At 42.5% G+C, this 288,358-nt stretch overlaps 1 protein-coding gene across 1 annotated transcript; it reads right to left on the bottom strand.

The window, feature by feature from the left end:
• Positions 1-94,014: 94,014 nt before the first annotated feature.
• KCNH5 (potassium voltage-gated channel subfamily H member 5) lies at positions 94,015-259,646 on the bottom strand. The gene is made up of 11 exons (XM_063333555.1): positions 259,529-259,646; positions 245,976-246,099; positions 238,898-239,004; positions 234,263-234,391; positions 218,055-218,170; positions 213,770-214,162; positions 198,225-198,654; positions 150,307-150,506; positions 138,446-138,698; positions 125,634-125,830; positions 94,015-97,310 (listed from the first exon to the last, which is right to left on the bottom strand). The coding sequence occupies exons 1-11, from the start codon at positions 259,599-259,601 to the stop codon at positions 96,363-96,365; spliced, it is 2,970 nt and encodes a 989-aa protein (XP_063189625.1). The 5' UTR covers positions 259,602-259,646; the 3' UTR covers positions 94,015-96,362.
• Positions 259,647-288,358: the final 28,712 nt, after the last annotated feature.

Here is a 288,358-nt window from a genome sequence, read left to right as displayed (position 1 = left end):
CTTGGCTACCTGAAATATTTGTTGGGTATGGATTTTTTTCTGTGCTTGTGCTTCTGCTAAGTGTCTTTTGATCTTTCAGGATAGGAAGCCTTACTCTGTAATAAGTCGAGGTTTGTTTAGTGTGCTGAGGAGACATTAAAGAATGGAAAGACCTCTTGGGTTGAAGAAGAAAGGACTAGGCATGACCCTAACCTAGTACGTATGCAATGGCAGATCAGTTTGTGTGTAAGGGATCAGCATGGACTCACTGGACTTACACAGAGAAGTGAGCAAAAGCAGGGCAGAATTACTGAAGGCAGCAAAACCCAAGTTTATTAATTCAAGGGGGAGCTGCAGCTAGAAACTCAACCTGTTTTTTTCAGTTCATCTTTACATGCAGATTGCTGCACTTTAATGTCTTCTTCCAACCTGCAATACTTAAAAAAAATACTTTAGATTTCTTGTAAATCAGCACTAATAACAGCCATTGAAGTACTCTTTGCCAGCGTCCTTGCGCGGTACTGAAAGTAATCAACTCTGTGTAAAAGTAATATGCGTGGAATGCAACGTTCCCTTGGGGAATAATACATCTTCCCATATTGCCTTGCCCATACCCTTCAGGTATACTATCCTTAGCTGTGACTGCTTTGCAAATAAGGATATTGGCTTTCACATTGCTGCTGAAATGCTGCTGTGTAGTATGTGCCTGGGGTGTTGGTTCTTTCAGCTTTTGGTCTGAAAGACTGTTACGGCACTGAAGCAAGCTACTGGAATAAGTCCTTCTGGCCTTTATCTGCACTGGCAAATGTGTAAAAAGGTTAGAGAATATGAACTGTTTGCACAGGATGCTCTTTTACCTTGTACATGAGATATGCAGAGATGTCTGTTTTAGTTTAGAAATGACTTTGCACTTGGGCAGAGCTATTTGCACCCAGACTTGCTCTGGTGTGCCTCTAGGAGGTATCCTTGTCCTGGTTTGAGGTAAAACAGAACCAACTGTTCAGTAATTTTATTTCTTAGCTAGGCCACTTCTAACTCTCTGAAATTAACAGCATGTTGTATCTAAAATGGTTTGTTCAGAGTGATAAGACAGTCTTCATTATTTTCCTTTTTATTTTATTATTAATGTTTCATTAAAGTAGTTTAGTTTCTTCTAAGCTTGTAAATCTCTTTATCCCTCCTCCTCCTTTCCGTGTACGAGAGGCTGGGGGGGAACATCTGTCACCAGCCACTGGCCAATTTGGCCAAAACCACGATAATCCTTGAGAGTCATATACTTTCCATAAATATGTAGACACCTTTCCAGACACAAGAACGGGCAGAATCAACAGAGGTGAACTGCACTGAGTGTGCTCATAAATGCTTTTGCTTGCTGTGTAAGGTGTTACAAGGTCCATCTGCCTAGAGGCTTCTGTGGTCCTCATTTGCCTGGCAGCATCTTGTAGCTTTCACTGGACTTCAGATTTGCTAAGTTCCACAAGGAAGAAACATGGAGTGATTACATCCATTTACAGCTGGGGGAGCTGAGATCCCTGACAGATCCAGGTAATTTGTGTGAGGTTGTGCAGCCCACACAGAGCCAACCTGTGATTTGAACCAAAGTCTCCAGCAGTGTCTGGCTTCTCTTGACACAAATGAAGGTCTTTCACAGTTCTTGTCAGGAGTCTTTGAGTACAGAGCTACCATGCTGAAGAGTCTTCTCCTGGACTACTCGGGCTGACTGTTGGCAATTAATTATGTCCTGGAGTCTTGCTGTCCATCTTGTGTTTACCAGAACTTCTTACAATTATTGCTCACCTACCTTTTACACTGTTGTGAAACGTATGCTTAGTGCTCTGAAAGTATTAAGTGCTACATTGAATAAATTCAGAGGAGATTGGCTCAGATTTCAAGGTAGGAATATAGGTTCTGCTCTTTAGAATAAGCCCCAAGGGATCTGAAAAACTTCCCTCCGTTTAAAGGACTTTATCATTCTAGTTCATCAGTATCCTTCCTGTACATATGATATTCAGATCTCCCTGTAAGGATGTGCAACTCCACTCGCGTATTTGGGCATTCCCTTTTTCTGGCAAGTTCTACTTTGCACGAACAAATTAAATGCACCCAGAAATGTAAAATGTGAGCTGTGGAAACGGGCAAAGGGAGCCAGTAACAGCTCATCTGGAAAATGCACACTCTTCCAAAAGCCTTTTAAATGATGCTTATCAGATGCTGGAAATGCTAACCGTGCTAACTTAGCCGGGATGGGATAGCTGTCACCCAAATGCTAAATCAAAGGGCTTTATAAACTGGAAATAATGGGCTCCTAATATACACAACCTTCTAGGACTTCTACTGCTTTGAACGTGGTTATAGGTTTTCAGTGAAGTGTCTTCATTTCTGCACAATAGGGGAGAATCCACTTAGGATTTTACGTAGTGCATGGGAGTGTACCAAAGCAGCGTTGCATATAGACACCAAGGAGTCGGGGCCGCAGGGGCAGGGGTTTCAGCATAAAAACTTAGGGTCTTCGTCACCTGAATAGCAAAAGCCCTCCACTAAACCAAAATATCTTAGCAAGCAACTGTTATAATTTCCAGACACAAACTCATTAAACCAATGCATAGATGTTCTGGCCTGTGTGTACACACTATGTGTTTTTTGTGTATTGCCTGAATTATATTAAAGATTGATTGAGCTCCACTAGCCTCTATTGGAAATCATCTGACTCAGTGCACTCTAAAACCAATATAAGTCAGTAAACCTATTTAACCTTACCATTTGGGAATGCATTTCGTTGAATATAGCAGCTTGATATTCATTAAAATTAAAGATAGAAAATAATGTTAGGTAATGCAGTGTTTTTTCTTTGGCAGGGTAGGACTGGCACCTCCTTGATGTTCCACTTTGACCTTCTGTGTTGTTTTGAGAAGATGTAATTCACTTTCACACGTTATTGGGATATTTTCTCTGGTTCTCCGATTGCTCCCCGTACTTGTATGTCCTCATCACCCAGTCTGTCTTTCCCCATTCAGATACCTTTGGGAGAGTGGAATACCTACATAGAAGAGTTGTATACCTATTGGTCTTCCATCTAGCATATAACTATGCCCCATCCCTGTAAGTTTTCAAAAGCAGTCTGGATGGGACTTTGAGCAACCTGGTCTAGTGGGAGATGTCCCTGCCCATGGCAGGGGGTTTGGAACTAGATCATCTTTACGGTCCCTTCCAACCCAAACAATTCTATGACAATAGTCAGTTTAGGACATTGGACTTACTCTAAGTCAAAATAAGGAGATGTAGCTGTCAAGATACAAATAAATGTTTCTTTCATGGTGGGCATCACTATGGCTGTTTAAGTGCAAAATAACAGTAATACTAATTTTGTAGATACTATATATTGATTACAGCTACAGAAGTCTGTTGCCAGTGTTGCACATATTGACTTTTCGGATCAGTAACTACAGGGTTTTTTTCAACCCAGCACAAGTCTGACCTACCTCAAGTTCTGGAATTGGGCTGATTTCTCTTGAAAAGGAAAAACTGGAAATGAGTTTTAAAAATGTTGAATGTGGAAGATAGTGTTTATAAAGCTGTAGCCCCAGAACTAGAACAGTTACAGATCCAGAAAGGCAATATTTAAATATTAACATATATAGACTTTTTACAGAACATCAGGATTAACATAATGGACCAAATGCATCCTGGGTGTCAAGCTGTCTGAGGTCACTGTTGTACCAGATATGCTGCTAATGTACGACATAAAAGAAAGAGTGCTCTGGTTTTTTTCTTTGTGGAGACTTGTTGCTAAGCAATTGGGAAAACAGTAAGGCAAGAGATATGAAAGCATAATTCACTTTGTAAACAATAAAAATCTTTACAATTTTGGAAGAAGCTGCAGCAATAATACATAACATCAGAAAGGAGAAGCTCTACAGAACATCAATAGAACATTATTCAGGCTTTTTTTAAGAGTGCCAGAAGATTGATGACTCTATGCTGATGTAGAATTGAGTTACCATCGCTGATATCAGTCATTTCCCCACCATGGTACGCAGTACCTAAAACCACAATAAAGTTAGAGAGGCCCGCACACGCACATGTTCGCACTGCAGATTTATTTCACCAATGTATCTTTATCACATCAAAACTGGTGATAAAGGTTTACAATTTGCAGGTGGGGAATTTTTCTTCACGTTAATACAACTTTGTACAGTTAGCTCTTCATAGATAGTTTTGTGTTGTGGCTTTTGTTTTTCATTTCTTCTTCCCCCCCCCCCCCCCCCCCCAAGAGGGCCAATATAGATCTATGTTGCAGTGGCTTTTGCCTATGAATTAGTACAGGAAGCACTGATTTCTCAAAGACAGCAGAAAATTGGCTACTGCTTGTCCCTACAGATGATCAGGTTTGTGAGAAGTAAGCAGCCTCACCTATTCTTTCCCAATCATAGCAATAGCAATTTCTTGTTTATCACTTTTCCGAACGGTGTTGACTCCCTGTTTGGGCAATTCCAACTAAGCATCTACCCGGGGGTCCTGCGGCATTACTCATAGATTATAGAATGATTCCCTGTACCAATCCTTGCCTGATTAAATTGATGTTGGTCTTTTGAAATCAATGGAATGAAGGCATTTTACACTGATTAAGGAACTGTCCTAATGTAGAAATACTTCCTTTTCTATTGCCTCTACTAGTTTCAGTGGTGTTTTCATGTAGCTTGGAGGTGGGTTTGAAGACTGTAGTATACTTTTATCTTTTAAATCGGCTACCAGTACATTAAGAAAAGTGCCACAATCTGTTCTCCTGTTATCTTTATAAAAAGGATCCAATCTTTTCTTTGAAACTCCCAGATTTGCAAGTCTACACGTGCTTGGTGCTCCTGGGTACTTTCTGAGAGGTTGCTTGAGCAAGATTGTTCGTGTGTTTTACACATGGAGATGTGGGAAGAACACACCTGGATGTGTGAAACTGAGTGCACAGAAACTTTTTTCTGCTTGTGTTAGAGTTTATCTGTGTTTCACCATGAACTATTCTTCAACAAATTTAGGGGAGAAAACCATAACGTTCCTCTTTGACTGCGGCATCCAGAAGGAGTTGCTTTGTTTTAAATCAAAACACTTATCTTGTTTATTTTTTCACAGCTAAGTCCTTTGGCTGGTTTAGAAAAAACCTTTTCAGGAAACTGTATTAATCCTTTCTAGCAGCCAAGGAAATGAAAAGTTTTTGAGTTAACATTTTATCCCTTTTGCCAGCCTCTCTCATTTGCACTTAGCTGAGGAAGAATAAAGCCTTCATCCCAAAGCCGCTCTCTAATCCTGCTGCTACCCCTCTAGATTGCTGCCAGCTGATACTGGCAAGTGCAGTGTGCCGCAGCTTATCAGATCAGCTGTCCCTATTACCAAAGCAAAGTCAGCCTCAGCAAGCACTCCGACTGCATGCACTGCCTCGCCTCACCAAACCCACATTGCTGCTACCTTTTCTTTTGCTCCGTTCCTCCTTTGGTTTGCTCCAGCCATCCGATGTGTCTCAGTGGGATGGGATGCTGGACTTTGCCGAGCTGTTTGCGTGCGCTCTCCTGGCGTTATCAGGAGAGCTTTTGCCTTGGCTGCAGCGGAAAGGAGAACAGCAAACGAGATTGTAAATCCCGTTGTCCCGCAGCAATGGGACCTCTGGTACTAAGCCTTTAATTAAAGGTCTGAAATTAAATTCTAACAAGTTGCTATGAAGCCTTATGGTCCTTTGAAATCAATCACCCAAATCCTGTTGATTGCAGTGGATCTGGGCTTTGTCCTAAGGTGTTTCTGCTTTATTCACATCCCCAGAAACACTAAGGATGCTGCAGTGTCTGTTCATTTGATGAAAAGCCCTTCAAGTTCACAGAGACAGGCCCAAAATACAGTGAGTTTTGGCCTTCTATATACAACATGGATGCGGTTGTTGTTGTTTTTTTTAAACTTCCCCTTTGGCTTTTATATTTTCATTAAACGGCAGGAATTCAGATTTTATTTTCTGTGCAAGTCTGGTAATGTAAAGAGTTTGTTTTGTACATAGGTGAACTCGTCCATGACGAATTACATGGAAACTATGGAAACACTTTGCTTAATGGAGTACAAGGTCAGGCTGTCTCATGCTAAAAAATTAATCATTCCTCTGCTTTTTTGCACAGGGTTTCTTTGGAGGTGGGGAAAAGAGGTTCAGATTAGTAGCACACGGGAAGACTAAATAATGGAATTGTTTAGAGTTGAATTAATCATTGAGAAAAAATTAGCTGACAAATTTCATCTTTTCCTTTTTAATTGGTTCCCTTTATGCAAGAGGAAGTGTTCATTTCTGCAAGTGTTGATCAAATGAATTACCTGAATGCGTCTCCATTTCTGGAGCACTAGCATCACCCACAGATGTGCTCTTGCATCCCCTGGGACTCATGTGGGAGCCTTCTGTATTGAACAATTTACAGACCAGGGAATATGGTGGCCTCCTGGGCGAACAGGAGCCCCAGGCAGGGCTGAGATCCTCAGGGATCTCTTGCCCTTCAGTGGCTTTGCTGGCACTTAAATATTTTCAGGACTTTGGACATGGATACTGTTACTTTCCACTCAGCCTGACTGCAGGAAGGTTGGTTGTCTACTGCGTACTTTGATTTATCCCCATAATGAAATCATAGAATCATAGAATTGTTGAGGTTGGAAGGGACCTTTAAGATCATCGAGTCCAACCTTTAGCCTACCCTGACAAGAGCCACTTCTAAACCATGTCCCTCAGTGCCCCATCTACCCTTTTTTTAAACACCTCCAGAGATGGTGAATCCACCACCTCCCTGGGCAGCCTATTCCAATGTTTAATAACCCTTTCAGTGTAAAAATGTCTCCTAATATCTAATCTAAACCTCCCCTGACGTAACTTGAACCCGTTTCCCCTCGTCCTATCACTTGTCACCAGGGAGAAGAGGTCAGCCCCCATTGTTGTATTTGCCTTCATGACAGCAATTAGCTTCTCTTTTCCGCATAGACCTCCCATCCAACGTGGGTTTATCCAGCAGGTGTCCTGGAATCATTGTGAGTGATCAGCAGACCAGAGATAATTTTTCATGGATTTTATTTTAGATTATTTGGGTTTTGGGGAATTTAATAAGATTTCCAGTTATTTACCGCTTACAGTATTTTCAGATTCTGATAAAAGTAGAACCAGGTTCATTCTTCTAATACTGAGATAACACAAATGTTTGTTATTCAATTTAGTGTATATGAAAATAAAACCATACATTTGAACGCATATCATATGAAAATTAGCTACTATGAAGAAGAAGAGATGTCGCATATCTGCCACCTGTATCATACTTGCTTGGCCTTTCTCTTGAGCCGGAAGTGATACAGTCAGATCTGTTTAAAAGAATAAATACTGAATTTCAAATGGGGAGGAGTTTTATGGAGGAGTTTTCAGAAATAGGAGAAATAAGTTGCCACACGTGCAAACTTGTCACCCTTAGTCTAACTTTATTTAATGCAAATACATAAGATACTTAATGTGACAGAGTAGGCTGCACCGAGTAGTTTGACCTGAATAGGATTTCAGTATGTACTTGAACGTTGTGCTGAATTCAAGTTCATAAATATAGTTAATTTTGAACATTTTTGTGAAACAATGCATTCACAACTACAGTTTACCATAGAGGTGAGTTGTTGACGATAAAGATATTTTCTTTAGAGAGGCAGAAAGGGGAAGAGGGACTGAGACTCCATTACCAGTAGTTTGGACTCTGGCTGTGCTTGGAGACCACTGTGCAGGTCTGTACCCTGCCTGTCTGATGTGTGCTGAGGAGCTTGGCTGTGAACCAGACAGACTCAGAGTGTTGAACCTCAACCTTTCCCATCCTTCCCATCCATTTATGCTGAGGAGGATGAATAAGCAAATCTGTATTTCTGTGGCTACATTTCCATTCAGAAAATTACCCCAAAGACCTATCTTTATCAGTGTTCTTTATCCCTCACAGAATCACAGAATGATAGGGGTTGGAAGGGACCTCTGGAGATCATCTAGTCCAACCCCCCTGCTAAAGCAGGTTCACCTAGAGCAGGTTGCACAGGAACACATCCAGGCAGATTTTGAATATCTCCAGAGAAGGAGACTCCACAACCTCTCTGGTCAGCCTGTTCCAGCTCTCTGTTACCCTCAAAGTAAGGAAGCTTTTCCTCATGTTCAGATGGAACTGTGTTCTCATTTGTGCCCGTTGCGCCTTGTCCTGTTGCTGGGCTGCACTGAAAAGAGTCTGGCACCATCCTCTTGACACCTGCCCTTCAGATATTCATAAACATTGATGAGGTCCCCTCTAAGTCTTCTCTTTTTCAGGCTAAACAGAACCAAGTCTCTCAGCCTTTTCCCTTGAGTGAGATGTTCTAGTCCCCTGATCATCTTTGTAGCCCTCCACTGGACTTTCTCCGGTAGCTCCTTGTCTTTCTTGAACTGGGGAGCCCAGAATTGGACACAGTACTCCAGATGTGGCCTCACAAGGGCAGAGTAGAGGGGGAAAATGACCTCCCTCGACCTGCTGGCCACACTCTTTTTAAAGCACCCCAAGATACCGTTGGCCTTCTTGGCCATGAGGGCACATTGCTGGCTCATGGTCAACTTGTTGTCCACCAGGAGTCCCAGGGCCTTCTCTGCAGAGCTGCCTTCCAGCAGGTCAACCCCTAACCTGTACCAGTGCATGGGGTTATTCCTCCCTAGGTGCAGGACCCTACACTTGCCTTTGTTGAACTTCGTTAGGTTACTCTCTGCCCAACACTCTAGCTCATCCAGGTCTTCCTGTATGGTGGCACAACCTTCTGGTTTACCAACCACCCCCTCCAGCATTGTGTCATCAGCAAACTTGTTGAGGGTACACTCTGTCCCTTCATCCAGGTCATTGATGAATACGTTGAACGGGACTGGACCCAGTACTGACCTCTGGGGAACACAGCTAGTTACAGGCCTCCAACTAGACTCTGTGCCGCTGATCACAACCCTCTGAGCTCTGCCATTCAGCCAGTTCCCAATCCACCTCACTGTCGACTCATCTAACCCATACTTCCTCAGCTTACCTATGAGGATGTTACGGGATACAGTGTCAAAAGCCTTGCTAAAGTCAAGGTAGACAATGTCCACTGCTCTCCCCTTATCTATGCAGCCAGTCATGCCATCACAGGAAGTTATCAGATTGGTCAAACATGATTTCACCCTGCTGAATCCATGTTGACTACTCCTGATAACCTACTTTTCCTCACCATGCTTAGAGATGACAACCAGAATGAGGTGTTCCATCACCTTTCCAGGGATGGAGGTGAGGCTGACTGGCCTGTAGTTTCCTGGGTCCTACTCCTTGCCCTTTTTGAAGGCTGGAGTGGCATTGGTTTTCCTCGGTCCTTGGGCACCTCTCCTGTTCTCCATGACTTTTCAAAGATGATGGAAAGTGTCTTTTCAATAACATCTGCCAGCTCCATCAGCACTCGTGGGTGCATCCCATTGGAGCCCATGGATTTGTGGGTGTTGAGTTTGCCTAAATGATCTCTAACTTGATCTTCCTCAACCAAGGGAAATTCTTCCTTTCTGCAGACTTTTTTCCTCACCTCCTGGGTCAGGGATTCCTGAGGGTTGGCCTTAGCAGTAAAGACTGAAGCAAAGAAGGCATTCAGTAACTCTGCCTTCTCTGCAGCCTCCCTCACTGGAGCACCCATCTCATTCAGCAGTGGGCCCACATTTTCCCTAGTCTTCTTTTTGCTACTGATGCAGTTGAAGAAGCCCTTCTTGCTGTCCTTGCCATACCTGGCCAGATTTAGTTCCAAGTGGGCCTTAGCATTCCTTGTTGCATCTCTGCATGTCCCTTTTTCCACATTCTTTGAACTTCCTCCTTCAGTTGAGTTTTTCCAGAAGCTCCTTGCTCATCCATGCAGGTCTCCTGCCTTCTTTACTTGATTTCTTACTCATAGGGATGCACAGAGCTTGGAGGAAGTGGTGCTTGAATATTAACCAGCTCTCTTGGACCCTCCTAAATTCTAGAGCCCTAACCCATGGGATTCCTCCAAGTAGGTCTTTGAAGAGGCCAAAGTTAGCTCTCCTGAAGTCCAGGGTTGCAATCTTACTTCTTGCCCAACTTCTTCCACTCAGAATCCTGAACTCCACCATCTCATGGTCACTGCAGTCAAGGCTGCCCCCAGCCTTCACATCCCCAACAAGTCCTTCTTTGTTTGTTAGTACAACATCCACAAGCACACCTTTCCTCGTTGGTTCCTCCACCACCTGCGTCAAAAAGTTATCATCCATGAAGATGAGTGACACAACTGAAACAAACAGGTCCAGTCTTAGAGGTTTTGTGAAGTGCCTGGGCAGTAGATGTGTCCATAAGTATTTCATAGCTCATGAACACATATTTCTGTCTGGAGGTTTGTTATGGAAAGGAGACCAAAAATTGCTAATTTACAAGCAGCTGTATTCCCAGGCATGCAAGGGGCAGTGTCTGATGAGTCTGGGTTTGGTGTGTATGTTATGTCCCTTTGAATCATTTTGTTGAGTGGCACATCTGGAGGGATGGAAATTGCTTCACACCTGGGGGACAGTGGAGTCTAGTCAAGGAGGGACATTTCCAGGGTGCAGGTGATAAGAGGAGTAAGATAGCATGAGCATTACAGCAAAGAGTCTGAGAAGACTGCAGGCACATGATGGACCTCACAGAGGATGGAGATAAAAAGTTTCCTTGAAATTATGGGGCATTCACAGACTCTTTGTGATCGAGAAAGTCCTTGAGCTGGCCAAAGGAAATCCTGAAGGCTGGAACCAGCTCTGCCAAGATGCAGGGGGAAGGTAGCTGACAAGTCTTTTTTTATTTGTCTTCAACTTTCTAGCTTTTCTGGTGACTTTCAATTATTCTTTCTGTAAAAAGTGAAGTATTCTGTTTCAAGTTCTTATGAAACTTGATATTTTTGAGTTTTTCCTATTTTTTTCACCAGGTAGGAAAGGCTCTCACAAACCCACCTGAGAGCTCTGGTTCACCTGGGCTCGTCTCACACCACTACTGAACACAGAACACAACAGCTCCCGAACAAGGGTTTTCTTATTGTTTTGCCTAACACTAATTTCTCAGTTTCATATTAGAACACTAGTACTCAGTTGAATATTTTGAACAGTCATAGAAAATGCCACTTTCCTTACCAATTATTTCTGTGAATTTGATTTCCTCTTCACCCTGCTCTTTTTCCCGCATGGTCTGTAGCTCTGCCTTCCTCAAGCTTGTGTTATAGCCAATATTCTCTGAGCGGTGCCTGGCCGGAGGTCCTTGATTAGTATTTACCTAGGCTGGTATGAACTAGGAATGTACAACTTTTTTTCATTAGCATACCCATTACTCTGTAAGGCCAGAAAACTTGCAAAGATCTGTTTTCTATTAGACTTCCAATTTAGGGTTATAGGCACAGATGCACCTGATGCTTTTCTCTCTGAAGCTGCTTACACTGGGATGAACAATGCATGCATGGAAAGGATAACTTAAACCTGGGAAGGGATTTTTTTTGTTGCCATTCAGATTCCTACGATTAGGCCCTCTGGCACATATACCTAGAAGGAGCATGAGTCATCTACTTTACTTTAAGCTTTTTTGTAGCTGAAATTCAGTTCCTCGCAGGTTGATTCAATATTGCCATACCCTTATGAGGCAAGGCAAATGTTAGCTTCCTGAGTGTGAGTTCACCCACCTTTTGTTCAATGAAAATAAGCTCACATTAAGTATCATTAATAACCTCCCTGTGTGTGGGTTACAAATGGGTCCACATTTACCCTACTCTCAAACTTAAACCAAAAGTATTTCTGAAATGCAGTACAAACTTGTTCTCCTTCTGCCACCCCCTTTACCTCCACCTCATCAACCTCCTTCTCCAGGCAGATGGTTCCCACCCCCTCTCAGTTCCCCTTGACACCCTGCCAACACCATGCCCAACCACCCTTGTCATCTGTCTCTTGTCTCTAACCCAGTTCCCTCAGATATGACAGACTACAGTCTCCTCTCTTTCCCTAAAAAGAAACACTGCACCAGCATGCCAGTACCCAGAAAACCTGGTCAAACAAACGTAGTCAGAGATCAGAGAGGGGGTGGAAGGCTTCCCTGTAGAAGATTTTTGACTTTTCAGCCAAAAAAACTAGAAACTGTCAATTTTTAGGCTATTTATTTCTTCCTGTCCAAAAAAAGCAAACACACCCTCACTTCCTCCTCCTGGTCTGGTTAGAAATGCTGCTGAAGCACAACGTGGGAGCTCTAGTTCAACACCTTGTGCATCCATTCTCTCCCAAGACTTCCTTACCCCCTCTCCTGCCGCAGCACTCCGCTGAGCCTCCTGAATCCTGTCTCTGCGCTTCTCATAGGAAACCCAGCCCAGAAAGGTAGAGAGAACATGTGGCATTTCAACATCATGCTAGTCACATGCCATTTTTTTGGCTGAAATCTGAGAGCTTTTCAGAATCCAAGTGCTTTTGTTTTCCATTTTCTCTAGCAAGCTGAAATTTTTCAAGAAAAGCAGAATCTCTCTTTTCTTATGGGAAAAAAAAAAAATCCACCCCAAAAAAACCAAACGCAACGCATCAAGAAATCCTCATTCCCTCCATTTATTTTGAAAATATTTTCATCAACTTCAGTAACAAGCTGTCTGCTGCAGTGTGTAAGGTGGCCACAAAATGTGACTTTTCTTGAGACATGTCTCCACGATTTGCTGTCTCCAAGCTCAATAGTATTTTTGTCTTTGGTACTACTGAGGTAATCTAATCATAGTGCTCTGGTCAGGTTTTCTTTGCATATTAAAGAATGTTGTGTTCTCATCTCCCAGCATTAGGCTTGCACATAAACCTTTGTAAATTGGCCCCAGAAGAGCCTGGGGATTTTATAATAAGAATCATAAAATATCTTCAATAAACTATCTTCAAGTAAGATTTCACATTTGAAGTTAGAAGCAAACCTGTCTAGTTCAGGGAACAAAATGGGACGACCTTCGCTGTTAAACTCGCATTCATAACTATACTTAACCCAGCGCCTGCCACTGGCGTATTGGGCTTTCAGTGATCTGCTAGGCAACACCTTGTCCTTTCTCTCCATTGATCCCTTCTTTGTTTAATATATTTTGCCTTTCTCAGTGCTACAGTGACATGGTTTCTTGGTTGTGTTTGGCTTGGTGATACTGGAGAAGGCATGTTTAAGAAACACTTCTGATTTTCCTTACCTTTTAAATATCTTGATATGGAAGTTCTGTCAATAGGATAGTGCTGGTACTGCACAGGGTTGCTAAAAAAGTACTTTTAGAAACTCTTTGAGGTTTCTCTGTGCTTTGTGTTGTATACGTAAGAAGATGCAACCCCAGGTAAGGGAACATAAGAAATCAAGGAAAAGGCTGCTACAGTTTGTCACCATGTGATGTATGTGTATGTTATCACGTGAATAGATATTTATCTGTACCTTGAAAGCATGCCAATGAATGTCGAGAGGTGCATTCATGCTGCATTCCCCAGTTTCACGGTGTCTGTGGGGATAGCCATTCTTTGAGTTTTAATTTTGCCTTGCTTTTATCTCATACATATAGCGTTATCAATGAGAAATGTGAGCTTAACTTTTGGTGGTGAATCTGTGTTAACATTTGAAAACCTCACTAATTCCATTTATTAGCCTAACAGAGGCCTTAGAAGTGGTCACTGGCAAACGGAGCAAACTGCTTTCTTCTGAGACGTTGAGCTGTTATCAAAGACTCTATAGGAATGAAAATCTCATCATAAAAAACCATAGACGTGCACTGTATGACTTTGAAAAGCAGCTTGGTGTCTTGGGTGACAGTTGATACAATGAAAATTAGTGAGACTTTTGCTCTTAAGCAATTTAGGTAAAAAAAATCCCCTTCTGTATTTCGTTTGATGCTAAACCTGAGACAGGCAAAATCATGAAAGTGAGAGGTGAGTCAGGGAGACAGTACTGTTGTTTCTACAAAGGTGAAACAATGATCGACCAGGCTGGGTTCCCACTTCCTCTGGAATTACTGAAACTCTCGAGGAGAGAGTTGCATGAAAGGTCTTGATATTCTTGCATTTATCTAATTCACCCAGGAAGACTTTTTAACACGTTACTGACTTCCAATCATTTTTTACTACTAATTCTGCTTTTGCATTAATTTCAGCCTGGACAAGGGAAATTTCATCAACTTATTTCTAGCCACAAATATTTTTTTGTTATCACGCAGCAGTCTAGCAATAGCAGTGGGAATTGAGAAGAAGTTTTACTTTACAGGACTTGATAAACCTTACCAAACACAACTGCTTGTGTTTTGTATTTAAATTGCCAGAAGGGGCAACTGCCTAAATTGCCTAAGGGTAATTAGCTTTAGGTTTGACACAAAAAAATGTCACCTTCTTAATGTATATGTAAAATGCAGAAGAAAATGAAGAATAATAAATTGGGACCTGTGATCTGGGTCTTTATCTTTCCTAAAACTCTTTTCTGAAGAGTTATGTGTGTAATGCTATTAAAAAGAAGGTGAATAAGTAAACAGTGTCTTTCAGCAGCAGCTTCTTCTGGGATGCAATCTAACCAGCTTTGTTTAGAAAGCTTCAGGCTCCGTGATGTAATTTTAATGACATTTAAATTTAGCATTCATACTGCGGAACAGAGAGAGAGTTGCCCCCATGCAGCAAGGCTTCCCTGTTTCCATGCGGGGGGGAATGCAATAAGGATTCTCCTCATGGCACCACAGATAGTGTACAGAGAGACAGTCATGACTCCAAGTGAAAACAGCTCCCTACGTGCCCCCTTATTGTTAAATAAATATTTGGTGAATTAGTAAGTGCTCATTATTTTAAGTGGTTAGGTTAGTGTAAAAAGGGACAAAAAAAATAATCATTTTGTGCTGACTGGGGCGGCAACCCTGCTGACTGCCTGAGTGTGATGAACAGCAAGGATGGAAGAAGGAGCAGATATTCACACTCATCCTCAGAGAGTGCAAGTATCGCTGAACAGGTGCAGACAAAATATTCTTTATTTTACCATTGAGGAATAGTCTGGGAATCAAGATTTAGATAGTCCATGTAGTCCATGCTTCCTTTCAGCCCCATCCAAAGACCCACTCAACAGCTCTCCAGGAAACTGGTCCATACCAATGTTACCCATCCTAGGTCACTGGGGGCCTTATTTCAAGTGGAAGCTCCATCTGCTCTGCTCACCAGCTAGCACATTCCCATTGCCTGAATACTGTCCTCCTCACCAGATTTAAGTGGTGGCCTGCGTAGAACTGAGTACCTATTGGTGCATGGGTTCTGCCTCTGTTCAGAGAAGAGACGCAGGTTTGTGGTGAAGCACTGAAATGCTCTGAAAACATGATTTTGTAAGCTGATTGAAGTCTACATTGCTGCCAAAAACTGGGCTCTTACCTTCCATGGTCTTTACCCTGTCTCATTGGTTTCTCATCCCGGTTCACCGTGTGCCTGCCCAGAGGGTCTGGGTAGCCACCTTGGGGAGGTAGAAGGGGGACAGGGTGGCCTTAGGGCAGGAACAGGCAGCTGGGTGTGTGGGGACAGGTACTCCAGCAAGGTGGCTGTGGAGACACAGGAGAAGCCTGAGGGCAGGTCTGACACTTGGGTATCACAGACCAGGTGCTGTTGGCTAGGAGGTGAGGAGAGGTGGCATTAGCGACATCATCACCGGAATAACATGTTCAGTTCTGGTGACCATCCTGCAAACTGAGATTGGAAAACTTGGAAAAGAACTACAGAAATAGCTCCAGACCTGGGATTGTCACTGGAGACACTGAGTGTGAAGGTGACTTTAGTTTACCAGCTCTGTAGGCGGGTGGCCTCTGAGACTGGGGGAACGGTCTTCAAATTAGCAAAGGCAAAATGTGACCAAAGAAGTGGAACAGGAAATTCAGACAAAGATGTTCTGGAAATAGAGAGTGTGATTTTTTGACAATAAGGATAATTGCCTACTGAAACTACTTATGGGGAAATATATCGGATCATCACTGCCCTAGACTTGAATGAAGAGTGTTCTAAAACATGGGCAAGAGTTTCAAAGAAACCGTGCGTTTGGTGCTGGTTTTGGGGAGGGAGATCTTTGATTCACAAGCCGTAAGATGGTACAAGGCTCTAAACAATTCTGTTTACTTCTTTAGAGGGAAGACTTTGTTGGCTACAATATTTTTTCTTTGCATACTTGGGGTATTTCTCTGTGTCTTGGATGAATAAAATGCTAATCTTAATGTTACGTTCTTTTTCATTTAAAATTGCAACAATTTGAGAGGGATTTTTTTCCCCTTAGAAACTTATTCCCTTTCTCTGTTTTTATAGCCCAGAGGTTTTCTCTCTCTTCTTTATTTATCATCTCATATTGCTATGGTTTGAAGATATACAGCGATGACGCAGGCTGCTGTTGAGCTTTGGTTCTTTGACTGGTTTCTATTTTTAGAGTGTTCTTAGTGGCACTGAAAACAAGCAGCAGCAACTGTATTGGCACCAGTATACAGCACAGTTTTTGTCACAAGATACAATGTGAATAACGTAGTTTTCCCTATATTTAATATAATAATGATTAATAGCACAGCTATGCCCTATGGACTATGCAGAACACGATCCTTTTAAGGACCATACTCTACCTGTGTGAGTAATAGGCCTTGCTTAATAGGTGGCTGCCTGGATAGCCCTGGACAAATGAAACCAGAATTAGTAACCTTGGCCCAGCATCCTCACTGAGACAGAACACTGCGGCCAGCTGCATTAGTTCACCCTACAGAAAGTGGTGAACTATAGCTCTTCTGCTGCCTAACTGGCCATGAAATACTTAGCAGGTACTAGAGTGCTGCTTTGCAGACGGATGCCCTAACCAGCCCAGAGGACCAGCCTGCCTGTCTCTTCTGCCCAAAGTTTGACTAAAAAGTAGAACGTCTCCTCCAAGAGGCAAAGAGTCTGGCACTTTGATCCTCAAAACAATTAGAGAAGACAGAAGAGCCAGGATTAACTCTTCACTCTGAGCTGGCAGAGCGGTGCCTGTCCCTCAGCTTGCCAGAGTCCAGCTGAGCATCCTTCATGCAATTAATCACAGTCCCTTTTCTTTGCCAAAGCACAGTACCTCGAGCCCTAATTATCCTCTAAGGTGCGATGTGAATACTTGGGAGTTCCCAAAATTTCCACGGGTCAGAATAAGTAAAATTTTAAAAATCCCCACTCAGTACCTGGTATAGTTTTTTATTAGTGTTTGTACTTTAGAGGAATCAGGAATTCCCAGTTCTACCCTTTCATGCAGTCACCTTCTGTCTTGCTCAAGCTCCCCATAGGAGAAACCTCTACTTGGGATAAATAAAATGAAGTAATTTTGCCGCAGAAGAAGCTTTGCCTGTGAAAGAATTCTTGAAATTGATTTTCCTGTTATGTGATTTCCTTTTTTTAACTTGAGTTTCCTTGGAGGTTTTGTCTCTATATTTTTGCCTGGATTACCTGAAGTAAGAACGTTTTAGCTGAGCTGCTTTTGAAGAAGGAACACCAGTATTAAGAAAGAAAGATTCTGTTTGAGATTGCCATTGCTATGATTTAAAAATTTTCCTAAAGTTTGGATCAAAAAAAAAAAGGGGGGGGCTAACAATGGTGAACAGGACTAAGTGAATGGAAATGCAGACTGAATTGAGGTGTGCTTTTTAAATAGATTTTGAAAAGATGCCTTTCTCAGCCAGTGTGAAAACATTGTCTATGTCAGGCATTTAATGCTAAGGCACAGCTCTGTTAGCTGCATAAAACTGCCCTGAGTGGGGGAATACTTCCTGTACCGGTGCTATATTACTTCTCACACTTTCGTTTCACTCCTCTGCCCAGTCATATTCCCAGGTCTTGCCCTGTTCCTGGGGGTGTTTTAAGCAGCGTATGTCACTGAGCAGATTGTGTCCATGTTGCAAAGTGCAGGTCCAGGCCCTTTCCTGGGGTCAAGCTGGTGGCCCAGGACCCCCTTGTAGGCATCATACGGGCATCGTGAGATTTATCTGAGGGAAAAACCTCGGCGTACACTCAGACTCCTTCATACCACATGGAGAGATCGGACACAGTCCAGGCAGAGAACTCAAGTATCTGACAGCTCTGTCCCCAGCAGGTATCTTCATAAATGCCTGGTTTAAGTCAAACACACCTAAATCTGTTAAGAGACAACTATGTGTTCAGCATCTGCGTGGAGTGTGGCTCCTGATACGTTTTTATTTCACTTGATGTCCTGGTTTTATCACCCTTTCTCCATCACAGACCAAGCCCATGGGCTGAGAAGTGTAAGAGAGCGCCTCACTGTCTTATTTTCCATCTTGAATCAGATCTCACAGACATTTGCTCTGTGACTATTCTTAAGTAATTCTGTCTAGCATCTTATTTTTAAATATCTTAGACGAAGTCAAGCTTCATGGAATATCATCTGTTTAAGGCAACACCTAAACTAAACTGCAACTGTACACTCAGTGCCCCTGCTTGTTTCTGAGGAGGAGTGAGTTTGATCCAGGAATGGAAGGATTCGTGCAGCTTCTGTATCCACTGCTCTAAACTTCTAGCTTAGGATGTTTTCTGGAATTTCAAAAGGCATAAGACCTCTTTACTTCATCTGTTTGTGGTTGCCCTTATTAATTGCTCCTTTCGCTTGCCCATCTTGAAATCAGAATGTCACATGGCAGTATATTTTGCCCTAAATAAGAGCACATTAGAAAGTGCTTGAAAATAGTTTGGTTGTGATTTTGCAGCCCATATTAATTGGAATTTCATTAAAGTACCTTGCCCTAGATCATCCTTATGTCAGAGGCCCTTACAACTTTTTCCTGTATCCAGTATTTTCCTTCCTCGCATCAGTCAGTGTTAGCTTTAATTGCTCTTTCCTGCCCTGTCATTATTTCATGTGCATCGCTAATGGCTGAGCGTGATCCTAATGTCACTTCAAGGGCATGTCCTGCCTGGTACCCCCTTCCTCAATGAAATACGCTGTGCAGCTCCAGGGAAGACAACTGTTACCTCTGTGTGATGAGACGGGCAATACATGGGGCTAGGTGTAGTAGTACCTTGGTAATCATTGAATAATTTGGGGGACTAATGGAAGGGGAATAATTGGGGGAATAATTGAAGGGGCTTCTGGAGGTTCTTCTAGTCCCAAACAGGCACAGCACTCCAGACGCAGTCTCACAGGTGCTGTACTGAGGGGAAGGATGATGTCCCTTGTTGACTATACCAGGTCTTTTTTGCTGCAAGAGCACACTGCTGATAAACCATAGCCAAATGTGATAAGGGGTTTACAAAATGGCCGAAGAGGGTGAGGCACACTGATGCAAGTGGTAATGAACTGAGAAGTAAGTGTGTGCATTGCTCATGCCCCCAGTGCCCCTGTTGATATGGACCTCTGTGCATCCTGTGGTCTCCAGAGAGACAGCTGCATCCTCTTAGGCAGAACCTGTGCCATTTACCACGAGGTTGTAGACAAGCTCCAAAGCAGATGTTAGAGGCATAGATGAGAGTGGGGAGCATTGCTGAGATCCAGCCTGCCCCAAAGCTTGAACTTGTGTACTGATGATGTACCAAACTGTAAACCAGGGTGCAGCACAGGTGTTCTTCCCAGGGAAGGCAAGAGGTGCCTTCTTAGCTTGTCCTAATATCAAACGTGCCTCCCTTCTCCCTTTTCTTGGTGTGTGATGCAAGTCTCCCTTTTTTCTCTCCAAAGTACCTTTTTGGTTTCATCTTGTGCTATGCTGTAGCTGCAGTTCACCATCTCATGCAGCCCAGAGTCTGCCGGTATCACCTCTTACTTTGTCTTAGACCTGGAGTCCAGCACCCACCCTCTGTGTGTGTCGGGTTGGCTTCTGAGACGTTAAGGTTTGAAGCAGATGCCCTCGAGGGAGGTTTCAATGGAAAGAAACACCAACATTTCTTCCTCATCCAGGGCTTTTGCTATTGCACAGAGACAGAAGTGGGAGAGAGAGCCAGGATAGGGTGTGAAAGCATTACTGTTGAGGAAGTTTATTTAATGCTTCTCTGCCTGTGGGCTGGAGCTGTGGATCCAGCAGAACACCAGAGAGCAGGGTAAAGGGTCAAATCCTGTGTGTCCTCCTCAGAGGCTGCATCCCTTGAGAGTCTTCACTCAGGGAGATGAGGTTTGTACTTCCCTGCACCAGAAAGCCGCGGACCAGAAAGCCATAATTTAAACCCGAAGAAGCTGTTTATAATACTCCATTCTCAGCTCCTGCCTAACATGGGCCAGACAATTCCTCCCAGTAATTCCTGCCTTGCGCATTGCATCCCAGCCTCCGTTTGAGCAAGAACAGAACTCTCAGAAATAGGGATTTAATCATGTTTTAACAACAGTATGAGGTGCAGAATTTGCTGCTTCCCTTGGTAATCTTTTTAATCTAACCAAGCCCCTGAGTGGGAGAATAGGCCTCAGACTACTCCTGAATAAACTGGGACTTTAAACTCTTTTATGAAATATTTTTTTGAAGTACACTTGCTAACTATTAGGAGCTTAATCTTACAATTCTCCATCTGGAAAATAGTGACTTGACGTCAGAAGTAGACCTGGCAGGCACCGTAAGTCCATTTCATTTCACCTTTTCCTCTGGATGGCTAAGAAATGCTGTAACTTACTGTTCCACTATCTAAAGGTTATTCTTATAGCCATTAGCTTTTCCAGTAATGCAAATATGTGACTGGTGTTGATGCTGTTAATTAATCATATTTATTATTTTAATGTCCTTTGGTAACATGAAGTCCAGCTGCTTATGCAGATGCCAGTCAGGCAATAAAACCCCCCAGCCCCAAAAGACAAAATCATGATGGATGACTCTGTCTTGGAGCACTCATTGCCTATGCATTTCTTGATAAATCCAATGCTTTTTCTGCATCATTGACCAGCATCATGTGACGCCTGTTCTTTTTTTGCCGGTAACTTATAAAATGCCATTTTGACATTCCTTTCTTCCTAAATGCAGCCAGAGATCTGGGTTAGGCTTTGCTGTGCAGGCAAAAGAGCAGATTGCCCTGAAATCTGTGGATAGTTAACAGAAGTGAGTTTAAGTGCTAATGTTGTCTTCCCACGACTGTCTGCCCAGCCATGGAGTATCCTTCAGGACCATGCCAGGTATGAACGTGCTCAACCTGGGCAATGCCAACCAGCTCCCATTTCAAATCCAAGAATCTCACTTTCTTGGCTTCCCTGACAGCAAGGTTGGGACGGCTTTTGGGATCTCCAAATGAGTAACTGTGGTTAGCAGGTGGCCTTGGTTATCAAGGTAACCTTGGTAAACTCTGAAGCTTGGGGATAATGCGCTGAAATTCCCCCTGCCTTCAAGGGCAGCTGTGTGGGTTTGAGAAGGCACTAATTCTTTGGTGTCCCAAGAAGCAGTAAGAAAAACCAGCTGGATGAAGGAGTTCCCTGAGAAGCTGTTGAGCTGAGGGGGGCTGTTAGAAAGATTTTCTGTGCCCTGTGCAGATCAGAGATCCTTTAACATCCCAGGCATACTCACATCATGAATGTGATGATACTGTATTGTGTGTGCAGTTAAGCCATGTAGTGCATGAGGGCTGGACTTGTGGGACCCCTGAGATTTATCCATGCATCCACAGCAGCCATTTGGAGGCCAGGTGTCCAGCAAGCAGTGGTTGCGCCAAGGATATGGGAAAAGCTATTCCTTAGATACTTTTGTCAAAATTCACTGTATTGGTATACATAATAGTATTCCTCAGGGTATCCAGTAATCAAGTCAGTCTCTAATCTCTTCCTATCTGAGGGCTGAAGGTCTGAGCTTCATGGGATTGTGGCGCAAAGCAGGTGCAAATACTCAGTAGCGCTTCAACTATGTAAGCAAACAGAAGACAAGGGGTAGAAGGAAATTTCCGCACAAATGTGTCACTCGGGGCCAGAGAAACAAGTGTGATTGTTCTTTTGGAGAAATTATTAAGTTCTCTCTAGTGGAGACCTTGCTGTATTTCATTCCCATGGCTGGAGCTTTATCTTAAACTCTGCTGTGCAGTGATTCAAAGCTGTTTGCTGTGAATGAAGGCAGAGCTGCATGTCCCTGGCAGCAGAGGACCAGCTGCAGCAGAGGCAGGATTGCACGAGGGAATATGATGTTGGTACCTGCAAGTATCTTTCCACTCAAATTACCTTTCTTGTTATAAACTTCTGACCTCCCGTCTGGGAACGGCTCATGCCAAATTAAGATGTGCCCTGCAAGATTGCTAATGTAATCAGAGATGAAAAGCTTCTCCGGATAAAACTGGGATCTGAGATTATCCCAGAAACCCTGCAGTATCTATTTGCTAGGTTTAACTGTGATGGTGATTGCACCCCATGTCCCATTATTTTTTGTCTATTTTTTTAGAAAGTGAAATATTTAGCCACTTTTTTCGCACAGCCAGGCATCATATCTGGTTACAGAGTACAGCCCTAACAAACTCTGGGTGGAAACCCATTTCTTCTGTCAGTCCTGATGAGAGCACACACTCCATTTCACAGTTAAGAGTCTCTAGTGACAGGGACAGCAGAGCAAAATGTTTTTTATTATGATAATCCAGAACTGGATTATAGTACCCGAAGTATTTACAAGCCGTGGCACAAGAGTTTCCCAGATTCTCTGTCTTTTCAGGTTTCTTACAGCATAATAACCCTCCCCCAAAATACTTCTTAAAAACACATTGAAATTAGTTTAGGGGGAAGCAGGTTGACCAAATTAAGTGCCACTTGAAACTTCCCCTTCGCAGTGCCCACTGAGCCGGGATGACACATACGCTGCACATCTGCTTAGTGAGAGAGAAGAGGTACTGCTCCAGCTGAGAAACCACTTTTGCTGGATTTCTAAGCTGTTTTGCAGTAGTGACATGCTATACAAGTCTTAGAGCAACCTCGGAACTTTGTAGTGAGTCTGGTTCAAAGCAAACTTTCAAAACCTTTTATGCCCACTGATTTGTCAACCCAGAAGCAATATTCCACTCACAGTATCAAATTCACTCGCTTCTTCACACAGATGAAAGGCTTATCCTCTCCACTATGCAAAAATGGTCCAGCAAAGGGGTGTAACTATCAGGAGGCATCATACGTATCCTGACAACGTACATACCCTGCTATCACTTTTCATTGAGTTTCAACCATTGTAATCGCTTGGTTTGGACTGCTGCACAGAGAAGCTTATTTTTCTTGAAGGCAAATACTTTGTCATTTAAATAGAGTATACATTTTATTAAAGCATCTGATCTTCACTTACAAAGGTCAGGTACTGTATTAAACCCCGCTTCGCATTATGCTTAGTGATTTTCACCATTCAAAATGTATTATTCTGTATTTAGACTTATGCCTCCAAGGACCGTAAATTATTACATTTGCTGGTTTAAAGTGTTTTTTGCATGGGGTCTGTTTCCACTGTCCCTGTCTCTTGCCTTCATTTAAACCACATCTTAAGTTTCTCTCTGATAAAGAAAATGGCATAAATGGAAATCATAAGTTCTGTTCCGCAAAAGATAATGTACCGTGTTGTGTTAGAGCACATCTTCAGTTAAACTGTATTGCAAAATGCAGGTGAACTGTTGGAGCAGCATCAAACTGGAAGGGTTGGTATCACTCAAATACTTCAGTACGTGTGTTTTTGAGAGAAATTTCATTTAATGACACAATTTTGTGTTGAAAACTTTTCTTACAAAGAAATGTTTTGGATGTGAGATCATGCTGTTGGGAAATTACCGGTTAGCCTGAGCTCCTTCTCTTTTCTTTCAAGATACGTCTTTAAGATAATCACAGAATCACACACAGAATCACAGAATAGTTCAGGTTGGAAGGGACCTTAAAGACCACCTAGTTCCAACCCCCTGCCCTGGGCAGGGACACCTCCCACTAGACCAGGCTGCTCAAAGCCTCATCCAGCCTGGCCTCGAACACCTCCAGGGATGGGGCATTGACAACTACCTTTTAGAAGTGTGGATGTTCCCTTGGTGAGTTTATTATTCCATATGCAGAGGAGACATAAACAGGGTATGTTTATAAACACCCCTTTATAAATATATCCAAGGACCTTTTAGGAGTTCTTGTCTTTACATTTTGTTCCTCTTACTTAATTTTCTTGCACCGGCTTCCTTTTAAAGTATTCCATGTTTTCTTGCTCAAATGCACAAACAAGTTGCTAAGAAATACCTTTGCTGTCTACTCCTGTCAATCTTGTGCATAGATAGACTTGATTAGCCCTGCCATGCTGCCTTGCTTTGACTCCTTCTGCCACTTATTCTGCTAAATGTGATGTTAATCTATTTTTAATAAATGCAGTTTAGTAGTTTTATTGTTGGCTATATTATTAACCAATATACCACCTCACAACTACTTATTGACTTCAGCTTCATAACATGATCCACTTGGGAACCAAATTACTACTTCATAAACAATTCTCATTTCTTTTACAAATTGTAGACATCTGTGTTTTCTTTATCTTTGCATATTTTCACAAGTGCTTATCACCCTTACTGTTTGGTATGCAGCTGATTGTCGGCGCCAGTATAAATCCACAGAGGTCAGTCTCTTCACTCACCATGGAGCTGCTGAGAACTTGGTCACAGATAATTTCTCCTCCAAATTTTGTACACTTTCTTTTCTATTAGTCTGGCTTTAATGATGACTCCCTTCTAAAAATGTTCAGGAATGCATTTTTTTATTGCTAACTCACTGGTAAGCCTCCCCTGTGGACAGAAACCCGTGAAAAGAGCCTGGCAGGAATTGTCTGCCTTACCCTTTAAATGAGGGAAGATGGAGACTGTGCATAGCAGGGAGTATTGAAATGTTCTTCACCCGCCAGTCATATGTCTAGACTTTGGGCAGCTGAGACACTTGCCCCATTGCCGTGATCTCCTGGTCAAGTGTCCCTCTGCTCTTGTGCTGGTTCTGCTGCCATGCAAGGCGCCACAGCCGCATTTTCCCTATACGCAAGTGTTACTGTAGCATCTTTGGTGGGAAAACTTTAAAATTTCTTTTGATTGTCATGTTTTCTTTTATTATTGTATTTATGACTCAGGACCAGGGCCTAAGGGCTAGGACTATGCTGCCCTGCTGGGGCTGCGATCTTTCTTCCCTGCTGTTTTGCATCCCAGATAGTACTGATGTGTACCTCGTGGGAAAACTCCGTTCTTTAGGAGATCAGAACCTTTTGATCTGCAATTGCAGATGGTAACTGTGAACTGTCCAATCAAAGGAGAAAGGACTCAGGACACTCAAGATAGAGTGGTGTCCATGAGATGAGATCCAGCCCGAGTGTGTTTCCAGCTTCAGAATGTTTTTCTCTCTCTAGTTTTATTCCTCAGATGAATTATCCAGTTTCTAAGTGACAAATGGTTACTTCTGCATGACTGTTGGTTTCTTCTACATGTCTGCTGTTTTGCAGACATATAAACTTGACATGCAAACTCTTCCCTATTCTTGGGAAGCGAGTGTCCTAAATCTGAGTCTGCAGAATTGCTGCTTTCCCCTACTTCTTATTTATAATACAAAAGGTAACAGCTCCAACAGTAGGAATGCAGAACAGACACAGACTGTCACAATTAGCCTAATGCTTGGTTGTAAGGACATTTGCCTAGATTACAGGAGATTTGGGTTCACAGTCTTTACTGATACCTTATAAACCTGTAAATGGCATACTCACATAAAGGAAGAATAATCTTGTGTTGTGGTTTAACCCCATCCAGCAGCTAGGACCACACAGCTGCTCTCTTAATTCTCGCCTCCCCTCCAAGGGTAGGGAGAAGAGGGAGAAAAGGAGGCAAAAAGGAAAAAAAACAACTCATGGGTTGAGATAAAAGACAGTTTCATAGGACAATAATGGAAAAGGAAAATAACAGTAATAATAATGTAAAAGAATATACAAGATGCAGTAATACAACACAAGTCATTCTCACCACCTGATGGATTACTTGCCCAACGCATCCCGAGCAGTGATGGTGGATTCCTGCCCCCTGGCCAACGCCCATTTATATACTCAGCATGAATATTCCTTTGGCCAGCTTGTCATAGAATCATAGAATGGTTAGAGTTGGAAAGCACGTCCTCTAGTTCCAACCCGCCTGCCATGGGCAGGGACACTACCCACTAGAGCAGGTTGCTCAAAGCCTCATTCAGCCTGGCCTCAAACACTTCCAGGGATGGGGCATCCACAGCTTCTCTGGGCAGCCTGTTCCACTGTCTCACCACCCTCACAGTAAAGAATTTCTTCCTAATATCTAATCTAAGCCTACCCTCTTCCAGTTTAAAACTGTTACCCTTCATCCTATTGCTACGCTCTCTGATAAGAAGTCCCTCCCCATCTTTCCTGTAGGCCCCCCTTAAGTGCTGGAAGGCCACTACAAGGTCTCCCTGAAGCCTTCTCTTCCCTGGGCTGAACGGCCCCAACTCTCGCAGCCTGTCTTCACAGAAGAGGTGCTCCAGCCCTCTGATCATCTTCGTAGCCCTCCTCTGGACTTGCTCCAACATGGGAGGTCCCTCCTATGTTGGTGACCCTAGAGCTGGATGCAGGACTCCCAGTGGAGTGGAGTAGAGAGGCAGAATCACCTCTCTCAACCTGCTGGCCATGCTCCTTTTGTCCTGTCTATGCTCCCTCTCTCTATGGGAAGCTGAAAAAATTCTTGAATAATATAAACATTTCCTGGCAACATTAAAACAATATGCATTATTGACATTCCTTTCATACCAAATCTGAAACACAGCAGCCACTAGAAAGAAAATTAACTCCAGGTGAAGCCAGGACATCTTGTTAACAGCCCCTATTCTATTCAGGTTGGGTGAAACTTTGCATCCCATTTGAATCATTAATTCTGCACTGATGCTCGAAAACCTTGCCTGACCAAGGTTATCATCAAAATCAATAAATTTCCCTGAAAGGGTTTGCTTTCAGTCAGTCAGCTGTTTTTGATGAACAGTAAAAGTTATTATTCCCCTCCCCAAAAACATTCCAGACAGGTCTCCTAATTACATGTCCGCTAAAAGGTCACAAATCTAATTAAATACTCAGTGGTAGCAGGTGAGGTCCGAATCTTCGAAAGATCCTCTTCATCCAAGTATCAGGATATGTAGCCCAGGATATTGTATAAGTATGTAGGCTATTGATGGCAAAGAGAGCACAGGATTGTGCTTAAAATAGACAGGAAAATGCAGAAAATGATATGTCAGCAAAACTATCTCCAAGCATGTTTCAGAATTTTCTATGAGGCATCAGGGATCTTTGACCTAAGCTCAAAAAAAATTATTCTGCCTTTCGTTATGCATCTTAGTCACAGAGTGACACTTTAGGTTCATTTCAGCAGAGTCTGTGCCATCAGAATCCAGCATGAGTTCTGTGACAGCATTAGATCAATCATGTTTTAAAGAACGCAAGTAATTGCATCTACTCCATCTTCTGAGATACTCCAAAACTGACACTTTGGGTTCACTCCAACCTGAGTTGCTAACACAGGTTGGAAGGTGAGAGAAAAGTATCACAAAGCTATATTTTCTATATCCTTATCTAAAGCAGGTTGGTTTCAAATTAAAAAAAAAAAAAAAAAGAATATGAACAAAATGCCTAGAATTAGTTTTTGAAAAATGCAATAAAACTCAGGGACTTCATTGAAATCAAAGCACTGTTAGCTCTTATTGAACATACACTGAGGTTATATTTTTAATGGATAGGTCAGGGTATTTGAAGTCCCGACGTCTGCAGTAACCTCTCTGAACCAGGTCTTTAAAGGGAATCTTTACGACAGTTGACAGACCCAAATAGAGAGTAGAAAATGCCATCTGGGTGTAACTTCTTGGTGAATTCATTATGAAGGGCTAGTACTTGTTGTCTTTGAGAATAATGGGTTACAAGCCCAGTGAACGAGCTTTTCCTCATGCTGCAGCTGGTCATAAAGGCCATCGTGATATGTGCATCTTTGTTAAATTTGCACTTCCTTTTCATAGTCTTGTATATAGGCACTGCAAATTCAAGCCAAGCCCCAACCAGACTAGAAACAGACTCTGTTTTTCATGGTGATGGCAAGTAATCACTGGAGCGAATGCAAAGCATTCTTGTCAGCTGTCTGTTGCTGCCATATCTTAAAATGAGATTAGATATTTTTCAAAACTGAACTGCACTTGAAACAGGAAGAAATCACAGGAAGTTCTCGGTTCTGCATTACACAGAAAGTCAGGCTAGATAATAGCAGTATTTCCTCCTCACCTTGTAGTCTGAAGGTAGAGTACATACCACATGGTATGGCTGTACCACCAGAGAGGAAAGCCTCTGGGGCAGTGGGAACTAAGACATCTTTGCTGCTATGAATTTGCATTCAGAGAGCATTCCCTCTAGCTTTACTGCTGCTATACTGCTAACAGAAATGCCCTACGCATTTCTTTCCATGTCCCTCGGGGGACCTTGCTGAGTGAGGAGGTCCTCTAAGGGCATCCTGCGTCTGCACCTCCTGCAGGTTTATCTGAGTACTCTTGTAGGTGAAGAAGGATGAGAGGCACTAGACCAGCTTTTTCCTTCCCCTCCCTTGTCTCATATCCAGATGAAACTTATCCCTGGCATTTTGTTCAGGTGGCAGGAGGGTCAGCATTGGAAGTAGTAAGTATTCTCGAAAGCAGTTATATATTTCCAGTTCTTTGGGGTTTCTAGCGGGTAGCAAGTCAAGATGGACCAACACGAGTTCTACTAGATAGCAATGGAGAAACAAAGGCCAAGGGAACAGGACAGGCACTAAACTTTGTCCTTCCCACTTCAAAATTTTCTTATGAGTCCTTCCCAGGCTCCATCCATAGGTAAAGATGGGTATTTGGTAGTCATTGGTTGTGACTAGGCCATGAAGGTAAGATCTGTGATGAGGTTAGAGGCAATGAGGACATACCAGGATAGTTTTGTCTCTTCTCTGTGCCTTAAACCCTTCAGTTTTCTAAAAAGAAATGAGAAACAAAAGGTTATATTGATAAACTTAATCATCTGAATCTGTTTTTCATGTGCCCTTGATACTGCAAAATCAAAGCACCCCTGCCAGGCATTAAAATGCCAGATTTGAGGGTCATTAAAAGCAGCAGTGTGCTTAATCAGGAGCCCTTGCAGAGCAGCACAAAGCGGCTCCTCCCTTTCTCTACATGATTTATTTTTTAATAAGTGCGACCAAGATGGCAGCCTGTGCAATGCACTGTGCTGTGTGAGCTGCTCTGCAGCGGGGCGTGATGATTTGCCAACTCTCTCTGCAGTGTTAATGTCTGTGTGAAAAACTTGGAGGAAACGGTGCCTTCTTATTGCTTTCCATGCTTTCCCCAGTCTTATGGGCCTGTCTCATTCTGCGTAAAGAAAGCAGTGGCAGGACCCACTATGCAGATATGAATTTTTAAATGGTGTATCTTTATTATCTTCTGGTTTCCCACACAGACTCCAATATCGGGTAACCCAAGGCACAGAAGCTCACTCCCTCGGTCTTTTGTGAGCTATCTAGCCTTCATCAGAAGATGCTAGCTGGCTGTTATGGTAGGCCTGGATTCTTAGCTTCATCCTTAAATAGCAAGGAGGATGGACATAGGACTAGATGAACCTTTGTCTGAGTTTTTATGAGTGTGAAATGCAATAGAGGCAGCTGAAAGCTAAGCCATTGTCTCAGTTTATTGTAGCTCCAGGAATACCCTTGGGTGGGATTCATCACTCAAGCATAGGGTCTCCTTGACAGGTGGCATGGACCTCACAGTGTCATCATCTTCAGAGAGGTTTGGAAGCCAGTTGGCCTGTACCAGCTATCCACGCATTTTATATAGGCAGAATATGGCTTCATGTGTTCCCACTCTGAAATTAAGAAGCAACCAACCTACCCGGCATGGTTTGGTACTGTCCCATCATCCTTTCACATGAGATGCACTGCCCCATCTTCATCACCACAGCCACAGTTGCTTGGGGGCTGGGTGATTCTTGCTGCCTTCTATATCCAGCTCTGCCAGCTCCATCTGAAGCTCAAGGCACCAAACCCGGCAGCAGCTTTTGGCTTGGGCTGCAGCCAGCAGAACCTCAATGGCGAGGAACCAGGGGTTTGCTGCACACAGCCCTGATACAGTTGTGCACCCAACTTGACTGTTTCTCCAGTAGCAGAAGTGTTGTAATTACACCAAACACCTCAGGGCACGGACCTGTCACGGGTCAGGCTGGGCTATAGCTAGCATGTACCAGAGGACTGCACCTCCTCTGTCTTCCCACCTCTTCCCTTTGGGATACATGGCTATTATGCTAATCTTGATAGAAAGGTAAGGTTTTAAAGTGGGAGAGGGCAGCCGTAGGGAAGGCAGGCAACAATGTGTGAACAATACACGAGTGAGACAGGCATCTGCTGTCCTAAGGCATTTTCAAATGTTAAAAAAAATAAAATTGGGGGCATAAGTTGAAAGAGCGCACAGGCGGCACTCTCCAGAGGAAGTGGAGGGCTGGTGCTTACAGGAAGGATTGCCCTTTTGTGTCTCTCTTCTTGGTAGCCTCCAGGGGCAGTCATATTCAAATGGCTGAAGGATTAAGAAAAGAAGTTCCATGTGGTGGACAAAATAAGGATCACATTTGCCCTTTCCTTTCAAGTCTTTCTTTTTCATTCTGAGTCTTTGCTAAATAAACGAATCCTCACGCTGCAAGCTACCATTTCTTTGTCCGCATTTCAGACATAAACCTAACTCTTTCGTGCCCAGTTTTGTGAGCCAGGGAGACCATTCTGAAACCCTGGGGAAATGCAATTGTGCATCTAATTTCCTAGTGGTGAAGGCAAAGGTTTTCAAACAGATCTGATGACTGTGGGCAACCACTTTGTGAGAAATATAAAGGGAACCTGCAACTCAGAGAATACTGAGCCTTTTGAAAGCTGTCTGCTTGACAGAATTTGATGGAGAAAAAAGTTTGCTTGCTTTTTCCTCTTTTAAGCTTGCAGATGGAGCCCAGCTTTTATGAGAGCAAGGGATGAGTAGCATGGATATGAGCCAGACATAGGACTGGTAGGCTGTGTTGCGACTGCCCCAGATAGATGTGTTGATCCCTTGGCGTGAAGCATCCTCTGCTGTTCCCATCCCAAACAGCTCCTGATCACAGACTAACGGCTGAGCTGTGGTGTTGATTATCATAACACTCAGGGAAGGTTATAAAGGAGCCTGCTTTTTATCAGGGACTGAACTGGGAGAGTTCATTTCCCTCTAGTTGAGCCGAAGTTTTCAGACCAGTTGGGTATGTTTTACTGATCGTGTTGCACAAACTCATCCCACTTGTGTGGCCCTGAGACTGAAATATTTGAAGTTTACCCTGTATTTGCTAAGTGTGCACGAGCTGGTTCAAAGAGCAATGAAGACAGAAGCCTCAGATTCCTCTGCCTTTTGTGATGAAGGATCCAGAGGCATCTCCCAAGTATATAAATACCCTACACCACTGAAGTGCCGCCATTTTTGGGATACTACATGCATGTCCTGAAGAATGGAAAAAGCCAGGAGTGATACATACTGTGTAGCTGTGGATACAAGGATAAGTAGCCAAAGGATGTGTGAAATCATATCCTGAGGACTAGAAGTTCATGAACTCCTTAATGACCCTGCAGCACAATCAGAATTTAGCTTTCATCTGAAGGACCAAGGCTGGTTAAACACTTGGTATTCTTCTTCTCTATCTGGGGATACTGAAGCACTGAACAGAGTGTGCCAGGGTTTGAACTTCTGCCTAAAAGTCATTGATAAACTTCAAAGACGAAGTGTTATATAATGATACTAGGTGTTTTGCTGTATGTATCCTGATGTAAGTAGAAGACAGATTTCATGTTTCTACCACCATGGTAGTTCTTTACCTGCCTCCGGCTTTTTTTAAAAATAAAAACTATCCTGACCCCAAATCAACCCCAGGTCTCCAACAGGCAGCACTGTGAAAAGCTTCCAAGGGAAACATTTTGAAAATGTTGCAATTTGTTATTGAAAAAATGATATATACTGTACTTCTGCCAAGAGAGTTTGGCTTGGCTTGGCTGTACTCCTCCTTTGCATGCTGGTCCATGGCCTGAAAAAGAAATCGGGACCAACCAACCCAAGTTAGCACTTCCCTGTGCTCCCAGTCAGCCCCTGCCTCACTGCAGGGACAATGTGGGGACACTGGCTCAGGGAGGCCGATGGCAGCACAGGCTTGGAGCGTCACAGCTGGGTGTCCTTCTCCAGTCCCATCACCAGCTTACCACATTACCTCTGAACTCAGAACATTTCATTATGATGGTGGTTATTTTCTCCTGTAGCAGGGGTGAAGCTCAAGGTTGCAGTGAGATGACAAAGGGTGGTGTCGCAGATACAGGCTATGTCTGGCTCTGGCAGCCTCTCCTTAAAGAAGGTGTGAAGAGGGCAGCCACGTTCATTTGTCAAGAGAAAGTGGTTTTGGAAGGGCTGAAGATGCTTTCTCCTCTCCCTCTTAGAAGCCATTAATTTTTCCAATTTTCTTTTATAGATTTTTATTGTCCGGCATTGTTAATATTCACAATGTGTGGATTTTTTCTTGTAAAGCATGAGATAAAAGGACAGACTGGTAACATCGGATAAAATAATTCCAATCATTTCAAAAGGATTTTTGTCTGTGGCTCAGGTGGAAAATCTAAATTTTCTTTGGGATGATGTTTTCTTTTTGTGAACTGGACCCCTCCTTAGAACAGGAATGGATGCAAAACCCAGCAGAGCTGTGATGTGACCACAGAAGAGATTTCCTTTTAATCAGCACTGTTCCATGGCCTGAAACAGCACTAGTTTTGTGTGTGCTTGTATGCTTAAGACATGAAGCATCAGTGAGGAATACAAACAGACCAGAGTTTGATCTAATGGACATGGAAGATACATTTATTCCGTGGAAGAAAATCTCCCAGCAGGATCTAGATGTCTATAACATGTTCTGGCCTTTCAGGCAGCTTTTCATTTCTCCCAGATACTTCGTCCCCCTAAAAACAGTGCTGCTTTTTAAAAAGCCTTCTGTCATGCTTCTGAGACCCTCCAAAACAGGACCAAGTTAGCACTAGCTAGCCCACTTAATGAATATTCATAATTAATGAATATGCCATAATTTGTATTCAGTCAGTTAACCCCTCCTTCCCCCCACCCCCACCCCGTAGGGCGGCATCAAAGTAGATACAGGGGTTTTAAATGTGAAGGGCTGATTAAGCGGAGAGGGGAAGGCAAATTTCACACTTCAGTTAGTGCTTTTGAGTCACTCCCTCTGGTTGCAGATTGCTTAACGCAATCGGCTGCTCCCCACAGCTGCTGCTGAACATGAGAAGCAATCCAACTTGCCCTGAAGTCTCTGGTTAACAGCAAAGGTCGTGGGAAAGCAATATTGCGGTATTCGACAAGTTAACGCTGCAATTAAAGAGAGGCTAGGAAATAAAATCCTGCTGATGGTTGGCTTGTCAACATCACCTCTCTGCATTCTGGCTGATACTCAGGACAGATGCCTATGAAAAGCAAATGAAATCCATCCCTATTGCACAGCCTGCAGAAGGAGTATGTCTTTCACACCAGGCAAGGCACAGACAGGACTCAGATCCATGCCCCGGCCACATCCTGGCAATATGCCTCTCCGCTGAAAGCAGCGTTCAGCGCAGTGCAGCCGTCTCTGCAGTCTCTCCACAGAGGCGTTTGGCCATTTGATCTTTTCTGCCATCCCCAGGTTCACGCTTGTGGCCTCTTTCTTTCAAGACCCTTTCCTTTTACACCCCGCCCCCACCCCATTACGGACCCATTTTAACTCAGCTGTAACTCAGTCGGGAGACAGAAAGCACAGGAAACTTGTGATGCCTTAGGCAAACCTGTACATTTTTCTCCCGGTGCAAGAGTCTCCGGAGGGGGCGGCTGACAGACCTTGCTCCTTGCTGCACAGAAGGAGTGGTTTGACACAGAGGCAGGATGGGGACAGAAGGACGTCATGTGTCACATTAGCAATCTCTTGGCTGCTAACAACCTCTCTGGTCCCCCTAAAAGGTACCATTTTAACTTCATGGCACGCAGCCCACTTGAGGGGCCAGGCAGCATGTTGGGGTCTCTCTGGAGGTGGCAGAAGTTATGAAACAGCACTTTTTGGTTTTTATACCATGGGGTAGCAGAGGAAGTGGAGGAGAAGCCTAGACCTCCCTGTCGTATTATCTGTTCCTGCACAGCGCTGTGTGTGGCACTGAGAGGACCCATTTGGGTCCCAGCCCATTTGAATCCAAGCTGGTTTTCTCGTGATGCCCAGTGGCTGGAGTGGAACAGCATGCCTTGGTGCTACCCCGGTGCAGAGATGTGCATCACAGCCTCTGCATGTTCACGTCGCCTTCTCCCCTTTCTCTTGGGCGAATTTGCTCAAAATTTTTGCGGTGTGTGATGCTCATTTCTGGAACCTTCCATGTTATCCCTCAGCTGAGAAAGCACTATTTAGAGATTTGAAATTTATCAGTAACAGAAAAATAAAGAACATTTAAATGCCTTCAGAACTGTGCAAGCCCTTGAGCATGTTGGAAGGGAAGCAATTCCTCAAATAAACCTCTCTGAGTGAATCCCCAAGAGTGCTTCGTCTCCATGCTTCCACTGCCCAGGTGGGGGTGCTGAGCTTGTGCGGGCCAGAAAGGACCACAGAAATACCTGTCTGGTCTTTCCTCTGCAGAAAAAATCCTTTCCAAAGTGCCTTCCCATAAGGTACGCACCCTCCCAGAAAGGCAGGGTCTGCTTGGGAAGGAAATGCACACCACGTACGTGGGTAAAAGGGGATGCCTCTGCACACAAACTAAAGTTTCTAGAAGTGTCTGCCTCCCCTCTTTCTCAGATACAAATAACTTTAAAAAAAATAGTGGGAAGGAAGAGAATAAGTTAAGTTATCAAACACAGGGACAAAACATTTGTGACCCACTCTGTCTCTGCAAATTTTGTGCGAGACCCACTGAAGCCTGCAATGGGTAAATGGATTCCCTTAACGCCATTTCCTTTCCTTGTCTTCCTTTCTAGTTCTCTCTGAAATAGGTTTCCTTTTCTTTGGTTTATTAGATTTGCCTGTACATTTTTTGTAACATTTCAAAGTGACCAAGACCTCTCCTGACTGTTATGGCAGGCTGATGTGATGCGTGCGGCTCAGTGCTGTTGCCCAAGAAATATTCCTTGGTGCTTGCCCTGTGAGAAGGAGGAGTTTCTGGCAAGACAATAGGCCAAGAGAGAACTGGAGCAGTGCCCCATAGGAGTGTGTGACGATAGGTCCGTTGCATTCCTCTGAATTACATTAGAAATGCTGTTATTTAATGTGGCTGGTCAGAAAATGGAATTTTTGTTCTGCAGGAAACTTACAATTTTATTTTCAAAAAAACGCTAGAAGTCAAAATTAAATATCCGCTGAAGTTTGTGAAAATTTTGTTCCTGAAACACTGAAATGACTTTCTTGAAATGCTTCATGATGGTAATTTAGAACATTTTGCTCTTATTTCTGCTTGTCATAACAGTAGCTAAAATTATTCTATTGAAACAAAATTATTTGAATGTATCATAGTGAAATGTAATTTCACGGTGAAAGCACTGATGGAATTTGATACCTTCCTGCAAAATTTCCCGATTTTGTCAAAAAAGTACTTATTGTTGTAAAACTTGAACAAGCAGCCTTTTTGGACTTGTTTTTATCCCATTGTCATTTGTGATTTTTGTGTAGAAACAGCAAAAAAACCCAAAGCCAACGAACAGAAAGGCAGATTTGGATGTCTTACATTTCGATAACCAATGCAGAGAAAGGAATCATAGGGATTTTGGTCTCTGTTGCATTTGATTTTCTGTTCAGTTGACCTAATAATTTAGTTTCAATGAGTTACTTTCTTCCCTTCATGGTATCAGTCTCACCGTGGAGATGTAAGTCTAGCACATGGTGACAAGAAAATCCATTAAAGATTTGTGATGACTGTCTTCCTTCTCTTCTTCCTTCTAACTTGGAAGATGCTGAGTTTCTGCAGCACGAGGCTGTGGTACCAGACCTGAGAAGATATTCTCTCTCCATTGTGACTGGACTGGTAGCCGTATGTCTGCTGAACTCAACATTTTTGGCATTGCCTTAGAATCTGCCTCTGCACAGGAAGCCTTCGGTCTCGCTCTGCAATGTGCTTAGTCTCTGCTCGGCTTTCTTTGATAGAGGCTGTGACTTTATTTCTTTTAGAACTGAGCGCAAAGGGCTGTAACAGCTAGATAGGGTCGTGTGTAGGGGTGGAGGAGATGATAGCTATTAGACACTGTTTCACAAACTGCTTCTCTTTCTGGATAAACTCCTTCCCATCTGTGTTCTTTGAAGACCAGTCATCCTTTGAACCACTTTAGAACTATAAATGATAATCCTTTGCATCATGTAGGCAGAGGGCACCGTTAATGCTCACAAGGGCTCTTGGATGGGAAGATGCTACCCACACGGAGGGACTCACCCGCCTTTTCAAGCATGGCAGCTTTATGTAACATTAATACCCCTATTACTTCTAACATACCAGCTTTTCTAGGCAGGGGCATAAAGCCCACATTATTAGCATCCAAGATACATTTCTATTAATAGTTGTTCACAAGTTCTTAATTAGATTAGCATATATTGAAGATATGTAGCTGAACTAAACTAGACTGAATGAAAAGCTACTATCCGAATTTCAGATTTTTTAACTGGATTTTCCATTGCCGTCTTGTCTTTATAACGACAATGAAATTTTCCTTAGGTTGCTGCCTTGACAAAATACAGGCCGCCTATAGAGAGATAATAAATAACCTGGCATACATTCCCCCCCCACCCCTTCTGCATGATTGAATTTTTCAGCACCTAATAACAGCTCTTGCCAGCACAGCAATATCATTTCTAAATCTCAACACACACAAAAAAAGTAAGTTTAGACAATATTGAAGTGAAGCAACTAAAAGTTGGAATTGAAGTCTTGGCACTGAGTACGAAGTCTGCCATTTATTCAACTTCTAAAACATCTCAGGCTCCATTTCGGAACAGTCTATTGTGGATATTTTAATTCAATGTCTGAGGACTTTGAGACTTCATTCGGGGCTTTTAAAAAGTCTATTAAATGTTCCAATTGCTTTTTCAGGATTCATAATTATCCTTTGTTACTGACTGTTTTTTCGTTATCAGGTGGGTTTTTTTTACCTCCAGCCTCAATAATTCAGACCTGTTAAATGCTGACTGATTTTTTCAATGTCTTGAAGAGCACTAAAATTTCAGCCAGGTTCTGTAGCTAACTCTTTCACGCTATGAAAATTCATAGGATTTCCAAAAGACCTGGCTTGTTCCCACTCATGATGCGACTGTGCCAACTGATTCTAACACTTTTGACAGACATACAGTGATTGGAGAAGGCAGGCGAGGGAGAATAATATATCACCAGAGTATAGGATCAGTCAGCTACAGAAACAACAACGAAAACCAGCAAAGCTGTCCTCAAACTGAAATAGAAAGTAACGTTTTCAAAAGTAGACACTTGCTCCTCCAGTGACAGTCACTTGCTCAGCATGCCATGCACCCACAATTTCATGCACCCTATAGGGATAATGTAACATAAGCTCCATAGCCAACAAGAATTTGTGCTTTTATAGTACTTAATGTTATGCAAACTATCTGCCGGACAATGCCTCAGAAATGCCTGCATGGCCTCTAACTCAGTGTGTGTCATGGGATTTTATTTGCTTTCATTACACAAACCAGTATTTGAATTCACCTAAATGTGCCACATCAGAAATGCTGGAAGGCGATTTCTGCAGTAACTTCTCATCTCTTTGAGAGGTGCCACACAAGTTGGGTAAGGGGGTTAGCAAGGAGGTTTGATGCGTCATCTACATTAATGTGAAAGGAAGTGAATAATGAAATGACTCAATGCCTTTATTCATGGAATTAAACACTGTGACCAGAAACGGAAAGTGCTGGAAGTGAAAAGACAGTTCAGGAAATGGGCAAATATATGAGAAGAAAACTTGTCATTTGTTTGTATGTCTGAAATTCGGAAGAGGCTGGCTAGGTGGAAGCGTGGTAATGATAGATCATTAGACACCTCTGGAGAAGCTGTTAGTCTTGCACCCAGTCTTTTCAGTCAAGTCTTCGGTTAATTGTGTTGCCGTTCTTGTTGTATATCCCTAATAATAGAGGTATGTGGGTTTCAGAGTGCAAAACAGAGGAGGGTTGGCTGTCCTTGTGCAGCAGCAAAATGTACGAGAGACATGACTTGTGTTATTCAGCAAGTCAGCCACAGACTGGAAACTAGAGAGCAGATCTTCTGTTTGTGTCTCTAACCACCAGGAACTGATGCTTTCTTTTACTACTTGGATCTTGGGAGATTACAAATGAAAACACTGAGAAATAATACCACAATAATTTTAAATGTTACCTTATTGTATGAAATTCCACAATGAGTATTTTAAGACAACAAAGCTGATCATAATTAAATCAGTATTACAAAGACACTCCATGGCTCTTGGGTTCTCGATTGTTTTAATGTCAATCTGGGTGAATCGGCCGTATAGGAGAATTTTCCTGAAATTTATACTGTTGTAATCAAGATTGAGACCTATCCAGTAACGCTGCATTCTTGCCTGAGTCTGAGTTGTTCTCTGAAATGGACAGCTTCAAGCTACTGTTGGTGCAGATTTAGCAATGTAACAAAACCTGGCATATTTCTAATTGATATGTGTTGTCTTTTGAACCAGAAGATATAAAACTAGGAGCTTTGGTCATGAATGCCGGTTGTTAGCCATGCATTGGTTCATATCCTGATGGAAAGAAAATAGCTGGGCTTCACTGCCCACTCAGACTATCTCTGTGGACAGCTAACAAATGCTGTTCTCCTTCAGCATCTGTTCAAAATCATGGGCGTGTGCAACGATGGAAGAGAGCTTTTGTTGGAAAAGAGCATCTACGCGTCTAATGTAAGACAGTCCCAATTTCTTTTCTTCAGACACTGCATGACCCAGTAGAACATTCTTATCTAATGGGACCCTTTCTGCTTGGCAGAATTTTGGTGTCCACTCAGAAGAATCTGAATCTGAATCTGAATCATACACATATCCTTGGTTTGCTTGGACCTAGACCACTTGATGTGAAAGGATATTTATATTGAGGTAGCCTTCATATCCAGCAATGTACAAAACAATGATGTGGGTGTGGTGGGTGTTTAGACTACTGACTTTGCAACCCAAATAAATATATGTCTATTTAAAGTGGGCTCAGTTCAAGAAAGCTTTAGTATTGTCTGTATGGGGGCTTACATGTCTGAATGTATAGCATGATGTCTTAGCCACTCAGCATTAAGAACTTTAGATCTTCAGAATTCCTAGTTTAGCACTGGGTTATACGGAGGAAAACTACATATTTACTAGAGTAAACCACACAGTGGTGAGGCTATTGCTGATTTTCTGCTTGTGGCAAAGTGAAAAGCTCTGCAGATGGTACTTTGCTGGAGTGAGCAACAAGCTCACCCCAACAAGCAGCCTGTTCAGAGGGTAGAAGGCTGCTGGTGAGGATTGCTGAAGTTTCTTAATTTCTTTTCTCCTGGCCTTTGATTAACAGACTGTCAAGGCTGCAATTCACTTACAGCATTGCAGCACTGGCAGGTATAAGCAAGACAAATGTTGCTTTGAATGAACTTGACTGGGACGGTGCAGTCAATGGTGACCCCGAGAACTGAATGGATGTGTCATTGTCAATGTGTTTGCTCAGAGCATGAGCGCTTCAATCCATCAAGGTGGTAGCCCATATCTAATGGAAGCAGAAAGCCAAGTGGTGCCTTGCTACAGGATATTTTCAAAGACTGGAGCTCAAATATTTGTATTTCTTGCTCACTCTGGCTTTGTGACTAGTAATCCTTGAAAACATGTGTGAAACATGTCACCTAGTATGAGGAAAACAAGCTCCTTTCCGACCACAGGGCCAGCTGGTTGCAATGATTTCTGGAGCGCTTTGCAGCTCTCCAACTAGGATTGAGTCAAAATCTTGAGTCATTTTTTCAAGGAATAATTAGTGGACTCTGGTCAAACTGGACTGTGTGCTCGCAGGGCAGCCGTGGCACAGCCAGCAGTCTGCAAAGGATGAGCAATAGCACCCACCGTTGCGACTATTTTCAGTTGCATTATTTGGTTTATCCTTTCCATAGAGCTCAGTAATGTAGGTCAGAAAGACAGAGGCTGAGGAAAGCAAAGGCAGGGAGAGCCCAGCTAGACACAGCTGCTGGCGAGAACCACCCAAACATAACATTTTCAGTGTTTTTACAGTGAGCTTGTCCTCTCAACTCCATCGAGCAGGAGAAAGGTGTGAACAGGACCCACCTTGGTACCCAACATGCAAAGGAGATGTGGTCAAGGGTATTTCCCAGCCACAACCTCACGCTCCCACTCTCAGGAAGGTTTCCTAGAAAGAAGGAACCTACAAGTTTATAAGTTCCCTTCCAGTCTCCTCCCTGTGGTCATTGCCTTAGCCTTGGGCTTACTCAAACCTTAGTGTGGGCCACAGAGTTTCAGTTTCAAGTCTCAACCTTGCCTGCTGAAAAAGCATTGAAAATGTTTGGTATGATCCGTGTTACTTGTAAGGAGCCGTAAGTGCTTGTCCACCAGCTTCCAGTGAGGTCTGAATGCTCAGATTCCTAATGCAGTCTCCTTGTATTCCTTTCCCTTGACCTGCCTCTGTTATGAATTAAATAGTTTCAATTGGAAAACTGAAAAAAATATACACCTGATTGAATATCTGTATTTTGTGTCTGAAGGATGTCCATTTAAGTAGCATGCCTTATTTTTAATGGAGAACACCAGTATCCTGCCATTAATATTCAATACTGTGAAAACCAAGTATTTTGTATTGATACCTGTATTTCCAGAGCATCAATATTTTCTTTGCTACAGAGTATGGACATTGGAAAGATTCACATACTTTCTGGACTGTGTGTTATTCAGCACCCAAGAACTATTCCCAATGCTTGTTAACAAATGAATCCACATTGTGTACTAAGGCAAACCTAATGTTGCTAGCATACCCTGAAGCAACCAATATCTGTACATTTTTAGCAAAAGTTTGGTCCTCCACCTCCTTTTTCAAACCCGTGAGAATTGGGTTCATGGCACTGTCAGAATAGAGTGATTGAAGGAAAGGCATAGATATTACGGAGCATTTTTGTAATGCCTAGAATCCAGTTTTTAAGTAGGTTTGCTTGATATGCTAGAATTGACAGGTTCATGTATAGCTGCAGTATAATCTCAGCAGCTTCACAGTGTTTTGTCTCGTTTTTGTGAATTGTCGGGGGTTTTGCATTTAATGAGGAGTAAACGGAATATAAAAACATTGGCTTGGAAGAGGGCACCCGGGACATTGAATGCAGTCCTTTGTAAGAGCAGGATACCAAGCAGTAGTCGAAAAAAGTCCACAGACTGTTCCTCACACCAGCAAGCACCATAAAACATGCCCGTTTGTGACCAATCTAAAACCGGTAGTAAATGAATACATGCCATAAGCGTATGACAAAAAGAGGACAGAAGAGTTCAGGGAATCACCAGTGTCACCCCTGTGATACTAGAGCACTTGATAAACAAATTTCCCTTAAGGTTATGGAAGAGAGATAAGGCACATGATAGAAGTAGGCCAGAAAAGCCTCAAACTTTCCTGCCAATCTTACCTGGAGGGAAATTCCCCTCTGAGTTCCAAGCCCAGTAGTTGAGTGCAAGCACTGCACACTTCAGAGAGCAGAATGTCATTAGGAGTCCCAGAAAAGCAGCCTCCCTCTCGTACTCAAATTTGGCTGCTCGTCAGTATCCAGAGAAAACAGGAAAAAGCAACCAGACAGAAATTAAATTCTGCAGCAAGCTAAGAAAGAAATGTGAAACTCTTACTGCCCGTTGCACGCAAGCAGTAGCAGCCCTGAAGTCTGAGACTTGTATCTTGTGGCCACAGATCTAAAAAAGAAGTCACCAGTCACCTTCCCTCCTTACAACCCTGCTTGGCTATAGTAACAAATCAGTCAAAGCGCTTTATTCTCAGGGACAATCCAGCGTGATGAAAACAGAGTATGAGGTGGTGTCTTTGGGTGGTGTAAGGCAGAGACATTCTGGTTAGTATTTCAACAATGCCTCTGCAAAACATTGCTGGTTTTGCTTTCTGTTAAGATAATCAGCTAATTGTCTTAATTGCCTTTAATTTTGCCAAGACTATAACTCCCTCAGTGCATCTCTAATTATGTAGTTGTTCCGCTGATGGACCAGGATGGTCTGTCCTTTTTAGGCTGTTTTGTGCTTTCTTCCTTTAACAGGAATTGGTATGGACTAGGCCTTTTTCTACAAATCCAGGCAATTTGTCTGCTGGACCTACTCTTTCTAAAAATAATTAGTAAAATATTGGTGGTGGACAGTCAGAACTTCTGCAAAAAATTCCCTAAGATGGAGTGGGAGCCTTCAGGTATCTGCTTAGAATTTATTTTAATCCCAGCGTAGGATTTTGAACCAGCACCAACAGCCTCGGCCACCAAACACTGCAAAAGCCTAGTCAGACAGGCTCCCCGGAGAGCAGGTCTCCCTTTAGCTGCACTGCGAGAACAACTTCTTATCCACCCCTTATTAAAAGAAGGGTGAGGTTAAATGTGAGAAACAGCATTGCAGTAGATGTCCCCCGGATATACAATTTTCCCTTCACAGTTGAGTAATAAAACTGCAACAGGACTTCTTTCCAAGGCATGTTCTCCCGCTCCACCAGCAACTACCCCACAGAGAATGGCTTCGTTTTGTCACAGCTGTCATCTTTTAACCTCTTTGGTAATAAGGTCTGCACAAAGCACCTGCTCCTTTAGCAGCTTCTGTCAGTAGGCTTCAGGCAAAGCCGGGGGCTGTGTCTACCTGGCTTCCAAATTTGCAGATAGATTGGCATCTACTGTATCAGCTGTCCTTGGATTTTTGGATAGATACCAATAATCCTCACTTTCTTCTAATCTTCCTATCTGTAACAAACCTGCTTGAAGCTGCTTTTGACGGACAGCTGTGGCTAAATGGTTTGTTTTGGGGATCTGAGATCACTGATGTTTCCATCAAATAAGGCCTGTTTTGGGGGGTATGAGCCAAGAGGTGGCTGCAGGTCTTCAGCTCTTTCTGTGATCTCTATTGGACAACTTAAGCCTCTCAGCAGCCCCATAGGTGATTTCTGAGTGGAGCTTCCTCAACACCCAGCTCCTTGTTTCCCTGCAGTAGCCCTTGCTGCTGAGAACTGTGAAGGATGGCATTACTTCTGCCAGATCTGCTTGTAAGAAAGGAGGTAAAATGGGGAGAGATCATCCCTTTGGGGTGACTAGAGAAGTGGTGTGTTCTTTGCTCTTCTCATGTCAGAGACTGCAGATGGCAAACTGAGGACCACTCTTGCCAGAGCAGCTATTGAACTCATGAGGCTTCAAACAGAAGTCAAGGATGTTCAGGACCCTCTTTCCTGCCACCTCCCCATTGGGTGAGTTGTGCAATTATTTACTTTACCTAGCAAGGTAAAGCAGCTCCCTGCTAAATAGGCTTGTCCTCAGATCTTCAGCCCAAGAAAACCTGTGTTGGACTCTGGAGGAGTCTTCAGTTCAGAAGAGAGCCCATGTATACCCTGGCTTTTGGGGCATGCGTTTGATAGCCCTAAGGGGTAAGACTTTGGTGTGTCTTACTTTTAGCCACAGCACTAGACTACGGCTATGACAAAGGGAGTGAGCAATGCTTGAGGTGACTGAGTGGCTGAAGCAGTAGCGATGCAGTGGATGATGACCTTTACACACCTTGATTTAAAAAGCTGAAAAATTTAATATCTAAAACTTAGTCTTAGTATTTTTTTCCTTCCAGTCCAGGATTAATGCCTGTTAAAATAGCCTTCTTGTTTTAAAACGAGAAATACACCTGCTGGTGTCACCTTATAAAAATTGCTTTGGAAAAAGCATGAATTCAATTTAGAGGCCTCTGGCTGAATTCATCAGTATCCAGCCTGACTTTGTGCCCAACACAGGCAGGCAGCCAAAGCAATATACAACTCCTGTCCTCCTCATTTGTGCAGGAGGGCTTAAAAGGGACATGCAAGGAGGTACTGCACCAGGGACCCTCAAACCACTTTCATCTGAGGAGATGTGGCCTTTTGGTGGTGCTCCTACCTCCTGCTCCACTTCCTTTCCTTCTTTCTCTCCTGTCTGCCTATACCTTGCTGTGAAATGTCACCTCCTCCCACTGTCTCACTGGTGTCATAACGTACAGTCGGGATTAGGTTGAGTATCCAAATGTGGCTGCAAGGCAGCAGGGTGGTTGCTAGATCACACATTTGCTTGCAAAGTGGATCCCTAGAAGGGAAGACAGCAACTGAGTGGTGCAGCAATTGGCCCCATCTCCCTCTCAGAGAGGCAGATTTTCCTTAATGAAAATCCAAGTCCTTTGTGCTAAGAATTTTATACGTCTTTTCCATTTTACATAAGCAATGGGCTAAATCTTACAAGTTAATGATTTTGCTGGAGGGGAGAAAAAGAATCAGCAGCTACAGTTTGGAAATCTCACTGTTATTATGAAACTGCTTGGTTACTGGGAGAGGGATGGCTGGTGAGTGGTTAGAAGAAAAATGAAGGATCAGGACTTGAAAGTTCAATACCCAGCTCTGACTCAGCTGGTAATGCATGAAAAGTTTCTTAACCTCTTTATGCCTTAGGTTACCATAGTGGTACACAGTAGTACTTAGTTATCTCCTGGGCATTTGGAAGATTTATGAATATGAGGCTTGAAAAGTACATTGCCATCAGAGAATGAGGGATATTACTATCTACAGATGCCAAGAAGCATTTGTAGCCTCAGCACTCCTGGTGAAGGCTGAACACAGAAAATGTTGAGAAATAATAATAATATTTAAAAAAGGAACCTGCAAAAAGATATGGTGCAGTTGGTTTTGGAGACTTGGGACAAAGTTTAGAACAGTTTAACCATTGTTAACCTAAAACCTCTCATCCTTGTAGAATATTTTTTTCTACTGCTGGAGAAAAACAACCATATACTATTCATTACTTATTATATGCCATTTACACTGGAGTCACTGTACACAGAAAGGCGGCACAAGGTGAGGTGCCATGTAAATCCAACTGTAGCCCCCAGAACAAGAGATGGCAGAGCAGCACGACTTTCTTCATAAGGCGAGACTGATTCTCAGCAAATAGAGCTAAAGAATTTTCTGTTAAAGTCTAAAAATCTTCAAGTGGAAAATCATCCATTTAAAGCCTAGAATTTTAGGCTCTAATTTTAGGAATTTTAGATTTAACTGACTGACTGTAGTCAGTACAATACTCCATTTTTAGGTACTGCAGGTATTGTAAGTTCGATCCTCTTTTAATACTCTTTTGCTAGGAAAGGCTGCGTTTGATTTCTTTTCAGGCAGTTCAGATAGCAGTGAACAAAGTCAAGCAGGAACCAAACGCTTACAAAGCAGAACTTATCTGAGAAACATTTCCCGAGTTGAACTTGTGCTCTCTGTCCTTTTTTGACTCACAGGAGTGGAGAATAAGCCTAGCTGGGGCTGTGATGGGGGAGTGAAGTAGCAAAGAATAATGTGTGGCTTTCATTACCTCTAGCCGAGTGCTACGGATGTTCAGGTTTGCCTATCAGTATAGCGGCAGGCTGACGACTGCAATATGAACAGTTTCTCTGCCAAAGCGGGCAGTAGGATTTACTCGCAGGCTTGCAGGCGGGTAGGGGTGTAAGAAATTCACTGCCGTAATGGCCCTGCATCTGTGGAGATGGGAAGTTTGGGAAGACAGGACTGAATGTCCTGTTGGCATCAATGACCTAAGGTTTGTGGCGATGGACAAATGCTATGGCGCAGTCTGTATGTCTACACATTCTTCCTGATTATTCTTCATTCCTGGAAGACTGTCAGAGTTAATGCTTCCCTTAGTTTATCTTGAGTGCCCACGGAAAATTTGATGCACGCACCAGTGGTCTTTCAGAAATACCATAAACCGTGAGGGAAAAGACATATAGGAGACGTGAGACCTCGTAGTCCATCCTCAGGAAGACCTGAAGCAGCCAGGCTTTTATTTTCAGACAGCCTCCCATAGCTGAGACTGAACCCTCTCATGCTGACCAAGACCTTCCCAGTTCCTGTGAGGAAGGCTTTTCTGTTGAGGTTCAGGCAGGCAGCTCCAGCAGCCAGGCAGGCAGGATCAGTGCTGCATGTGAGCTAAGTAAGCCTGGTGGAGCTTCTGCTGACATTAATAATTTAATTCACATTTGAAATTCAGAGTTAAGGGAAACTTTTGACATACGCCTCCTTGTAGGTAGACACCAGAGACATGGAAATAAAAACACACATGGAAAAGTCAGAAATTGCTTGTTGCTTTAGGCTTATTATAATTTGTTGCTCAGTAGGGAATGTATCAGCCATTCATTTTGCTGGTGTAACTAAAATTATTAGTTCTTCAACTTTGTTTTTTTTGTGGTGGCTCTGGGGCTAAGAAACTAAAAATAATGAATGTTCCATCTGCCAGCAAGTTTAGCTACCGTTACTTGGTTTATAACCAGGAATGTATGTGACAAAAGGAACCAGACTTCCTAAAAAGGAAGGGATGAGAAGTTGAGTAGTTTAACAAAAGGAAATAGGACACAGAAGTTGAGAATCCTCTAAGCAAGGAGAGATGGTGGAGGTCTTAAACAAACGTAAGTGTTTGCTTTCTTCATTTACCATGGTGTAAGAAGTTTGTCCCCATTAGGCAACTTGTGAAGGGATCCCATCACACAAACTAAAGTGGAGTCCATGTCTCCATCATGTAACAGATTGCTCATGATGTCACAGAAGACACTCTTCCTATTTCCCTCCACTGGTACAAGTCAGCTGGTGCCCAGGAATCGGCTGAGAAAATGAGTAGTACGAGAGGTGTTATCTTTATTTCCAAATCCAAGGACAGAAATCACATTGGGGATGAATGTCTGTCCTGTCCCCAAATCCCTACATGTGCTACTCATTGAATCTCAGTTTTGCCACCCATTTCAACCTGCCAGCTCCAGTATTTCTAGAGGCAGCCTGTCACCGTGCGGCATTAAGCAATGGTCAAGCAGTCATCAAGCAGCTCTGGCTTTTGGTCCTCTGGAAATGCTAGACAAATGGCCATGGTGTGCACACACCACAGAAACTCTACATGCAAGGGAAGGTTGGTGTTTCAGACTCTTCTTGTGACCCAGAGCCAAGCCACGTAGAGTGGCAGGGGAGGCTGGACTGGCTAGCAGAGGTACCAGCAAACTTGGCGTTCCTCATGGCCACGCGTGACACTCCTGTGTTGGTGAGTGTATGCAGCCCCTTATATGGTGTAGCTCAATCAACATCCTCCGGTGCTTCTCTTTCCAGTTTGTATGGTGGAAATCACAGTCTACATTTCTTCTTTGTGTCATTGGAGCAGGAATTGCTTTGTGTGTTATAATTGCAGAGCACCTCTGGCTAAGTTGCAGAATATTGAGGGTGAATTGCTACACAGCTGGGGCAGTCAGTTCAGGCTTTGCGCCAAACTGTGTGGTTATTTAGACTAGCAAGCCAAAGGTTGCTTAGTTGTCATGCAACCCATTTCCCTTCCTTGTGCCCAGTCAAGTTCAGGACAACTAAGACACAGTGGCACTAATGGAATGGCCTGGCCTTCCAGTATCCAAAGGGGGCCTACACTCTTTATCAGGAAGTGTTATGACAGGTCACGGTGTAACGGCTTCAAACTGAAAGAGGGTAGATTTAGATTGGGTATCAGGAAGAAATTCTTTACGGTAAGGGTGGTGAAGCACTGGCATGTGTTGCTCAGGGAAGCCGTCAATGCCCCAACCCTGGAAGTGTTCAAGGCCAGGCTGGATGGGGCTTTGAGCAGCCTGGTCTAGTGGGAGACGTCCCTGCCCATGGCAGGGGGGTTGGAACTAGATGATCTTGAAGGTCCCTTCCAACCCAAACCATTCTGTGATTCTGTGTGTGACCTTAGCATGTTGTTAGTGCTCAGGATTATTCAGGAAGAAAACTTTTGGTGTGAAGCAGGGGAAGCAGGGATTTGATGAGCTGGTTGATAGTTTGGGACCACCTGCCTGTTGTTTTTTTCAGCAGTCACATCAAAGTGTCTGAACCCTCAAAACATCTTTGCAATGAGAAAAGGAGATTTGACTTTGATGCAATTCCATTTCATTGATGATGTTTCACCTTCTGTAATCCTGGAGAAAGAAACTTCTTTTCTGGCTGCTGTGCCCTGCTCTTAAATGTCTCCCTGAGAAGCCTCATTCCTAAGAACCGGGAATGTGAGTCTGGAATCAGAAACAAAACAAACCCCTGGGCTAGTTAGGGCCTCCGGCTCATTGGAAACCAGGCCCAGGCTTGTCATCTCTGCTGCATATCTTCTTGATTTGTAGAAGGAAACATCAGGGAAGTCTTAGGTGTGCACTTACTTGCCTGTTTATTCCTTGACAAAGCCTTTCTCAAGTGTCCATACATTTCTTACTTGATGTGTTTGTGCATTTCCAGCACACTCACCCTGGCCTCTCTTGTCTGGAACTAGCTTTTCAAATTCCTTTACTGCTGCAATGATCTTTTAGAGTAAACATGGTTTTTATGTTAATTTAGTGAACTAGGCAGATAGTGCAGAATGTATATGCATCCTTCCTGCCTCCAGTAGTGGATGTTCTCTCCATGTATATTATCTTAATGTGCTCACTTTCCATGCTGCAGGGGGGTTGCAAGCACCCAAACTGCTTCCCTAAAAGTTAGTACAGCTGGAAATGGTTTAGTCACATCAGGATGATCCTTCATAGACCAGGACTCATTGGCTGGGGATGCCATGCCAATGCAGTTCCAAGCTAGCTTCTTTGCACGGTGCAGCCCTTTACCTGATGACTGGCTCTTTTCCAGAGGGGTCTGACCCTTGACAGGGAACCCTAGCGCTCCTGATTCTCCCCAGGCCTGGTTGAGGAGCTCCCTTTCAGAGCCACTTTGGCTTTGGACTGTGTCTACCATCAACAGCTTTACTCAAGCCTCTGGGCTGAGTGTTCTCGCTCTATCCATCCCTGCACGCTGAGAACTCTCACAAATCCCCTTCCCTCCCCATCCTATCATGCCTCTCAGAACATTCCCAGTCCTGCGCAGATCATGGAGCACATTAGGAATACTTGAGCTGTAAAAACCCTCAACAGGATTTAAAAAGAGCATAAATTAATTATCTTCACATTTGTATCTGGATTTTGATTTATGCTGTCACTTCAGCACACAGACTTTTGGGGTTTTTTTTTTCGCTCTACTGATTCACTGATTTTAGTAGTGCTGGGAATCCATAAAAGAAAATTAATTCAGTTTAATATATTTGATGTGTTTGTTAGAAAACCCTTCACTGAATTTGAATAATTAGAAATAGTTCATTTTATCACCACTGTCAGGTTCTTACTCTATCAATGTGAATCGGTTATAGAGATCTAAAGGTAAAGTTGAAGCCAGTAGCTTATTGGACTGTGTTCTTGTTGGAGCCAAAGTGCAGTGATAAATTGGTCATAAACCGCACCACAGAAGACTGCTTATTATGTCTTTGAGTTACATCACTGTCTCCCTAATTGGCTTTGATATTGCTGTTCTTATTTTAGGACACTTCTGATGAGTGAAGAATTTTCTTTGTTCTACTTTGAAATAAATGTACTATCTGTAGATCCTTTTGCACTCTGTTCAAATTTTATTCCAGTGCTGTGGAGGACATTAAACCAATTTCATTGCATTAATTTCTCCCTGTCTGATTGCTGCCCCATTTCTGTGGGCATGAACCAAACCATTAGTCGGAACTAAACTGAAGAAATTTAACATACATATTAAAATATTTTCCAAAAAGTAAATGTGAGGTTCATACAGCTAGTTTGCCCACAGCTGGTTCAATGGTCTCAGTTCTCCTGAAGAGTGGTGAAGTTTGGCCTTGCACTGCAGATGCAGTTCAGCTGTCAGCATCTCACATGAGACCCTCCTGGAGGGGGTTAAATGCAGCCAGGAGAAGATACAACTTGATCGGCTCCAGACCACACACAGGCGTCCGAGTGTCCAACCAGGGAGTTACAGTTGCTTTCTCTCTAAGGTGCTCTGTAATTCCTGTGCTCCTGGCTACTCAATGACCCAAGGAAAGGCAGCGAGTGTCCCCTCACCCACCCAACAACCCCATCCCATAGTAGCCAGGTGTCTCTAGTACTCTCACGCAGGCAGCTGAGAGGGACTGAAACTCCATGCAACTGCAAAGACCTGCAGTTGAGGTTATTTCAGGCCAAGTCAGACTGTTTGCTGTTACAAGGAAGGCAGAAACTGCCCTACTGAGAGTGTCTTTCACTGAGCATAAAAGTCTGAGGCTTTGGAGGCCCAAACAGGATAGTTTAGCCAAGAAAGCTTTGCCTTTTCTTGTGGGCGCCCAAGGAACCTTCTGTCCACCTCAGAGGACATTCTAGAGATTCAAGGATTAAGAAGTGCTGAAGAGCAGGAAGGCTGCACCAGTGCCGGGACTTGAGCAGGATTTAAGCTTCCTGCATGTCACCTGCAGGATCTGATCGAGGAGACAAAAGAAGTATTCTCCCGATCCATCTCCATCTCTTTCAGGAGCAAGTGCCCTCTATTGGGTCATGGAAAGAGATCGTCTAGAAGTCTCACTCTATTTCTGGGTATTTGGGGATGAACATACCATGTGGCAAATGGATAAAATATTCAGAAATTAATGTACCAAGTCCTAAGTAACACAACATAATACCGAAACTACCACAGCCAAAGGACAGCTGCAGCAAACAACTCCTTAGGAAGTCATGATAAAGTAAGAAAATCCCTTTTGTGTATGGCTGAAAATGGGGGTACTGTGGACACAGCCCAGCCTGCTGAGCAGGACCGCAGGAAACCTGTGACCTCCTTAGTTTATTAAGCCTCTCTTCTATCCCATTTCTTTCATCCCCATTTTTCCTGACTGCTGAATGCCATGATGCCTAAATTTTTAGTTTGTAGTGCCCACTGCCCTCACTCTTCCCTCTTCTGATTTACTGCAGGGTTTTACATTTGCTTTATGTCTTTTAAGGCTACTTGAATTCCTAAATAGGGGGAGTGTGGCGGTGTGCTCTCCCCTTTTCCCTTTTTCCCCCCGCTGAAGGGGGCAGCCATATTCTCCTGAGCATGAGACTTACTTGTCTCAGACATTTTGTGAAAGGGTAGGAACAGGCTTTTTCACTGTTTCTCACTACCTTTACTGTCCTTGCACTGCAGATGTTGCAGCCCATGAAAGGGCTGAAGAGACGCTAAGTCAAATGGTTTGAAGGGGCAAATATGTAGTTCACTTCTAGCACTAAGCAAGGTCAATGAAACCTAAGCAGTATTTGGAGTCCAGGAAGAGGATCACTGGGAAAGGTGAGGGGCGAGGCAGATGCAAAGAGGGGTGTCCAGAGAGAACAGGAAGAATATGGTCCTTCTTAAAGAGTAACAGGTCTGTTACGTTCATAGTGCTTTGCTTTAGAGTGGTATCCTGGCTTCCAAACACCCTTTGTAAATTGAATCTCTGCTGATGTGTGCCCTAGGAAAGCTCTCAGGAAAATAAATAGGTGGTTTTCAGTGCTTTCTGCCCTGTAAATACAGTCATCCTGCATTTTCCTTCTGAAAATGATACAGAGTTCAATAGTTCAAAGGAATCACAGTGACACTCTCAAATTATTTCTTTCAGCAATGTAAGATGAGCTTGACACAAGATACTAATTACTGAGATCTATCTTTGTGTCAAACACATAATCAACAAAGAAATATGATTCTGACAAGTGAAAAGGGAAACCACCATTTCCGAACTGCTCCCTCTGAAAGCCACGTCCTTTCAGGGACAGGTTCTGAGTGGCATTTCCACTCTGTATTTCTCACAGAGTGCAGAGATTTCTGGACCAAAATTCTCGACTGTATGGAGAGTTTAGTAAGGGAGTACCCCAGCCCACCACCCTTTGGGGGAAGCAGTGTCTCAGTGAGGATGGAATGACACTTGGGGCACATTGAAGCATGGTGAAAGCCATGGGCCATTTCAGCGAGGGTCGAGGATCGCAGCCACCACACTGCAATTTAAGATGTACAGAACATCACAGCAGTGTCTGTGTCATCCCTTCTTTCACAAATCTAATATATGACTTCTTCACATGCTGATTGCACGTCTACAATGTGCAATATGATGAATATTGTACAGGTCACCACTTGAGCTACAGAGAGGAGAGGCAGAAAGAAGGAAGCTGGTTTCATTACACTCAGGCTCCTAACTCTGATGGAGCATTTCAGTTAGCTATTTATTTTAGTTTTTCTTTTTGCACTCCCATGTCACTGGAGAGACAGCTAAGAGATCCTGAGATTAGCTCCTGGTGAAGTTCAGTCTGCAGCTGTGAGCCATTAGCTTGCGGCAGGCTGGAGGTCTGTGCTGTGCCATCGCAAAGTGATTAATGTGGCTCTTGGGCACATCCAGTTCTGAAATTCTAATGGAGTTTTTCTTGGAGAGGGGGAATCGTGCAGAGCGACACTAGGTTGTGTTTAATCAACGCCAGGGAGAACTCTGGATGGCGTTTCCTGCACTCTGTCTCCACTAATTGACTATACGTCTTGATATGAAGTTTTGGCAAGAATTTCATATGAGGAGTTATAAGGTAAATGTTTGCAACAGAGTTGCCATATATCCTGAACCCTAATGAACTACCCGCGTGCCTTCCTGATGCCGCTGGGTGGAAAGCCAGAGCACAACTAGTAGCTAAATTGCTTTCCACATCCACCTTCAAGTCTGCTTCCTTTAAATGAGCAGGGACATGAAACACAGCTGTGAACCTATGCCACAATTTTTCATTTTAATTTGTGATTTTATCCAAAGCAATGGTCGTCTTGAAGCTGGCTTCATCACAGTTCAAAGGCATTCAACAGAACATTAACTGTTGTTAGTGCGACTCGTCAAGTTTTCAGCTTGCTGGGGGAACTGCTTGTTGCTGGTTTGCATTCAGGGCTGGCCACGAGCTGCTCGGACTCATTCCGCTTCCTCCCGCGTTCATATTTAAGTGGGGTCATCTCTCAGGAGGAAGGATAAGTTCACTTGCTGAAAAAGCAAAGAGTTTTCCTTTCATAGAATGAAATTCCAAGTCTCTTTAAATCTCATTTACGTGGCTGTTACACTGGTGTGGAGACCTGATTTACGGTGCTGCCTGATTTATAGCTCTTTCAGATCCAGCCCTAAGAGTTTCTTGAGTTAATGCAGGTGGAAATGTAACTGAAGAAAAGACAATGGAAAGGAAACGGAAGGGAAAGGAAAATGCAGTGTAATGGTTGCTAACAAGAGGAGTAATCATGGGTAACCAGTGATTTGATATGCAACATGACTGAGCTAAAACGGTGACACTGGGATTAGTGTCCAGGTGCAGCAAAGGTTGGAGGGACGTACCCATCTCCAGATGGAAATGTACCACGTGCTACACCTAAAGCTAAGCTTGTGCAGAATCACTTTGACTCTGGTGAGGCTGTGGTCTAGGCAGCCGGTTTCTCCTTCTGTGCAGTCATATTCATGTAGGGTCATGAAAAACTTGGCAGGCAACTGCAAACCCACTTCCTTTCAGGTTGCTAACCTGATGGGAGAAAAGAAAACACTGGCATGCTCTGATTCTGAAGTTGTTGGCTCCAGAGATTCACTGCCTGGGTGATTTTTGCTTTTCATTGTTTATTAAGATTACAGGGAGTTGGCACCAAAACCATGAGGGCAGGAGTCCCAAATTAAGCAAATAAATACACTTCACTTCTACTTTAAAAAAAAATAAATCTGCAAATATGCTTTTCTATGAGAACAGATGGTTCCCTCATTTCTGTTTCTGCAGAATGTTTTGTTTTGGTAGGATACAGACCTGATCTCAGTCTCTGTTGTTTTTCTTCAGCTTTTGTTTTATGTCAGTTTTCACCATTATCACATCTCTGGATGCCTCGAAACCAACACAGTGACTGCAACAAAGAGAAATTGGCTTTACCAATTATTTTCATAATTTCTTAAAATACGTATGGTTTTCATTCCAATTTGCAATGAAATGGCAAAATTTCCTATGCCTAGAAATTCTTGTCAGCTCTCATTTTAAAGCAATGGGCAAAGGGACACAATTTAAAGAGCTAGATAAATAACTTGCATGCACTGCCTACACCGAAAGAAGATGGATTACATGTGCTTCCTTCTCTTATCTTTGTCTTGTAGAGCATCTTGTTTGATGGACAGCCAAGCAAGGGCAGAAATGTGCTTTAGATAGACTTTAATAGTTGGGTTTTTTCCTCCTTCCTGACCAGTGGGATTTAAATTGCAATATTTAGCACAGAACTGTACACTCCATTTGGTACAACTTCAAGAGCACAATAATTACAGGAATAAATCACCAATATCTGCTCAGTGTTTGTGGAAATGAAGATTATAAAGCACTATAGAGCTGCAAGCAATAGCAGCTCAGGAAGATGGTGCTGGAAAGTAGTTTGTCTCTGAAGTTACCTCCCTAAGGAAGAGAGTTAATTATGATAATAATATTCTTATTCTTTTGTTTCTTTGAGGACCAGAACTTTGGGAAAGGGTCTGAGCAGTGGTATAGGCAGACAAATCCAGAAATGTCCCCAAATATAAAACCTGCAGTATTCAAGGTATCACCTCCCAGAGAGAAGAGCATGGAGGATACTTTTCCTACCTATCTCAGGCACCTCTGGAACTTGATCTTTAAAAATATTCCAGCCTTTGGTTCCTACGGAAAGTAAGGGAGGTTAAAATGTATAGCAGATGTTTACATCTGCTATGTAAAGTCATTTTTTTGCTCTCTGTCCTCTTGAAGCTAGCCCAAATTTAGGGCCAGCTACACTATACAACAAATTTAGTTTGGATTGCTTAATATGGGATGTAGAAACCTGCAGGCTTGACCCTCTTTCTGCCCCTCTTCCCCTTGTCCCAGATATAAGCATGACGATCCTCAGTATTCCAATACTTGCATATTTATGGATGCCACCTCCCAGTTGTGTCCATACAGTGCATTATCAAAGAGCTCTGCAGAAAACTTTGTGGCATGTGTACAGACATTCAGCCTTTGGGGTTTTTTTTGGCTTGACATACACTAAAGCAAGCAGGAGCTCAGCTACTGAGGAATGGTAAATTTATTACAGATAGTTGTCGAGATTAAATGCATCAGTTCATCATCTTTGAAGGTTTTTGGAAAGGTTCCACATTTCTTGGGGGAGTCCTCACAGAAGGATCCACCACAGCTCCTTCCAGCACTAACCAAGAACTGAGGGGCAGGGCAGGAAGAGCCGTAGCTGATAAGGCACAAAAAATCATAAATGAGATACCTGGAGGGGTTTTAGACAGTCCTTGAGCATAAGGATTGAGTTTCTGCAGTCTTCAGTTGACTTACACGGAATGAGGAGTGCAACTGGCCTATTGGTATTGATTTAGACCACCTTGCCAAGGAAAAGCTTGTTATCTGGGTGAGACTGTATAGTCTCCAAGTAAAACATTTCATAAATGAGAGCAAGTGCCTAACATTTATATCACCAGGCTGGCTATTTTCTTTCTGTGATAAATGCCAATGCTGAAAGGCAAGCAAGAAACAGAATCTATTCTATTCTTCAAAATTTTGGATAATAGAGGTGCCAAACTGTTTAAATTTGGAACCACTCAAATGCTAAAAAGACATCAAAACCAATATAAAATATTTTATAAATATACTTCAATACGACTCATTCATTTTGCTTTGATTAAAGTAAGAACAAATCTCTTGTGACATTTTCAGAACAAAATGGGACAACCTCAATAAGTCATTTACTTTTTTCTATCTAATAATAGTTTGAAAACAGTATCCTGAGAAGCATTTCACTTTCAATGAAGCTGCAAGGAAAATCTCTTCTGTCTAAAATATTTCAGCCGGTTCTGGGATTGAAAACGTCCTGGGTTAACATTTATTTTACAGACAGTCAGATCTATTTCCTGGCAAGACCACCTGGCTGGTGAATACCAGGGGATAAAACCAACATATACAAGTCTCAAGATAAAGGTTTCTGTCACAAATAAATCAATGTCCAACAGCAGTACATAAATGGAAAGTGGGAGAGGAGAGACTGTAAGGCTGTGATCATGTGAATTTATTAGAATTCAGGTCATGCTGATGTACGAAAAATGTTCTCGGGGAACAATAATTCACTTTACTTTGGACTGGATAGACTAGGAAATATGGCATCTTGCCTTAGTTTTCAGAGCTGGTATTTCATATGCATGGGAAATGTGAAATTCACTACACCGGTAAGGAATGAAGCTGTAGGGGAGAGAAAATCTGAGGCTTAACCAAAACTTCCAAAGTGACTAGTGACACTGGATTGCTAAAGGAATCTTATTTTTGGAAGGATAATCTAGAAACATCTGTGTCTCTTTGATCTCTCTTCAAAACTGGGCCTCAAAAAAGGGAGAAACACATCGTAACTTAGTAAGTCTTGTCTTATTGATTACTTCTAGACCCTCTCTGGAAGAAAAAGCATACAATACCAATACTTCTCTGGGCAAGAAGAGGTTGTGTATTTGTAAGTAATTTAGCAGTTGTCAACACTGGTTTACAAGAACAGTAGACAAGCCCATAAAAAATAGATATAATCTCTTCATAGAACTTCTTGGCATCTTGGTTTCCTATTTTCAGACATCTTATTCTAAGAACCTTTGTTTATTGCCCAGAAGTGGCCTTCATCAACTGTATTAGCATGGTGTCAAGTGACATCAAGTGGTCATTTGAAGAAATCATTTGTGTCTTTCCTTCAGAGCAGTGGCCTTAGACTACTCTGCAGACCCCCTAAGGCTGAGGTTCACAGAACCACAGTAAGAGCTCAGTACCGATCCATTCTACTGTGTTAAAAACAAGCATTCATAAATGTGTCCACTCTTTGTACAGTCCACGAAAGACTACAGTCTTCCCATGATTCCACTGAGACAAATATTTGGGAATCAAATTCTTGAAGTTACACAGAATTTCTCTGTTCCCTCAATCACCTGTATCTATTGGTATCAGCCAATACATTCCTAAATATATTGAAGCAGAGCTTGTTTCAATAAACTTCATAATTCTAACCTTAACAAATCCAGCTGACCATCAATGTTCATTTCACAAGCATATGAAAACCTTTGTAAAATGCAGATGGGCCATATTCTAGGAGCATGGGGGAAACAGCAGGCTTGCTAGATTAGCAGCCCTGAGCTACCTGCTGTAGGAGACTCTGCTTGAGCATGGGCGTGGGACTAGACAATCTCCAGGCATCACTTCCAGCCTCATCCGTTCTGTGAGCCTGTGATTCTGTTTGGTTGGAACAATATTGAAATACTCATTTTGAAAACACTTTTGCGTGTTGGTTCGTTGTTGTTGGTTTTTTTCCTTAGAACATCCCTATCCTCACAATCTGCTATAATGTAATTATCTAGTGTAAAAACAGTCTTTCACAAAACTTTCAACTACTGTAGTTCCCAGAGTTGCTGTGTGAAAAACTTCCAAATCCATAATAATCTGCCCAGCTCTGGGGAAGAGACACCAGTACTTGAAACCTTGCTGTTTAGACCAGTTCTCGATTCCTACCAGGCCTGATGTGTTGCTAACTAGATTCTGTGCATGTTTTTCAGGGAGCCTGAAGATAACATAAATGCTCAGTTACTCCTTATGCACTTCTGGTGACAATTAATTACAGCAATTTTTAAATTTTCATCTCTACTTTTAACAAGTGCTTTAGGTTTACTAAACCTAGTAACTAGGTTAATGTCATCTCATCCATTTCTCTGGCTTCCCTTGTGATGCTCTGGTGGGCTTACGTGGCTTTTCAGCTCTTCAGGTTGTTCTGATAAATATGTAATAGCACAGAAGTGAACAGTGTACTAAAAATGCTGTGAAGAAGTTGTGAATTGAGATTGTTTATAGCACCTGTTGTATTTCTGACCTGTTCAGAAGTGATTTGTTTTTCCTCAGCATTTCAGTTAAGTCATGTTGAAATCTTCTGAGGTGTAACTATTAGACTTGACACATCCCTCTATCTTTAGAGGTGGGTATTTTTTTTAAAAAAAGAGCTAGCTTGTCTAGAAAGTAGGAATATTGACACATTCAGACAGTGTTTCTTGTTCCATAATGTTCATTTCTACCAAAGATTCCCTATGTGTCTGATAATTAGAAAGAAAAGAGGACAGAAGTTTCCTGTAACTTTGGAAAAAATCGTGACAATGTTTAACGCTCTGTCATGATGGTAGGGCTCCAGGCCATCTAGTAATGTCACTAGACAAGATCTGCTATAGGACCTTGCTTCCAGGCCCTATGAAAGGGACCCACAAATGTAAGGGGCTAGAGACAAGCTCTAATGCTCATATAGTACCATATGAAATGAAATCATAGAGTCTGTTCCCATCATATCAAGGTACCTTCTGAATTGTGCCATCAGATAGTGATGATCAAGACCAGCAAGAGATAAAGGGTCTAGTTCCTTCCTTTGTAGCACAGAGATAGCTATGGCAGGTCTCCAGTTGCTGTCTTGTTCCAACAAAAAAAGCCCTGAAAAATGGAGGTTTTTTTTAAATGGCCAGATAAGGGCCTTATCCTGAAAGTTTATGTTATGTGTGGCTCTGAACATTACTCTCTCTGAATTTCCAGAGAGAGTCACTGCCCCACCTGATTTCTAGATGCTTAGCTAGTCTTTGGTAGGCATGAGAAGTCCAGCATTGGAAGAGTAGTTTTGGTGTTGGGCAGAAGAAGAAATGTCAGGAGGTAGCTGGAAGAGGTTGACAGTGCAGGGTTGCTGTTGAGCAGAACTTTTCTGACCTGTAATTTTGGGCTTTAGGTCAATTTTGGATTTGTCACCTGCTCTTCTCACTCTCTCCTGTACCAATGAAGCAACTTTAAATGATACTGGAAAAGTAGCAAACTCACTTAAGAAAAGGCCCCCTTTTATACCATGCAAATTCAGACCGTGTCAAGCTTTGAATCAGTCCCTCAATGTTGGTTTTCAGGTGTCGGTACTTTTATTGTAAGTCATCCCACTTCAACCTGGGTAACCAGCTACTGAGTCCAAACTTTACAAAGGTCCGGCAGCGCTTCCTGTCCCAGTGTCCTCACATTTCCATGCAAAATTATGTTTGTATCAGTCATTGATCAAACACTCAAAATGTCACTTTACAATTTTTACAGTAACCCTCCTGTGTATTTTCCCTTCCTATCTTGAATTTCTTCCAGATGTTTCAATCTCTTTAAAACCTTTGTTTTTACAGGAGCAGTAGTGCTTTTCCTAACAGGTAAAACTATTTCCATTCCAGGTATTTGCCGAGCAGTTAATAACTATGTGCTATAAATCAAATGACCTGGTGCTTTCTGAAAAGCAGTGGAAACTTTTCCATCAGTGGGTATGTGTCAGTATTTTAATTAAATGCAAAATAATACTCATTACATCTAACTGTGCAAGTAGAAGTTTATATTCTATCCAAATAAGTGAGTAAACAGCCCAAATCCTGAGAGCAACAGAATGAAATGGAATTAAGCTGCCTGTGATGGTTTCCCCACTAAAATAATCATTCCTGGCCACTGTATCACAGGTGCTTCCGTTTTTCAATTTATTTCTTAATTACATTTTCCTTTCAGAATTTTTTCTCTGACTTCAAGTGCCATAATTCATCTGTCTCTTTTCCTTCCTTTCTAAAAGTTACCTTAGACTCAGTCAGAAATGAAAGTGTGAGAGCAAGCTGGAGCACTGATTGAAATGGAAAATGGCATCACTCTATTAAGGTCCAAAGTAACAAATGGAAATTTTGCAAAAGGTAAAGAAAAAAAAAAATCAGCCATGTGTACAACATGTCATCAAAGTACCCTTCCGTTCAGTCAATTTTGTCCTGTGCATTAAACCACTTCCACAGAATAGTCACCAAGAGGCTTGGCATGTGCAGGGGCTTTAACATGCTTGCAAAGCACAGTGGGACATATAACAAAGCACCGCGGCATGGGAACGGTGAGGTGCCCCAGAAGTGGGACCCAGGCTCTGAGATTCAGCCAGTGGGCACCTATGGAGGGCTACAGGCAGAGGATCCACAGCCAGGAATTCATGCCTGCAAGAAGAGTCTTAGAGTGGCTCAACGCTATGCCACCTCCCTGTGGCTTTGCTCTCCAGCATCACAGGGTTGCTCTGTGTTTTCAGAGTAGTCCAACCACACGGCAACGCCCTGCTCTTTGCCAGGCTTCTAGGGAATGCTGAAAGACAAAGAACCAGTTTAAGTGCTGGACCTCTGTCGTCCACATTGCTTAGCTGATAACTCACTCTCCAACTCGGTTGTGGACCTCTCCAACTCATTTCTAGACAAATTTGGGACAGAAAGGGTAAGCTCTAAACAGCATAGATGTGAGAGAGCTGGTTCTACTTGGTGTCTGAGGCTGTTTCCTTTAGCAGCACAGACATAGCTCAGGCAGCGTTCTGGAGGGATTTCCTGGTTAGTGTTGTATCCCAAAATAACGCTTGCAGTTCTTTAGGGTGGAAAGTTACTGGTGAGGCGTTGAGTTTGGGATCTCTGTTCATTCACAAAAAGACACGTGGAGCAGCTTCTAGTATCAAAAGGACCTGAACTCTTTGAAGTGAGCGGGAGAAATTCCTCTTGCTTCAGGGCCCCTGTCTCTGACCATGGCCACAGAACAGCTCTAGGGACTGCTGGGGAGACCAGAGGTGGGCTAGCTGTGCATTGCCTTCTAGGAAGATGCCCACAGGGTTTCTCTACATCAGCAATAGCCTTCTGCACGTTACTTGACTGTGTTTTGACCAGTTGGAGGAAAGCAGGGGTTTTGAGCAGTCCGTCATAAAGTGTTAGTGCCTGTTCTATCCTGTTTGTATCCCCTAGGCACTGTGGTCTATTAAGATGTATTTTTGCTAACAAAATCTGAAAGCCTATTAGAAGTGACTTTTGTGTCTTTATCAGCAAAAATGCAGATTTAATCTGATATGAAAACTACTAATCCATTAGGACTTGGACATTTCATTAGCACGGAGAGAAGCTTTTATTGCCTGCTCAAACTCATAAACTTGTCTCCAACTGGAAGGAAATGGCATGTAGTTTGAAATCCCGGAGTTGGGGAGTACATGTGCTCAGGTGTCACGTCAATCTCACTTGCCCCAGGGAATGCTTGTAGCGCTGTACTAAGCCCACGCTTGAAGGTCGCATGAGGAGAGTTTGCTGCTCGTCATGCTGCTCTGCAGCCAGCAGCTTCGCCTCTGCAGTCACTGTGCTTGGAGCTCAAGTGCTGCTTGGGAAAGTGCTACTTGAGTAGGAATAGATACTAAGCTACTGGCCAGCTAAGCCATCCCTATGAGCTTCTGACATCAAGGAAGCAGAGAAAGGAAAGGAAAAGTAATTTATTGAGAATCATAGGTGAGGACTTTGCTGGGCTGTACACCCAACAGCATCCCCTGCCTTAGAGGGATGAAATACCGAGTGACTCACTGGAAGAAGCCTTGTGTCTTTTCTTCCTGCTGTCGCTTTGTGTTGTCCCATGATCTGCTCACAGTCCCTTTGGCTTTAACACCCTCACCAGTGCTTTGCCTCCCTGTCTTCTCCTTTCTCCTTCTCTTCTCTCTGCCTCTGCATATGCTTAACTGGTCTTTCCTACTCCACTACTCCTTCTCTTCTATGGTTCAGCTGGGTTTATCCTCCTTCTCCCTTTTCCCAGCCTTAGGAAGGGTTTTTCTGTGTTAGCTCTCCTCATAAACTGTGGAGAGCATAGATTTGAGCCTTGAATGAGGGCACTTCTTCAAAGTGCTCGTGGAGAGGACAAGGAGGTTTAGGGATGACTCTGCTCCTGGAAAGAAAAGTTGAGTCTACTGTTTTCTTCCCCTGAATCTTATATTTCGTCCAACATTAGAAAGATTATACATGTCACAAACATGCTTTAGATCTGCTGCAGGAAGATTTATCTGTAGTATTTTTTAAAACTGGCAGTAGCGGTCCCTCTTGCATCTTCTGCCCCTATTACTTGGGCGATGGAGCTGCATTTACAGGATGCCAGGGGAATTCTGATGAGATTGGTACAATCCCCATCAAAATCTAAATACTGATGCTCTGTTCAACCTCAAGGCTGGAATAAAGTTATTCAGAGCCCCTAGCATTAGATCCCTGCATTTGAAGGACAGTCCCCTGTATTGCCAATGCCATTGTATTCCTGGTGGAGGGAGACTGCCTCCCCTAAAGAGCAATTCAAAGTGGTGATACTACCTCTCCAGACCTGCCTTCCAACTTATTAGCAGCATAAAAAGTGAGGGTCTTCTCTTGTCCCTTGGCCTCTCAACTGCTTGCCTTTTAAGTTGTACCTTTAACTTATCCCCTGAGCAATCTGATAACAGAAATATGTCAATGAAGTAAAACTCAGTAGCCTGATACAGCAAAAAAAGGTCCTGATCCATACATAAAGGATTCATTAGTAGAAAGACAAAATCATCAGTGTATTCATCTGACCACTTCAGCTGTTACACAATAGCTATTCGCAAATCCAGGGTTATGTCTCACAGCTGGCGCAGCCTGGCTTAGATAAATATAAAACTTGCTGTGAGGGAATGGCTCGTAATTGGGTTATGCACAGTGTTTTAATTAGATTTACGTAAATGCATACAATGCATTGCAGAAATCAATAGCTTGAAGAGCTTCTTCGGGTTTATTGTTCAATTCAGCAACATCAAGTCAGCTGAATTTAATAGCATGCTTACATTTACACCAACCCTCCAAAAATGGCACTCTTAACATGACTGATGGTATGTTTGAAATGTGCTGTGCTGCATAATGAGCTCCACCCAGAGGGTCCATTGCATGGTGCCCTCTTTTATCAATCTGGCCACTTGCAGACAGTACCTGTCCATTACAAAGGAAGGAAGTAGGAAGTATTTTAATTCTAGGAAGAATTTAAGAATTAAACAAAAGCTGTGCCATCCAAAACAGTGCAGGTGAGTAGCAATTAAACTGACTTGGTAGGCTGACATGAGCTTATCAGTTACTGGAGTTAAAGCATTTATCATCTCTGCAAATGGTAGCAATGATAGAGAATGAAGCAAGGTCTTTTTGTTATAACTGGAAGTAAAAGCCTATGAGCTACACACATCATGTTTCATAGACAGGGTGTGCTGGTTTTCTGCAGAGATCTTAAGGAGAAAATAATTGTTTCATTATTTATTTCAACTGAGAAATTGAAATTGTTAAGAATAATTCCTTTCTTATGTACTGATAAAGACTTTCATGTCTATATCCGTGAACGTGAGGAAAAACACAGAAAGAAAACAGTATTATCAGCTATTTCTTAAAGGCGACAAGTTCAAGTGCAGTGTGAGATAGATTTAAAATACACTGAAGGTCCCAAATAGATCTGTATAGCGTTTTTTAGGGTGAAAAGTGGCAGATTTTCTTTTTTTGTTGTTGTTGTTGTTTTTTCCTACCTCAGTGTGGTCTGGCTGGCCCTACTGCTTTTCCATACCTTAAGAAGCTTTTCTGCCCTTAGGATTAGGAATGCTTTTATGTAAAATAAGGGTGAGACTTTTAGAACAGCTTGGTTTGGGGCTCACTTACCATCAATGAGAAGCAACTGCCACCAAGTGCTTCAAAGTTCTTACCTTAAAAGATCACTTGTTACAGAGAAAACTATGACTTTCCAGGAACATCATTAAGTGCAGAGTTACGGCACTCAGAAGTTAACTGTTAGGTTTAAAGAGCTTTTGCAAGGTCCATTTTTGCAGACTTTTTATGATACAGTCTTTAATTGACTGATCGCTGTCTAAACCTCCTGCCTTCTTCAGTACCTCCGTGGACACTGTTCATTTCTCTTTGCTGGACAAAGTGTAGTTTCAAGCTATTTTTACTACTGGTATTTAGACCCAGTATTTTGCTCCTCACTGATCACTGTTTTATCACTGTAGTAACATGACCATATTTTTGGGTGTCTGAAGATGCTCAGAAAGTTGTAATGAAGTTTCCAAAGCATCATTGTTTTATCCCAGAAATCACAACTAGATCCTTCTGTTATTCCATCTATAAGCCTGAGCTCTTTAGTTCTACCTCTCCAACATGTTTTTTTGGTCTCTTTTTCCGATTCCACTTTCACCACTGCAGCACATGGTATCCCACGGGGCCATGGCCTGTACTCCACGCTAGTTGCATGTAAGAGTGATCACACATCTCAGAGGTGGGTAGTCATAGTGCTTAGAGACATGATTTAGTGTTGGTTTTTGTCAGTGTTATGTTGATGGTTGGACTAGATGATCTGAAAGGTCTCTTCCAACCTAAGCAATTCTATGATTCTGTGTTTTTGTCTTCTGAGACTGAAGCTGCCGCTTTCAAAAGTGTCAACAGTCGAAGTCAGAAAAATCCACTGAATTTAGCCTTATAATTTGGTGGATTTTCACAGCAGCAGGAGCTGTGACCCCAAAGACCATACCTGCACTAAATTGTAGTATGGTCATGCCTTCTAATGAAACTAAGCAAAGCGAAAGAAACCAAAAAGGCTTGCCAACCTTATTTTAAGACAGCAAAGGAAAATACACTTCCTGTTCTCTTTTATTCTTGTTCAGAAATTTTAAACGATGTTCTCAACTGGATTTCATTTAAAAAAACCCATCCCAATTGTAAAGACCGCTAATAGAGTTCTGTGCTTGAGCATCATCATCAGACATTCCCTGAAAATTACCCTTGTTGTTTCAATGGATAGAGAACTGATGACCAAAAGGTGGTTTTCAGAAAGGAAGATTTAAGGTGCCATTTATATCAATGCACAATCTTGTGCTAAACAAGAAAATTTACAGTTACTAGAGATGTGAAGATCAGACTTTGAATGTATTATTTCAGCTAAACAGATTTAAATCAGGGGTTACAAAACTAAAATACAAGGAGTCACTTTGGTTCTATAAGGAGGACCTGGCCAAAGATGCAGAATTTGCGTGTTGCAAGAAATATGCACATATGCCAATAAAGTATTTCAAATTAAAACAACAACCACTAGAATTAAAAAAAGAAAAAAAAAAGTCATTAATTCAGGCTTGGAAAGAGTATGTAATAAATTCCTTTGTAGAAATTTGAAAGTACGCCCAGGCAAGATATGTATGAAAAGAAATCTGAAGGACGCACCTGTCCTTTAAAAATGGTGGAGTGTTTTTTGCAGAATAAGACATTCTTCAACGAATTTTCTAAAATTCAGTTTATGCAGGGAAATGCTAATGTTATTGTGTAAAGGAAGCTGCTGGACCAACTGAAATCAAGTTTGGACTGCTTCCTATAAAGTCTGTCTGGTAACGAGTAGGCACATGCATTTTCGTTGCCTGGATTTGAACAGTAGTCTCCAAAATAACTTGGTTCAGTATTTGGCAGACAGGGAAGAAGGAAGAAAAGCTGAATCTTCAATAAAATTGTCGCTTGTATTCACAAGAATAATATAGACCAGAGTAAGGTACTTTGAAACTCTGCAAAAGAACAAGCAGGAAGATGGAGCAAGAGACAGTCAAAACCACAAGAAAAGATAAATATAAGGGTCAATGCTCTGGTGGACTTGACAGATCCCCTGAATGAAAAAAGGAAATCAGTTCCACATGGCAGCTAGGAGTCAATAAGAAGTGGATGATAAAGGCAGGAGATTGCAGAAGAAAGAAGGTCCTGACCTAAGAACTTGAAGAAATGACACAAGCAAATGGACACGGGAGAATATTTGTTACCTATAGTTTTGCTTACTTGTAGTACATGGGAAACACATGTAGTGTATCCTGTCATCCTTAAAAATAAAGTTGGGTGACTGGTGGCCTGGTGCAACACTCTTTTTGCAATTAGTTTCATGGTGTTTATCAGGATACACTAGCCCACCTCCTTTGAGCCCCAGCTGATGCATAGACATGAAGTGTTCCTTCAATCAACCAGTCCAAGGTAGAGAGGGTGACCTTTCCCTCCATCAACCAGCCAGAGTGGTAAGCTGTGGTGGCCCTAAATTGTGCTGGTGCATAATAGACTGAGCACTCCAACACTTTCAAACCTACCATTATCTTTTTATATTTCATTATTCAGTCCTGGCTCCTTCCAGCTGAAACTCTTCTGAGTAGGGCTAGATTTTTCCATTACATATCTTATGGAAATCCATAAAGCAGAATTTTCAGAAGCAATGTTATTGGTTTTCAAATTGGACTGTTGAAACTCTAAATTAATATGATGGAAACATGCTTCTTGTGAAATATTGTGGAGAAAACAGCCCACATTTCACTGATTTTTATTTTTTTTTTTGCTCCTTTTTCTAATTTAAGAACTCACATAAAAGGAGTATGGCTTTCTGCAGTCATCCAGGTCTGATGGCTTTTTCTGGCACTGGTTACATCACCCTGGAATGCTCTTAGGATATGTCTTCTTTCAGGTGCTCACAGTGCCATGGAATATATGCTGTTGGTAACGCTGTGGCTAGTGGCACTTCCCTGGAGACAGGTCTGCATTGTGCCGGGTGAATGGTTGCGAAGAATAAAGAGGTCCAAAAAGGTGGTAGTTAGAGAATAAGATTAACAGATCGTTGGCCAGAAAGAGTCACCCTGATCAGCCAGTCTCACCACTTGCATAATGAAAGACAGATTCAGGTAGCAATTTATGTATGAAGCTCATGCTGTTCTTGGAGTTGCTTTAAATTCCTTTAAATGAGGTTCTGTGTGTTCTTAAATACACCAAGTGATGGTGAACCCACCACTTGCCAGCCATAAGTTTGGGAAGCCAGTCCCTGTCAGGGAACAGCAGTGCTCTCTCTTCTCTAATGTGAAATGGTCCCGTGGCCTGCACATTGGCTTTTGTAATGTCGTTCAAAAGAAACAAAGTCATCACTGATTAACTGGGACATCTTCCCCACCATGATCTTGAGTATGATCTCCATGACTTTCTCTTGGTTTAACTGAATATATGGCATCGAGGTCCCCCTGACTACAATTGTACCGTGAATATGTATGGGTTGCATACCAAACCCGACAACTATTTCTGAGATGCAGGAGCAAAGCCCAGACACAGCCCTCTTCCCTCTCTTGTGCTGCCCTGCTTGTTGCTTTCACGCCTGTGAGTACTGCCCAGGTGGCATACTTCGTGGGATGAAGGGATAGCAAAAGGCTGTAGATGTAGAAATATTAAAGGTCCTTCATTTATCTAATCTGAACTCATTTGAGGATCCCCTTGGCCAGCAGAAGCAAACCAATCGTGAGTGGGATCACCACATGTGCTGGCTCAAAAGCAATTCTGCTTCGGTAAGGTTTGGAAAGTTGGTCTTGCACAAATTTCAAGGGAGATAAATCTTTTTAAGTTGTCCACAAAGGAAAATTGAGAAGAAGATGTTTTGGAAGTAAAATGCTTTAGTTCATTTCTCCTTTATGTTCATATAACATGCAACTTTTTAAAGCAAAAATGAAATGTTTAACTTAAAAAATCCTTGAAATAGTACGGTGTGATATTGTCTGCTTTTTTCTTTACTTCTGTTTCTTTCCAAAGATAAAATATTGGCAGAATCAACATGATTTTAGTATTGATTCATACTTTTATTAAGCTATAACAAGCTCCCCATGGTGTTTGCAATAGTTAGTTATGTTCAGGTAAACTCAGACTTGCCTGAATTCATTCATGGGAAAGGCTGACCACACATCTGGGGCTCACAGCTCCACTTAGTAAGGGAAAGAATCTGCCACCCTTTCTTCCAAGGTTTGGTGTTATACACTTTAATTATTGCGAATTGTTTCAGTGAAACTATCTGTGCAGTAAGGTACTTCTACGTGTTCAGAAAAGTGATAGAATCCAGCTCTACCTCATTATGACGGCTGTAGTGAAATGGTAAAGGCGGAATAAATTGGTTGGTATAATTATGTATGCGCCAGATGTTCTTAATCATTCCACTTCAAGCCTCCTTTGCTAACTGCAATTTTGAGCCTTTTCCAAGTCTAAAGGAATTGGTAAACATGAGTAATTAAAAAGAAATTAAATGGATTTTAGAAGTGAATTACTGTCATTCCTGCAACACTATGTAATATAATTAGCACCTCTAAAATCAATCTGGGCTAGAAGATGTGCTTTATGTGGCACAAAGGATGTTTCATTTGTGGTTCACACTAAAAACAGTCGTTGTGTTAGTGTGGTTAAACATCTCAACAGAACCATACCAGGCAAGTAAGGAGAAATTTATTCTTACAGCTGATTTATTAAAATAGAAACAGAAAGCCATATCTCAGCTGGTGTAAATCACAATATTTGCACTGACTGTTACATGCTGAACTTGCACCAGCTGAGCCTATGGCCCATCCTCCGTTTGGATTAATGCAAGTGAAAGTCTGTCGGTAGCCTTATTCATAATGAATGATTTTTGGCTTTGTAGCTCTTCAAAAGAGACAAAAGTTCCTGTAGCTGAAATCAGAAGATACCCTACTATTAGTTCTTTTTAATTTTTTTATCCTGTTGATATTTGGAACCTTTCTTTGCTTTGCTTTCCAGTAGTCTGAGAATATGAAATAAAAAAACAAAGCTGTGACACAGGTTGTCCCAAAGAAAAGAGGTTTCTGACCAAAGTTTTCCTTAAAGGCCCAAAGACAGCTGTGTTCTGTCAGAACTCTGTGACATTCCATAATCTAGGGATGTCCATTTATCTTGAAGAATACGGGTATTGTCAACAGAGGAAGGTGAGCAAGCACAGGATATCTCTTACAGGAGATTGGAAAGGACCTCTGGAGGTCTATAGTCCAATTTGCTGGTTCAGCCATGATTTTGGCTAGCTGCGTCTTGAAAGCCTCCAAGGATGGATATTATAGCACCTCCCTGTGCAGCTTGCTCTAGCATTACAGTACCCTCCCGATGAAAAAGTTTCTTCTGAACCTCCAAAATGGCAATTTACAGCTGTTTTCCTTTGTTATATTTTCTGACCCTACAGGGTCTGCCTTTGTAATCTTTGTAATTACCCTTGAAGTTGTTGAACTACCCTTCAAACCACCTCATCATGCCTTAGCTTCCTCTCTGCTAGATTAAACAAGCCCAGCTCACTCACCGTCTCATTGTAGTTCATGCGCACTTTTAATCTATATCGAACCTGGTGTTCACCATAATCCCCTGGTCCTCTTCAGGACTGCTGCTCATTGAGGCAGCTCCCAGCCTGCACAAGGGAATGGGGTTAATTCCAGGTGCAGAACTTTGCACATCTCTTTGTTGAATTCAGTGTTGTCCCAGTCCAGTTTCTCAAGATCCCCCTGGATTGAAGAGGAGCATCAAAAGAGATAAGGATAATTTTCTGTATATTTTGTGCTAAATACAAGGCACCTCCTTGACTTACTCCCAGTAAATTCTTTACTTGCACTTAGTTATCTTCATCCTAAACTATAAAGTATTTCCTACAAACTTGGAAGGAAGCAGCAGTATTTCTGTTCTTAAATATATGGAATATATCAGAAGTTAGGGTACACACCTAGTTTGCAGAAACGCTTAGATACATATACGCTCAGAGTACCTATCTTGTTGTCACAGCCAACCAATTGGCATTTGCCTCCTTTCATCAGGTTGCAAGTCGAGAACTGGAAAGCTGCTTCAGCCATCCGTATGCTAGAACTGTGTAGACAATGCAAAGGAAAGCCTCTTGTATTGTACTGATGAGATGCTCATCTGCTTCTTTTCAAACACGGTGGACCAGATCTGCTGCTGCTGCTAAATTGGCTTTCACTACACCGAAGACATGGAGTTATGCCAACAGACAGCAGGGCCAGAGCAACAGCATTGTAATGGGTTTTGCCTTATTTAACCATTACCATTTGTTACAGGATTGTTCATTAGATGCAGCATAAAGTACAAGTATTTTTACTGGGTTTTCAGCCCTCCTTTCCTGTTAGAGGAAGGTTCCACTTTCAGATGTATATTAGAAGAACATTAAAGTCTTAGCTATCCCTAATCTTTATGGTTTCATTTGGGTTCATAATGTATCTTTTGGTTTATCCCATGGGCTGGGAGCTATCTATTTGAGGGACTTAGTCCAAAGATACAGTGTAAGCAGATAGTTTGGTTAAGCTGATTTTTGCAGTTTAAGTGAGTCTAAAGCACATCATGCCTGGGATAATCTTTATACTTGGGGTTAAATTTGACAGAATTTGAGGATTCTCTGTGTGTTGCGGTGTACAGCTGGGAAAGTAAAAAGCAGCTAGGTTAGTGGCTTATATGTAAAGGAGCATTTGAAGGAGCATGTAGATGATTTACATCTTCTACATCACTCAGGGAGAAAGTAAACATTTTGGCAGCTTAGATCATGGGATAGCAAAACAAGAGACCTCATTCATTCAGATATTTCAGATTCAGCAACAGTAGAAAGGAGGGATTATGACTGCCCAATTTGATCCAACTGGAAAAATCTAAATCTAGACCAAGTCAGGTACATCACAAATGAAGGAACAATAGAAAGTTCTGATAAAATTAAGATAGGAGCCCTGGGAAGAGAGTCTAATATACCACTCAGCCCTATCAAGTGTCACATATTTACTAGGGGTGTCGTAGCTGATTTGAAAGGATAATCCCTAAAAAAAACCTGCAGAATTTTCTATTTTTATTCTCTTAAAAGTTCTTATCTTTCTGAGTAGGGCCATTCATAGAGTCAAATGATATTCAGTTGTGCAATATTTTTTAGCTAAAGTATTTGTCCCCTGTGTCAGTAACTAGGGGCAAGGCCACACTTTCATTTCTTCAGCCAGCTCGTAACTCTGTGACAAGCTGTGCTTTCCCTCCCATGGGATTGCAAATCATAGCACTGCTTTGCCCTCTGTTATGGTTTGAAAAACTCAGAACAACTTATTGTCGTTTAGACAATTATTCTCTCACCCAATGAGCCCTCCCCACCCGGGAAGGGGAATCAGGGCAAAATAAGGAAACCAGAGGGCTGAAATATAAACAGATTTAATAGAATAAGACTAGATAATTAACATTAATAACACTAAAGAACCAGCGTTGATACCAATATAAAATATACAGGGATGATACTCAGCTGATTATACCAGCAGGAAGCTGTGCACTCCCAGCAGTGGACAGCAAACGTTGGGCACTGTGAGCGCTACGGCTTGGGGGGGGAAGGGAAGGGCCCAGGGGTCTGGCACCAGGGCAAGGAGTTGTCAGGATGGCAGCCATCATGGAAGAGAGAGCGCTCCTCAGCAAACTTTCTAATTTATACTGAATGCAACGTTCATGGTATGAAGTAATCCTGTTGGCCAGCCTAGGTCGAGTGCCCGGGTCTCTGTCCTCCTCATCCCTGTACCTGGCTAGCTCAAAAACACTGACACCTTGAAACCCACATACCACAGCTGGCTATAAAGTAAATATTTTCACAAATTCAGACACTAGAATCTTCTAAAGTGCAGTTTCCCCAAGCATTTGAATATAAATTAGTCCCGTGTTGCTCAAACCAGGAGACCGTCTTGGATCTAACATTTCCCCTTTACAGTGTAGAATTGCTTATGGTAGAAAAGACTTCCTCAAAGCTGGAGCAGGGCCCTGGAGGAGTCCTGCATCACTTTTGTTGCAAAGCATTTCCTTAATCTTAATTTATTTGGCTGAGGCCAGAAAGGAGGGAACAGCAGTAGCTAGGGGAGAAACAGAGGCAGTGGAAACATTACCACAGCACACTGCTGTCTCCTTGGTGGTTGTTCTAAGAATGGCTTTTTCTCCAGCTGGTGAAAATTTGCCATCTTCCTCTAGTTTTTTTCTTCTCTCTTCAGGCCATCTCTTTCATAACTTTATTTGCATGCACATAGGAATATATTTGTGCATGTGTGTACGTGTGTGTGTCCATGTGTGGACACATATATTTTTATTTAGGGGTGTGTGTACATTGTGATTTGAATTGAAAGCATGTTACTACTATCTCTTACAGACTAAGGGCTCTGTTCTAAACAGTACAAGTCATATTATAGAATCATAGAATAGTCTAGGTTGAAAGGGACCTTTAAGATCATCAATTCCAGCCATCAACATAACCTGCCAAAACCACCACTGAGCCATGTCTCTAAGCACCACGTCTACCCATCTTTTAAAAATCTTCAGGGATGGTGATTCCACCACTTCCCTGGGCATTCACTCGTGCTTCAAAATAACACCCAGCATTTTCTTAGCTCTTATTAGATCAGATCTAGGTAACACTGGGAAGGAATTTAAATTGCCCTCTAACCCAAGCCTATTTTTCCTTCCCTATTTCACAAAGGTTAGATGTGTCTGTGAAAGCTGCTCTTTGTGTTCTGCCCACTTCTTTGTTCTCTTCACCCAGGTAACAAAAATCCTCTGTCCCTCTCCAAAGACCAGACTGTAACAGCTGGCTCTTCCGCTCGAGTAACAGCAGTCAAGAGCAGAAGCGTTTGTGATTGAAAGTTACCATTGATGAAAGGGGAGGATGGCAAAATACCTGCAGGCCACCGGACATTTCCCAGCAATTCAGCTATGGCCAACTGTGAGTGCTAATTAGAGACATTGCACCACTGACCTGCTACTAAAAGGTAAGGGAAACGGGTCTGTTTACCTTTGTTGCATTTAGTTCGTCTTACAAAAGGAGTGACTGCTTCTCCCGGCTTTTGCAAAGTGTATTGTCCGTCTGATGCTGCACCCAGAGCACAGCTCCAGTAGCGGGTGAAAGGGTACAGCAGCGCTGGAGAGCAACAAGGTCTCAGCAGGGAACTGAAAATTCAATCGGACTCTGAGAAAGAAGTCGATGTTGCTATGAAATGCAATTGTGCAGAGTCTCTCTCACACGTACATGCATATCGAAGTCAGATTAAATTAATATTTAAAAAGCAAAGAAATCCAAGGTGTTTTTAGAGCACCAAGTTTAGTGTCACTCCTCGGTAGTCAGCACTGTTAGCACTGCACAGTCAGAAAGAGTGAGCCTGTTTTCCCCCAGAGCTCATGCAGATGTAAAAGCAATGCACGTGGCTGTTTGATGTCATAACTTCACATTGAAGTTTGCATGTTATTCTCAAGGGTTGGTGACCCACACATGTACACTAAAAACATAGAATCATGGAATCATCTAGGTTGGAAGGGACCTTGCAGATCATCAAGTCCAACCATCAACCTAACACTGACAAAAACTGTCACTAAAACATGTCTCTAAGCACCACGTCTACCCATCTTTTGAATATCTCCAGGGATGGCAATTCCATCACTTCCCTGGGCTCCGGTGTGTTTGTATGGATGAAGAGTCTAATGCTTTTACAGCTGTCAAGTGCCAAGAAATTTTACATGATATTAGTAATAATAATACAAAATTATTAGTTTCTGTAACCCTTAACCTAAGCAGGTCTTGTGCTAGATTAAACCCCATCTCTCCTCTGTATACCTGTGTGCATGCCACACTTGTTCTAAGTTATGAAAATCAAGTTTAAAATCTTCAGTTATCTTCCTTAATTCTGCAACAGCAAGTTCAGAAGGAGGAAAAGGTTTGTCACCCCAAAAGCCATTCCCTTCCTCTGCTCTCGGGCATCAAAATAAATCAGAGCAATCATTTGTCATCTCAGCTCATCAACAGAGACGCCTCGGGGGGTTTCATGTTACCCTAATGCAAACCGCTTAAATGGATCTTCAGATAAGATGAGCCCACTGCTGCTCTCAGAACGGTGGGACCAGCAAACAGAGATCAGATGCGAGAAATGTATTTCCACTTTAAAAAAATCACTAGCTCAAGGTGCTTTGGGAGCCAAACTCCTGGTAATTTCATATTAGCAATGTTGAGTTACCTTCTTTTGAAGGATTTTGAGGTCACTCTCCATCGATTGCTGCTTTGCTGCTCTCTGGATGATCCGTGCTTGGTTGCAATTGTCTGCCACATTTGTTTTAAGCTAACGTTTTGCTTCTTTTATATGGGGTTATATTGCTCAGCATGAAAAGATATGATTAGCTAATGGAAACATGAACTAACTATTGTAGCCCTGTACCAGCAGCCTGGTTTGTCTTGGCACCAGGGTTCACGTTGAACATACAACTGCAAGCCAGAGGGAGCAAGGCACAGCTCTGAATGTTTGCAGGGGAGCACTGCACAGGGGCCACTGTGGTGTCTCTGCAAAACAGCCTATGTGCTGCCCAAGAGCTGTGTCCAGCTTGGGAGGCAGCTTAAATGGACGATCAATTAGCAGTGCCAGCAGTGGTGTGCAACTGTGTGTGTGGAAGAAGACACTCCAGCAATAGTGAACCTCAGATCAGAAACCTGGACTGCATTGTAGGCTGAAATTACCTCTTCAAGATTGGGTTGAAGACCTCCACTCAACGGGAGGAATGTCACCTTAGTCATCCCTGCGGAGAAACTGCACGACTCCTGAGTCCTCAGTGGTTTTCTAATAAACAGCACAACAAACTCATCTTGCTTTGGTGGATGCCCAGGTGGATCCCCAGTCACAAGGGTGAAGAACGTGCTGTTTGTTACACGTGAGCACAGAACAACTTGCATCTCTTAGAAATGCCAAAGTTGCACTGATTTTATGCAGAAAGGATCAAATAAATTGTTTACGATGCCTGTTTTGAAAGCACATTTTCATACGTGTGACATGGTAAATGGCCCCAGAGATTGTCTAGGATTTTGTAGGTGGGTTTTACCCTGCACTGAGAGAAGAGGAGGGCTGCGTCACCCAGCCAGGCTGACGTGGTGTTTTGGCAACATGGCAAACAAAAGCAATTCCATAGAGACATCATGCTCCAAGATGGGTTTGAAATATGAGTTGGAAATGACGAATAAGGGACTAATCATGTGAAATTTGCAAAGGCAGAGAGATACTCACAAAATACCAGTGCTGAAAAAGCCCCACTGAGCACTCTGCTTAAAAGGACACTTAACATTAAGCAGATGAGCCCACCAAAGGTTAAAATGAATAATCTGAGTAACAAACGTTCTTGTAGCCAAAGCACGGAATTGAACCAAGAGAAAGCATGAACGCGGTAGCCAGGCTGCTGTAATCAGAGGCTGGGGAACCATAGTTATAGACTTATCAGTTCATAGTTATCTGCTGGTTACAGAGAAGTGTTTTGCCAGACCAGAGCCTCAAAGAACAGGTGTGATTTATCGACACAAAGGCAGGCAGCTGCATCTCACTGAGGTTCAGTGTTCCTAATTTAAACCAAGAGAGGAAGAGATGCTCGTAAAGCACTGTTTGTCTGACCTATTGAGATGTTTAATTTTGAGGAAAAGTTCTGCTTAGGCACACCATTGCACGCACGCACGCACACGAGCGTATGTGTGCATACACACACAGACACACACGTACTTCCTTTGTCTTGTTCCGGTGCTTGCAAAAGAGGTCGGGGTGATTATCTGAGATGCAAACAACCATAGGTCGGGCACTGAAGGGTGAACAGATGAGCTCCAAAGGAACGCTACATTGCATGGAGCTGTCGCAGCAGCACGTACCTGGGAGGGAACTGCATGTGCTTTGCCTGCATCTAAACAACCCCCCAGCCCTCTATTTAGAGGTGCTGGAAAGGGTTATGCTGCTCTCTTTCATGGGACAAGAAAAAAGGGAGTTCTGAGACAGGTTCATCTTCTTTTCCCTTTGTATGGGTGGTGCATATATTTTTTTTTCCTGTTGCCCTGTTTCTTCAGGACAGGGCAGGACAGGATGGCTTGCCCTGCTCAAATGGACAATACCCGTGTCATGAGCAGTGCTGGGCATCAGGCGAGCGTATGCAGGTCAGAGACCATGAGCCCTGGGTGGAGGTGGGCATAGCCTGAAAGAGAAATGGGAGCACGGAGGAGCCTTTTGGGGTGAAGCTTCAGCTCAGGAGGTCATCGGAACACCAGCGCTGGCAGCGTGTTGGGCTTGGGTACCGGCCCCTCTTCGTGACTCCAGTCCACAGCTTGGCATTGATTTTTAAAGTATTTGAAAGCACTGAAAGGTCCTCTGCGCCTTGCTGTTAATGAGATTTCAATGTAAGATAAAAGGAACCGCGTCTAACCCAGATTAAACTCGCTCCTGAGATATTTTTAGCTTACCTAAACTCTTTCAACCCTTTTGGTAAAACTCATCAAAATTCATCTGTACTAAAAGGATGTAACTTCAAAGAAGTCATATGCATTAAATGTCAACATGCTTTACTTATTATAAATTACAGTATCTTTAAATCTAACATGAGTTAAAATGAGGAAGATTTAATTTCACTGTCTTTAAAAATGAAAGCTTTTTAGCAAGGGAATAAACTTTGCTTTTTAAATTATTTTTAAAGTAAAAGTTGGTATAGAAGCTTTATTTTACATTGTACCACATTTGTATATAATAATAAAGGCAAAAATGTAACAGTCTGTTGTTCTTAGGAAAATGTGGAAATAGTAGCTTACTTCTCATTTTACAGCCCTCTTTTTGGATAAGCTTCTAATTTAAACTATGGAAACTGAAAACGTTCCTTTAGAACTGGTTGTCATGGTTATAAAATCCCGAAAGAAATGATGTGCGTCTGCATCTGCTGAGGGAAACATTTATGGCATGATTTAGCAGGGGGGATGGGGGGGAAAGCAACCACCCACCACAACCCATTTTCAGACTTGCTTCTTACATTACTTGATAATAATTCATTGCCCTCCCCAAAAAGCCGCAGAAAGGGTTCTCACACATTTTTCACTGCATGCAGTTCATTAGCAAATATCATATGGTGAGGGGTTAGTTCTGTCAAGTTCTAACAGGTTGGGGTTTTTTGTTTGTTTGTTTTCTTTAGTTGTCTTTGTTTCAAGCAAGCTTATCTGGAAATATAGAGTGTGCTAGACTGCTAGTGTACATTTGCTGGCACAACTGATGTCTTGCGATGTCTTGGATTCCCTCTGTTATTTTTCTTTCCCTGCTACAGTTAGAAAGTCATCTGACCAGAATAAAAAGCCAACCTCAAAAACTGCAGGTCACACTGGCCAGAACAAGAGCCTGCATTTCTTGATGGAGCTCAAAAAAAGAAAAAGAAAAGGAGAAAAGGAAAAGGAAAAAAAAAAGGGGGGGGGAAAGAAAGAAGGGAAAGGGAAAGAAACGTTATCCTGCTACAGGAAAACTGAGTCTCTTGTAAACCATGGGCTCCCAGGATGAAGTCTCCCAACTTTGTGAAGCCATAAGTTTATTAGAAATGGGTCTGTGTTGTGCCAGGCCTTATCTCTTACAGGGATGCAGAAGTCTGTGTATGTCTTGGAAGCTATTGTTTGGCACTTTTCATTTTTCACTAAGCTGATTACATACACGATTAAAAAATTATACTGCCAAAGACTGAGGTGGCATTCTTAAATCTTTAGAAGGAACGAGAAAGACAAAGGGTGGGTGATTTGCTGGCTGGAGGAAATCTCTGCAGCTCCTGGCCCTGCTTCACAAGTAAATTGCAGATAAGGAGGATGGGGGCATTTTAGATAAAGAATATGCTTTATGTTATCAGATTGTGAACCACAAAAAGGATTCAAAGGGTCTGCTTACACCCATTGATCCCAGGCTTTTCCTATACAAAAAAAAAATGCTGCTGGAGAAGGAAGTTTGGCATCCTGAGCATGAAGCAGAACCCTTCTGAGAAAGTGTAGAAAATCACAACAGGCTGAGCTACTTCTGAAAAGTTGTGGATATTTCCAGACCTTTTGACCTTCCCACACATGAAACCAGGGAAGTAATTTTTCAGTGTTCTGTTTCCGTGGAAAATTATTTCTGATGAATGTTTTCTACATTCCCAACAGAAGTCGGTAATTCATAGCATCTGAGTGAAAGACTGTAAGAAACTGAAGGAAGGTGGGAGCATCAGGACAGAATTATGCTTCTCCAATCCTCTTTCCTCCCTTCTTTCCGTCTCAACAAATACAAAATCTTGCCACCATTTTTGAATCCCTGAAGGTGACTTCTCATTGTTCATGTGCTGCATGATCACTAATTTGCCTTTTCCCTTGCTGCCTGTGGAGTGAGAGACACGCTTTCCCATGGCCGCATTACCTCACCCCTGCCCAGGCTCTGCTCAGCCATGATGGCTGGAATAAATACGAGAAAGACAGGCAGACGGCGGGGCTGATTCCATCCAGCTCGCCACAGCTGGTCCCACTGGTACCTTCTGCCTGTGCTGCAGGGTACTGCCAAGTTGTGGCATAGTGGAGCTGGGGTTGTTGAATGTTGCAACACACATATGTATGAAAAACAACTAAATACATCCAAATTCTTCTCCTGTGTTGAATAGTGTCTGTTCTGCAGTCTTAGATCTTGCATACCAATGGGTAATTCTTTGAGTAGTGTCTATATCACTGATTTATAATGTCGTCCCATTAGGACGTGTAAGCCCCTATGTATAACTACATGGCAAGACTGATTAATTCATGAAGTCTCTCCATCCATCTATTTCTCATCTTAGTTCTTTTCTTGCCTCTGCTTTATTTACCTAGCAGGCAATAAATTGATTCAGTCTACCTCCTTATCCAGCCTTTTATTATTCCCCTGCTAATTATTAGTAAATAGACCTGGCAGCCTCTTAGAGGGTCACCCTCTGCCCCATGCCATGAGGGTAGCGCTCTCGCCTGCTCTCAGCTGAGAGGGACCATCACACCCCTCTGCCTCTGCCAGGGAAGCTCTGCACTCTCTGGGGGCTGACAACAGTCCGCTTCACTGCAATCAGATTAATTTGGAAGTATGTTACTTTCCTGGAGAAAATTTCACAGAATTACAGAGTAGAGAGATGGAAGAGGTTTGTTAAATCGGTCAGTCCATCTTCCTGCCAATCAATGGCAGTTCCCGACAGCGTACGCTCTCGGCTCTGCTCCAGCGATGTTTTCAAAGTGCCTCGTGACGTGCTGCTGGCCCCTGCCCTTGAGGGCTCTTCACAGCCCGCACCATCCCATGTCAGGAGCACTGAGCTGGCCGCGTGTCCTGCGCTCCCGGCCCGTCGCTGTTCCTCCTCATTTATTCCCATTTGCCAGCGGCACAGGCATACTCGGAAGACCTTCCTCCTTGTTTGTTAAAGGAGGTGTTGGGTAGCGCTAATCCTGGCAGCAGCGCTGGTGAAGCCAGAAAGCACGTCTGGGACAGCGTACTTTGCTGTTTAACAGGAAGGTCACCTCAGTGCCTCAGTGGGCAATTTCCAGCTGACGTAGCTGTGCCAATAGGACAAGATACAGATACAGAGATACAGACTCAGGCCCTTTGCTACAATATTTAACCTGCCCTAGACTTTTTACCTTCGAACCCTCTCAGTGAGAGCCTATGTTAAAGTAATATTTATGTTGCGCTGGTCTAATGGGAAAAAAACCATATGGTCTGTGTAAGCTGGCAATTCCTAAAAATACCTATGACATTTGAGCATCTTTGACAGTTAGTGGGCCAGCACAGCACTGGGCTAACGTGGCCAACTTTTTTTCTGACCTGACCCCATGAGTCATTTCGGTGCGGGGTTGGTGGTGGGTTTCCGTGACCTGCTGTAGAAACGGTTGGACTGTCCCAAATGGTGTCCTGTTTGAGCTCTCAGATTGCTTTTCCATCCTGGGAGACAGAGTCGAGCCTCCCAGAAGGAGTAACCTGCCTCTTCTCATTTCAGGTGCTCTCATCCTTGTTTTAGCATGTCTGAAAATCAAAATGGAGCAACCAGATTTGGAGAGAAAAACTCAGGTTTGGGATCTCTTTAAATATCTATCTCTACCGTTCAGAATCACAGGCTGGCCTTAAAATTGTGCCCTGAATAGGGAGTAAATGAGTGCTCAGCTCTCTGTCTGTCTTGCTTGGCTGCCATGGGAGCGACAGGCACTGCTGGCCACGGCAGAAGCTCCTCGGAGGTAGCAAAGTCTGTGAGAGATGGGCAGGAACAACCGACTCACAGGCACGGAGTGAAATGAAGAGTCAAGAGGCAGCAATGGGTGCAGCACCTGGCAGACCTGAGCCAGGGAGCTCATGGAAACAGGAGCCGTCACACAGATTTGTGCTTTCTTGCTGCTTTAGTTGTTGGGCACTTCCAAGCAGAGACACTTGTCACCCACAGGGGAAGACCAGCTCACTGGCTTTCCTCTGCAGAGGTAAGTGTTTTTAAAAAGCCTGGGCAGAAGCTCACCTTTCTTCACAGCGTAGCTCTGTTTGTAGCTTCCTTTTGGGCAATAAAAAAATCCATACGTCTTTTCTTGACAGATGCTTCCTTCACTTATCCTGAACCACATGTTCTCCACGTGCAGGAGAATAATAGATACTGCCAGTGAAGTAAGCTTTTCCCTTCATCATCTCCACTATAGCAATCATTTAGCCTGCCCCTCATAACATGTTCACAGAAAGCTTTTGGCAGCTCCTCTAAAAACAAATTTCTTCAAGCCTTTTGCAAATGGGCTCTCCAGCAAGAATGGTCTTGATATACTGTATGTCTTGAAGATTTTGTGTGATGACTCTAAATTCTGCATTTCACCTGCAGGATACGTATTTGCAAAGACACAGGAGTCCATGTTTCCATGCCTATGTTTGTACAGCACAATGACAATTTGGAACTAGCAGCCCAGGACACTAATTACATGAATCTTGCCACCTTAGCCCCCATCTGGATAATGGGGACAGATAAACTAATCCAAAGGGTTTCAGTGAGCTGGAAGTGCCCTGCGTCTTGCCCGTCATGAGGGATCACTGTCAGGATCAGGTACCAGCTTGGCAACCTAAATTAGTTGCCTAAATTTTACATGAGATGACCACATAGAGGAGTAGAATAGGGAAGCAATTGTTCAGATAGTGTCTTTCTCTTGGCTTGAGGCCAGGCTTGAGGCTTTGCATGTCCATTTTTGATGGCAGAGAAATTAAGGTGGGTGCTTTGCTAGTGTCTCCATTTAACACTTCTTTATACGGTACAATGTATTTATATAAATACACCATATATTTGCATTTATTTATTTGGCAGCCTTTGGAAAAAAGTGGTTATGAAAGGGAGAAGCCATTGACAAATGGCTTGCAAGGCAAACCTCTACATCCCACACCCGAGTTAAGCAACCAGGTTGTGTTTTCTCTGTCTTTCTATCTGATCACGAGCAGAAGAGCATCTCCAAAAAGCTGTGGCAAGGACTGCTGAGCAGCTGCTGGTGCTAGTGGTCAAAAGCACTGAGCAGTGCTGCCACCGAGGTGTTGCAGAGATGCATTGCTGCCTGTGAGCTCAGTGTAGCTTTTCAAATATCTGCCCCATGCTGCCCAAATACTTCACACACTCCACCTTCAGGCTTGCAGGACCAGCCTGCTCATGCCCGAAGGTAACGACGCGTGAACTTTCTTAGCTGTAACCATGTAAGCAAGAAACTATGCTCGGGCAGACCTGGCTAGATAGAAATCATTGGCCAGGTGAGGCAGGTGGTTAAGGTAGACCCAAACATGTCTAACATCAGTGGCATATCTCTCTCTACTCATTTTCCGAGTCGTGCACTTAAAAATGTCAGGTAGCTTTCAATGCTTGGCTCCATTTGTGCTCTGAAGTGAGCAGCTGGTTTATTTCTATGCAGCAAAGTTAACCACCAAAGACTTTCTAGCATTAAAGAACTCGCTCACTCTGTCTTCATTACTTCACCTAATTAGAGGTGTAAGGTGATCATTTTAGCCTCATTCTCTGCCAAATAACAGCACCGTGGACAATTAGAAAAAAAACTTTTGTAAGAAGTGTCCTGTAAAGGGTGCGCTGATGTGAGGAAGGAGCCAGTCTGAGCCAAGGCTCTGTCTCTGCCCTGTGCTCCTGGCCTGCGTTAGCTTATACATGTTGTTTATCGCTGGATCCTAAATCAGTGGGAGCATCAGCCCTGCAGAATAAAGCTTCAGCCCAGTGTGTTGGATGGTGCTCTCGGAAAGGGAATGAGATGTGCATATATACTAACTTGTTTCCCTAGCTTTCAGGGCTTGTTTAGGCGGAGGCAACATGCACGGGTAAAGCAATCTGCAAAGTGAAATGGGTGCTTTGCCTCCCCCAGGGCCTCGGCAGTCTCGGGGCCCGATATCCCGCATCTCAGCTGGCACCGTTGCTGCTTCCAAAGGTACAAGCCAAACCCTGCCTGGGCGGGGTGGAAGGAGTTTGGGATGCTGGTGAGGACCGGTCCCGTACATAATGACGGATGTTACCAGCTTGCTCAGGCACAGCTGCACTACCGCACAAACCAGTGCTGTCAGCCAGTAACAAATTAGCTCCTACAGATAAATCCACTCTTGCTTCACCCTTCAGTCTCCGTCCATTGTGCCTGGCAGCTCCCTTTCCAGCGTGGCTCCCAGGGCTGGGATGCACAGCCTTGACACGGTCCCAAACGCCCACTTGGAAAAAGCTGCCGTGCTGACTCTCCCAGCTCCCTGTCTGGCAAAAGCCAACCCTAATTACACAAGACAAGCAGCAGAAGTAGTCTCTGCCACTGGGTTTTCAGCAATGGAAATTATGGCCTGTTCTACCAGTGCCTGTCATGAAGGTTTTAAGCTGTCCTCTCTCCTGTGCTGAGCCCAGGGTCGCCCCACTGCAGCTGAGGATGCTGAGAGTAAGCACTCAGTGAGTCAAGAAAAGAAAAGGTTGGTGATGGATATTTTTCACCATAAATAGGAAACATTTTCTCCCCAGACAACCTGTCCCTATAGATGGCAACACCTATCTGCGGACAGCTAGATTTGGATGCTTTACCCTCAAACTGAATTAGTTTCAATCTTTCTGTCACAGCTGTAATTACCCCTCCACACCCTGACACCATCACTGGCTGGGACAAAGCCTGTAGGATCTGGGTCAAAGCCACTTGCAAGGGAATAAGAAAAACTCCACCAGTTTCCACGTGCTTTGGCTTCTGAGCTGAAGGGGTGTTGGAGCAACCATAGTTTCAAGAACATGTTGGCAATGTTGTGTAGCTTTATGTCAGAAAAGTCAGTGGCACATTGGCACAGGTGATTCTTTGGGGAACGCCACTTGTGACAAAGCTAATGACGTAAGAAGCAAAGGGAGGACATGTTTACTTTGCCAAGTGAAACACTGCTGCCTCTACCAAATCCTCCCGACCTTCATTTTTCATTTGGAATGTGATTAACATATGGAATTTTTTTGAAGCAAAGTAATTTTATTTACACCAAATAAAATGGAATATTTTATGAACAAAAGGTTAACAGCAAATACTAACTATCCACTTAAACAAAGTATTCCCTCTTCACTGTGATTTGCTTGGGAGAGGCAAGTAGATGCTACAGAAGTTTTATGGATGAGATACCTGTGCCCAGCTCAGCTTGATTTATTTCCAATTGTCTTCAGGCTAGTGAGGAGGAAGGCCAAGCATTGTTCCTATTGTTCTGCATACAAATTCTATTCTAACAATAGATATATGTGTCTCCCTCATCCCCAAGCCTCCTAAAAATAAGATTATGTTTTGCGCATTAATCTCAACAAATTGTGTTCTGCTGTGGCCAGGAAAACAAGAGCTATCGCTTTTATGGTGCCAGAGCTCAAGAGAAGTAACAACACAAACATGCAAGGTCAATAAAATGCACTTTTTATTCTGTATCAATGAAAATATAGCCACATGTAAGTAAAGACGTGTGGAAAAAAAAAAATCAACATTGATCCTCCCTGAAGAAGTACAGTTCATTGTGCTAAAACCCATAATCCTTTGGGTTAGAAACAGTTGTCTGCCAATGCTTTAAAGTGACCCACATTTTCCTTGTTGAATTTTAGCAAACAGAAAAGTGCAACAAGAAACTTGCTACAGATTAACCGATTTCAATCGACCACACCTGGCAATGTCCAAAAGTGACAGCATAGTCACGTTTAACCAACGTGTTCCCACGCGTTCCTCTTCGGCAGTCTCGCGAGTGGTCAAGGGAGCATCCACTCTGTATGAACTGAGGTGTGATTTTCAGTAGAAAGATGGTCCTTCCTTGATGTAATTCATGATCGCTTTGCAGATTTCAGATACGGTAGCAGAGGTGCATTCCTTTTATAGCTGTTCAGTTGCAAACGCTTTATTTATTTTTTTTTCTCTAGGTTTTCATAAGCTTCCTGCTGTCAAAATACAGTTATCAATTGCTTTTGTAGAAATAATCCTGAAAGGCAGAGGCATTTAAAATCCCCCCCAAATCCTCAGTATATTAACAATAGCAAAAAAGATAGCTGGGCTGTTCAAAAATATCATCAGTAACATGAATGCCATTTGCATTGGCTAGTGTACAAAGAGCAGCAAGTAGTAACAAAAGAAGCATTATCCGAGCAATAACCCTTCCCCCCAATTTCTCCCTTGCAAAAAAAGAGTTTTCCCAAAATATTTTTCCTCCCCACAGTCCAGTGTCTGTGAATCACATACATTCAAAAGCCGCAGTTACTCTGAAATCAGTTTTTCCAATATGAGGTTTTGAAACCAGTTGTTTTGCCCACTTTCTCCATGAGGGTCGCACAAATGTGATTATACCAGCTGGTGCTTTTTCAGCTAATGGGACACCTTGAAATTTGAAATCAAAACTAAGGACCTCCAGGTAAAAAGGAGGCTTTAAAGCCTGTTACACTTTGCTTGGGAAGAAATTCTTGCTAATGTTAGTGGAACAATTCGCAGAAACCAGTTATTAGCGTTGCAGGATCATCCCTGTCAGGTGCTCAGGGGTACAGAGCGAGATGTCGCAGCACGAGCGGGTCAGTGAGCCCTGGGCTGGTGAGACAAGGCTGCCTGCTCCCAGGGAAAGGAAAAAAAAAAATGCATATTGGCCACGTAGCTGCATTTCAGCAAAGAAAAAGAGAAGGCAGGTTATGCCTCAGTTGGGCGCTCGACACAGACCGTGTGGGTACCTTGCAGGGCAGGCTGGAGTGGTTTTTTAGGTTCAGCCTCTCTCTGTGCAGGCTTGTATAGCAGCTCCTGGCTCAGTTTAGTTTTCAATTGTGATTTGGGGTGAGGGGGAGGAAGCCTGGGAAAAAAGCTAGAAAAATAGTACAGCGTTTTGACTGTAATGAGGTCCTCTGTGATGACGATGTGTTCAGAAAAATCTCCACCTGCCACTAATTGTGAATACTGGAGCATGCTGTTACAAGATGACTTCATCAGACCCCACTGGGGAGCTGGGAGTACACAGAGACTACGCAAGACCATGCCCACCCCTCAAGCCCTTTTCCTCCTATATTCCCCAGATTTTTCTTCCTTTAAGAGCCTAGGATGACTAGTTGCCTTAAGGTGAGTGGGAACTCATAAGCATTTCAAAGGGATGGGGGAGGCAGGGGAGGAATCCTAAAACCAATGCCGAAACTCCTGTGGCCATCACGGAGCCAGGACTTCCCCCTTCAAAGCCTGGTCTGGTGTGCAGGCTCCACTTCATGAAGTCCTGCGCAAGCTGCTCCTTCCCTGCCTGATGCTCTGCTCCACTGCAGGTGTGAACAGACATGAGGAAACACAGGACTCAAAAGTTGAGCACGTCAGCCCATGTCTGAATCACTAATGCTTGGATACAGGGATGGCAGGGAAGGATCCAGAGTCTCACAGTACCTGGTGCAAAACCTCCAGCCTTTGTCATCATCTCTCTCTGTGGTACCAATAATAACTTTATTTTTACCTGTGCTTCTCCCCAGAGAGTGTTTGCACAGCTTACGTACGTACCTGGCTTGTACAAGGATATTCTAGACAGTCATTAATTTTGAGCAGTTACTTTGGGTGGAAATTACTGACAGTTCAGACACTGAGAATAAGTAATTTGGATTCAAATATGTATTAATTAAAAAGTGCCCTTTCCCTGATCTGTTCAGCTGATTCTTATGGCAATTTACCTTGCTGCCCCAACCTTCAAACACAACCTCTATATTTCTGCCTGCATTTGGCATGCAGAGTTTTGTAGGGCATGAAATCTTGGATCCATTTGCATTGGACAATGGCCTGAAATTAAAATTCTGGTACCCTCAGCTCTCAGTTTTGAGAAGGCTCAGCCCACGCTGGAACTCACTCTCCTGGTCCTTATGTGAGAACTGGGTTAGAGTATAGAAACTAATGGAAAGATTGCCACTGACCTTAATAAGAACATTTACACAGAATGCTTGAGGTCTGAAAACATTTACCTTCAAAACAGAGAACACAATTTAGATCTGCTGAGACGCTTTACTGAACCACTTGGTCACTGGCTGGTATTTAAGCAGGACATGAACAAATCAGACCTAACTACAATGCCTATTAGCATATTATTTCTTCTGAACACAAATAGCAAAACAGATCATTATCTCATTAAATCTGCTGATGCAACATTACTTAATCAATCATCCCATTTCGACAAGTTGCTAGCCTAATAATCTAGGCAGGAAAAAAAGAAGTCAAGGAAGGAAGGAAAAGTGAAAGAGAAAAAGGAAGAAAGAAAAGAAAGAAAAAGGAAGGAAGGAAGGAAGGAAGGAAGGAAGGAAGGAAGGAAGGAAGGAAGGAAGGAAGGAAGGAAGGAAGGAAGGGAGGGAGGGAGGGAGGGAGGAAGGAAGGAAGGAAGGAAGGGAGGAAGGAAGGAAGGGAGGGATAAGCAAGGAGGGAAAACACTGCTTTTCATTGTGGAAAATATTCTGCTTCGTATTACGCAGCTTTCAAAACACGCAGAAATTAACAGAAGATACGCAGCTACATCTGCATGTAAAAGCCCCAGCCAGGTGCTATATGCATAACAACAGTAAATAAGTATGCAAAGTTTATGAAGCATATCATGTCCTAACTCATGTGACAACGGTTTGCAGTACTAATGGGATTTTGTTACATAAACTGTGCTCGTGAGGCCTTGGAGCTTTAGACAGTTAGCAAGTGTATTTTTACTACTGGGATGTTTTCCTTAATATGAATAATGAATCGTTGTCTCCACTGCATGCCCGCAAGCTTCAGGTGAGGGCTCCCACATCCCTTACAGGGCCACAGCTCTTTTAAAGAGCAATCAGTGACAAGCAAGGAAGGGAACAAACCTGTCCTACGAGAAATACTGCAGTATCAGCTCTAGGAGCATCTTTGACTCACTATGAAGCTACTGGCGGGGGAAATACATTGAGGATAGTTGTGAAATTTTTCCATGCTAGTAAAATAGTGCTAACTGTTACCTTTGGGGAAGCATGTTTTGCGTGCAAGTTTGCTGGGAAAGGTGATGAGCCAGTTCTGCACTCCACAGACACAAGCCTTATTTTTCCCTTGTCTGAATACAGGCTTTTACTGGGACAGTTGAAAGGTACATTTACAGAGTTGCTTTGCACTTTAACACTAACGAGCTTTTTCGCTGGTATCAATAAATTCGCCCGCTTGCATGTTTAGCATTCCTTTGGCATGCATTGCCAGATAAATCCTTTATTGTCTTTCTGGTAGCTTGCCCGATTCCCAGAAGGCAGATTTTTAAAACCCAAATCCTGCCTTATTGCTAGCTACTGCCTCTCCCACTTGATAAATTGAATTTACCACTTGACAGTATTATGCAGTTGGTGGCACTCAGCCCTTCCTTTAAGTCAAGAAAGGGAATCTACAGAGCACAAATGGGCAGTAGGAAGAGTTGGGAGGTGCCATTGCATCCTTGCGTCCATGGTCCTTTCCTAAGCGCCACACTGTGGGAGAATCCTGAAGAACAAAAACCCTTCTGTTATTGATTTCAGGAGAAGGACGTTCACACTGATGTACCGATGACCCCAAAGCGATGAGCTCTGAACACACAGTGAGTGCAATGGGGGTTGTTAGTATTCAAAAGCTACGTTTAAGCTACTAGTTTAGGTGACATTTCAGCTCTGTAGTTTTTAAGTACCACCTGACTTTGCTTGTTTGCAATGCCAGGACTCCTAATTATACCTAAAAAAAAAAAAAAAAAAGGAATCTGTTGCCAAACAGCATTTGATGATACAAGTGAAGAAAGCAGTAATTAATCCTGCAGGGACAACAGAGGACTAATTAGAAGCAGAGCACAAATTTTGTTTTGCTTTAGGAAAAAAAACAACTTCTTCCATGAGAGCTTGGGCAAGACACTCAATTTACAAACCGAACTGTGACCTCCAACTACTGGTCCTGGCAGCAGCCCTGAATGCAACTGGATTCCCATCCCATCAGCCAGAAAGCGCAGTGTATCACACCACTCCTCACCTGCTTTCAATGCGCTATACACCTCCTCTCCTGCCCCACCAGCAGGAGGAGGCAGACACCAGCACAGAAGGGTTTTTTTTTCTAGGACAACAAAGTGGTGACAGAGAAAAGAGGTGCAACAACTCAGGAAATTCTTCTGAAACCAAGCCCAGGGTAGGAAAGCACCTGCATGTCCTGGCATGCCACACATGGAAATGCTGAGCAGAGCCCTAGGGTCTGTTCAAGGAAATGAAGAGGACTTCTACTAGCACAACGTGGCATCAAAGTGCCACCGGTGGTGAAGTTCACCTAAGGTGTAACTGGAGGAGGAAACCAGAGGATATGGTCAAACCTGGCTGGACAGAGGGTGACACTGGTGTCTCACTTGAGTTCCCCTTCTCAAACTGGCTCATTAAAAAACGTAAACTCTCCAATCCCTGCTATTCTATGGAACACTCTATCGTTCAAGATTTTCCAAGGATCCATAAATAAAATAAAAATTAAGGTTTGTTTAATAAAATAATGCACTGAGATAGCATAAGCTTTGGCCTCTTATTCCTGATTTAGTTGGAGACTTGCTGCTAAGCCACAGATTGGAAAGGATTTTTTAAGTAACCCTGTGAGGGATATGGAGGAGGTTATGGGGTTTGGAAAAATAGCTTTTCAGTTAAACCTAATGGGGCCAGGTGTAAACCTTGCAATGTGCCTAGAAAAACAGGGAATAAGACTGGGAATGGGGCTGGGGCAGCCTCTAGGGATGTGCACGGGCCCCATGGACGTACCCAGACCCTTTGGACAAGCCCAGGCCATTTCAGCAATGGCGTCCACACACTGACAGTGAGAGGAGCAGGGTGAATCCAAAGGGGTGATAATCACCTCCAGATCCAGCCACTAATGACAAACCCACTTGCCGCTGCCCTTCACGTGTTTTCTATAGCCTTGGATGTGCATGTCTGCCAGTGCAACATTGAACACCAGCTCAAATGCTATTGATTTTTTGACGGCGTTTTCAGACACCGTAATCACCTTTCACTGGCCTGGGGAAGGGGCTGGAAGAAGGAGTGGGTGTTGCTGATGCATCTGTATTAGCCCACTGCTTCCAGAAACTACATGGTCACCGAGACTTTTCTCTCAGTGTTTGGCATCAAGTGTGGATGTTAGCTGAAGCCCAATGAAGGGCTTGATTTATTTATTTGCCGTAGTTTCAGAATACGCCAAATTTCTCTGCTGTCTGCTTGATGAATATCAGCTCTTAAGAAATATTTGTTATCTTGAAAACTGGCACCACGTTCCTCAGTACGGTATTTAAATCGAAACCCAGAAAATAATGGAACATAACTAAGAACTTCAAATTTTACCTCCTCTCTGTTTGGGCTATTAAAATCTACAGAATCACCAAAAGATAAAACAACATAGCTCGGAAGGGACCTTTCGAAATCTTTTTGGTCTAACCCCCTTGCTCAAAGCAGGGCCAACTTCAAATATAGGGTCCATACACTGTGATGCTACACAGTTTGGATATTATATGCCCCCTTCTGACAGGTCTTTGGCAAGCTGTAAGAGTTTTGGCTCTCTTGAAGTCAACATTTTCTCCTAAGGGCATCTATATTTGAGTATCCTCTAATGGCCCTTCCCTGTCCCACAGTTGTCACTCCAGAAAGGGCTGCCAGCCTCATCCTTAAATGCCACCTGAAGGAAAGAGGAGCCTGCCAACTTCCAAATAAATAAATTATGAAGACACAAACAGCCACTACGCACAGAGTAGTAAGTATGGACTTCAGTGGAATATTGTCACCATTTTTGGACACCATTCTTTATACCCTTTCTTTGCCCTCTCCTCCCACTGCACACCACAGAGCCAGAGCTCTGCTTGGTGTGGGCAATCGCCTGACCATCGGTCACTCTCCATCCACCTTGGAAGCTCTTCACTACTATTTTTCCCTTTGTTGGACACTTTCAAGCCTCGGCCTCTTTCCACCGCATGACACAGCTCCGCAATAAGACTCCTGACATTCTCAATATCCCAGAGTAGCTAAAGATCCCACACAGGTGGAAGTCCTTCACTGTCCAAAAAGCGACCGGTGATTTCCCCAGTGCCTTGGCATTGTGCATCATGATGAAGAACATCTCAACTGCTAAAACTCCCTGGACTATCCTGCTATGGCGTTGGGGTAAAAAAGTTAAAAACCTGATCACCGCAGGCCAAGAGCTGAGCATCTGAGTGTCTTTATGGAGCTCTCATTAGCAGTTTAGGATCTGAAGACTTTGTTTCTGGCTTCATGCCGAGACGTTTCAATGTTCCCTGTACTGTTAGTCACCTGTATGAAAGTGCTTCTGTGCTGCAAAGATGGTAAGTGGTCCCTTTTACACAAACGAGATCAGGCTGGGAGCTTGAGTTATGGGTTGGATTCACTTCATTTACCCTCTAGCAGTCTACAAATCAAGTGTCTAATCTAAAGTCATTACTCTACAGTAAATGATGAGAGACTGGCACCTCCAGAGCACAATTTATCCCACCTGCCTGAAAGACCTGTCTTAAACAGGCCGGATCTGAGTCCCCATTCCAAATGTGTAGGAATTCGCAGGCAAGTAGAAACATACTCTGACACTGCTCGGTCAGAACTGAGCCTGCTCTGAACCAGCTAACGCACAGTCATGTCACTGGGAGGGGCTGGGGGGGGTGTGGGCTGAGCCCAACCAAATACAAAATCCTTTTAATTAAGGCTAATTGATGTATTCGTGGCAGACAGCCAGATACAGAGTCGGTGCACACCAATAGTCTCAGACTGTGGGCCAAGCAAGCTTACATCTCCAAGCAGAAAATAATGAAGAAATGCACTTATCTGCTTTATAGACAATGGACAAAAATGTTTGTGAGAATATTGCCCCAGACGCCTGGTTCCCACTGCCTTGCATCAGGAGGCTGATTAACATAACATAATAAATTAATATAACTTTTTTATCAAGGCCTGGTCAAGCCCTTTTTGAATGCTTCTGTCATTTGAGTATTCAAAATCAATATATGCCTTCTTGTCCCACTGTGCAATACAAGGTCAATTTTCTGTGTGACTAAATGCACCCTCAGTACGGATGATTTTATTTTGTTTCTCGTTTGTTAGGTATCACAAGGCTGATCTTTGCACAATATTCTTTATGACAGTAAGAAAATTTGCTGCTTTTCTGCCAGGAATAATGTGGACTGCTTGTCTATTTTAGCTTCATGCAGAACTTTGCTTTAAGAATGTATTTGTTTTGAAATACACTATAACATACTAAAAGCAACAAAACACATAAAGATCATGTTATCCATTTGTAGAAAAAAAAAAAAAAGGGGGGAGAAAAATATAAAAACTATTCCCAGATGTGGAAATCTAACTGGATCAAACTTTTCCTCCCTGTAGGCTCCAAGGGGAAGCACTGCTCTGGTGGCACAGACACAGGTGAAGGGCTGGGGCCATACAGGAAAAACTACAGTGTCAACTTTTCTGTTTCCTTCCTTAAATTCTCTGAAGGAAATCAGTGCAGATCCAGAAGTGCGAAGAAAAAATGCAAACTACAGCTGTTCAGTGCTCACAGCTCCCACTGCAGCTCAGGACGGGAGAGTCAGAGAGCCCAGGCTGCCATGGAGAGATGCCTTTCTCCAAAGGAATCCCGCTCCTCAAACCCTCTCTAACAAGTATGTTAGCAGCAAGACTATAGAGCAATATAGATCCTTTAGACCTGAAGATACGTGTTAACACAGGAGCTTCTGGTACAAAAAAAGAATGAAAAAAGCCTTTACATAAAGCCTATTAAAAAAAACAGTAACAAAACCTGGTAAAACTCCCTTCTGTAGGAAAATGGTATTTGAACGCTGTTTCTAAGAAATGGGCATCACTTTGATGCCACCCGACTTAGGAAAAAAATATTTATTTCAACAATCAATCTGTCCAAGTCTGACATCAAAAAAATGTAGGTTTGTGTTTTCTAAATGCTCAAAATCCAAGTACAAAAGTGTCAATTCACTATAATATATGCCTCTACCTCCTCACTCCCTAATTCCATATTAAACCCTTGACTTTTTATTTTCCCTTCCAGTTCAGGACATCTTTTTCCCCCAAAAGCCTCCAAGCTATTTCATGAGCACAACATCTGTTTTCTGACCCATGCAAATAATGACGTCTGTAGAACGGTCTCAGTTACTTCCAGAGCGACTGCTCACAGCTTCTAAATAGTACAACGTTATTTCTGCAGCTGCCACTTCTCTAAAATTTTCTGGGATCCAAAATACACTTTAAGGTCCAATATGATCATCAGATTCAACCTTCAGTTCACACCTGTGTAACAGAGTTGCTTTCCATGTGGTGGTAAATGAAGACTGAATTTGAATCTAGCAATGAGCCCAAACTTCGGTGCCAGCAGCATCGAGTCCCTATAGTTGTGCTACTTCCGCAGAACAGGGAAAAGAAAAATCAGCAAAGCTTAAGCTTGTCACTTCCAGAGTCAGCTCTGCTCTAACCCCCGTCCCCTGGCAAAGACAGAAAGATGGAAAAAAGGATTTACAAATACAAATTCAGAAGAACCGAATCTTCACTACAACTGATTTTTTTCAGTTATTATCCTGAAGTGCTGTTCTATCTCGTGTATGTAATATTACACAAAAAAAGCTATTAAAAGTACTCTAGTTCATTTGCTTTGGAAAGTGTTTACTTTTCTGTACACATTTTATTTCTACTCCAAAAGTCCAGAAAGATAAAATCCACTTGTGTGCAGGTGAAATGCTTTGAACACACAAAGCACAAGGTAAGTGCTAAGAATGCTGTTACCAGCACGTGGCAGGAACACCTGTATGGGGATACAGCTCTTAAAGGAAAGGAAAGCATGCAGCCAAGAGAGCTCCCTCCACACGGCAGGCAGCTACTTGAGCACTGACTTAGGTGGAAGAGACACGTTTGTGTCCTTATTGCACTTACAACTATAGGTGTTTGCTTTCAGTCAAGCCTGAACTACAAGACTATGACTCGTGCCTCTTTAACAGAAAAGGAATGCCCCGGTCAGCAGCACGCTCGATCGCATCATGCACAACCGCGAGGCGACGGGAAAGCTGAACCACTGCCCCGGTAACAACTCCATGAAACAACATGTAACGCTCCCATCACAAAATTTTGGAGGCAAAGTACTTCAGAATTGTACAAGCCAAATTTTCAGAGCGATAGCCACTAGAGTCAATACTGCAAATTGGGCCTCCAACTGCACCCCCAGCACACAGGGCTTGGGATAGCCCGCCTGTAGGCTGCAAGATACCCATCACGCTAACTGCCTCGTACAAGGTACAAGCTGGTACCGCTGAACTTGCAACGGACAATATTTGAACATCAGAGTTAAAACAGCACTAGAAGTGGACCCGGAAACACCATAGTTGGTTCAAGAACTTGGGATTTTACACTACTTATAGCTTTTAGCCACTACACTTTTTAAAACCACTTGAGTTGCATTTGAACTGTAATAGACGTTCGGGGCTCAAATAATTTTCAAGGTTAGATTAATCCTGTTACATGTTCTCTCATTGCAAAGTGGCACGAAGTTACACCTGACTTGCAAGATAAACCTAAATAGAGATCCCTTTGCATGCCATGCAGTTCTATCTAGAATTAATATCAGTTACAGAGAAAGAAAATAAGTCCTTCACAAAGGCAGAGGAACGCCATTAAGGCTAAAGCTTTCTAACAAAGTCACCCCCATTACCCCGCTAGCTCTTTTGCAGCGTTACATCGTGGCAGATTCATTCATTCAAGGAATTTTACCAAAACCTGGCCCCTGACAGCCTGCATGACTTGGGTATTCACCGCGCAGCTCTTGATGGTTGCTGTGTGTCTGTCCTAACCAGCAATCCAAGTCAGGCAGGAACAGACGTATCTTCAAAGCTTGGCACTTAAGTGGTACCCACAAGGTCTGTACATACTCCAGTAGCCTGCAGCAACCCTGTAATTCCCTAATCCCATAGCGCCCAGATTCCTTCAGAGTCCCAGGGAAGGGTTTAGAGCAGGACCTTGAAGGTCCTGCTGTTTTGCGAGTGCAGTTTGTTCTTGCAGCCCAAAGCATGGTTGCAGAGTTACAGATTAGCACAAATACAGCTGCTGCAAGTTTTGACAGCGGCAATTGCAGCTGCAGAAAACTGTAATGGGCGGGCAGCCTAACCACCAAACTTTGGGAAGAGTTGTCCCTTTCGGTGGCTTTTTATGCTTCCTTTTTCTTTTTTTTTTTTTTTTGTCTATGATTTCCTAAAGAAAGGAACTGGAGAAGGGGTGGAAACAGGCCAGAAAGAAAGAGCAAATGAGAAAGACCATCATCTCCCAAAAAGCCTCCATGAATTGACACAACAGAAGCAATGGCTTCTTTGGCTTTCTTATGAACTTTTTGGGGTTTATGGGTTTGGATTTCACAGTAGAAGAGATGTTCACCCTAAGAAGCAGGTTCCTAATTGCCACTACTGCAAAAACTGTTTTGCAGTATTGGGGTTTTGGTTTGGGGTTTTTGTTTTGTTTTGTTTTGTTTTTTAGCTTTTCAGGAAGTGATTTAGTTTACTTTAGATTCAAAATGTTAAGTAATGGAACCGGTACTGGTGTCTGGTAAGGATGCCCAGTAATTATAAATATGTCTTTTATTTACCTGATTGATAGTGATGCTTTGTGGTACGTACGTGTTTTACTCCAGGCACTTTTGAAAACATGGGATCTTGATGCAAGAGGCCATTTAAGTGTGGAGAAGAAATCCTTCTCTGAAGGGGCCATGGCACTCTGCTGGGCTGGCCTCAAGCTGTACTGGTTAACAGCTCTGAAGCTGCCATGGCCATTTCTGCTGTGCATCACCTGTGTCTGGATTCTCAACCAGTGCAAACAGAGAGGCAAAAAACCCCACCACACTCAGATGCTAGACCCAGGCAGAGTCCAAAATCTCATCTCCAAACAGGAGAACAAACAGGATCCAGTGCAAGAGCCTGCCCTGCTGCAGCCCTGTGAAGCCAGCAGCGCTGCATGGAGGGTGATGCTCCAGCCTAGGCGACGGAGGTGAGGTCTGAGTATGGTTCAAGACTGGGAGATGCTGATGGGAGACAGCTAAGAGGAAGGTCGGAGCATCCGACACAGACTTAAGGGCCTTAATACACGTGGCTGTGTGGGCACTGCAAGCCTGCTCTTGAAGCATGCCCCGCCATGCACCAAAACCTTCCACAAGTCCAACGCAAGAGCAGTGGGCAGCGCCCTAGGGAGGACTTCACCTCCCCAACACACCCACCACTCTCCCACCCAAACAGTATCATCCAGGTGGCTTAGACTAAGGGGAATTTCATCCTGACTGGTTATTTTCTCTTCTTCTCAGAAGTAGTTGCAGACTGATAAATGTCCTCAGAAAAGAGAGTAGAGGGGGATTAACTGCAGCCTTTTAACTTCAGGCTTTCAAACCTCCTCACATGGCTCCCAAGTAGCTGAATTACAATTGTTCTCTCCTTTGCTCAGACCTCGTGCAAAGCCTTTCTGCCAGAGGCATTGTGGGGGGGACAGCGAGAGAGCAACCTCAGCCCTGCAAAAACGAGACATCCTAATGAAGATACTGACAGAACCGGACACCATCGCTGAGTGCTACAAAGAGAATATACATAATTTTACTCTAACAGTTCAGTAAAAATGGCATCAGTAAAAGGAGGCTTTCAAGAAAGAAGTTACCCCCAAACACACAGGGAGTGCAGCTGAGAGGGTTTCTGTTAGTTTCGTTTTGTTATATAAATCACCATTATTATTTCTTACTTACGATGTTAAAAGAGCAGGAGGATACTTGAAATAAAAGGCTGTGCATGCACAATACCCACACGAGTAAATTCCAGTGATCCACCCCAGCACCGGACACGGTGCCCTTCCCTGGCCACTGAGCTGAGCCCTCCCTTTAGGAGGAGTAGGGGAATTCATCACCAAATATACAACATACTGTAATGGAATGATACCAGGAAACAATACTAATTGGAGTCTGAACGTGTCCTCCATGTGGTCACGTTAATCTACTGTTTAACTCGGCAGAAAAGACAGTGAGGAAATAAAAGCTCAATTCACCCAGCCTGAGATCAAAACTTTCATGGCAATATTGGCAGGTTAGACCCTGATTCTTTAAATAGTACATTGCCTTTGTTAAACAAAAGTCATTCTTTTATTACATAATAGAGATTATAAATAAATGTAAAGTGTGCATGCAGTCAACTGCATATTATACAAGCAATATCTATGTTAATAATTGTTTTCTTTGGCAGGCCAGAATCCAGCTGGACATGCAATATTTACATATCAAAATCCTTGGTGTGTTCAAGTCATATTGGATGCAAGTGAAAATATATATGTATATATATTTACCGTATACACACACACATATATATGTATAAAGGTATATATACACCTCTGCATATATACTGTATACATATATACACATAGGTATATGCTAAAAGTGGATTTCATCTTTTTCTGATTCAGGTGATGCAGGCCTTGAAACACTAAAAATATCCTGACAGGGTATCTGGGAGGGGCGCTGGGGTGATAAGTGAGACTCGGGGGAAGAGATCTGGGGTACGTTCTTTTCGGACAATATTTTTAAAATTTCTGCCACCTGCTTCTCAAGGGCAGCCATCCTGCTGCTTAGCAGCTGGATATCTTCTTTGAGTTCGTGCTTGACTTCCTGCAGCGTGGTTTGTAAGGCCTGCTCAGGAATAGGGTAGAAAGGATGCCTAGCATCAGCCTGAATGGGGCTGTGCTCCAGGGGGCTGCGAGTCTCACCAGCTTTATCCAAGCGAAGGTCACTTTTTGTTATTCCACTGTCACAAGAGTCTGTTTTCCTCAGTGGGTTTTTATTTACACCGTTCTCCGAGTCATTGCACTTGGGGTCATCGGACAGCAACCCCATGGACTCTGCCTTTGTGACGTTGTTCCAGTCCTCCTTCTTCTCCTCGTGGGTCCCCATCGTGTTCTTCAGTCGAAGCCACCCCTTCCCGTTCCCGTTTTTCATCCGCATGGGACTGTTTACCTTCAGACATTTTTGGTCTCCATTTCCATTTGGCTTGAGCTCCATTGCATCCCTGTTGTTCTGCTTCACGGCCTCACTGGTTTTCATGTAAGCCAGGGATGCCTGGATGGGGGTGATCTGAGACACGGTGACCACGCTGGTGCCTGTGATGGAGGCCCCGTTCTGCACGCTCCGGCTTTCCACCTGAAGCTGGTTCCTTTCTGGATCGATGTGGGTTGAGCCTTGGTTACGCATCTCCTTTTGCTGTTTGAATTTCTGGAAGAGTTTCCGCACAGGATGGTCCACAGGGATGCTCAGCGTCACCTCGTTCTTCTGGCGCAGGCGCTCCTCTTCTTCCTTCTTGACATCGCTGATTTTCCGGAAAATGATCTATGGGTGATAAACACACAACAGAGTCAGTATCCAAAGGACATTGCATACAGCGAACGTTACCGGGAGATGGGGAAACAGTATTGAGAGAACAGCCATTTCTCCTCGCTTTCTACCTTAATTTCTTGTAGTGAATTCAAATGGAGCTGATCAAGACACAGTAACCTCCGATATATGCCACTGCATATACAGGGTACAAATATATACATACACACTTTCTTAAAAGTATAGATTAAAAGTAGGTTTCACCTTTATTTTTGATGCAGAAGATAGAGCCTTAAAGAATGAAAAACATCCAAACACCAAGAGAAGAAAAGAAACTGAATAAAGAGAAGAAAGAAAGAGACCAAGAACCCAAATGCTGATACCCACCTACCCATTACTCACAGTCATACCTGCTTCGTCACTATCCTTTGTAGAGATCAAAAGGAAACAGTAATTCAGTGGAGACTACACAGCTGTAAGTTTAATTCAATGTACGTACCCTTCCAGAGACTGGAAAATCCAAATGTGCTCAATACTTTTTAGCTCTCCTTATTGCTAGTTTTGTAGGAGTGGCTGGAGGGCGCAATTAGGTTCCCTATGTGCCGTGTTGCATGGCTTCACACAGCAACACAAGCTTTTCCTGCATAGTTTACATGTCTAATATGTGTGGGTGTACTGGGAGCACCGTGAAGAAGCACCCTAACATGGGTGCGTGATTATAAAACCCAGAAATATCCACCCTTTCGTGATGACATTTAATACTGCAGGTATTTCACCCTGCAGCATCTCTCAGGCCTCTACAGAAAAAGGAATCTGAGCCTCAAGCTGTTGAAGGATCCACAGAGTAAAAACTTTTCTGTTGACTTTATGCATATTACTCATATGAATTATTTTTTTTTTTGTAGGTTCATCCAGTTTTCCTGAATGTGGGACTGAGGCAGGATAGGAAAACACCGGTTCTCTGGTGCTCTGGATCACAACACTAAAGTGAAAAGCAGCACATGCTTAAATGCAAATACGGACCGTGTAGGGATAAGTGTTGGTAAGAAAAGTAGAAGAAAGACCCTGCAACACAAACAAAACCCTGTGACAGTCAGATGTAGGTTTTGAAGTATCCATATTTCAGTATCTATTTATTTTTTATAAAAAGGCTTCTCATGCCTGTCCATATTTGCAAAGAAATAGTTGCTTTCAAGCCTAACATATTTAGAAGTCGGCAGAAGAGCGCTACGATGGCTACAGCTCCTTCCCTGTATGAATCTGGGATGAGCTGGACTTCAAAGCTTCGTTAGAGAGCTTTCAAACTCAGTAAATATATCCTTGTGTGCTGCTGATAGATGCAGCTGCTTATAATAATTTGGAAAGTTAACGAGTTTATTAGAAGCCTAGTTTAAAAAACAAACAAACAAAAAAAACCACAACAAACCAAGAGAGAAACATGGAAGATACTTTCATCTGACTCCTCTGACCTAGATGCAGCAACACACAAGACTCATTTGGAAGCTCCCCTTCATTAGCACCTACCCTCATGGAGCGACTCTCTCACTCTCTTTCAGACAAGCCACTGGGGAGAGCAAATAAATGCAAGAGAAGTTGCCCTTGTTTCAAAATTAAGTAATTACATTTAATTGAAGCCATGCTTTCTCAATGAGGGTTTGGAAGGTGGGTTATGTTGTTTTGCTTGTGCCTTTCTTTCCCTGGGGGACAGCATGGCACCTCTGGCAGATGACGCAATGCTGAAAGCAACCAGCTGCAAGGATGTGTGTCCCCAAAATGTGTCTCAGAGAAGATGGCCGGTTCCTCCGCTGCTCTCCCTGAGTGGCTGTGCTGCTCTTCCCTCTGCTGTGCCAGGCCAGAGTGGCTGGGTCCCTGAAAACATCTGGAGTGAGGAAAACATCCTCTACCCAATGTTTCCCTGCTCTGTGGCCATGACCCTATTTCACAGCTTGAGCACCCTCCTCTTCTCCAGACAGCTTCTGCCTGGCAGGTGGTGGCCGGAGGCAGCCAGGGACGCTGCAAGGCAGGCAGCTGCCTGCAGCCTGGCAGGGGCTTGCAGCGCTCCCGTGTCCAGTGAACGCACAGTCGGGAGAGGCATGAGGTGACTTTGACAACTTCTGTCCCACCAGCTGTTTGTAAAGACCAGAGTGATAACAACAAAGACTACAGCACCAGCTTTTTATATTCTCTCCAAACACTTTTATGCTTTACTGAAAACTACCCTCATCTCCCTTTTCTTCCACCAGCCTGCTCTTGTTATTTCATTTCCCTCTTTTCTTCTCTCAGTTCAAAACTTCTCCAGACAGAGGTTATCTCCCTGCACAGAATGTAATTACCCGTGACTGCTGGTGCTGCCTTCTGCAGAAGAAAAGCCAAGACTTTGCTAATTTGACACCGCCTGTACCTCACACTCCTGAAGTGAGACCTTCTGAAAGCCAAGAAATCACTACGGGCTTTTTTTTTCCCCGAGAACCACTTGTCCAGAAGCCACTTGGATGAGTCGAGCCCAGCAGCACAGGCGTCTGGCCCTGGGCGCTGCTGTGCCTCAGCATGGGGCCAGTGCTTTGGGGGAAGCTGAATGCGTCCCTGCTGCAGGAATGAGCAGCCGAGGTGACAAATGCCATCAGATTTGCAGTGCAAATCTGCTCCAACCAAGTGAGAACAAGGACCCAGTAACCACTCACAGGCATGGGCTTTCTCCCCCACTTTATGCCCACGCAGTGGAGAAGACACACTCACAAAGTCCTGCTGTCACCTCCCCAGGAGGAGATGTTCCTTCAGCCTCTTGCAGGATGCAGGCAGGAGCCTGGCAGAGCTCTTCAATAAATCCTTTCCTCTTTCTCTGCTTGGGAGAGAAAGTGCTACACCCTGGAACAATTATGGGCAGCTCCTTTGAAGAAGCAAGCCTGCTGCACTCTGAATTAGTGCAGAAAATGCCATGGGACTCAGAAATCCAGGGGCTAGCTGAGAGTCAAGAATTCAGGACTGATCTACCATGGTGGACCCGTATTTCCAAGGGAGCAAAGGTGGGCTCTGCACTGTCCCTCCCCTTGGGTTTCTCATGAAACCTGGATGTGTTCACAGCTATTTGCTATCTTCTTTTCTGGTCTGAAATGCACAACCGTGCAAACCCTCATATCTCATCTGGCACTGTGAGACTATGGCACTTTGGAGACCTGGGCTTGGTCCTCATTCACCCACTGAACTACTCTGTCACCACAAGGAAACAATTTCACCCCTGCATCACCCCGCGCAGATTGTTCCCTCTTCAGGACATCCACCCTCAAGTACACCTAGCACAGCAGGGATGTAGTCTTGGTCAGGACTACTCGCTATCACTAGAACATGTACAAGTAAAAGAAAAGAAAGATCCTCTTACACAGACAAAGAACTGGGGGAAAAATGAGATGTGAATTCTATCAGTAAAAGTTGTTTCTCATTACCAAATTTTTCCATATTAGGAATTTTTTCATGTGCTTGGATTTAATCCACTTCCACAGTGGTTTAACCTAAGCCAGAATAGGATTAAATGTGTTTACATGGAGACTTAATTGTATTAATGTCTAATAAGTATAACTGGCTATTTTTCTCTATAAATAAGAACAGAAAAGCACCTCAAGCAATCTGACATTCCTCAGAAAATTGGGTGAGGCTTATTTTGAAATCTTAAATTGGATGAGCTACCTCAGTTGTCCCTGACCCTTTTCAGAGAGGTTACACATAAGCCTGTCCAAATGTGTGTCCCAAGAACAGACATAAACTCCAAAGGAGTTAATCAGAAGAAACTGAATTAACTGTGTGTTCAGCACATCTCAAGCAGTAAAGAGCCATATCCCTGTCTCACAGCAAGTGCTAAATTCATTAATGTGGTGGAGATTCAGTATATATCCCTTGCGGATGGGATTGTGAAAGACTGCCCCATGTGACACAAACCCTGTTTCATGAGACCAGGTTCCTGTTTTTCTTGCTTTTAATGTATTTATTGTGGGAAGGAGGGAGAATGGAGGTGACGTTAACTATTGAGCTGGCAAAGGTTAAGCAGAAGTTAACTGATGGCCAGCCCTGGGAACTGAAGTATTTGGGTTATCTACAAGGCAGGCACAAAGGAGACAACAGTAGCTTGAGGTTCCCCATTCGTTCTTAACCCCAACCTCCTTTCCCGCCCCTCCGTACCAAGAGGTAACTTGCCGTGACTACGAACTCAGCCCATCACCACTTCCAAAGAGGGACCTGCCCGAAGGTACTGGCAGGGGGTACATCACTTCTGGAGCAGCTCCTGTGAGGTGACAGCTTGTATAAGTGAACCCAAAGCCAAGCGCAGAGGAGGGCAGCAGCAATGAGAAGTCAGGGAGCCAGCTCAAGGCTGACACACACACAAGTTCTCCCATCTACTGTTGAATTAATCAGTAAAGCTGTGGCCTTTCCAGATGCTTTGAAACGCATCCCTCGTATGCTGTCTTTTTTTTGCACCAGTACTGTGAAAATCATCCCTCCACAACCTTGCTCCATTCACAAAGACCCCTTGATAAGTGACTTCAAGAAAGGTACATGAATGGATTGAGGAACTGGTAAAAGTCTTGAAGAATTACAGTAAGTTCATAAAAGTGGCAAATATTTGACCAGAGATCATCCTGTCCCATTCCTAGGACATCTCATGCTGGCTTTAGTGGCGTTCAATTCATGCCTGACCCTCACCACACAAATTCACAGAAACATATAATTGTATAGCAAAAGGGCACACAGTTGCCATGGTGACGAATACAGTGGGTGTGCACTGAGTGAGAGAAAGGGAAAGCCACACAAGGCCATCAATGTAAAGACTTTCACAGTGACTAACAAACTTTGGGTGCCCAAGCTGTGGCGTCCAACAGACATGGCTGATGGGTGAGGGATGCTGGAGTCCTGCAGCAAGGGGGAGACCCTGTCCTGGCTTGACTCAGCTCATTGTGCATTTCTGCAGTGCCAAAAACCGGAACAGACAGAAAACACAACATTTCAGTCCCCACAGCTATATACACCGATGTAGGGCAGAAGGAGGAGCCCTGCCATGAGGCTGGACTGGGGCCGCAATCAGTAACTGACAGGTCACACTCATTAATGCACAGGCTAGGCTGAAGTGGGTGGTGGTCATCTCTCAAAAATTTGTTCCAGAGGTAACTGTCTTGTCTATATTAATGTCTTGTAGAAGCCCCATCTCCCTCGCATCTGGTTACTCATAATCCAATGTATTTGTCCAGATCCCTGTATTTTTATACCCATTTAACATAGGAACACCCTAGAAGGCACCTTAATTCAATATTGTTGCCCTGCAGACACCGTTCCCCTCCCCAGCAGCATTGAAAATGAGATCAGTGAAACGATCCAGGTTAATAAATTTGAAGAAATAAATAGGTTGTTTTTTTTTTTTAACCTGGACCACGCCAGTGACCCATCTGACAGCACAGACCCACAGCTGTACTGGAAAACACTGCAGATGCAATGAGTGGGATGAGTGGATGGACTGAGTAGTAACCTTCCAAGCTGGCTGCAGCCATAGAGGCAGCATGTTAGGGAAATGCATCATCCCTCGGACCACACCGAAGAGCTGGTGGCTCCCAGCTCATTTGCAGCTGGCAGAGCAGAGCAGCTCCTTCACCAACTTTCAGATCTCACCAGAGGGATTTGATCTGTTTCACGTCCTACGGGAATGTTTAATTCCCATAAAAAGGGTAAGTGTCCTCACAAGGTGTGTTGGTCTTGGCATCCTTTCATATAGGTCCTTTTCTGGAAATAGGAGAGCTGTCTTCCATTGCCTCCTTGGCCTGAAATGATTCAAGCTTAGCTGAAGATGGCAAATGGATTTTAAAGTTTTTGATCATATAAACAGTATCAGAAAAATACTGCAGTCACATACACCTCATTTTCTTTGGGAACAATGCTAAAAAACACCCAGCAAATACAACTGAAAATAATCACAAAAGCTTAATTCATGCCCAAGCTGCACAACATAAAACAAACTTCTGTAAAGGTGTTTGCAAAAAATATTATTAATTTTCACATCTCAGAGTGCATTGTAGAAAACTAATTGCCATTTTTCTCATGCTAATGAGGGAGGCAAATTTGTGTCAGATCCAGGATTTAGACACAGGAGACCCCAACCCATGCGTGCTATTTTTCTGCTTCTGAGAACAAACTGGAAAATACACCCGATTTCGAGAGCACAGACGCTCAGAACAGGGTTCACCTACAGAAGCCTGCGTCTGCATCTGAACACATCCTCCAGGAGTCCTGCACAGTTGAGGGAGAGAAAAAGGCACTTGGAGGGAGTGAGTCATTTCACCTGCAGCTAGATGTTAAAACAGGTCAGACAAGCTGTACCCTGAAACGCCTGTTTGCCTCCTGTGCCTATGCAGGGAGCTTTGTGCATGTCACTTGGAAGCAGACACTCTCCACGTGATGGTGGGTAAGAAGTACCCAAACCCCTGCCTCTAGCAGTGCGAATGTCAGGGTTTGGTGCAGATCGTGTAAAAAGCCTTCCCATAAAGCTTTTCTGTGTGTGCGTGTGTAGTATAGCCTTCATCTGATGCTATTTTTATACACACACACACACACACCCCCCAGCATGCTGGGGTATCGCCAGTTCCCGGCTGGGATGCATTCCCCATCCAGCCTCAGAGACCAGCCAGTCCTTCCAGATAAACACTATTATTTTAAAAGCTCCGGAGGGAGGACGAGTGACTGCATAGAAGACCATGCCAGACTGATGGGTCCAAGTCAGAGCTTGGGAAAAAACAGACTTCTGTTTGCATGGAGCAATGAGAGGAACCACTAATAGGGAAGCCAAAGCCCTCCTGTTCTTACCCTGCTCCCAGAGAAAATCCTCCAGCAGTTGGTAGGGAATTGAACCAATCTACCTATAGCTCCTAGGAAACTGGAGTCTACCTGGGATGGCTGTGGCTGCTCGTGTACTACCACCCTTTTGCATCGCAAATGTCATGTCACTCCCAGGTGTTGCGGGACAGATCCTGCTCAGATCTCTCTCCCTGTTGGCGCTATGCGCTGCAAAGGGCTGTTAACAACCAGCAAACCCTTCCCAGGCCCTTCCCATTGATGTGCTCAGGTGAGTCTAGGTTGCTTCATCCCTCACTCTGAGGACTAGCCTGCTCTAGGAGCCTTCAGTTGTCAAAAGCTGTCAAAAAGTTGTCTGGGACCCCCTTTTTTTGATATTCTGAAGGCTAGGCCAGTCAGGCCCAATTTCTCATGTGTAACCTTTGGTAAACAGGCTTGCTCCAAAACTGAAATGTTTTTTAAACCTAGTCAGGTCACAGAGAACATGATTCGCTGTTAATACTTGTATGTGAAAATGTTTTACTTCTTATTTTTTCAGATATTAAATAATTTTTTTAATTAGCTTTCAAGATGTTAACAAATCTTCCTTTTAACTTACATAAATTAATGGGAACATCAAGCCAAGGAAGACCAGCAAACACCAGCAAAGGGCCAGCAAGGAGCCCTGGCTCTTATCCACCTTCCATTAACAGCTTTTCGGTATGGCTCATGCATGAGAGCAGCCTCCGACCGTGGTGCCCAGCACTGGCAGGAGTCTCTGCAACTGAGAAGCGCGGGTCAAAAGCCCTTTACCCAATATGACAGCGACCAGAAACCTGGCAGAAAAGGAAAGGAGCTGAAGCCACAAAAAGCAAAAGCCAACAGAGACTGAAGCCAGGGTATCTCCTTCCAAATGCAAACTGCATTTAGGCTGCTTTACCTAATTTACTCCTGTAGATCTCCATGTCCTCTTAGCTCACTTTATTAATCTGCACTCTGAGGATGCAGAATAGATGGCCTGAAATGATGGCTTTATTGTTCTTCTGCTCTGTACACGCCTCAGATAGCTTTACTTTGATGTGAAATTCAGCCTCAAAACCAAATTGCTCTAACAACTGTTTTAATTGCTCTCCAGTAAATTCTCCTTAAATCCTCCTGTCCCAGGAACTGTTTTGTGTTAAACCATTGCTCCATCTGGGTGTGGGAAAGGAAGCACTGTCCTTGGCTGAGCAGTGAAAATGACTGACTGCTGAGCAATTAGTTAATCTCCGGGATAGGAATGTTTCACTAAACAGTCTTTCATGCTGCATTTTGGAGGAAAAGAAGATTTTTGTAGGTTAGTTTGCCGACTGGTTGAAAGAAACAGTAAATAATAGCCTTTCTGCAAATTTCCATTGATCCTGACTTCACAGACACAAAAGCAAAAGCTTGCTACCAAGCACATTTTATTTTTTGCTTTGGAGAAACTGTATTCATGTAGTTTCCTCCTAAGCGATTATAGAATTGACTTATAAAACATGTGAAGATTTCCAATCCGAGTAACAAAGTGATGTCACTTCAAGGAAAGGGATAATTATTTCCATTATGTTGAAAATGCCCTTTTAAGGGAAATTTAATGGCATTTTATGTGCAAGAAAGGGGTTAATCCTTTCATCATGACTTAAGAAAGATCCGTGTCCCTCAAGTTGCTCATCTAAAGAAAAAGCGGGGCACGTAGGGAGGGAGATACCCTTCAGAAGAACCCAATAACAGCCAATAACTGATTTCCCAAAGCCCAGAACTTCCATCACCTTGTTCCTGCTTGCTCTGTGTTTTAGAAATTGGTTACTGTAGGTCGAACTTTAATCTGGTTCCATTTTGTGTTTGCAATCAATTTGCACGGCCCCTGACTACTCTTGCAGAGAGACATCTGTGCATGCTGGCAGTCAGTTAGGCTGATCTGCTTTTGCGAACAAGCATGCATATTAAGAGAGTGGTTGAGGGTTTGCCCCATCTACTTCATACTTGGTATGGATCTGAAGTCATCCTGTTTTACTTTAAAACATGTCTGGATTGAAGAAGAAAGAGAAGAGAAGCAGGCAGAGATCCAAGTCACGTTTGTCACATCCCGAGAGCATCATGGCCCAGCACATACAGCACCAGGCTGGGATTCAGGAGGATGGATTATTCTGCTGGCCTGACCTTTGGCCAAGTGGGAAGTCTTGTGCAAATCACACTGTCTCTTCATGTCTCCATCTCTGCCAGTGTAAGAGAGGATAGTAACGCTGCCCTCATTTCTGCAATTAATTGGAAATCCCTCTATCGCTGCTAGCTATTTACAACTGCGAGACCAAGATCCATGGCTGATTGCAGAGAGAAGCCACTGTTCTGGCCTATTGCCAAAACTGAGACACTTCATTAAAAAAAACAGCCATAAAAAACCGCATAGGTGTACTGAGGATTTTAACTCAAGATTAAGGGCCCACGGCTCTGCTGCATCTGAGACATCTAGGGCAGTGCACAACGGATGTACAAAGCTGCATAAAGTCCTTTCCTGATGCTCTGATACATCAGTCAAACCTTGATTAAGCATAGCATTGAAACCTACTTTGCAAGGAAGGATCAGTCAAATCACTCAGCTTGACTGATGGGTACTGATTCTTCAAAATAGCGTGATTACATGTTAAACTAAGCATGTGCTGAGCTAAGGAGTCAGACTGCCAAAAGAAACGCCAAAGCCTCCTACTCTGTTAGCACAATTGGACACATTTACACCAACCACAGGCGTTTTTTGAGAGCAGCTCAGTCTTCTGACTCAGGAGCTCTTCCGTTCTTCCAGTCGCCCTGACCTGAGCACCTCCTGCCCATACGTTTGGCACTTACAGACGCCTCCTTCTCTTTGTACCCTATGGGAAACCAATGCATGGGTTTTCCGCTGCTGCAGGCTTACACCTGATGCCTGCTGGGCTCCATGTTTCTGCTTGGAAAGGGATGCTGAAGAAAGGCACTGTGCACCTTCACAAGTGGGGAGCTTTGCAGTGGTTTTTAAACAAGACTCTGTAATTGAAGCCGATCACTTCTTTTGTTGCTTTGCCCTCACTTTTTTCTGTTTTCTTTGCTTTAATCAAACAGCAGATGCCTCAGCATGTTGCAGAACAGCCAGATTCAGACCTGCTTCTCCAAAACTGTCAAAGACAGCAAAAGGCATCTTCTACATACAAAGTTATTTTAAACAATAAACCAGCAAGGCCACTTTGTTTATGATTTATGGTATTTTTCAACCATGGCCCATTGCTGGTTGGCCTAGTTCAGGATCAGTGTGTTGCAGACAGGAATATTGATGTATGTGGCCTCAGAAGAGCCTGAACTGTGATCACGATGCAAAGAGACACAGTTCTTCCTACGCAGGCAATGAAACCCAGCTTTAGCCTCCCAATTCCTTTTTAGGACCCTAAATCTTATACTGAACTCAATACAAAGACAAAATTGGACTGGGGATCCGAAATACTTTTTGAATCAGGGCCTAAGTTGTTTTCTGTATACAACACAGAGATGGTTAAACACGGGGAAATTGAGCAGACAGCAATTTTGTGATAACTGTTGCAGTGTAACTATTACTGAGTAATGTCTCATGGGGACCTTTGTTCCCTCTCACTGGTTAGGTTTATCCACTTAGGGATTTTAAACTCATGCCTTCCTTTACTCCATAACAACTCTTTCATGTAAACAAGTCTAGCCTGGGTTGGTCATTTGGTGAGTGAGCAAACTAAATGGTTTTTCCTGTTCTCTGCCTTATTCTAGCAATCCCTCCTTGCAGATGTGCTCTCTGTGGAGAGTATCAAGTACTCATCTCTCCTTCTTGTTCTCATTCTCCTTCCTCTTCCCCTTCTCCTTCTCTTTCTCCTTTCCCTTCCTCTTCCCTTTCCCCTTCCCCTTCTCCTCACGCCCCCTTCCCCTTCTCTTCCTCACTGAAGCAGTTATTAGAGGGTACAAAGGCCAAGGGAGGTATTTCTCCTACTTCTTTGCCTGGTACTGGGGCAGAGCGAAGACCAGATTTCTAACACTGTTCCTGGACTTTCTTTCCTTTCATCTTGCAGATGTTTCTTGCTCTGTATAGCACAGAACTCCTGCAGGAAGGGAAGCTGAGGTTCTTATAAGGACTGTGGTGGATTTCCAGACGCTGGGAAAAAGGAGCCCTTCAGAAGGCTAAAAACCCAAGCTTGGCAGACACAAGATCTTCCACTGGATCTGGAGGAGATCCCCAGCAAAACGGCCTCCACCGACCGCAACAAAACCATGCCATGACTATTAGGACTCCACGCAGACATAAATAGCTGATGACACGTACCACCAAGTGTTGCACTTAGACCATGTTGCCACCACCAATCCTGTCAGCACATCACCATTAGGAACTTCAGGTGTTGAAGGGAGCTTCCCATTGCCTTCTAGCCCAGCTGTGGGTGGCATGCTCACTGCGAGACAGTACCCCTTCAACAGGACAGTTTCCAGCTAGATCAGGCAGGTCTGGTCCTTGAAAACTTTTATCGGTCACTGGATCAATATCTGCTATTGGCATTGGCCTAATGAATGTCATTAGGCCAATGCACTGTCAATCAAGTGCCAAGCGGCACTGTCAATTGATTCAGGCTTTGCTGTGGTGCAGAGGAGTTACGGTCTGTGCATTTTATTACAGATGATTTAAAAAAGAAACTCCTTCAAGAAAGCAGTCTTTGCTTTCCCCGGTGCAGTATCTGTGTGCATAGAGTGATATGCTCCTGAGCATAATAGAGAAAGACAGTTCAAAGCCTCCAGATGACAGCGGGGTGGTTTGAGCTTGGGGCAGACTGCAGAAATGGTGTTCTCTGGGATGGGGAAAAGTGCCCAAAGACTTTTCAAGCTGCTCTTCAGCCTGATTTAACTTGGAACAGAAAATCAATCATCAATAATAATATGCGGTGCTAATCTACTACTCTTCTTTCCCTGTATCGGAGAAAGCAGGATTCATGTTGCTGCCTCTTGACAGATGCCAAAACCAGGGCACAGAGAGGTCACATATCACTTGCTCAGGGTCACTGAGCTGCTTAGGGGATAAATGAGGGATGGAACATAGGTTTCCAGCCCAGAGCCCCCTTAGTAGGAAAAGCCATACTGCAAAAAGATTAAATATATAAAGAGCTATATTAAAGGAAAATCAAATTATTAATATAATAATGGAGTTTCTCTTCACTACTGTCCAGTCTGGGAAGTGTAGGCCTGGATTTCAAATAGTTGGAAGGGCTCAACTGTAATTGCAGTTAATTGCTGAAATTAAGTCCAGACCAGGACAGCTTTAGTGCTGTTCAGGCTTGTGCTGTAAGAGAGGTGGGGAGGTGGGCAGAACTGTCTCTGTATATTTAGCAAAAATTTTCAGAAGGTCTTGTTACACTCCAACAAAAAATGTGGAAAAACTTATTTGGGTTCTGGCCAGCCTGACTTGTGACAGACCCAGGATTTTTGCATATCCCTAACACAAAGCCACACAGAACATGGGCCCAGAGGATTTGCAGAACTAGTGTTTTGTTCTCTGTTTTTTTGCCTCTTATGGATTTCTGTCTGAAGACCAAACGGTCTCAATAAATGCCTAAAAGAGACTCTCCATTTACAAAGTAATACATGAGCAAAAGAGTTGCAAATTGTTCCCAAAATGAATTATTCTCTCTTCTCTACTTTAACTGGAAATTTAAATTAATTGGAATCATTATGTTTGGTTTTTTTCCTTAAATATTACTGTACCAGACTGTAAAGTGCCTGAAATTTAATCTCACGTCTTCAGACCTGAAAAAGCATTTTGCAACTGAAAGCTTGTTTTTTTCCAGCTCTATCAAGTGGTCTAACAAAAGATAACACTCCTGCTATCAGCCTTGCTTCTGAAATAAGGACATTCTATCTGGCTTTCAGAAACTTTGGTTTTATATGGAATGTGCTACCAGCTACTCTGTTTGTCCACTTTATAATTTTCAAGGTTTCATTAATTTATTGAAAAGCTTTTATAACAGGAGCTTCAATAAAAACAATGCACTTCCAGTGCCATGTGATGTAGAACACCATCAGTTTTGTTTGTGGTGAGTCAGAAATGAAGAAATAATTTTAAAGGTCCGAACATATGAACAATGGACCCAAACAAAAGGGACAATGGGCAGGAAGAGCCAGGGCACCAAACCTTGTTGTATCTTTCCATAGTACAAAATGGAGAGGCAAAAGGTGTTACTCTCTCATTGTCAGACATTCCTCACCTGAACCAGGTGCCATAGTGGAGACTAGTCTGGTGGGGAGTGCCACTGACTCCAAATTCAAGCTAATTAAAAAATATGGTAGTATTTCCTGAGTGGAGCAGATTTAAGCTGGTGGCTGGGCAGTCATTTGCTTGTTTCCTATTTACTTCTAGATCCCAGTCAAGGACCTGATCTTTCAAGTGCTCGTGGGGCTGAAAGTGAGGGCATGTCTATTCCCCACCACTAAGAAGGGCACAAAGACCCCTGCTGTAACGTAGCAGCATCCCCCTGCAGAAAGACAGGATTAATTAAACTCAGTTCAGATCCGTTCTAATCTGGTTCTGCTGTTTTCAAACCCAAACTCACGCTGCACCATGGTTCTGCTTTCATCCAGCCAGCCATGCCAAAGTTACCTTGGAATTACTTCTTGACCCATAGATAGAGCCTGTTGCCATATCAGAGAAGACTGAACCTGCTTGGACCAAATCCGGGTAAGTGCTGCCAGTGCTCACTCCCTTTCTACAGATCTTTTGGATGAAAACCAATCTCAAATTACCATTGGATGTATCCTTGTGCCTACCTTTCCCACGGGATACCCTGCAAACAAAGCCTCATCAATGCTGCAAGGGACAATACGCTGGGGCAATTCAGCCACTCACATCTCTACTTCTCACCTGAGACTTGCCAGAATGAAATCCAGTGGCACTGTGACCTGGCAGTTCTTTTAAACTGAGATCAAGACTTGGAAAAAATGAACATCTCCAGCAGATCATTCACTGACTGAAAGACACGGACAGCCCACTGCATAACAGACACGAAATAACTCAGTTAAGCCATTGGGAAATCCCAATTTAACAGGAAAAAAGACCAAAAGGTTATTTAAACTTTCAATATCTAATTCATTTCACTATAGAAAGCTCTGTGAAATAACCTTAACAAGTATCCCTGGGTTCCTTCAAGTGAAACATCTCGCCAGCAATAGCTAAAATTTTCCCAGTTGAAAACTCTCAGTTGGCAGCGTGTAAGTAAGGAGCGCTGGCTGTTGAAACACACTGTAATTGCCTTTAATATCATCACAGCCAGGGCTTCAGTGGGGAGGAACCCCTTGAGGAGAAGAAAAGACCCTCCATAAGATGTGCTACTTTCACCTAAGCATTTCCCTTTAGCCAAAAATGGCTGACATTGAGGGTGCCTTAGCTCAAGAGATTGAAAGAATTACAGCTTTTAGAGGCATCTGTAACTGTCAGCAGAGCAGGAGCCTTCTATTTATGGCATAATCAAATGAAAAATTTTTAGAGAGCAAAGATCCCATTTCAATGATGTTGCTAAAGTTTCCTCGTACTTGAACCTTCACCCTTGAAGAGCTCTTCCCTTCTGGGGCAAAAAGTCAAGGAAAATCACCTACAGCTAGAAGAGCCTGGAGGAGAGTTATCCACCAACTAGTGAGCTTCCTACAACAGCATGGGAATACTGCATCAGCCATGTGAAACTTCAACACAAAGAGAAGCATGCTGTTCCCTGAAGGTTACTTGTGCAGAAATGAAGGTGCTTCTGATAGTCCTATCAGAGCTTCTTGCAGGCAAAACCAGCACGTTGCCTACCTGACAAACACCCAGCGAGGATGAAGTGCTCTGCCCGTCCCCAGAGGGACCGTTAGATGTTTTTTCTAACTTCAGAAGATGTGAATGGGGAACTTGGCAAGTGGTGATTGCAGAGCTTTGTATTTATTTCTGAAGGGTATCAGCAAGAGAAAGAGATGGCACAAAAGAGTTAACTAGTGGGGGTATGGGGATGGGATAAACAGATGGTGTGGTGAAGAGCCATTTCCTTTCCATTTCCATGCTGACTGCATTAAATCAATCCCTGGGCTTTCATGGCAATAAGCTAAGGCTCTGCTGGGGAGGATTTTAGTGATTTGGCTATATCCTAGTTGTGGCTATCATTTTATTGTGTCCCAGCATTTAGTCTGTTCTTGGGGAAAAGGTCCTTCCATTTTTTCATGTGATTCCTAGTGATCTTCCCTAATAGCTATATCAGCTATCACCTCTTTTCCAGATGTGGATCTCCACAAAGCTCATCAGTGCTGTTTTATGTTCCTAACCATGTATCAAGGCACTGACACAGGATGTTCCTTAGGGGCCGAGCCTGCTGTTTTTGCAGCCTTAGCTTATCTCATTGCTGCAGACCCAAACAAATTAGTTTGTAATCCTCAGTATTGTATACTTTGGCAAATCTGGCTTTCATAATTATCAGAAATGACCTCCTCATGTACAATTGGAGTCAGTTCGGTTGATTTGTCCCCTCTCCCTGGCTGAGGCTAGTAAGAAAACCCTGTACCTGCACAAATAACAGCTCTTTTCAATCGATAACATTGATGATTCTGTATTTCCCCATTTGTGACTACGCTGCACCCTGTTTATACACTGTTTGTATCCTTTCTACCACTCCCTGTGCACACACAATTAACAAAACACCAGCTGCTACCGGATAAACGCTTCTGCAAGGATGCAGAGAGACACTGGACAGAAGCAGTACAGATCTCTACATCTGGCTCTGTTACCTTTTCATCTCAGATGCTGCGTTTGCTTCCAGTGGTCCTTTTGACCTCTGAGATTTTGGCTAAAGCATCCTCTCTGTTTTTTCTCTGGTTTGATTTTTTTTTCGGGTGTCTGAAAAATCCAGCTAACCCTAAGCCTCCCACACAAGACACCAGTTTGTCAGTCACCTTCTCCCAGGAAGGCCTTGCCCAGGCACTTCTAGGAGGTTGGCTCAAATAAGCACAAATAAGCACAAATACAGGCTGGGCAGCGAATGGATTGAGAGCAGCCCTGAGGAGAAGGACTTTGGGGGTGGTGGCTGATGAGAAGCTCAACATGAGCAGGCAATGTGCACTTGCAGCCTAAAAAGCCAACCGTATCCTGGGCTGCATCAAATGAAGCACAGCCAGCAGGTCAAGGGAGGTGATTCTCCCCCTCTACTTTGCTTTCATGAGACCCCACCTGGAGTACTGCATCCAGTCCTGGGGCCCCCAACATGGGAAGGACACAGACCTGTTGGAGCGAGTCCAGAAGAGGGCCACGAAGATGATCAGAGGGCTGTAGCACCTCTCCTATGAAGACAGGCTGTGAGAGTTGGGCTTGTTCATCCTGGAGAAGAGAAGGCTTCAGGGAGACCTTATAGCGGCCTTCCAGTACCTAAAGGGGGCCTACAGGAAAGATGGGGAGGGACTCTTTATCTAGTGATAGGATGAGGTGTAATGGTTTCAAACTGAAAGAAGGTAGATATTAGGAAGAAATTCTTTACTCTGAGGGTGGTGAGACACTGGAACAGGTTGCCCAGAGAACTTGTGGATGACGCATCACTGGAAGTGTTCAAGGCCAGGTTGGATGGGGCTTTGAGCAGTCTGGTCTAGTGGGTGGTGTCCCTGCCCATGGCAGGGGGGTTGGAACTAGATGATCTTCAAGGTCCCTTCCAACCCAACCCATCCTATGATTCTATGACTCTTCTCAGTGGGGTCTGGCACCCATGTTAGATGCTAGAGGATGCCTACAGATGTGCAACTGTGCCAGATGTTCCACCCATGCGGCAGGGCTGATCCTTGCACCCAGAGCATCTGCCACAAGAAGGCTAGCACAGTTAAAGGCAGCTGTTGGGGATTTTGCAAGGTCAATCTCTGTCCCAGCAAAGTCATTATCTATCCTATTAGCAGCTATCTGACACATTGGACTGAATTTGAGTACAACTGATCTGGGAGGAAGCTCTTCACAGGACATATTATTGATGGACCACAGGGCAAACAGTGCCTTGGTTCAAGCTTTCTGACAAATATTTTAAGTTATGGCTGATGGTTCATGCAGATCTATCAGGCATCTGTTTGGTATATTAACGCATGTCTGCGTTGAGCTTATAAATTAGTATTCATGTACTTTTGCAGAACATCTTGAGGTTATTGGCTAAGTCCTTTAAGAAATGAAAACAGGTACAATTAATAACACATGAAAAACATGCATGATTCAGTTCATCCATTTACATTTCTGCTGTAGCATTCTTTGCCAGGAGGGCTAATACGGCCTGGGAGAAGGATGGGGGTCATTCATAATTGAGCTGCTCTGAACTACCAACAACTGTTCCATTTAAAAATGGATTCGCCTTAGACACATGAGGGAGATGGAAATTCATTACAATGGCAGGCAGTCAAGCAAGGCAGAATCGGTGAAAAAAGTGAGGCTAGACACAGAAATTAAGTGCTGAGATGCCAAGAGATGCTCTGGTCAGGAACACGAAGAAGGAAAACTGTGTTTCTGTGCACTAAGGGGCAATGGAATGGAAATGGAAATGCAATGGAAATGGAAAAGCAAAGCTAATCTTAATGAAAATGCTGCATTTTAGTCGACCGGTTGAGAAATCCTGCTTAGAAATGGCTTTCTTTGCTGCTGTCATCTGCTGGCTACTTAAGGTCGCCATTTTCACATTTTTAAGGGAGTGCAAAGTGGTTTGGGCCCTCAGAAGAAGCCAAAGCTGGTTCGTGTGGTAACAAGAGTGCTGTCCGTAATCAAAAAACAGAGGGCAATGGACTGTTTCCAAAAGGGATATGTACTCTCACAGCACGGAGAGGTAAATCCCCCTGCTCTGGAGATACAGTGACTGATGGAAATACTTAGGTAGGAAGCACTATACAAAATCTTTTTGGCAGCTGAGACAGTTTTGTGCAGTACTAATAAAATAATTTTAAAATCACCTAAAAGTCTGAGGGGAGGCACCAAAGTTCAAAAGATCACTGACAGCTTAGTTAATGGAGTTAAGAGAATTAGAGACTTTTATAATTGCTTGCACTATGTTCCTTTTTTTAACAGTAACTTACATCTGAAAACTATATTATGTTTTTTGTTATCTTTAGGAAGGGAAACAAATTAAGACTAAGGGCTGTAAAAACTGAGAAGCAAAAATATGAGGAAAAAACCATGGATTAATAACATACATTCCTTCCTAAACACGTGGAAGATTTTTGCCTTTTGGCAAGTTGCTCAAAAGTGCAATAACAGGGGACTCAGCTTAGTTCTGGTGCTTCCCAGAATCCCCCTGTCCCTCCTGACAGCTATGCCCACCTCTGGCATATATGTAAATCAGCTACTCAAAAAATTGCTCTTCCAGACTTCCTTTGCATAGGACCTAAGCTGAGGCAGCTTGCTAATCACAGCAACCGGCTGACAATTAAAAAAAGACACAGTTAATCAGCCATCACTAAGTTGGAAGTGACAGGCTGGGTTTTATTTTTAACTAAAACTAGTAGGATTCACGCAAACTTCCCCACAAAGTTTCTCTTGCACTTTGTGTACAATTTAATACTTTCCTACACGCCCTGTTTCTTTGATGCAGAAGGCAGCCCAAAAATAGCATTCAAAGTAAGGTAAATCTAGGATTTGCACGGCTGCAATGATTATCACATGCTGAAACGGCACATTTGGGTATTACTGCATCTGTAAAGCGTGTGCTACAGAACAATAGATGGATGGAGTTATACCTCTACAGAAAATACTTTATGCAGGGAGTTTTATTTCGCATTTTACAGGCTTATAGTATGTAACTGGTGAGGATCCTTTTTGTGCAAGCCAAGGCAAAAACCTGTTCAGAGAGGGGGAGGCAAGAATACAATCAGCGCTCTCTCCAATCCAAAACAGGCATGAAATTGTTACCAATCATTTCTAGACTGGACAAAATGGATCCCGTTTTGGGCAGAGCCAGAAAACTCCCACTTGGGTGAATGCTAAAGCTCCGTCCCGTCCTTGTGAAGCCTATGGGAATCCATTTATATGATCCTAATGAACAGGCAGAAGTTCTCTTTCCCCAGCCATGGTTTTGGGTGCATCGCAACTGGCATTCCCAGTCTTGCAGAAGTAAGGTTTGGGGAGCGAGAAGTCTGGTGTAGAAACTCATTTTTATACCTGCAAGTCATGCTGTGCTTTGTTACTAAAATGTCTGGCGTTCGGCTCCAGGAAGCAACAGTGCAAGCAACCAGAGCGCTTGGAATTAATCATTTCAGCTTTGTAACATTTCCCCTTTTTTTACCAGTTACAGTATTGGAAAAGTTGTTGATGTACATGGTAATTAGGCTCAGCAGCCCGTGCAAGAAGAAATCCATTGATCTGGGCTAACTGTTTGGAGGGGTGTGAGATAACAGAACAGACCTCTTTCCCCACTTTCTGCGCAAATCCTACCTGCTCGGATGCCGGTGGCCCCTGCATTAGGCACAGTTCTACACACGGAGGTGGCCCACAAGCAGGGAACCACTTGCAGCAGCGGCAGCTCCTGGGCACATTGATATTGTCACAAAATAAATTGGCTACTCTCAGAGGTAACACAAATGCATTAGTAATACTCCCATGGCTTATTAGGCACCAGAGGAATCACACAAAGCTATGGGGAGATCAGATTTGTTAGGACGCCTGCCCAAAAAGACAGCCGGCCTGGCAAAGTAACAGCCCAGGAGGGAAGCTCGGGGACAGGGACGGTGATCCACTCGGGTCTGCTGCTGCCTGAGCTGACGGTGCCCGTGTTCATCACATTGAAACACGGGGGGGGGGGGCTGATGATAAAAACCTTCTTAACTGGCAATCAAAAATGAAACGGCAATGTTGCGTCCCATTGCACCATGCACTTTTCCCTCCCCTTCCCTAGCAGCTGGAAGAAATTAAAAGCATCACTTTTAATCAATGAGGGGAGGTGAACACAAAATACTTATTTGTTAATATTTGCAAGATTAAAAATAGTAAAGCTTTGATTTATTTTTTTATCATCATTCAAGTCCTGTGCCAGCAACTCTGCCCTGAATCAGTATTAGCAGACAGCCTGCAGAAGGCTTTCTGAGTCAACTAAGGAGAGTCTCAAGTATGAGGGCTTTCTAAACAAGAAAATGGTGTTAATTCACAAAAAGCACATAGCAAATCATCGTCAGTCTGGGTCTCTGCTCTAACATAGCCAGTTTACACTTTTGGTTTCCTATGGGTGCTGCCCATCCCCGACACTTCCTGTTTAATGATCTTTCCACATACAAATAAATCACTCAGTTTCATTGCAAAAACCAACAGTAAAATAATGGCCTGACAAACAAGATCAAATGTCCTTTTGATTTAGTTTTAGGCAGAGAAGCTACACGTCCAGGAAAAAATAAGTCTACCTCTGTAATGCCAAAGGACTACCAAAATTGGGCTCAGGCCTTCTTTTAACAGAGTTGGTGGTGCTTTGCCTCTCGCACCTACAGAAGGATGGCCAGGACGCTGGGGAAGGTACTTAATTTAGAGATTATATTCAGAATAAAATAGGGTCCTGCTGGTACCCTATGGGATTAATGTGGCTCTGAAATACTGTTAAAGATGTTAGTGCATTAGCTACTGCCTGCAGTCTAAAGGCAAAATATATTAATCAAGACTGTGCCATGAATCTGTACTATCCCAGGCCTCCCAAAGAGATGCTGGGGGATACACAGTGCCCTGTTTTTCAGGTAAGCATTTAAAGACTCACTAAGATACCCAAGTCCTTGAGGTGGAGAGGAGAGGAGAGGAGAGGAGATGGAGAGGAGATGGAGAGGAGATGGAGAGGAGATGGAGAGGAGATGGAGAGGAGAGGAGAGGAGATGGAGAGGAGAGGAGAGGAGATGGAGAGGAGAGGAGATGGAGAGGAGAGGAGAGGAGATGGAGAGGAGATGGAGAGGAGATGGAGAGGAGTGGAGAGAGGAGAGGAGAGAGGAGAGGAGAGGGTATTTCCAGTTGGAAGGAACTTAGAGTGATCACCTAGTCCAACTGCCTGACCACTTCAGGGCTGACCAAAAGTTAAAGCATGTTATTAAGGGCATTGTCCAAATGCCTTTTAAACACTGACGGGCTTGGGGCATCGACCACCTCACTAGGAAGCCTGTTCCAGTGTTACACCACATTCTTTGTAAAGAAACGCTCCTCAATGTCCAGTCTAAACCTCCCGTGATGCAGCTTTGAACCATTCCTATGTGTCCTATCTCTGGATACCAGGGAGAAGAGATCAGCACTTCCCTCTCCACTTCCCCTCCTCATGAAGCTGTAGAGCGGTCACCCCTCAGCCTCCTTTTCTCCAAACTAGACAAGCCCAAAGTCCTCAGCTTGTCGCCATAGGACATTCCTTCCAGCCCTTTCACCAGCTTTGTTGCTCTCCTCTGGACCCATTCAAGAGATTTCATGTTTATCATCCACTTCTGCACCTGTCCGTGAACACAGTCACAGCCAAGGAAACACACTGTGCTTCTCAAAAGAGAGAAAACTTCTGTGCCCCCAGGGAGGGTTTCAGAGGTGCAATTGCTCCCATACCCCCAATTTCCCACAGTCCGTGTGACCTGAAGGGTGCCCAGAAGAGACCATCATAAGGGAGATGATGAAGTGGCAAAAAGGAGAAGGAAGGGAGTGAGGTACGCAGAAAAAAGCCAGGCTCGTAGCTATCAAAAAAAAAAGTGAGAAAGCAAACCCACCAACAGCTTTTACAGCAATTGCTCTGCTCGGACAGGTGTCCCATGCCGTCTGGCAGAGAGGCACAGAGGGGTGAAGTTAACGCTGCTGCAGCTTTCTCTTTGAATTTTTATGCTCCTCTTCTACCATGCAAAGTCATGTATGGTCCTCCAAGGACTAACGTCCTTGATTTGACTGCCTCAAACTCAAAAATCCCCATACGCCCAAAGAGAAGCAAAGACACAAGGAATTGTTCAGGGTAGCAGGAGATGGGAGGGAAGAGTTGCAGAAAAAAAATCTAGCCTCAGATCCATAATCCTCACTCAGAAGGAGTCGCATGGGTCTCTTTGGTGGCAGAAGGTGTAGCATGGACTGTGCCGGGCTGTCTGTAACCACACAGATACAAATATACAAGGAATTGCTCTGTTCCTCACAAGGGTTTGGCCCAGACCCATTAGCAGTCTCTCCATAAATTCCCAGGCACGGACCAGCCAGGGACCACTGTCAAGTGGCAGTTTGGATGAGGCCACGTTGTTTGAAATTTTGAAGTGGGCTCTTCTGTCCCGTGCACATCCAATATACAAATCTAGACACCATCAGAGGTGGTGTTAGGTCTAAATCAGTGAAACAGTCCTTTAGGAAATATTGAAATGGAATATTAACATATCTGGAGATAGCTGTGAATGCAATGAAGCCAAACAATAAAAATTAATAAAAAATTTGTCTTAAGTGAAAAGTTCCTCAAGCATAACAGAGGCTGCAGAGGCTGCTAAGATGTCAACAAAATAAAACCATATTGATTTTTGAGGGTATAACTTATTTGCTCTGTAATCATGCTAAGCTGTCGCTACAGCTAAACTATAGCTACAGGACTTCATCTTCTGGGACAACACATTCATACAAAAAGACCAGAGAGGGACAGGAAAGGGCAGAAGCATCCTTAGACAAGGTAAAACAACCTTTCCCTTCTCACATGGAGATGAAGAAAGTGAAGTGGTGAAATTAAAGGCAAGGCTATTCTGCAAGCTCTACAGTGGTAGCACGAGGAGGTAAATTCCCCCCTTATGGCCAAACTGAGTGGGCCTTATTGCTTGACGAAAAAAAAGACAAAAACACACACACACACACACACACAAAAAAAAAAAAAAACAGAATGAGGTGCATTAATTTTTGTTGGAGTTACACATGAGGAGACAGTAAGGAGGAAAAGTCGGACGCGAGACCTTTGGCTTAGACAGCTGAGAAAGGTGCCCTTTGCCATGGTCACAAGAGAGTTGTCTGTTACTGCAGCAGTTAAGCAACAGCTGTGAACACCCAAACACAATGTCATGGGCAGCAGATTTCGGAGCTGTGACTAATGTCACTCTGTATTTTGCCCTGGAGAAGAGAAGAGGGGCGTCACCATGCCCGTCTGGAGAATCCCTCTGTGTCCCCTTGCCTCAGCTAGGAGCAGCAAGCAGCAGGATGTATTAACCTGTAGATGCTTTGAGTCCTCAAAAAGATACAGGCAGGGAAAGGAAACATACCATACATGTTGCCATCAAGAAGCTGATCAAATTAATTTTCAATAGGCTTAAGCAAGCCAATGAATTACAAACAAAATCTGAGTTAAGTCATGCCAAAAGCCTGCTGGCCGTATAAGCCCTAATAGAAATTGATCTGTTTGATCTGCCTTTCCAGAGGTTTGATCCTGCACTCCCTGGGACCCTTGCCACTGGCTCAAACCAGCAGAGGAATAAGCTGCACGTGCAAAAGAAAAGTATCAAGAGTGAGACATGGATGAGGACTGAGCACCAGCGTTGGGGTGGGCACATTCCCTACCACAGGACAGAAGCCCAGGATGCCAATGAAGCCCCTACTGATCTACATTAGTCACAGCAGCTCCCTAAGCAGCATGGTTTTTTTCCGTGGCTTCTCTTCAGTAATAATGATGGAAAACCTTGTTTTTCCCAGATAGGTTTTGCCATCATTGCTGTCCCACATGGAGAAAACTCCCAATAATAGAGTGAAAAAAGGTGAAAATGGATGACAGACCCGCCAGTGCAGATGGACCACTGGACAGAGGATGTGCTGAGCTGGCGTAACTCTGCTCCAGTTACGCCACAGCTTCCTGTTTGTCAGAGTTACCCAAGGATGATGCTCTGATCGCTTCCTATGTGAGCAAGTTGCTCCCCACAACTGATCAGGACTGAGCGTGAGCACCAGCTGGCAAAGCGCAAACAGCTCTGAATTAAGCTGCCATAATTGTGAATGGCTTTCAGAGCTCAAAACCTGTGAAAGTCCTCAGGTTCACCAGAACACGTGCAACCTTCAGGAGCAAGGGCCAATACACAGAGCTATGCTTTCTGCTTCTTACATTGCTTCTGCATCAGGACACTCACTAATATAGTATGCCATTTGGAGCGTCTTTAACATGAAAAAGGGGGATCCTGAACGAGCCTTGGTACAACCTTCACTTTTAGGAGACATGGACGCAGAATTCAAATTAAAATAAAGCTTTTCTAAACGCTATGTGACACACAAATGACGAGTGATTCACTCAAGAAACAAGATGCGATTCACTAATACCTCAAGCAAAATCAGAAAGCCTATTTAAAAAGAAATTATTCTAATCTGAAATAGAAAGAAAAACAGGACGTGTGTTAAGACAGTCTGATACCCTCACCTGCTAAAAGCCTCTGAGATTCACACTGTGCTGAAGGAATTAGATAACATCAATCGCTCACAGCATTGTCCCTGGCTTTAAGAGCATCACAGGGCTCTCCGTACTGTATTTCACTGCCTTAAAGGCACTCGTTTCTCCTCACATCTCCTTGGCTCAGTCTCCAGCACGCCCTCCAGGAGCAAATGCACCAGAGGTCCTATACGGACAATTGTCCTCTTCCCTGGCTGCTCCTGACTCAGTTCTTTGACACAGCTCATTTTGCTCATGGTAGAAAACAGCAGTATGTGACTGTGTACCTTAAAAGCTGTGGAGGAAATCTTTCCTTCACTGAAGCATGGGAGAATTTTGGCTGTGATTTCAGGAGGGCCAAAATCTCAGTTTGATTTTTTTCTTGCACTTGCATAGACTATGTTGGTCTAGCAGTTAGCTGGAGGTGGTGCCTTAGCTGGTGCAAATAGAAGCAATGACGAGAAAAGGAAAAAAAAGCTCTAAAAACATTTCATCTCAACTCTTGTTTCCTGTGGGAATACATTTGGTAGCTTGATGCGGGCCTTCCTTCATGAATTTCAACAATCAATAGAACGTAGATATATTTATACAGGTTTGAGACCCCTAGAAAACTGTCTTGGCTCCCCTCCTCAGGCCAAGCTCCATGGCTTGACATGCAGAGATGCCCTCCTCCAGCTGTGTGAAATCTTGAAAGGCACTTAATGAATTAGACATTATCAATATTCTCTTCCACCATCACAAAGCAGTAATTAACTCTTTGAAGACTCATGCTAAACACCGCTTTATAACTTTCAGTCCTCAGAGGCAGCTATGTAATATCATTGTGATTTTAAAGAATATCTTTCCAGATTAATTATTTTTCCCTCTTTGGAAAAAAAGTTCAAAGTCCTGGTTCTGCCTTGGAGTGTGCCTTAGTGATGTTAGATGTGCCAGGAAGATTTCAGAGCATGAAACATGATACGCTGCAATACTTTGCAATTACGAATTAAAAGTCACCTCGCGCCGCTGGGCAGGAGAGATGACTGCAGGTTGAAAAGCTAGCAGGCACGCTCACTTTATGGGCTCATAAATGCAGCATGATGGCTAAGCTACCTAACACACAAAAAAGAAAACAAAAATCCAGAGTTGATAACAGCATGCTGAGCAGATGCCTTAAGTAGGTCATTCAACATGCCAGGCCTCTAAATGTTATTTGGGAGTGAGAAAACATTATTTTCCCACTTCAACATGACTTTGTCTTCCCTGTCATGTGGAACTAACCTTTTGTGCTCAATACTATTATTAATTTATTAGCCTTTTGAACGTCTAAATTGCTTTGCAGTCTATGGACTATATCTAAGTGCTTGCTGAGGGACAATGCAGCACAAACACGTGTGTTTGTGTGCATCTGCATACACGTATGCGTATTTCGAAGAGCAGACCGGATGGAAGAACAATTCTGTCTCTATATTTTTGACAGTGAGACGTCCGTTTTCTTGAGCGCAGAACTGCAAGGAGTGTATTTTTGTTATAATTAAATGTCAAACCTTCCGAGTGATGACTACGTAGAAAAAGTGCTAAGTATATTTCTATTGAAATCAATTAAAGGAGACAACGATTTTCTTTCTGTCTAGATTACATGACTCCAGCACAAACTGCTGCAGTACAGTGCTGCTCTGCCAGCCGTGTCTCATTGTCTGAACATCTGCTTTCTGTTCGCCTGATGAAACTGTCCTGGATGGCACTGCTTTTCCTAAGAGATGAACTCACCGTCAAACACTTCTGCGCCCAACAGGGAATCATGCATACTTTCAGCAGATATGAGGTTTGAAACAATCCCCTGAATAACTTTATGTAACAGGACGTAGATTGTGTCCCTGGTGTTGAAAGTAGCATGATTTATTTTGTGCCTAGGAACAATACACAGAATTTCTGCAAAGCAGGCTCCAGCTCAGCACATCCTACTGCAATACTAGAAGTAAGACCTTTCCCAAAATAGTTCTTGAGTAAAACTGAAGGAGACATCATAGGTGGAGTTCATCTGATGTACCCTACGTATTTAAAAGTTAGCGATCAAGGACTCTCTCAGAAGTCAACAGAAAGGGTATGATTTTCCCATCCCAGACTGGGCACTGAAGAGGGGCCAGATCATTGCCTTCAGGAGGAACCATTCCTCAAGGGCTATAAAGGTGACTGGTGACTAGCTTGGATGTCATCACACAGCTTTTGATGAAATGAACTGCACCCTGCACGCACCACATTGACATGACTTTTCTTTGACTCTCCATCCCCTCTCACGTAATGCCCACGCATGCCCCCAGGCAACAGTTCCTTTTCTTCTGCAAGATCCAGGGTTCCTTTAGAAGTGCTGTTCATTCTTCCTTTGAGTCACTGCCCCTATGGCAAAGTCCACGTACCTGACGCTGAGCTATACAGATCTACTACTGAGCTCCACAAGTGTTTCCACCTGGGCGACTCCCTGCGGCAGGGCCCTGCAGGGCAACCAATTTTCCTTAAAAAAGGTGCGTGGGAGAGAAAAATATCCAAGAAAACCCATCCAGGAGGCTATTCCCCATATGCATCCCTGGACTACAGAGTTGAACTACAGCACATTGCTCTGTCAGGAAAAAATCTGTACGTGGTTTTGCTGTACACATCCTGGTCATGACTAATGGGGGAAGGGGAGTCCAGGAAGCTAGCTGAAGTGGCAGATTCAGAGTTTTAAGAAGGAAAGAATATATTTTGTCACATTATATGTGGCATTATCATGTCACATGAAATCACCGTCAGCAATGCCTGAGCAGAATTGTCATCGCGGGACTGTAGCTGGTGGCACATGCAGGTAGGCAAGATGGCAAAGAGGGGGATGCTGAAGTCAAGCCTTGGAGGACATCTTATCAAAAGAGAAGCGATAAGCTAGAAACCCCAAACCAGCTTTCAAGCCCTGAAGCCCTTCTTCAGGTCTGAAGCGGAGTTAACAAGCTTCGAGTCAGAGGTAAGTTGACAAGCTGGAACCAAACCCGATTATAATTCAGCTCTTTCAGGCTTCAGCACAGACAGAAGGAAACTGTAATACCATTGCATCTGCTTTTTGCCATGGGTATTCTGTGCCATACTTGGAATATTAAAGAGCACAAGGAATGCACTAAAAATTAACACCTTTGTAAGAAACATTTTTAAGATGCTCCAGTGGCTATAGAGAAACTAGACTCAGAAAAGTAAAATTCTAGTTGTGTTGAACTCCTGTTACTGTAGAGGCTGAAATTGCCTTGTGAAATACTGTGACAGCCTCTGTACATTATCAGGTGAGATGCCCCAGGTACAGCCGCAGATAAATGTGTTTCGGCAGCTAGAGGATCACAGTTAATGCTCAATAATCTATAAATCATTGTTATGAGATTTCTCTATGCAAATGAAATTTATATAACCCTCATCAATCTCAAAAAAAATATCATAAAGATTAAATTTTGCAGCCGCAATGCGAATTAAAGAATCCCTTAACCTGTTTTCAAGATACGTCCTTATAGCTAATTAATTTTTAGATGGAGTGTTCTTTGAAAAGACTAATGGATAGTGAGCGCTGCTGATTGATTATAAAACGAGCAGGAAGGTTTAAGAAGTGAGCTGTGAATGTAAAATTGCTACCAAGCTTTATTAACCTTGCCATATAAAAATTCTAAACTATGCAAGTGAGACAAGCGTGTACTAATACAATACTTTCGCTGAGTACATTTTGTTTATTTAACATCAATAAATTTCTCTCAGTTGGTCTACGCCATGCAGATCCATCAGAGTATCCTCTGACCTATATCTCAGCACGTGAGAGACGAAACCTCACCTCTGAGGAATCCAGAATCAGTATTGTATCAGACTATAAAATATAACTTTATACATTAGGCAATGGGGGGAAAAAAGCCAAAAACCAGAAACTGTGAAGAAAAGGAAAAGAAATGTAATTCAAATGTCACCCTCCTAGGACTGCTTCTCAGAGCTGCAAATCTATGGGTAACTTTTATTGAGCCATCATTAACAAACAGCGACAACATTTATTGAAAGGCCAGTTAATCTGCAATGACCTGAAAACATCAAGAGTAAATTGGGGGCTGTTAAACACTGCAAACAGTTCGCAAGAGCGTGCAATCTCTTGGTGAGAGCAAGGGGAAAACAAGAGCTGTCGCCTTACCCGTTTCCTCAGGTTGCAGGTGAGCGTGAGATTCCTCGAGAATGAGTTTGCAAAAGCAGTATAAAAGTCCAACACTTTAAGCAAGGCTTCTCGTTTAATAATATGTAAATCGCAGTATGTCAAAGCCCGTACATTGGCACATGCATGGGCCAGACTGGTTTCCTTCCAGAAGATATCACCAAACACATCACCTTTACCTGAAAAATAGCAGAAAAATTTGTCAAGAGATAATGCTTATGCAGTGTTCTTCAGCACACAAATTATTGCTTCCCAAACTGTCTTATGCTTCCAATTATTCTAACGTAAGCTCTCAACTGAGAAAATTAAGGGTAAAAGTTTTAAAAGTAGCCGAGGTACCTGAGTATCCTTAGCACGGCTCTGTGAAGTGTCACAAAGCATAAAGCCAGATTGTAAAGGTCTCCTTGTAGCTGAAGGTGCAGGTAATGGATTTTTCAAAGGCTCCTGAATATAATAAGCACTTAACTCATGTTCAGGTGATCGAGTATTTCTGGAGGTCTGTTCCTAAAGGAGTTAGGAGCCCCACTCTTACCAAAAGGCTATGACACCTAGGTTCCTACATCACCATGGCTTTGCAGTGTGGTGCATGAGCCACCAGGGCCCAAGGACCACATTTTAAAGGATGTTTAAACATTTTTAATTCAGTGTGAGTGGCAACACTCCTTTTGAAAAACCCACAAAAAACCTCCCTGAGAATTTTAACCTCTAAATAACCAGCTCTAAATCTTAAAGACACACAGAAGTCTAGTTCTAAACCCAAACACATCCACTTAAGTAGAGGCTTACACTTAAGTTTGTATTTAAATGTTCGCTGAGTAAGAAAGGGTTTGACACCTTAGACACCTGCATGTATAAATAACCAGATGTGAAAATTACACCTGAAGGTTATTTCTACATTGGTAGAACATGTAGCAGAACAGCTGATGCTGAGGACCTGCACATTTTGAGGACTTAGGACTAGCTGTAGCCCAGTCGCACGGACGGAAGAGCTCCAAGAGGTGGCATGCTGGGTTTGTGTGGCAAGGTTTTGGTAGCGGGGGTGCTACAGGGGTGGCTTCTCTGAGAAGCTGCTAGAAGCTTCCCCTGTGTGTGATAGAGCCAATGCCAGCTGGCTCCAAGTTGGACCCACTGCTGGCCAAGGCTGAGCCCATAAGCAACAGTGGTGGCACCTCTGTACTAACATATTTAAGAGGGGGTGAAAAAAACTGCAGGAAAGCAACCAGGAGAAAGAAATGAGAGAAAAAACTATGTAGAAATGAAGGTCAGTGAAGAAGGAGGGGGAGAGGAGTGGTCCAGGTGCTGGAGCAGAGATTGCCCTGCAGCCCATGGTAAAGACCATGATGAAGCAGGCTGTCCCTCTGCAGCTCATGGAGGTTAACAGTGGAGTAGATATCCACCTGCACCCCATGGAAGACCCCACACTGGAGGAGGTGGATGTGCCTCAAGGAGGCTGTGACCCCGTGGAGAGCCCGTGCTGGATCAGGCTCCTGGCAGGACCTGTGGACCCATGGGAGAACCACGCTGGAGCAGTTCGTGGGAAGGACTCACACTGGAGAAGTTCATGGAGGACTGTCTCCTGTGGGAGGGACCCCACGCTGCAGCAGGGGAAGAGTGTGAGGAGTCCTCCCCCTGAGGAGGAAGGAGCGGCAGAGACAATGTGAGATGAACTGACTGCAACTCCCATTCCCCATCCCCCTGCACCACTCAGGGGGAAGGAGGTAGAGAAATCGGGAGTACAGTTGAGCCGGGGACAAAGGGAGGAGCGGGGGGAAGGTGTTTTAAGATTTAGTTCTTATTTCTCGTTACCCTATTCTGATTTGATTGGTAATAAATTAAATCAATTTTCCCCAAGTCGAGTCTGTTTTGCCTGTGACGATAAATGCTGAGTGATCTCCCTGTCTTTATCTCGAACCATGAGCCTTTCATTGTATTTTCTCTCGCCTGTCCAGTTGAGGAGGTGGAGCGATAGGCAGCTTTGGTGGGCACCTGCCATCTAGCCAGGGTCAACCCACCACAGGTGGAAGGGCATGAGATGTGCTTCTCCATATCCCCCCGTTTCCTGTCCTCTGCAAGCAACCCACGCCCCCAGAGAGCCACCGTGCTAGATGCTGAAGGAGGACAGGATCGGGACATCAGATTCAAAATCACGCTCCTGATCCAAGCAAAACACCATCATGGATGCATACTGGAGAGACGCTTTCCGGGTTGGACCCTATGGCTGCTCTACGAAGAACTAGCGGCAGCAGCAGAAAGCACCTTGAAACATCCAAAAGCTGCCTCTTGTTGCCAGGCTGCTTGCCAGCCAAGGGCTGGGCAAGGGCCGTGGCGTGTGGTTGGTGGCTGACACCTCAAATCCTGAAGCAGAAACCATGGTACAAAGGGCATTTTTGTTTCAGACCCCAGTGATATCCAAGCTCTTTATTTTAGCAGTTATTAAAAGGAAACTAAAATCAATCAGTCAGTGGTGGTATTGATTTCAGGTACCTCACACAGCCCCTTGGTGAAGGTTAGTGATTTTATAGTTTTGGGATAAAAAAAGGTAATACATTTTAATATCTCCTCTTTTAAGAACTTGTAGCATTTCACTCAACTCTATTTTGGGAACAGTTTATCCATTTGGGAATAATTTACCCAACTTTATTACTTTTTGGCGTGAGAGGCTCTATTTCTCTATTTCCAATTCTGCTTTAGGTATTGCATCCCGTAAAACATATCTAACATTTCTCATGTACAGTAAAATAAAGTGTGCAAGTCCTTACCTTCCTTTCCTTGTTTTTATTTTCTGACGAAAGTCTATATAGCAGAATCATCCCTTAGAAAGGTTCTAATTGCATTCTCATTGAACTGCTTTTAATTCTATATATTTTGATGTAATTAAAATTAACTACAATACATGATACAGCTGGTATAATTTATAAAACATGTTGCTTTAAAATGGTTTCCTTATCACAGAGCATTTCCTAGTAACATATCATTTATCTAATGTGCTGTTTTGAAATTACCCTTTGCAGTTAATTGTCCTTGTCTATACCCACAGTTCAGAACCTGGTTTACAGGCATACTCAGCGCAGTTACATAATTTATAGAAAATAGACCATTTCTGAAATGCATAAAATTGCTTAATGCATTTGCTCTCTGAGGTGGACACAGGATAGAATTGAGTCCCGCTTTCAGCGGCTGCAAAGCGCAGTTAAAAAGACAGACTTCCATAATGGAACTATTATGATTTTTCCACTGAAATGTGGGCAAAATGCTTGTTTTTTTCCAAATTTAAGGTAATACACCGTTAATTTAAGCCAAGAGGTGGAAAGGAGTGGATGCTCACTCTGAAACTCTGCACAATGCTGTGTTTCAGAATGTGTACCCAAACCACAGGTAAATGAAATCACCATTCATAAACTTGAGAAGATCTTCTCACTGTCTTCAGTTCAGTGAGGCAGGGAACCGCACTGGGGCCCTCAGAAAGGCTGGGACATGGTGAACTGAACCTATTCGCTCCTCCATGAGTCATCAGTCACTGGATTTGAATGGCAAACCTATGATCTCCTCTTACATTGTGGTTTATTCTCTCCAGAAAGTATAAAATCTTAGAAGCGCTTAAGGATTCTTGAATTTGACATTTCCCCCACACACTTCTGAGTCTCATTTGCCTGTTATAAATGTGCTAAGGAAGGTACTGAATGAAAACAAAATCAGCCGGATTCTCCAAAACAACATGTCTTTCCTCATAAATACAGAGATTAATGTACTGTACTCCATCGCTATTAACTGTAGTTCACTGAGTAGAAAGCAGTAATTATTCATTCAAGTTTAATTTTACACGGTGCAACTAAATGAAAAAAAAAAAAAAACCTTTCAGAGTTGCAACAGAAAATATAATTGGTTAGGTCTGAAACATCAGCTACTCCGAGGCATGGATATATGCTGTACGCTTGCACGACACATGCACGTCTCCAGAGAAAGCCGGGGGCTGGGATGGCAATACAGAGGCACTTGGGGCTGATGCAGCCTGTGGACTTTTCAAAGCCTCTCTCTAGAGATTTCTCGAGGCCCTAGCATGTTACCTCCCAAATCTGCACTGCCCTGAGCGCTGAGCAGTCTGAACACCCCTCCTGAACGGAGGCGAAGCACCGGGGAAGTCCTCCTGCCCCTGCTCTCACGCTGCCCGAAGCAGCACTGAAAAAAGGAACACTGTAAAATTAGAGTGGGAACCCCTTGCACACCTTTTGTACTTGGTATGAGGAAAAGGACGAGCCGAGTCAGAATTTGGGTATTGCAGGATTAAAGCTGGCAAGAACATGTGCGTAAGGATTTGGGGACTGAAAGAACCACGGAAACCAGGAGGACATGGTGCAGGGTGTCGGTGACAGGCACGATTTCTGCTGAAATAGCTACGCTGGTATCATTCTGAATATGGACAAAAATTTGCTGGTGTATTATGTAAGTATGCCCGTACATAAAATATACATATATATTCACACACTTTTGTATATGTATTTAGAGGCATCATGTAACTATATAATAGGTAATGATATTTTGATACGCTATTCTATCTTTTATAGTATCATAACTCTCCCATACACAAAGAGGGGATGGGTGGGGGCAGATGTTCTCTGCAGCCTTGCACCATGGACTGACTTACCAATTTGTGAGACAGCAGCTTTTATGCCTGGACCTTTCACGCAGAAAGAATCTTCAGGGTCTTACGAAACTCCCCAGGAGCTTGCAAAGGGAATGAAAAAGTCCTTGGACTCAGAAAGGAGAGACGCTTCTTAAACAGCATCTCAGAACCAATACACGTCTATGTAAAGGCGAAATTTATGCTTCTCCAGAGGGGGACAGAAACTGAGCTAAGAAATACCTAGATGACATGAGAACTTGATGGGGCCTTTGGGAGAAAGTTTGGGCAGGCAGTGAAAGAATAAATTCTTGGTGGAAAACTGCACTTAGAAAAACCACATAAAAGGAACCAAGACTACTTCTTAAGGTGATAAGGTGTTTTTCTGTGCTGTGCAGTCTCAGCTAATAGGCCAGCTACCCTTCCTCTCACTTAAAAACATCTCCAAATTCCCATCAGTCACACTACCAAGAGCCAGACATGATGAATAATGTAGGCTTTCTACCACTGTATGCTCAAATCTTCTGTTGCTTATGAAAAGTAGAGGCTGATCTTGTTGCTGAATCAGTAAAACTGTATCATGTACAGAAAACATTCATCTAACTGGCTCAGGTACCAATAGCCATGACGTGATGGCAGCATGCACAGATGTGGAGGTCAGTGACCAAATATCAAGCCCCTGCAGCCATAATTACATATACTGGTATGTATATTCATACAAATACATCTGCCTGTGTCTATACATCTGCAGTGAAAGCTCTCGCTGCAGGACAGATGTATCTCAAACTGATGCAGAAATCCAATGAGCAAGGAGGGAATCAGCTCCTGTTACCCAGAGCAGCACAGCTCTGAGATGGTGCAGTGAGTAGGTAAGCTCCGCAGCTCCTTGCCATGGGACACTGCATAGGTTTACAAAATGATAGGATGCATTCATGGAATAAAATCCGTCTGTGGCTACTAAACGCAAAAGATTTCCCTCTGGGTGAGGAAGACCTTAAAACACAATTTAACAGAAGGTTGGAGAATACTCGGGGGAGGTATCACTGTTTGCTTACCTAATCTTCCTACTTTCTCCTGCACATCCGCTGTTGGCCATTTTTGGAGACAGACCACTGGGCTGGCTGAATTTCTGGACTTAGATAATACAGCTGTCTATGCCTGAAGAGGGGATCTGGAGAAGATAAGGGTGATATAGTGGTGCAAATTCATCAGCTGTCTCCTGCCAGCTGGGACATTATTGCTTCCTGATGTGCAGAGACGGCTACTAGACTGTGAGAGAGGGCTCCTTGCCTCTGTGAATGTTTTAGCCACAATCTCAACCTTTCCTACAGCATCCAGAAGGGCCAGAACTCCCTTGAAAATCAGATCAGAGCTGAGCACTGACCAGTCAGAAATCCAGCTCTGTAGGACTACACATTAACATGTGAAAGGGCATAACGATGAGAAAACACAGCATTTCTACCACTTGAAAGATTGTCAAAATAGCCTGCAAATAAACAATAACAAGAGACTATGCCAAAGATCCAAGTCCATGAAGGCAAAGGCACTTTGCATTAGTTAACACAGTGCAACCTTCCCCCTCTGCATCTAGAACACAAAAGAAATGTACCTTTCTTCCAGCATTCACGACGGCCACAGGAAGAGCAAAAGGTCTATATAGATATTACCCTGTTAGTGAAGGACTTATGGTCCACATCTTTCTCACTTTGAATGCAAGTCTCCTAGTACTTCATATTTTTCTAGAAGCCCCAGCTCCTGGACATAGGACATCTCCGTTTTGATTTTATACAGAAATAAGTTTCTGTTCTTCCTGACTGCGGAAATAAACTTGAAGGCACGACCATTCCCACCATCTTCAAAACTCATAAGGCAAATCAGATTGTCTCAAACTGTTAGTTTGATTTAAAAGAAATATATTATATGATTTTAAAATAATTTTCCTTTTCTTGTGCTGCCAAGACTTTTGAGCTCCTGGGTTTGGCAGTGAAGCGTGCAGGTCTGATTCAACAGTGAAAGGAATCTTTCTGCCATTGGAGGCTGCAGATCACATCTATAACACACCAGCTGGCACTAAATTAAGATTGATCCTTCTTATTATAGTTAACTGTCATGCAGATAGAGACAAAAATATTTCAAATTTACAAAATAATGTGAAAAATTTAATGTTCCCTTCAACTCTGTCAGTAAGAGCTAATAACGTTTTTGAACAAGCATCAGTGGGACTAAATCTTACATGGTACCACATATGCCAACCTAGACCTGCAAGATACGACTTATTCCAAGGAACGTGTTTAAGAAGAACTGCACGATGGAGAGCAGCACATCACATTGGTTCTCAGATCAGTAATCCTTCAAGTATTTTGCAAAATACTTTAAGATTCAGCACTTTAAAAAAAAACCCGACTGCATCGCTATAATTATCGCAGTCCTGATTGATAACTGGAAAAAACCCAACCCTTTGGGAAATGAATATTTCCCTCAGTTAATCTAGAGCTTTAACTCATTGGAACAAAAGGGACTTTTCCTACAGATGAAATATGACACCGGCTGTTCTGTAAATTGCTACCAGGTACACATTACTAACCTGGGGAAACACTCACAATTAGTCTGCCTTGGTTTACTTCACGTGAAAAATAAAAAAAGGTTCAGTATAAAATATCAAGAGTTGATTTGACATAGGGGCAAATTCTGCCACCTTCATTCCACTTGAGAAGAAACGCAAGCTGCAACTAAATTAATTAAAATCCCAGAATTAGCTACTAATACTATGAGATGGAATTGGACTGCCAGTTTTTCATGTCATACAGTGCATCACACGTGGTTGGTCTTGTCCCGCACACAGCACATTCTCGGCTCTATAACACCAAGGAAATTCAAAGTGTTGATGCGTGGATCCCAAACACCAAATTACTAATGCCCATGGACGAGAGCTATGCAGCACCTGGGTCTCCTGCTCACCTAAATGGAAACTGCTACTTGCTCAGCCTCTAAAGAACTTTCCTCTGTGTGATTTGATAGGAGACTTTCAACCTCCTAACACATGTAAGATTAAGAGTAGAAAAAGACTCATCCCTATTTTCAGCTGTCATACCAAATTCAAGAAGACATGCCACTTGTGCTCTTGCTTTCCCTAACTCCTCTGATACGGCATAATATCCCCTTCCTGGAGCAAACATTTGCGAGATAATTCATGACGCAGACCTTTAGTAAGTGAAACTCTGGCTTGCTTAAAACCAATAAATCCAGTAAACAACAGGTTTCTCTGGAACTATATGCAGACCATGCTGAGAATTAACATGCAACATATAAAGGCAAATAACAACTTAATCGAGTACATATGGGATCAGGACCCTAAGTGTGGCTGAAACATGAGTTATTAAATCTATATTCATTCTGGCTTGACTATCAAAATTGAATTCATTCAGCAGCAGCCCCCACTAGGATTTCACTGCTCAATATATTTTTATCGCTATGCAGTTTGAGCAGTACTTTTGATCAATTCCTCCAATCAACATTTGTACGTGGTGGCTCATTATTTTTCTGCTGGCAAAATGACTTCTTTAAACCTTGTTAATCGGCCTGGTTTAAGTTACTGCACAACTTACGCAGTCAGCTGTGGAAATGGTGGGAGCTGGAAAGCAGCTTCCAGAGACACTTGGTTGGCCTTGCCACTTACATGAAACTTCCCGCCAGGAGCAAATTCAAGTTAATTGCAGCAGGGTGAATTGTTAGGTGTCCTCTGCTAGCAGATGCCTTGGTTCATTAGCCGGGGGGACTTCAAACCCCAGTCCTTCCTGAGACTTCTCTGCTGATAACACCTCCCCATGCAGAGCAGTGGCAGTTAAATTGTATACTCCTGCTTGAGACGGTGGAAAATTACTGACATGCCTTCTCAGGGTCACCTTGCTTGCTAGGAAAGTTTTGATAATTAGAGACAAGACTGTTTGCCCTTCTCCATTATCCTGGCAACTGCAGATGAGTTATGTTAAAATGACTGGATTGTGTTTTCTCCAGCGAAGCAGCACCCCATCATATCAGCTCTGCATGTGGTGCGCTCACTGCTACAGCAGCAGTCAGCACCTGCAAAAGGTGGGAGACTGTCCTCGAGAAATGGAGATAACTAATGAGGGGAACGTAATGGGGCATCTGGGTATCTTCATTAATGAGTCCTATAAACTGCCGATCTACAATTGCATTCATTCTCTTACTGTACCAATTTCTGTAATCTTGATTACTGCAGCAGCTGGGCATTCAATTACCCACAAATAAGAACAAAACCAAACCACGGTAGAACAAAACGTCACAGGGCCGCAAGTTGCCCTGTCAATCACTAGGTTTCACCTGCTTTCGAGCACAAGAAATGCCAAAGCCGGGGCTGTTGAGCTGGGAAAACTGTGTTGAACAAAAGGATGGTAGTCTCCACAGTGGAGCCTGCAGAAAGCACCTGGATGGGATGCCGAGTCTCCTGAGGACATCATTTCAGCATGCAGGGAGGCTGGATGTGCAACTCACCATAGTTGCGAGGGAAGGAAACCTGACAAGGGGAGGTGGAGAAGGGGTAAAAGCAGCAACATCACAGAGTGATTCATGCTGGGACCCGAGGGAGGACAAAGCCCTGCACTTCAGACAAAAGCAGGAGTGTAAGAGATGGAAGAGGCACGTTCTTACCCCGTTTTGGTGTCCCTACCTGGTTCACTTTTCTAGGATATTCCACTTTTAAGAATACACCAAAACTGGGTGCGTGAGCATCTTAAAAAATAAGAAAGGACACACCGTCTCTCTCTGTCTCTCTAAATAAGGCAAATAACACTACCATATTAAATAGCACTACACAGTAACTGCAACGTACCAGTTCGAAAACAAACTTAGGAAATGGATGGCTCTGCAAGGAGCAGAGGCTGGCAGACAGCGTGTCCTGCCATGTTCCTGCTCTCATAGACGAATTAATGAGGACAAGTTTCCAAAGGATACTTATCGCACTCTAGGTGGATGGGGAAGATGGACAGACTGGTAATACAACCCCATAAGTTGACTTTCCCTAGGAAACCCACTGTGACGGCAGCTGCTTGGAATATTCAAGCAGACTACAGAGGTTTTCACGTTAGGCCGAGGCTTTTAAACCTGGTCTATCCCTTATGAAGATTCACTTTCCTTGTGCTTGAACTTCTCAAGGCAGAACACATTGATAAAAATTATGTTCTTCACCGTCTGATCTGCAATCACGTCAGGTGCCACAGCTGCCACTATAAATGTCTTTGCAACTGCACGTGGGAGAGATTTTCTTCCACAAGTGAATTTTTAGGATACAACATCTCATAATTACTCAGTTCACTATTCTGTCAAGTAATCTGTCAGAGCATGAAAAAAACTCTTCACTGTGTTCTATGACTAGAGAAAGCAGTTTGTCTTGCTTTAAGTTACATTTACACGTTCTGCCAGTCCCTGTAGTACACAATGAACATAGCTTTGAGTCACTGGATCGCCTGTCAGCAGCCATGGCAGAATTGAAGGCACTTTCGGTAATTAAATGTAATTCACTTTAACTAGATACGCTTAAAGGTCTCTCCAACCAAATGGCAAATAACACAGATACTGGACTTACCAGTACAATGTACAAAAAAAGAAGTTCTTACTGTCATTCCAAGCATACAATATTCATTAGTAAATGCAATAAAGTTTTCCATGGAATCCATTTAGTGATGGCTTTGGCTTCTAGTTCACTAAATTACATATTTATTGTTTGTTTTAATTGTAATACCCAGAAAACCATTTATTTGTTTAAATGCTGCTACTTTCTCTTAAAGCTTTTCTTTTTTAAATAGCTGTAAGCAAATATAAGATATCGCCACTGAGATTAATAATAAAAATGAAACGGTTCAGTGAGCTGAAGTACAAGGAATATTTTACTATGAAAACTGCAGATTTAGGAGCTTTCAACATAATGACTTCACATCTGAATATTGAAGCAAATTCATTCTTACATTAAAGCTCTCTTTTTAAAAACCTTAGTATATACTAGAATACAGAAAGTTGCAGCAGGTATTACAAAAGAGCATGGATCTGCCTTTTCCTGAGTTCATACCCTTCAGCTGGGAGGACCTGGGTCATGCCCGCAGGGAACAGTCCCCATGCAGTCATGGAATCACAGAATCATAGAATAGTTGCGGTTGGAAGGGACCTTCAAAGGCCATCTAGTCTAACCCCTCCCTGCAATGAGCAGGGACTTCTTCAACTAGGTCAGATGGCTTAGAGCCCTGTCCAACCTGACCTTGAGTGCTTCCAGGGATGGGGCACCTACCACCTCTCTGGGCAACCAGTGTTTCACCACCCTCATTGTAAAAAATTGCTTCCTTATATCTAGTCTAAATCTTCCCTCTTTTAGTTTAAAGCCATTACCCCTTGTCCTGTTGCTACAGACCCTGCTAAAAAGTTTGTCTCCATCTTTCCTATAGACCCCTTTAAGTACTGAAAGGCCGCAATAATGTCTCCCCAGAGCCTTCTCTTCTCCAGGATGAACAACCCCAATTCTCTCAGCCTTTCTTCATAGGAGAGGTGTTCCATCCCTCTGATAATTTTTGTGGGCTTGCTCCAGCAGGTCCATGTCTTTCTGTGCTGAGGACTCCTGCGCTGGACACAGTACTCCAGGTGGGGTCTCATCAGAGTGAAGCAGAGGGGCAGAATCACCTCCCTTGACCTGCTGGCCGTGCTTCTTTTGATGCAGCCCAGGATGCAGTTGGCCTTCTGGGCTGCAAATGCACATTGTTGGGTCATGTCCAGCTTTTCATCCACCAGTATCCCCAAGTCCTTCTCGTCAGGGGTGCTCTCAATCCCTTCATCCCCCAGCCTGTATTGATACCGCAGTTGCCCCAATCCATGTGCAGTACCTTGCGCTTGGCCTTGTTGAACCTCAGGAGGTTCACACAGGCCTACTTCTTGAGCCTGTCCCATCCGCACACCTGCACATGCACCCACTCCCACCTCAGTGCAGGATACATGTAGGCAGGCTTGTATGGCAACATGTCAGGAGTCTCTTCAGCTACATGTTTGTCCTCATTTCTCCTTTCTTCTCCCTTGCTGCCTGATGGGAAGGGGCTCAAGGAGCTCAAGCCTTGATTCATGACCAGTATTGACTCCCTGTGTCTGCCCTTGTCCCACATGCCAGTGCAACTCCCAAGTTTAACCCTCATCTCCCAGCAATCGTCCCCATGGGATACTCATGGAGCCCTCTTGAGCCACCCTTATAGGGAAGAAGCAGTACAGAGCTTCAGTGGGGTGTGAGAGGTCCCCTAAGACAAGGCCACACACTAGATTTGCCCTCAGGGAGTCACAGCCCCAGTTAAGAGAAGTCAAATAGTTAATATCGAACAAGAGATTGGTTCTACAATAAATGGGTCTATTTTAAACAGGCAAGACAGACTCTGGATGATTTTCAAGCAGAACCACCAGTTCTTCCTCTACATTTTTCTGCCTGTGAGGATGGCTCCTGCCTCAACACTAGTGCTGACAACTCAGTCCCACCATCTGCTAAATCTTTCCCAACCCCATACAAGCTAGTGAGGAGTCTGCATTAGGCTCTTTCCCACCCACTGCTGGCAAACCAGACACGACAGTGGAGTGAAGGGGTGATTAACCTGGAGATCCCCCATTACTGAGACTTCTGACGACTGTGGGTGGATAGATGGTGCATCCCTATCTGTTTGCATAGTCAGATCAGACTATTTATTTTCTGTAAAGCCAGCTCACTACAAGTGACAATTTTCCTTCCTTGTAGAGACTGTTTGCAGGTGTTATTCTGGGCTAGAATATAGACAAATGAAAATCCCAGTGTGAAGGTTGATGTGGAAATCCTCCTGAGAGACTAATATAAAACAATGTGCAGTTCCTCTACCAGGCTATTTAAAAGATGTCAAGAACACAGATGCTGTTCTCTTCCACTCAGAGACACTGTAACTGTGACCAGTGAGCCATTCTGGGCAGAAAGAGCATTCCCAATGGCATAAAAGATGAAGGGTTTGCTTCTAGAGCAGTATCTCTGGAGACACGACATCTCCATGTTATGACAACCACTAGCCTCCTGTAGTCCCAGCTGACGTTAGGCAAGCCTAGTTAATATTCAAAGCTAAGCAGAAGGTAAATATGTCCAAACCACTAGGCATTTCAATAGAGATCACAGTACCTAAAATAGCCACCACTTCGTCGTCCTGGATGACTTCTAGGGATCCCGAGACCACAAAGCAAAGAGCATCAACACTTTCCCCAGCATGATAGATGAGGTCCCCCGGGGCGCAATGGATCGTCTGAAACTCCACAGCCAGGGCTCGCAGGCAGCCGTCACTAGCCAGCCGGAAGGCAGGGTGCTCGTTAAAAACTTTCCGGTTTAGGTGCACGCAAATATCTGCTCTCATGTCCTTTGGGCAAATTGAGAGAACCTGAATAAAAGAAAGATGAAAAATAATCAGCTGGGAATATGACACTGGGCCAGCGCGCACTTTATAAAATAACTGAATGGATGGATCCACCGCCTGGGTGGATTTTAAGATCCGTCCATTCAGTTATTTCATAAAGCTTCTGGTGGGAGTTTTATCTTGAATTGGGGGTAGTCTTTTTCTACCCATCTACTGCTTTCACTGCAGCTGAAAGGGTGATGTGGAAGAAGGGACTATTCTGTTACACTGTTCTCATCCCTAACAGTTTTCACACTTGTTTTCCAGAATTGCAGATGGCACTACTATGTCCTGTTTGTGGATAACCCTCCAGACTTGGTGCCCAGACTATCTGCCCACTGCTACACTCAATCCCTGCAGGAACACAGAACGGATGCTCAGAGCTGAAGGAGCTTGAAGACATGCAAAGACACACCATTCACAATAGAGAACACCATATTTTGCTCACATCCAGAGAACCTAGTCTTCAAAAGTCTTGATGTAGATGACCACTTACCGATGCGTATCCAAACACACCTAGGGTTTAGTTTCAGTGCCATACAGACATATAATAAGTAACCTGCCCTGAAGGGCTTACAGACTAGAAAATCCAAAGAGTTTGAGATTAGAGCAAAAAGAAAGTATTATGAAACCTTATGGAATGTAAAGAAAAGGTGAGTGAAAAACTGTTCTGTGAACACAAAGTTGTCTTTGTAGCAGATCAATTAAATAAGACCTTCAATGAATTTCTTACCTTAAATAGCTTTCCCTATTGAAATAGTAACACAAATACACCTGAAGAAAGAAAGTGAAAACCTGGTGGTCTTGTTAGGTTTGTAAACTGTGTGTTTAATATTTGCACATCCTCCTAAACATATTAACATCTCTAAAACCCTAAAATGCATGGTAGCTAATTGCACCGAGAAACACATAAAACCTTTTAAAGTTTTCCTAGGATAAATAATAGAAAAGAGCATGAGATAAGAACACTCTGGAAGACTCCTACAAAGAAGACTGCAGATCAATAGTACTGATTAATTTCTCATTGTATGGAATTAATCTGGCAGCTTGCTCTGCAGACAGTGTGAGAGACAGGGACATTGGGTCAATGTGTTGACTACCATTGAATATTAGCAAACAGAGGGAGACTCTGGTAACCCTGATTAAGCGTTGAGACAAATGGTCATGTTAATATTGAAGTAAAGCCATGATTTTCATTTCTGTTTAATGCAGAAGGGGTATAAAACATAAGTTTGCAAAGTATTACTAAAGGTGCTAAATCATAGAATGGCAAAATAGTAAACAATTTCTTGTTTAATAATAACATTTAGACCCTTTCTTATTTCAAAAGATCAAAGTTCCTTTGCAGACAAAGATATAATGACTGCAAAAAGCTGAAGCAGAAGTTACTCTCCTATCTTCTGTACTATGACAGTCTTGAGGCTAGAAGGGGCTACTGCAACCATCAGCACTAACCTCTTGCACTCATAATTTTCATATCAATCCCAGAATACCTGGTAAAGTCGCAGCCTAGAAGGCCTTGATTTAGTGTTTTCAAATTAAATAAGGTAGTTGTTCCCACGGACAGTTACTCTCTCCTTTAAAACTTGTGCTGTTTCTGAACTGATTTGGTTTTCATTTTCAGCCAACAGCCAGTGGATCTCATCATGTTGCTCAGATAAAAAACCTGCACTCGTCGGAAATCTCTTCCACATGTAGGTGTTTGTAGAATATGGCCAGGTCATTTCTTGATCTCATCTTGAATAAACAAGAGAGATGATGCTTCCTGTGCCTAATGCTATGAAGCACAGTACTCTTTGTAAGCTTCTCCATAGCATGAGCGTTTCTCACTTAAAACTACCTTCCTAGATCTACCAGATAATTAGTTTTCATTTGACTTAACACAGGGTAAGTTAAATTGGCTTAATGCTATTTTTCTGTAATAAAATGTACAGAACACATTAAAATATCCTGCATAAGTCTGTTTTATCATAAAAATTAATAATAAGCACATTTGCTAAGACATATTCTCCATAAACCACCATTTGCATTAGTAATAATGTCTTGTCTGAGTCACTGTTGACCATATTCCAGATAACATTTCCATAATTTTATTAGGGGCAAATGTCCATTTTACAAACTTATACTTACCTGAGTCATTCCGTTTACCCTTAAAAATACAGGCATACTTTAGTTTTTCCACTAAAAAACAAAAATTACTTTTTAGAGTGATTGTTTCACCTTAGCCCTACTTCTGGATCAAACAGAAAGCTCGTCTTTATCATAATAAAATAGAAACATGCCATCTTTCTTCTTCTCAATAGTAATTTAATGAAAAATTCCACTTTCTTTTGTATCATGATTGATGATTTTTAAATTTTTATCTACTCTTGAGCCTAAATCATGGTTAGAAGTTTTTTATGTCCCTTTAATACTTTCAGTAATGTAAGTGCTTTTGACTTAACAAGGCCATGAACTACGAATTCTCAAGCACTGCTCTTTAAGAAAAATGTGTGTATTCATATATGACTGATTTCCAATTTTTATCTCATAAGTTTCCAAACTGCAGGAAAAATTGCTTAAACTATTGCAGAGGTTGTTCCTGTAAGATTTGGAGATGTTCCAGTACCCTTTGTTTTTTGGAATGTAAATTAATTGTGTCCCTCGAGAATAAAAGCCACTTGGATGCAAAGCAGCATATTGTTTCCTCACAAATACAGGGGTAAATACAGGGTATTAAAAGTGAGCACTCAAAGCATTACTCTTTTTATAGACCCATCAAACATATCTATCATCACACACTGTAACATGAAGAGACAGAAAAAATTCCATTGCACAGAAAAAGACAGTCTTAGAAAGCATAATTCTGGAATTTTCTGATGTCATGATAAGGTGATTCTCCTAATGACATATTACTGTAGGGAGATATATGGAGATATCAACTAGTACAGAAGTAAATGCGTAATGATTCAAGAGTTAGCCAGGAACAAATATTCTTTATTTCAGTTTTCTTGTCTGCTACGCTGCAAGTACTGAGAACACAGAATGAAACAGATGACAACTAAAAGAAATACTTAATATTAAAAGACTTGGCAAAGGAGCTTTGACTGATACAGATAAATGTAGATATACGTAGGGGGGAAAAAGGAGCAAAGATAGATAATCTCAGTATTCAGATATGTTTACTGTATGGTCCAAGCACAGGACTTCACGAGCTCCAACCCGACTTTGCAGCACTTCTTTTTGTGTCTACAAGTACGAACATCATGATTTCAGAAAGAGTCTCACGTATGCCACAAGCTTCGGTATTAGTTGTACTGTAGAAAGTGGTTGTTGGTGACACAGATTACAGTACATAGTAATTTTTCTACTTCCAAGAAGACACATAATGGGATATAGGATCACACAGAAGCATTTGGAAGCTAATGATTAAATAGTCCAAAGATCCTAAGAGCAGAAAATGAGAAAACGAGCACTTCAAATTCAGATAAATATTCTTCTGAAAATGATCCGTTATCACACAAGACTTCAACACTCTTAATGTGAAATGCTCTTACTAAGATCACAGCATTTTTAAAGCAGCATGCAACTAAAAAGACACAAACTAGTAGCAACATGGTCGTACGTGAGCCCATATGGTGTACACATGGACACACATGGGCATAAAAGAGAAATTCAATTTAAGGGAGAGGATATCCTGTAACACTCAATCTACTGTTTCACTGAAATGCCTCCAACACTTCATGTCAGTAGAACCAAAATTCAGCTGGGACATTTGTTCTAACCTGTGTATTCTTTCAGCAGCATATCAAAAACCACCAAGACAAATTTCTGAAGAAGAAATTTCCTTAGAGATTTCAAGACCTTTCTTAGTGAAACTTGCAGTTTATAAGCTAGGCAGGATATTAAGGTTGCTGACTGCAATGCTTTACTAACTGATGGTTTTGGAGCACACGACTTGGAGCAGGCAGTCTGCAGGGACCAGATGCTTGTGCTGCTACAGAAGTTGCTCTGTAATAAATCTGTAGCCACAGACTTCGCAGTCAGCTTTCCCATATGCATCCAAGCAGCATGAAAGAACAGAACCTGCTATGTTTCAATGAAAAATCAGAGGAGAAAGTCAATTTCTACCCAGAGAAAAATCCTCATTGGCTGTATAAGCTGCGTTTCTACCAGAAAAGAAGCAAGGCTCCATGCCACACATGAACAGTATGCATGTATCCATAAAGACCTGAACCACTACAAAGCTGAGAGAGGAGAAAGTAAAGCACAGAATAACATTTATCACTTCCCTTCTTCACACAGAAAATTAAACCTTCTCAAAGTTACTGTAAGACAATTGCTGAGCTCTGCCATCATCACCTGGCACCCAACTGATACACACCCCAACACGACACCCAGTGCAGAGATTCAACACCGCTGTCGTCTCTAGAGCACCCTATAGCACACATAAAATGCTGGCGGTGAGTGAAAAGTTTGTGGTTGCTGCTAGAGACTGGGAAAGGCCGTAACCAGCTCTGGAAGACTCACAGGGAATTGGCACAAAACGTCTCACTATCGTTTCAGCTTGAAATCTGTAGGGGGAGGAATAAAATTCCCAAGGAGGTTCCATCCGATTTTTTTCCCTCTCCCATCCATTTCCTCAGCATGCTCGGGCAGTTTAAGATAAGCCCCTTGAACAGCTCAAAGAACTCTACAGGGAGCAGAGATTATAAAGAACTCAAAGAAAGGCAAATGAATCGAAACAAAAACTGAACAGATTAAGAGTGTGTCCAAACAATATCATTTAGGACGGGTTTAAGGATTTTTTAAAAAATCTTCCCCAGCTGGAAAACACTATAGGATGTCTCAGCAAATGTTACAGAATCTGTTAAGACTTGTTAACAAAAAGGACAGGGGCCAGTGAATCATGAACGCTATCTATTTGCAATTCTCATTCAGCACACAGGATTCTTACTTTCTCGGGGTTGTAGCTACAGGATATTTGACTGATACTCAAGCAAAGACTCTAGACAGTCTTAGCAGTGGAATAACAAGGACCGTTTCCTAAATGAATAACTATAAGAAAAATGTCGGCTTTGACAATAAATGAAGAAACCCCTCCAACTTCTAACCAATAAGCCACAGATAGTTCTTTTTATTTTGTGGAGAAAAGCTCTGGGTTCTCAGACGTATTCAGCACTCATAATCAAGGTCAGTTCTTTCCAAAAAACCGCAATACCCTCTTAGGCACCTGACCAAGTTATTCAGATTTTTAGGATTTGGCTTATTTGAGTGTTGAATTCTTTTACAGATCTGACTAAAAGTGTTACATTCGGCAGTGGATGAAGGCCAAAGAGACAAAGTTAAGAAGATAGCTGGTTGGCAAATCACAGAGCATTTTCCTGTAATAATCAGGTAATTTTGTAAGTAACTCAAAGGTGATGTATGAAACTGAGCAGTTTTTAACCCCGCATGCATTAGGGTAATCTTTAATACATCACGGAATATCTTGGCACGAAGAACTGAATTTCAGCAGCAGTGGTGTGCTCCGTTTTAATTGCACTAAAATACAAGGTCACTTGGATTTAAATGCTCAGAAACCGAGATCTGAAAATCAAGTCTAATAAGCTGAGTTTGGCTTGTTTTCTTGTTAACAACACACGATCTGAACCAGTGATAAAAATGGTTAGATTTAGTGGCATAGTAATAAAATTAACCACTTTTTAACTGAGTAAAAAGTATTAGAGACATTAAAAAATTCCTAGAAACTGTCTCTCGATTACATTAAATTCAGTATTGTCAACACAGATAGAATCTGGCTAAAGGTGTGAAAAACAGGGGAAGACAAGAAGCATCACCATGTGTTTTAAGGAATCAAGGGGATCACCAGCACAGGGCCTGCTGGTTTGTCTAACGCACTATGGCACACTGGTAAAATCCACCAATGACCCAAAGTAGCAGATCCCAGGTTGCCTAAGGGTTGTAGAAGTCTCAGAACAGTTAAAAGTTTTATTGCTTTCTGTTTTGCTATAATACACAAATCATCACATGATCTTCTAATGCAGCAAAGGATAGCAGACTATGGAGAATTCTATCATTAAAATTAACTTTTTAGATAAAAGAAAGAAAGAAAAATAAACACCAGAAAGAATATGGCATACATCAAAGAATTTCTCAAGTCACAACATTTTTTGGAGTGACAACTGGCACAAAGGTCACCCTTGGAAGAATGGAGTCGATCAATGGCTTGTTTTATTTTTTGCTTCTTCTGGAGGTGGCTTTATTTTCTAACATGCAGCATTATATAAAGACATTCAAGGTTGAAAAGCATTAAGAAAACAGATCTGGAGAAGACCTTCCCCTAAATGTGGTCTCTGGAACTGACAGCCCCTCTGTCAGCTCCATCCCCTTGTTGGCAGTGCTCAGGAAAATGCCTGACCCATCCGCTCGGGTACTTCTTCCCCCAGAAAATAAGCTCATGAGCTGCTCCATAGCCATGGTGTATAGCCCTGGCACTTCCTCAGGCATGACAGGTTAATAGTTTAATCTGTATCAATCCCAAGATGAACACATCCAAGAGGCAGAGATAACTGTGGATAATCTTTCCTGGCTCTGCACAGTGCATACAAGAAGTAAATAATCCATACCATCCATAAAGGTGAAACAGAAAGACCCACTGGTGCACAGGCCCCACTCTTGGACCCATGTGAAGGACAGTGAGACCCTGACCGTCTCTCCTGCATCCCGCTCTCCAAAGAACCGTGGATTGCAACTGTACCTGGTCCTAGCTCAGCTCTGTGAGGCGAGGGAAGACTTCTTGTTCACCTCGTCCCGATCTGCAAGGAACGACCAACAACCCCGCCTCTACAACGAAACAAAAATACTTGTCCAAACGATTTTTACCTTCCCTCTTCAGCAGGGAATTGTATGTAGCTGTCACACCTAATTTTGTAGAAGTTTTCTTTGGCCACGAAGCTTGGAAGCCTTCTACCCCGGTCATCCACGAGGAAATCCAGCCAGCACTTACAGACATCTCTACGTGATGGAACACCACAGGAACGGCAGCCTGATTCCCCTATTCATCTCAGGGTATCGCTAATTATTACTACAGCTCTTGAAGATATTACTAACAGCAAACACAACTAAACTGCACTGTCCTTCTGTAGATTAATGTTTAATAAAGTTACAACCTGTGTCTATTTACCATAAACCCATCTCTCCTGCATGAAAGCTTAGTGGGACAGCAATGAATAGTTTTAATACTGTGTTATTTTCCCATTATTTCCATTTCAGTCATTGCAATGTGGAATTGGCTCTCATTATCCAAATCACCATTGATGCTTAGGTTGAGACTAAATAGATGCCTTTTTTCTCTTTCAACCTATGGCTTTTCTGAAGGAACCGACTATTAAAATGTGATAGACATTTATTTAATTGCTTTCTGAGCAAATCTTAAGCCATACAACAGTATAGAGGTCAAGAAGAAAATCTTTGGGTTTTACTGACATTTCAGAACATTATTATAAGATGAGACCTTGAGACATCCGCATGTTAGTTAATGCTTGTTAGGCTTTCAAGTATAATGACCTATTTCTTATAGAAGAGCTAATAACTATAAATTTTTCATTTGCTGCCTAGAGATTTCAATAAAAACTAAGAGATTTGAATTCAGTGTGCGTTTCATGTATCAAATTATTATTGTAAAGATTTTTTTCAGCTGCTTAAAAATGGTCATATACAGAGAATGTACTGCCTCTTTTTTACCTCTCAAAAAACGAGGTTCTGCTGGATGAGAGATACTTTTTAGTATATAAAGGGTTCTTAGTTTTGTCACGTCTTTAGCTCTGCTCATTATTAGATGAATAACCCTGAAACCTGTAGCATTAAACCTAAAAAAAAAAAAAATCCATCTTGTTTGAGCCACTATTACACCAGGAGATAAGAGTCCATGTGCATGTATTACATATATCATCCCAGCTGTCAGAGGAGGGCTCTCATGTTTAAGTGATTTAAGATTATGGATCAGAGGCTGCTTGCTTCCCCTTAAGTAATAATAATAAATACACTAATGCTTTTAGTGTCATTGTTAATTCCTTATTTGTGAATACTCAGAGACAGGCTGAAGCACTGTGGCTTGAAGACAGGATTTGAAGATGAGCTATTCCCAAGGAGAGCAGGGAAGCCAAAATCCTGTGCTTAAGGCACCGTCACTTCAGTGTGCAAGAACAAGTCCTCTTCCACATACAAGGACAACAGACTGGGGCTTTAAAACGGCTTTAAACCAAAATTCTGTTCTGGGCAGTTTGCTCTCACAAGCAGCAAAGTCTAGAGATCTTCATTAAACTTCCTCCACTCTAAGTTCCACTTTGCCTTCAGTTCCCCTCTCATCCTTACCAGTTTTAGCCAAGATCTTCTTTGTGACTATGCACTGAATCTGTCATTCAAGAATAGATATTTGAGCTCTGATGCAATGAATCGACACATATTAAGTGGTAGTAATATGTGTAGCGGTAGTAATTCCAATCAAATTATTAACTTATATTTTAATTTCAAGCATATGAATTTAAAATCTTCAGTTATCAAAGAAACACATGCACATGTGTTTATTTTTACTCCATCAAATTGCTAGGATTGTTCATCACCACAGGAACCTACTGTAAAACTCATAAGAATTTTGTTCTTTTTTAGTACATTAACCTTCTTATTCTCTGAATTTGGATTTCAAAAGCAAGCCATTTCAACATGCTGAGTGACTGAATGAAATGCATTATAAATTTGTGGCAAATGATGTTGCAAAACACATTGCAGTGTGATAATGCAGATATATTTGGAACAGTTTAGGATGTAATACTGTATGTTAGGTTGAAAAACATCCTTGGATGATGGAAACTGTCTGAGCTGTCTGATGGAAATTGAAAAGTTGAGAAATTCCTCACTAATTATCATGTGTCATGAACACACGTGTTTTGCAAGATAATAAGAAGCTTGTTGAAAAGTTCATCAAAATTAAGGAGAATGGGAAATCATGTGATGCAAAGATATCCAGACAACAGACTGGTCAGAATCTCATTACTGGAGCTTTGAAAACTAGACTGGAAGAAACCCCTAAGGTCACATCCAGGCTGTCAGACAAAGCAGTGCAGAGAAGCAATTCAAGACCTGGGGCAATAATCCCCTATTCCAACCTACGTTGAAGCACTATCTGGATTTAGCAGGTCACCTGCAGGTGCAATGTAGCCCCATTAGCCCCACTGTGTCTACGGTAATAAATCTGACTTGACTTTGTGTACCTTGGAGGTCCCCTGTAGTGCGCTCGCATCCACTTGCTGCTCTAGGGTTAGTGCAGATGGATTAAATTTAAATGCAGAGGGTCTCACAACAGGGTTTGAAGGGGTAATGAAGGAACTAATGCAAGAGAAACGATCCACTCTATATGACTAGTCTCTGGGACTGTACCACTGTTTCTATCATTTCTCAGTTGGGATTTACAACATTTTCTCATTTGTTTTGGTGAAGGTCACTGTAACACCTTCCTGAGTGGAGATAGGAAGGCTGCCTGGCTACAACACAGCTTTCCACCCTTTTGCTAATACAAATCCTGGCTTTGGCTAAGGTCCTGCAGCTGAAAGCAAACTGCCTGATCCTTGCACTCTTACAGACCCAGGGATGCTCAGTGCCGGCACTACAGGCCGCTGGTGCTGTTGCTTTTGCAGACTTGCAGGCTGTAAGGGATACAAAACACCACAATATTCAAACCGGTGCTCAAGTTCTTACTTTTATCTTGTCTCTCTTCTTCTGTAACATGGGCTTTTCTGGGAAGTTCGATTAGATGCAACTACTGATGTCCAGATGCAGAGGTTCCTGAAATCCTTCCACTGTTTTAAATAGGTTTTGGATCCAGGCCTAAGTTTAGGCAAGTCTTTACCAAGGGAAAATTGTTAAAAACCTAAGTCACAGATTTTACAGCCATATTAATTATCTAGCTAAGCAGCCACTACTGTCTTACAGACCAGAGAACACTGCTTACCATGAGTTGAAGATTATGGCTCTAACTGCATTTTATAATCTATAAAACCGGACATGCGGAAACTATAGAAGGAAATTTCAGTAATTAAAGCATAGGTTCTCCTAATTAACTGCAAAGCATCATTAAAATCTAATGAAACTGTAGTGGAATAATACAGGATTCTCGCTTAACTGCAAGGAGATAAATGCAAACGAAAGTTGAATTTTCACATACTTTTGAGTTTACACAATAGGACTGAATGCATTTACAGTAGTTTACAATATAAAAGCTCACTTAACACTGTATGAATCAGCACTGGGAAGTTAGGGTATTAGTGTATAAGAAGTTAACATATTAAAGAATGTGACATACTGAAGCACAAGAATCAAAGAAATCAAAATCCTTGTTACTTAAAATAGTTGTATTCATGATGGTAAACTGAATTTCACAGCAGATGATTAATAAGATAACTGCTGTTGCATCAGCATGATGCAAGACTAAATTTTTCAGTGTAGCGACTTCATCTTGGCGTATCTGAACAAGCTGCACCATCATCCCATATTACGCAGTATATTCTGCTGAAGCAAGAACTTCAAAGCTCTGCAAGCACTAGACATCTTAAGATATTAATCTGCCATGATGCTTCCTTAGCCTCCCTCGGACACTTGCCTTTTAACTTCTTAGGAAGGAAACCTTCATGGAAACTGGAGCTTGAATGCCTAATTTCAGCCGATGTGTACCAGGCCCACAGAAGCCACAGGGGCATTGCTGATCTCCACCAACCAAAAATCTAGACCTAAAAATGTTATATCTTGCCTACATTCAAGGTATTGCAGGTGGAAACCCTTCCATCTGACTTCAGCTCTCTGGAATATCCATGGCTAGATAGACTCACTGCACATATCATGGAGAAAGAGAGGCCCTGAGGACAATTCACTTGGTCTGTCCTGGCACACAACAAATCACCCTCCAAAGACAACCTTCTTCTTTAATGAGCTTTTGAAGAAACCTAAATGACCAGTCCTTTCTGAGGGCTAAAGTCCTGTAGGACTTCTACCCTGCATGGCTGCCAGCAGTGCCACATTTTCTGTATCTCCGTACCAAAGGCCTTAAGTTCTAGCCAAGAGATTTTAGCTCAAGGAGATCAATCTCTACTGCCATTAAATCCTGTACTAATTATGCTGATGGATATGTTGATGTCCTGGGCATCAGCAAAAGGTCCAAGCCAATCAAACTCATTTCATTGCAACTCACAGATGCCAATACTTTTCAGAATAATACTGATTTAGGTGAAACACCAAATTATGTTCTTGGACTAATTTGAAGACCAATTTCCCGTTGATTTCAGTAGTTAAGTACATTAAAATTATTTAGTATTTAGGCAAAGTAAGACTGGAAAGGAGAAAACATTTACCATAATGAAAAATAAAGGCATATTTCCAAAGCAGCAAAACAGTCCTTTTTTAAAACATCCAAGTTTCGATCCAAACACGAACATAATAACGGAGTAGCATGCAGTTAAGAATTTGTTAGTAAGTTATATGCTGTTACACAGGCCTGTTTCTAAGAAAGTACTCAATGGACACAAAATCTTGCTATCTAAATTGTTACCTCACATACTCATACCTTCTCTGTGTCAATTCCTTTAGACATGGACCAGGTTGAGACAATATAATCCATGACTCTTTCACTAAGGCCTTTTGGGACTTGATATAATTTTAGGAAATCCCTCACATTGTTCAACATCTCATGGTATCGGTTGGTGTTGGCATACATTTGCTGGAAAATGGTGGTGACGTTTCCAAAAATAGTTGCATAAAGAAGAGCTGAAAAAAACCAAAGACAATTAAAAATAAATATGTAAGCTCCAGTAACTGCTACTCGTAATTCAAGGATAACTTCAAAGAATTTTATGTATGGTTACAAAATGCTGCAAATATATAGGTGTAACTGAACACTTCTATTTCTGTACACACTCTCACACACATACACATACAGAGTTACTTATTGAATTTATGCATACAGCTTATACAGCCACACAGTCTGCATTAATTTACAAAATAAGTCATACAGATCTTGTCCACACACAGAGTGGTGCATTTTAACTCTGTACCCTATACTAATCCAAACTAATTTTCAAATGTAGCTGCAGCCTACCAGTAAACCTTGAAGACACTATCCAAAGAATCATGTAGATCTCCTGTAAGACAGGCTCAGCTAGCACATGCCTATGAGTAGAGAATGGCCTCGGTCCCAATGAAGAAATGAAATCCAGAAGAAAGGAACCTGGGAAGCCTGGCAGTGAGATATCTATACAAATGGGTTCCTGTGTCAATGGCCAAGGCGTGCACAAGAAACATTCAGAAGGCCATTTTCACAGACAGCCCCAGCAGATGACTTGGGTATCTTATGTCAACTCTAGATGCCAGTCACTAATGATTCCAAAGAGAGAAAAATTGGATTAGTGAACAATAGAAAGTCCCAAGTTTACCTCATTGCTGAGGACGTACCACTAGGGCAAGAGGAGGACACAGTAAAGTAGGAAACACTACCTCAAACTCACTCCTGGAGTTGCCTTCTCCTCTTTTTCGATTCTCTCCTTTCCAAACATGCCACTGTTACTGTCAAACTCAGCCAGCTGAGTTGTTCAACACCAACCAATGACATGCCATATTCAAGGAAATCACATGTTTTAACTAAGCCTTTCCAATTGAAATGGCATCGACCTCAGTATACTACTACAAGTGTAATGCAATGAACGCTATTTGATGGAGACCAGTTAATTTCTGAAGCCTAAAGTCAGCAAAACATTTAAGCAAACACTTCTATGCACACCTTGCTAGTGCTGTCTTGAATAGCGGTGGATTGAAAGATGCTCTTAAAGTCAAGCAAGTCTAAGGTGCTGTATTGAGTCACAATGTAATTACCCGTGCAAGCAAGCCCAAAATGACATTCTTCCATTAGGCGTTACAGATTTTGCAGAAAAGAGAATTATTCTGATATCTCATAACACCAATGAGCAGCACTCTACTTCTGCTCTTGACATTATCAAATAGACAGAAATGTGCCTGTCATTTTTAATAATCTTTGCTCTGAGGTACTTTATAGCAGAATGCAGCTATGCATTTCCATATAGCTTTTTTGAAAAACAACTGCAGCCTACAAATGGTAAGAAATAACCCACTGTGAAAGGGAAAAAAGCCTTCCGTCTCTCAGTGCATAATGTCTTCCCTCTACACAACAAATTTCTACCTCATTCCAGAAAACTCACTTTGTTTCATACTCCTTTACTGTTGTTTATCACCCCTATTTGAGAAGTGGCATTTTTAAAGCAACACGGTGCTTTCCTAAAACCTGTCGAATAGAAAAATTGTACTTCCTTTTCTCACAGTGCTTTTTACTACGCCTGTGTAGATGAAGATGCTGAAGTTCATCAGAAATACAATGTCCATTGTTTCATCAAAGTCTTGGGATTTTTCATTTCAACAGACAAGATCATATCAAGCAAGGTCACGCAATGTGCAGCGAAGATGTTTCAGTTTTAGAAAGCACAGCAGATTAATACTCTATGTGATATCCAGAAATAAAGCTCTTTACAGGGGTAGGGTTTTTTTCCTCGCTTTACTGATCGTTGTATCATATCTGCTAGCTACTGACAGGTTTTCTCTTCCTCTGTACCCATTCTGATATATATCAACACTCACTCAGAGTATAAGGGTATGCGGATTACAAAAAAGTCTAGATGGATGAACGCCACTTGACTTTTTTCCTTTTTTTTCCCAGCTTTCTCCACTCTTTTGGACTTTTGTAGTAGGACAAATTTGATGGAGTGTCGTATGTCCTAAGTGCAATATCCCTCGTCCTTCTGAAGAACAGTTGCTGATTTGTCATGAACTCAGCTTGTCAGATATATGACTGCAGAATATCTCTCGTCTCCTCTCTGATGTTAGATACACCTGGAAAGGACTGTGACTATAAGTGTAAAGAAAAGCCATAACTGTCCCCAAAGCCCTGCCTTTCTGCATGAGTAAAATTTATGCAAGCCTGTAACTACAGCTAGACTGCATATGCAATGACAGTGCATACAACCCAACTGGCCATGCAAACCCACACAGAGGATACAGGTTGTCTGAAAACGTGGCACAGTGTCAGGTGGGAAAACAGAGATTAAACTCTGACACCTGCCAGGTTGGAAACAGCTAAGAATGCCATGGTGAAAACGGCATGTCTGAAGCAACCAGCACATATTACCTTCTCTGCAAAAAAATTACACTTTGGTAGAAACAATTTGTAGAAAGTATAGAGCCAGAAGAGGAATTCTAGTTCTCTGTCTCTCAATATAGGGTCCTGGAAAGTTGTACTCTTTTTAAAGAGTATGTTTGTTCAAGAAATTACAGATAGAATAAATCATTGGATCAAGCCTGCAAAACTGCTGGAAGCTTTACCCAGCAGTACCTCACTAAGCCAGAATTCACAAGCCTACATGCCAGAGAGTCTGCACAAACAGAACCAGCATTATCCCTCTGTTGGAAATCAAAGCCTTCCTTTGCCACCTATTGGAAATGGTAAAGACACATGGTTGAGTTCATCGAAATATTCCACTTTTCTTACAGGTTACTGCACGGAGGGGCCTTTGGCAAACATGTAAAAGGAACCTACTTGGATCTTCACAGCTTTGAGGCTGTCCCTCAAAGACTCCCATTGCTCATGGTGCTTTCCTAGACCAACACTGGTCACTGCAGGGACCAGTTCGCTGTTTTTTGGGGGAGAGCACATTTTTCATAATTTGGCATGGAAAATCGACCTCTCTGAAAATCAGCTCCCCATCACTGTTCTCTATATGAAATCTAGAAAAGGAGGCCATTTAGAAAAGCTAGTATTTATCGTTTTGCAGGTCTTGGTATGCAACAAAATAAGTTTGTGCTGATAAGGAAATACTAAATGTATATATAAAATCATTTGCATTGCAACTGTTACACCTGTTGTGACACTTATCTACAGGGAAAGGGTCCTCTGCTTGGGAGGGTCTAATGAGAAGAGGTTAGTCTGCCTTAAAAATACAAATGACCTGTCTTTGCTCTTCCCCACTCAACTTTAGGCTGGGGTAGTTGCATCAGCTGCAAATACGACAGAGAGGGGACAGAACAGAGAGGTGAGGTGGATCAGATCCTCAGTTGGCAGAGATGTCTCAGCTCAGGAAGCCCACAGCCTCCAGAGCCCGTTGGATCCCCTACGCACAGACGCACATGTGCGGGCACGTGCCTACGTCTGGACGTGCCGGCGAGCACCTAACGCTGATCTTGCCTTTCTCAGCCTTTAAAGGTTTAAGGCTCTCCATCAATGACCCTTAGTGCCTGTAACAAGCAAACAAAGATTTCTCAGAGCATCCCTATTTAATGAGCCAACGTTGCACTGCCAAGTGTGAACCTTACCCCCCACCTTTAAAAAACAAAGGCAAAGGAGCACTACCGAGAGCATTTCACTTTCGCTGTATTTTAATTATTTTTGGCAGGGGGAACTGGCAGTAAAGATCATTTGCAAAAGGTCCTGAAGGAAATAAAATACTGTGCCTCTCTTGACAGTAAGAGGATTTAAACAATCTCTAAAGAAATCTCTAAGGTATACATACACTTCAATAATTTTAATTTAGTCTCTCTGATTACCAGGAATGCGAGAGATGATGCGACAGAGGTTGAAGGTGAAATTACCCAATTTCTTGAAACGACTAGTTAGGTCAAACTGCATTTATTCACCTTCTTTTTAATGACTTGCATTTCTCCAGACATTTCCTGTTATGTTCCTACAGTCATGCAATGCTTATTTACTTGATTGTCCTGTGTGTGTAAATCTGGAACAGTCTTCACTAGATTTCATAGAAATCAATTTGATACAATGATGCAGAAATTTTTTTTCTGAGTCCTAAGGATGAGGTAGGTGGTTCAGCTGTTATTGTAATTTCTATTTTTACTCTTCAGTTGAAAAATCTCCCCTGAATTATATACAAGCATCTAAATTCTACATATTTTTATATATAAAATGCGTGTTGCTATATTTGTACATACATAAAATATTTTTGAAGTATTTAGCAATAGTGTTACATAAATCTTTTTGCCTGTTTAAAAACAAGGAACTTCCAAAAAAAAAAACCTGACAGAGTTACCTGAATTATCCCAAAGCATTTCATATCTCTTATTATCCTGACCGTACGCTAAACATGTCCAGACAGGAATGTCTGCCTTTAGGAACTGAAGGCTTGATCGAGAGATATAATTTTCCCTATGGTCTGTTCTGTGCTAGGCTATTATTAATCTAAGTGTATACAATGTGCCTCTAAACTGTAATCGTAAAGAAGAAGATGAGGCCTTGATCCTGGAAAAATATAGATATTCATTTTTGCATGCTGAGGCTAGCTGCAACTTCTTCAATGAATGAATTTTTGGAATTAGGTATTCCTGTAAGATTATTAGATTAATATTATTAAAGCTATATCATTCAGGAGAGATTCAATCCAAACCCCAATATAGAGATACCAATTATAATTAGATATAAGCCCGGTACTCAAATATCTGATTTATTATTTTAAAAGCTAAGCAGTTTTCTGTTATTTCTTTCAGCCTCACCTTAATACAGCTGTTTATATTGCAAAGCGTTTGCAGGCACTTTTCGGTGTGACACCTGGCAGCACAGTGCAGTGTCCCTCTCCTAAATTCAACAGCCTCACTGAGATGCAGCAGCAGCAACAGGCTGTCGCGGTCACAATGAACAGCTTTCTTCAAATCCATCAACATTGTTCAAGGAAGGGTATATTACTTGGAAGAAAATAATCCCCCTCCCTTATCATCGTCTCAGAGCATCTTTTTGACGCCTGCCCCATCCCGCCCCGCAGCCTCAGCCTCCCACCTCCGCCTCACAGAGACGCTCCTGCCTGCCAGCTCTGCTACTGAAAGCACCAACACAACCCTGAGGTTTTACAGCTATTCAAAAGGCCAATTTTAATTTTAAATCCTTGGCCCCGGTAAAAATTGTGCTGTTAAAATACACTCCCCCATTGCAGCAATGCTGACACCCGTTTTACAGCAGTGTTCCATCAGTGTCCTAAATACAATTACTCCCCATTTACAGGGAGGGGATATCAACACCAGAGCTTACCAGCATTCACATTTTATTTCCAAAAGGACCTAAAGTGAAAAACGCTTTACGTACAGCGCCTGCATCCAGATGTATGGCCCACATTGCCAACACAGGGAGGTGGTGGCCCTCCATGCATGCCTGTATCCCATGCTGCAGTCACGTTAAGATGCGCAGCTCCTCCATGGGTCCAGCCGACATTCACCCCTGTTTTCCTGACCCAACACCTTCTTAATACTATAGTAATGCAGCTCTAAAGTAAGAGGATAATGACAATAATGTAAAATCCCCGTTCACATTGACGAGATATTTGTTTTGCCAAGAACTAACTAGGTAAGTACGTAACCAAAAGGATCATCAGTAGTAAACTGTAGGAATTCACACTCACTGTTCTTCCCTTTCTAGCGGACACCACTTGCACAGCAGAGTGGAACAGCTGCTTTGGAGGCAGTTAGGCATTTTGCATATTTTATGCAAAAATCCTTATAAAAACAAGGACTTTCAACTGCACTTGTACAGTCACTAACATTCAAATGGTGAAAGTGGGAGCTTTTTTTTTTTAATGAGAGCACTTAACTAATGGAAAATATTTACTTTAAAGCTCCAATGCCTCTCCACCATGCAAATGTGACGAGCTGACTAGCTGTATTTTTGCACACAGATGCAATCCAAGACTGGCCAAACTGGTATGGCAAAACACAGTACCATGCTCTATTGAGACAGTTTTAAATTAAGGCCACTGTTGCCCATAGTTATCAGTCTTTTCCACTTCTAGCCCTGAGGAAGTGACAGAGGTACACTGAAGTTTGCTAAGGTTACCCAGCAGCACAGACAACAAAATTACACATTGTCCTCCCTAAGGATGAGGGGCCAAGGGCTGCCTTGGCCTGACGCTGCGGATGCTAAGCAGCTTGAAACCACACACAACATCTTCCCTGCTCAACATCCCCTACCACAGTCACCCCTTGTTATTAGATTACTTTGTTCATTCACCTGAGAAATGCTGCTAGCCACGAGAAATGCACAAGTTCGGCGGTCTCCTCTTGGCATTTGGGTGCAATTTCCTGAATTTTCTTTCATCCGGAAAGCTTTGCGTGTTTTGGGTCTGGTAGGGTCTGCTTCTCCCTTGTCATATTATTCAAGGGTGTTAAGCACGATGTGGTAAGGCACAGCCTGAAAAATGCTGCAATTACACCACAACAGGCAGCAGGGCAAACAGCATTATCATAGAATCATAGGGTTGGGAGGGACCTCTGGAGATCATCTAGTCCAACCCCCTGCCAGAGCAGGGTCACCTAGAGCAGGTTGCACAGGAATGTGTCCAGGTGGGTTTGGAATGTCTCCAGAGACAGAGACTCCACCACCTCTCTGGGCAGCCTGTTCCAGCGCTCTGCCATTATCCTGAATGGCAAAACCTCACTTTGCCTGAAAAACCCACGTCTTGTAGTGAAGAGGCCTTAATTCTAGAAACTTTTTCCCTAAGAGCTCTGGAGTAAGAGACTGAGAGTTAGGCCTTTTTCTACATATTCATATGCAGTGGAAGTTGGGTGTCATGGGTCACAGCCTTTGGCGGTGACAACTGGGGGAGGAATATTTAAGCTTCCATTTATAAGAAGGGTATGACATAAACACTGAGAATAATTCATTAGTGAAATGAACCAAACCATTTCATATACCAACGCCTCATCTCCAGAAATCCATCACCTCCTTACCAAATGGCACATCTAGCATTTCACATGTTGCACAAAGCCCTGCACAATGGTAAATGTTAATTACAATGCAATCACTTCCCTAAAGGGGAATTGCAGTGGGTGCAGAAGGAAAGTAGAGAGGCGGAAGATGACCAAAATTCATGAGAATTATGTTCACCGTGAATGCCAGCAAACCCGTGCCTCCAGCACTTTGCTCCATCCCTTATTTATCACTGTCTCCATTTTGAATATTATCTTTAACATTGCCTCATTTCCATGCAAATCTCTCCAGTATTTCGAAAAAAGCTGAATCGTGTCTGTCAAACAATCATCTAGCCATCACATCAATCTTTCTCTTTCCTTTCTCCATCAAAGAAATAAAGCAGCTCCTTTCCCAGAGTGCTGTCTTTAGTGTTATTACTGGCCGGTGCTGACACCTGTAGATCAAAACCATCCCATGTGCTTTCCTCTGTGTGCCTCACTGTGTCAAAATTGTCACCGGTAACAAGCACAGGACGCAAAGGGGCTCCAGCACTATTCCACGGAAGCACAGGAACCAACAGTGGCTCAAAAAGGATCGTCTCCAGAAAAAAGTTCTACAAGTAATGCTGGCAGCTGCCAGTATTACCGTGTGAAACACCTTGACAGCTTGTTGCTGGATGTGAGCTGCGAGGGGTTTTTTCTGTTGTCGGGGCTTTTTTTCTTTAGTATTTTTAAGGGAATTTTTTAGTGGGACACCAAGTTCTTGTCACATTAAGATGAACTCAGGATAGCAATGTTGCTGGAGGCAGGATGCCAGAACATCACTTGCACACTGAGGAACACCATCTAAATTGCCTGTCTTGTTAAAATATAACAGGAAATTTGTAAACACAGCTTCAGAGTACTGGACTGTACTAGAAGATGTTTCTAGCTCTCTGCTCCTAGGTTCTGTTTTTCTGTGTATGCCAGTGTGAAAGTTTGTACTGTCTAAATCTGTGTTTTGCTGTGTTTCAGATACTCACAAATACATATATTTATACATGTACATACACACAGATATGCCTGTACATAAGTGTAAAGGTGAACATAGAATACGAATGGGCTCAGACTTCCTGCAGCTGCTCTTTTTCCTTGCAGTCTTCCAATTTGCTCATTCTTTCTACTGCTTTCTAATCTAACTTTGTTTATTCATTTAATTAAATGTTCAAATTTATCTCAGCACAGTTAATAAAAATGCATTTGGGACAATTAGACAAATGATTCCAGCTATAAAACACAGGCAACGCATAGCCTGGAGAGGTGTGTTAGCATAACAGCGTCTTCTTCTAGAATATCTACCTGAAAATATTAATGAGAGAGAGCACAGGTAAAGCAACGCTGCTTCTATTCAGTAGTTCCTTCTTTCTGTATTTAAATTCATCAGCCTGAACTCTGCGCGAGAATAGATTTGTATATAATTATAGGGTATTTTTAGGAACAAAAGGAACAAAATAAAGTACTTAACTGTCAATATTAAAAGCCTCAAATTTGGAGATGATGTTGCATCCTATTATTTTCAGAATAATTCTGCTTTGTAAAATGACCACAAAACTGGCTTCATTGTACTGAACGATAACGTTTCTTACTTATCTAAGCCATCTACAGAAGCACCTTCCCTCTAATTCTCAGTCCTGCAAATTCAGCATCTTTGTACAGAGCCGAGCAAATTTTGTATCCAAAATTTTCTATGTGATGCTGACAGTCTATCTCAAATTAAATTTGCCTTCCCTGAAGTGTTTGGACTAAAACAAAGGGAAAAAAACCAAAAACCCAGTTCCACAAAAAGTTGAAACAATTCACCTCCAGGTTTTAGAAAGCTAAAATAATTCCTAGCAAAACCTTTTTCCTCCAGTCTTCCAATTTTAAACCTTTGAAACCTGAACAATGGAAGAAAATCCCATTTTGATGCAAGAAAAGTCTTCACAGCCGAAGAAAAAAATGGAATATTCATTATCTTCACACACACAAATTTATATTATAATGCAATATTTTCCAAAAAACCAAACCATGAGGTCCTAATGCACTGCTAGCAACCAGGGCCAATGTGAATCCCTTTTTGCCTGATTTATTAGCACTAGGTATCCATTTTATCACAGCATTTGCACGAGAGTGGTGTGAAGCCTGCTCCTCACTCCTACTAAAAGCAACTCTTGGGCAGACTGCTGCTCAGGGCTGGACCTCACCACCTCTCATGTTTTGCTGGAATGATGCTGGTTTTGTCTAAAAAATTTCACACTAATATTTTCAGGCTTTCAAGGTGAATTAACTTTACTCTGCTTTGATTATCCATTTTGGGAACCTGTCCTTCATTGCAGCATTGATTTAGCTGTGGCAGATGCTGAGCTGTCACTGAGCCTGACAGCGTCTTCAGAGCTTCCTCGGTGGTTGTCTTGTAAAACAGTCAATAGCCAAGCGAAATCAAACTGCAAAAACAAGCACGTTTCCCATTTTTATACTCTACGAAATCATGTGTGCCACTCTGTACTGCATCCTTCCGGGAGGAGGAAAAAAGTGGCCTCTTAATTTAGCATTCAGCATTATCAGTTAATCAGAATACATCCACATCACCAGCCCGGACACATCGGTGGGACCACGTTACAGCCACGGGTCTGTGGCTTTGCTGTCACTCACCACCGCTACAAAGCCCCTTCTCACCAGTGGAGAAGGGTCTTTGGGGAGGCTATCAGTGTGAATGGGCTTAGCGAGAGCATTTCATCTCCTACCCAACGTCAGTTTGAATCCCAGTATATTTGGGTAGTTTTTATGGCACTTGAGAGAGTATCTACGGTCCTAGGAAGATGCTCTCCACAGTCACCTTTGCAAGTGCCACAAACTGTTCCGCTGAAGAACAATGGCACGGCAAGATGGTAGACAACACCCTAAATATATTTTTGCATTTTCTATCAGAGGCTCACAAAGCCAGTCGGTAATATGTATGTAGAACTGGCCATCAGCACTCCAAAGGTCACAAACAGATCTGTTTTCAGAAGAAAGAACAGCTGTCTGAATACTATTACAAGCACACTACCTCCACCTCTTTCCACCTGTCCCACAGCTCTCCGTCGCTCCCTTCTCCATAATACCAAGAATAAAAAATTGCTGGCAACATCACTAGCCATTGATGCTGTCCTGGTAGAAGGGGTTTGAGAATATTCAACGAACAACAGAAGATTGCATACACCGGCAAACTAAAACAAAACAAAGAAGTCTGGCTTTTCATTTCAGCGTCTGTGCATGTATTGCTGAACTCTGCATGACTATGTGAGACTGAAAAAGTGTCTTTATTTCCTGGCAGCAGCTCCTGGAGCTCTCCTACTCCCTGTCCAACTCCTTCTGATCAGCACTTGTGTCTATCTGATTACCTCTCTGTTTTCTTGCTCACTATTCCAGGAAGGAGATGCTGGAATTAGATTTGCTGCATTTCCATTCCTACATTAACACTAATTTAACTGAAGTCAATGAAATTACACTGACGTCTGGAGAGTATCTGAGGAGAATAATTGAGTGTATTTTATCACTTTCCTTTGACTTTTTTGCGATTGTTTTGTAGCATTTTTAAATGTCCTGTTTCAATAAAATCCACTTATTCTGCTCTTGGATGCTGCAATAAAGTTACTCTCTTCAGAATGATGGTGTTCTTGCTGTAAAGCTCCAGACGCTGTCTGGAAGATACCTCAGATGCGTATGGCTCACAGAGATGCGTACACTGACAGAAGCGACACGCAGCATTACACCAATTGCCCATCTAAGCCAAAATGCTTCCTCTGACTGCAGCCCCTTTTGGATACTTGTAATAAGAGTACAAGAAAAAGGGTGCACAGGGAATCTCTGCCCTGCACTACTGCTTCCGGATTTCCACAGACCCAGAGCCCAGGGACTTTCTAAACTTCCCACTGCATCCAGACCATGGTATGCATTAGCCACCAACCAGACATCTCCACCAAGAATATCTAATTCCTTTCCACAAATCTATTCCTGCTTTTTCTCACCAAAACATTACGCTACAAAGCATCTTGTCGTCCTATTCTGCAAACCTGTCTGCCTCAGTCTTTACATTGGCCACCCCAGCCCCGCTTCTGAGAAAGGGAGTAATTGCTCCTCTTCACCTCCTGCGCACCCCTCTCGATTTTTGTAAGCCTTCCTCCACTGCGTTTTCTCGGTCATGAAGAGCCCTCGTCTATTTGATCTCTCCTGAGAAAGCCATTCCGTGCTTCGTTCTCGTCGCCTTTTAGATACCCTTTTCAATCTTACAAAATCTTATTGTAGAACAGTGCAGTGTGGTGCAATGACATTAATTTTAATTATTTGCCTAGAAATCCTATTTGCCTCTTTTTGGCTGGTACTGAATATTGCACTGATATTTTCAAGGAACTATCTGTAATAACAGTCAGATGTCTTTCCTGAGTGGTAACTGCTAATTTAGGAACATAATTGTATAGGTATAGCTAGCTAATTTTTGCCTACGTGTATCAATTTGCATGCACTGACACTGAATTTCATCTGTCCTTTTCACAATTTCTTCTGTGGTGGGATTGCTATATCAAACCAAAAACCCTAATTTCAGGATTAAGCAGAAAAAAGACCTGCAGCACAAGGGAGAAAAGCTGCACTTGGACACAACTACAAGGCAAAGAATAAAAAAAAAATCTGGGCAAAACTGAATTGTTTCTTAAATTTCTTAGGTTTATGCTAGTATCATGGTTTAGGTCACAATAACTGGGAAGATTTCACCATCTTTCTACTACAAGCAGGACTGACTATTTCCCTGAGCAGGGCGAATGAAGGCGTGCTCTTTCTTGGATTTTATCCAAGAGGGACTAAGCCAACCCCAAAAGTCGAGTGAAAATAAATGAGAGATTCGACAGAATAAAAGTGTCAAGATCTGACCCAACACTTAAAACAGTTATGGGATGTCTCTTGAACATTAACTCTTTAGCAGCAAGAGTAAGCATTAATTTCTAAAATACATGTTTAACCTTCCAGTTTGGCAGTCCCAGTGTCACACCACTGCACACGCCATTAACGATGCTGAACAGCTATCACTTTTATTCAAGTAACAGTGACAACAGCTACAAATGCAACAGCTTAATTTAAGTGACTACGACACCTTTGATGTTTTTGTTCATACGCTGATAGCTGAAGGAATTACTGCAGGGTCTCTCCCCCCACATATTTTGCCAATACATGAAGCATCCTCAGCTACTTCTCTGCTATTATGAGGCACTAATAGGTGGGCATGAATGCCACTAATTTCCTCTGTTAGGGACAATGACATCTGAAATCACACATATAATAGGTATTGCACGTGGAATAGGGAGTTCAACAGTAGTTTCAGGTTTTTTGGTCTCTCTGCATTAACGACTTGAACCAGCTAGTGTTACTAATTCTTGCTATCATTCATGTTCAGGTGTTCCTACCACCGACTACTTCTGTGAGTAGGAAACTGTTGTAAACCTTGCAGGATGAAGTCTTCAAACCCAATGAAAATGAAATTCAACAACCCATTTATTAGCACATCTTTTCCGGCCTTCCAGCCTCCGTGTTGCCAAGCCTCTGTACGGTACATTAATTTCATACTGAACTACTAATTGTAGTTGACTTTGCAAAGCTGTTTTCTCTACATTTTTTATTCAGTTTTGCAAACCCAATCAATCCCAATGGAATTCATTTTATTCCCCACAGTTTGTTTGCTCAAATTGCAAATATTTCCTTTAATCTTTTAAGGCATTCAGATTTATTATATATGGAGCTGAGCTCTTCGTCTCCTCTACTGATGGTTCGGGAGAAAGTGTCTTTCACAGATTTCTCATTTTCTGCAAGTGCTTAATCCTGCAAGTACATATTAGTAAGCATAATATTACAACACATTTACCTAACCTAAATAAAAACACTTTGAACCAAATTTGCAAGCTAACCTGCCTTAGTTCTTAATTACATTAATCTGAACTCATTTTTTCCCAGAGGTAGTGATCCATAATTCACTGGGGTCAATGGAAAGTAGTTGCTGGCGCTAGTAAGTTTTAAGGTTGGCAATAAACAGGTATGTTTATCTTTTACTTTGAGAATCTGTATGGGAAGTTTCCCAAAGGCAGAGCAAAAGGCCTTTGAGAAACTATTTTAATTTTCTTCATGTCTATTCATAATAAGTGGATATGGCACATAGAGACAGGTAGATATTGTTACTAAGTAAGAGAGAACTTTAAAAAAAGAGAAGTAGTAGTAGTAGCAGTAATAATAACATCGCAGACACCTCATATTTTACATTTATACATGCATTATACAAAGATAAATTAAATTTTGTTCCATACCTATCATTTACTTCAATTGTCCCTGTTATATTATTCATTAGAAATTTTCAGAATGAAGTATTTTATAATTTGTTACATTTACTGTTTTTAGAAATTATTATTCCCCACTTCACTATTTAGACGCTTTTTTTCCCAATGAAATAGGGTAAAGTTCAGCAACAAAATAAGAGAAAGTAACACCTGTGGGTTTTTTAATCTGAATTTGTAGTTATAGTTCTTTTAAAGTGAAAGTAGAAAAGTAATGTCTTATTTCTTTACTATATTCTACTTGTTCCATCATCAAAGTGAAGTTTTAAAAAAATAAAATAATATCTACTCTCATTTTTTAAAAACTTTCCATCAGTAAACAAAGGGAAGGATTTTTCTCCAGTTTCTTCCTAGTGTAAAAAAGTCTGAAAAGCATAGAAAGAGAATGAGCAAGAGAGAACTTTTCTGTTATCTTGAAAACAAACACGTATTAACTGGGAAGTAAAAAAAAATAAATCTTGTGTATATGAATTCTTTTCTTCAAAACATATAGCTTTCAATAAAAACATATTTTCAACAAAACTAAGGGTTTGTCTAAATACTTTCCATGTTACCTGAATAAGTTTCTAACATAAGTGGTTTTTTCACTATCTGTCTTGTTAATTCCCTCCATTTCTTCCTCCTATCCACGTCTCCTTTCAGCTGCTGCTGAAGTCTTCCAGAAGTGATATAGCATATTTTTTATTTTGTTTAAAGCTTAGCTGCCTCCCACCTGGCATCACTCTAAGCTGTTTTTCTTCATTTTACTCAATGTTATTCCTAATTATTTAACCTAACTGATAAGGTGCCTCCTCTGGGTACAGCTGGTTGCCATGACACTGTAAGAAATGACTCCTTATTTTCCATCCCTGGATCCTTCTGAAGAATTTATACACAACACCTCACTTTCACCAACTCCCCAGCTTCACAAGCATCCATAAAAAATAATTAACTACCTAACCCTTGCAGCCAGGTTTTATTTGACTAATAGGGCTAAAAACGTGGTTTTTTTTTTCATAAATCAAGTTTTCTTCTGCTAATACTGGCAAAGATCCCACTGCTGTAGCACTGCACACCTTTGTCACGCGAAGTGCTGTTAGTCCAGCTGCCAAATGGCAAGCTCTCATCACAGGGGACTTGTTTTACTGAAGTAACCATAATTAACAGCCTCGTCAGCTTCTGCCCTGTGGCTCCTTCTGGAGCTACTGGGGATACCAGAAACTCAGGGCTGCTTAAGGACGAGGCTCTGCCTGGTTTCTCTAACCTGACCATCGCACGGAGCTCTACAACTTGGCTTCGGTCTAAGACATGGGACACGGGGCATCACCCTCAGAGTGCCCAGGAGTGTTAGTCCGGCTGCTACAACACGGGCACCTTACACACTCCCTCCACCTCCATGTTTCTCTTCAAAATCAGGCAAAACAGAGGCAGAGAATGCACCTTCCTGCATCTGCCATCACCTTCCACATGCCACCAACATCACAAATCCAGTTGAGCACGATGGGCTGCTCCCATGGCATGCCACCTATGACTGCCCAAATGCTGCCCCAATTCATGCCATATCTATGTCTACACCTGCACTAGAACATCAGAGTCGGGGCACTGGAAGACAGAGGCATTCTTCCTTCCATGAGTTTCCAGACAGCAAAGCACAAGAAATCAACACAACAGCAATGACAAACCTAATAGACAACTTCCTCCCTAACGACAGGTTTTCAAGGCATCCATGAAGAAGGGAAGTTTTGAGGTGTCCTTCTAGTATCTATGTGACCATGTGTAAACCTCCTCCTCCACAACATGAGGAACAACATGGAAGGTGGTATTTTCTTGAAAATTTAATGAGTGGCTGCTAAGGTAGAGGTACAACAGGCTGCTCAGAGGCTGCTGTGCTCCTGACAGATTGGGAAGGCAAACGGTCTTAGAAGTAAAGGCACATTAAGCAAAGGATGCTTAATGACAAAATGTGATAAACCAAACACACCCAGTGGAAAGCAACAATCAGGGAAGTGGCGCAGGCACAATATCATCAGCATAATGCAGCTCATATGGGTACGACTTTGGTGGGAGGTAAGCTGGGTTACAGCTGAGTGCTTTTTGCAAAGCCCCCCTGATTCATATCAATAAAAAGTGGTGCAGTCTCAAAAACACATAGGAAAGAAGCAGCAGTTTATGGCAAGTTGATGCCTGAGAAGCTGGAGCCTAACCCTAAAGTTTCAAGCAACTTTCTAATTCCAGCGATACAGTTTGAGACAGTGAATTTCAGAGTGGGTATTAATGATTTGAGATGTTTTAAGGGCCCTGTAACTCATTAAGAGCTTTACAGTCACAGAAAAAGCAGTACATAGAGGGAACCTCTGGAGGAATGGGACTTCATGAGGGAAGAGCTTGTACTGTTTAAAACGTGAGCTCTTGAGGCAGCTTCTGTGCCACTGAATTCAAGTGACCAAAGGGCAGGAGAAGCATCAAGTCTCTTTCCTTCTCACCTCCATCCATATTTCCAAGGATGGAAATATGTGTGATGAAGGTGTAAAAGTGGAAAGCACTCTTACTTGCACAGGCCAGAAATGCCTAGAAGCAGATTCTCTATTTGTTAAGCACCTAGCACACAACAAGGTCTTGGACCCTTTTCAGGGATTTTTATGTGTTAACATGATGCAAAAACCAGTTAGGTTTATGCTACAGAATAACCTCCATTGAAATTCTACGGCTCGTTTTCTGGAGTGTGAGAAAAAGGTCAGCCAAATGGGCATCTGTGACTTGGGAAGTCGGAAAATAAACTCTTCCCAGAGGACCTTTCCCACTGAAATTAATGAATGGAAGATTCCAAAGGAAAATGCTGAGTACTGCGTGAAGCATGCCCTAGCCCTGATTTGCACGTGCCAGCACCTCATACAAAGAGCAGGGACACACTAAGGAGCTCCAGAGGAAGCTGAGATCCTACCCCAATTTCCTCACAACCTCCCCTGCCTGATGACCCAGAGCTTTCCAATCAGGACATTTGTTTGAGAACATGAAATGAAGCCAAAGCGTGTTAGGTATACACCAAGCAGCATTAACAGCTTGATCGCTACAGTCCGTTTTGGACTGGTTTTAGACAGTGACCATACTGCTTGTATTACACTACACTGGACAACTAGCTACAATTTAGAGAACCACAGTTCATACTGCGGTTCTGAAATCAGGCAATTTGAAATACACAGCATGGACAATCCTCATAGTGTATTTGTCCTTGTGAAAGTTGCTAGTGAAATATAATATTAGCCATATCAATTATTTCTGTTCGTACACACCACCAGAGCTCTGGTTCTGCTCTTCAAAACTATGTACTTAATATTGCAGAACCAATACAGATTTGGAACAGCCAAGCTTTTTATGCAAAGAAAATATTCATTTATTTTCATTTTTACATTATTAACAAACTCACTGAATAAAACCTGCTTTTATGGTTGTTGATGATGATTCATCAACAAAGCTAGGATAAGAATTGTGGCAGAAGCCAACAAAATCTTAACTAACAAGTCAGATATAAGAACAAATTTACTACTGAAGTCTTCTGTTATCTCCGTTTCACACTTCAGAGGCGTAGAGCAATTATTAATATTTTTTTAATTGTTATTATTTTGGGCAGATTCATGCCAGGTTCAAGGACTGATTTATTTACCTAATGTATTTATTTTCATTTGTGAAAGACTTTCTAAGTGCTCTAACCAAAATAACAAGAAGTTAACATTCTCAAAAGGTACCACTTACTGATTATAATTAATAAGAGCTTGTGCATCTTCCATCTCATTTAGACACAATGAAGCTGCAGTCCATTTCCAGGTTCATCCTTTACAAGCATTCAGCAAACAGTAAGTACTTTAAAGAACATATACTGAGAGGGACTGAGTAGAGGAGGAGAAATGATCCTTTCAACCCTGTGCAGAAGCCACAGATGATTTAAGGAAGTCTGTGCCCACCCCACAAATCTCCTGCCTCGTCCAGACATAGAGTCATTAATTGCTCCACGCGTAGACAAGACCAAAGAAATGAATGTCACTGAGCAGAGTCAGCGTGCTGCACACATGGCAGAGTATACCCCCTTATGGCCCCACAACTAATAGGTGGCGACGGGGTGATAAGAATTAAAATTAAATCATTTTGCACTGTTTTACATTCCACTAGGTAACACTAAAGAATAAAAAACTCAAAGCAAAGGATGCTTAATGACAAAACTGATAAGTTGGTTTGTCCCATATTGAATTTATCAGGACATAATGGGAAGGAAGAGGACACACAGTGCTAACAAGTTTTTAAAAGATATTTTGGCAGGATCAGTTAGATGCTTCCTCTCTGACAAATGAGCATCTTCTATTGAAATAAAATTCTCCCTCAAAAATTTTAACCAGCTTTAATAATATGCCAATTTAGTCGCCAGTAAGCAATTTCTGCAATACTCCAATGGTATTTGCATTCAGGGCACTCGTATTTAAACTTGTATTTAAACTCATGAGGACATTTGGACAAATTACCACTGTGGCACAATCTCATACTAAATTATTACAAACAGTTTAAAAGTAATTGCTCACATAGTATCTTGCTTTTTCTTAATTACTGGAAAAAGAAAACCTTTATTTCTGATCCCATGATAGGCTGAGATGACATCTGGGAAAGGCTATCGAACACATGCACCGTGACTGATCTTCCATATGATCTCTTTCATTTTCCCTCAGAGAAAAATAAAAAATAGTATTTCTCAGTATCGACTACTAAAAATATATATCACGGTCCTTCAAAAGCAAGTCTGTTTCTCACTATGTTTCACCTATTTTACTTCAAATGGAAACTGAATCATTCAAATTCCTTTTTGTTAAAATCACGACAAGGGCAGTACGCCCCGTCCACAGAGCAGCAGTGACTTCGTCCTCTGCATGGATCTAAAATATGAGTTAATACTGTATTGCTGAAGGTGAACTAGTGGCTCTGTAGGCTGCTCATCAGGTCTTTGTAACCAGCAGTTGGTCAGGTCACTGCTTTGGACAGACAGTTTTTTCCAGATAGAGCAGGCTGTGGGAACTTGTAAGGGAGATTCAGGACTTTGTCAGATCCTTGTTGCAGTTTCTGCTAGCCGAGGAAGACGAGGATCATCAGCAGTCAGGAAATAAGGATCTGTTCTAGAAGAATACGAAATGTTTTCCATGAAAATATCCCAACTGTATTTCTGCACAACTGTACACAACTGTATATCCCAACAGTATTTTGCATTATTTAATAATACAGTGAGGCTTTTACAATTAACCTGCCTGTAATCCTACAGCACAGCCACAAGCTAAGTAACAGCAAAGGTAGTCTTGTAAGAAATTTAATTAGTCTGGTAACATGCACTTCAAATAATTTGCAATATAAAAGCCTTTTTAAAAGTTACTTGAGAAAATGTTACCTTCATAGAGAGAGAAAGAGGAGGGAAGAAAAAAGAACATTACCCAGCACTTTATTTTCCCAATTAAAATAATTTTTAGCAGGTTCTAAATTTATATATAGTATATTTAAATGACAAATAGATAAAAAGAATCTATATTAGGTGTAATGTCTTCTATTTAGAGAAAAGTGACAATAGAAGTTCTGGAGACATAAGTTATATAAACCTGGCATCAGAAAAATCAAGCTCCAACAATTGCAATAGTCCTTCCCTATAAGCTGACAGAACTTTTATTCAACAGGGGAAGGGGAAGGGGGATAAAAAGATGAGGAACAAAGACTGAGGTTTCATTGGCAATACATAATAATTTTCCAGTTGTTGGTTTTAGAATCCTTTTATCTTCATTACATAAACATTTCATAATCCATTTGAAATCAATACAGAAAAGCTGCCACCTATTTTGAGAAACCAAAAACCATCTAAATCCAGACTCCTTCACGTTATCCGCATTATTGGAGGTGCTGAATTAACACTGTTCTGACAGCAAACCTGCAGACCGATTCCTTTGCCTCAAGCAACTTCAGAGACATATTTGGCAGATGTGTATTGATTTTAGCAGCAGCAGAAGTAAAGAGGGAATGACAGGGAAAGGTGAAAGAATTTAAGCACTGCTTTGCTTTGTTACCCTAGCACTACTTTTGACTGAGCAAAGAAATGAAAAACTGGGTGATTTAAGATTTTAAGTCAGCTGCACTGGGATGATGAAGCAGGTGCAACCTTCTCCTCTCTGTCCATATCCCCAATAACCACCTGATTGTGGTTGTTTTCAGCTGTCTGTTTTCAGCTTCTTTTCACAGGAAAGACACTAGAGCTGCTGCCTTTCCAACAAAGAGCTGTAAGCGCACAGTGAAAGCCATCTGAGAAATAAAAGCCTATTACTTATGCTAAAAAGTATACCTTTTCTAAACACAAAATATTAACATAATTTTCTTCCTTCCTTATAAGGGGTATAAAATGGCTATAGAATCTTCAGATGTTTTACAATTACACATTAATGTACTCCGCAGTTTTTGCAAAAGTTGAAAAAATACCCTCAAGAGTAGCAAACATTTGCACAAAAAAAATGCAATCTTGATAATTTGATTTTTCAAGAACCAAGGCATCTTTTAAAATACCAATTTTGGAAGAAGCATTCCATTAAAAAATTTACTTTTTCTCATAATGCAATTATGTAATTGTATTAAATGCTCTTAGTCATTGAAATTTTTGAAAAAAGAATGCAGGACAGGGTACTGCAGATGAAACTGGTTTGTACACATAGCTTCTCCTCGATGCCAGAATATTTCAGCATAAACATTCAGAACGGAGAACTTCACTTGGATGAGTGCCTTGCAAAGTGAAAAATGGATCATTGTTAGGGGCTTTGGGCATCATGGAACACGTCCAAAGAAATAGCACAACCAGAAAACAAAGGTTAAGCAAATTCAGATCCCTACATCATTGTGTAGCAATGGGGACTAACCCTGGAATTACTCAGAATCATTGCTTCTCTTTTTAATCTAAATATTCCCAAATCACCTTCAATGCTGCTTTTCAACAGAGACCAATAGACTTGGCAAGGATATGGAAGAGACCAGGCAGAGGCACCTGCAAACAATAGAGGGCGCTGAACTAGGGGGCTGTGGGAAAGAGTTAAGAATGGCCAGGCTCGGGCACAGGAGATGAACGAGTTCATCTGGGAGAGAAACCGGCAGGAGTTCAAGCCAGGAGTTCAAGCCAGGGTGCAATAAGAGGGATAAGTTAGAAAGGTGCCCTGGGATCTCTAGAAGGTGAAAGATGCAGGACTGAAATCCCCCAGGCCAAGGATGGTTGCCCAGGTCCTAGGGACATATTCTCATGACCAGCCTCTCCTCAAGTATGCAGGCGAGGGCAGTCACCCCGCCATGGTGAATCCCTGCTGGTTCCTTTCAAAGAATACTGACTCCAACTGCATTTGTGGTGGTGGGTCTCAGATGGGCAGAGGATCTTGGTAGACACCCTGCTTTATAAGCTTCTGTTCATGGGGTTTCCAACATTTGGATACCCACTGCATTCAACAAGAAACCCACTAGACAATGGCCAACTCATCTGGCCATTTCCATATTGTTCCTGTCTCACATTCCCACCCAGGAAGCAGGTAAAAGGCGCCTAGAATTTATAAGGTTTGTAGCTTCAGCCACTGCTTTGAAGATTTGTTGTGGTACATTTTTGTAACCTCTGGTCTTCACCATTCAAAGCAAACCCTTGGAGAAGACCCTGTGGATCCAGTTCAGATGCCCATGTTTACTCACACTTGTAACAGAAAAGTGTGTATTTATTTTCTGCCTTCAGATAACACTCCAAAGCTGATTTCCTTTCACTAATACATCTCTATTAAATTTCTCTGCTAATTAAAGAAGTCAAGGCCATAGCTAAAGAACTGGAAAGTGCTCTAATGGAATTACTACTCTGAGGTGGCTTGAATGTCATCATTTCCTTCTCCAACATAGCAAAATCTTGACAATCACATTAAAGATAAAGAGCTAGAATAAATGCTGCTGGCTTTTTCAAAGGAAACATCATTATGGATATTAACACCTTCTGTGTTAACAGTAATACATGCATTAAATATAGCAGCTTGAGTGACTGAAATGCCTATAAAGCATCTGCCACAAGATAAAGCGTAAAGAAAACTCTGGGTTGAGAAACACCCTGGAGAACTGCAATTAACACAAGATCTCCAGCATACCTAAGCTATGACTTTCATCAGACTACAAATGCAATCCATTTAAATTCATCTTCATATTTAAGAAATTATCTAAGCTCTTTTGATGTCAGGCTATGCGGCATTTAAGGTTTTGTCATCGTATCAGAGCTCTCTCGTCTTTCACTGTGTATATTCTTATCCTCCAGAGACACAGACTTTCCATTTTCTGTCACACCATTTTAGGGAAGAGGCTAAATGGTCCCTCAGCTTTTCACAGTGGACAGGGAACATGGTTACAGAGCCAGTCTGCTTGTGCATGCATGGAGAAGGTCTGTGTGTGCACTGTGTATAGGGTCATATGTATGTCTTGTACGTATCTTATGAAATACATATGTCTATAGAATCACAGAACCATAGAATCGTGTAGGTTGGAAAAGACCTTTAAGACCATAAAGTCCAATTGTTAACCGGCCAAGTCCACCATTAAACCATGTTTAATCCACATGTCTTTTAAGTACCTCCAGGGATGGTGACTCAACCACTTCCCTGGGCAGCCTGTTCCAATGTTTGATAACCCAAACAGTGAAAAAAATTTTCCTAATATTGAATCTAAACCTTCCCTGGTGCAACTTGAGGCCATTTCTTCTTTCCCTATCACTTGTTACTTGGGAGAAGAGACCGACCCCCACCTCACCACAACCTCTTTTCAGGTAGTTGTAGCGAGCGATAAAGTCTCCTCTGAGTTTCCTTTTCTCCAGGCTAAACAACCCCAGTTTCTTCAGCCGCTCATCATAAAGACTTGGCTCTAGACCCTTCATCAGCTTCGCTGCCTTTCTTTGGACATGCTCCAGCACCTCTATGTCTTTCTTGTGGTGAGGGGCCCAAAACTGAACCTGCTGTTTGAGGTGCGGCCTCACCAGTCCTGAGTACCGGGGGATGATCACTTCCCTAGTCCCGCTAACCACACTATTCTTGATACAGGCCAGGATGCTATGGGCCTCCTTTGCCACCTGGGGACGCTGCTGGCTCATATTCATCTGGCTGTCGACCAACATCCCCAGGTCCTTTTCTTCCAGGCGGTTTTCCAGCCACTATCCCCCAAGCCTGTATCATTGCATGGGTTTGTTGTGGCCCAGGTGCAGGACCCGACACTTGGCCTTGTTGAACATTATACCGTTGGCCTCAGCCCATCAGTCCATCCTGTCCAGATCCTTCTGTAGACCCTTCCTACCCTCAGGCAGATCAACACTCCTGCCCAACTTGGTGTCGTCTGCAAACTTACTGAGGGTGCACTCTATCCCCTCGTCCAGACTATTGATAAAGATATCAAACAGAACAGGTCCCAGTACTGAGCCCTGAGGAACACCATTTGTGACCAGCCGCCAACTGGATTAAACTCCATTCACCACTACTCTTTAGGCCCAGCCAGTTTTTTTATCCACTACGCCCATCCAAGCCATAAGCAGGCAGTTTCTCCAGGAGAATGCTGTGGGAAACAGTGTCAAAGGCTTCACTAAAGTCTAGGTAGACAACATCCACACCTTTTCACTACTAGGAAAGACAGTTCAGCCCTCCTCCCACAAGCCTGGTCACACACCTGTCGTTCAACTCAGGACAGAGAGAGTTTCAGCACTGGGGTATACAAACAGCACAAGCTTCCCACGAACCTCAACCATCTACTAAACATTGTTTTACCTGTTTCAGCTTTTACAAAACCTCCCCTTGACCTCAGTTTCTTCATAATCACTCTTCCAACACACATGATGCTATTTTCCTGCTCGAACCTTCTCTGCCTGGCAATTTCAAATTTCCAAACAAATCAAGCATCTACATGGTCCAACTTTGCCAAGCCCTGCTTATGACCCAGCTGAGCCATTGGTGTTTGCAGAGCATGGATGAGCATGGGGCTTCATCCTGGAGCTCACTGTGCTTGCAGTAACATCAGAAACACGTAGACAGTTTTACCAGCAGATGAGACCTCTGACATCAGGTCTGGGCTTCTGTTATATTTGACAGCAACAATGCTTTTGCATTTAACAAATGAAACACAGTTAAGGCTGACACTAAAATGTAGGGAGCACTGACATCTCTGGTTTTGGCTACCTTTTCCAAGGTTTTTTGCATTAGAGCTATTCCAATGCATCATCTAATATAATATCAGGTATTTAATATTTAAATAGCTGAGACTGTTGAATGGATCCAGAGTTGACACTTAATTCTTGAAAAAGGGGAGGGGGAAAAAAAAAAGGAGAGGTGGAGGCATAGCAGACAGAATCTTCTTTTTAATTAAACACTGTTATTTAGATAATAATGGTAATGATAATTTGCACTGATGAGTTTTACCCCAGGTAAGGCAAGTTAGCTTCTAGGGAACCAAGTCATTGGGGTGGAAAGGAAAGAGAAGGGGTTGAGGACCAATTCTGAGAATGCATTTCCTCCTCTTTTTTTGTGTGATAGTCCTGATAAACTTTTTGTCAGTCTTTTAACCATGTAGCTCTATAGCTGATCAAGAGCTGGGATAGACAAACAGTCAAGCTGTAAAGCAGTAATCTACGGTTTTTCCATCAAAGTGAGAGTAAAAAATAAATCAGCATTTGAAAAATGCCTTCCAGCTGCCTGTCGGAATAATTCCTGAGCAGTAGTTGGGCAGCAAACCCCACATTTACTCAGAGTAGCCTTTTCCCTCTACGTCTTATCCAGAAGGTGGAACACAAAGCAGATCATTACAGGGCCCAGAAAACAAGTTACTGCAATGCCCTTAGCTCAAGGCTATCCTAAAAACCATCTCTAAGCTACAGCTGTGCAACAGCACATCCCTGCAAGATTCCTAATGTGGATGTTGGGAGTCAGAACCATTCCTAGCTGCCTGCACTCCAGTCTGCTCAAGTCTTACCGTCAAGTACACAAGAACATAATAGTACCTACATGCCTTATTGTGGCTGCCAGCAAAAGGACGCACCACAGATGAAAATGAGCAACTTCCGAACAAACTTTCCAAATAACATGATTATTTCCGTAGAGTGACGGACAGAAGGCAACAAGAATAAAGAAAGGGAGCGAGCGCTCAAAGTGATAAAAGATAAACAGCAGATGGTTTTATATAACTGGCAAAAAAGGAAAAGTAAAGAAAAAAAAACCCTTCATGAAAGGGGCTACAATGTTGTAGATTAAAAATTGATGCACTGTGGGAAACCGAATAGCTCAAAAGAAGAAAAATGACAGGATGCAACGTCTTTCATCTCTCCATCCTTGGCCTCTGCTATGTGCTGGTCTGTAAACCTATATTCCTGGCTGGGTTCAAATACAGGCAAAGCACACTCAAGTCCAAACCTTCCTCTTACTCTCTAAGCCTGAACATCCAACTCATTTGCAAATCTTCCCAGAGGATATAATTGCAATAATATGATAATCAACTTCACAAGACTCATCTTAAGATTAGTTTAATGTTCATCTAAGCAAATGATACCCCTGTTAAAGTAACTTGAAACTGCTCGCCTACATTTCCTGCCCTAAATGTCTCACAATAACTTCCAGGCCCGGAAATAGTTGGCTCTCCCTTGGAATATATTTGGGTATGTGCATAAAAGCATCTTCTGATTCTTTTCCCACTGTTTCAACCTTTAACCAGAAACAAGCTAAGGCAGCACAGATTCCAAGATGTGCTTACACAAAACTCCCCTCAAACCGGAGCTCAGGAGTAGAATTAGGAAAGGGATTAAAACCACGAGGTCAAGGAATAAAATTTGTGACAGAATTAGAACCACGAGGTCAAGGAATAAACTTCTCAAGGAGATTAAAAGTACGAGGTCAAAGAACCAAAGAATTACTGGAGGGATTAAGATTGTTCCCTAGATATTGCTATAGATGCTTCTTCCCCAAAGCACTTTCTCTCGTGCAGTTTGAAATAAGACTGCAACAAAGAAAGCAGGATGCAAGAAAATCTGAGCAGTGGCAGTAGCAATCACAAGGCAACAGCTTTCTTCTTACCCCAGGTGGTTTCTTCACCTACCAAGATGCTGAGAACATGCTTAGAAATACCAATTTTCTTTGCTGACTGGGGAAAATAAATAATCTTGTGTCAGTAAACATTATGACACACCCTGTATCTGGGTGTACTTAGTGAATATTGAGAATGACTGAAATTATTAAACTGTCCTCCAAGTGACCACGGGTGGTGCACCTCTGCCTGGCCCCCAAACGAAATTATAATAAGGTCAGTCTCAGTGTGGCTCCTCTCTTCTGTTCCTCCACAAAGATCTTTAGCTCCAAATGTTTAGAACAAATTTAATTAGAGTGAAAAAGCAGGGTTCATGTACTGTGCTGAAATCATTGCATTTTACTGTATATTTAAAATTTCAAGAAACAATAAAACTACCTTGCAGCTCATAATTTTCCTAATGACCTTGTCTCTCTGCCTAGTCCTGCTGAACAAACTTACTTTTCTACGTGCAGCAGTCTCTGTGCATCACAGGAAAAGTCAAACTTTAGAGCAACGGACCTTAGTATCTGCACTTTCTGTAACCACAATCTTACTTTTTAAAAAACATTAAGCTCTTCAAGGTCCACACGTGATCATTTAACTTTGCACTATGAAGCACTCCCCTAACACGTTCAGGAGATTCAAGCACTAGACATTTGAAACACCATTTTTTCCAAACAAAGTAGTGCATTGCTTTAATCAACTGCTCTTCCAATGGACTCAGGTAGGAAAGACATCCCACACAGGCAGCTGCCACCAAGCCGGTGCTGTAGTAGCACCGTATGCTGTGGTGAGGAGTCCCTCTTAAAAATGGTACCTTCAGGCAGCAGCAATCCTCTAGTGACACTACACTTTCTAAAAGTTATTTTCATTTATTCCCATGAGGATTCAGCTGATCGTCATTTTCCGTATTGCATCTCAGCACATGAGGGGGAAAAAAAGAAAAGGTAGATCCAGCACCTCAGTGGGTGGGTAATTCAGTATGGAGCCCATCTGTCAAAGGCTGATTCTTGCCTTATACCCAATAACTAAGCACCATTACAATCTGATTACACATCTCTGGTATTCTTTCTTGGCCATTTTAGACCTAGAATTTCCTGCACTGTAAATCACAATGATAATCTTCATTTTTATGATTGGAACTTATTTATCATAAAAATCTTGACATTACAGACAGCTAGGTGCTTAGAGGAAGTAGCCTAAGTGTCATGAATCAATTTTTGGTTTTTGCTTTCTTTCTTGATTCTTTGTCAAGTACATTTGGTCTTGACAGGTTGAAAAATGACCCGGCGGTAAGGAAGTGCTCATGTACTCAGCCTATTATACGATGGTTAACAAAAAAAAAAAATATCTTGTTTTCTATTTGTAATTTCTGTTGCTATTGAAAATACGCAGACATTTGCAGGGAACTAGCTGTAATATTTGTACAAATAAGTGGTGGTTTATGTTTATTGCTGCAATGCAATTCAACATGCAGGATAATATGGTGCAATTTGAATAATGACATTCAAATAAGAAAAACGTAATTGTATTTCTTAGAAGTGAGCAAAGCATATCAAATACTTGGAAAGCCATCTACATTAAGTTTGGTATTTCACAGTTCAATTCATACTGAAAAAGAATGTTTTTAATTTTATTTGAAAACAAGTAGGTTTTCCTGGGTTATGATTGTACTGATTGTGTCTTCGGAAGGTGCAACCCAGAGGACAAGCCATGGGTATTCCCTCTGACAGAGGCAAACCACACTTCTTCATAAAGGTACTTGTTGCAGGTTTCATGCCTCCACTCTTCGCACTTTGAAATGTATTTATATGACAGTACAATCAAAGGGTTATCAAATACTTCTATAATTTTCAACTAGTCTCCAGCTTAAAAACCACTCACTTCGCGTGATCAAACAGCTGGTGCCAAGTCCGTACGTGAGACTGGCTGTGGCTATTACAGGATCTATTACAGGAGCAGCTAATAAACTCTAACAAAGTGATGCCCACTGACATCAAGTGCCAAATATATACAAATTATCCTGCAACCCAGAGAGCTAAATACTTTTGCAGGGAGATAAATCACCTAGCCAGCACAAGAACAAGTTACAAGTGACTGTGCAGCATCTGCACGGAGATGTGTAAGGTAACGCTCGTCAGAACTGATTCATTTAATGGGGTTTGGGAGCAGCATTATCTGAGTTGCTCTGGTGAATCGAAATGATATTATCAATTTTGCAGTCACTCTCAAGGTACCTGTTGGCTCCCTCATAAGTTGTTCTTCTCCCAAGCACACAGTAGCATCAACTGCCCCACTTCCCTGCAGGAATTAGGTTAGTGGTTATTGTGTAAAGCAGCACACTCAGCTCTCAGTCGTATTTACCATTTTTTAGGCGATTACTAAGTAACAAAGGAAAATACAGGCAAGGCAGGAATTCATCACCGCTCTGCACATCTGCTAGGAGAGCCCAACAGCAGCTCCTAATTTCTGTGCACGACTTGCGTGATACGGTTAAAACGAAGCTACTGATTAAGAAGGTGCTATCAGCAGACTGCACCGTGCAACTCGGGGCATCTTTTCAAGAGAGGATAAAATAAAGCAAGTTTTCAGCAACATCAAACTACTTCAATTTTAAAGTTTTTTCAATGCTCGGGTTAATCTCTCTGGACCACTTTTCATCACAAATGAACCTGATCCAACTCAAACTGTTGCAGCTGGAGGCTGCACTGGTACACATGGAGTAATCACGCTTCAGGTGTGGCCAAGATGGACCCTCTTTTGTCGGTAGTTTAAATAATTCTAGGCAAAGTGCTTTCATCAGGTGAAGCACAATTACACCAATTAATAGAGCCCGCTAGTGGTGGACGGGCTGCACATTAATCTACAGAACGGGAAAAGAAAGATTCGCCTACGTTGGAAGGAATGATAAAAGTAGAGCAATTACAAAAACAAAGCATTCAGATACGCACAGCAAGTTTATATATGAATTCACACCCACCCACATGAGAAGGAGAAACAGTCCTTTTTGCTTTCTCCTCTTTCCTTTTCCATACAAATACACTACTTCAGTTCCACAAACTTCTATGACAAAATATTTACCGGCAATGTAAAACTCCCATGCTTCATGAAGTGATTTTATCTCAGTACAGCTGCATTGTTCTAACAAAGCTCTACCTGTGTTTCTAAGGAAATGCAGGATACAGATATCTACATTTAAGTTATTTTATAATCAGACTTTAAAAACACGGTTTCATCTCATTTTAAAGTACAGACACCTACAGTGGTGATGTCTGTTGTGATGAATTGTGCCTTGAAAGTACCCATTTCTTCTGAATGAGTCTAAAAGAAATATAAAGGACGTTGGGAAGACAGTATTTTTTTAAATCATACATGTCTTAAGTTAGGCAAGATAAATTCTAGCCAAGGGAACCATTTTTAAAACATTCTGGACCATCCACTAAGTTTAATACTCATTTATGAGAAACAGTGTGTTTTTTTAAGATGACAGAGAATTCAAGATTATGTCCCCCCATGATACTGCTTTTTACTAGGAAAGTATGTTGCACGTTGGCTGTTAAAATAGAAGTCCCACAGCACACTTAAAGACTACAGCCTGAAGTCAAAAAAGACAATCATGTAACTAATTAAAACAATTCCTCTTGTTGCTGAATTATGGACGCACTTGGAGCCTCTTCAGGGACAGACTCACTTCCTACCTCTGCCTAACCCCATCCTTACGTGATATCCCTATGTCAAGCACCCAAACCCTGAAGTAGCCTACAAAACACCACTGGGACAGTATAGAAGCCCTAAGAAGATGTATTTTCAGGGCCCAGACCAAAATGAAGGTCAAGTTTTGTGCTGACAGTAGAATTTATGATCTACAATTATTATCATAATATACCATAATTCATCAGAAACACTCTTCTTTCCTTAAGGGCATCTTAGAAACTGTAGCGTGGCTTTCACCACATGGCTTAATCAGTTCTCTCAGTCTCTGGGAAAACAATCAGGTGGAATAAAATTCCGTGTTGTTTTGGTAAAGCTGGCTCTAAACGGGAAGAAAAAGAGGAAAAACAAGGCAGCTGGAGAAGGTCCAAAATCACTTTCTGCTGGTTAATTCAACAAGGACCTACTGACCACAGATGCTTTGAAATTCCCCTTCTGTATGCTCCAAGCAGAGGATTCTGTTCCTTTCTTTCCCTTCCCCACCCCCCCGCTTTTTTTTTTTCAGGCCAATAAAGGAACTAACGGAATAAAAGCTCCAAATATAACATTTCAATCTGACTATATTGGTCCTTTCACTTACAGAAACTTTCCAAGACCTAAAATAAAAAAAAAGTGTACTATCCTTTTCATGAAGACATTTCCGCTGCAAAAAAAGCCACTTGCACGGAATGACTGTTCCAGTTTCACCCCAGGTATTAACATGAACCCAGGCTACTAGTGACACCTCAAAATCTGTGCCTTTCTTCCTCCATAAAGGCTGGATGAGGAGAACCGCACTCGTCTGCCATTCTTCCCTTGGACTACCTCCGCCTATGGTTTTGCTCACGCAGCCTTTTCAAGGCATCCTTTGCATAGATGAAATCTCCGGGATCCACACAAAGCACACAGAAACGAGCTCTGCCGATGTAACCACTGGGAGGAAGAGGCAAAGCTGAATCCTCCTCCTCAGAGAATTTAGCACAGCTATTTGGTACTTCTTATATTTCCTTAATCCTTAGAGATTCGTCAAGTGGGACACCTTGCTTTTTGAAATAAGTTTGCTGCACTCGTTCACTAAGTGCTTGATTATTGGAGAGCTCTGTGTGTGCTGATGGTGAAAGGGTGGGAGAGTCTGTCCTTTTTGTGGGAAAAGTGTGCATCAGATTTTCCAGTGAAAAATGGGCAAGATTAAAGCAGAAGCAAACAGAATGACTGCTATGAAACGGGCCCAAAGTGCTTTTTGAATATATTTTTAAGTGTCTCCAATATTTTGTACTTAAAGACTTTGACAACATAATTCTGCATAAAAGCTTATTTATCCTGCATGAAGAACACTGAGTGCCAACCTCCCAAAGGAAAGAAAATACTTACGCCTGTTGCTGTGATAAATGTTTCAGGTGACAGCAGAAAATCTCTCCTGTAGTAGCGCGAAGAAACACAGGGAACAAACCTCACTGCCAGCCCTCATCCCAGTCCATTTATACACCCAGGGTTGGAAAAGAGGAAGAAAAATTCCTGACCATAATTAATTTCAACCTTTTCTAATGTCACCGTGATCCATGCTAATAAGTATTTTCATTAACTATCCCATATAACACTCGGCTACATACTTAGCCTAATTAGATTATGGAAATGGTTTTAAATCAGGAAGGCTTAATTAGCAGCAATTATTTCACATGCTATCTCCACTATGTTATGGGATGGCATGGAGAACTTCATAATGAAACAACAACAAAAAAATATTTTTCTTACAATACCATATTCTACCGTGAAGCACAACACAGGCTTCAATTTCTGCCTATACAAATAGATGCTACTAACAGCCACAAAAAATAACTCTGAGTTGATAGGTACTCACTTTCACATCTCAACATCGTTAAGTACACCCTGACTCAAGCCAGCTTGGCTTTCATTTAAAAAAGAAAGAAGAAAAGAAAAAGGAGATGGGGCTGAAGCTTCCCCCTGTTTTAATGAGAAGGTGCCACGTAAATCAGCCTCCAAGATACCCTGCTCCATGCTCTACCTTGTCACAAAAACTGCGCTGAAATCAGCATCAGCAAGACAGATTGTTGCATAGTTGAGCCTATGGATCCTGTAGGTCTCCCCTTGTTGTCAAAACAACAGGGGTAACATTCCGGTTGCATGGAAATAAGCAGAAAAACTATGTCAGGATTTCAGCCTGGGACAACACAGAGTGCCTTATTCCAATTATAGCTGTGCATAACCACCTAGCTCTGGGCAGGGTCAACAGCTGTGCCACATCAGCAGTTTTGGGGGGAAAGATTAGGAAAAAAATTAATTACCATCTCTACAGTAACCGTTTCAAGAAAAACAGCATTTGAGGATAAAATCCCCGAGGATAACAATGGGATAATTGTCAAAGCATCTTAATCTGATATATCAGATACCCAGACTGCCTCAACAGATTTTAGTAAAGTCTGTCTTTTTTATATTGGCTTCTAAAATGAAATAATGGGATCACAACCTAAGAAATGGATTTATCCTCATTTTGTGACACTCTTCCAAACAAATTTTCTGCCTACAATATTAACTTGCTTGGTATTTGTAGTTAGGTGTCTTGAATGTGAAAGAAGCAAAAAACAATGAAAGAGAGTATTACAAATATAAAGCTGAGTATAAAATTTGCAGGAAATGGAAGTAAGGTAATACTAGGTCTCACAAATCTATATCCAATGTCTTTTTACCAAAATAAGGATATTTAGATTGGAGCAAGAAAGAGAGTTAAAATGTTATTTTCAGGGTGACCAGAGCATTCCCCAGTGGAGATAGAGTTTCACCTCCGACTCTAAACTTACTTCCTTCATCACACTAATTTGTTTTGGCCTGATATTTTCCAATGTTAAGGTGAATGTTTTCAGGAAATCTGAGAGAAAATTAATTTGGCTGTTTTTCATTTGTTGTAGCTCTACATGAAAAATATAGTCTTTTTCATTCATTTTTGGAAGTATGTGTAAGAGTAACAAGTTATAGACAGAAGCCTCAAATTCAGTGCAATTACTTATCACATTAGGATAAAACATATATACAAACATTGAAAATATCCTTTAAATTTTAAAAGCATTCAAACAACAACATTTTCATTCATCTCCAGTAGAACTGAATTTACTTTACTTTACTTAATTAATGCTTTTCTTCTTAAGGTTACTTCAAAATTTCTAAGACAGAAACAGGTTAGAAGAACAAGAAACCACAAAAACCTTGTGCAAAAAGTTCAAACCAATGAAAAATCATCAAAATTTAAGATATCTAGATAGATAGATAGATAAAGTGATAATTTTAAATTGGATTCTTTTTCATTATGGCAAAAGTGCCTAATATTAAGCTACTATTAAGGCTTGGTACTCCAAGACTTAGCGCTTGGAGTTCAGGGAACTCAGAGTAATGACTTGATGGTTTATCTTAATCGTGCCTATTTAGTAGTTTTTATCTCACATTTCCTTTTTATAATTAATATTTCTGGGTTGTTTTGGGGGTTAAGAAGAGAGTAAGGAGCAGATCCCAAACCAGTTTAAAATGTTCCATGTCGATTATAATGGGAACGATTTTCAGAAAAAAGGAAACACAACGAAAAAGCCAAGATCTCTCTGAAAGCAGCTGGGAAATAAAGTCCCAAAAGCTGTATCAGTGTTTTGAATATGTTGCCTAATATCCTAAACAACTCACATTTCCAGTGTTTGTGATAGGATTTACAAACCTTTTGAGGATTTACAGGAGATACCTGTTGTGGCTTTATCATGTCTGCCACGTATGTCTTGCCATTCTCCTGAATAATACTGACTCTGCCTTAAACATGAGAATATATCAGTTTAAAAGACCAAGATATATTCAACCATTGCATTTCTGCCTACATATGCTCATCACATTGTTACGAGAAGCAAGAGACAGGCACTAATTTCAGCACAACTCCTTACTGTTGCCATGTACCCTGGCTATGTTAATCCTGGAACTATTTACCATTGAACACACTACTCATGGTAGGAAGAACTGCCTCCAGTCCTATTTGGTAGGCTGCATCCCCTGAAGCAAAAATAATTCATGCATTTTATTATTTTTTTTTTTAAATCAGGGTGAACTAGAAGGTTCATCTGCTTTCTTCCCACAAACGCTGTGGCTCAGACCCACGTGAACTTTTGTCTATCACGAAATATCCTGACTGCAGGGTATCAGATCAGCCACAGCAATGGACAGTATCCTCCATTTACCTCTGCCTTCACCTGAGCTTTTAAACTGTAGATTGGTAAAAATTAAATGCCTCCTGCACTCTTTGAATTTAACCCGAGGTCTGAACTGGTTACGTGAAGTTAACTACAGCAATTCCGAGTAATACAGTGCAGTCAGACTACTTTTTTTGTTACTCCTGGAAATTTTCAGTTGTTTTCGTTGGCTCCCTGTAACTTGGAATGTGGTTTGGTAGGCACTGTACAAAAACATGCGGAGTTCCTGCCCTGAGCCGCTTAACATTTAAACCAATAAATCAGGCATAGGTTTGGAGAGGAAAAAAAAGAACCACAAAATTTAACAAATGCCAAAGTTCATAATTCTAACTAATGTCAGATCTGGAAATGAAACTAAAGGTTTCACGTTCCTAGACGAGAGCCTTAACCTTTGGACATCTCTATCCAAAAGCTCATGTTCCTGTGTTAAAGGCTACCAATTAAAAGAGACCACAACTGACTACTCCGTTTCATGTACACATGAACACCCATTAGTTAACAATCTCCATGTGTTGCCATTAGATGTGAAGATGACGTGCCATTAGATGTGTTGCTACAATTATAACCTGAAAGTTAATAAACTATGAGAAAGTCTGATTCATTCTGACATTCTTATTGTAGCAACATAAAAACCATTAAAAATGTCATGCCACGGCAGTCTGTGTCATATTGACACAATGACACGCCTTTATCCACAGTATAAATTTGGCTAGAAGTATTTGTGCAGCACGCAAAGGAAGAAAGGATTAAATATCTGGTGTGGAGATAAAGAACACAGGGCTCCGTTTGTTCCCTTTGAATTTATAATCGCAAAGTGACATATTTCAGCAAACATCCTCTTTGATGCTTTCTCAGCTGGCTGAAAATGGCTTATAAGGTGAGGATGCATAACTTCTCTACGGTCCATTATTTCTTATTATCATCCAGATGGAGCGTGCCTGTTAGATCACCACTAAAAACTCTAATGAACTGCAATGTTCTAGATTACTAATTCTTCAACAGCGTGTTTGTATATCAATAATAGACTGTAAAAAAAACAGCAACAACAATCTGACTAATAACAAATCTGCTCAGTTCGGCTTCCTGTCCCTCCTATTCTGTGTGCTTGTGTGGGTGTTCGATACCGATGCTGTTTCCATTAAACTTCTTCCAAAGCCTCTAATCACCCCTTACAATATTGCAAACACTTAGATGTCTTTAATGGCTTCTCTTACTTATAATAAGTGTTTAAACAAAAACACACCCATGTTTAAACCATATGAATCATTTTCTCGCTATTCTGTCTGTAACGAAGGGAGTTTAAATGCCACTCTTTCCTAAGATAGCTAGGGAATATTTTACATGGGAGACCCCCAATATTTATCATGAAGTACTTCGTTTAGCAAAGCACTTTAGGGCTTAATTCATTAATACTATCTGATATTCCTGGGTTTTGGTTTTGTTTTTTTTTAACAGGTTACACAGAAACTTGATTTTAGCTTGTCCTTTCCCGGATCACTCCTTTAGCAGTTGACAGAATATGTAACACAGCTGCAGGGCTGGGCCCTGCTCTGAAGCTTGGGAAAAAAATTATTTTTCAAAAATGCCCAAAGCAGGCTGTGGGATCTATGAAGTCACTGAGTTCCTGAAATTGTAATCCTGCAGCAAAGCCCACCAGCACAACACCAATAATGTGCATCTGTTACAATCCCTGAAAAATATTAAGGAAGTTCTGACAATGAAGATTTATTACTTCGAAATGAAGACTAATGCTTCAAATAAATCTCTCTAATTCTGCCATTTAAAATCCCATCTAATAGCTAATATTACCCCTCGACTTCCCAGAAGAGACAGCAAAGCAACCTCAACGTGGGTGCAACCATGGGCACCCACCTGCTTCTACGTGAGGCATAACAAGGGGACAAGGAGCTCAGTGGCACCAACCACATCAGCTCCCACAAGGTCCTACGAGACACCAGCGGGCTCATCTGTGTTTTACTTCTCAGCAGGACCAGCTTTCAGCCTCTGTTGCAACTGAAACGTATGTGATAGGGCTCAACACACTGTCACTCGCGCAGGAACCCACACAGAGTCTTGAGCACCACTAAAGAGACCTCCCTGCTAAAATGGCTTGTGCATGGGGAAAGGGAAGGTTGGCCAAGGACCTCCAACGGCTGTGATCGTACCACGGGTGTTGCGGGCATCTCACACACTTGTCTTCCCCTTCTCTCCTCCTTCACTTCATTTGTCTTCAGATAAGGAGATATGATTACAAGCTCCTTCTTGCATGACCAATCTTCACCCACATTTAATCATTTCAGACTTTCATCCTCCAGCTCTTTCAATATTTTCTGATACGGCACTGATGCCAACAGCATTTTTCTGAACTTCTTTCTTACCGTATTGACTTTCCTTTTTTTTTTTTTTTAATTTTTCTTTTAAATGCTAATGCAGAAGATTGTGTCTGATTAACTAGAAAGTTACACTTCCTTTATGTAAGGTGGACTATCAATTTGGGCAGGAAATGTCTGAATTAATGAGGCACAATAGTAACCTTCTTTATGCCTCAATTTCCTATTCAAAAATAATGGAGTGGAAGCATCCATCAGAATTTGTGCTTTAAAATGCTTTTGCTCAAGGAGGAAGAAGGGCAAATGAAGCTCGTCCTTTCGCCATATAAAGCAATGACAGCGTTCCCACGTCTTTTCCGAACAGGTGATCATTCAAAGATACTATGTAAAAAATAATTTCCATACATAGGACCTTGTTGATATGGTCTCTGAGGTTTTACAATATGCCTACATGAATTTTAGGCATGAGTCCTGGCGACCTTCAAATGGGACTTAGCCTCCTAATTCCCTTTTGACTATATTTGGAAGATCCACCCATAAACCTTAAAGTCAGAAATATTCCTTTCATTATGGCTTGCGGCCAGAAAAACACTTAAAGGTAAGCTCACATTAAGCAACAATGAGGTCAGTGGGACTATTCGAGTGCTCAGAGCACACCATAGGTTTAAGGTCCCAGTTCAGGAAGGACCGAAGGATGTGATTAAATGCTTTTAAAAAACAGGTGAGGATTCATCACACCTTGCTCTGCCCTCCTAGCCTTTAACCTAATGCTGTTCGATCTCATACAAGGCAAGAGAGGCAAGACTTAAAGGATGCAACACCTTATCCTAAGGCAGATAATGTTCGTCTGTGTGACAACTGACGATGCTTTCAGGCTGTTCAACCTTGCCAACGCGTTGTGAGAATTACAATGTTTTCATAACCACTACCATTATTGTTGGCATTGTGCACACACAAACACAAATTTGGAAGGGACACAGATATGACTGCTACTTCCAGTGTTCCAACTTCAGGAAAGATCCAATTTAAGGGGCTTTTACCTCAAAAGTGACCATCTTCCCCTGAAGACAAACTGACACAGAATTCGACACGATGCCATTTCTACAGAGCTGGGCTTTTCCCTGCAGAGGAATTCAGCCTCCAAGCCATTCCTAATTGTTACATCACCATGTAGAAAACAATGGCAGATATTTATAACCACTTTTCCATCAACTTCATCTTATTTCAATTCTGATTATGCTTCACAATAGAGCTTTGAAATACACTTTCATTTTCGTGACATACTTTAGAAGAAATTAAATATGCTGCCCTATTAGAAAATCCTTCATGTTGTTATGCAACAAAAATGTAGACAAAATAAGATAACTGCTCATTAATCTTTCAACTTTTAAAAAATATCTTTTTCTATCTGCTGGCCTTTTTCCCTTTACCTGCTTTCTTAGTTTCCCCTGGAAAATGAGAGAAATTGTCAAAAATTAGAAAATTGCCCCAAATTCTCTTTTCTCTCGCTCTTTAAGGAAGATTCTACTTCCATCTTTCTAATATGCTTCCAGTGGGTAATACCAAAAGATGCAGAATTTTTAAAAAAATTATTTTAAAGCAATAAAGACAGGAAAAAAGAGGGGGAAAATAAAATTTCCAAGATACAATTAATATTTTCTCTTTCTTTAGTGTAAGTCTTTATTTTCTTAATGAAAAAGTCCTAATGAAAACACTGAGGAAACAACATTTAGCCGAGAACTGTATTTCAGTAACAAAAACTTTTAAAGCCAAAAAAAGTCAAACTCCTCTACTGAAATTAATTTCCTGCTGTTTCCTGCAGATGGACTTGATTCAGATCCACAGTGAGAACAGGTTCTTCTTCCATAAATAATTGAATCAAGATTCATCAGCTCCAGACAATGCTTTCCAAATATGTTAGAGAATACGAACGCTACCATGCAGTGCTTGTACTTCAGAAAAAATCCCACTAAAGCTTTGTTTTAGTGTTGGACACCCCCATTCATCTCTCAAAGTCTTGCACGATTTGGATGATAACAGCATTTCCACGGGGAGCTGAACTTCCCCAGGATGACTGTATACCAGCATGGGCACGTACATTTTACAGTTCAAATACGGAAGTGATATAGGATGAATATGCAGTGCAAACATGCACCCAGCTACACCACGGACCATAAAACATCAGTACATGTTAAAGGATGGTCAAGCATCTACAGAAAGCGAGCTTTGCTAGTACCTTATTCTCCCTGCAACATCGGAGAGATGTAGGGTTGGGAGGGACCTCAAGGGATCGCCTGGTCCAACTGCCATATGAGGCAGGAGCAAGGATACCTAGAGCAAGCCTGACAGATACACATTGATGAACTGGAGTCTACCAAACCTGGCTGTGGGTTTGCCCATGGCCTGAAACCTGACTGCCCTTCAAAAAACACAGAGGACCAACTTTTTTTTCCCCTTTCAAGCACGCTTTCTTTCCATGGTAGAAGTCAATCTTCATGTTCCCCTTGAGCTTGCATCAGCCTAAACCAAAGGCAGTTCCTCCAACTCTTCCCCGGAGATCCTGTCTTACAACAGATTTTTATTGATCTCTTCTCTCACCAGGTGGTCCACAGCTGTATCAAAAAAAAAGCCCCGTATCAAAAAAAAAAAAAAAAAAGTCTCACTAGTTCTAACCCCAGCAGAGTAAATGCCTTCTTCAGCTTGCCTATGACATTGCTGCTGATAATTTCCAGAGTGAGATTTACAACTTTTAGCCCACTGTTGTGTTACATTCAGTCTGCGGTTGCCTGTCACTTTCCCCCTCTCTTTTCCTCCAAGATCCTCTCCAGCCTCACAGCAGCAGAGCCAGTTATTCCCTATACTGCGCGTACACATTTGATTTGCCCTCTTTACACATGGTGCGTTGCACTTGCCTTTATTGACATTCACCTTGCTGATTTCGGGCCGCCTTTCCAATTTATCAGGATCATTATGGATTCTGATGCTGTCATCTAAACCACTTGCAGCCCTTCCCATAACTCTCCTGATGTACTCTCTGTTCTGTCACTCAACTCTGCTAATGAAAGTGTTGAATAAAATCACACGCAGGGCAAAGACTTCCCTGGCAACTCCCTACAGGTTTGACAGTGAAGCCCTTGATTACTTTTTGAGAGAGATTTTTCAATCAGTTATCGCCAACTTTGTTATGACTGTGTTGAGAAAATCTTTCACTCGTTTGCTATGAGACCACTGTCAGAAGCGTCAGAAGCCTTTTAAAAAGTTCAGATATATTGTATCTACTAAATTCCCCTTATTCACCAGGCAGTTATGTTGTCAAAGAAAGAAATCAGATTAATTTGCCATGAACTCATCTTGACAAATACATGCTGGCTGCTGGCCAGTGGAAGAAAACTGGTTTTAATCATTCACGACCAAAATATTCCTACTGAAGCACAACTGGATTTTTTTTTTTGACTCAGCACTGGCAGGGATGCACAGCAGGTACCCAGCGGAGAGATGCCATTTTGGATGCCATCCTGTCCTTCCTCCAGATTTAAGGGAAAGGGGTAAAGCTCTTTAAGGAGGAACCCCCAGTCATACTCCCACGTAGGATATGCTTCCACCAGCAGAAAATTTTTCCTGATTCTATCAAGGTTCTTGCAGAAAAAGCTGCAGGAAAGCTAAATGAAGATGAGAGATGCACAGGTTCAGTTTTCAGTGCTCTTAGTATTTTCAAGAGGAACATGAGATTGTACTACTACAGACCTACCGAAATGAAGCAATAAGAAACCAAGAACTAGTATCTGTCATCTTTTGTCCAACTACCTGGTATCTGTTAGTACCATACCACAGGCAGCAATGCAATAATGAAACCTCCCAGAGATTTAGGCCTTCTATTTCTTTTACAAAAAAAAAAAAACAAAAAAAAAAAAACAAAACAAAAAAAACCAAACCAAAACACCACAAAAACCCCAACTCTACCAGCCTCTCTGGATGTGCAACAATGTCACACAGTTTTTCAGTTCTCAAATTCAACCTAACAAAATTTAGGCAAGGAAATCTCTTGATCGACCTGAAAAAATAATATTTTAAGGCCTGATTCACTGCTATGATTCAATTTTTCTACAACAGGACACTTCCCAAACAATTTGTCTCCTCACTCCACTGCCCATCCTAACAGCTTTCTGTACACTTTGGTTGATAAACCATAGCGCTTGCCTACAAGTAAAGCCAGGCCAATATTAAGGAGATTTAACAGAAAATACCTGGTTTACCCACTGAAGAGCAGTGCCTGCTGCGGAGAACAGCTCCACTGAAATCAGGCAGGATCTACCTGGGTAACTGGCCCTTTTTTTTTTTTGTCAACCACACACAGGTATTACCTCATGAGTATACAAAATTAAGCCCTGCAGATTTCAAAGGATCTCTGTGCAGACACACGCCTAGATCACTCACTTGGCTTTCTGAAACTTCAGAACAGAAAATCACAAACGATCTCCCAAGCCCCTTCCATCCAAGTGCTGTACCTCGGGGCCTATCTTTTATCTAAGATGTGTTTATCCCTCTAGCACAATATGCTATAAAGCCGCGCTGTGTTGTGAGCTAGTCGGATATATTTGCTGATCTAGTTGGATTAATTCAAACTTTTTGCTTCCTGAGAGATGTTATAAGTAATCTGGGACAACCTGATAATCCCTCTGGGACCCTTTGAGGTGGTTGCTTGCACTGTGTGTGAGCAAGAACACTATGTAAAGGTTGATTTTCCACTTTTACCTATCATTTATTTAATAGCAATTTTCAGTTGTTTTAAATAACATAGCTCAATAGCATGAAATAACATTTCTGTCTTCATTCTTACCTCTCTCACTCACTGCCCCATCTCTCTTGATACCATAAATTCATTTAAACATATCAAGCCAATGATAATAAAAGTAAAGCTTATATAAACACATGCTAGCTATAACCTTGCAAAAAAAATTCCCAAGGAGGCTATTTTACAGTTTTAAAGTTCTTTATATAAAGACACATGTTTTTGCTATGAACTAGAACCTGAATATCTAAAAATCTACTGCCATCTCAGAGTTAAAGCAAAACAAGGCACACGTGTCCCCCATGGCGCTTCTGCCAATTACCCTTGTTGTATCCACACCAATCTCAGCCTTAGACTGAAGTTTCATGAAAAAGTGGATGATGCTGCATCTTTTACTCCCTAAGAGTGACTTGTTTTTTACTGTAGCTACCGATACCGATACTCTAAGCCTTTTCCATGCAGCTGTTCTGAGAATATTAAGATTGCCGATTTCGGTCTGCTGCGCTGAGACCAATACCTTGCCTGGAAACACTTCATCTGCTCCAGCTGTGAGACACAACTGAGATTGCTAATAATTAAAAGATATCACAGAAAAACTTTATATCCTTGCTTTATAGAGCTGGTATCACTTGGTTCAGCAGTCTAAAAGTGTCAAAAATCTTTTTCAATGGCACTCAAAAGGGGAAATTTCCACTTGCAAGGCAACTTCATCTAACTTTCTGTGTCACTTTCGTTCGTGCTGATGGGTAAATGTGAATAAACAGTTTTACTCTCTCCTGATTTGGATCTTAAAGAATTTACCACCTTTCTCATTGCCTCACCTGAAATACTAAACTACTAAATTTACCCTGTTTCACTTCTAACTTCTATCACTGACTTAGTTGTGCAGAAATCTTTACCCCTAGTCTTCTAGGTGTCCTGTCACCTTTTGAGAACCTTTCTTCAAGATCTGAAATATCAAGATACACTCCAAAGACAAGAGGTAGGAGTGACGCACAGCTTTACTTCTGGTATCCAGCAGGATATTGGTGATGAGGCCAAATGCCAACCTGCCCAGAGCAAGACAGCTAGAAATACACCCAAATCAGCCCTTCTGGGAAAACCCTTGTCACCCTGTCTCAATGTTTAAAACCACTCTGGGTCAAGCAGTTCTTTACTGCAAGGCAGTCCCCACATCAGCACCTCCTCCTCCATTAGCCCTACAACTCTCAGAAGTACAATTAGAAACTAATGATCTCCTTCAGGCAATTTCCACCACCCCTAAATAAAATGCTCTGTCTTTGAGACGTAGTTATTAACGCACAGCTGAGTCTGCAGCCTTTCCACGTGGATGTATGCTTGTGCAGAGGAGCAAGAGGGAAGCAGCTGCACACAGAAGAGCTCCTACCTTGGAAGCACCCTTGTGCCCTCCTCTCAGTAGCCTCGATCAGGGCAGTTTTGCCAAACTATGTAGTAGATTCACATTGTACAATGTAGAAGAGTATGAAGAAGAGAAAAGCTGTTTCATCCCTCCTTCACTGAGGCAAATACGACAGGACTATCAAAACCCTGCGAAGTCCACCCCGGCAATAACCTGCACAGGATCGCTACAGGGGCCGCAGGCTGTCACCCAGCTCTCCAGCCACTTCACACCGATTGCTGTGAGAGCATCCTGCACCCCACTTGCCAAACACAGTTTGGGGGTTACACCTGTACTTGGCTGAAGCAATTAAGAGCTCGCCAGCGGGGCCACACTTTTGTTCAAAGAGATACATTTCCCCCTACTGACCCACGCTTTAAGAAACTGTAAGGAGCAGTGCAAAAATTGGCACAAGTTCTCTGCTGCTGAAGAGGTCAAACCCTTCTGCGGCCCCTGGACGGGGGGTGCAGAGCCGTGTCTCTCCCAGCTCCCACATCTCTGCAGGAAACAAATATGCCCTTACACAGGACTGACTTTTGTAGGACGTCCTCAGAGCAGAGCTGGATTTCAACCATAGCTAAACACTCAAGCCTATGAATTCCTACAGAGGTAAGGCCTTCTCACGTTACTATCTGTTGCTGGGAAAAACATGATTTAATCTATGTTACTGGCAACGATTTTTGCTAGAAGGTGCTATCTTACACATACATTTTCCTCAGGATCAAAAATTAAATCCTATGGACTCTTGGGATTGCTTGTCTGGAATTCTGCCAGACAAGTGCTTTCCTACAATTATACACTGTTGTGTCAGTGCGTGGGCTTAGCCACCGCTTAACAAATTTACTAGATAAACCTCCATGATTCATACAAACAGCACTCAAGTGGCTAACTACCATATATTGGCAGGGAACTGACGAATGTTACTTGAACAATGAGAGAACCCGCTTGAATAATGAATTAGGTTTTGGCAGATCAGTGGTGAGAAGAGTGACAGTCCGCGGCAGTCCGTGTCACAACTCCAAAACAAGAGCTGAGCAGCAGCAAGGGGCAACCCAGCCTTTCAGCATCGTTTGCCCGATACCGGAGGTTTTAGAACCAGAAGTGGCTAGGAGGAGAGCACCTCACCTGATCTCAATAGGAAAGAGCATGTCCTATTCTCTCTGTTTAGTGAGATTATAAGCAGAGCAGGGTATCAAGAGAAACCCACCCACGTTCTCCTTCATCAGCTCTCCCTGAACAATAACAACTTGGGATCAAAACGACAGCAATCGCGTCTGTTTTCTTTTCCAGCCTGTAAATCATCATCCCGGTTATTTTTAAGATGAAAACAAGAAGTCTGCATCTCCAGCCATGAAATTAGAAAACTGAGTTTTGGAAGAAGCTGTCTAGAAATTGCTCCAATAGCTGGCACAAGTGACCAATTTTTGAGACAAGGTACCTTGTACAATCACCACAAATCCTTCTGCTCATACACAAAACCAATTTGAATTAACAAGCCTGTCTTCATCATAATTTAAAATCAGTCATCAAAAAATAGTATCTCCCCGACAACCACCTGCCCATAAATCTGGAAGTAAATAGAAGACAAAGCAAGCTATGTATATGAGATACAAGTATCTCCCTAACGCAAGAACAACAAAGCACTCTTTATCTGCTCCTCTGGGGACCAATGGATGACTAAGAGATTCTTCTGGGACATTCACATCCTGAGAAACAGTGAAGTATTTAATGTTCATTGACACTCCGACATTCAGTATCTTGTTCCGACCTTCCCTTGCAGCAAGGACCATCAGAGCATGTCAGTGACCAGTGGTATGTACTGGATTTCTGTTATTGATTAGATGAAGTATGCATTGGGCTGGGCCCACTCAGCTGAACAAATAAACTCAAGTAAATGACATGTTTATGGGGCTAGACAGACCCTGCAATCTGCTCCGTGTCCTGCACATGGACGGGGGCAAACCGGTTGCTCCAGGTTACGGAAGCAGCGTACAGAAGTGTATCAGAGACCTTTTGAGTTTCCAGCTGGAAAGCTGGACACTTTTCTCCCAGTGGAAGCACAGGAGGGAAGAAGGCATACAGCACTACACAAACCTGTCGTTTAAACACTCACAATTGTTTCTTCAACAACAATTCTCTCCTGAATTCTGCAAACTGTTTTGCCCTGCCATATTTCCACTTCCCCCAAAACGCCTTTTCCCTTTTACAGACTTTCTGGTCGCTGAAGTCCTGGCTGTGCTGAGTCGCAAGATAGTAATGGTGGACAAACCAGAAGTATCTTCCTGGCGTCTTTTTTAATACATTCCTTTTTGCGAAAGGCACGAAACCAGTTAGTTTTACATCTACGTCCACGGCTGCGCTACAGAAGCCTAAAATCTGCCTGTGGACTGAGCTACAGCAACACGCAGCAACAGAGGCCAAGTTTCTTGCCAGAGGCTGTGAGCTGAGAGGAGACAACAGGAGGTTTGCAAGAATGGTCCTTCCTGAATGATAAACAATTCCTGGTCCATTCAAAGGATCCGACGGACCTATCTATTTGTTCTGTTCTGTGCCGAGAGGGGACGAAATGACCTATATCAACACAAAAGGAGCTACAAAAATCAGGTTTTCAGTGCATATTCAGCAACTCTAGGCAGCAAATGCAGAATAGGTATTTAGACATTAACCCTTGTAAAAACCTTGCTCCCTTGTCAGAGGATGCTTTATGTTTGCTATTTTTAGCTTTTCAAGTGACAGGAAGCAACAGAAAAAATATTGCTGAACAGCCCTGGACACCAAGAAAAAGCAAGTGAGGCAAAATGAAATCTGAAGTAAGCTCCACAAGATGAGGTTAAGTTATTCAAATCTCCCTTTCCTGCAAGACAGGTGATGTATTTCTGTCTAAACATCCCACCTGATTCTGTCCTCAGTGAACAACCAAGTGACAAACTGCCAATCAAACTGAAAAGCATCCCCATTCATCTGGGTTTCCCCCGCCACCGCCCCGCACCAAGCAATGCTTTATCAGCAGCTACAGAATTTTAATTTGGCTATTTTTGACAAGTACACCGTTTTGCAATCCTGCCCACCAGAAGGATTTGCAAATCTCTCCAAATACTCCTCCCGGGTCCTGATAACTTTGCCAGCGCGAATAGGAAACTTGGGGCTTGCAGAACAAGCCGCTGCTAGCTGACAACGCAGTGAAGATTTTCTTTCATATCTGCAGTTTGCACGAGTAGGCAGCTGGGGTTGTGATGAATTACTATCTCCGATTCCAGTGCTAAGTTTGAGACATTTATTTGGCACAGTCTCTTAGAAAAGACGCCGCTGCCAATATCAACTATTGGTATTAGCAAACTTCTTCAGGAAAACTACCAAAGGTATTTCACAGTCTGTCTCTGCTTGTAACGGGAGTCAGTTCAGGGACCAGAGTTCTTTATTGATTGAACTGTAATTGAATTTTGCTGAGTGTTTATCTCAAAACACTGTTCAAAAAAAAAACAAACCCTGAAACATCTTGCTTTGAAAGCAACTTGACTAATTTTCAGTTCTTTTTTACACCTTTTCTTGGGGCCAAATCCTCTTCCCAAGCTCACTGGCTACTTTGATTGCCTGAGAAATTGCATTTTCCATCAGCTATTTGTTGTGCCTTCCTGTTCCATTTTGGTGTCAACTGTCGTGTTTTCAGCAGCTGGCACTGAAGCACGTTTACACAATCCTGCAGATCTGATCTCTTTGCACAAATAGTGCAAGTATAAAGCCCATGACCAGTATATATTTGGAAGTCGGCATATTTTTCGAACCAGTATTCAACCAACCAAGCAACTCCTTTAGATTTCAGAAGCAGTTATCATACTGATGTGCACGAGTTGAAAAATCTTCAAATCTTCATTGATACGTTTGCAAAAGATTCAACCATTTGATCGTAACTGAGCATTTTTGTACTTGGAAATAATCTAAAAAGAAGGTTTCTTCTGTCTGTAGCCTTCCTGGATGCCATAGTGCTCCTCATCCGACTCACAAGAGAAGCCACATTTATTGAGATGGCACTATTTTTATGCAATAAGCAATTTAACTGTCCTTTTTCCATGCTTCTTAAATTATAGATTCTACTTTTGACTTTGCCCAAAAGCCTATAAACCTACTCATGGTTTTCCAACTACTGAGCTTACAGGTACCACTTATACATTTGACATGTACCTTTAATAATTTTCTGGGTAACACTTATGAAAACTGTTAATCAGCCAGTGGCACCTACGTAGATTGTTGTAAATGTCAACTTTTATACTGCTACGTGTACTCCACATCTTTAATGTGTGTTTCAGAGATGAAAACGCGAGAGTACAATCCACCCAGAACAAATACAAAGCAGGTTACAAGCTCCGTTTCCTTTTCACTTACTGAGGCCAGGAATTTATTTTGTTATTGCTATCAATATTATTATCATTATTCATTATGGTTTTATGGCTCCACCCCACCCTAAATCATTTACCATGGCTGCTTATTTCCTTCTGTGGGACCCTCCCCTGCAGGCAACAGAAGTGCCCACAAAAGACAAGGGAAGTAAATATTACAATATTTAAAATGTTCTACATCCACTTTATTCTCCAAATCCTCAGCCTTCTGTAAATACCACAAAGCAGCTTCAACAAATGGCTTATCAACACCTACAGGTTTTCTACGGCCTAGCTGCAATAGCTCATTAATGCACTAGCTTGGGCATTTGCTTTTTATGGACTTCAAAATGTTTCGAAACACATCAACCCATCATGTAAAGATGCTGTTCAGCAGAAATTTCATTGCACCACGCTGCAAGCAGAGTCCTAAAACTGCAACCTCTTCTTTTAAAAAGCATTAAAAATCTCCAAACAAATGGCTTTAATCTTCTAAAGATCTAGAAAGACTATAGCAAGAAAACTTCCTTTTTATAGTTCAGTATTTCTGTGAGATGAGCTCAAAGTGTTAGCCGAGATAATTATCAGAGAGGTTATGCAGATCTTATTTTCAAAAGGTTTTGTTTGCTCTCTTGTTACATAATTGCTTAGTGTTTGTATGGAGCTCAGAAAACAGAAGGCATCAGAGAAATACCAAGAATTATTTGTTTAACAGAAAAATAATTCTCCCAAATCACATGAACATTTTCAACAGTCTTTACTACATTGTGAGGATTTTTGTTAACCTGGAGAGCTGCTCGGGGGTCTAACCTTGGCAGCGCGTGAAATCAGAAACGTGCCTTACCGCTATTGGTTTTAGACTGTTTCAGCGGCACTGTGAAACAGCAGGAAGCAGAGAAAAGGTGCAATATAATGTCCTACAATTTCCTTTGCTTCTAGCTTTGCTGGTGACAAAGGTCACCACATTCAGGAGATAAAATCAGAACTTCTTGTAAGTCAAACCAGTACCATGAAGTACACAATCACTTTATGGAACCACTAAATGTTTCAAGAATTGGCTAAAACCACTTCAAACGTTTCCAAGCCTGTACAAGTTTATAAGCAAAACTCAGTCAGACTACTTGAATGTGAATATACACTGTAACTTTTAACCAAATTCCAGCCAAGACCTTTCAAACACAATCAAAGCTATCTGTAAAGCGTAGAGAAAAGGCCCTGAACTCAATATAAAATTGTCATCAGGCACACTTATGGATGTACTACACTTAGTCTCGCAAGCAATTTAAAAGCTACAGCAACTACACAATTTCAATTCCCGTTTTCAGTAATTCCAAGTTCATTTCATGATTATTTACAGGCACTTCGGATTTTTTAGGATGTCAAGAAAGCGTACAGCAAGCGTGCTATGCAACCGTCATACTAGCTACAAAACTACTTTTTGCTTAAACACAATAAAATCAAATTCTACTTACAGCCAACCATCATCATGGCCACCGAAAAGATCTTCTCTCCGTCAGTGGTTGGTGCTATGTTTCCAAATCCTATCGTTGTAAGGCTTGTCATGGTAAAGTAGAGAGAGGATATGTACAAGGAGTCTTTACTGGGTCCTCCTTCCCACTGCCCTGAGCCAGTGGTGTTATATCGATATGGTGTCCCGATACTCAGTGCCAACTGGTAGAGCCAGCTATCTGTTTTGATTGTATTAGTGACTTCATCTATAACTTCATAGTCCCCGATGCTGTACCATATGCAGGCTAGCCAGTGGGCCACCAGTCCAAACACACACACCAACAGCACCAGTACAGCAGCACCATATTCCAGATAATGGTCCAACTTCCTGGCAACTCGACCGAGTCGTAGAAGACGCACCACTTTTAAGGAACTGAAGAGGCTACTGATCCCCTAGAAAAGAATAAAAATCATTATTTCATCTGAAATATCCTGCTGGTTAGCAGAAAAGGCTGTACAGCGATTCCTGCATCTGCTTTAAATCTTTCTATACATTTTTTTTTTCCATGCCTCAGATGACAGAATACAAGACCGAACCCTCCTCTCCCTCTGTTATGTTTGTCCTCATCAAGGTAAATCAAGTTTGGCACTCAAGTTATCCACATTTGCTGGACAAATTACTTCGTTCAAGCTCAGTTTTGCCAAGTAACAGAATAGTTCTGTGGAATCCAAAGTGAGAAATGGCATGTTTATTACAAAAAGGAGTGATTCAATACTTTGCCAGTTTGAAGTAAATGGGAGATTCTGCTTTGACCTCAAGGAGGTCAAACATGGTGGAAGTGCAGTCACAGACGGAACTACACCATCCAAGTGGAGTCTTCTCAAATCTTCTCAGAGAACAGTATTCTATTAAATCCAAGCAGAGGATTGCTATTCTGGCCAAAACGGGGGTCAACCTACTTCAACAACCCTCAGCATTAAGATGCTCAAGAGAAACGTCAGAAAGTAATTGCAATGGGTGACCACAGAGAAATCAGCCTGTTGTTCCTCTCTTCCACCAGAGAGTACCTGTGTAACTTCCTCTAGCCCAACAATCTCCACCGCATATTATCCTTCACCGCAGCTAATGTAACTCTGGATATTTTGTTATTTATAAGAAGCCTCACTGACTGAACATGGAACTAACAACTGTGGGCACGTCACCTTTCTGAGTGAGGGTAATAAAGACCACAAGGCACTAGCAAGAAAACCACGTGCCTTTGCATATAGGGTTAACTTCCTTTCCAGTCAACAGACATTGCAGATACTTTCCTAAAGCAAGTATTTCTGCTGTGGTTTTTTTTCACGCAAGATAAATGAAGTACAAATAAATGGAAGTACAATTACTTAGGGAATAGAAGCACAGGGACCATCAAAAAGTTAATAGAAACATCTGAGAGGGAACAAGAAATGTGTATGTCCTCCTCAATGCACAAATGGTTTGCATGTATTTTAATAGAGTTTATAGATGCAAAAAGAGAAGAAAAATATGTTCCTGATCTATTGCAATCCCATGATATACCTAACTCGTGCATTAAATTAATTAGTGGCTCAAAATAGAAGGTTTGTAAAGGAAGGTTTCTAATATAAAACATTCAGAAGCTGAAGACATTTAATTTAAAGTAGAAATTAAGACATAGAAAGCAATGAGGCAAACATTCCTAGTTACTGTGCCAAGACTAAATTGCCCTTTTCTATGCATCATTATCAAATCAGTCTAGTCAAAACACTGGCTAATTATATTATCAAACAGTAAAAGACTAGAGTTTCTGGAGTTTTCCATACCAAAAAAACATTCATCTCTTTTGCACCTCTGTTTCTTTTCACAACTAACGTTTGAAGGGTAACATACATCTGGTATTTCTAGATGTAATCTGTTCGACAAAGTTCTTGTATGTTTTTCAAATCCTGTTGGAATTTGTTTCAGATCCCCAAATCCTTAATAAATTGAAGTTCTATATTTGCATTCAAGCTCTCATGATGACTAATACCATGGGGGGAAGTGGAATTTTCCCATTTTGATTTCTGTATTTTGCATTTACACAGGACACGGATCTAGTTTATCATTTTTCTTTCCATCTAAACGTATATCTACTTATTGGCTTTGGGTTATATGTCTGTGAGGCACTCCGAACAGCCAACCTGTCCAATAAACTGGGAAGCCCCTTACAATGTTCATTACACAAAGGACTGGGGTCAATGGACTGCTGAATGAGGGTCACACCCCACAGAAACAGTATCTACATTAAAAAAGAAAACTGCAGAGTAGTTTCAAAGTGTATTTCACGCAATTAATCTTCAGTGTGTTTCGGCGAATCAACCCTAATTCTGAAAGTTTACAACTTGCTGTGAAATCAGAGGGAGAAAACAGCATGGTTTTTTGTAGGATCGGGTCCTATTGTGTTGGTCAAGGAGATACACATTATTTCCACTTTACTTAAACAGTAGCTGTTCATTACCAAGATTAAAGCTAGGAAAGGAGTTAAGAGACCTGGAATCTAAACTTGGGAGTCCCCTTTTTGCACGCAGTATCTTAAGTTCACCCCAGTGGCAAGGCTGACACTGCACCTTCTACTGCACAAACCCAAACCAAAAGTCAGCCCTTGATCAGGAGAGTTTACAGTCTGACATTCCATCCTCCATCCATATTACATCATCTCTGTAAGTTACAAGGACAGCTTAGCAGTTGTACAACTAATATAAAAGGACAGCATTTATTTAAAAGTCTGGGAGAAAGTTTGCACTGTGATTATTTTTTTTTCCTAAGCACAGATAACAATCGCATCTCTTATGCATAAAACAAAGAGAAATGTGTCATTTTAGCTGACATTGAAATGTATTCTTTCCAAAGAGTAATTCATTTAAGTAAATTTCACTCTAAGTCTTAAAGCCAGTTCAGTTTGACCCACTACTTTAAGGCCAAAAAATCCCAGATTTATTTATTGAGCATTCCCATTTCCTGTCTAATCTTGCAAAATATAAAGACAATATTGGAAGATTTAAAAGCCTAGTCCATAAAACACTACCTAGGAAAGTGCAATTAACCACGTACTAAATTAACATGTGATGCATTGCACTGTTTAAGTACTGGTTGGGTCGAGCTGGTACCTTTATACTTAAAACTTGCTTGACAGTAAAGCACAATTGTTAATACACAAAGCTCTGCCTAAGATTCAGCAGTGATCTCTTTGGTGGATATTAATGTGAAAGACTAACTGCCTTGAATTAAGTTTGGGCTATTCAGAAATTCAGCATTCTAAACGCAACTGATTGCTGGCTGCCTTTAATTTAATTTTTCTTTTAACTGCATTTGTGCTCCATAATGAATATTTGTAAACCCTTCTACTAAAGGATAAGCATCTGCTCTACCTGAAGTAACCTCAGCACGCAAGGAACAGAGAGGTGATTAGAAACCTTGAATAGAGCAGGTAATCCCGTCTGGCACTAGCATCGTGTAAGTAACGCACATTTTTAATACTGAGGATCCAACCTTCTGGGAGGAGCATTTGTTACTCTATTGCCGTATTTAGTCAGGCGGGCCAATTGTCTGTAATATCTGTTGGTCTGTGCTCTCTGACTGAGAATACCTCATTATCTTATAAACCATCCAATCCTGCCCCTTGAGGTTTTGTGTAACTTATTTGATCATGCCTTAATCAGATGAGGATTGCTCCTCTTCAATCATCTCAGCTGTAGAAATCTTTTAACTGAAAAACCACCTACTCCAGAATTGCATTTTGTGTGTCAAGTTTCGAACCAAATTCCGTTCTGATATACATCATTGACTTCAGTGTTACAACGGTGAGTCACAGGAGACTCTCCCAGTGACTTTTAAGGCCACTAGACCAGGAGAGGACACATGCAGTAGCTCTGAACCAGCCCCTTTTGCACCACCATTTCTATTAATCAGATAGCTGACGCCATGATAAAAGTTATCCAGAAAGACATTTTTGAGGAATGGATGTTCAACTTTGGAATTAAATTAGCCATTCATGATTAAACAAAGCCCAAGTTTTTTGACATAAGCACCTTGCAAAGTCTGTGTTCTCAAATTCTCTTGATATACTAAGAAAGGAAATTCAGTTTGATAGTGGAGGCACAAGTGATGACAGCACTCAGTCTGAAATGCAGAGGGATCACTCCTTCCTATTAAAATTACCTGAATCTTGTCACTTCAGCCCCTCGATGTTACCACATTGTCAAACTTCAGTATTCCAGGATGAAAGAAGTGTCTAAGCTGTGTATCTGCATCTGGCTAAACTCTTCTGACCACAAGGCTGAGAAAGAGGTTTCCTGACAATTGCGATGCACGCCGTGGGAACAGACCTCTTCACCTCAAGCAAGAACAGGGAGCTCAGTTCTCTTGCGCTTAATGAATCCCTGATAAGCCAGGCAATAGAAAGGATGAAGCTATCAAAGTCATGTTATACAGGGGTCGACAGCCAAACATGCAAGAGGATAAAGGGAACGCTGTCACCAAAGGAAAATGAAGGTTAACAAGTGCAGCAAATCATTCAAGTTAGTGTGAGTGCCAGAGATGTCCTCCTAAACCAGGAAGGAGAGAGTGGAGTCCGTTCTACACTAAAGGAGCAACAGAACAGCAGAGCTCCATCTTTGTAAACGACATAAAAGATTTAATCAGCTGGTTACTTGCTAATCTAATAAGTCTTTTCTGCAGTAGGAAATCATTGCATAAATGTTTAAAAAAGTAAAATAGAACCAAAACCAGCCATTATTTTCTACCATATAAATATATTAAAATCTGCTTAACCTCAAAATTAAATCCCAGTATGCTGAAATGGTAAATTTGTGCTTATATTTTTTTTTTCTATTAGGGAACAATGTGTTTTTAACTCTAGGCACTTTTTCAATTAGATTTCACTCCATGGTTTTTTATTTATTTGTTGTTAGCTGTGGGCACATATGCAACCACAACAAAAAAATGAAACATACATTTTAAATGTGTTCTAAAACTGAAATCCTTCCGGCTCTGAAAACGGGCATTGGTACTGCATCATTTAACAGAAACCATTGTCTTGGAAAAGGTCAGAAGAAAAATAAGAAGAGCTTTTCACTATGTTTTGATGTTCAGCACATTGTGGTTTTGAAGAATTTATGGTGTGGCCAAGAACCAGAGCTGGGATCCTTTCTATGAAATGCTGTAGGGCACATTGCCACTGCAGTCAAAGGTGTGACTGCGGTATATACAGACCTTCGTAAGCTAAATTTAAGCTAATATGCTTACAGTTGCTAGACGCAAGCAATTACAGCAGCCTTAATTCAGCAAAACTAGCCATTAAAGTGATCAAATCCTCTGAGGAGTTTGCAGCCCAGGCTGAGCTCTTTAAATCAGTGCAAGAGCAAAATGGTTTCATGTAAATTGAGCTTGAGCAGACCTGCACAAGCCACCGCCACACCATGACTGAGCTCTAACCATCCTCCTGGGGTGGTATTCACCTCACATAATGCTACAACCTTACGGCCAGCCTTCCAGTCTCTATGTGAATTGTCCGGCTTTCCTCCCTGGTGAGTGAAGAGAGAGGGATGTCAGAAGAGCAATTCACCCAATCCATCTCAGACAGCTGGGGATGCGATGAATCACCTCTTGGAGCTCTCTCTCCCCTCCCACTGAATACAAAGGAGCGGAAGCCTATCACTTACACAGCTTACGGGAGGAGAAATTAAACCCATCCTTAGAAATCTGGATAGCTCAGATCTGGGCAGCATCCAAACCTGTATTATGTTATTACAGAGATAGATATTACGGAGCACTGCCTCACAATGTGAGACTTATCTTTCTCGATATGAGCTTGGAGAATAAATGCTATTAATAACAGTAGGCTGAGATTTTCTGCAGATGCAATAGCAGGCTTATTTCTTCATTGAATAGCCAATTACTCCACAGAAAGTGATGCTGCACTACATTTGGTTCTGACTGATAGGATTTTGCAGAAGTCCCCATTGGCTTGAAGAAGGAATTGAATCAGTTCATTAAAAATGAACAATCACAAAGTAAACTGGACTGGGGTTCTTCATCTCAGAAGGGCAAGAGCTGGTAAATTATAAATGAGAGTATATTGAACTATAGACACTAATAAGTGAAGACAACTGTCTGTGAGAGATAGGAAAGCCACACGCATGGCAGCAGAGGACATCTGGAATATCCTTAGGTCAAAAGGTACAAAACATCCAGACATTGTACCTCAAAGAAGGGGAAAAACTTTTAAAGCCGGGCATCAGTTATAAATGTGTAAATAATCACCCAATGGAAGAAAACAGAAACAGAGAACTGACAGTATATAAGAAATAAAAAAATAATCAACAGAAAGCTACTCCTTAGAGGGTAAAAAGAATAGGGATAAAGCAAGAATTGCCGCATGTCAGGACAAACTCTTCTGTGTAGAGAACATTAAAACAAATACCCAAAGATTCTTCACATTCATAAATGAAAAAAAAGAACAACAAAAGTAATCAAGGTGCAATGAAGTAAAAATAATCCAGGCTTGGGCTAAAAATTAAATTAATTCTCAGCTTTAGTTTTCAAAGATGATGTTGATGTTTTCCAGAAGAGCCAATGCATCAAGGAGGAAGGAAATTAACACATACATTACCTGAACAAATATTAAGGGAAAGAGTAATTAGAAACATTGAGATAAATCAAAATGCAATCAGTGTAGCAATAGGCTTGCTAAGCTTAGGTTAGCTGGCATCCAGCCAGCATTTCCTGATAGCTTTCTCTGATAACACACCTCATTTTCCAAACAAAAGAAATACAGTATTTCAGTAACACAAAGTGCAAAATTATTAGGAAACACAGAGAAAATGGACCACGATTGAGAGGTGTAAGGTGACTGAGGAACTTGTGAAAACAGAGACCATTAAAAGGAAACCTAGCAAGGGTTACAAGTGGCGACTCTCGGTGATTTCGTTGGTTTCTTAGAGAAGTAAGGAGAAATATTATACGGTCACAAAATCTGCTGATGGCACACCTTTGGAATACACTGTCAGGGCAAAGAGTAATGGGGTGGGAATAAAGGAAATTTTGATAAAGCTTAACAATACAGAGTTTTGGGGTATCCATTACCAGACAAATTAACAAAAAATTCTACAACTATTAAGATTTTTAGCTGAAGATTACTGAGAAAAAGAACTATTTGGATATATGGATTAATCCCATAGTGACTCAGAGCAATCAGCGGGTTACACTCACAGAAGAGGTTAATCCAGTTCCAGGATGGATCAGTTGAGTGTTTCCACCATCCAGAGGAAAAGCCAAACCCCAATTACAAAGCAAAGATGAATTCTCCGCCTGGAGTAATGCATACATCTCTGCCCTAAACATGTATTCAAACTTAACTGTGCAGAGAGAGGCAGCTGGAATGGCCAAGAAAATTTTCATAAAATTTCACAAATGAGGTTTCCAGACAAGATCAGTTTGCTTAGATTAAGAAAAGGGAAACAGGTGTGTTTATGCAGGGGGGTGGGGGGATAACTGTTCTTTCTAAGCACGTTGAGGAGATAAACATGAGGGAAGGAAAAGAAATATTTAACCAAGGAGGCTGGCACAGGGACAAATAGGCAGACTGCAAATCAAGACAGATTGGCAGACACCGTGAGTTAAGGCGGATTTTGACCAGTTTATGGTAAGGATGATACGATGAACCTGCCCACCAAAGCTCAGTGACTCAAAAGGTTCCTGTGAGTTTTACCCCTGCTATTTTTTTCTGCTTTTATTTTTTTCCTTTGAAAAGTTGAAGTGAGGCAAATACAGTCTCAAGGGGACGGATGCATCTCACGTCAGCCTAAGCCATACCGTGGAGAGGTCTGCATCTGAGCTAGTCACGCTAGCGTGTCATTACAGTCAATGGTGAGAAACAGACATTTTAGCGCAGGTGACTCTTCAGACCTGTTTTGGAGATGCATCTTAGAACATGAGGAGCTGTACTCTGAATGTGCCTGTATCTCCTTGAGGACTATGCCTGGCCCTGTGTTTCATCCGATGAATCTGGTGCTTAGTACATTTTGAAATACAGTCCAAATACTTTATTTAAAGAAGCATGGGCAAAACTTTCATTACCTTTCCCACACCAGAAGTAATTATACACAAAAAAAATTCACCCAAACGAATCACTTGGCTGATTCCGTAAAGTCAAGGTATAGCTCAGCATTTGGCATTGAAGCAGTGGAAAACGCACCATTTTTGTAAACCTTGGGCAATCTTCACCGAGCAGTTGTTACATGATGGTACACAATGTAAAAGAAAACAAAGTGCCTACAGATTTTGGGAGAAACTGAAATGATGAGTCTTGCCAACACGAGCAAGTGAGCCTGCAGGCACGTATCCAGAAGATACAGTGCAGGAAAAGTATCCAGGAGGACGTATAGGCTGTTTGAAATTTAACCAGCAAATCATTCCCAAAAGAAATTTTTGAGCTTAGCTACTTAAATAGAGCTTAGCTCTAAAATCCCTGGTTAGCTTCTTAATGCGTCTTTACTGGGGTTAATGTTAAAATAAATCTTCCAACATATCTCAGAAACCCTTCTTTTTAGGTAAACAATTAACTAATAAAGTCGCATGGTTACAAATCCAAATGCTGGAATAAGAAAAATAAAAAAGCAGCATTGCTGATTTATCACTGCTTGAGGAACTGAATTTAGGGTTGCATTCAATTATGTAAATCAACATGGGAGTAGGGGGCTTTGCTTCTGCGCAAGCTATCTAGATCCTGGGTCCAGATACAAGCATAGCCCATACAATACTTGACCCTGCAACACCGGTAGCAATGGGAGTAGTGACTGCAGCGAGCACAAAATTGAGTCCTTACAACAGAATGAAAGCAAGTAGGTTTTCTCATACAGTCTCTGAAAGCACCTCCAAATTTATTGCGTGAGATTTATCTTTTTTTTCCAGGAGGATGGGGGAACTTTTCTTTTTTTTCCCCCCTAACACAAATGTCAATAAGCTATAACATTATAAATAAACTTCAAGTGAATTGTTTATGGCACAACTACACAATGCAATACGTTTCAAAGAGTGAATAACTGAGGCTATAAAAAGAAGGGCAATTTCAAAATATTTCTTCTAGACTCAAGTTAAAGGAAATGTGGCGTCTTGCACTATTTATTTGTTAGTGCATCAGTGTGCCCAACTGGGGAAAAAAGAGGATGATATGATAAAATCTGATAATTTTCACTTACTTAGGGAAGGTGGATGGAGGATGAAATGGGAAGGAGAGGAAGGTCTGTCACGTCGGTTGGGATAGCCTCTGAGCAGGATACTGAATTTAGCTGATATTTAATGCCAGCAACAGACTACATATTCCCTATGCTAATATAGGAATGAAAAAAAGAATATCTGGAGCGAGTAACCTGAGTTGCAATGCTTCTACAAGTATTTCTGGAACTACACATACACCTGACGCCAAGGGGTAGACGTAACACCAACCCAGTCTTGAAGAAAATAGACTCACACCAAGTTACACGGCTGCCTTGCTAGTAAAACGTTGCTAATTTTGATGTTAGCCATGCAGTTCGTTTCACCAGGGCTGTACCTTGGCTCCATTTTGTGCAGAGCAACTGCCCAACCCTAAGCCTGCGACTCTTTTCCTCCCATTGACGGCTGACTACAGCCATCTCAATAACGTGGATTTGCGATACTCCCATCAACGTTATGTCAGTGAGCATCTGACCGGATTATTTCAATTGCCTCATCTCCTTTGTAAGCCTTCCCCTCCTTTGTGAGCAAAGGGATCAGGCAGGACTCAAGCTTCTCTTTCAAGGGAAGCTCCACACACAATTTACCCCAACTGGACTTTGCATCACTTAATGCGGCTCTGACTAAAGATTTGATTTAAATGGCTTGTGCCCAACATCTGCTTCCCAGTAACATATACAGGACATCTAAAAAAAAAAAAAAGGGGGGGCGAGGGGAAAGACAGACCACTGAGACCTATAATTAAAGTTCAGTATGCCATAATCCGCATCAGAGCGGTGCAGCACAAGGCTACCAGGTCACATCCATCTCATGGGATGACCCTGCCTGCCCTGCCACCACCCTGTGCATCGACTCCGGTTCAGGCCCGTCCTTCACAAGTTGCCCCTCACATCAAGATGACGTTAATGTGTCTCCACAAGGGAACCTGCAGAAATATCCCAGGCCTTGTATAGCATTAAAAAAGCTGGCAATTAAACACTGGCAGAATTTGAATAAAACCTTAGCTTGAATAAAAGCTAAGAGAGTTATCTGCAGCTACGTGCAATAAGGGTGAATAAGTGACAGGGGTGAGTATGGTCGACGATCTATATAATATATGCTTAAGGTGGATACATTTATATTTGTAGACCGTAACCAGGCCATTGTATTATTATATTGCAGTTTTCTGCACACTACAACAGGATGACAATATTCTTCACATTTAATTGCCTTCCAACTGCATAACAAAGGGGAAAATGCCAGGTCCCAGGCCTAGCGCTTCTGTCGTTATGTTGCTAGGAGTTTTCATCACAGTTTAACACTTGGCTGCAGCAGGGATTTAGTTCTGGGAATTATTTTCTCCATGTCAGCCACCTAGATTAAAGAAAGGTAGCTAGCCATAGAATATTTCAGAGCCAAAGCCGCATTCTTGAAACACACCGATTTATCTTCACCTTGCATATGACACTCAGACTGGGGTCCCTAAAACCCTTCTTCAAATATCTCTCATAAAGGGAATGTTTGCAGTAAAGCACCGCAGCTGGGAATATGGCTAAACTAGTTGTATCAGCTTTTATTTGCTTTCAATTTACAGACGTTGCTATTTTAGTTGCTATTAATTGCAATAATGCAAAAACTTTCTGCCACTACTGAAAGAGATCGATAATAGTAATTAAAAGATTACAATTACAAGGATTCCATGCCTTAATATGTCCTGCACAGATCCCTAAATTTTAAAGGCCACTGGGTCATGTAGTCTTACATTATTAAACAATAGACATAGAACTTCAGAGTTTTCTGTCATTTAAATTTACCTGCTTTCACTTCCAGCCATTGGCTCATGAAAACTAATTTTTGCAGAAAGGATGATCTTTTATACAACTCATTTGAAAACCATCTATTTGGCTATCTGTATGTACTATCCTGACATCTGGTCCCACTCTTACATGGCAATACGGGCCATATCATTTTAGGGCCATGTTTCTGACAGAGATGAGATCAAGCTTCTAGGTTTTGTTTCATTACAAACTCAGAAATTCACGTATCTCAGTGAAAAATCCCAGAAAAGAAAAAAAAAAAAAAAAAAAAAGACACCAGTATTTCTCTAAATAGTCAAACAGAGCCCTCAGCAGCCCTGTATCAGCATGCCTGTACCTGAGTGTGGGTACCTGAGGTCCTTCCAGCTCCAGGCACTCCCAATTGCATGGCTCCATGTGGAGACAAGAGCCAAGCACCTGCACAACACCCTGGTTTCCCTGGGATGTAAATCCGTGCATTTGGTCCCAAAGGGAGTTGTAGAATGGTCTGACCATATCTGAACAAGCAATGAGATCAGCGTCCCCAGGCACACTGTAAACCCATCTGCTGACAATTTCAGCCCAGTGTGACTCTGATAATGGTGTACTTATATGGAATCAAGGGTTACCCATGCTACAAACAACCTTTTGGTAGCCCAGACGGACAGAGGTTGGATATTTACCTCTCTCTAGTAGGCAGAACACATACAAAGGCTAAGCCTTAAGGTAACATAATTCTCTAGCTTCAAAAGTAGGGAGTCATGATTTTAGAAAAACAAGTGACAGTGCATACACTAATGGAAAAAGTTGTTACATACAGCTAAGTACTCAGGGAAAAAATTAGAATCACTACAAGTGACATGGAACTCTTAAGATAAAAATCAAACTTACAGCCTAATAACAATAGGAACTTCAGGTGACCAAAATCTTTGGTATCCAAACACTGTATCTCCCATTACTCCAAACTTATTTTCTTTTTTTTTTTTTAATCTAAAAGAAGAGATAGACAGACATGTACTTTTGGACTAAATCTTAAGTTGTAGAGAACTCTTCTACTTTAAAAAAGAATAAATCAACCTCGTTTCAGAGACTGTGAGCATGAAAGGTCTTCTGTATGGCTTTGGTTTAGCCATAATCTATTCAGTGCAAGTAATGCTTCCCAATTAGAAAAGATGCCATGCATTTTTCTGATTTCTAGGACTATCATCCTACCAATTTTCTTAAATAAAGTACCTATCCCACTAAGGATTCCACTTTCCTCTCTCTCAGTTCATTTTTCTCCGGCCCATTTTACCTTGTTTTCCTACCCTTTCAATACCACTTAGCCACTTAATTCCTCATCCATCACATCAATTTAGATCACTCTCTGCTGTGCAAGGTATATCTCTCTCTCTCATTATCTTACCTTTCCCCCTCCTCGTCATACATCAAAATCCCCCTGGGCTGACTGTAACAGCTTGGCACTGTAACTCCAGACATGGAAACCTACACCTCTGATTCTGCCTCAAATCATCTTAATCCTCCCCAATTCTCAACATATGTGTCATAATCCTTTTCATCATATCCTTCTACTGAGGCTCTACATCAACTCAACAACAAAATAACTTTGATTTGCGATCATGTTTGCCTCGGGTGGGAATTTCACAAGACTCCAGCCTCGGCCTAATATTGTCCATGATGGAAATGACACTGTTCCTACTCCGGCCAAGACTGACTGCATTTGAAGAACTCCAACCCTCAGTGAGAAAACTCACATTTCCTTTTCCCAAATCGCTTTTTTTTTAATCTTTCGATTTATCTCCTTAATTCTGACATTATAAAGTAGCACTCAAGTGCATTAAGGCATCTTATACAATGACTCAGCAGCCTCTGCATGAGAACCTTCAAGCACCTATATCACATACAGTAGTCTACATCTACAAGAGAGAGACACAAACTACACTTCCTTGGCTGTATCCTTCTTTCTGCATGGAAGACCTGCCCATAGGGAGGAAAAGAAACTGCCTGCAATTGTGTCTCCCTCTACTCTAGCTCCTTAACAACTGACAAAAGTGCATTTGATGTGGAAAAGGAGGGATGGAGGAGGGACACTAAAGGGAAATTTGGAAAGTAATTTTTACTCATCTGGCTTTTAGCACTATTCACTCTGATTTGGGTCCATGCTTGGCCACCAGACCAAGAACTCAAATAGCACCAGGACCTGCCCCCAAGGTCTTAACCCCTAAGCTCTGTTTTTCTGTTAACTTCTTCTGAAATGCCACAATCACCAACTTCAATGCTAAAGACAAACGCCCTTATCCAATACCCATGGCCAAGACAAAGAGCTAAAACCTACCAAAATTAAGAGCTAAAAGAACTCTTCTCTCTCCTACTTGCCTTAAGAAGGAAACACTCACCTTCTAATGAAAAATACTCTCCTTTTAATCAATCAGAATATTTCTTCCAAATTAAGCATATCGTTTTACTTATTCTTTACCTATGAACAGTGTTTGATCACACTGCTGTTAGCGGTCCAAAAAGTTAAATCCCAGAAAAGAAGTATCAGTTCAAATAAATGTTAAGAACCAAATGAAGATAAAGAGCATTAATAACTACAACCAAACAGAATATACCGACCATCTCAAAAAACTTAGCTGTCACAAATGAAGACATATCAAACAACAACAACAACCACAAATCTCCCCTGAAATATAGAGAAAAGGGAAAACATAGAGCCACGGAAGAAAGAATGACTGTTTACACACCTGTTTTCAAAATCACTTCAATTCTTTTCAGGCACTAGGGAAAATCACGTTTGGAGGGGCATGAAATCAAGTACATCAGCAGTTATATTCCAATGTCTGCTGGAGGCTCCAGGGCCGTAACATACCATTTCACGAGAAAGAAATGTTACTGTTGCTTCTCTTATTAAAAAAGGAGTTGATATTTCATTTGTTTGGAGGAAAATGATAGCAGATCTAGGATCGCTGGAGCTCATGATACCTTGCTATATTTATTACATCTTGGTTAAAGTTTGCCACTTTAAGTGTGCCCCAATTATAATGCACTATGCCATTGATCCTTTTCACTGTCAAAAATATTGCAAATGGTTTATTTCCCATCTGTATGATAGAGAAAGAGGTTAAATCTGTAATCATTTAAATCTGTGCTGCTTGGGCACAGAAATTTTCTGTTTGTTTTACATATTAAAGCACAAAAATATGAAGATAACGCTGCATTTTTATAAAAATCAGGTTCCGCTTAGTCTGAAATTGCTTCTCTTAAAAATCTGTATTGTATTTACAACCTTGATAATACCACCTCCTTACACAGCCTGACTCCACAACCTGCTTCCAGACGGGCAACCCTCATATGATCTTGAATTTAAGCTGCAAGTATTATCACTTCTGTCACATTTGCTATAAATAAAATGGAACAATGTCAAAAAATGGTACTGGGCACAGAGACAAGGATGGAATTTTAAGGGAGCTCTACAAAATCTGTACCAAAGTCTGTATTAAAAAGTAAGAATGTAGATTTTATATAGTGAGGATCTATAACTGCAGAATTTGAGAATTTATAAAAAAAAAAAAACAACCACCAAACTACACTCAAAGTTGTTCTAGGAAAAAACTGTTAAAATGTTTAAAAATGAACAGAGGTTTTTTCATCTGCCTGTGGCCCTAAAGATAAAAGGCTCTAGCAAAAAAATAAAACAAGTCCTAATGCCATTATAGTTGCATTTTAATAACAAATTTTCTCTACACTGACTTGTGCGTGCATTATTTGTCGTAGTTATTGCTTGTCTTCTCTATTATCTTAGCCTGCAAGCTCAATTTCGTAAATGTTAATACATTTAGCAGTTAAAAAGCTTTAATTCAGTGTCCATTTAAGATATTTATGTTCTCTCTCCTCAAACCGTTCCTAAAATTCCAGCAGTAGCACAAGAACTGTTTAAAAAAACGGAGATTAATCTCCCTCTCAATCAGACATTTAAAAAGACATCACACCAAAAAAAAAAAAAAAAAAAGGAAAATTACAGCATGGTTCAAAAAGTAATCCTAGGGCAGGATTTTAAAAATGCTTATTGAGAGGCATTCTCTACTTTCAGATAAATCAGTAGCAAATTTGCCACCAGCTTCAGCCAGAGCAGATAGAGAGTTTTGATTATTTATGTCAGGCCATACTAGTCTGCCCCGCAATGGGGTAGGACTGCTTGAAGGCAATCACTGGATCTGAGCTGGAAAGCGAGGCTGTGGCAGGGAGACATCCCAAATGGTCCAATTTGACATGGACGTGTAACAATGCTTTTGGATGATGAGCAAGTGATTCTAAAACCCACATCCATTAATGTACATATCCAGACATGGTACTGAAGTCATAAGACACCTCTTCTCCAACACGGGAACGCCACATACATGAAGCCCAGCAGTTTAAGGCCTTCCCTGTGTATTTGCACACAGCTTCAGTTGCCTCTTATTGCTGCCAGATGCCTGGGAGCATGCTCCTAAATGAATTCCTAATCAAAACAATCCTTTTGAGGACGACTACAATCACTTACCTCATCCACGTTCTCAAAGGCATTGATGATGTCATACGGTAAACAGGACAGAAGATCAATCACAAACCACGTTTTCAGGTAGTTCATCCTTATGAGTTTGGGATCAGATATAACCTCACCACCAGGGCCAACAAAGGTTGTATGAAAGTTCAAAACAATGTCAACCAGAAAAATAACGTCCACGACACTGTCCAGCACAAGCCAGGCAATGTTGTTCTGTTTTGTCTTGAAGGAGACATTATATGGAACCATAATTGCTGTGTAGAAGGTTAGAATTAAGATGACCCAGTCCCAAGTGGTCTTAAAAGCACAATAGTGTAGTATAATGTGTGGTGGAGTCTTTGGAGCTTCTTGCTTGTACTGAGGAAGAATATCAGATCCCAGCTGGAGAACCTGCAAAAAAGCAAATGTTATGGTTTTCAGTTAATATGATCCAATAAGGGGTCTTACGGATTTCTGTAAGGAGCAGCACAAAGACGGGACTGTGTTCATGGGACACTGCAAGTCAACCCACAGTTTCTAAATTATCTGATTTATTAAGAATGTGTGGAGGCAGCTACCACTCAATGAATAGGAGCGGCAGAGAAGCTAAGGATATTCTTGCAAAAGGGTGATCTTTGCAGATGGACTGAGGTGAAACCATGCCAATAGCAAGGGCAGGGAGGCTCCATAAACAGGTTGTGGTTACTGCCACACCAGTTTATGCTCTGCAATTATGAACATGAGTATTCATTCATATTTGGAAGTGTTTCAAGACTAATCCTTCATGCCTGACCTCTTTTTTAAACCACCGTTGAGCAAGGACAATACCCTATGAAAGGTAAACCAGACTTCAGCCTTGGTGGCTGACCTCCTAAAATGAAGCATTGCATGCACAATTTCTCCCCTAACACCCTGGCAGTATCACGCTTCTTTCTCATTTTCCTCCAAAAGTTGCTGCTCTCACAAGCTCAATATCACTAGTGGGTTCTCTTTTATTTCTTGTAATTACTTTTCTTTTCTTTTTTGCATATGACTATAATCTTCTGTATGCGCACTTTTGTAAAATGTGAAACTGGAAGCATTGCAAATGTCACTTAAGACATTCCGCCCAGCTAATCTAATTACCTCTTATCTCGGTCCAACACAAGAAACAAAAGCACAAAGGAACGCACAGCGTGGCAATATAATGCACTGACAACTGAGAGAGTCATGTGTATTTTGGAACTAATAACTCCTTTTACATTTGGGGATCTCAAGTCTGTATGGGATAAAATAAATAATTCCAGCAACTTTAAAACTCATTTTAGCCCTACACCTGTCCCATATTGGAGCTGATGCACCATATTTGCAGGGACAGTTGGATTGCAAGTAGCAGTCCCGTATGTGTAAAAATGATCCAATGCAGGATGCTTCCTCAATGAAGAGGAGTAAATGGCTCTGAATAAACAGCACAACAAATAAGAATATGAACTCAAGTACTCAAGTAACGGATTCTCCATTAATTCTTTGCAGTCTTATTTTTAATAAGAGAAAGCTGTTGCTGCGATCAGACAGTAAGAGTCTGGCTCTACTGAAAATCTGTTCTTCAGAAATCACCAAGGGACAACCACAGCAGCCTCTCTCACCCTGTGTTGATGGATGTGGCTTCCCAACATGTCTAATCTGGCCCAATGTCAGGCTGTACTCTGAACTCTGATGGGATACAAACCTGCTTCTGCCTACCTGTTCCCAGCCTCCCTAAGGTCAGATTTAGCAATCACGACCTGTAAGGAAAGTCAGTTAAACCGATAAGGTGAAAAACTAACTTATTGTTACATTAGTTAGCCATTTGTTTTCTACAGAGTCAGCTGAGTTGCATAAATCTATCCTGTGACCATAAAACCACTAGACTCCACTACACAGGCAGCAGTGAAAGTGCAGCGGAGACCTCCAGGAGACCATGGCTGCTAAGAGCCTGGAATCATACCAGCTTCAGTGTAACACAAAGCCATGTGTTGAGCTCCAGCTGAACAGCAACACGCACCAAGTGGTGTGGCCCCAATGGCACTCATGAGAGGCCCTCACAGATGCCAACCCCCTGGTGAGACCCATAAAAATATCAGCCTCCAGGTGTTCCTTCCCCTGGGACCAGGACAAGACTCACTAACAGCACTCCTGTAACCACCCAATGGGCAAGGTTCATCTAGCCACTGTGTCACACTGAACTCGCTGGTGGAACCATGGGTCCTTCCCTGGAATAGATGCAATAATCGATACATTCTGTTTTTTTCACAGCAGCCTCTGTGAAAATCCATGAAACTTACTCAATGCCAAAATCGTTCCCTGCATTTAACACACCATTTTGTCTTTGACAATCTGGTTGTTATCTCTTTGGATTCATCTGTGGTCAACACTTTACTGTCATGATAAATCAGGACTGGGACTTCTTTCCTTGGTTTCTCCAGACCTACTTGTTCCCTGCCTTGCTCACTGGGGCAGGAGCTGGAAACAGCCTCACTATAGTTGGAATAATAAGCTACTTAGGGCTCAAGCCGAATGCGATGAACATATGCTTGATAGTTCCCTATGTCTCTGGTGGTGTAGTGCTTAGGAGCTCCCATGATACTGTAAAAGCATAATTATTATTCTTAACATAATATCACGCTGAGTTTGACATGGTGAGTGGGTGGCAAGTGGCTGTGGAGACCACTGAACTATAATGATTATTTCTTTCATGCTGCATGAATTTTTAATTTTAAACCACTAAAGAATACACAATATCTTGTTAGTCAGCTGCACTCATCACAGACTCTCTGAATTATTCTTGTATACAACTAATCAAGATGGCTGATAACTCTTAAGCCTGACAAAGGTGGGCAGTACGTTCTGCAAGGGATAAGCTGCGATGATAATGCTCCTCCTCAGACACAGCAGAATGGAAAACGGGGCCTGTACAGCGGTGGTGTACCTCTACTCAGTCTGCATTCCTCACAGCACTTTGCCTACAAAGCACTTTGCAGCTCTAAATGACTTGTAAGAGAGACGACTGCACACCCTCCAAGCAACCTGTTCCCGAGTACAACCTTCTCCCACCTTTTCCTGAGTATAACCTTCTCCCTTACGTGAGCTTTTCCTGCTGCCTGATCTACATCTTCCTTACTGTGACTGCATGTCATTTCTTTTTCTCTAGCTATAGTGGTCTTGGTGAACAATTTCCTCCCTCATTCTATGCGACTGCTTTAGACTTATTTGAATATTGTTACCATATCTTCTCCAGTCTTCCCTTCTCTAGACTAAGCCAATAATGGATATAACTGGATTTACAGAACACTGAAATGTCATTAATTAGAAAAGCAAGATGTGAGAGTAACTCATCAGTCATACAAGCTATTGGTATGGGATAATTCAAGGGAAAACAGCACACTGCCAACAACTGAAAACTGTGGGTTTCCATTCTGACTTCAATTTAAGTAGAGTTTTTATTATCAAAGTCCACTAAAACCAGAAAGGAAACAAAACAAAAGAGCCACACATTTCAAGCTGATACCAGTTCTTAGCATTGAACCCAGGGCAAGCTCTCTGGCACAAGATGGCTAGGGCTGTCATTTTCTGTAGCCCATATATTTTGACCATATATTTTTGACCCACGTATTTTTTATTACCAATGGACATGAAGATGAAAGCAGTACCTCTGTTTCATCAGTTAACCTGAAGGCATTCACTTGTTGCACCATCTGCACTGTTAAGGAGATGTTTGCAACCTGCCAAAGAGTTCATTCCATCAGTTCTGAAGAAAAAAAAATGATGCGAAAAATACTGCAGGAATGACTTTGCGAGAAAGTCAAGATTAAGGTATATATGTAGTCAATGTGGCTGTACAACCCCAGGGACCCAGACAGGGATACTTCCAAAGAGGTTTCTCAAACAATCCCATTTCCCCAGGAGAGTAAGCAACCATCCACAGGGCTCAAGAACATCAAGTCTGGTTCCATGTCACTGTGAGACAGCACGGAGAGGAGCACACTGCGCACTCCAAGTTAAGCAACAACCAGCAAACTGAGAATTGCATGCACAGAAATAGGGCCATGTAAGTAAAAGTGACCTGTGGAGACTGTTTTCAGAACTGAAAGAGCATGACCTGTCCCAGAAACGCGGGCTTGGCACATAGTGCTGCTTTAGGATGAGCAGAGGGGAGGCTGAAAAAAGTCAGAGTTGGGAAATGTTTTCCTCCAAGAATATTATTTATTAATGGGAATTAGGGTTTTCTTTCCCCCCATCTCTTCCTGCCTCACGAAGGGAGCAGGCAAGTGTCTGTCCCACTTACTTCAGCTAACCGGGAGTGTTTGTGCACCACCTCAGCCTTGTTCATGGGCGTCAGCTGCTGCAGGACGCTCCGGCTGTTCGTCAGGGCCCGCGTCAACCGAGCAAACTTTGTCCAACCTGCGGGAAAGAAGGAAATCGTGTCAGAAGTACTCAGACCTCATTCGTCGCTAGTAAATCTCCTTTGCGTTTACTGATACTAAGGCTCAGACTTGAATAGTTTCTCTAAATTGCTGCACAGAGCAGTTTCAGGCTCCAGGCTTAAAGACCTTGCAAAAGAGGAAAAATACCGCTGCTTCAAGGCAACCACGTGTAAATCTGAGTAAAATCAAAATGCTCTGGCTTGTTCTTTCTTCTGCCTTTTGCAGACATTGTGTTAGAGGGATCACATTGTGCTTTCAGCCTTCTGGGGAGTTACTCTGCTGCTAAAATCTAATTCTAAACCACTGAAGTTAATGCAAAGGCTTCCCAAATCTGCAAATCCTGCTGAAGTAAATCCTTCCCAGCTACAGAAAGGCTCCTGCTGATTCAGAGCTGCTGGAGCAGCCCCAAAAGTCTGATCCTTAGGTCTTTACTGTTTCTTGCCCCAACTAGACTTCAGGGACAAAACTAAAACTTAAAAAAAAATAAAATAAAAAAATCAGCAAAATTCAGAGCTGCATCAACAGCAATGCTTCAGACGAAAAAAAAAGACTCGTTAAGACTTTAAAGACAGATTAAGCACTAATTTTAAATGGCATTAAGAAATACATGTAGCTGTTAACCTAATGATAAACAGCTGCCGTAATGGTAGCTTGAGGCCTGCACACAAGGCCAGCCCCGGGGAATTTTTTCTGCAGCATTCAGAAAGGCGCGATCCCAGTTTGCTACTGACAGCAGCACTGACCCGGAACGTGTCATCAAGTCACTCCTGCTGGAAAAACACCCCTATGTGACAGCTGGCGCGGATGCGTCAACAGACAAGGTAGATCGGCGGTAGCAAAGAAAACGCCAGGGGTTTAAGCACTGTAGCACCTTGGTGGTAAGCAGGAAAATGGAAAATTTAGATATCTGCAGCAAGGAATTGCCACCTTGCCTCCTAATGAAGGAGATGCTACACATCCAGTTTAGCCAGGTACAACCTGATATTTTACTACACGGGTGGTAAAATATCAAAAAAGTTATGGACAGGAAACGGGTTCAGGAGAACGTGTTACTTTTATTTAACTTGAATGCTGAGTAGGTGAAAATTGGGGGAAATGTCACATCTGAGAAACGAAACGCAACGTTTCTATGTTAGCTAGGTTTATTTTTAAATGCCTGTTGTCTGATAGGAGTCAGGGACTTGGAAATTTAAGGGAAGCCCTGGGGTAGATAAAATGAAGAACAGAGAACAGATGAGACAATAAAACTTCACGAAAAAAATAATTTACAGTTTGGCTTTGCAATTTACTGCATATGTATCCCGTTCACACAAATGTAAAACCATTGTTCATCTTCTAGCATTCAAAACAGATCTAAGTATCATGATACACCACCAGCACAGTACAAACAATTTGTGTCTGGCTATTAATATATGACCTCAAAAATGCACTGCAAAAAAAGTAAAAAATAGAAGTATTTTATTAACTTTTCAAATCTAAACCTTAAATGTGACCTTTGGATATGCCTCATGCTCATCGAGCTTACAGGGATATTCAATTAGGAACATGCACTTTCTGTTTTAAACAAGGTCAAAAGAGACTATAGTGATCCGAGTATGAACTATTAATGTCTAGAAAAAATTCTTGTGGTTTTCTTTTTCCTAGTTGTCTATAAAACTGCAGCAAGGAGAAAGAACTCAGAACTGCTCTTTATCTTTCTCAGCTAGCGATTTCAAAGACCAAGTGAGCATGGTGAGAGTGTTGCGACAGCTCTGCTCGGCATTTCTTGTAATTGCTGGAGGCCACAGTACATCCAGACAGCTTTTGGCACACTGCAACCATGCTGCAAGACCCAGAGAAAAAGAGCAGCTCTCCTCCGGGAAGTGGTCACCCACCTCCAGACCCTGTGCAAGTACATACACACACATCACACACTCACTGTCTTCTTCCCCTGGAAAGACACTTCCCTCTGGTCCATGGAGATGGATTTGGGCCAGTCCTCAAGCTTTACTTTGTCACCCTGCCCCACAAAGCTGGTAAGAGAGTGATGGAAAGGTGCTCAGCAAAGCCAAAACCACCACATCCAAACCTGGACTTAGTCCCCAACGCCCTCATTTGTCACACCTCAGCTTTGTCAGCTACTCCAACTCTGACAGCAACCTCCTGAAGTTCAACAAGGAGAAGTACAAAGTCCTGCACCTGGGGAGGAACAACCCCGTACACCAATTTATGACGGGAACGACCCAGATGGAAAGCTGCTTGGCAGAAAAGGACCTGGCTGTCCTGGTGGACCAGGCTGAACATGAGCCAACAACATGCCCACGCTGCAAAGAAGGCAAACGGTAGTGTTGGCTGTATTAGATAAAGTATTGCCAGCAGGTCAAGGAAGTTCCTTCCCCTCTACTCAGCACTGGTGAGGCCAGTTCTGGGCTCCCCAGTACAAGGGAGACATGGACATACTGAACAGGTTCTGACAAAGGGCCACAAAGATGATTAAGGGATTGGAGCATCTCTACTTCGAGGAAAGGCTGAGAGCTATGACTGTTCAGCCTGGAGAAGAGAAGGCTTGCGGGAGTGGATCTTATTATGCATATAAATACCTGAAGGGAGGATTCAAAGAAGACAGAGCCAGGCTCTTTCCAGTGGTGCCCAGTGACAGGACCAGATGCAATGGGCACAAAATGAAACACATGAGGTTCTGTCTAAACATCAGAAAACACCTTTTTACTGTGATGGTGACCAAGCACTGGCACAGGTTGCCCAGAGAGCTTGTGGAGTCTTCTTCCTTGGAGATATTCAAAAGCCATATGGACGTGGTCCTGGGCAACTGACCACAGGGGGCCCTGCTTGAGCAGGGAGTTTGGACAAGATGACCTCCAGAGGTCCCTTCCAACCCCAAACATTCTGTGATTCTGTGACCTTTCTGATGGCCGATGGTTAATGATTCAAGGATTACTTTATTTTCTGAGGTTTAGGGCATTGAACTGTACAGTGATTAGATGCGGATTTGGAGAAGAGTCAGGGGCTAGCAATGATAGGAGATGGCTTCATGTAGCAATCCTTTCCCATGGTACTTCACAGGCTGAGAGATCCCACTCAGAAAAACATGGGGTTTAAAAATTTGTCTCCTTTTATAAAGCAAAACTGGTAAGAAATCCCTTGTCATCATCTTAGGTAAGAAAAACATCTCTTCTGCATTAACCACAAATATAGAAAGCCTGGGAAAGTTGGGAAAGATGTACCACAAGGAGCTGGAGGGGTACAACACATACCAAACAACAGCAATCCTTTTGCTGTTGTAAAAATAAAAAGAATGGAAGAACTACGACTTTTTGAGATACTCCTTTTCCACCTTGGTGAGATCATCAATGTCAGGTGAAAGAAAGAAGCCACACATTTTAGCATTCAGAGTTACCGCTCTGCTCATCTGGTCTGACCTCTTCTTTTCATGGGGCAAACCATTTCATCGTGTCCTTTCTCCACCGAGACCAAAGCTCTGTTTTGTGCTAGAGCAGACCTTTTGCAAAAACCCTTCCAGCCTCATTTAGAGACCTCACATTTTCACATTTCTTTCAGCCCTGTGAAGCCCGTGATTCTGGATGTTGGAAGTACAGAATACGCTAACATGACTTTTTTCTAATTCAGCACAAATTGCAGCATTATTCTGCCTGCTCCAATGTATCCATCTGCAATAGTGTGAAACCAACTTCTTTTGTTTCCTATTTACAACCCAAGAGAATTAAAAACATAGCAACAGCAAGATGCTGGGTTATGAGTGGGAAGGTGAAAATGTATACAGGCTGCCTTGTGTCTGAAATAATCTATACAGGGTACATTTCTCTGTTTCTTGACCTTGTTGTAGACTAGATAAGTTCAGAATTTTATTTAAAACTAATGTGTATTTTTAAATAGACCAGGAAAAATTTGCATAGCTGCCTACTGCTGTCAATGTTTCTTCAAAGGATTCTGTCCTTTCTTTTCCTCTATAGACACAAAGCTTGAAAAGAATGATAATTTTATCCCATATATTAATGACCGCCTGTCCTCATAGATATTTTCAGTGTGGAAGGAGTAAAGGAGCGGCACAAATAGCAGGTGCAAGAGGGGAAAAAAAAAACAAACCTACTCATGAGAAAAAGCAACACTTCTGATGCTTTCTTCAGCTCAGCTGGATTGTGTCTGTCTTCCACAGCACCACTTGAAAAATAATACCCTGAACTTGCACCACTGCACTCAAGTTCTTAGGAACAAAGGTACCATCATCAGATCATACACCAGATCAGGCCAGCAGCTGCTGCTCCTTACAAGTTAAACTGGGTATTTCAGAGGAAGATGTTAATGACCTCAAATGGAAAATTCTGGAATAACATATAATAATTGTTTCCCCTGATTCTCTTTAATTACTTTCTGATTCACGGATAAAACTGGAAGAATGTATACCCCTGATTAAAAAAACAAAACAAAACAAAAACAACCTCATGATCTGCATTCATTCTCATGATCCAAAACATTGAGTGCACCCTCAGTAAGTTTGCAGACGACACCAAGTTGGGCAGGAGTGTTGATCTGCCTGAGGGTAGGAAGGCTCTACAGAGGGTTATCAAACGTTAGAACAGGCTGCCCAGGGAAGTGATTGAGTCACCATCCCTGAAGGCATTTTAAAGATGTGTAGATGTGGTATTGAGGGACAGGGTTTAGTGGTGGGCTTGGCAGTGTTAGGTTAACGCTTGGACTTGATGATCTTAAAAGTATTTTTCAACCTAAACAATTCTATGATCAGAAGACAGAAACAGAAGCCTAGCAAAATATTTCCCTGATCCTATCCATTACTCAAACTAAAAGTTTTGCATTCACAAGAAACTGAAGATGCGGATTTAACAACTCCATCCAGTTACAAAAACAGGACACGAAGGCAGCAAGCTTGCTGATAGACATGAACTAAACTAGTCTCTGACTTGGCCCAGCCGTAATGTTGTCCTTCCAAGTACGCAGCTTCTTCTTCCTCCATGTGTTTTAGTCACAATTAAGTAATTTACATCCACAAAATATTCTCCACGTCCCTCGCACTAATTAGGACTGCCAATTTGACAGCCCTCAGACTATGGGGCTAATTGAGCTGGGGAAGACTTGGTGGAGTACTTCACACAACAGCTGAACGCAAGGTTTTTCTGAAGAAAGAAAGGAAAAGGAGCACTAAATTAATTTAAAATAAATAAATTAGTATTTCTGTCAAACTTCAGCTGCTACGACATGAGTTGAAGCTGTTAACATTGTGCCAGGATACTCAAGGGAGTGCAGGAGCACGGAAGGGAGGTAGGCAACTGTCAAGCAAAGCAGGCAGAGCACCTGAACACCACCTCAGAGGGGGAAAAACTTTCTAGATGGTTCTAAGATGCTCACTCAGCCACTCGCTAGATTCACACACCACTACAGAAATTATGTCGTGTCTAAGGGAGAAACAGTATTTCCAGCTTTCTTGTCAATGACCCCATATGTAGGGAGGATACCTTGTAGAGAGCTAATATAAGTTTAGCCCCTTAGAACTTAATCCTATCATCCCTCCATCATCAGAAAGTCTAAACTATCTTACGTGAAACCTCTCACTCACTATAGCAGGTGCCTTTCCATCAGCTACTACTCCAACAAGAGCAGCATTATGCCCACACATCTTTCTTCCTGAGATCCTGAATCAATCATTGTGTTTTATCCTGGACAGCTGGGATGGGAACAGCTCTGCAGCAGCTGCTCCCCTAACAGCTCCGCTCCAACACCGTACTCACTGGCTACTCTGTGTTCAGGCACCTTCTGCAAAATGCACTCCTGCATTGCTATAGGGACCTCTCCCTGCCCTTCTGGTCGCCAGTCTCCTTCCCATTAATGTACCCTGCAGATCAGTTCAGTAAACAAACACTCTCATCCATCTCCAACCCCCGCTCCTCTTCTCTGCTGCCTTCTCTGAGTACGGAGAAATGTCATCCAGGTCGAAGATGCTGTTGCAATAGCGGAGCATAAAAAGGATGAGAGTAAAAGCTGTCCAAAGAAAGTGCAGCAAAGGAGGCTTCCCCGAGTGATGCCCGAAGTGATGGGACAGAATAACTGTTTCCTAATGGCTATCTGGAGACAAAATCTTTAAATCCCTCTGATTCCTCTCAAGGTCACAAAGCAAGCAGAGAATTGGTTAGACTCCACCCAAAACTACGAGCATCCTGAAGAAGCTCCCACATGCCCCGAGGAGCAACTCCTGGTGCCTGTCACACACGGACACTCCTGCCAAGGGGCTGGGTCAGACCCGGGCTGTTCCCTCTGCCGGGGAAGAAGTCCCTGAGCAAGGACAGGCTAACGAGAAAAAAAAAACTTGGGCTCTTTTGCTCTTCTAGTGCTTAAGCCACCTTCCCTGTACAAACCTCAGCACTCAACAGCCTACCCATCGCCTTCAAAGATAACAGCAAATATTTTCAAATGTAAGTATTTGCAAGTGAGAAAACCCTTCAAATTCTCCCCATCACTTAATTAGCATTTGAAAATTTGCAGTCTTCTTTATTGGATTTGTGTACCGGTCAGATTTCGCCACCTAGCTAGCAGCCACACCGCCAAAAAATAATTAAAACCTCTAATTCATGAACTATATTGTTTTAAAGCTAAATTCATACATCAGTCTTTACGAAGAGTTTAAAAATCGCAAGTCAAGATGTTAATGTTCTTTATAGTGCCCTTGCTCTGAAAAATCTAGACATGACTAGTTTGCCCTAATAAAACATTAGTGTAGCTCTGCTGGGTTGCAATTAACCTTTTTGTCAAGGTTTGTCTGGCCTTAAAAGGATCAGAAATACTGATGGCTTTTAAATCAGCATAACAGGCAACTGTTCAATACCTTAGACTGCAGTGAAAACACTAGGGTTAAGAATGATATTCTGTGTAAAAAACAACTGCAGAGGGTAATTACAGCAATGCTCATGTTGATTCCTGCCTGCAGGAATATAAGGAGCACTTCCAGACCATGGAAAGGTTGTTCTCCTCTTGCTGTGAAGCACGAAACAGTAAATATACAGAATGCTTAAATAATATATACTTTGTGACTTACCCACAAACGCAAAGAGCAAGCACCGCTCAGAGTTAGGCAGTATGGAATTCAATTGACAACATGGATCATCCTTTTCCATTAACTGTTAGCATCTACAATTCTCAACTATTTCTAGACGTTCAGACAGTAAAATCATTACAATGGCTGGCTGTTTGCTCTTTATTGCAGGTAAAATATGGCTGAAAGAGCTCATTGTCTCTTCGAAAAACTTAATCATCCTGGTTTTGCTTTATTAGAGAGAGGGGAATAAATGGGATTCCTGAAAAAATAGAATAATAGTCAAACAAAGCTCAATCACTCCCATGATGCGGCAAAACTATTTACCGACTGAAGAACCCCAGCGTCTACTCAAACGTAATTCAAAATACTAGGATAAATTTCCCAATTTGAAATTCTGTGTGTTCCACTGTCTGATAATGCACTGCACTTTTGGGATAATTTTTACATCTGACCTCTGTTCTTGCTCAGTGTTGTATTCCCAGTTACCATCCACCCACTGCAACTACTGGGGAGCTCAAAATGGATGAGGAATCAATGGGTAATCTTGGGCGTATCACCTTACCTCTCTGAGCTTCAGTTTCTTCTCCTTAAAATGAAAATAATGCTAATGACCTACTTTGCAAGCCATTTTGAGATCTACTGATGAAAAGTGCTTAGATTTATACACCATTGGACTACATTTGTTATACAATGTATTTTTAAATCTAATTCTGACATAGCCATAAATTTACAGTGCAAAACTTCTTAAATTTCATGTTTCTGCAACTCAAGCTAAATTTTATACACACACACAGGGCCACCAAGGATAAGTATAGAAAAACAACTGCAAATTTTGGGAAGAAAACAAAAACAAACAAACAAAAAGACTAAGTAGTGTAAATGTCAGTCAACTGGCTTTCAAGACTTTGCCAGATAGCGAAATGGTGCCATTCAATGGTCAAGGAAAAAGGACTACAGCAGCCAAAGGCTAAGGGTCAAAAGAAAGGCAACTGCTAGAAATGAAAAGGCAGTATACAATAAAGCACAGAGGGATGGGAAGAAAGGGAGCAAGTAAGTATGTGAATGAGAAATTATGGCTTATGAGAATGGACATGGAAAGTTAAAGACATATGGGAAAAATCCTTCTCTGGCCAGATTTTTTAAAGTAACAATGCAGGTTTAAAAGAACTCCCGAAGTAGGACTAAAAGACTTTCTGCACCCATATGCAGAAAGGGCAAACAGGTTTCTCAGCTTAATCTCAGTGCCAGGCAAAATGAGAGAAAAGCTGATCTGAGTTTCAACATGTTTAATAAAAAAGAAAAGGAACGGAACATAATGAATGGCTGTCAATACAGAATGATGTAAAATGCTCCACAACGTTAATTTCATTATTTGATAAGAGTATAAATTTGGTTCAGGAACACAGCCAAACGCCTTGACAGAACAAGCTGCAAGCCAAATGCAACAGCCGGCCGGAGCCACAGGATACATGTGATGTACACTGGAGGGGCAGGAGCCGGGGCAGCTCCCTGTACCAGTGCACTCTTGCTGGGGCTGGACTGGGCAGCAACGTGGACCATCGCCCTGATGACAGCCCCAGCAGCTGCCCCTGGTTTGCTCCCGCCTGCAGCCAAGGACCCTCCTCCCAACAGCTCCCAAATCAGCACAGCCAGTGCTCATCCCATACCACCACCTTATCCTGGTTCTGCATTTGAATCACCTGAGAGCCACACGTTGGCCAAATCCTCTTGTACAGTAATCTTCACTGAACTGACACGGTGTGACACTCTCAACAGAATATTGAGACTACGCAGTTCAGTAAATTTGAGGTTAAATGTATGAAGAACTTGCTACCTGGCATATATCCAACAAGGAGTAGTGGAAAATAGCAAAAAATTATTACTGAGAGCCTTCTGGACCCCAGTGGACAGGTCCCCTTCTATTCAGTGCTTTTCTCTATGGTTTGAAAGGCATTATAAAATGACCGATAAAATGCCCAGATGACAGGAAGATTAGAGGAATGCCAAACAGTCGTGAAGGCAGTCGCGCAGGATGATGTGCTTGATAACTGGGCATGTGCCACTAAAATGCATTTTAAATGGAAATCAGATATCTAGGCAAAAGCAATGCAAATTGTACCTCCAGCACAGGAAAGGGAAACGTCCCTACCAAAGAACAGTTCTGAAAGGGATCCACAGGTCTTAGTAGATGAGCAATTCAGCATGTGTTTTGCTTTGGCAAAAGGTCACCTACTCCTGGGATATACAACAGTAAGAGTTAGGCTTGGAGAGGCTGAGCAATGGGCAATATTGAGGAGTTAGCGGTGAACCCATCTGGCTACAGTAACGGCTGCAGAAACTTATTCGGGACCTGGGAGGCTGAAATCCATGCCACCACGGCTTCATCCCTACTGCTGCCAATGAGCTGCATTAAAGTGCAGCTAAAATGTCTGTATATCTGCCATCATCAGACCTCCAAATTCAGGCTAGACAGAGGTTTAAGGAGCTCAATTCATTTACTTTATCAAAAGAAGGTGGCGTGATGACTTGATATATAAGTGCCTTAATGGGACATTTTTAGTACAGTGGAAAAAACGCATAAGAAGGTGCCACTGCAAGAAGCTGAAGCTAGGTTAATTTAAATATGATTCTTTTTTAAAGCCAAAAGTGCAATCAAAAAGCAAGAAAAATATGAAGGAATGTGGTGTATCCTCAGTCTCTTCAGACTTCTAAATTAATACCGGATGTTTGTCTGGAGGGGATGGTTTAGTTCCACACAAGTTCACGGGTTCAGCAGAGGAGTAACTCAGTGAAATGTAATGGCCTGTGATATACAGATTAGACTCTTAAACTCTCTAACTCTACTATATTTATACTTATTATTTTATACATGGCTTATGAGCGTTCAGTTTTCTACATAGAAAGTGTATCCATCTACAAACAGTTACTGCTTTAAAGATCAACTTCCAGTTTAATTTAATCTCTCACAGGGTTAGATTTGATTTCAATGGGATTTCTTTTTCATTGTGCATTAAACTTCCAGAAATTTACAGACAGCTAACGTGCATTGTGGGTTGCTGATAGAGCGCACAAAGGCCTCAAAAGGCAATATCAGATTTAGAAAAGCATTTGATTTCTGTGAAGGAAACTAAACAGCCCTGGATATGGAAATTCCCTCTTCTTCATCGTGGTGGGTCTCTGACAGCAGCAAAGCAAGAAGCAGGGCGGGGAGGGGAGGAATGACACCAGAAATAGGGCCTCAGAGCGTCACCCCTAGGAGCGAGGAAACAACTACTTGATTGTTCAGCTTTTGCGGTGTCTGCTAAAGTGCCACCAGCATGTCACTGGAGACAATAACAGGGAAGCTTATCCTGCAGCAACAGGAACAAAGCGACCTCAGAAGGACTTCCTGGTTACTAGCAAGCTGTGCCCATCCAAAATGGATGGTTTCAAATACCAAGAGACTGTATCTTAGCATCATTCCTCTGAGTTGTCTACTCTTGGCACTGGAAGCCCACCTGGCATCCTGACAAATGACCACTTCTCTTGTCATCCCCCTCAAAGTCCTCTCTCAAGGCCCAAGTGTCCCTGCACGCTGCACTCTAGACCCAGGGGAGAATGGAGAGATGGAGGTGATCTCCTTGGTGCCTGAAGGCACTGGGGGGTGAAACTCTGCAGATCAGAGCGATAGCAAGCAGCACCAGAACAAGTGGGTCTCTATAGTAGCAAGACCCTTCTTATTACAGCCATGGAAAAGTGCAATAAAAACATGGTAAGGATATCCAAATTGCGACCTCTTAAATTACTGTTATGGATTACTGTCAAGGTGATGTATTCAACAGGGTACACTGTGCTTCAGCTAAAGGTAGAAACCTCATTTTCATGTTCTAATCCCTCCACCCACTTCTTCTATTATCACCAGGATTGATACCCCCTCAAGCAAAAAAGTTCCCGTGTGCAACTAGTTATATATGCTTAATAACTTGCACTTATTAAAGATAAAAAAGGATCAGAATTATAGGCTTAGCAAGGATTAGCAAGCATAAGTGCGTATTTCTGCAACTACTACACTTTTTATAGCCCTGTCACACTCCGAGATAGAGTTGTATCATTATATAGAGTTATATAACCGTAAAGAGTTATATCACTGGAAGCATTACGGCATTGTCCCAGACAGTCTTGATTATCAAAGTCTGGCTCTAGCAAGTGAAAAAACCCCAACTTCAGGATACCGCTGTGCCATCTCCTGATCCCATCTGTTAACAGCACATGGTCCTGAGTTGTAGGGGCCTCATTAACACATCTTTGCATCCTAATTCAGCATCCCATCAGTATTCCAGTAGTCACCAGACCTTCCCAATCACCTCCGGCAGGTGACAAGCCTGATATTTCACTCAAAAGAGACTCAAGATAGCCAGTGAGAATCCTAGCCAAAAAACCTTCCAATTTTACCTAGAGGCCACACTTTTTTTCTCTGATGAAAACAAAGGGAATAAAGCCATTACGTAACTAGGTGAAACTCCACTATTAGCCAAAAACCACTGGTCTTTTTTCTATCCTTAAACTTTCACTTCAATATAATCTACACCACTCCTGGCATCAAATGGTGTTAATATTTTAAGTGGCCCTTTTAATAGTTAGGGTCCAGAAAAATGGCTTCATTTTTTTCCTGACAAATAAATATAAGATTATTACCACTGTGTGTCTTTAGAGAGAGTGAAAGTCTTCAGATGTTTTTAAAAGACCATTGGGTAAAGACAGAATAAAAGCACAGCAAGCTGATAAAAGCATCCAACTGTGACCCTACAACGGTAAAAACATTAAAAAAAAACATTCTTTGGATTTTATTCTGTGGAAGAAAATACATAATACGATCTTTCATATGCTTGTAAGGGCCTTCCACCTCTGCTGTGTAAGGCATTCAGCCAGGGCACCTGGGGATCTGACCCTCCACCACCACAGGTAGGACCTATTGCTTGGTACTGAATCCAGATGACACAAACGTTCGTATTACCAAAGAGGAGCAGAGAAGAAAAGAAAGAGAGACCAGGCAAACACAGCACAGCTACGGAAAAATAAGGATTGGAAATATGGCACTGGAAAATAAGGCACTGTCCCAGTGACGACCAAGTGTGTCCATCATCTCCTGCAACACTTCCTGCTCCATCACTAATTCTCGTGCCTCTTCTTCCACACTGCCACCATCCACAGCTCATCCAGCCACCAAATTAGGAACTGGGGCACTAGAAACTATAAATCAAGTCAAGAGAGGGTGTTCTCCTATCCACCAGACCTGCACAATTGCTGGTGGCATCTTCACACAGGAGTGACCATGTCAAGTAGGTGGCTGATGTTTCCTTCCATTACCATTTTCACTGCTTCTACTTAAGATGCTGGAGGCTTTTATACTTTTGCATGGTTAGACACTTTTCAAGTAATTTTCCATTTACAAGGATACAACCGTACTTTTTGCTCACTGTTACACTGCTATACATCATAGGTCTCCTGCACATCGCTCAGTGATAATAAATACCAGCATGGGTAACAAGAAAACAAGTCAGTCAAATCTTTGGTGTCGAACTGCCTGTACCCTCTCAGAAAACAAGGGGTTTGATCTTTGCCACTATATTTTATTACAGGAAGGTAGCTTTAACAATTCTATGATTCTATGATTAAATATCCCTTTTTTCCAGTCTTGCTTTCAGTCCAGTAAGTTTCAACAGCTTTCTGGACTGCAACAAATTCACAGTCTCCTGGGTGACCTGGGAAAATTTTTCATTACTTTTACTCCCTTCTGCAAGCAAAGCCCCCTCCTCCTCCTCCTCCTCTTCCTTTCTGACAACATTAGCACACAGCAAACAGTGAGCACACAGGTACGCAGAGAGATACACCATCTGTCGCAGTGCCCCAGACCTCTCTAACTCCCCTCGTTCGCACGGGGCTAGTCCCCGTGATGTCAACTATATTTTTTGTGCTCACCCTGTAAACAAGAATGGGTTTGAGCCTATATTGGACAAAAAAAAAATAATCCCACCTCTCCCTTGCTTTGCAGTAAGACAACTATTTTCTTTTATTTGTATGTCCTGTTTTCACAAATATGACAAGCTCTTCGACACTTCTGAGCAGTTCTGCATCCTCATGGCCGAGGCACCATTAGCAGTCTCTTGAAACTGCAGCTGCCCCTGAAAGGTCTGCACAAGATGCCACGCATGCCGCAGCCACAGCAAGCAGATCTGGCAAACGCAACTGTTCATTTCCAGGAGCAGGATACACAGACACCCTGCAGTGTAGATACGCCCCTTATTAGGATTTAAATACCAAATCCTTGTGCCTCGTAGGACTGTGATATACTGAAGCTTCACAACAAAGCAACATACCTTCGAACAGTCCAGAATATATTGGTACGGAGAGATTATTGCATAATGGCATCAATATTTTATTTCTGATGAATTTTTTATCTCAAATTTACTGCTCCCATAAGTAATAGACAGTAACTCATCTGCACCATAGTTACTTATGTATTATGTATTGCATGGTCCTGGCAGAATTTCTGAAGAAAAATCATTCTTTTAAAAAGAAAAAAAATAGCCCTTTCAATGACAAATCCCAGCACTCAACAGCAGTATTTTGCTGAAACGCTTTTTACCAAAGTTTAAAAACTCTCTACTAAATTGTAATGTATATGTTTACTAATCTCGTAATTCAAAAAGAAAGTGGCCTGACAGCTTCTAAGCACATTGTAATGTTATCTGCAAGGACAATGAATTATGCATCTCTCATAGCACTACGTCTGACAAAACAATACTGATCCCAAGGCTGTGGGATCCCAGAGATCCACCCAGTTGATACACAGAGGGTAATGCAACAGTGCTGTTTTACCGCCCTTGTAGTAAGAGGGTGCAAATATTTGAATATGATTTTTTTATATGAAGAGTATAAAAGATGAGCTTTAATTTATGCAAAAGGAGAAGAAAAAATCAGGTCAATGGTTTGTAATTATGGAGCTTGCTGGACATTTTGATCAATTTTAAACAATGCTCTAATCAAAGCACCCTGAGCAAGTTCTTAAGACTCCTATCATATGCCTTGAAGGCACCTGAGAGACGTGGCTGAACTGCCTTCTGCAGTGTTTTGGTTTGGTGTTTGTTTTTTTTTTTTCTGACTTTGACAGAAGTAAGTGCTCTTTAAATATGCAGTCAAACCTCTCTGGCTGCTGACGATAATATTTTGCAGTGTTCGTAGTTAATACCGGGCATTTTAACTAATGGTACCCTTCACTGGAGAACAGCAGTACACAAGTTGCGCACTTCACAGCTATTGCTCTTTCCCATAGGAACATATATTGTTCCTATAATGGATGCCAAATGTATTCTGCTCCTCCTCAGCCACGAAAGGGGGAGGGGGGGAGCTCAGCCACCCCAGCACATCCCTGCCTCTCCAGGGAAGGCAGCAGAGTACTCATCTCCCAGGCCGCGAATCCAAAGGAGGCAGCATTCATCATTTCTGCATTTTGGAGCCACCTTCAATACGTTTTCCCTGTCGTGCCGCAGCCACCCATTCCTCAGTGCAACTACATATTGCGGAAAGTGGGGCAGAGCTGGTGAAAGGGGGGAGTTTCGGGGGCTGGTTCCATGTGAGATACATCTTGGTACCCCCAGAAAGCATCAAATAGGAAATCCTACAAGAAGATCCTTGCAAAGGCTGGCTTTTTCCACGATGAGCTCCCACTGCATATTATATACACTGCAGCAAGGAGCCAGTCCCGTGCCTTCAAACCTCTACAATTAAAGTCCTTTCAATTAACTGGCATTTATCCTAAAAATGTCACATTATTTCCAGGCAGAATAATTCCGCATTATGGAGCTGAAAATGAAATAAAGGAGCATTTTCAGGTTGCTAACTAAATTGTAGTGGCAGTAAAGCTTACGACGGCTGAGAAGGTATTCCTGTATCAGGATCTTACACCTTTATGGATAATACTCTCTAGACAGAAAAGTTCTCATATTTGGTGTTAGCCCAAAGAGAGGCCTTTTGTTTTATTTTAAGCCTGCTTTAACAAATCTACTTTTCAGTTATCCAAACACATACAGTAAGTGTTATCTAGATCACAAGAAATTACTTTAAATCCTGTTCGCATTCAAACGACACCAAGTTTATTCTAAAGAAGACGGCTTAGAGCACACATGGATCTAGGTGAGAAATCAAGCCTTCTCCAAGCATGAAGAGAAAAATATAGCAAGAAGTTAATCATCAGAAGGCAGCTTCCAGGAGAAGATGGAATGTGGATGTTGTTGCATAAATGCCCTTCTTTATGTTAAGTGCATTATTTTACCCAAAGCAATACACATGTGAACCTGACACAAGACAGACACGTCCTATCACCAAAGCAGAGACCACTGCTAGATCCTCTGCACCCTTCCTCACCAATTCTCTCTTGTGCAAGGCTGGAGGTCTGGCCATGGGTTGTTAGATGATGAGAGCATGGCACATCTCAACAAACGCCATCACCAGCTGCAGTTAAATACCAAGTACAGTGCCCACTGCCATGCAGTCACCATTGCTAGCCAGTAATAAAGGACCCAAATGGGCTGTTTCTTTTGCACTTCATCTCCAAGACTAAGAAAAGGAGGAAACACCAACATCTCAGCATAAAGGAGCTGAAATTATTTCTTTTTGAAAAGAAGATACCAGTTCCTTACGAGAAGGGTCCCCCAAAACACAACATTAAAAAGACTCAAGCCTATGTAATTTTTAGCAAACGCCAGCTGTGGTAAAGAAGTAGTGAAATTACAAAGAGAAAGGAAGGCTTGTGACTCTGGCAAAATGTCGTTAGGGAATTTCCACTCATGCTGATTTATCTTTTATTTTTTAAGCAATAATTTAGAAGAGTGGCATTGAAACTCTGACAGGTCACAAAACATTTCCTGAATTAAAGACACAGATCACAGGCGTGACATGTTCCTGTCAGAGGGCTGAGTTCAAACCTGTACTTTATCACTTACAAAAATTAATAGTGTATCTCATACTTACCTTTTGTTGAATCATCTTCAATCGGTTGTTTGAACAAAGTGATATCCTTAAAAGTGCACAGGAACAAAACCACTTTTTCATGCTCATTTCTTATAGGTGCAATTTGCATGTAGAACCAAACTGGGGTTCCTGAAGCAAAGAAAAAGGTGATGTTGGACTGTGTTGTAGCACAAACTGTCCCCAGCCCATACACAGAATATTTCATTGTTTGTATGTTACTATAACACACATGTAGTTGAGGACCATAACTAGATAATTCCATGTCTTACAGATCTTTCAATTTTACCTCCCCAAAGGAAAACAACATGTTCCCATTTTTACAGATCCATTAAAATAGAGAAATGCTACCAGTTTAATTATCTGATAAGTAGAGACAGGAGGCTTTATAAATCTCCATTCAGAAATAAAATACATTACTCTTCCCTTCATGCTCTCATTTTTTCCCAGCAGGTCTCACAAACTTAGTGTCTGCAGGGTAGGAAGGTAAGAAAAAATGGATGGATGGTATCTTTGAATCCTTCTTTACATAGCATGGAGCCATCAAATCCAAAACTGATACTTCAATTTTGATGCTACTCCGTTATTTAAGAAGAGCTTAGGTAATCCAGACACAGAGTCTAAATGCCCTATCAGGACAAATCAGGAGATTCAATTTCCTTTTTGTGTCTCAGGTCATACCCTCCACCTCCTCATTGTCCTGCCCAGTGGAGCACTCTTGCAATGCAGTTATCTCTACTTAGCTTTTGAAAACAATATAAAATATTTTTCGAGTCCTACCACTCATCAAATAAACCACTGAAAAATGTCTGCAGTGTTGGAGTGGTTAGCACGGCTTTTGGTAAGTCCTCACACAGGGCTCCTGCAGGCGCTCAGGAGCTGAAACTGTTGTTTCCTCCTAGGCTGAAACGCACGTGGCACTCCCCCATGGACACGCAGGTCTGCTCTGTAAGGGGCGAAATCCTAAAAGACTTTAAGCCATTTGCTTAGAAACACCCTGTTCACCTGCAGGGACCTGAATGTCAGAGATGCTTTCCATCCAGCAAAGGTCCATGCCCACGGCTGTGTCCCCTCCCTCCCAAACTTGCACCTACACACACTGCACTATAAATGCCTTCACAGCCAGCTAATTACCTTTGGGATTTAATGTGCTTTCAGCCAGTTGACATAATGGCTTTTCTCCTGAGCTGCCTGAATGCCAGCCTGAGAGCTGACACATTTGAGACAAGCCACTGGCCCACTGTTATCCCACGGGCACCACTGCCCCCCCCCAGATCTCCTCTAATGCACCACGCTTGGGAGCTGTGCCAGCAACTGCAGGATAGATGCCCAGAGGGCAATGAAACACATTTGGACTAGGACTACTGTGGGGAAGGTTAAAATCCACAAGGGTTCATGACAAAATTCAGCATTGCTGAACTGGGATTAAACCAGTAACTCACTAGCAGTAAACTGGAGAAGTGGGAGAGATGGGGGATTGCTTTTTGTGACAATTCCAAAGCCATTATGCTGATTACTTGATTATCTCAATTCCCAGTTGCTAACCCAAGATAAAAGACTCTTTTCATAACTTCTAAAACAGAGTGCTGCAGCTCTCTGGAGTAATACTGTACTTGCGCTTATACCTGGCAACTCATCGGCACCCTTTGAAAAGCTCTGAAAGTAAGTAGGCAAAATAACCTGTACAACAGCACTGATAAAAATCAAAGACAGAGGCAAGGTACCTACTGCTGGAGAAGCAGCAATCTGGGCAAAAGCAGGCAAAGAGGTTTCCCGAGTATTACCATATATATATATACACACACACACATATGTGCATATACACATACATATGTATGCATGTGTGTGTGTATATATATATATACACACACACACACATATATGCATGCCTAACATGGTTGCTAAATATTTGGGTGGGTGGAGCTGAGGACTGTATGTGAGGGAATGCAGCAAAGCAGAAGAAAGTTGCTGCAAAGTTTCAGGCCTGGACCTGAAACCTGCTAGCTGGGTTAAAACGCCAAGGGGGCGCGTGAAGTCAGCAGTCGTGTGGATGCTGCCGGAGAGCATCAGTTCTTAAAGATCATCTCTGTGCCGAAGGAAAGAAGGATGGGAAAGCAACCTGAAAGATCTCAAAATCTCCCTCTGCCAAAAGAATAAAGGAATGGGTGAGAAAGAAAAGGTTGTGCCACATAATCAAAAATGCACGGTACCTCTGGACCTACAGTTTAAATACATGGACAGGAGGGTGCTGCTTCGACAGCACTGCAAGCTCCACGCAGAAGAGAAGCAATAGGCAAGGTCTCTGCAGGTGATAAACACAAGCCCTTCCACAGAGTAACTGCCTACATTTTGCAGAATTCATATATATGAATATGCAGAAGTATATTCATTCATACCAACAGATACCATTCTTTATTTCTTTATCTGCTCCAATATTCAGCCTGACGAATAAGAAGGATAAGCAGGCAGTTTCTTGAAGAACCTTCTTCTGCAAGGCTCAGAGTATGACAAACGGAAGCAAACCCTAGGCAAACCAGATGCTGAACTGGAGCCAAAAGGTGAGCCTATTAATCTTAGCCAAGATTAGCTCAATCTTAGCTCAAGAGGTTGAAGTTTTGGGCTTCGGGTGATGGAGAAGGAAGCTGAGAACAGATGTTATGGATGGGAACTGACTCAAGCCTGAGGAGAAATATGAGGACTTTTCCATAAAGTCCTTCTGTAATCCTGCATAACTTATGGAGAGTATAGGCTTGGAGATCTGAGCAAAGGTGAAGGTTTTTATTTAGGCAACTGTAGCTCAATAAATCTCTGAAGCATCATCAAGCTCCAGCAGGCAATCCACAAGCCAAAGCAAAAAGCGACTGGCTTGTTATAGGAAAGTCACCCAGAGAAGGCTTTTCTCTTTTTATGCTGAAATAAAATAGAAAGGTATTTAGTTCAGGACTGGCCCATGCTAGAGCAGGAGCTGCCAGCCCAGTTAATAAGAGAAACCAGGGTCAGGGAGAGCACCAGCTTTCTGGGATCATCTTTGGAAATCACATGGACAGTGCTGGGCACCACCACTTGCAAAGATACCCAGCACAAGCCTGTCCTGGGAAACTGCCCTAATGTGAGGGGACATCCAGGTGACCTGCACAGGAAATGGGCAGAGAAGCAAAAGATCTAGAGAACAGACACATCCACATGCTGAGGACCTGAAAAGAGGTCACTTGGACTCTCCAAAGCACCTGCAGAAACAGCCGTATTTCAGAGCCACTCTTGCTTCTCTTTTTAATTAAAGTGTTGGCTAAAATGCTTTGAAGCAGGCAGAACTGGAGAAATCTAAAGACATTTCCTACTGTTTAAGTGCACATACAGGAAGATTTAGTCTAAAAAGGGAAAGTGGAAATAAAGCATACAGCATGTGAGTTTGTTTCAAGAAGACAAGGTATCCAGGATGCTCTCTTCAATGTCCTGAGAGGTTTATGTGAGTTTGCAGAGAAATGGGGCAGTCAGGCACAGTTAGCTCTTTCTTGAGGCACACCATTACCTTCCCTCAGCCACAAAAAGCAGAGGAAACCTCTAGCCTCACCCCAGCAAGGTGCTCCATGCCAGCACTGAAGTCCACTCAGGGGGCAACGTGGCCTCAACTACTGGGCTCCAGGCAGCTGAACCAGGGGGAAAGCTCCCCAACCCCACAACAGCTGCATCCTTTACTGGAAAGCCAAACCGCAGAATGTATCTCCGTCAAGATTGCTCTTGGCTTGTGTGTGACATGGCCTCCAACCCAGTCAACTAGACTTGTTCTGCTCTGTGGAGAGGAACCAGCTTTTCTGGAGCACATTTCATCTGACAGTTTTGGCTTTCTACCTTGGGAAGATGGCCTGTGTCAGTAGAGGAGGCTGCTCATCTCCACTGACAACAGCAAGAATTTCAACCGCTAGCCCAGGAGAGATGTCCACACTGCACAAGCCCAGCGTGAGATCACACAACTGTGCGGGTTTTGCTTAGTATGTGCTAGAATGTTGATAAGCCCCCCGTATGTGTCAGGAGAGAAAACGTGACTGGCTTGACTCACGGTTAAGATAAACTGAAGAAAAACTTCCCTAGTTCTGGCAACCTCCTGTAAAACCAATGCCACCAAGACGAAGGGACTTAGGTCCTACATCTCATTAAGTTACAAAATTCCCTGGTTTTCTAAATAAGCCTTGGGCTATGCAAAATTTTAGCACTCTCGCTAGAGCTCATACGTGTTGGTTTACACACCGCAGAGGCACTGCTGGGAGCATCCACTCACGGCAGCCAGGGTCCAGGTTCTCACTTGTGGAGACACGGGGGTGTTTCCTGAGGGATGTGGGGAACCCTCATTCAGGATTTCTTTTCACTTAACCCAGTCAGTTTCCCTTCAGGGAAACAATCCTCAAAACTAAATATATTTTGGAAAGAAGGAGACAGCAGGGAACAGCTATTCTTGGCAATCTGAAGACTCGTCCTGAAAAAAAAAGCTCTTTTCTTGAGCTGTGGCAACCAAAATACCCATTCCTTCTCCAAATCTTGCCCCAAATGTACCCATATGTCAAAGTGAAAATTTATTTTAGTCAATTATATACTTTAAATATGCACCATCACTCCCAACACTATACACAAATGTATACATACTGTTTTTCTTGTAGAGGAGAATTTCAAAGCAGTTTGACTCATAGTTGTCAAAAGTCTGTCTGACTTTTTCAATGGTCTTCTTGTCTGTCAGTTCACCATACATAAAACTGAAAAAGAAAAAATGTTTCTCTTTTTTCTAGAGAAGCAGCAACTTTGTTACAGTCACTTTAAACCACGCCAGCATTGGAGATGCCATTAACTGTCATTTTCCGAAGTTTAATTATGATTTACACTTCATTTAAATATTTAGAGTGTCCCAAGGAAACCTACAATAGTGAGTAACCATGACCACCTTTTTACTGTGAACAACAGCAAATAAATCAATGTTTCATTAAGTGCTTTTCTGAGCATATCTTTAAGGATATATGGTTAGAAAAAGAGGTGATAGCCTATAAAACCGTTATTGCCACAGCTGCAGGCCATGAGAATATTGCTGTCAAAACAGAGAAAACTGAACAAAACCTCTAAAACTTCCCAAATTTTGCTCAATCCTCTTGAAAAGGCTTCTGGAGAAGGAATCAAAACTACTACAGGTAAAGGCTGTTCGCTGAATCGATGGCTACAAATTTAATCTTGTCAAGATGCATCTGGGACAATAAGATAATCGGAATCCTTCTACTAAATATCAATTACAAAAGGAGGGAGGATTTAACCAATAAGAAGTGATGACTGTAATGCTCTGCAAATTCAGCACAGAAAGCAAGTGTATGAGTCGTCTCAGTGTAGCTACGTCTGCACTGCTACCAAACATAACCAAATTCACCCTCTTTTTCCTTATTGTATACTGCATTTCTTTAATATTTCAGTGAAAATACAAAAAAAAAAAAAAACCAACCAACATTAAAATGTTTTTGGAGACTCATCCCTCTCCAGACTGAGACTATAAAAATAAAATTTTAACTCTGCTATTTCTTGCCACTTGACCATCTCATCTTTGCATTCTTTTCCAGGTCAGACTTTCAGCTGGTGTAAGCAACCCCAACCCCCTGACCTTACTTTTGAAAGCCTTTGTAAGGAAACAGCCAGGCTTTTATTGTCATTCTTCCCTGGATTAAAAATAAGCGAAGACCACTCTGTGCAAATTCCCAATTACAGAACTGAAGGAAAATGGAACACGGGATAAAAGCTTTCAGACACTTGGATGAATATACTCTTAATTGATCAGATTTTTTTTTTTTTTTGCATTTTCTTTGTTCACAAACAGTTTGAGCTCCAGCTGAAACCTACAACAGACAACCCTGAGAACATGAAAGAGAAAAGAAAAGCTATCAGTGCCTCTGTGGTTTCAATGCAGCTTCTCTTTTATTGATCAACAGACCTCCAAAGGTTCAATAAACATTTATTTTATGTCTACTCTTCTGAAAGAAACAATAAAACAGCATAGTGGTTAGTGACTCGGCAAGCATTAAAATACTCAATGAAGGCCAGACCATGAATCTTTTCTTTACACAGCCAAGCGAGGGAGGGGATGGGGCTGCTCCCAGAATAAGGTGCTGCCCAGCATGGGTGATGGAGGCAGACATGGGGCAGCAGAGTAAATACAACGTCCGTATGTCACGACTGGCGCTTCTTCACCAGCAACACAGGGAGAGCTATTGCTAATGACAGGTCATAATTGTTACCTTTGGGACAGCAATATAATGGAGATGCCACTATGACAACTGACGTCAGGAAATGGTTTTACTTAGCACAAGGCTCTCATTAAGGTACTGCTTATCATTAACATACACGGCCGTCTTTAGGAAATGCAAAACACAGCCTACTGCTCATTTTCAAATGACCTGCCTTTCTTTCCCGAGTTCAGCTGATAACCTTTTATAAGTTTATAGGTGAGATGACAACAAAAAGAATTTGGCTTCATTTTTTTTTAAATCTATGCCTTTTTTAATGCACTGATGAGGTAAAGCAGATTGCTCTCCTGTTTGCAAGACAAAATAAGAGCTGCTAGTTTTCACATGGCCTGTTGTGCAACTAAATTATCTTTTTTGTTGTTTTCTTGAGATTTAAAACAATGTTTCTCTTAGTCCTGAAGGAAAAAATAACAGAAATTTGTTAAAGTGCATGACTTTAGGGGGCTTATAACACAGAAAGTCATCATTAGTTAGTGTTAAAATGACAACTCGTTGGCGTTCTGAGTGATGGACAATACCAGTTAGCACTGCTGAATACAATCGATCAACTTTATGTTTTAAATTAAAGGCAGCTTATTATTGCAGTAAACCTGTAATACCCAAACCTTACATTATTTTCACATATAAAGAGACATTTTAAAGGCTTGTGGAATAATAAAAACATTTTTCAGAAGGCGATTTTTAACAGCACCAAAGAAACCTCAAAGCCACTCGATGTGTAAGTTATATAAGATCTTTGCTTATCACAGGTTTAATTTAATTTAGTCTGTCCTCTTTTGTACACATAGAGGGACTCCTACTTCTTCAGTCAATCACACTGTCTTTTTCTGCCTCATGTTTTTTGTTATTTAGTGCTTGTCGAGTGCCTTCAGTGCAAGCTGTACAAGACAGAAATATCAAAACCACCCTGCTACTGGGAATCTTACTACCTAGAAAATAGACTTATCAAAGAGAAACAAGACTTACTGAAATACTCAGAGAAAGGCACAATCTTAGATAATTTTCTCATCTCTGAAACAGACCACTTGTCATTTAAGATGCCTGGACTCCCGCCTGCCTTTGAAAGCATCCCTCGGCACAGAAAAGCCACATCTGAAGCGTTGTATCGTGCTCTTCTGTCCTTTGTCAGGATCCAGAGCAGTGGCATCAGAACAGCTCCAGGTCTGCAGTGCGTGCCGGGGCGGTATTTAACAGCTGTTTGTGAGGAATTACCCAGGATCGAGGACAGGTGAAGCACAGAAGGTATATGATCCTGCATCCAATTTACAGCTCTGTTCATCCAAAAGGGTTGAATGAAAAGGCATCAATTACAAAAGACAAACATCTACCCGGAAGGAGCAGCAAATACAGACACACATCAACAGCTTCAAGACTTTGCACATTAAGGAGCAGGCACCATTTCTGAGGAGAAACGGTGCAGGTCCCTGGGTCCCACTGGCATGCTCAGCTAGGTTTCTTTGCACAGCTCTGGCAGCGCAGGGAGCCCTTCTCACGCACACAAAAATCAGGTCATGGAGGTGACATCCCAGTATCAAATCTAACCCTTTTCAAGTCCAGCCACACTGTATCCACCGTGCAAAATCCCGTTTCTTTGAACACGGTGGGAATTTTGCCGTTAGCTTCACTGGAGCCAGGATTTCACTCGCAGACTTTTTTTAGTCCCACTTGAAATAGCAGTAAATCAAAACAAGGGAGAGCAGAGACGCTGCAAGTGTTTCAGTGGAAAAGCTACCTGTAAACAACTGCTTCAGCAAGGAGATCCAATTCCCCTCCCTGTACAGCTGGCAGGCAACACACAAACAGCACCTAAGAGCAGGTTTCCTCTTCGAAAACAAAACCAGCAACCAGCTACTCCCAGCCAGGCACAAGGCTCTCAGGTGCAAGGAAGGGTAAGCAAACCAAAGCCTGGAGCAAATGCCAAGTGTAAAATGCCAGAGTAGGTCTACTAACCAGCCACTCAAAGGGTGCCTGCTCTTCTGAAGGCTTGCCAAGAATACGGAGTTTAACTGATAAGCAACAATATTTAGAAAACACTGATATTACTTGCAACGTTAAACTGGGGTTTAATGTTTTATAACTCTTTATTATTTCAATGTATTCATGAAGACGTACACTGTTATGACCGTGGGCAACTGGGCATGAAACAAGAGGTTTTCCTGCGTGCTGGCTGCCCTGTCGGTGCACCTCCAGGCAGAGTTTTTTTGCGTGGCTAATTGAAGGTCAGAGGTGTCACAATTGCAGATGCCCTCTTCCTCCTGGACTGTCAGCTCATTTTCGTTTGGCACAGCAATGCTTCAAGAGCACACAAGTTCTTTCACCTAAATATCCTGTGCATTTTAGCACTCACTCATACCAATTATTCTATATATCAGCCCCAGCCATACATGCAACTTCAGGTGAAATAACACACATTGATTCCCATTACGCAATATTCAAGTAGCCTCACCCCTATGTACCCTGGGCCTTTTATACACAGTCCGTGAAACTGGGGAGACTGGCACTTGTACTGAGGTATTTCTAAGTGATTTTCCTGCCAATGGGCACATTGTTGCTGATTGCAAAGATGAGAGAAGTGCAAAACCAAAGGGATTACCAGTTTGTCACAGGACTAACTCATTGCCAGAGCTGGAACAAAAACCCCTCGCACCTCCAGTCCATCCACCCCTCCCTGAGACCGCTGTCAGCCGAGACCACCTGAGACCAAATATCATGAGGATGTATGAGCTGCCCCAGTGTAGGGTATGGGGTGGGACAGACAGAAATAGGATATAGTGAATTCCTGCTGGACTACCCTGGAGAAAAGCATGGGTGAAAGCTGACGTGAAAGCACTATATCTTATAGGCAGGGGCAAACCTACCCAATACTGAGAAAGTATTTTTGTCCGTTATCATACTCATGATCAGTAACAATGACAATCATTGTTGGGGCTAGATTTACATTGTTTGTATCTGTGTTATTTTTCTTCGGTTGGATTTTTGGCACTAAAAAGCTGGAAAAACAGACCCTTCCAAAACCTACAATAATGGTTTTGGAAGCACTCTTACCCCAGAGCACTTGCCTTAGAATAGTAAAGCAAACATTATATATAAAGCAATTTTTATGTATTGTGTAATCTGGGCTTAACATAGCAAATGCCGACTGAGAGCCTCACTCCGAAAATAGTATAAATAATGACCCCACATATAAAAACACCTACAGTGACACTCTGCTGAACAGGCCTAAATAGGCACCATTGGCCTCAAGACTATTTTCCATTCCATACAGCTGCACAGCCCTTCATGAGAGAGCAGCTCCAAAGACATTGCTCTGGAAGGCACACGCTGCACGTCAGACCACGCTGAAAACCTCTCCAGCTCTCCTTTAACCTGCAGAGACTGGGTTGTCTCCTAAAAAGCAGGAAACATCACACTGCATATATAACTCCACCAGCTAAGACCCAGACACAAAACAAGTGCTGGCCATGCTTCGAGTGTAGAGAGGTCTCTCTAAAATCCAGATATGGAGATACAGAATGATGATAAAAGGAAAAAAATAAATATATGTCTCTCTTTGCTACCACTCTCATTTTCCACAATAATTCCTCCTTGAATTTGCATCTGTTCGATTCACCTGTAGGATCCACTTGCGTGTGATCAAAACAGGATCCTTACAAGCAGTAACTAGAACCCATCGCATTCACAAAAAGCGCTCAAAGGGAATAAACCTTTTGGTCCCCTCAGTATTTGAGGGACAGGGCAATCGTTCTCAGAGAGGTACTGCTAAACCTTCCCTTCCTCAACATTTTCCTACAATCCCATTCTATATCTGTAATTATTTTAGTGTGCACAGACTATAAAAGTGCTGGCTCACAGGAAACTTACACAGTTCAATATACAGGATAGCAGAGAGCAAAGGGGAAAGCATGTATGTATATCCAGACGGCTGCGATAAGGTTGTTTCTTTCAGCCCCACTGAGTATATTGACTCTGTTGCAACTGTGTGAATGAATATTTAATTTCAGCAGCACGTGCCCATCTCTTCCCTATTCCCTGTTAGAGGACACCTGGCTGCACAGAGCAACCCTGGACCCCCAAGGCTTCCTCCCCATTCTGGCAGATGAGAGCAGTGACCACACGTCAGCATGTGTTGCTTTTTGGAGTAAGCGACGACTGACATCCGAAGACAGGCTTGCTGCCTTCCCTGCTCCTGCCAGCTGAGGCATCAGACAACGATCAGTGTCTGCCAGCACTCGCCTCCCAAAAATTATTGCTGTAGATATGTAGTCCCCTCCTCCCAGTGCCCTGGAGCTGGTCACTCCCCAAATGCACGAAGGGAAAACCTATGCAAACTTGTAACCTCACCCATTCCTTGTTGCCTCTGCCCCTGGTTTACTTTGCTCGCACACACACACACACACACACACGCATTAGGGATTTAGTCTTTCCCCAAAGCATCCCTTTTTAAAGGATGCAGCAGACAAGGCACGGATGCATGTCTAACCATAAATCATAGCTGCCTGCTCCTGCAAGACCACCGACAAAAGGAAAAAGCCATAAAGCTGCAATACTCTGCGTAAATATATCATCAGCTTAATTGTCCTCTTGGGAATAAAGAGGCAGTTTGCACATTACTGTGCCCTCTGCGTGTGTGTGTGTGTGCGCGCGCGCAATAATAGGGATCAACATGGGCTACAGAATAGCCCACTGCCTCCTGGCACAGTAACAGGAGAAATAATGAAAATCTAGTAAGAAAACCTTTGAAATATATTACCTAAAACCCCACTTTCTTTATTGGATCATTAGCTAGAGCACATTCATACTCATATTAGCCAGGATAAATTTCAAATGAGAGAAGAATAATGGCTAAATCCTCATAATATTTATCCCCTCTTTTGGGAGCACCTGTAGTTCATCCTCATTCACTGCTAAAACTTTTTAAAAGCTTTCCATCAAACAGTCTTTGTTGCTGCAGTGCAATGCAACCGCACAAAGATGACAGGAATTTCCAAACTGGGCAGACTGGACTTGTTTTCGAACCAGATTTGGCTGAAATATATTAAATTTGTAGATGTTCTAAATAAAATTTAAAAAAAAATAAACCATAACAACTGGAATTTAGCTTTGTTTTATTTAGGATTAAGTCTAACAGGATCCTAAACACTACTTCAGATTTATTAAAGGACTTAACATTGAGTATTTGAGTAATTTGTTAATCCTGGTGGAAACTAACCATTGATTTTACTGGAAGTTAGTCAACAATGTGCTTAACTGAGTACACATGGTTAAGTGCTTTACCATGTCCTGGATAAGTTGTTGGTTTCATTCATTTAAAGCCTGTTTCGATACTTTAATTTCTGCAAAACAATGCTTTTCTTACACCAATCCTTCTTCCAAAACCTCATTGTTTTTCACAGCAGATTATAATTTTACGAATGCATCGAGTGGCAAGAGACAGACAGTGGGCATACCTGCAAGTGCTACTCTTCTGCATGACGTCAGCTCGATGATATCCAGAGAGTTTACAAAAACCGTCATTACTATAAACTACGGGCCAGTCCACAATCTGAGCATTTCCCAACAAAAAACTGGATTCTGAAAAGAGAAAGAGAAAAACAGAGAAAGGGCTGTTGTCAGTGGCAAAGTACACTGAAATCCTCTGTGTGTTACACAGCAGATGCAAAGTTATTCATAATGGTGATTTCTATCATGACATTTCAGAGGGAGCTGAAATCAAAATGGGCATCAGAAAAGAAATCCTGATGCAACAGGATTACTCCTAGTAATGTAAGTAGCTTCTTGCACCCCCAAATACTGATATAAGCACCAACACTTTAACAACATAGAAAGGATTCATTTATTCACAACATCTGGGCAAGGTATGATGTTTTATTCTCATTTTATACATATCCTGAAATCAGCCTTAAATTAACTTGCAAACTGAGTTTTAAATGCCGACCTGTATGTGTGCCCAATGCCAATGATGACTTTCTTGCTTAAGACAAGTGTATTTTTCCTCCTGGCAGGTCCCAGTCTGTTTTGCAGGACGCAGCCAGCATCCCTGGGACGAGGGACAGAGAGCGCCAGGAGCCGCTGGGGAGGGGCGAGATGTGGCCACCGCATCTCATGGTACGCCACAAGCCACATCACGCCTGGGAGGGCAGATAGCAGGTGACCCACATGGAAATTCGGCGTGATCGGGGAACTGACGAGTGCCAAAGGGACTTACACATTGAAATAACACAAAATGGGTACTGGATTTCAGTGGCAGTCTATTAAAAATGCAAATAGGTGGGTTTGGCTCACCCTAGTAACATGCATCCACTGCTGTAAATACAAAACATGGGCAGGGACTATTTCTAGGAGGCTGAACTCAGGTTTAAATATCACGTCAGTCATTTGTTCTTTCAGTCAGTGCCTACAGTTTATACGCACGGACTGGCACCAACGCATTATGAGTTAGTCCTAAAATAGTTTTATTCACTAGTTTAGAAAGATTCTTCCATCCCTGCTTTTAGCAAAGCATTTCCAAGGAAGGAAATACCCATTTTGCTTAAACACAATGTTGTGGGATTTTATGTACATCGACACCGTAAACATTCCTAATTTGTTTCAGGAATAATATTCTTACTGAGTAGAGGTTCTCAAATTGTAGTCTGTGATGACCTTCAGAGTTTTCTTTATTGTTACTGTTAGTTTTCAATTTCATTTTGACGGCAGCTATGGAACTAACTGGTCCCATTCACTGATGCTAAAAAGCTATTAAAATATAACTATTAACAATCACTGCTGTACAGAAATTAGAGGAAATGTTCCTTTCAGCAGTTCTTGGGGAAAAAAAAAATTTAAGGAGATTTTTACAAATTTTCCCTCGTAATAGCCAAAGAATGGTTATGGCAGTTACTTACAGACATATACTCAGGTGCACACATTAATTTTCACATAAAAGTGATGCTGGGTTTGCATGAGCTACACATGCCCTTCTCAGACTATTTATAACCGTGACTGGATTGTACATTATGCAAACATTATTCTGTTGAACAAGGAAAGTGTAACGAAAAAAAATACTGTTTCTTTCTTTTTTCTTTATAAGCATGAATTTGGAAATAAATAAACTGGAGATTATTGGATTTTCTATAGAAAAGCAGATTAAAAAATATTTAAAAGCCAACCAATGTGAGAAATAGAAGTCTAGGTTCTGTGAAATCTAACACTTTTAAACTCAAAGAATTTATCTGAATCCGTCTCACAAATATTCTTAAGCCGAAATGCCAACTTTAAAAATTTGCTTTCCTACCCAAAGGGAGACGTCCTCGGTACAAGCAGCAGGAGGCATGGAGTAACGCCTGAGCGTTACATAAAATCCCCCTGGCTTTCCGCAGCCCTTTCTGCACTGGGGACTCAGCCCAGCTTTCCTCAGCACAGCGCAGAGAAGAACATGGGGGGCATCTTAAATCCCCGGAAACCAAAGGGTTTGCTGGAGCTCATCCCCTTGTATTGATGTCCCCCCCAACACCTTGCATCTTCTCCAGTTTGGCAAAGGGGAGACACCACCAGCCCCCTAAAACCACCAGGCTCCCCCTGTGGCAGCCGCCCTACCACCACGGCACCCCAGCAGCTGGAGAGGATGGGGGCGTAAGCAATTCTTAATTTCCCATCCCACAGGGAAACAACCAATATTGCAAGTCCTCTGGTTAGATTTGGAAAGAGATTTCTTTACAGGATTGTCTTTTGCCAAAGTTTTGCTCACGTATCTAGACGCAATGGGCAGGACCTGGGTGATGAGAGACTGCAGTACCACACTCACTCGTGGATGCTGTGCACATCTGGGTGCTCCCCAGAGGACCACAGTCCAAAAGCAGATAACCCTGATTCCAAGCCTCCCTGTCCGACAGACATAATCTTGATTGTGTATTCCCCCCACGTAACTGTTTCAGGACACAGAGTACACAGCAGAAGATGCGTGTTGCAGCCAGCAGCCAATATACAGCATTTAATGGTTGTCTTCTATGGATTTTGTACTTCTTTACACCTGAGGGTCTCAAAATACTTGATAGGGCATTCACTAAACTTATCAAACCCACCAAAAACTTGTGACGGAAAAAAACATAAAGCCAAACTATTGACAGTTAAAAACAAAAATAAATCCCATAAAATTAGAAAAAATATACACTAGAAGTACCTTGGTAGATAGTAGTATTTGTAAGGTTAGATCAGATATATAGTATATATACTAGAAACCAGACCACATATTAGACTATGTTTTCTTTTGTCCACATGAATTTTCCTTTACTTAATTGACTTCTTTTTTACCCTTGTCTCCTAAGTAAATAAGGCTTATTCATCCATGCTCAGCACGTGAATATGTATGTGTGCGTCCCATTCCAACTGAAGAAAAATCTTGAATCAATGTTTGCATCTTGTTAGAGACCAATGAATTTCACTGCAGGCACAAAGCCATAGGAATCCATGTTTCATTAATGCCGCTGCTCAGTGAGCAGCTTGATAAAATTTAAGGAAGAACGGGTCAGCGTCTGACCCTTGGGTTTTATTGTGCACCTAAGTCACAGCATCCACAGGACTCCATGCCTGCCCTACATTTTATCAGGAGTCACATTATTTTCTCCAACCAAGACACATATTAATTCTTCACTATTTCTACAATTTGTCCAGATCGAAACTCCAGGCAGATTTAACTTAATATTAGCTAGTCCACAGTCAGCTGTAAACATACCAACTGTATAGTGCATGACAGGACACTGACAGAACCTCTTTTTATTTGGCCATAATTTCTTAAAAATGCAGAGTTCAAAGGGACATGGAGGAGTTTTTGCTTTGAGTCCTCTGCTGTGACTCCCTGTATGTTCTCCAATATGTCTCCATTTTGGAGCCTAACCTTGGTCAACAACAGAGACTCCTTAGTAGAGAATACAACCTTAGGGTTTCTAGGGGTTTTGTGTAGTTGGAGAAGAGACTGCCTTATATCACATCATCACCACTAACCACTCATGAAAGTCCATTTCTGCAGTTACCTCCCCTGAGTTCAGGTCCTAACAGCCAGTCCTGGACTAAATCCATCTGCATGACTGATTTCCGTATTCCTACAACTCGATTATGTGGTTTCCTTGCTAAGAAAGGTCTATCACAGTTGTGTCATGTCTTGGGTTAAGATTTCCATTTGTCTGACTACAGCAAATCCCACTCTGTTCAATTTCCAGCTGGCTGCTAGAAGCTGGTGTAAGAGACAAGGGCTGGAGAAACCTCCTTTCCTCTCCATCTCCGGTTGCCATAGGGCAGCCTAACACCAAAGGCGAACCTGTTCCCCACCAAACACAACTGGCTGTGTGTTCCTCCTGGCCTCCTTTGCCAGCAGCTCCAAAGCAATGACCCTCAGCCGAGGGTACCTTGATGTCCCGCTGTGCTCTGCTGCGGTGACTCTGTGGTGAAGTCCCATAGCAGCCTCTTAGCACAAGCCAAGTCCTCATTCAAGCAGGTCAGGTATAGCAAAAGACAAGTGGGCTACAGACCTGCCTACAGGCTGCCAACTGACTTGCTCCTTTCTGAGGTACATCCATACTCACTGCATGCAGGAGGGAGGAAAGGCACCCAGATCACAGGTGTTCACCCGATGGCAGCCCAAGGACATGCCCTGCCAGCGTTGCTGCAGGCGAGCACTGAGTGCACCTCCATCGTCACAGGCCAGGTTCACTCCTGGTCCTCCCCTTCCCCTGATGGCCCACACTCCATGTTGGTTAGTTCATGCCAAAGGACTTTTTTGGAGTGAGCCAAAGGACTTTTACACAATCAGTCTTTTCTAAAGCATGGGCACGAGCCCTGCTATGCCACCTGTGAAGGACCAACCGCCCAGGGCAGATGCCTTCTGCAAGACAGACCCAGGCTCGGACTCCCTTCATGGGAGAGGCAAGCTCTCCTTGCCTGTTCTAGCCTTCAACAGATAAGACTGGTAGTTCGCGCCATCTTCAGAAGAAAAAGAAAAGGAGCCAACAAAAGATCTGCAAATTATAGGGTGATGAGCACAGCAAGGACACTAGCACTGGGATCTCCACAGCTGTCTTCCTGTTGGATTCAACATACAAGAGCTACGTTCTTCAAGCTAGTTTTTTTAAAGAACATACTATATTGGAGGTATTCTCAAGGATAAGTATTTCTTAACAGAGTTTATCTACTAATAACTGGACAAAACCAAACTGAGCCACTACACCTACACCAGAACACCTGAATTTACTCAGTTTTTAGGTATACCATGACTTCACTGAAAGAACAGTATCACAACAGGGATTGTGAAGGATAGCCAAAGTTACAGATGGCAATGCATAAATCCAGATTGCAGTAAGACACAATGCATAAATCCAGATCGCAGTAAGACACTGGTAACTAAAACTTGTGCAATATCTGTGCTGTGGCCCAGAAAGGGAAGTCTTCTCTCTCCATGTACAGCAGCACCCCGTCTCAGGAGTATTTTACTATGGAGGCGGGGAACTTCTTCCCTGGTCTACTAGGCACTGGCCATTGCTGAAAGCGGGACAGTAAATCTGACAGACCAATGGTCTGGTCCAGTATAGGAAACTCTGTGCAACTGTGATCCAGATTACCACGTGGTGGTATCCCATATTCTGAAAACATTAACGTGCAGCTAACTTCAAAACTCGCATGATGATTAGCCTGAAAAGTCTGGTAACGCATTCATCCTTGCTTGGATTTCTCCGATGCACTGAAAATGCATTTCCACTTCCCCATTTCCTTAGAGGTAAAAGTCAATTTTTATTATTTCTAAGATTGTCTTGATGTCATTGCCTCCACCAATCATTTTTTCCACCCATCCCCCTTTCTCATATATTGTAGAGAGCCCAAATCTGTAGGTTACATAAGTTCTTTGACTAAACACATCACAACACCAGCGTCTGTCTATAAGAGTGCAGGGAAGCAGGGCTCAGCCAGCAGACTCGCCTGCCTCGGAGTTCCTAGATTCCTCTTAGGAAGTCAGCAGGCTTTTTATTAGTTAATATAACTCTCCTATTTACAAGGTTTAATACCAATGGCAAGGAACTGGGGTATTAGAGGCATTCAGTTAGCAAAATTTCAGGTTGGAAAACACAATTGAGGAAAACAATTGTTAAAGGCACTGTATTTGCTGTTGCTGCACTTCTATTTTGTAAAAAGGCTCTTTTGTACGAAGACAGCCTATGCTGTAGAGCAGCAAGCCTTTAATCTTACTCTATCTTTCAGCAGCTAATACTCAACGCAGTGCTGAGCCTTGTTTTGTTTAAAAAAAAAAAAAAAAAGAGACCACAGTGTGCAAGCAATTTTTTTTTAACCAACAAAATGCCCAAAGCAGTGTAAAATTCATGTTATGTAATCACAGGAGAGCAAGAACAGCTAAATCATTCCAGGAGATATGCTTAGCCAAGTGAGAAACGTTGTCTCTAATCATCTTTTCTCAAGAATGCTTGGGTACCACTTGTAACCAAAATTGATTAAATCACCATTTCAGAATTCCATCTCATCCCAAGAAAACAGGAAATTAATCTTTTTAGAAAAGCCACCATTGAAAAGATTTTTTTTTTTAAAAATGAAGCAGTAGCAGAACACGAATAATAATAATCACTATATAATAAAAAGAAGCAATGTTTCCATCTAGGAACTCCTAACTCAAGCAACTTTACACAGAGCCGTCCTTCAGAATTACCACCCTTACACTGCAGAGCAAATGCAGCCTGGATTTGACAGGCTCTGTGAAACCTCTGGAATTTGCCTTTTTTGCTAATGGTGTCTCATAAAAGCCCCAAACCACTTAAACTGCTGTCAGCTGACTCTCCTTATAGGACTCTCTCTACGTAGGGTCAGCATATTGCTGCAGTCTTGTTTAGACCATCTCAGAAAACTCGTGGGGCTTCTCTGTGGGGGGATGTGTGTGTGTCGGGGCGGGGGTCCTAAAACATGTTCTCATTTTTTTAATTTTCTTTTAGCTCTCCCGAGCAAGTCTTGGCCCCGATAACACATATTTCCAGTGGTGGTGCTTACAGTAACTCCAACCACATGCCCAAGAGGTACCGCATCCCCACAGAATACAACAGCAAATCCTAAAGCCTTTTTTGGAGCGCACGGCCCTCTGAAATCAGCCTCAATGGGCACCAACATCCCTCCATCTCTGGGGGCGGCTGCAGAGAAACCGCCGTTGCTTGAAGCAGCAACCTCCACCAGCACTTTGTACTCCTTCCTATAAAACCACATTGCTGTTTTCTAACAAAGCTATTATTTCCCTGGTGTCTTTAAAGCATGCAAAACATCAGTGTCATTCAATTTATCCAGCACATTAAGCGTTGCTTGCCTGAAAAAAAATCTCTCAAAGGACTAACTCTTTACGTCACCTTTCTGTGCCAGCGTTGTTTTTATTTAACACTCATAATATGAAAATGCAAAGAGACCTAATCCAGAGCAAGATGCCACCATACTGACTATGCTAAAATGATCTATTTCCTGCCCCAAATAAATGCTCCTCAAACAAAACAAAAGACAAATAATACAGTATTGGCTGAAATATTAAATCCACGTGTAAGTCACTTAGCTGGGAACAGAGCAGCTTTCAGCAATTTAGCAAGCGAGCTCAAGAAGAAAGATTAGAATCTGCCTTCTGAAAACTTAAAAAATTAACTTTAATCATTCTGAATGTGAAAGCCCACAAACAGTGCGGTCCCCTGCCTTTTTTGCGGACCAACTTCACTGACCCTGGGAAGAGTAAGGACAAGACAGTGTCCCTGAGCTGCCTGTGAAATGACGTTTCATACAATTCTAATCACGAGTTCTCCCCACACATTCATTTATCCTAGAGTTAAACTAATCCTCACCTATCCCGGTTATCTTCTAAATGCCACCACTGAATCTGTTCTCTATTAAATTATGCAGAACACAACATAGATGTAGCAAGACTAAATTTAAACTGGAGCACACTGTAGCTCTCACTCAAGGCACACAGGCATCCTCAGGGAGCAAACCAAAAAATCAGATTTCTAGCTTTATACAAATGAGAGTGCTTGCTTCACGTTCCCAGATGAGAAAATTGTGGTAACAGCAGTTGTTCAAACACGGGAGCTCCTCTTGCAAACAAAGCTAGTCCTGGATGCAGTTTCACAGAGCCTGGCTGCGTCTCAGAAAACCTGTTTTGGCAGAGAATGGTCCGCCTCTCCCGTGCTCCCCACTTTGTGCAAGTGGCTGAAGCAAAACTATCAACAGGACAGATCCCAGGCAGCAGCGAGGTGCTGCTTCAGGTGCGTCTCCCAAGGGGCTATTCGGAAGCCAGCAGCCGGACTCCCTCCCGCTGCCGCATGCAGGTGCAGGATCGGGCCCTGGCTGTCTGGGGTACCCAGCGCTTGGCATTTAAAATAGCCAGTTGCTGAGTGTGCTGTTTAAACAAGTATCAGACTTACTTACTTTTTTTTTTTTTTTTGAAAAACAGTTCATCAAAGTTCTAACTCCAAAATCTTCTTCTATTAATTTTATCAAACTAAAAAATACTATTCCCCTAGCTTTCCAGATGGACAACTTAAAATCCCGGTTAACCACTGAACAGTACCTTGTTAAACAAGCTAATTAAATGTATTTCCACAGCTCACTTAACTTCCTGACATTATTCTTTGGCTGTATACTCCTTCCAACAGCAATAAAAAAAAAATAAAAATGGATGTTTGCTCAAAAAAAAAAAAAAAAAAAAATCAATAATTCCGGTTTTCCCTTCTCTCTCAGATTTAAACATTAACCTGGGAACGCAACAGCTCTTGCAGTGACCTCTTGTGGCAAGCGCTCAGCAGCGCTCAAGCCTCCCCCAGAAGGGAACAACGTCTCTCCCACCGCCCCATCCCACCGTCAGCCGGACACACAGAAAGAAATATTAGAAAGAGAAGACCCACAATTTATAAGGCAGCTCATCAGACCTCAAGGAAACCAGCTATTCCTTTAGCTAGCGACACGGGATTATTTGGGCTTCTGAATTAATACAATGGTACAGAGCCGTCACAATCTTTTTTTTTTTAAATAAACCACATATAAAATAAAAAATTTTAGTCCGTTTAGACCCCCAATTTCAGCAGCATTCAGACATGCTTAATCTTTCAGCATTCAGCAACCCAACTTGAAAAGTAAAGGAAGGGGGGCACTTGCAAGTGAAAACTCCTCGCAAATGTCATCTAGCAATGCTTCTCAGTGTAAAAGTCCACTTTGCACTGATTTACATATCAGCAGGCCCCCTGCCGTCATAGAAATGGCAAAAGGAACCCTGTGCCCTTGAATGCCACAGAAAGCCTTAATGACATAAGCGCCTCGGTCGTCCCTTCACTAACTTCCCCACAGTCAACTCAACTGGAGGATGGAAACTTTCATCCCACAGTCTACAGTGTCTCTATGTAGAGATTTAGGGAACTGCTGAGGTCCGCATTTTTTTTGGAGGATCCCCCATGACAGACATCCTGTAAACTTGAAGTAACTTGCTTTAAAGAACTTTCTCTCTGCAGCGTGTGTAACTTAATTTGGATCAGATGAAAATGCAGCCTGTTTTAATTTAGTGAAGAGAAGCTTATATGTATCGTGTCCCATGAGAACAATAATGTTTTGTTACCCTGCCTGTAAGACATCAGGTACGCCACATGGGCTAGTAAGGACAGGAGAAACAATAAACACTTATTTTATCTAATATAAATGTGTAATAAGAATGAAAAGCTTTCTTAGCGCTACAGATGTGGCACTCATTTCCCTCCCCCTTCCTGGGTAACCTGCCTTGACAGTCACCTGTAAACAGTTCATGATCCTTTCACCCATCAAAGTCACAGGGACCCAGCAGGGCGCAAAGCTCTGTCTGATGGAACTGTGTTGTAGGAATGCAGCACAAAGCTGAAAAAGGCCCGGAATTAAATGCTAGCTTCATTAAAGCTCACGGTAAAATTCCCATGTAAGCCTTACAGAGCCGAGATTTCAGCCCAAGTGCCAAAATACATTTGTGAAAGACCCGAAAGACCCATTTTCCCGATGAAGCTTCTAAGAGTTATTGCAACAGAAACAATAGCCAATAATGATGACTCTCATCATATAGATAAGACTATACATAGTCTTTCACTAAATTAAGCCCCTCTTCCAGACTGTTAGTGCTCTTTATTGCATATTGCCGCAAAGTCCCAGAGTTAACCTTTTCCCAAACTCATCCTCTACCATAAAAGTAAATTATGCTATTAACATAGGCTTAATGCTTTTGCCACTAGAATATGTGAAGGGTGAAGATGGACAGGCAAGACAGACACATTTCTCTGCCCCTGTGTGCGTGGCTCAGCTCGCTGGATCCCTCTGCACGCCAGCCAGGGCCACAAGCCCAGCCCTGCTCTCGAGACTTGCCCAATTCTGTACCCGTTGCACCTCCACGATGCTGAGCCGAGGTCAGTATCAGCGGGAGCTCCGAGTGCACTGAAGAAGCAACCAATAGTATTAGTAATAACGGGCACAGACTGCTGAGAACATCTTAGGAGAGAACATTGCCCTAAGGCAGGCCCTTATTAAAAGTCCGAAATACTAATGGCAGTAAAAGGCAGGCACCTTAATGTGATTTAACCCAGTGCTCTCACAAAACACCACTTCTTTCAGCTCAGCAAAACACCTGGTGTTCTTAAGTTCCAGGGCACAGTCAAGGCTGTAGTGGGATCGTATCAGTCTTTGTGAGCCTCAGATAAGACCTTTACTCGATGTATTTTCACTGTACTTTAAAAGAAAAAAAGATTGCGGAGAGCACACTGAGATTACCCTGAAGACAGGCCTGTGTGTCCTCAGGGCTTGTCCCTTTTTACCAACCGCAGCAGCTGGTCTAAAGACAGACCCTGCATCTCCCCATAGACTTTGTCTCGCCTCGAGTGCAGCACGGCTGCAGTGCGGACAAAGAACTCGCAAAGCATCTTGAGGGACACCATCCACCACAAAACGCTTGGGGAACCACCTGCAACCTGATGCTGTCCAAAAAGCAAAGTACGCTGCTGCTCTAAAACACTTCACAAGCTCCAACGTGTAAAGTTGCCTCCAAAAGGGAGGTTCCCCAGGCAGAGGGACACCGCGCGGCCCCTCGCATCGCTTTGACAGTTGCTCCATCTTTCCCAAACAGGTTGGGGAGGTGAACATCCAGCACAGCAGCCCAGAAATCCCACCCCGCCATGCAGAGGACAGAAGAGCCGCAGCCACCCCATTCCTTTCTGCACAGATCTTTGATGGTTTGCTCACAACCAACTCACTGAGAGCACTTCTCTCACTATTTTAACCTAATTTGTAGCAAAAGCCGAGGTGAAAAGGAAAAACAGAAAATGCGTAAATAATGCTGAAAAGTGAATACATGATTGCTTTTAACACCAGGCTGGCCTCCACACTAAGTCTGCATGCCATTTTCCCACTACGTCAGTTCTGACTTCCCGCATTTTAAAATTATTGCAAGTTTGTCTATAAATTTTGTTATTCAGATCCCTCTCTGGCAACTCTGAGTAATTTGTCCCCACTTACATTTCAGTTTGAAATCATTGCTTCTATTTCACCTGAAGAAGAGCCTATCTGCCGAAATACCTGTCTAATTTTTTCCAGCCATACCTGTTGCTTAACAGAAGATATTAACTCTATCTACAAACCATCTCCTGGTTGTTAAGAAAAGATTTATGGTCAAGAAGCGCAATGGGATTGCCGAAGTGTGAGAAATCTCAAAACAGAGTTTTCTCTAACCAGGAAAGGTGATCAAAGGGCTTTTTTTGAGCATTAAAACCCACTATCAGTCTTTCCTTCATCCCGTTCCTCAACTTGTCAGTGAAAAATCTCTTGGAAATTGGTGAATCCAAGTATTAAAACACATCACACAGCGAGCAGACCAAATCCTTGCCTTCTACCAAGTACTGGCAGGAGACACTTGAACCAGATTTGCTCTATTGGATACCGTTATGTTCGGATTAAACAGTGCTGAATCCAATGAAAATTACTATTTCTATAAAGGACAAATAAGGTTATGTCCTGAATGACAAAAATAAGAACGAAATCATGTTCAAGGGCACAACACTGACCACTTACATGCGTTAGAAACAAATTCCCAATCCACTTTTGCTTTGCTGTCCAATGGGGCAGACTTATCTCTGTAGCATCATGCTTAGACATCATCAGCGGCAGAGACAAAGCAGAATGAATGACCAGACCAGCATAATTTATGCTCCCAAATTAGACCAGGTTAAAAACTGGAGAGGGATACATGCTTTTAACGTATAATGTTCAAAAGCCTTCTGAGCTTTTCCAGTTTTTGACATCTCAAAGCTCTCCTGAGCTTTCACCAGGGAGGACATGTGATTTAATCAGAGCGTGACACAAAAGCACGGCAATCCCAAACTGTGTTCCCAGCTCTGCCACCAACTTGCCCATGACCTCGGGAGAAGAACTGCGACGCCCCGAGCCCCTGTTTATGCCACAGTTCTACGAACAAGTTGGGAATGCCTCTGTGTGTCTTCTTCCACAAGGAGCTGCAAAGTGTAATTAAATTCCACCCAGCGCTTTGAAATTGTCAGAGGGAAAGTGCTATATAAGCCCCTATTAATTAAGCTTGCATTTAATATTCTGCTAAATAAATACACTATTGTGGGAAACTAGCTCTTAGTGACTGTGCAGCTACAGAGCTTGACACAGAGTCATCTGCCGAACACGGAACAACCTGAGAGGGAGAAAGCCCCCCCAAAAGGATCAATGGCTTAATACAAGGCTGGCATTTTAACATACAACATTTTAAAACAAATTCTAGGTCCTCATCCCACTCCTGCTCCTGGCAAAGTCAATGAATCACTAATTCACTACCTGACATCAAAATCAACTTCAAGCCAGCACAGCAGACCACGTTAGTATAAATGTGAGGCAAATCCAGAACCGTGAAATGGAAAGGTGGAAGGGAACACTTTTCAGCAGGACTTCACATCACATTACTGTCTTGATTAATAATACATATGGCAGCTTTTCTCAATGCTCTTCCTTGCCCACCTTTCCCATTCACGTCCCCAGATGCACACTGGCACAGCAGTGCTTTGGTACGGCAGGGTCGTCCCAAACTTGGGCTGTCCAAGGAGATACCTTTTAGTAGATGCAAAGTCGAGGTCTCCATTTGTGCAAACACTCATATGCTTCAGTAGCTATGTGCCAGTGCAAAGACTACGTAAAAAAGGAATGTAACTACCAGAAGACTTGCCTAAAGCAGCACCTACATTAATACACCTAGAGAGATGGTCTGCAACCACATCTTAACTTCAATGGAGCTGTATACAGTGCAGTGCTTTGCATTGGATGAAAGGGTAAAATTAACTCCAGCATCAAGGAATAATTTGATGGCCATGGGGTCCTGAACCAGTCCTGTAAACATTCACCTAACTGAGGAGCTGTAGATGAGCAAATTGCAGACAGTTCTTTACAAATCTGCTCAGCCACAAGATTACCATCATCCAAATCACAGTCACTCCCTCATCCTCTTTCCCCGTACCGTACCTTTGCCACAGATTTTAACGTGTCACAGAATTGCAAAGACTTTGAAACGCTGAATGACAACAGTTGCAAACCCAATTATTAGAGAAACTAAAGAACAAGAAGGAAAAAAAAAAATGACCCGACGAGTGGAGAGGATAAGAGGATACTAGAAAGGAAAATGATGACTACTTATTTTCAGAAGCGGCTCACCAAATTAAAAAAAAAAAAAGCCACAAATTCACAGCGCCGGTAACGATGTAAGAAGTGGTGAAGGGGACCGGGCAAAGACCGCGGAGGGCAGCCTGCAGCGGAGTCCGGCGGGGCACAGCAGCCCCTCACCGCGGGCAGACCCCGTTCCTTGAAGGCGCCGCTTTGGCACAGACCCACCAGCGGGGCAGCGGACGCGGCGGCTCCGCGCCCCGAGGAGCCGCCGCGGGGACGGAGGGATGGAGCGATGGATGGACGGACGGAGGGAGGGAGCGATGGATGGACGGAGGGAATCTCTCACCACTTGAGCGCCGGACAATGTTCTCCAGGAAGGTGTTCTGCGGTGCCACCAGCCCTCTCTTGCCCCCCGGCATCCTGCAGCGCCGGGCTCGGGGGCCGGGGGTGCGCGGCGGCAGCGGCGGCGGCGGCGGCGGCGGGGGGGGGCCGGCGGCGGCTGGTGCGCCCGGTGCCCGTGAGTCGCGCAGGGGCGGCCGCGGCCGCTCATGGTAGTGGCGCCCCCGCGGCGGATGCAGCGCGGACTGGGGCCGCGCCGCGCACGGCGCCGCCGAGCGCCGCCGCCCGCAGCCCCTGCGCCTGCGCGCCCGCCCCGCCGCGGAGCCGGGCCGCCCCGGGACGGCGTGGGGGGGGTTTGGGGGGGGTGGGAATGGGGGAGGACGGGGACACGCGGAGCGGCGCGGAAGGGAGCGGAGCCGAGCGGGGATGAGCGGCGGCGGCAGCGCGGGCGGTGCCGGGTGCCGTGCCCCGCCGAGCATCCTCCCCTGGCCGTCCGCTCTCCCCGAAACCCCTTCGAAGTTTTGCCCAGTCGCCCTGAGCGAAACAAACAAAACAAAAAAAAAACCCGCTAAACCCTTGCATTTTCACCCACAGAGTGGTTTTTTTTAAGACAGCATTCCCATGTTCTCAGCACCTGGGTTTGGGGGAAGATGGACCAAGAAATGCTGTATGACATAGTGGAAGGTGGCTGCATTTTGCCCGCAAATAATATCCATAAAGTGCAACGTAACACGTAAAATGCCAGCCTTGCATGAAGCCATCAACCATTTTTTTGGAGGATTCCTCCCTCTCCCAGTGAGAGCAGCTGTGAGGGGGAGACAACAGGAGGCAGATTTGGGGCTGGAGCCCCCTTTTCTGTCATTTTATTCAGTGACCCAGTCGAATCACTCTGTGTTGCTCCTGTGCCGAAGCCCCAAAGCAGCAGATGAGTCAGTCAGTGAGACACCACACGCCAATTTCTCTGTAAGCTCTTCCCCACTCTTGACCTAGCCACTTTTTTCTTACAGTCTTTTCATTACTTGGAGAGTGGCTTTTAAAGGTAAGGACAGTAAAATCCTGGAAGGAACTTCTCCACCTGCCTCTGCTAATTTTGCACGCTGCTAGAGACTAGAAAGAATCATAGAAGGAAACAAGGGACGGAAAATTGCTGTTTGTCAAGGCAACCCCTGCCGGGGCACGAGCATGCCCTGCAGAGCACATGCCGGTGTGCTGCACACTCCTGCCGTAGCTGGCACAAGCAGCAGTGTTTCCCCCAGAGGACACTACTCCGCTGTGGAAAAATCAATATTTTTTTTTCCCAGCCTGTTTTCAGCACCTCCTCCTTCCCATGCTTGGGTCTTGATCCAACGAGTCACACTGAGGTCACCTGAACTCCTCTGCTTAAAGTTAAGCACATGCTTAAAAGCTCTACCACACCAGGCACTGTTGCAGGAGCAGCTCTTTCAACCCGAGTGCCAGGACTACTGTTGCTGCCAAGCGGCCAAAAGCAGCTGCTGGAAGGAAAAGGTCTGATTCTGTTTTAATTTAAACAAATGCAAATCAGGAGCAGCTCCATTACAATCAGCTTGTGAATGCTGATGTAGAACTAGTTTGAGAAGTGAACCAGACCCTATTTGTCAAATGCTTAATTGTCTGTTCACCCCCCACGCTCTGAAATCTTCAGGGCTTTCCTTAGAGCGGTGTGCTTTAAAAGATGCTCCTGCTGAGCTCTGCCCCAGATACAGGGTAATTTGGCTCCTGGTAATTGGCGGGTGGACGGCAACACCTTCATTTCTTTCAAGTGAGCAGTAGCCATATAAAAACATCTGTGCACAAGCAAATACTGTGTGACTGATCTGTCTGGACAGAGTTGCCAGGACCTCTGCTCCCCAATTCTCTCCATTCCACCCAATTTGAACCCAATTTGAATTTTTCTACTCATTTCTTATACTTGTTTTGAAACCTAGGTTTGCCTATTTACCTCCTCTCCCTTCCCCATCTTTTGATTAATGCCTCAAACCCCTTCTTGTTTACCCTTTCTACTAAACTTCTCCATTGTGGTGTGGCAGTCATGTCTGAGAGTCACTCCATCCTCCCTGCTTCATCTCAGCTTCAGATGCCACTGTTAACTTTTGCTGATATATTTCCACTGGCACTAATTAAACAATAGGTTACAGAGAGGGACAAGCTCCAAAAACATATCTTTAAATGTCACAGTTGTCTGATGGGATAGAAGGGCAGGACATGTGGTGGGATTCTTGCCTCCTGTCAAGTCCTTACATCAAGGTAATGAAATGCTGGATGAGGCTAAAGATAACCTTGAAAAGAAGAGTCTGATAAAGAAAGCAAACCAGGAACTGCAAAGAGACACTTGTCTTCTTTTGGGGATCTTCAAATTGTGCTTGGAAACAGAGTCAAGCCACCACACAGGAAGCTGTCAGAAAGGTTTCAGGTCAGTGTAAGCAGGAAAAAGGCACCTAAGCAGTTTCTTTCCAAATCAAAAATACCCCTGTCTCAACTAGCTGTTCTTAAATGTGGCAGAAAATCCACTGTGGTTTAAAACACATTGATTTTTTTTATCCCAGAATAGGTAAGTCAACACAGTTTGAATTTTAGGGAATGAATTAGTTGTTAAAACATTAAAAAAATAAGTCTAAGCTAAATGTAATGACATTCCTGATGGAAGTTCAGAGGAGTCCTAGTCCTTCTTTCTTCCCAGCTTTCAAACTTTATTTCTTCAAGCAAAGAAACGAGCTTTCCTTTCCTAAAAGGAGAAAGGCTAAAAGGGAATGAGCACATTGCTCTACCAGGGTAAAAGAGTAATCACTATTCCTTCCTCTTCTGCTTCACCATTTCTTTTCTTCTGAAATTTGAAACACCTGCTCAGGGTGATTTACCTCTGTACTGGCATTTCTACAAAAGGCACAATACCCCATATCCACTGAGCAGCGGGCAAACGTTGACTCCCACAGCACGTGGAGACAGTGCACGCTGTAAAGTTCAGCAGCATCTGGTGAAGAGCTGACCCCTTGAATCTAAACCTACAGGAGAGGGTTATTTTACTTTAGGGACTACTGAGCATTTCAGAACTGGTTCTTAACCACAGCACAGAGCTTTAAATGTATCTTCCATGAATTTATGAATTGAAGAATCATTGCCTGGGACTCAGGGGGCTCCTAGAAGAGGAGGGAGGCACAGGCCAGCATAAACAGGTCAAGCACTGATCAACCCCAATGGCCTGAGTCATTAAAACATATGAGCCGCTGAACCTATTCACAACATCACCTTTGATTTCAGTGTTTGTATGTAATAAGGGGAGTCAGGGACCTCAGGACCACGTTGCGCACCCAATGAGACCCACCCACATAAGTTTAACAATATTGTGAGCAGAACGGAGTGATGGGATAGCCTCGGCAAGGCTCAGAGCTGTTTTCTAACCCAGGTGCACACAGAAGACTTCCCACTCTAAAAATCATAATCAAGATGACCACTAGCTTTGGTTATAAACAATGTGATTTGTACAAATCCGTCTATGAACTCCAAAACTAGCAATGCTTGCTTTCCAATAGATTTGTGTCTCATGACTTACAGGTATATGGCTGAAACGAGGGCTCAAGTGGGAAACAGATGCCAGAAAGAGATATCTGAAGCATGCTAACTGCAGGAAAAGCAGGTAGAATTTGCTCCTTAAAGCCTGGAAGAATGTCACAAGAGACTTTTGTGGCAATTAATGAGACATGAGGTCCCTAAATATTTCACCATGTTTAAAGTACACCTGTCAGAAATAGGTGGGCTCACACTACAACTGTCTTCTCTTCAGCAAAGCGGACTATAAGGTCAATTCCCTTTTACTGGTTCCAAAATGCTACCCAAGAAGTGTGCGTGGGACCCATCAAAATCTGCAGGAAGCAAGCGCCTCTGTCCCTTTCACCGTGCAGGGGAAATCTGAGTTCAAAAGTTACTGAGGAGATGCCAGCATATCTGCTTGTATATGTGACAGCATTTCTTCATTTTGTTCGGACAGTAGCCTTCAGAAAGGAGGAAATACCTCTGCTCATAGCAACAGTTGATAATACCAAGAAAGAACACTTAGGAGAAAAAAAAATAGGTGAAGGGAGGGAATAAATTACAGTTTCTTTCCTATTTTTTTGCCTTTTGCTTCCTCCTCCATTAGAAATGTGAAAAAGCAGTTTGACGGGCAGGAAATCAATACGAACTTGACAAAAGTTCTTGCTTTTGGTATAAAAATTGATGGAAAATATTGATGAAACCTCAGAGCCAAAGTATTTGCTGGCATCTGATTTGGCAATGATGAGAACTCTTCATTCTCTGTTGTGTTGCACAAGTAAGTCTGGACAACTAGACCTGGACATTATGGATCTCCTGTCCCTTAGCCCCTTTGGCAGTCCAAAGCAAAGAGATGCAGAACTTACATGAGGCAACAGCATTCAGAGGGGACAGACAAGTCAAGCATATAGGAATTAGGAAGAATTAAGGCTTCTGGCATATCATGCGCCTAGGATGCATTTGGGATGGTGCTCAGTTAATGGGCAATGGCTAAGTCTTTCCCCTTTATACTTCTCATTCAACATGGCACTGTGCCATATTCCTGGGACACCAGCCAATCCCTGCTCAAGGATGGCATGATTAATTTCTTCGTGGTGCTCATCACTAATCAACTGGTGCTTTGTAGGCATCAATGAACGCCTTCTGCATTTTACTTTGTCATACAGGGATCAGACAGGAAACCGGGGCACAGTGAGATTAAGGTCAAAATCATCTTGTAATTCATAGTATCCAACTTGAGACATCAGGATCCTATAGCAGAGGAGTCCCGCTTTAGTAGAAGATTACGTGTTCATTGTCTGGTGACTTCAATTACAGTTGTGAGAGCAAAGCACTTCTCCAGATTGCAGCCTGTGCATCTCCTTATGAAAAAAACAGGAATAGCGAGTAATGGGAGACACTGGATTTGGGTGACATGCCCATTCTTCCATTCTTCATGGAAGAGCCCTGTAACAGATTTAACTATTCCAGGCCTCGTTTGCTTTTAACACAAGAATTTTATAGACGTTGCCTCATTGCTTCATACCTTCCATTTTCTCTGACGAGCGTACCAAAGGTATTACAGGCCAAAGTTGCACTGAAGTTGCCAGCCAATGACGGAGGTGTATATACGAACACGCACATGAAATATTGTGGGCAACGTAATGAAGACTGTGTCACAATGGATAGACAAAAGGGCAGAAGCAACCCAACCATCATATAGGCATTGCCCCACTATGGAGTCCTTAGAAACCCCCACTTAACTTTTCCACAAGCTGTTCTTAAGCCAGAATCAGATGCTTGGGAAAAAAAGCCTTTAAAATGTGATCATTTTATTAACACTGTTTTTCATATTTCTTCACCTGCAAAGTCTGTGCTTCAGTTATCGTCAGTCCAGCTGTGCAATCACAGGGAGCCATTAAAGCTTCTGAAATGACCTAAAATAACACCTCGAATTTAACAGCATCAAAACTTTCAAAGTCCATTATCACAGCACCAGACAGATGCTGCAAGGTCCAAACCAGGACTCCTGTGGTCTTTCTCCCTGGAAAGAAGAGAATTCCTTCTTTTCAAGGGCACAGAGTTCATATTTCTAACCCTGCAAGGAAACCATTACAGATGCTGCAGCTCATTTACGTGTAGAGAAACATACAGTGACGGAAGCAAAAGTTTTCATGTCTTTGAGACTTTCAGGAGAGAAGAGGTGGCAATCTCAAACTGCTCCTTAGAAAGGAGAGGAGGGAAGAGTCCCCTGAGTCAACATAAAAATCCAGTAAGACCAGTACTGCAGATGGCAGCTTGAAATGGCCAGAGAAGCAAGGTTTGGGTCAAGGGTAGATGGGACAGAGCCACAGAAGTCAGTGGAGTAAATGGTTGGTGTTCAGTGGGTCAAAAAGCTACATGGAATAAGGGGAGGAAACATTACTCCGGTATAAGGACAGCAAATGTCAGCACTGAGGTTAATCACTGGGGGCTCTAATTGGCCTGTGGCAACTTCCCCTTCTGTGGTTTCTTCCTGAAGAAATAAGGTGATAGGAACCAATAATTTATTGTCAGGCTTTACAAAGATAAATCACTGGGTTAATTACAGAGAGCCAAGGTAAACAAACTGACATTGATGTCCTTCTCCTCTTGCCATTTTTTTTTTTAAGGGAAAATATTTCTATCCACAAACAGGTAATGCCTGAAATAACAGTCACGTAAAGATGAAATTACAGAGTATTTCTATGCTTCAAAATCATACTCTTTGGGTTATTTCTTCCAATAGGTGAATCATCACAGAAAAGATTCAGAACAAGAAACAGTCCATGGTCATGTCTTAGAATAAGTGTTTTGCATTTAAAGTAGTGTCCAGCTAAAAACACCTCATGGAAGCACCTTCTGTTTCTCTTAGCCTTTTTGACTAATCCTGACGTTTTTATAGCCCAAAAATATCCTTTCAGGCATGCTCTGAGGAAGTCCAAAACAGAGGCAAGGGCTGCACAGGCTCACAGGTCCTTCCTGGGCTCAGTTTACAATACACAAAAACCTGCTTTTGACTCCAGGATGCACTGCTTGTGGGTGTCTTTGGACTACTTGAACCAGCAATAAATCCTTGACACCACAGGGACAGGGAACTTGGAAATAAAATTATATCCTAACAGGAGAAAGGGATATTTTTTTCAGGCAGCAGTTGATAAATCTGGATTAAATCTAACAGAGGCCCCAACAGCATGATATTCCCCCCCTCACACCCCCACAGGTCCCAATCCCACTGGGGATTGCGGTCGTATGAAATGAATAGCTGCAAATACCTTCCAGTTGTCTTTTCCATCCATGGTGACCCATCAGGGACCAAGCAAGCACCTTGCTGGAGGATGGAGCCATTTTCTGCATCAGAGCTGTTTTTCAGGCTTCCAGCAGCCTCAGAGACATGAATTGACTCATAGGCAATGATATGGCTGTGTTTCCAGGCTTTTGGGGGGACTCCCAAGGGAAGAAACTTTTCTTTGCTAAAGAAGTGAAAGGCGAGAGTCTCTAATCCCATGACTCCAGGAGCTGGGGTTCTGGGGGTCTGATCTTGGCTCTTCTTTTTTTTTTTTTTGTTGGTCGTATCTTTTTTTCTTCCACACTAAGTAGCATGCACATGTGGAAAGCAGCCAGGAAAGTTGCACTGGCAGAAAGGAGGACAATCTGACCATCAGCGGTGCTTGTGGCAAAGGCTGTGGCAGGCACGACAGTCTGAAAGAGACCATCACTACGTTTTCCTTCCCAGAGGTGTTACAGGTTATTCCCAGGTCCTCTTCTGGACCCTTCTCTGTGTAAGAACCATGTCAGGTTCTGGACCCTCTTCGGAAATGTGGAGGAGCTGCAGAAAAAACCTTCTCCAGAGTTAGAAGTCCACGGTGTTCACCACATTTCACTATTACAGGAATGCCTCTGAGACGCTGAGGACTGTGCATTGAGTACACTAGAAAAATCTCAAGACTTTTCGGCAGCTGAATTGTTGGCATAAGTGGGTGACATTAAGTTGTCCTGACAATTATGTACTTAAAAAAAAACACACAGAAAAATGCTTTAAACACAGCATTTGCTTCTAACGTAGGCAGTCTAAATAAGCATTTTATATGTTTTGGGTAAAATGTTATAACACTGAGGCAATTAAGGACAAGGGGTTTTTCAATTTTAAACATATTTATATACACTTGTCTATAAAAAACATCTTTGAGAAGGAAATTACTTATACCAGGGCTTAGCTCAACAGCGATTTTTTTTAAAGAAATTGTCATTAGAACTCAGCAGGGGGATAAATTTTGAGTTTAAACATACTTGTTAAAACTTGTATTACTGGAAAACCAGAAAGTTTCAGCAACAAATACACTTTACCTATATGTACGTGTACATACATAGTTCAGTTTGAGCTAAAGACAGGCAAAAAAATATTGTTCTATAGATAGCAAATTAAGACAGAACAGTTGGGCAGCAAAAAAATCAGGGTAGAGCCCACGATCAGACACAGATCATCTTACTGCCAGCCTGATGCTTCATGCACCTGCCCAAACTCCTTTTCAGATATAAAAGGATGACACCAGATGCATGTCCGCACCAACCCTTGCTCACATGGTCTTTTTCCTGACAGAAATCGGTTTGACACGGAAACCTTAATTTCAGTGTATGGTACAGCAAATCCAGTTACCTATGGATGTGTCACACGACAGAGGAACTGATCATTACTGCCATTCTGGAAGGCAGCTGAACATTGCCCCTTCCATAGATATTATCCCTCAATTTATGTCTAACTGCAAGCAGAAAAAAAAATTAGTTACGAGTCCCTTTTCCTAACTACTAAGGCAAAAGATCTGCAGGATAACAGCAGAGATTCCCCAGTGTCGTGATTTCAGTTGGGATGGAGTTGCATTTCTTACTAGCAGCTGGTACAGTGCTATATTTTGGGTTTGGGATGTGAATACAGTTAATGGTGCACTAATGTTTTTGGTTGTCGCTAAGCAGACAAGGCCTTTTTTGCTCCTCACACCGCCCTGCCAGTGAGTAAGCTGGGAGTGCACAAAAAAGCTATGAGGAGACACAGCTGGGACAGCTGACCTCGGCTTACCCAAGGGATATTCCATACTATACGATGTCATGCTCAGTATATAAAGCTGGGGGTAGAAGAAGGGGGAATGTTCGGAGTTACAGCATTTTGTCTTCCCAAGTAATCCTTATGTGTGATAGATGTCATTGCTTTCCTGGACATGGCTGAACACCTGCCTGCTGATGGGAAGCAGTGAATGAATTCCTTGCTTTGCTTTGCTTGTGTGTGCGGTTTTTGCTTTACCTATTTAACTGTAGTTATCTCAATCCACAAGTTTTCTCACTTTTACTCTTCTGATTCTCCTCCCCATCCCTCCATGGAGTGAGCGAGCAGCTGCATGGTCCTAGTTGCTGGCTAGGGGTAAACCGTGACACCCAGTAAACATCCAATTCAGCTAAATATTTTTGCACCAGTGAAGTTTTCCACTGACCCCAGTGCTAATGTGGCCTATGCATAGTTTAGCTGTCCAGGCTTACAATGAGTGGTAGCTGGCTGTCCTCTTTTCCTTCTTTAGATTAATTCTGTGAAAGTTTTCATATTGATTTTCACAAAAGTAGAGAAAAAGTCCTTAAATCGGTATGTTTATAATAGTGACTCTTCAGACAGTTTAAAAACTTAGCATGGAATTGCCTCTTTTTAGTGCAGTTAATCTGGACCTATCACCTCACTGGCAATGTTTTCTTGCATTAAGTTTTATTAGGATTTGCTGCTGGCTCTGCAGAAAACATAACATAGATGCAGAATTTGCTGACACACAAACCTTTCATAAGAAGTAACACGGCTGCTACTCCAGCACTTCTTTGGAAAGCAGTAACATCTTACATGACTAATTGATTAGCATGGAAAAGGTGTCCCTAATTTGCTGTTCTGTTGGATACACAAAATAACACAACTCTTCACTAACACAAGTAGGTCCAACAGATGAGATGCCGTTTAAAATGCAGTTCAGACTGAATTAAGTATTGACAGACACTAAAGTCTGTTTTACATAAAAGAAGGATGTGCCAGGGCTTTGACCAAGCAACTTTCAAAAAAAAAAAAAAAAGATCTGTCTAGATGATCTGGTTGCTTCCTTTAAGACTACAAACATGTCCGGTAAGCAATGTAAGAAAAAACACATTTTTATAGCGGGTGGCCAGCCTGAAGCCTACAGACCTTGTACTGCCTGCAGCACCTTTGGACTATGGAAGAAGTCTTAAGATACAGTGTCCCTCAGAGTCAAGTTGCTGCAGGTGGAGCAACTACAGGGTACCTCCTGGACCAAGATACACATCCCAACACTCAGGAGACCAGCGCTGTCACCACTCAGGGGCTGAAACTGCAGCTGCAGACGCTATCGTGCTCTAACCATTCCTCAAGACCTTCTTACTGCTTTAGAAGAGTGCACAGAAGCAACAACAGACCTGCATTGCAAATATCACAAGTGCTCTGAGTCTGGCACAAAATAAGACATCGAGACCAACACATACATATAGGGAACAAATACAGAGGGAACTGCTCCCGAGCTTGGGCCAGAGTAACACAAGGTTGTCTTTAGAAGAGGTCTGCAAGCATCAAAGTGGGATTTAATTTTGTTACTTGGCCCCTGAGCTTAAGTCAGACCCATATATTAGCTCTCCATGATCCATGCTTTGGAAATCCCACCAAGAACTTTAAAATGCACTAGCATACACCCACATCAAGCTTTCAGGCTTTGAAATTTTACAGGCAAGTTGCACTCTAGCACCATCCACTCACTGATGCCAGTACCATGCCGCAGGAGATGAGCAACACAAACTACAGGAAAGGTATACTGGAAGCATAAAAAGAAAACTTAGTCCCTTGCTGGTAAGTTGTGTAGTACCTGGATCCAAAAAACAGATGGCAGGGAAGGGGAAGAGAGACAAGGAAAGAGATGAATATGTGAATGTTCATTCTATTGATGAATCTGATCCAACCCTCTCTGGAACCAATGACTCTCCTTTTTTAAATGACAACCTGCTCCTGTGTTGAAGACTTGAATGGGAAGTTCACCTCTGAGCATTTGGACTTTAGTGGGAAAAAAAAAATCACAGTTAACATTAAGAATATAGTCAGATATATGCAGAAATAGGAGCAGATTCTAACAGAAAGCTACTGTAGCAATTACCTTTTAGTAACTTAAACTTTGTCCTCTTTAAGAGTTTCATTTACTTGTGCAGGCAAACCTACAATCTGATAGAAGCAATTAAAACTAAGCCTCTTCCTCGAGTGCACTGAAGGGAATATGGACCGTTCTTCTCATGTGGATACGGCACTTAACAGAACTGTCTGTAAGCCCGTAGCTCTGGGATGTCTCCCACAACCTGTTTAATAATGCAGAGCTTTCTGCTAAGATCCAACACACAAACTCGGCAACAGGCGGAGGTCAGAAACACCAGGCAGCAGCAAATTGGACACACGAGCCATTTGTACCCTCCTTGTGATTTCCTCCAGCTAACAAGGCTGAGAAACGCTCTGTAACCCCCTCTGACCCGTGCACACATGCAGGGAGCCCAAGTTCTGCGGCAGCAGAGGGTGGTGGGAGCGTGGTACAGCCGCTGCTCTGAAGATCAGTGGGGTCAGTACATCAGAGCAATTCAGGCATTTGAGAAATGCCACCACTAGGAATTTCCCACTCCCAACAGAGCAGTTTGGGGTTAGGCACCCTGGGGAAGACTCTAACCGAATGCACGTGCCATTAGGACAAATGCTTGGGAAGAGTCCAAACCTCCTTGCTTCAGCACCACCTAAAGAGACCTGCCAAAAACTGTACTTTCCCGTAACACCTGCAGGTTTGCAAAGCTTGCCATTTTTCTCAGGCAAACGTTGTGCTTTACTTTATAAACTCTCTTACCTCTCTGAGCAGCACCGTGCTACAGGACTGGCTATTTGCAGTTGTATCCCCTTCACCTTTGTTCTTGCTAGATAAAAATGAACCAGACTCCTCTTGCCTTTTTTCTGACAGGAGTATGAAGAGGGCTCAGGGGAAGGGAAATACTGTGTGCCACTAGTCCAATTAGAATTTCTCTTCTCTGACTGTAGGGGACCAAAAATTGCTCACAGCATCCCAGATGCACTGGCAGGTAAAAGCTCTGCAACTGCTAGAGGCTGCCCATTTGTTTACTTTATTTCAAAATCATAACTGTGAGTTTGGAAGAAATTAAGTTATTAGGTTATGTAAAACCCATTTTAACATAAGGCAGGTAATTAAATCAACTTCTTGAAACTTAGAGCGTCTGTACGTTTTAGCCAGCAATTTGTTTTGACATTGCTTTATGAAAACAGTTCTCCTCAGCTGTATCACCTAATTATTTAACATCTACTTCCTTAACCTCTTTCCATATTTCCAAACACAGCTCAAGTTAACTATATATTGTAGAAATCACTTTGCCTAAAAGAGTTATCCAGCTGCTTGGGTATGACAGAAGCGCAGAGCAGGATACTGTTTTCCAAATTCATGTGTGAAAAGAAAAAAGATGCTTCTACAATCGGTGCTATAAATATAAAAAAACACATCTCCCCCAGAATGTGTATATGAATAGTCCCACATACAGGAGTATGAGTGGTTGTAGCCATAATAATTATCTCCGTAACAAATATTACTTTCATTTTCAAAGACCACAATTTGTAGCTCCTCACTAAAGTCCTTTGCATTCAGTAACCTAATAACTCAGGGCAAGGTTTCCTCCATAATGAAGAGCGGCAGTTGACTGTGTACTGCTGAATCTAATTTCCATCAGGAAGATATAATTGCAGCCTTACTTTAATTTCTGCTTAGAAAACTGGAAATCATCAATACAAACCAATTTGCACCAAAAACACTTATATTTTTCAAGTGCTTTTTGAGCTACAAATCATACAAAAATCATCTGGTTCTTAATTACATCAATCTCACTTATCTTCATCTCGAAATAGACACAAGTTAGACCTAATGAAAACAGAACAGACTTATGCAGTTACTAAATCTTCTGGAAAAACAGAGCCCTGTATCTTTTGTAGGATACAGGATTCCCATCCTGCTGTTTTCAATCAAACAACTTTGAGATTTTTCTCTGCTAGGAGTAGAAATACACATTTAATAAGCATAAACCTAATGCCCCCTGTTGGTTACATATAGCTAAAAACATAGCCTATGCACACAGGGATTCCTCCATCTCTTACTGCTCTCACAAAAGCATTGCACAGAACATTTAAGATTTTACACGGGCACAGCGATGATAGTCCAGGTTCACCTGGATGCATTTCTCACCTCCTCTACAGGCAAGGAGCCACATCCTGGTGCGCATGATGCTTCTTTGTCTACAAAGCTAGCCCGAATCACAGGAGCACTCTGTAATAACCCGTCCTGCAGGCACAAACACTGCACATGGCAATCAGCAGTCATAGAGCCTAAGGTCTCCACGTCACCTGTTAGAATAAGCCAAAATGCTAATTGTGGGTCAGGCATTTAAAACAAAAACTACTTAGGGTTTTTAGTTTTTCCATAACACATTTTGGTAGTCCCTGAGGAGACATCCAAACTGAAAACTAACAGTGTCTTCATCTGGCTAAGTTTTCTGTAGTTGTTTTACCCTAAATTTGGAATTGTCTTTTATTAAAAAAAAGCCCAAGAAAAAATAAACAAAAATACCCAAAATGAAGTGAAGCTTTTCCACCAAAAAATTCTTTGGCCAACAGCACTTCTCCTGTTTACTGAAGGCTGAGTGAAGGGCTTTGCCTGGCTCTGGACAAGGAGAAGACACAAAGAGACCTGTGGTCTTGGAAGCAGTAACAGAGCCAATAACACTTTAGAGGTGAGAATCACTTCTGCAAGTGTCAGGAGGTCTCTTGTACCCATCTCTCTACCTTTGCCTTTCAGCAAGGACTACTGCCAGCTGCCCACAGCTGAACGCTACCTGTCCCTCCTAGCTAGCAGCATGATCCCCAGAGGAGGGTACCAGACCAATCCTCCATAGCTGGCTGAGCATCGGTCCCTCAGGAAGACACCACTCGGTATGGAAGTAATAAATAGCTCAGTCCTATGCAGCAGAGCAAAACACAAACCCATTCCCTTGTCTTGACCTGGAAACAACATCAGAATTGGAGACGCACAGCAGGAATTACCGTCCTCTCACATCTTGCTGCCAATACTGCCATTAAAACAGTTACATTTGTGAGGAGTGCTGTGCCATCTCCTGATCTTTGAGTCTATGATGCTACAGACTCCAGGTCCATCGGAAAGGAAGCCCAGAACTGGCTATAAGCAAATGCCAGCCTCGTCCTGGAGACACATCTGGTCTCCACCATACAGATGGCTAAACTGCTCAGAGCATAAGTGACTTTCATGTTATGCTGTGAAACCACAGCAGAGCCAGGAGCAGCAGGTATAAATCCCATTTCATTCCCTTACCTTAGCTCAGGAGTTGCCTCTCGTTGGGGCATAGCCTTGCCTCTGTCCTCAGGTTAACAGCATGCCAGCGCGATCAGGATTAGGACCTTGAGGGACAAAATAAACTGTTTATGGAATGACAGAACACTGACATGCAAGGGAACACCAGGAGGCATTTTGTGACTGCTGGTAGCCCAGTAGATGCCTATCACTGAGCAAACATAGTGTGGCCTTGGGCACTCCCTTCACCCTTTCTGAAAAAAATGGAATGCAATCACATACCCAAACAAACTTCATCACCTTCAGCCACACCACACACAGCTGAAACCAGCATACCTTTGCCTTGTCCTGCTTAAAGGAGAGCAGAGCTATTTCTTGCTGCTTGCCTTAACCCTCTGCGCCTAGCTGGCTGAGCTACTCTCACTCGTGCTTGTTACAGCCTTTCTCAAGCCACCCAGTTCACCTTCTGCCAGGCTGTAAGTGGCATCCATCCACAACAAGTACCTGTGGTGCTAAGCCCCCCCTGGGCACCCAGGATGAGAGCCGTGAGCCCCCCAAGTGCCACCCAGCCCCCTGTTGCTCTGCAGAGCACCAAGTGTCACCTGAGACCAGAGGTACCAAAACTCTTCCAGACTGTGAAAGGTGCCTGCAGGTGTGTCTCTATGTGTGTCCACAGCAGCCATCACCACAGTGACATGGGGACACTCCCCTCAGGAGCTCCATAGCCTCCAGCACCAGCCATGCTGCAACGGGACATGCAGCTCCTGCAGCACTGGCAAAAACAGGCCCTGCTTATACAGTTTTTATTATTATTTACACAACTGACCCAGGAGGAAGGTGGGTTGGTGCTCATTCAACCACCTGGCTCTCATCCTACTTAGAGCAGAGGGGCAGCTGTCACAGGTTTCGACATTGCTCCCTGGGAGACAATGCCTGTGAGCAAAGCCTTGGAGTAATCACTCTCCAGTCACCTCAGTCCTCTGCTAAGCTTGACCAAAGCCAAGTTTCAAACCAAAAGTGTCCTAGTTGCCCATCTCTGGCATAGCTGAGCTGTGCCAGAACCGTAAGTGGTAAAAGAGAGGTTCCTTAATCGCAATAGCACATGCAGAAAGATGGCACGACTGAAATTGTGGTATACAACACAGGCAATGTAGAACCAAGCTTTAAGCATTTCTTTGAATCAAATCCAGCAAAGCCTCAGCACTGAAACAATTTTGCGATATCCAGTTGTTTCCTCATCAAAAGCAAATGTAGTTTCCTCTCTGCCCTTAAGTTGAAAGCATCCTACACTAGATGATTTTTTGGACATTCATCAATTAAATATAAACCCTATCATTAATTACCCAACAATATTCCTTTGCTATTTTTGACATAAAAATATCTCTACTGAGCCACTCTTGAACCAGCACTATTTGGATAGAATTAAAATGTTATCTCAGGTTCTCTGAAAGAGGTTTGGGGATCTTTTTATTCTTTATGGCACTCCTGTCATTTTAAAATAAATTCACAAAATCTCATCAGTAATACAACAGAGGGGAGACACTGAAAAGAGTATCTGGATTTGTTTGTTAAAGTGTTTTGTATAATCTAGTCTGCCTTTATTCCATGCTGGGGAACCTGATGTTTATCCTCACACGTAGTCCGTTGTGACCCCTAAGACCACAAAAATAAGAGCAAAGCTTTTAAAATAATGCACTGTCATATATCTAGAAGATTCCTGTAAATCTGCCTTTGAGGCTGGAGGGAGGGAAGGAGAATCCAATCGAAAAAAAGCTTTAAAAAAAACATATGTGATACGCTACAAATCTACATAACCACTCAATGAAACTGGAAGAAGAGCAAACAAACACCTGCAAAGCAGCACTATAACGTGATGACAATGATGTGATGCAAGTAAATGATAAAGAAACCTTTGCAGCCTTTATGGACATCAAGTGAAATGCAGAATGCTCAAAGTTGGCTTGGCTCGCTCTCTGCTTGATTTGAATTTCAAGCTCTGATGTACAAAAAGCTTTGTCTCAATATAAGGTTTTGAAGTCCTGCAGGACTGACTGCCTGGATGCTTTTGCTTTGAAGCCATCTAAAGCCTCCCCTGTCATCACTGTTTCACATTAAAATATATATTCTCCATTGCAGGATTTAGCAAATAGATTTTCAGCCGTTCTATTCCCCCCCCTCCCCAGTCAGATTGTTTTCTTCAGGCTCCAAGTATATGCAGATTTAATGGAGAGATCTTTAAAAAATAATGCTTTCCTTAGAGAAAGCAATAAGTTAAAAGCCATTTGTTGTCACCTGCTGGCAGAGTTTTGCCAACAAAACCAGAAAACATAATACATCAGTTCCTAATATTTGTTTCCACGATTTCAGCTGCCTTCCAATTGATGCCCAACCCCAGTCCCATGAACTGAGCAGAAAACAGTGAACACACATGGTAGTTAACTTCACTGGATCTGCTGCTTCCCTGAGCCCTGCGTTTCAGGCTCCGTGCTGGGTCCTGGCCCTCACCTGAGACCGGTGCTTCCTCTGCCAAGCTCCACCAGCTCCTGCATCCTCCCAGCTCACACAGAGTACATTTGCCTTTCTCTCCTTTTGCAGCCTTTTCCTTCTCCCTCCACCTCACCTTCCTACTCATCCCACTCTTCTGCTTTCCTCCAAAATCCCGATCTGTTGCCTCTTAAACTTTCCTTCTTGGACTTAAATTCTCCACCTGCCTCTTCCGGTGGCGGAAGGATAAACACAACAGATTCAGAAAGCAGCACTGCAATTGAACGAACCCCCAAATTTACCCAAAGGTATGATGTTTTTCCAAACAAAGAAACACATTTCCATCTTTCATTTCGTATATAATGAGTAATATCAATCAGGGTTTGAAGATGATCTTTACCTATGACAAATTATAAGAAGATTTTAGGCAAAGCATTATGCTTTTTAGAAATACACCGTGATGACTTGTGAGCTGGCAAAATCAGACAGATCAGCAAGGACCCACGTCAGTGAGGAACAGACTTAAAAGAGATTAGAGCAACTTTAACTGCAGCATGAGCAGGCGTGTCTCCAGTAACTCTGTTGCCTTTGCTTAGGAGGCTGAATTCCACCTACTAATAGAAAAACAAGTAACACCTGAGCTTTTAATGAATAAGATTTACTAATCCCACCCTATGCAGTCCGAATACATACTCAATGTAGAAAGCATTAGCTCCAATTCTTTTTATTCAAATCCTCTTCTAAGTTTTCCTTTACTCAGCCTACTTGATTTATTTCTCAAATCCTGCAGCTTCAAGTCACCTTTATGTTCTGAAGCCCTGTTCATAGCAATAACCCCAGAAACCCAGACCCTGTATAATATCAGTGAATAACAGTGAATAACCACACTGCAACACCCCAGATCTGAGGGGGCTCCCAGTTCTCAAGGAGTTTGCCAGTGACTATACCGAGGAGCTGGAGAAGCGTTTACATGTTTCCTCAGCTGGGGCTCACAGCCTCTTGGGAGTCCACTTAGTATTTCTAATATGAAGTTTTACAAGACTTACGTAGCCATATGATCCCGTATAGGTGCTGTAGTGGTCTGAAACATTTCTTTAAACTTTCCACCAGACTATTGCTACCACATGCTTCTTCATGCTCACCTGGTCCAAACACTGTGCGTGCCAGAATGATGCTTGAGACTGAGGAGAGGGATACAGGGATGTTTCTGATGCCCTGGCAGCAGTGAAAAATTATAATTTGCACAATCTGATTAAATCAGATATGTGAAACTAATTCATTGGTTTTTCTGCCTTTGAGAGCAGCTCTCACAAGGAATTTCATCAAGAGAAAGTCAAGCCACAAATGAGCTCATATGACCAGAACCAACCACAAATGGTTTACTGCTCTGGTTGCTATTTAATGAAATATGTGAACCAGTATTAAGCTTTTAAAGGGATTTTCATGAGGTTTTATGACATGTAGTTTTAATTTTTAATGGTTACTTTCAAAATGTGACAGTTTCCAGAGTTATGTGGGGGGTGTACCTAACTGCACCACCTTTCTGTTTCAATACACCCTATTCTTTTTGTGTTTCACACGCAACCTTTGGCATGCGGACTACCACATCAACAAGCTGTTTTATTTTCTGTCGTGATGTAGAGCCTAAATAGCTCCAAAGATCAGGTGTGTTGCTGCTGAGAAACATGTTAGAAGCAGCAAAGCTGTTGTGGTTTTATGACATGGAATAAAAACATGAGGACAAAAAACTGAGATGCTACCTCAGATGAAAGGCCCATTTTCCTTTTTCCAACACTGGCCAAGAACAGATGTATGGGAAGGAATACGAGAACATAGCAGGTATATGAAGATATAGTCTCAGGTTACCGTCCAAGGCTGTGATATTCTGCAGTTCAGGAGTTTCCTAAGACAGAGGTGTTTTCTCTGCATTTAGTATCTACAGGTGGGTTCTTCTTTCATGCGTTTGTCCAGCTCTTTGAACACTGAGTTAAATATCTGAAACAAAATGTTTGTTTGTATGTAATGGCTAATCTGAGGACAGCAGCTGCCACCAAGAATGACTCTAAGATTTTTCTTAAGTATAAAAAAATCTCATTACTGATCCACTTGGCTTCCAGGAAAACCAAACAAAAATGAACTGTGCAAAACAATAATCATTTCTCAAAGAGCTAACACTTATACATATAAATAACAAGGTGTAAATAACAAGACCCTTTTCTATAGCTCCTACTGGCAATTACCAACAATAGCCCTCGAGCTTAATGGAGGGGAAAAAAAACCACAACCAAAAACAACCACCCCCCAACTGAAAATTCTAATTGTAGACAGTTTATTCTTTTTAAGTTTCAACAAAAAAGCATCCCATTTCAATCAGCACTACCAAGCTCCGTCTCATAGGACAAAAATAACCCACAGAAATGAAGGTTGTCAGAAATACAATGGCACTTCATGTCTCCTGACCTTTCTTAGCTGTTTGTGAAACTCATGTTCGCAAGATGAACAAATTTTGTGTGGATCCCCAAAAGCCAGGTAACCCACAACTGCTGAATCCTCCCAGGACAGCCACTGTACCACTGAAATGCAATGAAAAGGCCAAGGACAGCTGAGCATCTGGCATGGTTGGGGTCCGCATTTTTTACCTCACAAATGCTGCTCAGACCAAAGAAAGTTAATTTATGCCTGAAAATACCTCCTTCTAATTGTTTTCCACTGCCAGAAACCATCTGATCAAGAAGTCTGTATGGGGTATATTTTCTCTCGGTCTGTATTTAACCACAGTAGCATATTTCTACAGGAACATCACTATGTTTTATAGATGTGCTGGTGCTGCCACAAGCTTTTTTCATTATTGCTTCCAAAAGCTTATGGTCAGAGCCAACCGCAGCTTTTCCTGTATGAGTGCTCACAGCTAGACATAGACAGACGTTGCTGTATGGTACGGGATACATCCTTTCCAATCTGTGTATTGTTTACTTTTGCAAATGCAAGACTTCTGAAGGGATAAACAACTGGTTTCCCCCTTTTGCAGCTGTACAACTCCAAGCCTTTGCACAGATGCATCCTTTACATCTTCTTTCGAGTGAATTGGCAAACCTTGAAGGGAAAGGATGCTTTTGGCATCTCTGAATCATAACGAAATACTTCTTTTATAGACACGCGTCTTTCCGATGACTTTAAAGATTGTTGCGGTTTAGTCTTTGATCACACACGCAGTGGAGACATAAACCTGAGGTAAGAGTTCACTTCCATGTAAGGAACGAGGCCACCCAGAAGGGCCAGCTGAGCCTTGGACCCTGGTTTTGGAGAACAGAAGTAAGCTTTTTCATATTATATGAATTATATCATATTATATTATATCTTAATACAGGAAGAGTTATAGACTCAACTTTTACCCTCAGCTTCCTGGAACCTCTGTTTATTAAAGGATCAAGCAACTACATAACATCTCAATGAGACTATTTTTCTTTATATTGTAACTACGTTACATTCTTATTCAATGCTTTTCTTAAACTCTTTATTGTGTTAGTTGAGCTGTCATTGTTTGGAAGACATTAGGTTATTGGTTCTGCTTTTGAAGCAAGACGCATTGAGGAATTAGTTTCTTTTATTATGCTATGGGTTGTCTGTTCCCAAATAACTGCTGCTGCCTTTTCTGCACAACCCCTCCTGCAGGACCTGTGCCACATGATTTTGGCAAGCAGGAATTGCCACTGGGCTTCCATGGCCTTAAAGTTCACTTCCTTTGGAAGTGTCCAAGGCCAGGTTGGATGAGGCTTTGAGCAGTTTGGTCTAGTGGGAGGTGTCCCTGCCCAGGGCAGGGGGGCTGGAACTAGATGATCTTGAAGGTCCCTTCCAACCCAAACCATTCTGTGACTTTTGATTTTCATCTTTGTTCTCTTTTGTCTTGCTTTTGATGCCTTTTAGTGTCTGAACAACCCTTGTGGAGTGAGATGCGATCAGATGGAGAACCTCCGAAGTATTTATCGGGCTATTTCTGCAAACAACTGCTTGAAGCAGGACTGAAACAAGTAGGTTCCCCAATGAATTAAACGCTCATTTTTGTGTAAGATCCCACCACTACTTCTAAGTGTGATCCTGAGCCCCATAAAGGCCATCTGTGACAAGGCAGAAAGGTGATCGCTCAGCTCCCTTCCTTCAGTGAAGATCTCACTGGTGGAAATATTTCAGCCTCTCTACCTGGCAGCAGTGGTTGGCACACAGCATGGAGGGAAAAACGAGCGCCACTCGTGGGGATGGCAGCATGGCTTGTCCTCCCCCTCGGCTCCCTTTATTTGTTCAGCAGTAAAATCTTTAAATCCTTTAGGAAGTAAGTCTTGACTAGCTGAAAGGACTGTCAACACAGCCTGGGCTGGGGGCAGCTTCTCAAACTGTGTTATGGTTCATCTGTACAGTCTCCTTGGAAACTTCCATCGGAGGCGGGGGTGTTGTTCCACCCAAAAGTCCTTCTCTTCCCATGTCTGTGGCAGGCGACCTTCCTGCATGTCCCTCTACAGCCTTCGATCCCCGCTGGAGGGGTGAGGAGTCGGCAGGACAACATCTGGTACTTTGCAGGTTCAGTGGGTAATACTTGACCTCGGGCTCCCTCAGGGCTCACAGCTGAAGACCTTGGGGAACATGGCCAATGTCCCATTAGAGCTTTTTCCGAGGTCAAGGAGGCCAGAAATAGTGACTGTCACTAGCTATGGCACAGAAACCTGGTCCAGAATTCAGCAGGAGGGTAAACAACATACACAGAAAAGGTGGAATTTGGGGAATTTTCAGCCAATTTGGTGCTGTTCTCCATTTTTTTTTTTCTGTGAAATGTTTCTACCACAAACCCTCACCTAAGCACCTGAATTAGGGAATAGGTTACACTGCTTGCCTAATTAATATGTGTAATCTAACTACGAGACAGACCAAATTCACCACAGTGACTGAAGAGATTAGTTTCGAAAATTTTACCCTTACAGACATAATTCTATTTCGGAATATCTGAAAACAGACATGGGAAAAAGATAAGCAAGCACATGTCACAGGATGTGAAAAAAACCACCACATTTCGACGAAACTGCCTGTTGGGCACAGAGTATTGTACCTCATCTTCCTAAGGTAATGTTTTTTAAGTTTTCCCACACGACCACAATGGAGCTGTCTTTGCAGTTCTACACAGATCCCCAGTTGGTGTAAGATGGTGTGATCTCCAACAACTCTGTTTATGTTAGTGGAGGATTTGGCCCAAGGTGTTAAAATACTTACTGCAGAGAGACTCACAGATCTGTTATAATTACGTTTTATCTACTGATCAAAGCTCTTACTGCTCCCAGTGCCTTAATTACAAAACTTGGATTTCTTCCAGGAGGAGACAAACACTAATAGAGAGATGGGCAAAAAAAGAATAATTTAACATTTCCCTGGAGAAACGACAGAGAAGAAATAATTTAACAATAACCAGAACTAAGCAAAGATTAAGATGTTCAGTAATCATTGTTCATCACACGCACTAGAAGGGGGCACCAGCCACATTACATCCCCATGTATCAGGCTGGTCCCTGGTGCCCGCTCACTCAAGATCAAATAACCCTTTTTACTGGACTTTTGACATTCCTTACATGGATTGTTCAAAGGCCTGGTACAACACACCATTGCGAATTTTTTCTTGTAATTCCAACCGAGGTTTTACCTTCTGATCATCACAACTTTGGCTTTAAAAGCTTTGTGACCTGCTGGTTGCAGTTCTGCTACACTGTAGGAGTTTACTAGTCTCCTTGAAATAATTTGTTCCATTTTTCAGCTGGGGATGGAAATTAAACTAAAAGTAGCTCACAGGTAACACATACTAACACAACTTCCTAATATTACAAAGGGCCACACCAAGCTTTCCTGTAAACTAACATCAGGAAGGCAAAAAGGCATGCAGGAATTTTGCAAAGCAGAGTTCCTATTGGACCCTTCTTTCGGTGGTGAGGGTGTTTGGGGTCCATGAACAAGAGCACCAGGAAATCTGTTGCACGTCCTTTCCTGGATGTGTATCACACACACAAATGCAGTTGGCTGGTGGAGAAGAGCTTTCATGCTTACGCTCAAAAAACCCCAACCTAAACACATCACTGCTCTGTCCGCATTTTTCCTACACAAGGAGAGGCTGAGAGCACAAATTGTACATAGGCAATAGTTGGGTTATTTGTTGAACTGCTGCAAGGTGCTCAGAAACGGGAAGGATGTGCCAAGCCTGCAGACACTATGTTGGCTGCCTCAAGCAATGTGGTATGGGATATACTCCAACTGGTGGCTTTCAGTTTGCTGCCCAGGGCCTGCAGGTTAATTTTTAAGGGGCCACAAAAGGTAGAAAGAGAATAAGACTAACATCAGAGCATTTAAATGCACTTTCACAGAAAAACTATAGGAATCTGCATACGAAAAGTGCAGGAAAAAAAAAAAGGATTCTTGAAAGGCAATGCGGGAGTGTTCCCTACCCCGATACCAAATCCCTGAAAAACACCTGAAGGAAGGAAGATGAGGGTGTGTTGCTCTGCAGTCTCATTTTTTCTGCTCGCCTGCCTTCCCCTTCCCGGGGGAACTATCTATCCAAACACAGTAAGCTGAAAGGAAGTTTAGCCTCAATCTTACCAAGACCCTAAGCACCAGCCAAGAACACAATGTGCATGTAGAAAACAGGGACTGAGAGGGAAAAATCCCACTGTACAGTCATCGCTGGACAGGCGGTATCAAGAGTTCAGTTCATTTGTATGAACTGGTTGTTAGGAGACTTGCCAAATAGTATGCAAGGCAATGATTTCACTGCTAAAGTGGTCATTCCCTTCAGCGTAAAGTAATTAACCAAATCTGGACCCCCAACCACGCGCAGCACCCAAGCTTGCCTCTTCCTGAGTTAATCTGGTCAGTATAAAATGGTAAATCACACTTCCTGGAAGAGTAGAGGAAACTACATACCTTACTCACCATAAGTGACAAGGCAGACAAAGTTTAAATACAGATGTTTTGAAGATGCTGCATTGGAGGCATTTTTTTCAGAAAATTAGACTTAACGCTAAAACCACCTGGAACTTTAAAATGAGCAGACTTCCCAGTTACATCATTATAGTTTTAAAAATAGTCCTCTTCATAAGATGCAAAACAATTTACCTGCATTATTAGTCTTCATTAGTCTTCATTAGTTGTATTACTAAACCACTCAGGAGCCTTAGCTGTGAACAGCAACCACCATGGGCAAGGCTCTATACAAATAACACAGACAATTATCTTTTGACATGTTTTTGACATTGATAGAATTTGAGACAAATTTATCCCAGAAGCAACACAAAAGAAGCCAGTGAAATGACACCCTGTGTCAGTTTAGTCCTCCACCTCAAATCTTCAGTCAATACTCCTTTATTTTCTTAGATACATTTCCCCTTTCCCCTTTTTAAACATATTCTGTCTCAGACACTGCCCTTTAGTTTTTGAATATATCCTAGAATTTCCTTTTAAAATTTTTCCTATCCAGCACTCCCTCTGGGTCCTCACAGTGATATCAACTCTTTCAAAGAGAGCAAAAATGAAGCAAAGCCTTACTCCCAGCAAACAGCTTGCTGCTTGCCTTCTGGGGGTATCTAATGGACTTCGACCCTCTGTCATAGAATCATAGAATCTTCATGGTTGGAAAGGACCTTTGAGATCATCGAGTCCAACCAAGCAACCTACAATCTCTGCCACTAGAGCATGCCCTGAAGTGCCACATCTAGACGTTTCTTAAACACCTCTAGGGATGGTGACTCAACCACCTCCCTGGGCAGGCTGTTCCAGCGCCTGACCACTCTTTCAGTAAAGTAATTCTTCCGAATATCTAATCTAAACCTCCCGTGCCGCAACTTCAGGCCATTTCCTCTGGTCCTGTCATTATTCACTTGGGAGAAGAGGCCAACACCCACCTCTCTCCAACCTCCTTTCAGGCAGTTGTAGAGGGCAATGAGGTCTCCTCCCCTCAGCCTCCTCTTCTCCAAGCTAAACATGCCCAGCTCCCTCAGCCTCTCCTCACATGACCTGGTCTCCAGACCCCCCACCAGCCTGGTAGCTCTCCTCTGGACACGCTCCAGCACTTCAATGTCCCTCTTGTACAGAGGGGCCCAGAACTGAACACAGCACTCGAGGTGAGGCCTCACCAGTGCCAAGTACAGAGGCACGATCGCTTCCCTGCTCCTGCTGGCCACGCTATTCCTGATACAAGCCAGAATGCTGTTGGCCTTCTTGGCCACCTGGGCACACAGCTGGCTCATGTTAAGCTGGCTGCCCACCAGCACCCCCAGGTCCTTTTCTGCTGGGCAGCTTTCCAGCCACTCTTCCCCAAGCCTGTAGCGTTGCCTGGGGTTGTTGTGACCAAAATGCAGGACCTGGCACTTGGCCTTATTAAGCCTCATACAGTTGGCCTTGGCCCATCAATACGGCCTGTCCAGGTCCCTCTGTAGAGCCTTCCTACCCTCAAGCAGATCAACACTCCCACCTAGTTTCATGTCATACTGAGGGTGCACTCAATCCCCTCATTCAGATCAGTGATAAAGGTATTAAACAAAACTGGTCCCAAAACTGAGCCCTGAGGGACACCACTGGTGACCGGCCGCCAAGAGGATTTCACCCCATTAATCACAACTCTCTGGGCACAGCCATCCAGCCAGTTTTTTACCCAGTGAAGAGTACACTTGTCTATGCCAGGATTCGCCACCTTCTCCAGGAGAATGCTGTGGGGGATGGTGTCAAAGGCCTTACCAAAGTCCAGACAGACAATGTCCACAGCCTTCCCCGCTTCCCTAATGTACAGAGCCACATCCCCACCTCTCCTTCCTTGCCTATCCCTTCTGAAGAGCTTATAGCCATTCATCGCAGCATTCCAGTCCTGACAGTCATCCCACCATGCTTCCGTGATGGCAACTACATCATAGTTGTCCTGCTGCACAATGGCTTCCAGCTCATCCCATTTGTTGCCCATGCTACGTGCATTTGTGTAGATGCACTTGAGCTGGTCTACCGATTTCACCCCCATCCTTGGCCCTTTATCCCTGGGCTCATTACTAGTGGGCCTAGTTTTATCCCCTTCCCTCTTCGATTCTAGTTTAAAGCCCTGTCCATGAGCCTTGCTAACTCTTGGCCTAGTACCCTTTTCCCCTTTCGGAATAGGGTTTTCCCATTCTTAGCAAGCAGGCCCGGTGTCCTGCAGATCAAACTATGATCACTGAACCCAAAGCCCTGCTTGTAGCACCAGTTTTGGAGACAGGTGTTGATCCGTCCAATTTTCTTGTTCACCCATTCGTCAGTCCCCAAAACTGGAAGGGCAGAGGAGAACACAATTTGTGCTCCCGAACCCTTGACAAGCCATCTCAAGGCCCTGTAATCTTTCTTCATTGCCCTCAGACTTCTACTCTCCAGCTCCTCACTGTCTGCCTGCAAGATCAAAAGAGGGTAATAACCTGAGGGCTGTATCAGGCCAGGAAGCTTCCTAGTTATATCCCTAACACAGGCCCCAGGGAAGCAGCAGACCTCCCTGAGGGAAGGGTCCGGCCTGCATATGGGACCCTCAGTTCCCCTCAGAATGGAACCCCCTATGACTATTGCCCTCCTCCGGCTCTTCACAGAAGCAGTCTTAATGCGTGGAGCTGGCTGCTTTGGCAACTCCCTGGATGGGGCTTTATCAGCATCCTTAGTTCCCTCATCACCTATCTCCAGAGGCCCACATCTGTTCTGTACGGGCACCTGGGGGGGCATGGGGGGTCTGGAGGGGGCTCTCCTGCTGCCCCGAGCAGGCACCTGCTTCCATTCCCCCCCATCCTCTCCTAGTTCCCCTCCTTCTGCCCGGTGACAAGAGGGCAGGGGATCCTCTTCCTCTCGTGGAGCCTCCGCCTGCTGCTTCTTCCCTGAGGCCGGCAGGGTGCGGCTCCACCGGTCAATCTCCCTTTCACACTCCCGAATGGTCCTCAGTCCTTCTGCTTCCTCCTTAGGCTCAGCCACCAGGCCGAGCAGATCATTGACCTGGTCGCAGCGCACACGGGCACTGCCTTTGCTGTCCTCCTGCCAGAGGGACAGACATTCCGTGCAGCCCGTCGCCTGGACGGCTGCATGCCTCTCCGCCACGTCCGCTTGGGTCGCTTTATTCCTTCTGGCTTTGGCTATAGACCGACTGGAGACCATGTTTTCTTTGCAGTCGACGCGGCCTGCCCGCCTGCCCGCTCTCGTTCCTCCCCAGCGGTCACCCGTCCCGCGCTCTGCGGGGGCTGCCCGCCGCTGGCGTCGCCTCGCCGACGCACACCCTCCTCTGGCGCTCCGGGGCGGCTCCTTGGGTGACACCCAGGGAACACCCACCCAGCAAACACCACTGTTCCCTCAATGCCCAGGGACCAGGTCGCTGCGCTCCCGAAGGGCTGCTTTTGTGAGGGCGGCGCTGGCTCCGCCCCGCTCCTCCTCAGCTGCCTCCGCCCCCCGGAAGCGCCGGGTACCGGCCGGGCCTGGCCGCTTTCCCTGGCTTGAAAAGCCTCAAAAACGAGCCCCTTTGCCAGCCTTGTTTGCCGCGATTCCCTTCCCCAGTACAGACTTACCTGCGCTGGAGCTGGTCTCCTCGGCGAGTCTTTTTTATGGACATAGGGAACAGCATCCTTCCTGTAGCTAAGCCACATATTGGGATGGCAAATTGTTGTGTACAGGAGGCAGTAGAGAGTTCAAAAGAGTAATAAGCAGAAGTCTGAGATCATTTCCAATATCTGCTCACAAACTGCTTGTCAAAGGAGAAGGCTCCAGCTTTCGTCTTCTTTGTAGGTTATTATGGGGCTGTGCACTTCCATGCCTCCACAAAGCCAGAGAGAAACGTCCCTTCAGTTTCCCCTGTAGACGGCCAATTGTACACCACGTGTACCTTCCTGAGCCAGCTTCAGCGGGCCAGCGACCTGCCACCAGGGTTATAGAGGGCCTTCAACTAGCAACATCCCTTAACTAGGATTTTTTTAAAAAAATAACTCTATGGGATTGGGCAAACCAATTAACCAAGAGGAAAAAAAAATAACTTTTCCTCCCATCCCTTTCATTGACTGGGCAGAGATTCTCTCCTGTGTAGGAAAGATTACATATATTCCAGCTTTTTCAACACCCTCTTTCATAAAGCGTCAGTCTCTGCTCCTTCCGGGCAGTCAGTGTCAATCCATTACCTTCAAGAAAAACTCCATGGATGATTTCTGTTATTTATTTGATGTTTCGTGTTATCTGGGACAGATGCTTTTTTGAGTCCTTTGAGAAGTGTTGCACCACTACATTAGTGAGGTCAGCTACCAAAACAGAGGAGTTCCTGCACCAAAGGCTGCTCAACATCTCCAGGGTATGCCTATAATCCCAGTCGTGCCAGTGCCACCATGGCAACATTGCTGTTATTGCCCACTTTTACCTCCCTTTTATTTAGATACACTCCTAGGATGCAAGTTGTTGCTTCCTCAGTCAGGGCCATTTTAACAGCCACAAATGAAAGAAAAAATATATATGCCTTACAAGATGTCTTCACAGTTATGGCTTTTTAAAAGCTGAAACAGATCTTGCTATAATCAGTCATTCCTAACCACGGGGACCTACACTGCTTCTCCATTACCAGGGAACAACAGGACATAAAAGTACTGAGGCCAGTAACCCTACTCCCACTTAAAGCAGAGGATTAGTTTTTCTGGGTTTACCCTTAGGTTGCTTCCCCAAGAACCAAGGTAAGTATATTTTGTAGCTGACCTCCAACCATTTATTGCACACCAGTACACTGATAGTTTTTTCCAAAGGACTTTCCTTTCTCAATACTTCTAGCGACCTTACAGTCAAATCTTCCACTTTTAAGTACTTTTTAAGGGAGAAAAGGAGTATACCTCCACAAATGAGCTGCAGTCTCTCCTGTGAGACTCCCTTATATTGTCTCCGATACGCTGTGAGCTTGGCTGCAGTTCCCATTCATTACGTCTGCACACACTTGACAGAGAACTCTCAGTAATGGAAATATTTGTAAACTGGGCTTTGTGATCATCACATTTTTCTGCTGACAAAATACTGAAGGAACGAAGAAGAGGTCTGTTTTAAATAATCAGGATATTTGACTTGGGAACATGGTGCAGCTGCTTTAGTATTGAGAAAAAAAAAATTAAAATGCTTTTGTAGAGTGAAAAAATGCTGCAGAAAGGCAGAGGGGAAAGCAAGCTACTTGCCATCAGCAAAGTTTACTTAAAACTTGTGGTGTGAAAGAAAGCAGGCGATGGCAGAATTAGGAGAGGGATTTGATTAGGTCACCTTGATCATGCCTCAGCATAGGTTTACGCTCTTTATTGTCAGTTCACCACCTCCAACAATGTACGCAGGCGAGCTGGGCCAACAAGCTCCGAAATGCT

Source organism: Chroicocephalus ridibundus, chromosome 4, assembly GCF_963924245.1.
Source record: "Chroicocephalus ridibundus chromosome 4, bChrRid1.1, whole genome shotgun sequence".
NCBI classification, from domain to species: Eukaryota; Metazoa; Chordata; class Aves; order Charadriiformes; family Laridae; genus Chroicocephalus; species Chroicocephalus ridibundus.
This window is presented reverse-complemented; position numbering and strand designations above follow the sequence as displayed.

Bases quoted from the DNA above. Each gene is read 5' to 3' on its own strand.
- KCNH5 (XM_063333555.1), bottom strand. From the start codon at position 259,601: ATGCCGGGGGGCAAGAGAGGGCTGGTGGCACCGCAGAACACCTTCCTG. The intron at 218,171-234,262 runs GTAAGTATGAGA...TCTTTCCCGCAG, and splicing joins TGAAGATGATTCAACAAAAG to GTTGGACAAAGTTTGCTCGG. The intron at 150,507-198,224 runs GTAAGTAGAATT...GGTTTTTTTCAG, and splicing joins GGCCATGATGATGGTTGGCT to CTCTTCTTTATGCAACTATT.